This window comes from Sardina pilchardus, chromosome 17 (assembly GCF_963854185.1).
Source record: "Sardina pilchardus chromosome 17, fSarPil1.1, whole genome shotgun sequence".
Lineage (NCBI taxonomy): Eukaryota > Metazoa > Chordata > Actinopteri > Clupeiformes > Clupeidae > Sardina > Sardina pilchardus.
The window spans coordinates 12,777,660-13,019,613 of record NC_085010.1 but is presented as its reverse complement, the minus strand read 5'-3'; the positions used below and the strand labels follow the sequence as shown (position 1 = coordinate 13,019,613).

The following is a 241,954-nucleotide window of genomic DNA, read 5'->3' as shown; positions in this document are numbered from 1 at the left end:
CTTTGCGGTGGCAAAGAGCATGACGTTGCGTGCTGAGACAAGGAAGCTCTCACACGTGGGTGCATACGTAAATTTGCATTCAGTTGATCTGCCACACCTACTCCCGCTATGTAACAGAAATACTCATGATTCCCATCCAAAAAAGTACAACTTTACCTCGTTGTTAGTCTATATCAAAAGCGGTTGTTCACTTTGTGTGCAAGACGCTATTTTTCGCGTCTTTTTTATTCCCACCGTGAGTTATTTGGGGGAGAAACGAGAACGCGCACACATACCGAATAACTTACACCCGTCTTGACCTAGCCGCCTCAACTCATCTGCGCTCAGCATTAGTGAAACGTATTTAGCATGTTTACTTTGACCAGGCTTGGTCAACCGCGTGTGTCGTCACTTATCTTGGATCTACTTACTCTGGTTTTGTGAAATAGGCCCCTGTTCATCCTGGATTGGCGTTAGTGAAACGAGTTTAGCAAGGATGACTAGAGAACGCTATGTCTAAGGCTGGGATTATACTTGCCGTTAGACCAACCGTAAGCGTATGCGTCCGTGTGCGACCTGTGGGGTGTCCTACGAAACTCGATTAGTGGCTTAGCGAGGTATGTTGCGCTCAAAACCAGGGTATGCTGTCATACGAAAGTGGATTTGTTTTAGCGTCGCTGTATCACCATGGTGTCTTATGCTCGCAACCAAACCTGGGGCCTATTTCACAAAACCAGAGTAAGTAGATCCAAGATAAGTGACGACACACGAGGTTGACCAAGCCTGGTCAAAGTAAACATGCTAAATACGTTTCACTAATGCTGAGCGCAGATGAGTTGAGGCGGCTAGGTCAAGCCAGGTGTAAGTTATTCGGTATCTGTGCGCGTTCTCGTTTCTCCCCCAAATAACTCACGGTGGGAATAAAAAAGACGCGAAAAATAGCGTCTTGCACACAAAGTGAACAACCGCTTTTGATATAGACTAACAACGAGGTAAAGTTGTACTTTTTTGGATGGGAATCATGAGTATTTCTGTTACATATCGGGAGTGGGTGTGGCAGACCAAGTGAATGCAAATACGTATGCACCCACGTGTGAGAGCTTCCTTGTCTCGGCACGCAACGTCATTAAGAAAGCACTTCGCCACCGCAAAGATGCACACAGTATGACTATATATATCTTAATTTGTCGAATTAGTTGAAAACACCTTTGAAAAATGTCCCCTCCACTTCCAATAAACTACTAGGCTATTCATCAAACGTCCGTCAAAAAAAAAAAAAATAAGCAAACAACGAGTATGTTATTAATTATAAGGCCACCATAATTTAAATAACATCCATATGGTATTAGGCAGACATTCTGCTGTGTTTTGCGAGTAAATGCAAGTAGCAAATAATATATAAATGGAACACAGCTCTTTGAAAAAATCGCATGGAGGTCTGATTTGAATGACAGCTAGCAGAACCAATCAGATAATGTAATTACCATTAGAATTAACTTAGCTTGGCTGTTAGCCTGGTCGGGAGCAGGCTAGCTTCCAAGTATAAATTCCCATGGTAACTTATATGTGATCTCTTCTGTGAAACCAAGTCAAGGCTATGTTCATCCAGGATAACCCAGTAAGCCTGTCTAAATCCCCTATCTTGGTTTTGTGAAATACCCCCCTGGTCGGGAGCGGGTTATGTGCTTAGTTATAGCTCAAATCGTGAAATATCACCGCCCTCTGACCAATTCTAACCAATCCATTATCTTGAAAAACGAAGTTATCTCACGTGTGCTAATCTGTCATACTTTGAAGAAAGTCCAGTCCCGCCTCTGCAAACATTTATAATCTCGAAGGCGCTTTTAACTACGTTGTGCGTGCAAATATGTCACTACTATGGACATGCATGCCATACAATATCTGATGACCATCGACTTTTTGATGTTATAGGTTAGACACTAAAAAAGACCACCCTAGATTTCGCTACCGCTCATAAATGCGGAAGTAATCGCTTTTAAACCTAGGCTGTCTCGTGCGTCTCCACGTTTCCCGATTGGTCAAAATCACCCCAACCACGAGAACGCGCACAGATCTGAGCTGAAAGCCTAGTTTGACAAATTTATCACATACCTGCTGTCGTAGGATCACTTAACTTAATACCCAAGTTGAGGCTTTGTGCAGCCTCCTGCTGTGTCCTGTGTACAGACTCGCTGCAGCATTACGCACCTTACTGGAGGTCTTCACCAGGGGGAGACTAGTAGCCTAATATCAGATGTGGATGTGGCCATGTGCCATTGTTTACTCTCATGATTGCCCCCAGGGGCCTATTTCACAAAACCAGAGTAAGTAGATCCAAGATAAGTGACGACACACGCGGTTGACCAAGCCTGGTCAAAGTAAACATGCAAAACACGTTTCACTAATGCTGAGCGCAGATGAGTTGAGGCGGCTAGGTCAAGCCAGGTGTAAGTTATTCGGTATGTGTGCGCGTTCTCGTTTCTCCTCCAAATAACTCACGGTTGGAATAAAAAAGACGCGAAAAATAGCGTCTTGCACACAAAGTGAACAACCGCTTTTGATATAGACTAACAACGAGGTAAAGTTGTACTTTTTTGGATGGGAATCATGATTATTTCTGTTACATAGCGGGAGTAGGTGTGGCAGACCAAGTGAATGCAAATGTACGTATGCACCCACGTGTGAGAGCTTCCTTGTCTCGGCACGCAACGTCATTAAGAAAGCGCATTGCCACCGCAAAGATGCACACAGTATGACTATATATATCTTAATTTGTCGAATTAGTTGAAAACACCTTTGAAAAATGTCCCCTCCACTTCCAATAAACTACTAGGCTATTCATCAAACGTCCGTCAAAAAATAAGCAAACAACGAGTATGTTATTAATTATAAGGCCACCATAATTTAAATAACATCCATATGGTATTAGGCAGACATTCTGCTGTGTTTTGCGAGTAAATGCAAGTAGCAAATAATATATAAATGGAATACAGCTCTTTGAAAAAATCGCATGGAGGTCTGATTTGAATGACATCTAGCTGAACCAATCAGATCATGCAATTACCATTAGAATTAACTTAGCTTGGCTGTTAGCCAGTGGGGTATACTACGAATCTCGCTGAACATAACCAGGCTTTCTTAGGATAACCTGGATTGCTAAAAACGAAAGTCGCAATCAGAGTTGAGTGGTATTACGAAACTCACTCACGGATGAATTTATCAAACTAGGCTTTCGGCTCAGATCTGTGCGCGTTCTCGTGGTTGGGGTGACTTTGACCAATCGGGAAACGTGGAGATGCACAAGACCGCCTTGGTTTAAAAACGATTACTTCCGCATTTATGAGCGGCAGAGAAATCTAGGGTGGTCTTTTTTAGTGTCTAACCCATAACTTCAAAAAATCGATGGTCATCAAATATTGCATGGTATGCACGTCCATAGTAGTGACATATTTGCACGCGCAACATAGTTAAAAGCGCCTTCGAGATTCAAAATGTTTGCAAAGGCGGGGCTGAACCTGTTCGAAGTTTGACAGATTAGCACACGTGAGATAACTTCGTTTTTCAAGATAATGGATTGGTTAGAATTGGTCAGAGGGCGGTGACTTTTCACGATTTGAGCTATAACTAAGCACATAACCTGCTCCCGACCAGGTTTGGTTGCGAGCATAAGATACCATGGTGATACAGCGACGCTAAAACAAATCCACTTTCGTATGACAGCATACCCTGGCTTTGAGCGCAACATACCTCGCTAACCGACTAATCGAGATTCGTAGTATACCCCACTGGTCGGGAGCAGGCTAGCTTCCAAGTATAAATTCCCATGGTAACTTATATGTGATCTCTTCTGTGAAACCAAGTCAAGGCTATGTTCATCCAGGATAACCCAGTAAGCCTGTCTAAATCCCCTATCTTGGTTTTGTGAAATACCCCCCAGCTTTGATGTCGATAATGCATCTTGCAGTCACTTTGTTTTGGCAATGATCGCCCCCTACTTTCTTGTCAGTATTGCATCTCGCGGACGCGTCGTGTTCGCTTGCGACGACGTGCACGACCGACGCACCAAACGACCGCAAAATACGCGAGGCAGCCATGATGCGTACACGAACGCGTTGTCTACAGCAAGTCTAAACGTGCCTAAACCTGGGGCCTATTTCACAAAACCAGAGTAAGTAGATCCAAGATAAGTGACGACACACGCGGTTGACCAAGCCTGGTCAAAGTAAACATGCAAAACACGTTTCACTAATGCTGAGCGCAGATGAGTTGAGGCGGCTAGGTCAAGCCAGGTGTAAGTTATTCGGTATGTGTGCGCGTTCTCGTTTCTCCCCCAAATAACTGACGGTTGGAGTAAAAAAGACGCGAAAAATAGCGTCTTGCACACAAAGTGAACAACCGCTTTTGATATAGACTAACAACGAGGTAAAGTTGTACTTTTTTGGATGGGAATCATGATTATTTCTGTTACATAGCGGGAGTAGGTGTGGCAGACCAAGTGAATGCAAATGTACGTATGCACCCACGTGTGACAGCTTCCTTGTCTCGGCACGCAACGTCATTAAGAAAGCGCTTTGCCACCGCAAAGATGCACACAGTATGACTATATATATCTTAATTTGTCGAATTAGTTGAAAACACCTTTGAAAAATGTCCCCTCCACTTCCAATAAACTACTAGGCTATTCATCAAACGTCCGTCAAAAAATAAGCAAACAACGAGTATGTTATTAATTATAAGGCCACCATAATTTAAATAACATCCATATGGTATTAGGCAGACATTCTGCTGTGTTTTGCGAGTAAATGCAAGTAGCAAATAATATATAAATGGAATACAGCTCTTTGAAAAAATCGCATGGAGGTCTGATTTGAATGACAGCTAGCAGAACCAATCAGATAATGTAATTACCATTAGAATTAACTTAGCTTGGCTGTTAGCCTGGTCGGGAGCAGGCTAGCTTCCAAGTATAAATTCCCATGGTAACTTATATGTGATCTCTTCTGTGAAACCAAGTCAAGGCTATGTTCATCCAGGATAACCCAGTAAGCCTGTCTAAATCCCCTATCTTGGTTTTGTGAAATACCCCCCTGGCTTTATCGATTATCTTGGATGTCTTAATTCTGCTTTTGTGAAATACCCCTCTGGTGTGTAAGCACACATGTGCAAAATTGAAAATGCAGCACTCAGGTGTGCTATACAGTCTTGTTGCGTTTGCAGTAGTTGCTCTTCAGAGTCAAAGTGTATGTACTTTATGCAGTAGTTTTTGTTTGTCTACAGATTTTATTTGTTCAATTGATTTCATTGTTGGTTGATTACTGTAACTGATTATGGTTAGAAATACTGTAAGTATTGAAAGAGATACTTGAAATATTCAGTCTACAGCAGTCTTCAGTGTTGTACAGTGCAAGTGCAAGTTTATAGACCTATTTATGTACACTTTCCCTATGTCGAACTAATCATGAAGAATGTTGTGGGTTTGTCACTATTTTTTGGACATCTAAATGATCCCTTACATAACAATGTCTGGGCAAAAATCTAGCACATGCTATTTCCTAATTTTTCTTTTTACAAATGCGTTTTGCATTTATCACTGCAGTGTGAAACTGGCTGCAATAGTGTCTGATCATTGAGGACTGTGTTTGTTAAATGACAACTAATAGCATTTTTACAAATATGTGTATATGTTTTGACTGAAGTGTGTATGTTTTGACTGAAGTGTGTTTGTTTTGACTGAAGTGTTTCATTTTGCAAAGAATCTAGGAATTATGCAAAATGAGTGTGGCGTTTGGATACCTGTGCTTAAATTTTGTTAAAAAGAACTCGGTTTGAAAAATTGTGTGTAAGCAATTGGAAAAAACTGTAAATACGTATTTAATTACTTTAGTGTATTTTGTAATTTGTATTTTGCAGGATTGGAAAAAATCAAATGTACTTTGTAACAAAATACTTTGAGGGGTTGTATTTAGAATATTTAAAATACTTAAATACTTAACAAAAATCTCATCATTTCCCCCCTCAAATTAGCCAAAAATTCATCACACAGTTAAATATAGCCTCTTAGTATAACAATGACAATATGCTATGCTTATCATTGTCTGGGAGCCAAAGGTCAGAATCTTTAGGACATTAACCCCATGACATGAGGATTTATGTAAGGTATCAACCAAGGTGTCCTGATCTGCAGAAATAATGGAGGAGACTGAGGCAAAAACCTCCCCAACGCGAAATAGTCTCGAGTTTTCACCTCCCAGTTAATTAATTCTGTATATTGAGACACCACAGGATGTTACTTTATTTGTCCCCCGTGTTGCCAGTCATGTATGAAGGCAAAAGGCATGCAAGGCCAACCTGTTCAATCTGTTGTACTACTTTCATTGAAAACGGAAAATGATGGTGGGTAGTTTGCTTCGTCAGAGTTGATTCCACTGTTGCAAAGCCTGCTTGTTGTCAGTTCAATCATCGTTTATATTGATAAAGGATGCTGATTAACATTTTTTACTAGATCTACTTCACGGGTAGCCTGGCTCCGCCTTCCTACGTACTTCCGTTCAGTTTTCATTTCACTCCACTACGTAGTCTGGGTCTGTGGTATATTCACAGGTTTTCTCAAGACAAAAATGTGCAGGTCCAATCAGCGAACAGAGGGAGTAGCTGAGAACGATGACGTTGAGGTCGCTAGTTTGAGCATGTCACCTCACGACCAAACGTTTATCGATTGGTTATGGCAGATCTGAGAGGCTCTGGGCAGAGTATCCGCATTCAAGGAAATTCATGCATGGCAATGGAAAGTGTCCAGACTCTCTGTACATTATGAATGTACGAGAGTATGATAGGACCAGGCTACTTCAGCCCAAAGTAAAGAATTTAGGCCTCTGTCCGCCAATAAAAAACTAGTATTTCATTTTAAAAGTTGGTATACCATGATTATTGTGGGGGTATTTTTGTATTTTCTAATTACTAATTACTTGTATTTTAATTAAATACATTTTTCACATCCGTATTTTGTATTTTATTTTGTTACATTTTCTACGCCAGTATTTGTATTTTGTAACAAAATAGTTTTTGATGTATTTGTGCCCACCTCTGCATAGCGGGAATAGGTGTGGCCAGAGAATGTCTAATAAGGGGAGAAGGACCACTAGCGAAATACTTCCGCATGGTACTGCAACTAGAGGGCGATCGCGAGCAAGTGATGAATGAATGGGTAGCAATGGAGCTGAACCCCCCAGTACCACATTTCTCGTTATATATTTTTTTCTCCTAAAATTGCATTAATGCATGCGATGCAGGATAACTTGACTTGACAATCAGCTGACCAATACAATTTTCAATATGTGTTGTTATTCCTAAAAACCCTTTCAAAGTTTTCATGTCACGTGACACAAGCGAACCACTTTACGGCCATAGACCTAAAAGAAGGTTCAGCTTCACGACGGTCGTAATCGGTCGCGATTGTCGCAAGCATCCATGAGCTAAATGCTAGCATGTTACAGGGAAAACGGCCCATCCTATGAAAAGCAGAAAGGACATGAGTGACTTTTTATTTCATTTCCAGTGGAAAACCTATACTCAGGTAGCTACTACGACAATGTACATTAAGAAATGAAGTTGTCAACTGTGAAAAAAACGAGTTCTAGCCGCTTAGCCCCATAGACCGAGATTCATTTATCACTTGCTCGGCAACGCCCCCAGCGGAATTTCAACAGATTGCATGAACAATCCGGTACAATGGAGTTAATAGGAAGTGGACCGGCTCTCCCTAAAGGGGCTCTGGTGTGGCAGACCAACTGAATGCAAATTTACGTATGCACCCACGTGTGAGAGCTTCCTTGTCTCGGCACGCAACGTCATTAAGAAAGCGCTTGCCTCCGCAAAGATGCACAAAGTATGACTATATAATTATATCTTTATTCTGTCTTTGAACCAAATTAGTTGAAAACACCTTCGAAATATGTCCCCTCCACTTCCAATCAACTACTAGGCTATTCATCCAACGTCAGTCAAAAAAAGATGCAAACAACGATTTTGTAATTAATTACTAGGGCACCATAATTTAAATGATATCTAAATGGTATTGGGCAGACATTCTGTTGTGTTTTGCGAGTAAATGCAAGTAGCAAATAGTATATAAATGGAATACAGCTCTTTCAAAAATCGCATGCGGGTCTGATTTGAATGACAGCTAGCTGAACCAATCAGATAATGTAATTACCATTAGAATTAACTTATCTTGGCTGTTAGCCTGGTCGGGAGCAGGCTAGCTTCAGAGAATAAATTCCCATGGCAATTTATGTAGCATCTCTTTTGTGAAACCGAGTCAAGGGTAAGTTCATCCAGGATAACCAAAAAATCCCGGCTTAATCCCTTATCTAGGTTTTGTGAAATACCCCTGGGGGGTATTTCACAAAACCAAGATAGGGGATTTAGACAGGCTTACTGGGTTATCCTGGATGAACATAGCCTTGACTTGGTTTCACAGAAGAGATCACATATAAGTTACCATGGGAATTTATACTTGGAAGCAAGCCTGCTCCCGACCAGGCTAACAGCCAAGCTAAGTTAATTCTAATGGTAATTACATTATCTGATTGGTTCTGCTAGCTGTCATTCAAATCAGACCTCCATGCGATTTTGTCAAAGAGCTGTAGGCTATTCCATTTATATATTATTTGCTACTTGCATTTACTCGCAAAACACAGCAGAATGTCTGCCTAATACCATATGGATGTTATTTAAATTATGGTGGCCTTATAATTAATAACATACTCGTTTGCTTATTTTTTGACGGACGTTTGATGAATAGCCTAGTAGTTTATTGGAAGTGGAGGGGACATTTTTCAAAGGTGTTTTCAACTAATTCGACAAATTAAGATATATATAGTCATACTGTGTGCATCTTTGCGGTGGCAAAGCGCTTTCTTAATGACGTTGCGTGCCGAGACAAGGAAGCTCTCACACGTCGGTGCATACGTACATTTGCATTCACTTGGTCTGCCACACCTACTCCCGCTATGTAACAGAAATAATCATGATTCCCATCCAAAAAAGTACAACTTTACCTCGTTGTTAGTCTATATCAACACTATTTTTCGCGTCTTTTTTATTCCAACCGTGAGTTATTTGGGGGAGAAACGAGAACGCGCACACATACCGAATAACTTACACCTGGCTTGACCTAGCCGCCTCAACTCATCTGCGCTCAGCATTAGTGAAACGTGTTTTGCATGTTTACTTTGACCAGGCTTGGTCAACCGCGTGTGTCGTCACTTATCTTGGATCTACTTACTCTGGTTTTGTGAAATAGGCCCCTGTGGGGTGTCCTACGAAGCAAGTTAGACAAATCTAGGTTATCTAGACATATCGAGGCTGCACAAAGCCTTGACTCGGGTATTAAGTTAAGTGATCCTACGACAGCAGGTATGTGATAAATTTGTCAAACTAGGCTTTCAGCTCAGATCTGTGCGCGTTCTCGTGGTTGGGGTGATTTTGACCAATCGGTAAACGTGGAGACGCACAAGACAGCCTAGATTTAAAAACGATTACTTCCGCATTTATGAGCGGTAGCGAAATCTAGGGTGGTCTTTTTTAGTGTCTAACCTATAACATCAAAAAGTCGATGGACATCAGATATTGTATTCCATGCATGTCCACAGTAGTGACATATTTGCACGCACAACATACTTAAAAGCGCCTTCGAGATTCAAAATGTTTGCAGAGGCGGGGCCGAACCTGTTCAAAGTATGACAGATTAGCACACGTGATATAACTTCGTTGTTCAAGATAATGGATTGGTTAGAATTGGTCAGAGGGCGGTGATATTTCACGATTTGAGCTATAATTAAGCACATAACCCGCTCCCGAGCAGGTTTGGTTGCGAGCATAAGATACCATGGTGATACAGAGACGCTAAAACAAATCCACTTTCGTATGACGGCATACCCTGGTTTTGAGCGCAACATACCTCGCTAAGCCACTAATCGAGCTTCGTAGGACACCCCACTGATGTGGATGTGGCCATGTGCCATTGTTTACTCTCATGATTGCCCCCAGCTTCGATGTCGATAATGCATCTTGCAGTCACCTTTTTTTTGGAGTGATCGCCCCCTAAGGCACGTTTAGACTTGCTGTAGACAACGCATTCGTGTACGCATCATGGCTGCCTCGCGTATTTTGCGGTCGTTTGGTGCGTCGGTTGTGCACGTCGTCGCAAGCGAACACGACGCGTCCGCGAGATGCAATACTGACAAGAAAGTAGGGGGCGATCATTGCCAAACGAAAGTGACTGCAAGATGCATTATCGACATCAAAGCTGGGGGCAATCATGAGAGTAAACAATGGCACATGGCCACATCCACATCTGATATTAGGCTAATAGTCTCCCCCTGGTGAAGACCTCCAGTAAGGTGCGTAATGCTGCAGCGACTCTGTACACAGGACACAGCAGGTCGCACACGGTCGCATACGCTTACGTTTGGTCTAACGGCAAGTATAATCCCAGCCCTACTTTCTCATCAGTATTGCATATCGCGGACGCGTCATGTTCGCTTGCGACGACGTGCACGACCGACGCACCAAACGACCGCAAAATACGCGAGGCAGCCATGATACGAACTCGAACGCGTTGTCTGCAGCAAGTCTAAACCTGCCTTATGACAGGTGTCTCGTTCTGCCTCCTTACAAAAGACTCTAGAGCGGACCAAGATGGATCAGTCCATATTAGGAACAACACCGTAGCCATGCGTCTGGGACGACGCTGGAGCTTATCCCTGTGATCCATATTGCTCTGTTCTTGAATCTTTGCTCCTTACGTTAGAATGTGCTAAAATGAACAGAAATCGAAGGGATACCTTCTTATTTGTGATTTCTGGAACAGCGGTAGGATAGCCTACTGAAAACGTGAGGATATTCTGCTATTTTTATGCTGTTGGTTAAATAGATACACACAGAAAACACTTGATATTTAATTAATGTGCTACAATGCAGGCCTGTTAACTGTATGACAACAGTGGTTTATTTAAACACATTTATTTCGTCAGTCATCATGCTGATTTTAATGAGTAAAAATGAAAGTTATACTATATTTAATACAAAATCCCGCGATATCTCCAGCGAGGTCTCCTGCGAGTGAATTCAGGCACACGGCAGCTCAGCTGGACTGCCCGGGACCAGCTGCATGTGATATTTGCCCCACCCGCTAAGACTCTCAAGCTGTCGTTGACTATGAGGCCAGCCTATGTCAGCCGCAGCTCATCGTGAACGAGCCTATTGATACAGCATAGACCTCTGAAGTTCGCCTACAAAAAGGATCCAAAGCTGCCATCTTTGCCCACATAAGGAGATCCGGGAGTTAATTGAAGCTAACTGCCTATGGCAAGTTGCATGGTAAATTAGCTCTGGGGTAGCAAAGATCAAAGTGTGCCGTCTCCACCTACTGAAGATCACAGTATCCACTAGACGGCAGTGGACAAAACTGTGTAGCGAAAAACGTCTGCATTTCCAATGTCATCATGCCCGCGAGAGTTAAACAGTTGCGATAATTGAAAATCCCCATGTTATTTTCCCATAGAAAAAATCTCAAGATACCGGATCTCCTTATTTGGGCAAAGATGGTGGCTTTTTTGTAGGCGAACTTCAGAGGTCTATTGGCAGCAGCGTACAAGTGGCCTCACTATGTATCCCAGACGCCACCGCAGCACAACCATGAACACGTCCGCCACGTCACATTCCCATTCTCTATTGGGCTCGAGGAGGTGGTGGGGGAAGTGTAGCCTATGCCGTAAAGCAGTCAAATTTTGTAGTTCTTTTTGGGCATGGATGCACACCCGAAATCCAAAGTTCCGTAGTGCCAGTAAAAGCGATACAGACACCGTCAGGCTATGGCAGACGTGTCATTCAACCGATTGTAAATCAATGTACCATCACAAGGGTCTTGGAAATATATTATGAAGGTTAAAAAACTCCATGGTGTTGCTTTAAGCCACACAGTAAACATAAACAAGGATGTACTTAAGATAAACAAGGATGTTCTCAGCACTGAGATAGAAATCTATTCTAAAATCCTGCGCGGCAAGCCCAGACCGCCGAACACCGCTGAACGCCGCTTCTGGTGGGCGCCGGGCTTAAGAAGCCTAGGAAGAACAGTACAGTGTATTTTCATGCACTATAATAACTGAATATTTGTGCCTGAGGTTCTTAATTGAAATACAGCACATAACTGAACAAGGGAATCAGAACTGAGTCACTGAGGGAATATTAAGGTTATGTGTCTTGAAGTTCCAGTATGTGAGAAACTTGATATGCCTAAATACCTTCGCCCTCCCGCATGCAGCTAATAAGGAAATAGAAGGTTGTTATTGTTGTTGCATTGTTATTTAAGGTGAACTCCCCACCGTGGAATGTAGAATGGTAGGATACAAGGATTAGAGATAAAGGTGTAGATCACTAGGTTGCATCATGGTTCAACGAATTTCAAACGGCACCAGTTCAACATTTGTTTAGAGAGATTAGTCATAATTGTTCCAAAACTGCCATAGCCCGAAACTGGCATGGGAAAGAACTGCCATTTTTTCCACAGTCTTTTATGGGGAGTGTCGCCATTCTGTTTGTTTCAGATAGTGATAATGAGCTCTCCGTACTCAGAGGTGTCAAAGTAGAAAGTAGAAACAGTACAGGTGATTTTACTAATGAGCTGATCCAAATGTTGTGCTAAAGCCTACCTTACATTGACAGACTTTGCAAAGATTTGGAAAAGATTTTTGAAAGACTACAGTCTCAGACCCTCTCACATCTAAAGACAATTCATTGAGTTTTTAGTCACAGTCTAGTCACAGGCCAGTCTCAGATTAGGATTTTGCAAAGACTGTGGGTCACTATTTACAAGACTGCTGCTAGATTCCTTCAAATTATTTCCATCGTGCAATAGGCTACACGTCATCATTAACAGGAAATCACATGATAGCCTACTCATATCAAAGTATTTTTTCCGCGTTTCTGCAGCATTGTTTGATGTGTGACATCACTAACAGATATAGAGTTGTTCTGTCTCGTAGAATAACCGACTAATAAATTATAAGAAATGAAATAACAAATAATCATAGGCTACAGCTGTCGCCTATTTTGCCCCTTCCTGTTTTCGTGTTCGCGAGAGGTTACTATTGGTTTTTAATGTTCACGTCACTATTTGCATGAGCCACGACTGAAAAGACTTCCGATAATATCAAACATGTTTGATATTGTCGTAACGGCAAAACTAGAGAAAGACTGTCTCCGACGGACTTAAAACCGCTAAGATTGGCACCTTACACTAAACGATTTAGATGACGGGAGCGCGCTGCGATTCTAGCACAACTCTCAAGATTTTGGAAATTTAGTCGCCGACTGTTAAAACAGGCCAAAATCGTGCAATGTAAGCCAGCCTTAAGTAAGATCAGTTAAGTGAATGGTTGGAACAAAAATGTGAGCGAAACTTTTACACCTAATTCAAATAATCTGAAAGACTTGGTAAATAAGAAACAAATTATCTCAACTTTTTTTGTAATTTCATCTTGTTAGTAAGTAAGTTTGATGAGTTAACACAACGTAAAAAGAAATTGTCTGCTTTTGCTCAAAAAAGAAAAGTCAACCAATTTCACTGGTTTGTTATTCTTTTTGAATGACGAAGAACTCAAATATTCAAGATAAAACATCAAATGCTAACTACCAACTCTTAGAACTAAGTATTGTAATTAAGGAGAATTTAAGTTGGCATAACACTGATAGCCTACTGAAATTTGATCTTTAAATAAAACTATACATTGAGTAAATTGAATTATATGTTTGCAAGATGGAATTACCAAAACAAATTGAGAAAACTGTTTCTCATTTACCATGTCTTCCTGATTATTTGAGTTAGGATACATTTGCTGCGTTTAGGCTACATGAGAGCTTTAATTCCGAATAAAACAAACTTTATTCTGAATAAACCTTAATTCCGCTTTAAGTGAGTGGTTTATTCTGATGTTAAAGCAGAATGAACTAATTCCTTGATCGTGTAAACCTTTATTCCGCTTAAAGTTTATTCCGTTTGTTTGGCGCATGCTCCTATGACGGAGAAAAATAAATGCATGCTCGTTTCATTGCAAATCATGTAAACGTGGTGATTCAGAGATGCAAAAGTCTGCCTCACATTTTTGTTCCAACCATTCACTTAATTAGCTGATTCTAATTAGCACAACATTTAAACCAGGTGATCAGCTCAGTGAAAGCACCTGTAGCCTACTATTTCTACTTTGACACCTCTGACACACACACAGAGACACAAAGTAGACAGGCAGGCAGACACTAGACTGGCACGCCCTCCTAACACCTTCGGCTTTTGCTGTCGCTGGTCTGGAGGCGAACCAGCGCTTGGAGAAACCGTGTTAGCACAGGCTCTTGGTCAGACTAAAGTCTCGCAGAGCCTTTGAAAGTCGATGGTAATCAGGCTAGGCAGACATATCCGCATGCACAAACACACCCAAGCGCATGCACACGCACATCCCATCACCCGCACCATACAGAGAAGCACACATACACGAAAGCAAACGCACACATGCACACAATAATTTACATACACAAAAGTTGTAACAGGGGATGGAGTAGCAGATGGAAACAAATTGACAAACGTATTTTGTTTGATTTTGCGGAGAAGTGCCGGACAGGACGGCGGTTATTTTTGTAGGCCGTGCTTCCTGTCCACAACCTTGGTGTTGGTCTGATTGGTTGAAGGACTATCCCAGCGTAGGCTACGGAGTCATTTGAACGATCATTTGATCACGCCTCTTGTGCAGTAGAAATAAAGTGCAGACTTCCCACAATATTGAGCTTATGGTGATAGCGCGGCTAAGTTTTCACTACAAACGCCACGTCTACTCGGTCATATATTACCGTTACCCACTTTAGGCTAGGTATGGCAGCAGCAAAGAAACAGACTTTTCTTGGAGGTGAAGATATGGATGGCAAAAAAGTGAAAGACGGCAAACCACACATTGCAGCACTAATTCTCGCAAGAGGAGGCAGTAAAGGAATACCCCTGAAAAACATCAAAATGCTCGCCGGTGTCCCACTCCTTGGTTGGGTTCTTCGGGCTGCAGTGGATTCGGAATTGTTTGACAGGTAATAGGCTACAATAAACTCTCTGACATCTCCAGCTGAAGCTTCATTGAGCTAGAGACATTGGGTCGGTTCATTGGATAAACTCACTCACCATTCCCAGGAGGCTTAGTTCCATTCTACGTTAATTGAAGAACAAATAAACATTTCTAAAGTTCTGCAACACACGAATGAAAATAATTAAACCAATATTGACTGCGAGTGGTATAAATGAATGGTCGGACTTCAGAGGTAAATTGAAATTAAAAGTAAATTTTGTGAATTTACTAAGCAGTTTTATTACAGTTTTTCACAATTGCTAGAACACCTTTTTCAGAACTCTTTACCTTTTTCTCAAAACTGAACACAAAACTCATTTCTCAAACTACATTCTCGAAACCCTTCAATCTTGTTGCAAAACTGAACAATCACCTCAAAACACTTTTAACTTTGCTCAAAACTAACTAATGGTCTCAAATCATTGAACACATCAGGCAAAATTGCACTCCTGCAGAGCAGTGATAAGACAATACACCAAACAATGGAAGACACAGTTTTCAGGGCAGGGTTTATGGCTCCTGGAGGAATTGTATTCATTCTAATTTGAAAAATAAAATATCACAATGAAAATAAAGAATAAGGACTTATATCACTCTCTACTCATATCCTCTAGCCTGAAGATATAAATCAATAGTTTTGTAAGTGAACAGAAAGACAGGCCAATACTGTACTGAATATGATTTGTACTGTGATGCCACAGACTCTGATAGTACTGTAAGTATGCAATTACTGTAATATTGTATTGTGCCTAAATGTAGACTTACTTGGACATACTGATAACTCAGCTCTTTCACTCTCTCAGAGTTGAGCTCAAAGTGTAGTAAGTGTGTAACAGTGGATGTTCAGTGATTACTGTACTGTATGATAATGGACATTTACGGTATTTCTCTTCTGTAGTCTGAATCTTTGGATTATTGACGCCACAGAGAAACCACTGATGTTGGGTTGGACCATGAAGTCCTGCTTCTCTCATTGGCATTCCATGAACCAGAACATGGTCAATGATTGTTGCCCAAATATCATCATTTACAGTATTGCAACTCTTGGGACTCTCTGTCTTTCTCTTCATCCTCTTCCTCCTACCTGCACCCTCCTCTTCCTTGTACCCCACTTCTACTGTAACTCACACTTGTTGTCCCCTGCGTCTCTGTCAACTCTGAACTGACTTATATTGGTTGTCACATCATTAGACAGAAGTGTTATCAATTTTGAGTGGTAGTGTTCAAATGGAGACAACTGTGCACTAATTGTGTTCAACTTCTGCATTGTTTGGTTATCAATATAATTAAGAAGTGCATCAGAATGCACAATGTGTTCACAGTTTTGCAAAAAAGGGTTAATGAGTTTGGTAAAATGGGTGAAAGTAGTCTATGGTTTTGCCAAAAAAAGGGAATAATTCAATAAATGTGTTCAGGCATTTGAGAATTTGATTCAGAGAATGGGGTTTAGTGTTTGAGCAACTGTGAAAAACTGTAATAGAATTTAACAGTAGGCCTATACTTTAGCAGATGTCTGTCGATTCTGAAATTTTGAATTTGGAGTTTTCATAAACTGTAAGCCATAATCATCAGAATTAGGCTATAACAAATAAAGCCATCACATGCAAAATATCTCACTTTGCGCGTGATGGCATATCAGTTTCACTTAATGAATTAGGCTAGCCTACTGAAACAAATTAACTTCTGCATGAATTTTTCGAGTTTCACCTGCAATGTCTTAGCCTAATATCATAATGTGGGACATATTTTAATATAGGCCTACCTAGCCATATATTAAATAGTATAACCATATTTGTCCAATATAAAAAACGGCAATAGTATAGCCTATAGTAGCCTATGGTCATGCAGCTGACTAAAGGGTAGCCTATCCCCAATCAGACAGAACATTGCTTTCACGGGTCCTGTGTTCTTAGGAATCGTGATCACTTCTGTGTGACCACTTAGACCTGCATCTGTGTATTCAGGGTAGTGTATGTTTTCTGTCTGCTACAAATCTAGCATTTGGGTTTCCACCGACCATGACGAAATTGAGAAAGTGGCGAAAGTATGGGGAGCCCAGATACATCGCAGGAGCCCTGAGGTGTCCAGAGATTCATCCAGCTCTTTGGAGACCATTCAGGAGTTTGTTCGACTAAACCCAGGTAAGTTTCCCGCCGTCACGTCATCCGGAGAAATATTCTTTGGTCATCGATTTATGGCTCCCATTGACTTCCATTGAACACAAGTATAGGCTAAACAAAACGCCAAATCATATTATGCGCTTAAGCTAACGCCGCTGACGTAGCCTACATTTCACGTTGACAACAAACTACATTTCCGCACAACATACACAGCACAAGTAACAGAATTTGGATCAAACAACATTGAGAAATCTAGGAAAACTACGTGACGCTAGTGTTCATTGCATTCCCAGTGGTGATATAGAAGCCGTTATATCTTCCCTGATTAGGCTAGCCTAGGCCTACATTAAAAAAGGTAGGCCTACCTTAATGATACATCACAATTTATAAAGGAACGAAGTATAAAAAGAAAAGCAGAATTTATCAGATGGATCACCCATAACAATGTAGGCCTAGGCTACAACATTTATTCGAGGGCAGATAATTGTAATAGGTTACTGTAATTGTAACTGGTGTTAAATATTCAATAACCACTAGATGGCAGCATGACACAGCACAAAAAATATGCCTACGTGTCGCTGCGATCTGAAGGATGGCGTGGTTGAATATCCAGACACTTCTCCTGCTCTTCGGGCCTAATAGCGGGTGTATTTTATGACCACTAGATGATGCCATTTCACTGCACCTCGGGCCTAATAGCTTCTGTAACTTCACAGTAAGTAATTAGATGTACCGCGTGGTGGTCACTTTGCTACTATTACAGTTTTTCACAATTGCTAGAACACCTTTTTCAGAACTCTTTACCTTTTTCTCAAAACTGTGAACACAAAACTCATTTCTCAAACTACATTCTCGAAACCCTTCAATCTTGTTGCAAAACTGAACAATCACCTCAAAACACTTTTAACTTTGCTCAAAAGTAACTAATGGTCTCAAATCATTGAACACATCAGGCAAAATTACACTCCTGCAGAGCAGTGATAAGACAATACACCAAACAATGGAAGACACAGTTTTCAGGGCAGGGTTTATGGCTCCTGGAGGAATTGTATTCATTCTAATTTGAAAAATAAAATATCACAATGAAAATAAAGAATACTGTAAGGACTTATATCACTCTCTACTCATATCCTCTAGCCTATATGAAGATATAAATCAATAGTTTTGTAAGTGAACAGAAAGACAGACTGATACTGTACTGAATATGATTTGTACTGTGATGCCACAGACTCTGATAGTACTGTAAGTATGCAATACTGTAATATTGTATTGTGCCTAAATTTAGACTTACTTGGACATCCTGATAACTCAGCTCTTTCACTCTCTCAGAGTTGAGCTCAAAGGGTAGTAAGTGTGTAGCAGTGGATGTTCAGTGATTACTGTACTGTATGATAATGGACATTTACGCTATTTACGCTCTTCTGTAGTCTGAATCTTTGGATTATTGACGCCACAGAGAAACCACTGATGTTGGGTTGGACCATGAAGTCCTGCTTCTCTCATTGGCATTCCATGAACCAGAACATGGTCAATGAATGTTGCCCAAATATCATCATTTACAGTATTGCAACTCTTGGGACTCTGTCTTTCTCTTCATCCTCTTCCTCCTACCTGCACCCTCCTCTTCCTTGTACCCCACTTCTACTGTAACACACACTTGTTGTCCCCTGCGTCTCTGTCAACTCTGAACTGACTTATATTGGTTGTCACATCATTAGACAGAAGTGTTATCAATTTTGAGCGGTAGTGTTCAAATGGAGACAACTGTGCACTAATTGTGTTCAACTTCTGCATTGTTTGGCTATCAATATAATTAAGAAGTGCATTAGAATGCACAATGTGTTCACAGTTTTGCAAAAAGGGTTAATGAGTTTGGTAAAATGGGTGAAATGGGTGAAAGTAGTCTATGGTTTTGCCAAAAAAGGGAGCAATTCAATAAATGTGTTCAGACATTTGAGAATTTGATTCAGAGAATGGGGTTTAGTGTTTGAGCAACTGTGAAAAACTGTATCAGAACCTTGATGTCATTTTTCACAACTCTAGACACAAAACTCACAACCAATGATCAAAATGCACATTTTTCAAAACTAACCCTTTTCTCAATTGCTTGGATACAATACACATAGGCCTACAACTTAGATCATTTGTGCATTCGACAAAAATCACCTGTTCAATATGATACATCTTAACATCAAAGCACTAGCCTACTCTTTCAAAAAGCAATCCACACATTACATATCAAATGAGTGTCTATTCATTTCCTTAAAAAGATCTAACTATAAATTGATACAACTGCTCAAAATGATAAGTAACTGTTGCAATACTCTGAATGCATCTTCCATGTTTACTGCAAATCATGAAAGTTTCAGGATACTGTAGCAAGATTCACTGTCACCAATTAGCGTGGAGCATGAACCAATTAGACCACTACAATGTCTATGGATGTAGCCTAATATTTTACAATGCTTCATCAGGCTGTCTTTTCTTTTCTGTTTCATAGATAATTATTTTTTACTTTAATTCAAATAAACCTATGTTGTGATTGTACTGGGTCCGTGTATGCTTCGTTCATTTGATATTCGATTGAGAATCAAAAATCAAAAAATACAAAAATGACTTGTTATTTCATTATGTGTTTATGAATGTGATACGAAGAAGCAATTAACGGTTTATCAGACTTTCGATTTCGTGGTCAGATCAAAAGTAGAACATTTTAAAAAAATGACTTAGGGACAAAATTGATTTTGATATTTATGTTTTTCCGATTGCTGTGACCCCGGAAATTATTTATTGACTTCCAATTGCCAGCTGCTGCTTCTGTCAGACCAGTCCGAATATAACTTTACCATAGGCTATACACAATTTATCCTAAAGACTATGGTTAGCCAAGGCTATAGGCTATTTAAACGTCCCTTCAGCTGACAATCTAGGTTTTTCTAATATTGTTTGCTCTGCTTGTGAATGAAGTTGTGGTCCACTTTTTGCTAAAATAGCCCATAGCCTATATTTCACATGTCTTTCGTCCGAGTGGTTGTAGTGTAGTGATGGCACAGAAAACTCCTGCAGCTGTTGTGAGCAACGCGAGCATGCGCACAGAAACCAGTAGTTGGGGAAAAGCAGACATACAAACATAACACCGGGGCAATGCTACAGCGGACTTAAACTGCCACCTCGTGGCGATAAGTTGTAATACAATTCAATGTGCGTGAATTAAGTGGCCACTTCAGAACCGCACTCACTCGTTATCTTTTTATTCTTTATTGTAGCACCATGCCTAAAAAAACAAACGCGTTTCGGCGTCAAACCGTCAGTGTGTCAACCCACTGTAGCCTACTTCCATGCAATAACATGGCATGATAGCCTAGGCTACTACAGACTAATCATTAGGCTACTTCTATAATCATGGAGCAACGATTTGGGCGAATGCAATGTTCAAGAAAACAGGCACGAGAAGGGAGATGATTTTCTGACGATTCAACGATGACACTGAGTTGCGCAAAGTCGCGCAGATTCTGGTTTGCCAGACAATATTTTCTGTCGCTAAAATTGCCAAAAGTCGCTAAAGCTAGCAACAAATAAGTCACTAAATTGGCAACACTGAGCACTGAAAGACCAAGGAAGTGACTTTGAATGGACTTCCTGGTCACAGCAATCGGAAAAAAATAAATATCAAAATCAGTGAGCCCTGAGTCCGTTTTTTAAATGTTCTACTTTTGATCTGACCATGAAATCAAAAGTCTGTAAAACAAAGCGTTATTTGCTTCTTCGTATCACATTTATACACAAATAATGAAATAACAAGTGATTTTTTGATTTTTTGATTTTGGATTCTCAATTGAATATCAAATGAACGAAGCATACACGGACCGTACTGTAGTGTTTTGCATCAATATATTACAAACTTTGTTCAATGATTCCACTGTGTCTGTAGTATTCTCTCTACTACTGCAGTACTTTTACAGAGATGTATTTACTGTACTGTACATGTATGTAGTACCATAATGAAACCTGTATCACCTATTTTGTTCTACAATATTTACCTCCGCCAAGGAGGTTATGTTTTCATCGGGGACCGTATGTCTGTCTGTCTGTCTGTTAGCAAGATATTGTAACTCAAAAAGCAATGGATGGATTTCACTGAAATTTTCAGGGAAGGTCAGACATGACCCAAGGAAGAAGCAATCAAATTTTGGGACTGATCTGTAACACCCTCGGGTATAATTTATTTTATAGCCCTCCATGGACAAAACGTGGCATACATCCAGAGGATGTCAGATTCATCACAGACATTACATTTGATGCAGTTCATTACATCTGATCTGACGATAGGGCCGATTAAAGAATGAATTGCAAGAATTAATTACTTGAGAGATCCCTTCCCAATAAGGCTGGGATTATACTTGCCGTTAGACCAAACGTAAGCGTATGCGACCGTGTGCGACCTGCTGTGTCCTGTGTACAGACTCGCTGCAGCATTACGCACCCAACTGGAGGTCTTCACTAGGGGAAGACTATAGTAATTCAGCTGTGGAAGTTGGCCATGTGCCATTGTTTACTCTCAAGATTGCCCCCAGCTTCGATGTCGATAATGCATCTTGCAGTCACCTTTTTTTTGGAGTGATCGCCCCCTACTTTCTTATCAGTATTGCATCTCGCAGGCGCGTCATGTTCGCTTGCGACGACGTGCACGACCGACGCACCAAACGACCGCAAAATACGCGAGGCAACCATGATGCGAACGCGAACGTGTTGTCTGCAGCAAGTCTAAACCTGCCTTAACACTATATATTAGAAACCCTTTCCCAATAGAGAATGGGAACCGACGTCAGCGGCGCAATGCATTCTGGGACGAAAAGGGCATTTTCCTCCATTATGTGAGGCCGCGGCGCAAATTATAAACAACAAATCTATGGTATTTCGAACACGATACAAATCGTATTGTGGGGCCCAGTGGGGTGTCCTACGAAGCAAGTTAGACAAATCTAGGTTATCTAGACATATCGAGGCTGCACAAAGCCTCAACTCGGGTATTAAGTTAAGTGATCCTACGACAGCAGGTATGTGATAAATTTGTCAAACTAGGCTTTCAGCTCAGATCTGTGCGCGTTCTCGTGGTTGGGGTGATTTTGACCAATCGGGAAACGTGGAGACGCACAAGACAGCCTAGGTTTAAAAACGATTACTTCCGCATTTATGAGCGGTAGCGAAATCTAGGGTGGTCTTTTTTAGTGTCTAACCTATAACATCAAAAAGTCGATGGTCATCAGATATTGTATGGCATGCATGTCCACAGTAGTGACATATTTGCACGCACAACATACTTAAAAACGCCTTCGAGATTCAAAATGTTTGCAGAGGCGGGGCCGAACCTGTTCAAAGTATGACAGATTAGCACACGTGAGATAACTTCGTTGTTTAAGATAATGGATTGGTTAGAATTGGTCAGAGGGCGGTGATATTTCACGATTTGAGCTATAACTAAGCACATAACCCGCTCCCGAGCAGGTTTGGTTGCGAGCATAAGATACCATGGTGATACAGCGACGCTAAAACAAATCCACTGTCGTATGACAGCATACCCTGGTTTTGAGCGCAACATACCTCGCTAAGCCACTAATCGAGCTTCGTAGGACACCCCACAGATTCTCCAATAGCGCCACTGCAGACACATAATGCAAGTAAGCATTACAGTTTTTTACGATTGTTTACACACTAAAATTATTTTTTTCACACAATTAGCAAAATTTTACTCCAAGGAGCAAAACACCTCCACAGATTTGCACAACATTACACACAATGTCTGCTTCACCTTTTTTGCAAAACATTACACACAGTGATTTGTAAAACTCTACACAAATTTCCACACCTTAGACACAGATAAGGATTGTGAGGTTACTTCCTTGTCATTACAAAGCCCTGGATTGCCAATGACTACACTAATGAACGAATTGGATAATCACATCCACCAGGTGTGTAAGCACACATGTGCAAAATTGAAAACGCAGCACTCAGGTGTGCTATACAGTCTTGCTGCTTTTGCAGTAGTTGCTCTTCAGAGTCAAAGTGTATGTACTTTATGCAGTAGTTTTTATTTGTCTACAGATTTTATTTGTTCAATTGATTTCATTGTTGGTTGATTACTGTAACTGATTATGGTTAGAAATACTGTAAGTATACTGTAAGTAAGTATGAAAGAAATACTTGACATATTCAGTCTACAGCAGTCTTCAGTGTTGTACAGTACAGGTGCAAGTTTATAGACCTATTTATGTACACTTTCCCCATGTCGAACTAATCATGAGGAATGTTGTGGGTTCGTCACTATTTTTTGGACATCTAAATGATCCCTTACATAACAATGTCTGGGCAAAAATCTAGCACATACTGTATGCTATTTCCTAATTTGTCTTTTTACAAATGTGTTTTGCATTTATCACTGCAGTGTGAAACTGGCTGCAATGGTGTCTGATCATTGAGGACTGTGTTTGTTAAATGACAACTAATAGCATTTTTACAAATATGTGTATATGTTTTGACTGAAGTGTGTATGTTTTGACTGAAGTGTGTATGTTTTGACTGAAGTGTATATGTTTTGACTGAAGTGTTTCATTTTGCAAAGAATCTAGGAATTACGCAAACTGAGTGTGGCGTTTGGATAGCTGTGCTTAAATTTTGTTAAAAAGAACTCGGTTTCAAAAATTGTGTGTAAGCAATTGAAAAAAACTGTAAGTGCCCACTTTGTGACAACGCCAAGGGGGCAGACAAATGCTAATTGAGAAAGGAGTCAATTTCGCATTGCACCCAAGAAGAAATGTATGAACTCTCCTAGTGGTAATCCTTATGTTAGCCCCTGGCTGCTTCGTTCCACCAAGGAATGTCACCTGCGCTAGCACACATGGCAAACCAGACTTTTCATTTGCCACACACTACCAGAGCAAGGGTGTCCCTTTGTATCCTCAAGAAACTCTTAAATACCTCCTCTCCTAACCTTTCTAGCAATCCATGCACTTACCATACACTTCCCTTCTTCCCTCCCTCTCTACCTTCATCTCCTTCTCTCTCCACCCCTATCTTCTTGGACTACTACTACTTTTGCACTCTGCATCCTTTGGTAGTATTTATTGCTGTAGTGTTAATTATTACCTGATGTCTCCTCCGCATAGGAATATTTATTTTGCCAAAGGTCGGTGGCGTGCACACAGGTGTTACAAGGCTGTGTCTGTTTACATGCATCTAGGAGTCGACGTCATCTGCCACATCCAGGCTACATCTCCTTGCCTGCATCCTCATCATCTGAAGCAGGCGCTGGCAAAGATTACAGAGGAGGGATTCGAGTCCGTCTTTTCCGTTGTCCGGCGACATCAGTTTCGCTGGCAAGAGGTCAAAAAAGGAGGTATGTGGCAAATTATATGAAGACATTAAGGAATGCAGGCAACTGATAAATGACTACAAAATAGCCAACCAGAGCATTCTGTGCATAGAATGCATTGCCTTTATTGTCATTGCTTAGTTGTACAGTGCAATTTAATGTGTCTCTCTGAAACAGTGCATATATAGAGAAGACAAATCTAGTAGAATCCTAATCAAGTTTCACCACATACTTTATGCACTGGATATTTAAGCTGTATAATTAAGCTTATAATTGTGCTGTTGTTTTTTAAATTGAGAGTACATGTTATCAAAATACAATTTTCCAATGTTGAATTATAACTCGTTAGCATCCAACATGCACAGGCACCAACATTCCAGATAGCTGTTACCCAAAAGTAAGACTTCTAGAGTCTAGCGCATATAGGTCAGAAGTAAAACTGAAGTCTGGACTGAGTTCAGTTTTATGTATTTTTAACACAACACTGGGAGCCAGCATCCCTTTTGGTACCCCTTAAAAGTTGCCGCTGTCTAACCTTTGACCTTGAACTGTTGGGCAGGGATGGAAATTAGCACCAGCCACCTGTCTAGTATTTCAGACACAAAATAATGACTTCCTATTGAGTGGATGGTGCATTACATTTTGTTAAAAAAAAAAGTTAATTTCCTGTCCTGTCTCTGTGCGTCTTATTTTACAGCAGGTGGTAGCACAGTACCGCTGAACCTGGACCCCAGTAGACGGCCGCGACGGCAAGACTGGGACGGGGAGCTGTGTGAGAATGGATCATTTTACATCAACTCCAGGGACCTAGTCGAGAAAGGCCTCCTACAGGTACAGTCTCTTGACCTGGGGGCAGAGGGCGTTGCTGTGTGAGTCACCAACTATGAGTATCAGAGTATGTTGGAATGAAATCTCAAAAAAGTTTGAGGAGCAGTAACCTGACTTTCGCCAGATCCTGTAGTTCGCTGTCTGCTTCACACAAGGATCTGGGACTTCTCGATAGGAGATGTATTTCTGAAGGCGGGTCCTTGTAAAACATCCTCGCATGTGATTTGATAAACCACTTGCCTGTTATCTTGAATGACGTGCTAGGCTTCTTCAAACTCTTGCCAAACCCGGTCGGAAGAAGAGTAAAAACATCCTTGCCACCAATAAATGTCTTCAAAACTATTCTCTGTTAATCTTTTAAAGAATGAATACTCGATAGATTCGACAAAACGGTTGAAATAGCAGAATCAATGTCAGCACAAGACTCCTCGCTGCGTGCCGCCATTGTTATTTGAATCAAACACTCGCTTCGGCGCTCCTGATTGGTTGCTTATTTTTTGATCACTGGCCCAGGGGTTTGGATTGCCCTCGCGTCCAGACCCTTGTGTGGAGCTCAGCGAAACGCCTCTGGTGGAGCATGGCGGAACTACAAGGGTCTGGCGAGAGTCAGGCTAGAGGAGCAGTGCTTCCTAGACTTAAAGCTGTATGTTTGAGGTGCTCTTTTGGTGGGAAACTGATCATCCAAAAAGAAGTAGTTCCAAGGCACTCCCCAATCAGGCTTGTGTTGGAATATGATGTAAATGAGCATTCTGTAGACACATCTAGGCTATCTAGACATATCAAGGCTAGGGATGTTAACCGGTGACTGTTTGACCGATGGTTGACCGTATCCACGTTAGCCGACCAAAGTTGTCGCTAGTCGGTTAAAAAAAAAAAAAAAAAAAAAAAAAAAGAGGCATCTTTAAATTAGGCTAAAGACAGTGGACTAAACGCTACTACAGCTAGCCATCTCATTCCAAGAAGATATTTTTTGCGTGAAGTTAACAAATTATCCCTCACACTCAATTTTTCATAACGCCTGGCTAGGCTACGTAATAAACCAATAAAAACATTTGGCACGAGGAAGTGCGCTGTTTTATCCATTGGTTTTATCGTGTTGAAGTCTAGGCAACTTTCCGCATAAGATGGGCTTAGATTTGGAAAGACATTACATCTACATTTCAGGAAGGGTCATCAATGGTAACAGATAAGGTAATGATCATCTTTCGTTATTACAGATTTTACAATCACTTTGCTACTATTTTCAGAACCTTGATGTCATTTTTCACAACTCTAGACACAAAACTCACAACCAATGATCAAAATGCACATTTTTCAAAACTCTAAACCTTTTCTCAATTGCTTGGATAAAATACACATACAACTTAGATCATTTGTTCATTCAACAAAACTCACCTGTTCAATATGATACAACTTAACATCAAAGTACTACTATTTCAAAAGGCAATTCATACATTACATTTCAAATGAGCGTCTATTCATTTCCTTACAATGATCTAACTATCAATTGATACAACTGCTCAAAATGATGAGTAACTGTTGCATTACTCTTATGCAGTTGTATGGAAACATGAAACAGACACACAATCTTCCATGTTTACTGCAAATCATGAAAGTTTCAAGATACTGTAACGAGATTCACTGTCATCAATTAGCGTGGAGCATGAACCAATTAGACTACAATATCTATGGATGTAGCCTAATATTTTATATCTTTATATAAAAAAATATATATTTTTTATATTTTATATTTTCATCAGGCTGTCTTTTCTTTTCTATTTCATAGCTAATTATTTTTACTTTAATTCAAATCAACCTATGTTGTGATTGTACTGTAGTGTTTTGCATCAATATATTACAAACTTTGATCAATGATTCCACTGTGTCTGTAGTATTCTCTCTACTACTGCAGTACTTTTACAGAGATGTGTTTACTGTACTGTTCCTGTAGTACCATAATGAAACCTGTATCACCTATTTTGTTCTACAATATCTAATGATTGTACGAACAATGACACAATGAAACTATCGGTTGCTTTTGAACGGGTGATCTACAGTTATGTTTCAGTGGTATTTCACAGTAAATTTGTTTTTTGAACCAATGATTGTGCAATTGCAAGTTTTCTTTGAAGATGTGAATGTACAATCCATTGTTTTGAACATTAGAGGGCCTGTGTTACAAGTGATAACCGTTTTGAGTTTTGTGTCTAGAGTTTTGAAAAATGACATCAAGGTTCTGAAAATAGTAGCGAAGTGATTGTAAAAAACTGTATTGTTAGCACTTCCTCAAACTAAGCTGCGTCTTTTCGGAGCTGTCATTTTCATAAGTGAGCCGCGGCCATTTCAGCTTCAAATGAGCTTCTAACGCTAGACAAACGCCTTTATTTGCAACGCGATCACCTTGTATCCAAACCATTTTCGGAGCAAAGGAACCATTTGTCCTCCACTTACAAGCTCCTTGGTTTTCAGGACTCATGTTTGGCGCTGGATTTTAAAAAGTGACGTGAGTGAAAGGGCGGCGCCGGGGCTGTGTGTATGAGCGTGGGACAGAGAGATGAGAGTTGGGAAACTGCGTGGCTTTTATTTCAAATAGCATAATTTATTTTAAACGAATCGGTTAACCGGTTTCAACCGGCTAATGAGCCTCGGTGGTCGGTCAAGAACATTTTTAGTTTTCGCCATCCCTAATCAAGGCTACACAGAGCCTTAACTCTAAGCCTTAAGTTAAGTGATCCTACGATAACAGTCATATGTTAAATTTGTAAAACTAGGCTTTCAGCTCAGATCTGTGCACGTTTTCGGTGTTGGGATGATGTTGGCCAATCGTGAAGCGTGGAGATGCACAAGACCACCTATATTTAAAAAAAAAAAAGATTACTTCCGCATTTTTGAGTAATAGCGTAATCTAGCGTTGTCTGCAGCAAGTGTAACTCCACTCTAAAGCCAGGTTTAGACTTGCTGCAGACAACGCGTTCGTGTTCGCATCATGGCTGCCTCGCGTATTTTGCGGTCGTTTGGTGCGTCGGTCGTGCACGTCGTCGCAAGCGAACATGACGTGTCCGCGAGATGCAATACTGATAAAAAAAAGTAGGGGACGATCACTCCAAAAAAAGTGACCGCAAGATGCATTATCGACATCGAAGCTGGGGGCAATCGTGAGAGTAAACAATGGCACATGGCCACATCCACATCTGATATTACTATAGTCTCCCCCTAGTGAAGACCTCCAGTTGGGTGCATAATGCTGCAGAGAGTCTGTACACAGGACACAGCAGGTCGCACACGGGCGCATACGCTTATGCTGGGTCTAACAGCGAGTATAATTCCAGCCTAAGACAGAATCTTACACCTGAGATAACTTGGTTTTTCAAAGAAAAATTATTCAGTCAGTAGGATTGCTCAGAGGGTGATAATTTACACGATTTGAGCTATAACTCAAAAATATACTTAACATTTTTTTATGAGTTACTAAGTGATATATTAAATAGCTTCAGTGGGTTTGTCATACATTTGGTCTTTTGCTCTTCTATTTGAATGTTTTTATGTGTCTAATAGCAGTTTGGTTCAACAAGAATATACATTTATTTAGTAAATCCTGTTATATCTTCATTTCACTGTGGCTGTGTCCTTGCAGTGACGTAATGTTGCCTACTTTGAGATGGGCGTAGAATACAGTGTGAATGTTTTCATGTGTCTAATAACAGTTTGGTTCAACAAGAATATAAATTTATCCTGTTATATCTTAATTTCACTGTGGCTGTGTTCTTGCAGGGCCGTAATGTTGCCTACTTTGAGATGGGCGCTGAATACAGTGTGGACATTGATGTTGACATCGACTGGCCTGTGGCCGAGCAGCGAGTCCTCAGGTAAATAGGACAGTATTTCTTCATTTAAGGTGTAGCACAGCCGAAGAGACTTTTGTTTAACACTGGTGGCTAGCATGCATTTTCTGACAATAAATACCAATTTCCTCATTGCTACTAGAGGTCAATTATGCCACAAACTCGCTCTGTTCCACATTGAGCTTGTGTCTGGACAAACTGTGCCCTCACTCATCCATGGCTAAATGATTCCCTCTGATCGCTGCTGACGATGACAGACTCAGATATTGAACTACAATCTTTTTCAGAATTCGCACCTCTCTCCCGAGAGTGAGGTATCTAGACTCCTGACATGTTGCCATCCGACCACATGCTCATTGGACCCTATACCTATGAGTCTGCTTCAGTCCATCAGTCCAACCATCACACCAGCTATCACCCGTGATCAATGCTTCACTAACCTCCATTTCCAATAGCGGGTTAGACCTTTACTTAAAAATGAACTACGCAAGTTTTTTAGCTTAATTTGCCTTAACTGATCAGCTTCAGAGTGGTTATATGACTTACAGGTGACTCAAAAAATTAGAACATTGTACAAAAGTTCATTTATCTCAGTAATTCAACTTAAAAGGTGAAACTAATATATTAGACTCAATACATGCAAAGTGAGATATTTCAAGGCTTTTTAAGTTAAAATTTCAGAAAAATACAATATGAAAAGTTTCAATATTGTGTGTCACGCTCAAATGAGATAATTAATCACAACTGCCTGAAAAGGGTTCCTGAGCCTTTAGATCTGGTTCTGGTTCCAGTCTGGTTCAGTATAGTTCAGATAAATGAACAATATTCTACTTTTTCCAGTTTCACCTGTATTTCTGGTTGAATGATGGCTGTCTGTCTCGCTTCCCGCTAGTGCCCGTGAGCGGGAAAACCATGCTTGCAAGTTTCTGCCACTGGGTCGGTGGCACTGACAAATATAAAATCTCCAGCCTCTCGATCATGCTCATGAAAAGGCAGACTGACCGACTGAGGAGTGTTGTAAAATATACACACTAAAGCTGTAGGGGAAGCCCTGCCAGCGTAAAATGAGAAAACAGCAAAGAAATCTCCAGTTTTGCATAGTTCTTCTTCAAGGAAACTTCACTCAACCCTGCTCAAGTTGAGAACTTATCGTCCTGTCTTGATCCTACCTTTCCTATCCAAAGGTATAGAGGGAGCAGTTTCCAAACAAGTCTCTTAATATTGCTTTCACAGAACAATCTTCTGTATCCAAACCATACTGGGTTCAAAAGTGGCCACTCTACTGAAACAGCTCTGCTGTCTAACAGGAGCCTTAAAGAAAGCCAGGGCGATCTCTCGGTTATCAGTACTTATTCTGCTTGACTTATCGTCTGCCTTTGACACGGTTAATCACCACATCCCTCTCTCTATACTCTCAAACATTGATATCTCAGGCTCTGCTTTCCCCTGGTTTGAGTCCTACCTCACGCTCATTTAATGTGTCATGGCTTGGGCTATACATGGCTGTAGGTGCAGAGAATGAATTTCCATGGCAACTTATGTGCCATCTCTTTTGTCTTGTCTTGGAGACGGACTGTATGTGTGCTGACTGGGTATATATCCGTAGGTATGGATACTTTGGCAAGGACAAGCCTGAGGTGGTCCGGCTGCTGCTGTGTAACTTGTCTGGCTGCCTGACTGATGGCCAGATCTATGTGTCTTCAGAGGGCCTGGAGATGGTGTCTCTCAATACCAGAGACAACATGGGCATTCGCATGCTGCAGAAGGAAGGGGTGGAGGTAAGAGTCTAACTTAGAGTGGATCAGCCTTTACTGTCTCCCTATGGGTGTGCTGTAGCAAGCATTGTGGAGTGGCCCGTCATACTCACTAGGGCTGGGCGATATATATATTGTGTGTGTGTGTGTGTGTGTGTGTGTGTGTGTGTGTGTGTGTGTGTGTGTACACACACATATACATATTGTATATACATTGAAGTGTTACTGTACTGTACATACTGTACTGTATATACATTAAAGTGTAATACCGCAAATCGAGTCACCATCACACTTTGGCATTTAGTGTCCCTATCTCTCTCCACTTAACCTCTCTCCATCCCACTCAGTAACAATTTGAACAATGCTCACCAATCAATCCTGAACAGTCTATTCAGAAGAGGGTGTGATGTCTATGTGTAGAGAAGAAATAAATGACAATTTTACATCAGTGGGGTGTACTACAAATCTCGATTAGTGGGTTAGCGAGGTATGTTGCGCTCAAAGCCAGGGTATACTATGCTGTCATACGAAAGTGGATTTGTTTTAGCGTCGCTGTATCACCATGGTATCTTATGCTCGCAACCAAACCTGGCCGGGAGCAAGTTAAGCCTACCTTACATTGCCAGACTTTGCAAAGATTTGGAAAAGATTTTTGAAAAACTACAGTCTCAGACCCTCTCACATCTAAAGACAATTCATTGAGGTTTTAGTCACAGTCTAGTCACAGGCCAGTCTCAGATTAGGATTTTGCAAAGACTGTGGGTCACTATTTACAAGACTGCTGCTAGATTCCTTCAAATTATTTCCATCGTGCAATAGGCTACACGTCATCATTCACAGGAAATCACATGATAGCCTACTCATATCAAAGTATTTTTTTCGCGTTTCTGCAGCATTGTTTGATGTGTGACATCACTAACAGATATAGAGCTGTTCTGTCACGTAGAACAACCGACTAATAAATTATAAGAAATGAAATAACAAATAATCATAAAGGCTACAGCTGTCGCCTATTTTGCCCCTTCCTGTTTCATGTTCGCGCAAGGTTACTATTGGTTTTTAATGTTCACGTCACTATTTGCATGAGCCACGACTGAAAAGACTTCCGATAATATCAAACATGTTTGATATTGTCGTAACGGCAAAACTAGAAAAAGACTGCCTCCGACGGACTTAAAACCGCTAAGATTGGCACCTTACACTAAACGATTTAGATGACGGGAGCGCGCTGCCGATTTTGGAAATTTAGTCGCCGACTGTTAAAACAGACCAAAATCGTGCAATGTAAGCCAGCCTTTATGTGCTAACTTACAGCTCAAATCGTGAAAAACTACCGCCCTCTGACCAATCCTAACCAATCCATTATCTTGAAAAACGAAGTTATCTCACGTTGGCTAATCTGTCATACTTTGAACAGGTGCAGCTCCGCGTCTGCAAACATTTTGAATCTCGAAGGCGCTTTTAACTATGTTGCGCGTGCAAATATGTCACTACTATGGATGTGCATACCATACAATATCTGATGACCATCGATTTTTTGATGTTATAGGTTAGACACTAAAAAAGACCACCCTAGATCTACAGCTCATAAATGCGGAAGTAATCGTTCTTTAACCTAGGCGGTCTTGTGCATCTCCACGTTTCCCAATTGGTCAAAGTCACCCCAACCACGAGAACGCGCACAGATCTGAGCTGAAAGCCTAGTTTGATAAATTCATCCGTGAGTGAGTTTCGTAATACCACTCAACTCTGATTGCGACTTTCGTATTTATCGATACAGGTTATCCAAAGAAAGCCTGGTTATGTTCAGCGGGATTTGTAGTATATCCCACAGACCCCACAAACAAGAAACAGACAATATGTAACCAATTGACCCAAACAGTGAAATAAATAATTACAACAAATACATGAGTTGAAAGGTAACTGTTTCCCCGTCTCCAACTCTAGGTAATTGTCATCTCCTCCATCGATAACCCAATACCTAAGGTCATGGTGGAGAAGTTGTCCAAACAGATTGGCTGTGAGATCAGGCACAACGTAGAGGACAAGCTGTCGGAGGTGGTCAAACTGAGGAAGGAGCGGGATTTAGTGTGGAAGGAAGTTGCCTATATGGGTACGTTCCAGGGCTAAAAATTTGCATCAGCCACCAGCCAGATGCTGATAAAATATGAAAGTAGCAAAATAGAAGCAAGCAAGTGGTTTGCATTTGTATTGTACTGTTTGGTTTGCAGTTAGTAATGATTTGCTATTGGGTGGCTGATGAATTTTAACAGTTATCTGTTATTTACACTGTTTTTGTCTCCAATCATCCAGAAACAATTCAACACTTAATGGATCAATATTATTGAACGCTTTCATGTCACCAGTCACTGGTTTTGCGGTTTGATATCTGATGTTGTCTTTGTCTTGACGGTCCAGGGAATGATGAGCCTGACGTGCAGTGTCTGAACCTGTCAGGCCTGAGCTCAGTACCACAGGACGCCCCATTGGTGTCACGCAACGCTGCAAAGTACATCTGCCACAATGCAGCCGGACGTGGAGCGTTCCGTGAGTTCGCCGAGCACATCCTCCTGCTCAAGAAGAAGGCGAAGTCTCAGATGGAACAGGACCGTATTCACCGGGACTAGAGAACCATATTCTATAGGTTGACTTTCTTAATTAAGTAAAATTGGACAACTTATTTCTGCGTTGTGTTAACTCATGAAATGTATACAATACTTATTTATATTATAAGTTGAAGTAACTTTTGATTCTTGATGATTCTTCCAGTGAATTTTTGGGATTCTTGCACTGATACAGATAATTAAATATTTATGTTGAGTCAACTGAATTACATGTTTGCAAGATGGAATTAACAAAACAAGTTGAGATAACTGTTTGTTTCTCATCATACCATGTCTTTCTGATTATTTGAGTTATGGCTATATTCAGAGATTCAAAAGTCTGGCTCACATTTTTGTTCCAACCATTCACTTAATTGGCTGATTCTAATTAGCACAATATTTAAGCCAGGTAGATCAGCTCATTAGTGAAATCACCTGTACTGTTTTTACTTTCTACTTTCTACTTTGAGACCTCTAGACGACTTTGAATATGGTGGGCCTCAGCATGATGAAGTATTCATACAATTGATAACATACAATATGAAACCACTGATACTTTGTGCATGCTCAATAATACATAATTCGTGGGAACAAAGCATGGCTTATCCCAAAGCACAACATAAGATACAACTCTGCTTCAAATACTATACTACTATACTACTATACTATACAAATACTATACCTCTTTAAGAAACTCATGTGAAAACTTTTGCCAATGCTGTTAGCTACATGATTATCTCAGTGTTCTTCCAAAGGCTCATGGGAACACAATGAAATGGTGACACTCAGACATCCCATGGGTCTTTTATACATCCTCCCTTCCTTCCTCGGTCCTCGTCCTCACTGATCTAGATAAAGAATGATGGGGCAGCAACAACTATCCAGTGCTAGTTATAGATCAGTGGGAGTATCGAGGAGGGATGTTGAGAGAGGGCCCTAGTATTCCTTTGCCTTACTGGTTCAGTAATTTTCCGGCCTTGTTCTTCCGTTGCTGCAGGTGGCAGTGGTGTTTTATAGAAAATATGAAGTTACGAGAATATTCACACTTTTTACTTATTGATAACTCAGAAGAACAAGGAAAGAAAATTAAAGTGAAGTCATATGGACAATAGCACTGAACGACTTTATAAGGCACGTTTAGACTTGTTGTAGACAACGCGTTCGTGTACGCATCATGGCTGCCTCGCGTATTTTGCGGTCGTTTGGTGCGTCGGTCGTGCACATCGTCGCAAGCGAACACGACGCGTTCGCGAGATGCAATACTGACAAGAAAGTAGGGGGCGATCATTGCCAAAACAAAGTGATTGCAATATGCATTATCGACATCAAAGCTGGGGGCAATCATGAGAGTAAACAATGGCACATGGCCACATCCACATCTGATATTAGGCTACTAGTCTCCCCCTGGTGAAGACCTCCAGTAAGGTGCGTAACGCCCCAGTCACACGCTTGCGTCGGCCAACGTTCGTCCGTTGTTTTCCCATTCACTTTACATTAGGTGCGTTTGACTTCATGTAGCCGTCTTAAGACGACTGCAGACGAGACTATTTCTGACATTCTGATACGTCTTTCAAACCGGAGTTGTACATACGTCATGGTTGAAAAAAATCAGAATGTCAGAAATAGTCCCGTCTGCAGTCGTCTTAAGACGGCTACATGAAGTCAAACGCACCTATTGGCTGGACTTCATTTCATGCCGCACTGAATTGTGGGTCCGATGCGTTGCCTGAGATACGTTGCCTCCGCTAAAAAGTTGAGAAATGTTCAACTTTTGACGGATCGCGCAAGCGCCAGCCAATGAAATTCCGTGTATGCAAATTTTCGAACACTGACAAACCAATCAGTTCGCGTTTATGGAAATGTGACAAAATGAGGCATCCGTTGGCGGACGCAAGCGTCTGACTGCACCGTAATGCTGCAGCGAGTCTGTACACACGACACAGCAGGTCGCACACGGGCGCATACGCTTACGCTTGGTCTAACGGCAAGTATAATCCCAGCCTTACAGTGTATGTGGCCTCAAACACTCACTTACTTAGAACCTGAGATGAATTGTCTGTGAGTAGTCAGTCCTCAGGGCTCACTTTTGGCCTGGGAAATCCAGACCCTGGTAATCTTTCAGATAAGGTTCTGGCCACGAGCAATGTAGGTGACTGCCTCCCCAACTAAAGGACTTCACCGCAATTGGATAACACTATGACCAATGTTCACTGACTTGAATGATGCAGTGTTGTCGTCATCAGTTTAGCTCGCCTTTGGCACACCTATATCAGATACACCGATTTGATTAGTTACCCCAGATGGTTGGGGTAAACGTAACTTCATTGCGAGTATCTTGCAGACACATTTCAAATTGTGCTCTCGCAAGACCTCTGGATTTCCAGGGTAGCTCACTTTTGGATTCAGCCAAAAAACACAAAAAATACTTTACTTGTAATGACTAAGTTAGGTTAATAGGAATTCTCAGTAGTGTAAGTGTAGGCTCAGATAGGTTCAAATGTTTGGGATAGCACTTCACGATATCACATTACCTTGGTGACGGCATTTCAGAAGTTTGCTGAAGTGGCGGAGTAGCCTACACATCTGGAGTAGGCTATGCACAGTCCTCCTTCTGTCAACAACACGAGATTCGCATCGGTCAATAGACTTGTTGAGTCTTACTCAGTGACCTCGAAAAACAGAGATCAATGTGAAAAATCACCTCTCAAACGCACCATGGCAAAACATAACTTTGCTTCTTACAGTTTTTTTCAATTGTTTACACGAAATTTTTCAAAACGCCACACTCAGTTTGCATAATTCCTAGATTTTTTGCAAAATGACAATCTTCAGTCAAAACATACACACTTCAGTCAAAACATACACATATTTGTGAAAATGTTATTAGTTGTCATTTAACAAACACAGTCCTCAATGATCAGACACTATAACAGCCAGTTTCACACTGCTGGGATAAATGGCAAACACATTTGCAATTTTTTTTATATGTATGTATATATATATATAGGAAATAGCATGTGCTAGATGTTTGGCCAGACATTGTTATGTAAGGGATCATTTAGATGTCAAAATATAGTGATAAACCCACAACATTCTTCATGATTAGTTCGACATAGGGAAAATGTACACAAATACTGTAGGTCTACAAGTATAAACTTGCACTGCACAACACTGATGCTGTAGACTGAATATTTCAAGTATTTCTTTCAATACTTACAGTATTTCTTACCATAATCAGTTACAGTAATCAACCAACAATGAAATCAATGAAACAAATAAAATCTGTAGACAAATAAAAACTACTGCATAAAGTACATACACTTCGACTCTGAAGTCAAAGAACTACTGTAAAAGCAACAAGACTGTATGCACACCTGAGTGCTGCGTTTTCAATTTTGCACATGTGTGCTTACACACCTGGTGGATGTGATTATCCAATTCATTCATTAGTGTGGTCATTGGCAATCCGGGGCTTTACAAGGAAGTAACCTCACAATCCTTATCTGTGTCTAAGGTGTGGAAATGTGTGTAGAGTTTTACAAATCACTGTGTGTAATGTTTTGCAAAAAGGATGAAGCAGACATTGAGTGTAATGTTGTGCAAATCTGTGGAGGTGTTTTGCTCCTTGGAGTAAAATTTAGCAAATTTCCATTTTAGTGTGTAAACAATCGAGTAAAATTTAGCAAATTTCCATTTTAGTGTGTAAACAATCGTAAAAAACTGTAAAACGACCAGCCACTTTCGTATTTTGTCAGCATTTGGCTGGTGGCTGATGCTAAAGGCATGCAGATGTAGGCTTACTGAAGGCCAGAGTAGAACATAGCGGGAAGCTGTTTCAAGGCGGGCACTCTGAAATTAGCAAGACCTCTCCGGGTCAAATTGAATAAAGCAATCACGTGCAACCCGTGTTAAATTCCGATCTATCTTTTTATTAATTAACTTCTGTCCGACTGCCCACAGTGTGCATACGCTGTTAGCAAAATATGATATCAAACTGACAGTACTGGCCTGTCTTCTACATTGCCATCTATAACACAGTAGGCCTACTGTTATCTAGTGGTGATCCATCACTATCAAGAAAAGAAATGCCACATATGATCAGCCAGTCAAATTCAAGAAATACATGTTTATTGAGCAAACATTAGGCCTACTATATAGATTGCCCATTGTCCCATATATGTTTATCTTCAACAAACCCCAAAACAAACATGACCAATCATCTTCACAGATGAAGTAGTAAGAAAAAATAATGACTGACATACAGACATTCTTCACATTGATCTATGCATGCATGATTAAAGTGACACACACACACACACAACATACCAATAAAATAAAAATGCAGATAATAAAAGGCAGTTAGAGTTATCAGCCAAGTCTAAAATGTAAGTGATGTAGGCCTATGTCCCTCTGCTATTCGGCTACTGTTGCCTCTTCCCATAGATTGTTGCATTGTCGCGATCATTTTCCTATTGGCTGTCTTATCAAGCCAGACACAGAGAAAGCAAGACAGGCAAGTATGACCCAGTAACTGAGGGCTGCGCTACTCAGCAAGGACACTGTTTTAACCCGGGTATCTTTGGGAGTAACCCTTGATCTGTAAAAGAACACTGCACTAAGCAGCTATTGTTTGTAAAGAAGCATGTTGTTTTGAGATCAGCGGTTTCTCCTGAAGCCTTACTACAAACATTGCTTTGTAATATTCACTATTCACCTCTGGGCATTTGGTGGAAGGCTGAGTAACATTGCACTTACAAACTTTGTGACCTTATTAGGGTCTATCTCGCTGACTCAAATTAGACACAGAAATCATGGCACAAGGTACAAATGAAGTAAAACAAAACATGATTCAAATAAATAAACCAACATTTAAAAAGTTACTTAACCCAACATTCTCTGGTTGTAGTACAGAATGTAGAACAGCAGTGATGCTTATTATTGCACAATTACGTTCTGAATCCCAAAAGAGCTTAGACAAACAAAACAAACAGGGAAAGTACCATAATATCAAACTCTATGACAGACTCTTTCATAGTTCCTAAACATGCTTTTTAAAAATAACAGTGTTCCATCCCCCAAAAAACCTTCATAAAACAAGTTGTTTTATTCTCTATGGATAAAAAAAAAAAAAAAAAATCTCTGGACTTCAAACCAGTGTTTGTGTATGACGTTCTGTAGAACATGGTTCTCTAGTCCCGGTGAATACGGTCCTGTTCCATCTGGGCATTCGCCTTCTTATTGAGCTGGAGGATGTGCTCGGCGAACTCACGGAGCGCTCCACGTCCGGCTGCACTGTGGCAGATGTACTTTGCATCGTTGCGCGACACCAATGGGGCGTCCTGTGGTACTGAGCTCAGGCCTGACTGGTTCAGACACTGCACGTCAGGATCATCATTCCCTGGACCGTCAGGACAAAGACAACATTAGATATCAAACCGCACAACCAATGACTGCTGATGAAAGTATTCAATGATTTTGATCCATTGACATAATTGTTGAACTGGTAATTGAAGACTGGAGACAAAAATAGAGTAAACACCGTCCTGGCTGTAGAACATCTACCAGCCACAGATAGATAACTGTTAAAATTCACCAGCCGCCCAATAGCAACACATTATTTTGCTTCTGAAATCTACCAGCCACTTTCATATTTTATCAGCGTCTGGCTGGTGGCTGATGCTAATTTTCAGCCCTGGAACGTACCCATATAGGCAACTTCCTTCCACTTTAAATTCCGCTCCTTCCTCAGTTTGGCCACCTCCGACAGCTTGTCCTCCACGTTGTGCCTGATCTCACAGCCAATCTGTTTGGACAGCTTCTCCACCATGACCTTAGGTATTGGGTTACCGATGGAGGAGATAACAATTACCTAGTCGGAGGGGGGAGAGAGCAGAGAGGGGCAAACAGTTACAGCTCAACTCATACATAATGTCAATTATTCATTTTACTGTTTGTTTCAATTGGTTACATGTTGTCTGTCTCTTGTTTGTGGGGTCTGCTGATGTGAATTTTTTATTTATTTCTCGTCTACACATAGACATCACGCCCTCTTCTGAAAAGGTTGGTGAGTGTATGATGCGCGTTGTTCAAGTTGTTACTGAGTGGGAGGGAGAGAGGTTAAGTGGATAGGGACATCGGATGTCTTGCATATCCGATCAGAACCTGATCTTTCTGACTGACTGTTCTCATTGCATATTGCAAGTGATCACATCCGATCACATCCAATCTTAGCGTGCAATGCTCAGATCCGATATAAATTACACACACCTGGATTCATTAGGTAGAGTTGTACACAACCAAGTCGTCATGGATGAAAGTGGATTTTTTTTTTTGTTACAGTACAGTACACCCTTTATGTTACAGTTTTCCATGTTTCACCATAAAATGATGACTTGAGTCTGACGTTGGTTTTTGTTTTGCTGGTAGCCCTGGCGCACGCGCTGAATCAATCAATCAATCACTTCCGACACTCAGAATTACGTTGCAATTGTTTGTCGCAATGAAAATGGTGAAAGGGGCACGTTGAAATCCTATTCAAGTGGTTCGACTGTTCAGATTGAGTCATATCCGATAGTAAGTGATATTGAAACCACCTCCGTATGTGGTGCGAATCACCATTGGAAAAATCGCAATTCATGCGGTTTTGTGCCGTTCAGACTACCCAAAATTCAAGCTAGATACAATCCAGATAAGCAAAACATCGGATTTCGACTGCCAGTGTGAACTAAGCCTTAGACTCTTACCTCCACCCCTTCCTTCTGCAGCATGCGAATGCCCATGCTGTCTCTGGTATTGAGAGACACCATTTCCAGGCCATCTGCAGAGACGTAGATCTGACCATCAGTCAGGCAGCCAGACAAGTTACACAGCAGCAGCCGGATCACCTCAGGCTTCTCCTTGCCAAAGTATCCATACCTACGGATACATATGCACAAGAATAAACATACACACACACACATAAACATCCCTGTCAGCACACATACGTCTCCAAGACGTATGAGGATCAAATTCATGACCTTCAGACTATGAGACTGACGTAGTACCTACTGCGCTAACGAGGCTCAGCTGCAGATGTAAGTACGGACAGCTTATGGTTTATTACTATGGTTTTATCATGGTTTCACTGCAGTTAAACCCTAGCAGGTCATTAACCATGGTTTTCCTCAGAAGGTATAAAACACTGTAAAAAAAAAAACAGTTCAACAGATCAACTTTGGCTTTGAAGACAACTCAATAACATTTGGGCTGAGCTTAAAATTGTGAGTTATGATCCTAACTACAGCAGTTTTAAGGGTAAGTGTTACTTTTTTGTTCATAATTGCTTTTTTTTTTTTTTTACTCATTACTTTTTATTGTGGCATTTTGGGATGTGTATCTCATAGAACAGCGGTGGCCAACCCGCGGCTCGCGAGCCACATGCGGCTCGATCCTCTCGTGCGGCTCACGGCTGCTCAACTGATGTTCTCACTTCTCCTCGGACCTAAACGTTTTCCTTTTGAAATAGCCTTTATTTCCGGTAAATAAAAAAATATTTCAGAATTTGATAGTAGCCTATTGCCAAAAGTAATTATTAATAGTTAACAATAATTGTACCGTCATGATATGGATAGGAATTGGCCAAAACGAAGCAGACGTGTTTATTCTTCAGCCAGGTTTAATGCTACTGTTGCAATCAGGAATACCCTGAAGCTAATCGTAAGTAGAAGGAACACGTGCCATTGAAAAGGACCATTTATCGTTTTGTAGCATAACCCCTCTGGTTAATATGTCAAAGTAATCAAAACAAAAGCACTCTGAGATCGCAAAACTCCGCCTCGCGCATCCTGCTTAACATCTCGCGCGTCCGCTTAACATCTTGCTTAACAAACAGACAAACCCCGATGAAAACATAACCTCATTTGCGGAGGTGATATGTTTCTAGCCTACACTTTAGTTTGGTACTTGGTATGCCACGGATTCATAAAGCTTCAAACCTGAACATTTCCTACATACTTTTGCAAGTAGGCTGGTAATGGCTATAGACGTCAGTCACTCGTTTTCTTTTTGTTTATTTTCTTTTTAAAAGTTAACTGAACACTTGACATTGCATTATCATGCCTATAAGTCATTCAGTGAGGGGGGATTTGATGTGTGTCTGATCTTTTTTCATTTTCCAATGATCATTTATCAATGATCATTGAGCATCTGCCAAGTGTCTTACTTTAAATGAAAAACAAAGGAGCTATAACTGTAGGCCTAATGTTGTGCTGTTGTAGTATGGACGCCTTTTTTGTTGTGCGGCTCTTTTGACTTTTGTGGATTTTTTTTTGGCTCTTCATGCTAGACTGGTTGGCCACCCCTGTCATAGAACAACTGATGAACAAAATGACTGTAAGGGATTTTCAGAGTATTGTCATGACTACCACTGAGGAGAAGACCATTATTAAAACATATGGACATTAGAGAATAGAGAGTAGACACATATCCTCTTGGGTGCAATGCAAAATTGACTAGATAGATAGATAGATAGATAGATAGATAGACACTTTATTTATCTATCTATCTATCTATCTAGTCAATTTTGTGTTGCACCCAAGAGGATATGTGTCTACTCTCTATTCTCTAATGTCCATATGTTTTAATAATGGACTACTTTCTCAACCAGAAAAGCACTCAGAGCACAGACCTCCGCCTGTATTGTTCTTCCTTGGTTGTCATACAGTTGAACCTAAACTATTCAGATCACCACCATGTCGCCATACCATGCAATTACACCGCCAAGCGAAAAACATAACCGCCTCCTGAATCCAGACGGTGATACGGATCACTCCCAAAATGTAATCGTCCTTGGTGGAGGTAATTAGGAGGCCTTGTGGGACTGCTTTGAGTCGACAGACTAGACTCTAGAGTGTACTGCATGAATCATATGGTGGTGATATTGAGGGGGGTCAAGCACTGCACCACTGACTACCTGAATTTCTGTATTATATGGACATTGTAGTTGCCACACGAACAGTACACTGCTTTCCAAATAATAAGCCTTGGATCACCAGCAATGTCAAGGACCTCCTCAACAACAAGAAGATTAAAGTATAAGTACTCTTTTGATCCTGTGAGGGAAATTAGGTCTCTGACCACCTGATCACCGCATGCCCCCTCACCCTCACTCTCACCTCCGCAATCAATTGCTCATGTATCCCTCCCCCACAGACAGTGGCTCCATGCACTTCAGGCTTCAGCCACCATTCGTAAATGCACCCTCGCCCCAAAACTCAACAAAGGGACCCCCCCTTCCTCCCCCCATCATAGCGTATCAGGTCAGAGGAGAGCTGAGTAGACACTTAGCCCAAAGGAAACAGCCGGCACAACCGAGTGTGTCCCAGACTGCTCAAAGCCAGTTCTGTGGAATGAATTGAGGGGAACCTCTGAAGCATGTTCAACTTGACTCTCCGATTGGGGAAGACACCAGCACTGTGGAAGACGTCATGTGTCATCCCAGTTGCTAAAAAGCTACATCCCAGTGAGCTACATGACTTTAGCCCCTTTGTTGACTTTAAGGGTTGGGTAGGCATTGCATCACATAGTCAGTCCATACCAGACTTTTGTAATCACTTCACAAATGTTGAACTCTTTACATTTTTACATTTCTTTGAGTGATTGTGACATGTGTGTTTGTTGTGTTATGGTTGCATAAGCTACTGGATGGCTAAACATTTCCAGGGATGAATAAAGTATCTATCTATCTATCTATCTATCTATCTATCTATCTATCTATCTACAATACTCTCTATATTGAAAGAAACTATTTTAGTAAGAAAAAATAGCATCCTGCCTGTCAAGCAATGTGGAAATCTACTGTCAGAGAACATGCATTCTACTGTCAGAGAATGCATGTCAGCCACCAGTGTTAAACAAAAGTCTCCTTGGCAGTGCTACACCTTAAATGAAGACATACTGTCCTACTTACCTGAGGACTCGCTGCTCTGCCACAGGCCAGTCAATGTCAACATCAATGTCCACACTGTATTCTGCGCCCATCTCAAAGTAGGCAACCTTACCACCCTGCAAGAACACAGCCACGGGGAAATATGACAAAGACACATAGGATGTACTGAATATATATTCTTCTTGAACCAAACTGCTATTAGACACATGAAAACAATATAGCATTTAAATAAAATAGCAAAAAAACCTTAAGACCAAATGTATGACAAACCCACTGAAGCTATTTAATATCACAACACTTATTTAGTTACTCATAACATTTTAGTGCACTAATGATCATCCCTTTCTGTGGAGCAAACTTTCCATGCAGTTATGCATTTACTTGCGACTGTCTTTTACTTTATGGCCTGTGCAGATTACATGATTTCAGTTCGATTTTGGCACGATTTTGTCATAGCCGACAAATTTCCAGTGCTGTGCCCGAATATATGGTCGGGAATGACGCCGAAGGAAGAACACGTCTTGTAATTACGTCCTGTAATTGTCAGCGATGATCCGAAAGTCTATCATGTCACACTTTTAGGGGATCTGGGCAAGTGGGAAGATTTTGTTTTAAACCAGGAAATAAATGTTTTCTTTAAACACATTATTTGGTGGGGACGCTATATCAATGATGTGTGTATTTTCTGTTCAGGGTCAGAAAGCATTCCATACCTTTTTTTTATTAGTATTAACCCCAATATCAAACTGTTTTAGAATACAGTAATATAAGGACCTTATAAACTGTTTTGATCTGAGATCTTTTTTTTGCAATCACTTTGTATTGTATTGGTGAGTAACAACATACATGAGGTATTGTAACAATACAGATAGACATAACCATACCCCCCTTTTTAGATCTATAACTTACAAGCAACTAAATATCCAGGCCTAAATGAGGATATTGATTTAAGTGTCATTCTCTGATGTTGATCTGTTGGATTAGATTATTCATTATGCATTAAAGTTTGCTTTGTAATCATTTCTTGTGTGTCCTGTATATGCATGTTTTTCTGGTTTTTCTTGTTCTTCTTGTGTAACTGTACGGGAGGCAAGGATGCCATCCTGGCTATTTTTAGACACATGTAGACGGGTACACACCCACTGAGCAAGCAACGTCTATGGACATCCAAAAAACAGTGGTCTGTCCAGGCTGTGATCTGGACGTCTATTTTACAGTCAAAATGAGTTGATAAATGACACTGGGACAATAGTCCAGCCTGACCCGATTCAGGACATCTGTAGACAACCAACATTAGTTGCAAATAGACGTTCAGCGAAGTCATAATCTGGACGTCTATTTGACAGCCAGAATCACTTAATAAATGACATTAGGACAATAGTCCAGCCTGACCCCATTGGGGACTTCTATAGACAGCCTCAATTAGTTGCAAATAGACTCTGAGGAAGTCTTCTTGATGTTTAATGGTTATTTGACTTATTTCAGGTTGAATGATGGCTGTCTCCCTTCCCCCTAGCACCTGTGAGCGGAAAAAACACGCTAGCAGGTTTGCACAAAGAAAGTTTTGCAGCCGTGTGATCATGCTCATGAAAAGGCAGACTGACCAATTGAGTATTGCTGTAAAATATACACGCTAAAGCTGTAGGGGAAGCTCTGCAGAAAAACCTGCAAGCGTAAAACGAGAAGACAGCGAATAAATCGCCAAACCTGCATAGTTCCTCTTTAACTCTGATGAAAGCTTGATGCTGAAACACGTCGGAGTGTTTTAAAGGTTTAATATGACCAAGCCACAGGAACAGCTTCAGCTTCCCACCAAAAGAGCACCTCAAACATAGAGCTTTAAGTCTGGGAAGCACTCCTCTTCAAACTTTTTTGAGATTTCATTCATACATACACTGACACTCATAGTTGTAGACTCACACAGCAAAGCCCTCTGCCTCCAGGTCAAGAGACTGTACCTGTAGGATGCCTTTCTCAATTAGGTCCCTGGAGGTGACGTAAAATGAGCCATTCTCACACAGCTCCCCGTCCCAGTCTTGCCGTCGCGGCCGTCTACTGGGGTCCAGGTTCAGCGGTACTGTGCTACCACCTGCTGTAAAATAAGACGCACAGAGACAGGATTGGAAATTGACTTATTTGGTAAAATGCACCATCCACTCAACAGGGAATCATTGCAGTATTTTTCTAGTTCAAGGTCAAAGGTTAGAGAGTGGCAACTCTTAAGGGGTACCACAAGGGGTGCTGGCTCCCACTGTTGAATTCCGTATTATTGATTTTTAACACAAGTAAAACTGAAGTCTGGACTATGATATGTGCTAAACTCTAAACCGGTAGAAATCTTACTTTTGGGTAACAGCTATCAGGAATGTTGGTGTCTATGCATGTTGGTATACTTTAAGTAATTTTAATTCAAATTGGCTTCAGACTGACTGTAATTCAACATTGGAAAATTGCATTTTGATAGCATATACTCTCAGTTTAAAAAAACAACAGCAGTCAAAAAAACTGCAACTTCTATTTTATACATATTTTATATGGTGCATGTATTAGATATCCACTGCATAATGTATGTGGTGAAACTTGATTAGGATTCTACTAGATTTATCTTCACTATTTCAGTGTTTCAGAGAGACACATTAAATTGCACTGTACAACTGAGCAATGACAACAAAGGTTGGCTATTTTGCAGTCATTTATCAGTTGCCTGCATTCCTCTATGTCTTCATATATTTTGCCACATACCTCCTTTTTTGACCTCTTGCCAGCGAAAATGATGTCGCCGGACAACAGAAAAGACAGATTCGAATCCCTCCTCTGTAATCTTTGCTAGCGCCTTCTTCAGATGATCAGGATGCAAGCAAGGAGCTGTAGCCTGGATGTTGCAGATTATGTTGACTCCTAGATGTATGCAAACAGACACAGCCTTGTAACACCTGTGTGCACGCCACTGACCTTTGGCAAAATAAATATTCCTATGCGGAGGAGACATCAGGTAATAATTAACACTACAGCAATAAATACAGCTATCAAAGGACGGAGAGCGCAGGTGTATAAGTAGTAGTCCAAGAAGATAGGGGTGGAGGGAAGAAGGGAAGTGTATGGCAAGTGCATGGATTGCTAGAACGGTTAGAAGAGTTTCTTGAAGATACAGAGGGACAATCTTTCTCTGATAGTGTGTGGCAAATGAAAAGTCTGGATTGCCGTGTGTTAGGGTGGCAGGCAATGTTCCTTGGTGGAACGTAGCAACCGGGGGCTAACATAAGCTTTTAAGAGAGCATTCAAGAGAGTGGGAGCAGACTCAGCAATCACTTTGAAAGCAACCATCAGGGACTAGAATTTAATGCGGGTGGTTTAGGGTTTTGTGCACAGTGCACTACCACATTGTGGACCATCTTTAGCAGCTTCTCCACACAAGCCGGAAGGCTCGTGAGGAGGGTGTTGCAGTAATTGAGTGAGAGATATCCACGGTCTGTATCAAGAACTGGGTAGCACGTTGGGTTAGGTATGGTCTGAAAAAAGTTGTTTATTGCGACAAGAATATGCAAGTGAACAAACACAACTTTTCCTGGCAGCAATTTCTTGCAAGACATAGTGCCTTTAAAGTGAAAAGAATACGGGAAATTAACGTACTAAAGAATATCTGGGTTGTTACACAACGACACTATGTGATTATTTGTAAAAAATATATCATACAACATTAACACATCATGATATCAAAGAGTTAAGTAAAAGTTATTGTTTTTGTTTCCTTTGCTTCCAGTACTCAGTGACTCGCTGGATTTCTCCTTTAACTGCCACTTGTGTACGCAAACTTACCGGGGTTTAGTCGAACAAACTCCTGAATGGTCTCCAAAGAGCTGGATGAATCTCTGGACACCTCAGGGCTCCTGCGATGTATCTGGGCTCCCCATGCCTTCGCCACTTTCTCAATTTCGTCATGGTCGGTGGAAACCCAAATGCTAGATTTGTAGCAGGCAGAAACCATACACTTACAGTTTTTTTCTGAATGCTTAAGCGCTAATCGTGATTCTTGTAGCACAATTTCTAAAACTATTAATAGCAAAACCACTCACTGAGTTAGCAAAACTAAAAGCACAAACACTGCTTTGCACTCAGTTTGCAATTTTGTAACACACACTTTGCAAAACTGTAGGCACAATTCACTGCACAGCACTCTTTTTGGGGAACTTTAAACACAAGTCACTGCTTACACTCAATTTCCAAATTTCCAACACACTCCTAGCAAGATTATGCACACATTTATTATTTTTTACACTGTTTTGCCAACTGTATGGCACACGGTCACATCATGAAAACTGCTTTAGATAATGAGTTCACTTTGCAATCAGCCTAAGCAGTGTAAATAAGGCACAGGTAAGATATCCGTGTGGAGTACAATGGAGGGAGTAGGAAGAGTGAGAATTAGAGGAGGCCTAGGAAGAGGAGAGGTGAAGAAGTAGGAGAAAGAGGAGGAGGAGGAAGAGGACAAGGAGTGAAGGAGCGAGAGGGATAGGACGACAAGGACAAGGAGCCCGGTGCCTTTGACAGGAGGACATCGCATGCGATGTAGATGAAATTTTGTGGTCGTATCCAGAGAGATGTCATGATGTAGACATATTTGGGTTTTTTTTTTTGTCTCAGTGAAATTACTAGTTTGTGTTTTGACTTTGTATTTGTTTTGATGAGTGTGAACACCAATACTGGAAGTTTGGATCCCTGTATGTTTATCTCAAACTGACATACTCTACCTTGTGCACAGAGAAAGCAATTAAAAAGCCAGATGTGTCTTGTATTCATACCATCAGTGTGTAGTTGACACATTGTGTTCTTAGTAAATGATGGCTTGAGTTTACGATTTGATACAGAAACACCAGTTTTACGAAGGTGTGGAGAGTTAATCAAGCTGTGTTCGCATTTGCAAGATAACTACAATGTTTTGATAATTTGGTGAAAGGTTTTGTTATTTGAGTTTAGAGTTTTGCAAAAATAGCCAATAGTTACAAAAAAAGTTCTTAACCAATCAGAAAAAAACTGTAAATGCTGAATAAACAAATGTCACACGATTCACCAAAACACGTATGTGATTCACGATTCCTAACACAGGACCCGTGAAAGCAACTTCCTGTCTGATCAGGGAAAGGCTACACCACAGCATTGAAACATCACCGCATTGCCATTTTACGTTTAAAAAAACAACAAACAAACAACAAAATAATTGAGTATGAGCTGATTTTAACATTTAATTGGAAATAGTATTAGGCTACCTGTCAAACAATTCTGAATCCACTGCAGCCCGAAGAACCCAACCAAGGAGTGGGACGCCGGCGAGCATTTTGATGTTTTTCAGGGGTATTCCTTTGCTGCCTCCTCTTGCGAGAATTAGTGCTGCAATGTGTGGTTTACCGTCTTTCACTTTTTTGCCATCCATATCTTCACCTCCAAGAAAAGGCCGTTTCTTTGCTGCTGCCATACCTAGCCTAAAGGAGGTAACGTTAAGGATATGACCGAGTACGTCGCGTTTACAACGGAAACTGCGATCCAGAGAAGACTGCTGTGCACGCTACTGTTTGCGCCACAAAGTCGAATTGAAATGAATTCTTTCCGCTAACTATCACGAGGTTTTGTCGTTTGTTACGGTCATGAACAACACCGATTTAGCGAAGTATATCATATCTGGAGAACGTGTCGTCTCTGTAGCAGCTCTGTAAAAGGGACCAGGAAGTTCATTCAGTGTAAAAGCCAATCAATGCCTGCTTTCATTTACCGTCAATGATGTAATAGGAACGCATGCACAAAACCAGATTATCAAAAGGAACACGTTCTTCGATCATCACAAAAAAACACGAATCCAATTGTCACACCAACATTTCCTATTTTTTATGAACTATATGCCTACTACTAATAAAGGTTTATGTTAAAAAACAGAGTGCCTTAGTTCAGTCTTTTTGCATTGCAGTGTGGCAAAGAAAAATACAACCTTGTGAACAAAACACACTTTATGTTAAAAAAAAACAGAGTGCCTTAGTTCAGTCTTTTTGCATTGTAGTGTGGCAAAGAAAAATAAAACCTTGTAACCAAAACACACGTACTGTCACTTTTAAAGTCGTAGCCTATTGACAAAAATTGCAACAGCAACGTATCGATCAATTACAGTTTAACAAGACCACTTACACACATTAGATTATTTCTTCGGCAATTTATTTTATACAACGTCATCAGTCTCCGTAGAGACCGTCAAAAATTGCCGTCGCCGACTATATTTCAAGTCGTCTAGGCGGGGTATTGGGTAAAGTTTTCAACTAGCAATAATCGCGCCTCGGATAAACCTCATAGGCTACGATACTGCCACTGCGCAAAGCTGACTTCATATAGCTTTCCTTCAGTATATGAACAAAGCGAGTTCCACTCACAATGACGGCTTCACATAACGCCATTGCTAAAATAATTCTATAATTTATACATATATTATCTACAAATATGTCAGCACATACGCATTAAAAAGAAAATCACAGACATAATAAATATATGATTATATTTAGAATGAATGAATGACAATGAAATGCATGATGGGACACAGAGTAACGAAATGCATGATGGGACACAGAGTGATCTGATGTCATAGGGTGCCTCTCATTCGTGTTTTAAATATCCTCCCTCCCTTCCTCGGTACTCGTTCTCGCTGATATAAAGAATGACGGGGCGGCAACAATGGGAAAGTCTATCCCGTGCTAGTTGAAGACCAGAGGGAACGAGTCTGGAGGACCGAGACTCGAGGAGGGATGTGTGGGAGAGGCCCATAAGGCCAATCGCTACTTCCTGAAAAATGATGTGCGTAGAAAATATTAAGATAGCAGTCGGTTAGGCTACACAGAAAAAAGCGCCCGTAACAAAACATTTGTGACCTAACTGTCGGATGACAATAAATTACAAAATGCAAAATTCAGGAAGTCTAGAGGCAACACTGCGTGAAAGGTGTATCATGCACTGAAATATAGCCTGTTTCCTAGGCTAATTTTTACCGTTCGGCTAAAAACACAGAACATTCTGAGGTACAATGGAAAGCGCACAGGTTCTCTGGTCATAACCTAGCTGCTACCCTATGCCACAGTGTGTTTCAATACGTAGATTTAGGTCCTCGCTGTAGACTGCGTTCATGTGAATAGCACGAATTCTGCTTCACTTCAGTGATCGGACGTGCTCAGCGTGGTATAGCCGTAGGCGACAACAGATGGCCAGAGTTGACCTGATACCTCCGGCAACCGGACATATGCTCCTGGTATGATTTCAGACTTGAGCCAGTGACTCACTCTCAACAAAAACGTGCATCACACACGAGGAAGGTGCTATAAGTCGGCACATTAGCAAAGAGAAAGCTCTCTTTTTTACAGATCTGTGTTCATACGAATGAGAAGAACGCAAACGCAATATTGACAGATTCAATTTGTGACTTGTTATGAAGTGAGAGCTCAGGAAATGTTGAAGAGAAAATGGATCAAAGTTTGCGAAAGGTGGCATTAACTACTGCGGCCAGCAGGGGCACTCTATAACAGGCAGAGAGAGAAAAGTTTACAGCACCCGGTAAAACCACAGGCGAACAGCAGACTGTGCGGCATATTTGAGAGTTCCTTCACCGTTCATCGATGACGGCAGGCACACAAGTAAAGAGAAAGCGCTTCTTTACACAGATCAAGGAGCCCCACCTTAGGAAGGGACATCAAAAAATTCTTATCAACTCATATTGGTCCTTCCCACGGAAATCTTTAGTAAAAGGCAAAAGATTTATACGATATGAAGAGAACCATGAGTATTCTACATTTTTTTGGAGCATGACTTCAGGTAGCCACCGCCAGCGACACAGGTCACCATCAGGGTTACAAGTATCCTTAACGCCACACACAGACCTTCAAAGTAGCCTACTGCTTTACCTTTGTGCATAAGGTGAAGTGATCCGCATATGGTCTAGTAATTTTCAAACTTGGCCTAAAAAAAAGTTTAGTTTTTTCCCCTCCTCAAAATCCAGAAAAGCCACAAAGCATGCTGGGAAGCAACCGCACATAGGCTACTAGACAAGAACCTCTCGGGGGTTGCATTCATTATTATGCTGGATTTACAGGGGTTTTTTACGATTGTTTACACACTAAAATGGAAATGTTCACACAATTTGCAAAAAAACACCTCCACAGATTTGCATAACATTACACACAATGTCTGCTTCACCCTTTTTACAAAACATTACACACAGTGATTTGTAAAACTCTACACACGTTTCCACACCTCAAGGCCCGATCACATTACAGGCGGCATGCGCTATGAAACCCATTCATTTCAATGGGTTGAGCGCGCAAAAACGGGTCTGCCGCTGTGCTCAGCAAAGCGCAGTGCCGGCGGCATTTTGCCGCTTTGCCGCTGTTGCGCGTACCGCGGTCAAAGTTGAAATATGTTGAACTTTGACCGCGGCGCGCTGTAAGTGAATGGTCTTTTGCAAGGAGCCCAGCAGTAACCATAGAAATAGGAGCGGTAACAGCAACAAAAATCGTAGAACGTTATCTCAACCAAGAGCAACCTAGCGGTGGGCGCAGCGCATGCCGTCTATAATGTGATCGGGCCTTTAGACACAGATAAGGATTGTGAGGTTACTTCCTTGTCATTACAAAGCCCCGGATTGCCAATGACCACACTAATGAACGAATTGGATAATCACATCTACCAGGTGTGTAAGCACATATGTGCAAAATTGAAAACGCAGCACTCAGGTGTGCTATACAGTCTTGTTGCTTTTACAGTAGTTGTTCTTCAGAGTCGAAGTGTAGGCTACTTTAGATTTTATTTGTCTACAGATTTTATTTGTTTCATTGATTTCATTGTTGGTTGATTACTGTAACTGATTATGGTAAGAAATACTTAAACTGCCTGGAAGCCGGAAGTACGCTGTTTCGAGTTTAACCCCAGCAGATGCAGTCGTAATTCAACAGTCTTACAGTTCTTTTTAACAAAATGTAAGCACAGGTATCCAAACGCCACACTCAGTTTGCATAATTCCTAGATTCTTTGCAAAATGAAACACTTCAGTCAAAACAAACACACTTCAGTCAAAACATATACACATATAAAAATGCTATTAGTTGTCATTTAACAAACACAGTCCTCAATGATCAGACACTATTGCTGCCAGTTTCACACTGCAGTGATAAATGCAAAACGCATTTGTAAAAAGAAAAATTAGGAAATAGCATGTGCTAGATTTTTGCCCAGACATTGTTATGCAAGGGATCATTTAGATGTCCAAAAAATAGTGACAAACCCACAACATTCTTCATGATTAGTTCGACATAGGGAAAGTGTACATAAATAGGTCTATAAACTTGCACTTGCACTGTACAACACTGAAGATTGCTGTAGACTGAATATTTCAAGTATTTCTTTCAATACTTAGGCCTACAGTAGCCTATTTATAACCATAATCAGTAACAGTAATCAACCAACAATGAAATCAATTGAACAAATAAAATCTGTCGACAAACAAAAACTACTGCGTAAAGTACATACACTTTGACTCTGAAGAGCAACTACTGCAAAAGCAACAAGACTGTATAGCACACCTGAGTGCTGCGTTTTCAATTTTGCACATGTGTGCTTACACACCTGTGGGGTATACTACGAATCTCGATTAGTGGGTTAGCGAGGTATGTTGCGCTCAAAGCAAGGGTATGTCATACGAAAGTGGATTAAGGCACGTTTAGACTTGCTGTAGACAACGCGTTCGTGTACGCATCATGGCTGCCTCGCGTATTTTGCGGTCGTTTGGTGCGTCGGTCGTGCACGTCGTCGCAAGCGAGCACGACGCGTCCGCGAGATGCAATACTGACAAGAAAATAGGGGGCGATCATTGGCAAAAGAAAGTGACTGCAAGATGCATTATCGACATCAAAGCTGGGGGCAATCATGAGAGTAAACAATGGCACATGGCCACATCCACATCTGATATTAGGCTACCTGTACTAGTCTCCCCCTGGTGAAGACCTCCAGTAAGGTGCGTAATGCTGCAGCGAGTCTGTACACAGGACACAGCAGGTCGCACACGGGCGGCATACGCTTACGCTTGGTCTAACGGCAAGTATAATCCCAGCCTAAGGTGCTAATGCTGCAGCGAGTCTGTACACAGGACACAGCAGGTCGCACACGGGCGCATACGCTTACGCTTGGTCTAACGGCAAGTATAATCCCAGCCTTATGCTCGCAACCAAACCTGGTCGGGAGCAGGTTATGTGCTAAGTTATAGCTCAAATCGTGAGAAACTACCGCCCTCTGGACAATTCTAACCAATCCATTATCTTGAAAAACGAAGTTATCTCACGTGTGCTAATCTGTCATACTTAAAACAGGTTCAGCCCCGCCTCTGCAAACATTTTGAAACTCGAAGGCGCTTTTAACTATGTTGCGCGTCAAATATGTCACTACTATGGACGTGCATACCATGCAATATTTGATGACCATCGATTTTTTGATGTTATGGGTTAGACACTAAAAAAGACCACCCTATATTTCTCTGCCGCTCATAAATGCTGAAGTAATCGTTGGTTAACCTAGGCTGTCTTGTGCGTCTCCACGTTTCCCGATTGGTCAAAGTCACCCCAACCACGAGAACGCGCACAGATCTGAGCTGAAAGCCTAGTTGGACAAATTCATCCTTGAGTGAGTTTCGTAGTACCACTCAACTCTGATTGCGACTTTCGTTTTTAGCAATCCAGGGGCCTCATTTATAAAACTTTCTTACGCACAGATTTAATCTAAGACCGTGCGTACGCTCAAATCCATGACAACGCTCAGATTTATAAAGACCGTCTTTGACGTGGAAAAGTGCTTATCTCCACGTCAGGGGCCTCATTTATAAAGCTTTCTTACGCACAGATTTGATCTAAGACCGTGCGTACGCTCAAATCCATGCCAACGCTCAGATTTATAAAGACCGTCTTTGACGTGGAAAAGTGCTTATCTCCACGTCAGGTTCCAACCTGACGTACGACCATTTCCTTGTGGTAGTGCCAGGGTACTGCAAGTAATCTGAGGACCAAATGCGATGAATTCTCAAAATTCCAAGAAGACCAACGATCTCATGTAGTTCTCTACCATATGCATGATCAATATCAGCAGAAGTTGTAAGTAGTAAGTATAGAAGTTAAAGTTTTAACTTATTCTTAAAGGTTGGAAAAGGAAAGTGAAAAAATCCTATAATATTGTAGTGGAGGCTAAAAGTGGAGGCTAAAAGTAAGTAAACGCAGTTTATTCACCCCAGGCATTTCAAAAATAGAGTTTATCAACCTCTCCAAAGACGTATTCACCTATTTCAACTTTTAACATTGAAAAAGCACACTGTATTATCTGCATTCACAATATGAACACTCATCAACACGAACCATTTAATCCACCAATCTTGAATTTCCCCTTGGGGATCAATAAAGTATCTATCTATCTATCTATCTATCTATCTATCGATCTATCGATCTATATATCTATCTATCTACCTATCTAGCCTATCTATCTATCTATCTACCTATCTAGCCTATCTATTTATCTATCTATTTTATAAACACTTGATAATATCCTCTACCATAATCAAACATATTCTGAATGCGTTATGAAACGGCGCATTACCGTGATCACAGAATTCATGGGTTACCCACTTCTTATTTTACTACTACACCCGTGCCATGCCTAGGCTATATCTTATCTATTTCATAGCATTCAAAAAAGCAGGCAGGCCATAGAGTCATCTTTATATTTAATGTTCCCATCGATATTGACCATAAAGTGTCCATTTACGCTTGTTTAGAAGAGGGAAATATGACTTGCGTTCATGATACTCCACAACAGAAAGATAATATTATAATGTAGGCTATATATGGACAGGTATTTTTCAGCATCTTTACATCGCAAATAGACATAATCTATAGATAGATAGATAGATAGATAGATATTTTATTGATCCCCAAGGGGAAATTCAAGAATTTGGTGTTAACATTCCATTCTCACGGTAATTGCATTGTTGCCTTTATCAAACGCACGCACAGGCGCATTACCGTGATCACATTATATAAAAATATATAAAGGTAAATAGACATAATCTATCCTCTGAAAAGCAGAGTTTTGCATCTTCATAATTGCGGCCGAGTTGCAATGAGTTATAGCACGCGTCTGATTGCATAGCCTGTGTCTGATGGCAGTGCCCAAGACCAGATGGCAATACGTGGATAATAACAATTAGGATAATGCAGGCTAAAATATAAAATTATATAAAGGTAGGCCTAAAGGTCACTGGACATTCTTGAAAGTAAACAGTCGCTGACATCGATATTGCTTGAATCCCGACGCGCAGAATGAATGAAGAATGACCGGTGAACTACTATTCGCTATACAGTAAAAACATAGCCTATCCATAAACGTTCGGTCTACATGACATACAGTATCTCACTTATAATGTAGTCCGCCGTAGGCTACATGGGCAGTATCTAACCCTGGGTCATATTGGAAACGCCATACTGTACCATAACGTATAGGCCTAAATTAGTATGATGTACTGTAGGTATTTCCGTCATAAGGTAGCCTATGTTCTATTACCAAAGTAAACCTACTACATTTGCCACACATTGCCTACTACATTACTGCAAGCAGAAGGAATAAAAGCAAGCAGAGGACAATGGACATGGATGCATATTTCTTTCCAGAAAGCGCTGCTTGGAAAATTATAATGAATTATTCGAACTAACAGCGCATAAACATAGGTTAACATCAGATGGCATAGGCTAGGCCTTTACAGTTTTCAATATATGTATTTTAGGTACAACTCAGCCATTGATTGCATTAAAGCCTATGCTAATGATATTGATGAGGGGGCGTGTACAAGGCGGAGACCTAAAATCACCCGGCTGCGCACAAATTCAGGTTCATTTGCGATTTATAATGGCCACATCTGCAAGAGTGGCGTACGCACGTTTTTTTGTGCGTACGTTCGTTTCTCTGAATCACACGTACGATCATATCAGAAATGATCTAAGATCAAATGAACGATGGTTTCTACGCGATACTTTTATAAATGAGGTCCCAGGTTCCAACCTGACGTACGACCATTTCCTTGTGGTAGTGCCTGGGTACTGCAAGTAATCTGAGGTCCAAATGCGAATAATTCTCAAAATTCCAAGAAGACCAACGATCTCATGTAGTTCTCTACCATATGCATGATCAATATCAGCAGAAGTTGTAAGTAGTAAGTATAGAAGTTAAAGTTTTAACTAATTCTTAAAGGTTGGAAAAGGAAAGTGAAAAAATCCTATAATATTGTAGTAGTGGAGGCTAAAAGTGGAGGCTAAAAGTAAGTAAACGCAGTTTATTCACCCCAGGCATTTCAGAAATAGAGTTTATCAATCTCCCCAAAGACGTATTCACCTATTTCAACTTTTAACATTGAAAAAGCACACTGTATTATCTGCATTCACAATATGAATACTCATCAGCACATTAAGAACCATTTAACCCACTGGTATTTTATAAACACTTGATAATATCCTCTACCATAATCAAACATGTTCTGAATGCGTTATGAAACGGCGCATTACTGATGATCACACAATTCATGGTTTACCCACTTCTTATTTTACTACTACACCCGTGCCATGCCTAGGCTGTATCTTATCTATTTCATAGCATTTAAAAAAGCAGGCAGGTCATAGAGTCATCTATATATTTAATGTTCCCATCGATATTGACCATTTGTAGCGTTTTTTCACCGAGAACGAACCTGGGGCCTCATTTATAAAACTTTCTTACGCACAGATTTGATCTAAGACCGTGCGTACGCTCAAATCCATGCCAACGCTCAGATTTATAAAGACCGTCTTTGACGTGGAAAAGTGCTTATCTCCACGTCAGGGGCCTCATTTATAAAAGTATCGCGTAGAAACCATCGTTCATTTGATCTTAGACCATTTCTGATATGATCGTACGTGTGATTCAGAGAAACGAACGTACGCACAAAAAAACGTGCGTACGCCACTCTTGCAGATGTGGCCATTATAAATCGCAAATGAACGTGAATTTGTGCGCAGCCGGGTGACTTTAGGTCTCCGCCTTGTACACGCCCCCTCATCAATATCATTAGCATAGGCTTTAATGCAATCAATGGCTGAGTTGTACCTAAAATACATATATTGAAAACTGTAAAGGCCTAGCCTATGCCATCTGATGTTAACCTATGTTTATGCGCTGTTAGTTCGAATAATTAATTATAATTTTCCAAGCAGCGCTTTCTGGAAAGAAATATACACCCATGTCCATTGTCCTCTGCTTGCTTTTATTCCTTCTGCTTGCAGTAATGTAGTAGGCAATGTGTGGCAAATGTAGTAGGTTTACTTTGGTAATAGAACATAGTAGGCTACATTATGACGGAAATACCTACAGTACATCATACTAATTTAGGCCTATACGTTATGGTACAGTATGGCGTTTCCAATATGACCCAGGGTTAGATACTGCCCATGTAGCCTACGGCGGACTACATTATAAGCGAGATACTGTATGTCATGTAGACAGAACGTTTATGGACAGGCTATGTTTTTACTGTATAGCGAATAGTATAAGTAGTTCACCGGTCATTCTTCATTCATTCTGCGCGTCGGGATTCAAGCAATATCGATGTCAGCGACTGTTTACATGTCCAGTGACCTTTAGGCCTACCTTTATATATTTTTATATTTTAGCCTGCTTTATCCTAATTGTTATTATCCACGTATTGCCATCTGGTCTTGGGCACTGCCATCAGACACAGGCTATGCAATCAGACGCGTGCTATAACTCATTGCAACTCGGCCGCAATTATGAAGATGCAAAACTCTGCTTTTCAGAGGATAGATTATGTCTATTTACCTTTATATATTTTTATATAAAGTGGGTAACCCATGAATTCTGTGATCACGGTAATGCGCCTGTGCGTGCGTTTGATAAAGGCAACAATGCATTTACCGTGAGAATGGAAATTCAAATTCTTGAATTTCCCCTTGGGGATCAATAAAATATCTATCTATCTATCTATCTGTCTATCTATCTATAGATTATGTCTATTTGCGATGTAAAGATGCTGAAAAATACCTGTCCATATATAGCATACATTATAATATTATCTTTCTGTTGTGGAGCTTGGAATATCATGAACGCAAGTCATATTTCCCTCTTCTAAACAAGCGTAAATGGACACTTTATGGTCAATATCGATGGGAACATTAAATATAGATGACTCTATGGCCTGCCTGCTTTTTTGAATGCTATGAAATAGCTAAGATATAGCCTAGGCATGGCACGGGTGTAGTAGTAAAATAAGAAGTGGGTAACCCATGAATTCTGTGATCACGGTAATGCGCCGTTTCATAACGCATTCAGAATATGTTTGATTATGGTTGAGGATATTATCAAGAGTTTATAAAATAGATAGATAGATAGATAGATAGATAGATACTTTATTGATCCCCAAGGGGAAATTCAAGATTGGTGGATTAAATGGTTCGTGTTGAGTGTTCATATTGTGAATGCAGATAATACAGTGTGCTTTTTCAATGTTAGAAGTCGAAATAGGTGAATACGTCTTTGGAGAGGTTGATAAACTCTATTTTTGAAATGCCTGGGGTGAATAAACTGCGTTTACTTACTTTTAGCCTCCACTTTTAGCCTCCACTACAATATTATAGGATTTTTTCACTTTCCTTTTCCAACCTTTAAGAATTAGTTAAAACTTTAACTTCTATACGTACTACTTACAACTTCTGCTGATATTGATCATGCATATGGTAGAGAACTACATGAGATCGTTGGTCTTCTTGGAATTTTGAGAATTCCTCGCATTTGGACCTCAGATTACTTGCAGTACCCTGGCACTACCACAAGGAAATGGTCGTACGTCAGGTTGGAACCTGACGTGGAGATAAGCACTTTTCCACGTCAAAGACGGTCTTTATAAATCTGAGCGTTGGCATGGATTTGAGCGTACGCACGGTCTTAGATCAAATCTGTGCGTAAGAAAGTTTTATAAATGAGGCCCCAGGTTCCAACCTGACGTACGACCATTTCCTTGTGGTAGTGCCAGGGTACTGCAAGTAATCTGAGGTCCAAATGCGATGAATTCTCAAAATTCCAAGAAGACCAACGATCTCATGTAGTTCTCTACCATATGCATGATCAATATCAGCAGAAGTTGTAAGTAGTAAGTATAGAAGTTAAAGTTTTAACTAATTCTTAAAGGTTGGAAAAGGAAAGTGAAAAAATCCTATAATATTGTAGTGGAGGCTAAAAGTGGAGGCTAAAAGTAAGTAAACGCAGTTTATTCACCCCAGGCATTTCAAAAATAGAGTTTATCAACCTCTCCAAAGACGTATTCACCTATTTCAACTTTTAACATTGAAAAAGCACACTGTAGCCTATTATCTGCATTCACAATATGAACACTCATCAACACGAACCATTTAATCCACCAATCTTGAATTTCCCCTTGGGGATCAATAAAGTATCTATCTATCTATCTATCTATCTATCTACCTACCTATCTAGCCTATCTATCTATCTATCTATCTATTTTATAAACACTTGATAATATCCTCTACCATAATCAAACATATTCTGAATGCGTTATGAAACGGCGCATTACCGTGATCACAGAATTCATGGGTTACCCACTTCTTATTTTACTACTACACCCGTGCCATGCCTAGGCTATATCTTATCTATTTCATAGCATTCAAAAAAGCAGGCAGGCCATAGAGTCATCTATATATTTAATGTTCCCATCGATATTGACCATAAAGTGTCCATTTACGCTTGTTTAGAAGAGGGAAATATGACTTGCGTTCATGATACTCCACAACAGAAAGATAATATTATAATGTAGGCTATATATGGACAGGTATTTTTCAGCATCTTTACATCGCAAATAGACATAATCTATAGATAGATAGATAGATAGATAGATATTTTATTGATCCCCAAGGGGAAATTCAAGAATTTGGTGTTAACATTCCATTCTCACGGTAATTGCATTGTTGCCTTTATCAAACGCACGCACAGGCGCATTACCGTGATCACAGAATTCATGGGTTACCCACTTTATATGAAAAATATATAAAGGTAAATAGACATAATCTATCCTCTGAAAAGCAGAGTTTTGCATCTTCATAATTGCGGCCGAGTTGCAATGAGTTATAGCACGCGTCTGATTGCATAGCCTGTGTCTGATGGCAGTGCCCAAGACCAGATGGCAATACGTGGATAATAACAATTAGGATAATGCAGGCTAAAATATAAAAATATACAAAGGTAGGCCTAAAGGTCACTGGACATTCTTGAAAGTAAACAGTCGCTGACATCGATATTGCTTGAATCCCGACGCGCAGAATGAATGAAGAATGACCGGTTAACTACTTATACTATTCGCTATACAGTAAAAACAAAGCCTATCCATAAACGTTCGGTCTACATGACATACAGTATCTCGCTTATAATGTAGTCCGCCGTAGGCTACATGGGCAGTATCTAACCCTGGGTCATATTGGAAACGCCATACTGTACCATAACGTATAGGCCTAAATTAGTATGATGTACTATTTCCGTCATAAGGTAGCCTACTATGTTCTATTACCAAAGTAAACCTACTACATTTGCCACACATTGCCTACTACATTACTGCAAGCAGAAGGAATAAAAGCAAGCAGAGGACGATGGACATGGATGCATATTTCTTTCCAGAAAGCGCTGCTTGGAAAATTATAATTAATTATTCGAACTAACAGCGCATAAACATAGGTTAACATCAGATGGCATAGGCTAGGCCTTTACAGTTTTCAATATATGTATTTTAGGTACAACTCAGCCATTGATTGCATTAAAGCCTATGCTAATGATATTGATGAGGGGGCGTGTACAAGGCGGAGACCTAAAATCACCCGGCTGCGCACAAATTCACGTTCATTTGCGATTTATAATGGCCACATCTGCAAGAGTGGCGTACGCACGTTTTTTTGTGCGTACGTTCGTTTCTCTGAATCACACGTACGATCATATCAGAAATGATCTAAGATCAAATGAATGATGGTTTCTACGCAATACTTTTATAAATGAGGCCCCTGGTGTTGAACTGGTGCCGTTCAGAATTCTTTGAACCGTGGTGCTATCTAGTGAACCAGCCCGCATTTACACCAGTTCTGAACAGAACCAAGGATGTGTCATCAACATGGGTGGTGCATGCAAAATCAAAAGTTAATGAGATGCATAAACGGGAGAATGATATGACCAGTTGTCCCATAAAAACGGCAGAAACTAGCTGTTTAAAATGCTAGTCAACGTCTGCAGTGTAATGCTAGTTGAATCGTTTTGTTTACTCATGGCAACAGTTGATAAGGAAGGGAAACTCATGCTTTTAGCCTTCTTCCCTGCTTCTTCCCTCTGAAAGACGCAATGACACGCCCACTCCGGTTCGTAGGAAAAAACAACTATTTTTTGGTTCAACTTCCGAACCAAGGTGCCACGTTCCGAACCGGCTTTTGTTTGGTGAAAACGCGACGAACGGTTCAAATGTTGGTTCGCGAACGGGAACGGAGCCGGTTCTCTGTCGGTGAAAAAAGGCTAAAAGTGTCCATTTAAGCTTGTTTAGAAGAGGGAAATATGACTTGCGTTCATGATATTCCAAGCTCCACAACAGAAAGATAATATTATAATCTAGGCTATACATGGACAGGTATTTTTCATCATCTATACATCGCAAATAGACAATCTATCCTCTGAAAAGCAGAGTTTTGCATCTTCATAATTGCGGCCGAGTTGCAAGGAGTTATAGCACGCGTCTGATTGCATAGCCTGTGTCTGATGGCAGTGCCCAAGACCAGATGGCAATACGTGGATAATAACAATTAGGATAATGCAGGCTAAAATATCAAAATGTATAAAGGTAGGCCTAAAGGTCACTGGACATTCTTGAAAGTAAACAGTCGCTGACATCGATATAGCTTGAATCCCGACGCGCAGAATGAATGAAGAATGACCGGTGAACTACTTACAGTATACTACACTTCGCTATACAGTAAAAATATAGCCGTTCGGTCTACATGACTTACAGTATCTCGCTTATAATGTAGTCCGCCGTAGGCTACATGGGCAGTATCTAACCCTAGGTCATATTGGAAACGCCATACTGTACCATAACGTATAGGCTAGGCCTAAATTAGTATGATGTACTGTAGGTATTTCCTTCATAAGGTAGCCTGTTCTATTACCAAAGTAAACCTACTACATTTGCCACACATTGCCTACTACATTACTGAGAGCAGAAGGAATAAAAGCAAGCAGAGGCCAATGGACATGGATGCATATTTCTTTCCAGAAAGCGCTGCTTGGAAAATTATAATTAGTTATTCGAACTAACAGCGCATAAACATAGGTTAACATCAGATGGCATAGGCTAGGCCTTTACAGTTTTCAATAAATGTATTTTAGGTACAACTCAGCCATTGATTGCATTAAAGCCTATGCTAATGATATTGATGAGGGGGCGTTTACAAGGCGGAGACCTAAAATCACCCGGCTGCGCACAAGTTCACGTTCATTTGCGATTTATAATGGCCACATCTGCAAGAGTGGCGTACGCATGTTTTTTTGTGCGTACGTTCGTTTTTTCTGAATCACACATACGATCATTTCAGAAATGATCTAAGATCAAACGAACGATGGTTTCTACGCAACACTTTTATAAATGAGACCCCTGGTTATCCAAAGAAAACCTGGGGCCTCATTTATAAAAGTGTTGCGTAGAAACCATCGTTCATTTGATCTTAGATCATTTCTGATATGATCGTACGTGTGATTCAGAGAAAACGAACGTACGCACAAAAAACGTGCGTACGCCACTCTTGCAGATGTGGCCATTATAAATCGCAAATGAACGTGAACTTGTGCGCAGCCGGGTGATTTTAGGTCTCCGCCTTGAAAACGCCTTCATGACTTCAGGTAGCCACCGCCAGCGACACGGGTCACCATCAGGGTTACAAGTACCCTTGACGCCACGCACGGACCTTCAAAGTACTGCTTTACCTTTGTGCAAAAGGTGAAGTGATACGCATATGGTCTAGTAATTTTCAAACTGGGCCTAAGAAAAAGTTTAGTTTTTCCCCCTCCTCAAAATCCAGAAAAGCTTACAGCACCAGGTAAAACCACAGGCGAACAGCAGACCGTGCCGCCAACGTGGGAGCTCCTCCCCTTTCGTTCGTCGCTGTCGGCACACAAGCAAAGAGAAAGCGCTTCTTTTTCACAGCTCAAGGAGCCCCACCGTAAGGCGGGGCGTCAAAAAATTCATATCAACTCATAGTGGTCCTTTCCACGGAAATCTTTAGTAAAAGGCGAAAGATTTATACGACATGAAGAGAACCATGAGTGTTCTGCCGGTCTAGAACATGACTTCAGGTAGCCACCGCCAGCGACACGGGTCACCATCAGGGTTACAAGTACCCTTGACGCCACGCACGGACCTTCAAAGTACTGCTTTACATTTGTGCAAAAGGTGAAGTGATACGCATATGGTCTAGTAATTTTCAAACTGGGCCTAAGAAAAAGTTTAGTTTTTCCCCCTCCTCAAAATCCAGAAAAGCTTACAGCACCAGGTAAAACCACAGGCGAACAGCAGACCATGCCGCCAAGGTGGGAGCTCCTCCCCTTTCGTTCGTCGCTGTCGGCACACAAGCAAAGAGAAAGCGCTTCTTTTTCACAGATCAAGGAGCCCCACCGTAAGGCGGGGCGTCAAAAAATTCATATCAACTCATAGTGGTCCTTTCCACGGAAATCTTTAGTAAAAGGCGAAAGATTTATACGACATGAAGAAAACCATGAGTGTTCTGCCGGTCTAGAACATGACTTCAGGTAGCCACCGCCAGCGACACGGGTCACCATCAGGGTTACAAGTACCCTTAACGCCACGCACGGACCTTCAAAGTACTGCTTTACCTTTGTGCAAAAGGTGAAGTGATACGCATATGGTCTAGTCATTTTCAAACTGGGCCTAAGAAAAAGTTTAGTTTTTCCCCCTCCTCAAAATCCAGAAAAGCTTACAGCACCAGGTAAAACCACAGGCGAACAGCAGACCATGCCGCCAAGGTGGGAGCTCCTCCCCTTTCGTTCGCCGCTGTCGGCACACAAGCAAATAGAAAGCGCTTCTTTTTCACAGATCAAGGAGCCCCACCGTAAGGTGGGGCGTCAAAAAATTCATTTCAACTCATAGTGGTCCTTTCCACGGAAATCTTTAGTAAAAGGCGAAAGATTTATACGGTATGAAGAGAACCATGAGTGTTCTGCCGGTCTAGAACATGACTTCAGGTAGCCACCGCCAGCGACACGGGTCACCATCAGGGTTACAAGTACTCTTAACGCCACGCACGGACCTTCTAAGTACTGCTTTACCTTTGTGCAAAAGGTGAAGTGATTCGCATATGGTCTAGTAATTTTCAAACTGGGCCTAAGAAAAAGTTTAGTTTTTCCCCCTCCTCAAAATCCAGAAAAGCTTACAGCACCAGGTAAAACCACAGGCGAACAGCAGACCGTGCCGCCAACGTGGGAGCTCCTCTCCTTTCGTTCGTCGCTGTCGGCACACAAGCAAAGAGAAAGCGCTTCTTTTTCACAGATGAAGGAGCCCCACCGTAAGGCGGGGCGTCAAAAAAGTCATATCACCTCATAGTGGTCCTTTCCACGGAAATCTTTAGTAAAAGGCGAAAGATTTATACGATATGAAGAGAACCATGAGTGTTCTGCCGGTCTAGAACATGACTTCGAGTAGCCACCGCCAGCGACACGGGTCACCATCAGGGTTACAAGTACCCTTAACGCCACGCACGGACCTTCTAAGTACTGCTTTACCTTTGTGCAAAAGGTGAAGTGATTCGCATATGGTCTAGTAATTTTCAAACTGGGCCTAAGAAAAAGTTTAGTTTTTTCCCCCTCCTCAAAATCCAGAAAAGCTTACAGCACCAGGTAAAACCACAGGCGAACAGCAGACCATGCCGCCAAGGTGGGAGCTCCTCCCCTTTCGTTCGTCGCTATCGGCACACAAGCAAAGAGAAAGCACTTCTTTTTCACAAATCAAGGAGCCCCACCGTAAGGCGGGGCGTCAAAAAATTCATATCAACTCATAGTTGTCCTTTCCACGGAAATCTTTAGTAAAAGGCGAAAGATTTATACGATATGAAGAGAACAATGAGTGTTCTGCCGGTCTAGAACATGACTTCAGGTAGCCACCGCCAGCGACACGGGTCACCATCAGGGTTACAAGTACCCTTGACGCCACGCACGGACCTTCTAAGTACTGCTTTACCTTTGTGCAAAAGGTGAAGTGATTCGCATATGGTCTAGTAATTTTCAAACTGGGCCTAAGAAAAAGTTTCGTTTTTCCCCCTCCTCAAAATCCAGAAAAGCTTACAGCACCAGGTAAAACCACAGGCGAACAGCAGACCGTGCCGCCAACGTGGGAGCTCCTCTCCTTTCGTTCGTCGCTGTCGGCACACAAGCAAAGAGAAAGCGCTTCTTTTTCACAGATCAAGGAGCCCCACCGTAAGGCGGGGCGTCAAAAAATTCATATCAACTCATAGTGGTCCTTTCCACGGAAATCTTTAGTAAAAGGCGAAAGATTTATACGATATGAAGAGAACCATGAGTGTTCTGCCGGTCAAGAACATGACTTCAGGTAGCCACCGCCAGCGACACGTGTCACCATCAGGGTTACAAGTACCCTTAACGCCACGCAAAAAAAAAACCTTCAAAGTACTGCTTTACCTTTGTGCAAAAGGTGAAGTGATACGCATATGGTCTAGTCATTTTCAAACTGGGCCTAAGAAAAAGGTTAGTTTTTCCCCCTCCTCAAAATCCAGAAAAGCTTACAGCACCAGGTAAAACCACAGGCGAACCGCAGACCATGCCGCCAAGGTGGGAGCTCCTCCCCTTTCGTTCGTCGCTGTCGGCACACAAGCAAAGAGAAAGCACTTCTTTTTCACAAATCAAGGAGCCCCACCGTAAGGCGGGGCGTCAAAAAATTCATATCAACTCATAGTGGTCCTTTCCACGGAAATCTTTAGTAAAAGGCGAAAGATTTATACGATATGAAGAGAACCATGAGTGTTCTGCCGGTCTAGAACATGACTTCAGGTAGCCACCGCCAGCGACACGGGTCACCATCAGGGTTACAAGTACCCTTGACGCCACGCACGGACCTTCTAAGTACTGCTTTACCTTTGTGCAAAAGGTGAAGTGATTCGCATATGGTCTAGTAATTTTCAAACTGGGCCTAAGAAAAAGTTTCGTTTTTCCCCCTCCTCAAAATCCAGAAAAGCTTACAGCACCAGGTAAAACCACAGGCGAACAGCAGACCGTGCCGCCAACGTGGGAGCTCCTCTCCTTTCGTTCGTCGCTGTCGGCACACAAGCAAAGAGAAAGCGCTTCTTTTTCACAGATCAAGGAGCCCCACCGTAAGGCGGGGCGTCAAAAAATTCATATCAACTCATAGTGGTCCTTTCCACGGAAATCTTTAGTAAAAGGCGAAAGATTTATACGGTATGAAGAGAACCATGAGTGTTCTGCCGGTCTAGAACATGACTTCAGGTAGCCACCGCCAGCGACACGTGTCACCATCAGGGTTACAAGTACCCTTAACGCCACGCACGGACCTTCAAAGTACTGCTTTACCTTTGTGCAAAAGGTGAAGTGATACGCATATGGTCTAGTCATTTTCAAACTGGGCCTAAGAAAAAGTTTAGTTTTTCCCCCTCCTCAAAATCCAGAAAAGCTTACAGCACCAGGTAAAACCACAGGCAAACAGCAGACCATGCCACCAAGGTGGGAGCTCCTCCCCTTTCGTTCGTCGCTGTCGGCACACAAGCAAAGAGAAAGCGCTTCTTTTTCACAGATCAAGGAGCCCCACCGTAAGGCGGGGCGTCAAAAAATTCATATCAACTCATAGTGGTCCTTTCCACGGAAATCTTTAGTAAAAGGCGAAAGATTTATACGATATGAAGAGAACCATGAGTGTTCTGCCGGTCTAGAACATGACTTCAGGCAGCCACCGCCAGCGACACGGGTCACCATCAGGGTTACAAGTACCCTTAACGCCACGCACGGACCTTCAAAGTACTGCTTTACATTTGTGCAAAAGGTGAAGTGATACGCATATGGTCTAGTAATTTTCAAACTGGGCCTAAGAAAAAGTTTAGTTTTTCCCCCTCCTCAAAATCCAGAAAAGCTTACAGCACCAGGTAAAACCACAGGCGAACAGCAGACCATGCCGCCAAGGTGGGAGCTCCTCCCCTTTCGTTCGTCGCTATCGGCACACAAGCAAAGAGAAAGCACTTCTTTTTCACAAATCAAGGAGCCCCACCGTAAGGCGGGGCGTCAAAAAATTCATATCAACTCATAGTGGTCCTTTCCACGGAAATCTTTAGTAAAAGGCGAAAGATTTATAAGATATGAAGAGAACCATGAGTGTTCTGCCGGTCTAGAACATGACTTCAGGTAGCCACCGCCAGCGACACGGGTCACCATCAGGGTTACAAGTACCCTTGACGCCACGCACGGACCTTCTAAGTACTGCTTTACCTTTGTGCAAAAGGTGAAGTGATTCGCATATGGTCTAGTAATTTTCAAACTGGGCCTAAGAAAAAGTTTAGTTTTTCCCCCTCCTCAAAATCCAGAAAAGCTTACAGCACCAGGTAAAACCACAGGCGAACAGCAGACCGTGCCGCCAACGTGGGAGCTCCTCTCCTTTCGTTCGTCGCTGTCGGCACACAAGCAAAGAGAAAGCGCTTCTTATTCACAGATCAAGGAGCCCCACCGTAAGGCGGGGCGTCAAAAAATTCATATCAACTCATAGTGGTCCTTTCCACGGAAATCTTTAGTAAAAGGCGAAAGATTAATACGACATGAAGAGAACCATGAGTGTTCTGCCGGTCTAGAACATGACTTCAGGTAGCCACCGCCAGTGACACGGGTCACCATCAGGGTTACAAGTACCCTTAACGCCACGCACGGACCTTCAAAGTACTGCTTTACATTTGTGCAAAAGGTGAAGTGATACGCATATAGTCTAGTAATTTCCAGATGGGCCTAAGAAAAAGTTTAGTTTTTCCCCCTCCTCAAAATCCAGAAAAGCTTACAGCACCAGGTAAAACCACAGGCGAACAGCAGACCGTGCCGCCAAGGTGGGAGCTCCTCCCCTTTCGTTCGTCGCTGTCGGCACACAAGCAAAGAGAAAGCGCTTCTTTTTCACAAATCAAGGAGCCCCACCGTAGGGCGGGGCGTCAAAAAAATCATATCAACTCATAGTGGTCCTTTCCACGGAAATCTTTAGTAAAAGGCGAAAGATTTATACGATATGAAGAGAACCATGAGTGTTCTGCCGGTCTAGAACATGACTTCAGGTAGCCACCGCCAGCGACACGGGTCACCATCAGGGTTACAAGTACCCTTAATGCCACGCACGGACCTTCAAAGTACTGCTTTACCTTTGTGCAAAAGGTGAAGTGATACGCATATGGTCTAGTCATTTTCAAACTGGGCCTAAGAAAAAGTTTAGTTTTTCCCCCTCCTCAAAATCCAGAAAAGCTTACAGCACCAGGTAAAACCACAGGCGAACAGCAGACCGTGCCGCCAACGTGGGAGCTCCTCTCCTTTCGTTCGTCGCTGTCGGCACACAAGCAAAGAGAAAGCGCTTCTTTTTCACAGATCAAGGAGCCCCACCGTAAGGCGGGGCGTCAAAAAATTCATATCAACTCATAGTGGTCCTTTCCACGGAAATCTTTAGTAAAAGGCGAAAGATTTATACGATATGAAGAGAACCATGAGTGTTCTGCCGGTCTAGAACATGACTTCAGGTAGCCACCGCCAGCGACACGGGTCACCATCAGGGTTACAAGTACCCTTGACGCCACGCACGGACCTTCTAAGTACTGCTTTACCTTTGTGCAAAAGGTGAAGTGATTCGCATATGGTCTAGTAATTTTCAAACTGGGCCTAAGAAAAAGTTTAGTTTTTCCCCCTCCTAAAAATCCAGAAAAGCTTACAGCACCAGGTAAAACCACAGGCGAACAGCAGACCGTGACGCCAAGGTGGGAGCTCCTCCCCTTTCGTTCGTCGCTGTCGGCACACAAGCAAAGAGAAAACGCTTCTTTTTCACAGATCAAGGAGCCCCACCGTAAGGCGGGGCGTCAAAAAATTCATATCAACTCATAGTGGTCCTTTCCACGGAAATCTTTAGTAAAAGGCGAAAGATTTATACGATATGAAGAGAACCATGAGTGTTCTGCCGGTCTAGAACATGACTTCAGGTAGCCACCGCCAGCGACACGGGTCACCATCAGGGTTACAAGTACCCTTAACGCCACGCACGGACCTTCAAAGTACTGCTTTACCTTTGTGCAAAAGGTGAAGTGATACGCATATGGTCTAGTCATTTTCAAACTGGGCCTAAGAAAAAGCTTAGTTTTTCCCCCTCCTCAAAATCCAGAAAAGCTTACAGCACCAGGTAAAACCACAGGCGAACAGCAGACCGTGCCGCCAAGGTGGGAGCTCCTCCCCTTTCGTTCGTCGCTGTCGGCACACAAGCAAAGAGAAAGCGCTTCTTTTTCACAAATCAAGGAGCCCCACCGTAGGGCGGGGCGTCAAAAAATTCATATCAACTCATAGTGGTCCTATCCACGGAAATCTTTAGTAAAAGGCGAAAGATTTATACGATATGAAGAGAACCATGAGTGTTCTGCCGGTCTAGAACATGACTTCAGGTAGCCACCGCCAGCGACACGGGTCACCATCAGGGTTACAAGTACCCTTGACGCCACGCACGGACCTTCTAAGTACTGCTTTACCTTTGTGCAAAAGGTGAAGTGATACGCATATGGTCTAGTAATTTTCAAACTGGGCCTAAGAAAAAGTTTAGTTTTTCCCCCTCCTCAAAATCCAGAAAAGCTTACAGCACCAGGTAAAACCACAGGCGAACAGCAGACCGTGCCGCCAACGTGGGAGCTCCTCTCCTTTCGTTCGTCGCTATCGGCACACAAGCAAAGAGAAAGCGCTTCTTTTTCACAAATCAAGGAGCCCCACCGTAGGGCGGGGCGTCAAAAAATTCATATCAACTCATAGTGGTCCTTTCCACGGAAATCTTTAGTAAAAGGCGAAAGATTTATACGATATGAAGAGAACCATGAGTGTTCTGCCGGTCTAGAACATGACTTCAGGTAGCCACCGCCAGCGACACGGGTCACCATCAGGGTTACAAGTACCCTTGACGCCACGCACGGACCTTCTAAGTACTGCTTTACCTTTGTGCAAAAGGTGAAGTGATTCGCATATGGTCTAGTAATTTTCAAACTGGGCCTAAGAAAAAGTTTAGTTTTTCCCCCTCCTCAAAATCCAGAAAAGCTTACAGCACCAGGTAAAACCACAGGCGAACAGCAGACTGTGCCGCCAAGGTGGGAGCTCCTCTCCTTTCGTTCGTCGCTATCGGCACACAAGCAAAGAGAAAGCGCTTCTTTTTCACAAATCAAGGAGCCCCACCGTAAGGCGGGGCGTCAAAAAATTCATATCAACTCATAGTGGTCCTTTCCACGGAAATCTTTAGTAAAAGGCGAAAGATTTATACGATATGAAGAGAACCATGAGTGTTCTGCCGGTCTAGAACATGACTTCAGGTAGCCACCGCCAGCGACACGGGTCACCATCAGGGTTACAAGTACCCTTGACGCCACACACGGACCTTCTAAGGCTGGGATTATACTTGCCGTTAGACCAAACGTAAGCGTATGCGCCCGTGTGCGACCTGCTGTGTCCTGTGTACAGACTCGCTGCAGCATTACGCACCTTACTGGAGGTCTTCACCAGGGGGAGACTAGTAGCCTAATATCAGATGTGGATGTGGCCATGTGCCATTGTTTACTCTCATGATTGCCCTCAGCTTTGATGTCGATAATGCATCTTGCAGTCACTTTGTTTTGGTGATGATCGCCCCCTACTTTCTTGTCAGTATTGCATCTCGCGGACGCGTCGTGTTCGCTTGCGACGACGTGCACGACCGACGCACCAAATGACCGCAAAATACGCGAGGCAGCCATGATGCGTACACGAACGCGTTGTCTACAGCAAGTCTAAACGTGCCTTAAGTACTTCTTTACCTTTGTGCAAAAGGTGAAGTGATTCGCATATGGTCTAGTAATTTTCAAACTGGGCCTAAGAAAAAGTTTAGTTTTTCCCCCTCCTCAAAATCCAGAAAAGCTTACAGCACCAGGTAAAACCACAGGCGAACAGCAGACCGTGCCGCCAACGTGGGAGCTCCTCTCCTTTCGTTCGTCGCTGTCGGCACACAAGCAAAGAGAAAGCGCTTCTTTTTCACAGATCAAGGAGCCCCACCGTAAGGCGGGGCGTCAAAAAATTCATATCAACTCATAGTGGTCCTTTCCACGGAAATCTTTAGTAAAAGGCGAAAGATTTATACGATATGAAGAGAACCATGAGTGTTCTGCCGGTCTAGAACATGACTTCAGGTAGCCACCGCCAGCGACACGGGTCACCATCCGGGTTACAAGTACCCTTAACGCCACGCACGGACCTTCAAAGTACTGCTTTACCTTTGTGCAAAAGGTGAAGTGATACGCATATGGTCTAGTCATTTTCAAACTGGGCCTAAGAAAAAGTTTAGTTTTTCCCCCTCCTCAAAATCCAGAAAAGCTTACAGCACCAGGTAAAACCACAGGCGAACAGCAGACCGTGCCGCCAAGGTGGGAGCTCCTCCCCTTTCGTTCGTCGCTGTCGGCACACAAGCAAAGAGAAAGCGCTTCTTTTTCACAAATCAAGGAGCCCCACCGTAGGGCGGGGCGTGAAAAAATTCATATCAACTCATAGTGGTCCTTTCCACGGAAATCTTTAGTAAAAGGCGAAAGATTTATACGATATGAAGAGAACCATGAGTGTTCTGCCGGTCTAGAACATGACTTCAGGTAGCCACCGCCAGCGACACGGGTCACCATCAGGGTTACAAGTACTCTTGACGCCACGCACGGACCTTCTAAGTACTGCTTTACCTTTGTGCAAAAGGTGAAGTGATTCGCATATGGTCTAGTAATTTTCAAACTGGGCCTAAGAAAAAGTTTAGTTTTTCCCCCTCCTCAAAATCCAGAAAAGCTTACAGCACCAGGTAAAACCACAGGCGAACAGCAGACCGTGCCGCCAAGGTGGGAGCTCCTCCCCTTTCGTTCGTCGCTATCGGCACACAAGCAAAGAGAAAGCGCTTCTTTTTCACAAATCAAGGAGCCCCACCGTAAGGCGGGGCGTCAAAAAATTCATATCAACTCATAGTGGTCCTTTCCACGGAGATCTTTAGTAAAAGGCGAAAGATTTATACGATATGAAGAGAACCATGAGTGTTCTGCCGGTCTAGAACATGACTTCAGGTAGCCACCGCCAGCGACACGGGTCACCATCAGGGTTACAAGTACCCTTGACGCCACGCACGGACCTTCTAAGTACTGCTTTACCTTTGTGCAAAAGGTGAAGTGATTCGCATATGGTCTAGTAATTTTCAAACTGGGCCTAAGAAAAAGTTTAGTTTTTCCCCCTCCTCAAAATCCAGAAAAGCTTACAGCACCAGGTAAAACCACAGGCGAACAGCAGACCGTGCCGCCAACGTGGGAGCTCCTCTCCTTTCGTTCGTCGCTATCGGCACACAAGCAAAGAGAAAGCGCTTCTTTTTCACAAATCAAGGAGCCCCACCGTAGGGCGGGGCGTCAAAAAATTCATATCAACTCATAGTGGTCCTTTCCACGGAAATCTTTAGTAAAAGGCGAAAGATTTATACGATATGAAGAGAACCATGAGTGTTCTGCCGGTCTAGAACATGACTTCAGGTAGCCACCGCCAGCGACACGGGTCACCATCAGGGTTACAAGTACCCTTGACGCCACGCACGGACCTTCTAAGTACTGCTTTACCTTTGTGCAAAAGGTGAAGTGATTCGCATATGGTCTAGTAATTTTCAAACTGGGCCTAAGAAAAAGTTTAGTTTTTCCCCCTCCTCAAAATCCAGAAAAGCTTACAGCACCAGGTAAAACCACAGGCGAACAGCAGACTGTGCCGCCAAGGTGGGAGCTCCTCTCCTTTCGTTCGTCGCTATCGGCACACAAGCAAAGAGAAAGCGCTTCTTTTTCACAAATCAAGGAGCCCCACCGTAAGGCGGGGCGTCAAAAAATTCATATCAACTCATAGTGGTCCTTTCCACGGAAATCTTTAGTAAAAGGCGAAAGATTTATACGATATGAAGAGAACCATGAGTGTTCTGCCGGTCTAGAACATGACTTCAGGTAGCCACCGCCAGCGACACGGGTCACCATCAGGGTTACAAGTACCCTTGACGCCACACACGGACCTTCTAAGGCTGGGATTATACTTGCCGTTAGACCAAACGTAAGCGTATGCGCCCGTGTGCGACCTGCTGTGTCCTGTGTACAGACTCGCTGCAGCATTACGCACCTTACTGGAGGTCTTCACCAGGGGGAGACTAGTAGCCTAATATCAGATGTGGATGTGGCCATGTGCCATTGTTTACTCTCATGATTGCCCTCAGCTTTGATGTCGATAATGCATCTTGCAGTCACTTTGTTTTGGTGATGATCGCCCCCTACTTTCTTGTCAGTATTGCATCTCGCGGACGCGTCGTGTTCGCTTGCGACGACGTGCACGACCGACGCACCAAATGACCGCAAAATACGCGAGGCAGCCATGATGCGTACACGAACGCGTTGTCTACAGCAAGTCTAAACGTGCCTTAAGTACTTCTTTACCTTTGTGCAAAAGGTGAAGTGATTCGCATATGGTCTAGTAATTTTCAAACTGGGCCTAAGAAAAAGTTTAGTTTTTCCCCCTCCTCAAAATCCAGAAAAGCTTACAGCACCAGGTAAAACCACAGGCGAACAGCAGACCGTGCCGCCAACGTGGGAGCTCCTCTCCTTTCGTTCGTCGCTGTCGGCACACAAGCAAAGAGAAAGCGCTTCTTTTTCACAGATCAAGGAGCCCCACCGTAAGGCGGGGCGTCAAAAAATTCATATCAACTCATAGTGGTCCTTTCCACGGAAATCTTTAGTAAAAGGCGAAAGATTTATACGATATGAAGAGAACCATGAGTGTTCTGCCGGTCTAGAACATGACTTCAGGTAGCCACCGCCAGCGACACGGGTCACCATCCGGGTTACAAGTACCCTTAACGCCACGCACGGACCTTCAAAGTACTGCTTTACCTTTGTGCAAAAGGTGAAGTGATACGCATATGGTCTAGTCATTTTCAAACTGGGCCTAAGAAAAAGTTTAGTTTTTCCCCCTCCTCAAAATCCAGAAAAGCTTACAGCACCAGGTAAAACCACAGGCGAACAGCAGACCGTGCCGCCAAGGTGGGAGCTCCTCCCCTTTCGTTCGTCGCTGTCGGCACACAAGCAAAGAGAAAGCGCTTCTTTTTCACAAATCAAGGAGCCCCACCGTAGGGCGGGGCGTGAAAAAATTCATATCAACTCATAGTGGTCCTTTCCACGGAAATCTTTAGTAAAAGGCGAAAGATTTATACGATATGAAGAGAACCATGAGTGTTCTGCCGGTCTAGAACATGACTTCAGGTAGCCACCGCCAGCGACACGGGTCACCATCAGGGTTACAAGTACTCTTGACGCCACGCACGGACCTTCTAAGTACTGCTTTACCTTTGTGCAAAAGGTGAAGTGATTCGCATATGGTCTAGTAATTTTCAAACTGGGCCTAAGAAAAAGTTTAGTTTTTCCCCCTCCTCAAAATCCAGAAAAGCTTACAGCACCAGGTAAAACCACAGGCGAACAGCAGACCGTGCCGCCAAGGTGGGAGCTCCTCCCCTTTCGTTCGTCGCTATCGGCACACAAGCAAAGAGAAAGCGCTTCTTTTTCACAAATCAAGGAGCCCCACCGTAAGGCGGGGCGTCAAAAAATTCATATCAACTCATAGTGGTCCTTTCCACGGAGATCTTTAGTAAAAGGCGAAAGATTTATACGATATGAAGAGAACCATGAGTGTTCTGCCGGTCTAGAACATGACTTCAGGTAGCCACCGCCAGCGACACGGGTCACCATCAGGGTTACAAGTACCCTTGACGCCACGCACGGACCTTCTAAGTACTGCTTTACCTTTGTGCAAAAGGTGAAGTGATTCGCATATGGTCTAGTAATTTTCAAACTGGGCCTAAGAAAAAGTTTAGTTTTTCCCCCTCCTCAAAATCCAGAAAAGCTTACAGCACCAGGTAAAACCACAGGCGAACAGCAGACCGTGCCGCCAACGTGGGAGCTCCTCTCCTTTCGTTCGTCGCTATCGGCACACAAGCAAAGAGAAAGCGCTTCTTTTTCACAAATCAAGGAGCCCCACCGTAGGGCGGGGCGTCAAAAAATTCATATCAACTCATAGTGGTCCTTTCCACGGAAATCTTTAGTAAAAGGCGAAAGATTTATACGATATGAAGAGAACCATGAGTGTTCTGCCGGTCTAGAACATGACTTCAGGTAGCCACCGCCAGCGACACGGGTCACCATCAGGGTTACAAGTACCCTTGACGCCACGCACGGACCTTCTAAGTACTGCTTTACCTTTGTGCAAAAGGTGAAGTGATTCGCATATGGTCTAGTAATTTTCAAACTGGGCCTAAGAAAAAGTTTAGTTTTTCCCCCTCCTCAAAATCCAGAAAAGCTTACAGCACCAGGTAAAACCACAGGCGAACAGCAGACTGTGCCGCCAAGGTGGGAGCTCCTCTCCTTTCGTTCGTCGCTATCGGCACACAAGCAAAGAGAAAGCGCTTCTTTTTCACAAATCAAGGAGCCCCACCGTAAGGCGGGGCGTCAAAAAATTCATATCAACTCATAGTGGTCCTTTCCACGGAAATCTTTAGTAAAAGGCGAAAGATTTATACGATATGAAGAGAACCATGAGTGTTCTGCCGGTCTAGAACATGACTTCAGGTAGCCACCGCCAGCGACACGGGTCACCATCAGGGTTACAAGTACCCTTGACGCCACACACGGACCTTCTAAGGCTGGGATTATACTTGCCGTTAGACCAAACGTAAGCGTATGCGCCCGTGTGCGACCTGCTGTGTCCTGTGTACAGACTCGCTGCAGCATTACGCACCTTACTGGAGGTCTTCACCAGGGGGAGACTAGTAGCCTAATATCAGATGTGGATGTGGCCATGTGCCATTGTTTACTCTCATGATTGCCCTCAGCTTTGATGTCGATAATGCATCTTGCAGTCACTTTGTTTTGGTGATGATCGCCCCCTACTTTCTTGTCAGTATTGCATCTCGCGGACGCGTCGTGTTCGCTTGCGACGACGTGCACGACCGACGCACCAAATGACCGCAAAATACGCGAGGCAGCCATGATGCGTACACGAACGCGTTGTCTACAGCAAGTCTAAACGTGCCTTAAGTACTTCTTTACCTTTGTGCAAAAGGTGAAGTGATTCGCATATGGTCTAGTAATTTTCAAACTGGGCCTAAGAAAAAGTTTAGTTTTTCCCCCTCCTCAAAATCCAGAAAAGCTTACAGCACCAGGTAAAACCACAGGCGAACAGCAGACCGTGCCGCCAACGTGGGAGCTCCTCTCCTTTCGTTCGTCGCTGTCGGCACACAAGCAAAGAGAAAGCGCTTCTTTTTCACAGATCAAGGAGCCCCACCGTAAGGCGGGGCGTCAAAAAATTCATATCAACTCATAGTGGTCCTTTCCACGGAAATCTTTAGTAAAAGGCGAAAGATTTATACGATATGAAGAGAACCATGAGTGTTCTGCCGGTCTAGAACATGACTTCAGGTAGCCACCGCCAGCGACACGGGTCACCATCCGGGTTACAAGTACCCTTAACGCCACGCACGGACCTTCAAAGTACTGCTTTACCTTTGTGCAAAAGGTGAAGTGATACGCATATGGTCTAGTCATTTTCAAACTGGGCCTAAGAAAAAGTTTAGTTTTTCCCCCTCCTCAAAATCCAGAAAAGCTTACAGCACCAGGTAAAACCACAGGCGAACAGCAGACCGTGCCGCCAACGTGGGAGCTCCTCTCCTTTCGTTCGTCGCTATCGGCACACAAGCAAAGAGAAAGCGCTTCTTTTTCACAAATCAAGGAGCCCCACCGTAGGGCGGGGCGTGAAAAAATTCATATCAACTCATAGTGGTCCTTTCCACGGAAATCTTTAGTAAAAGGCGAAAGATTTATACGATATGAAGAGAACCATGAGTGTTCTGCCGGTCTAGAACATGACTTCAGGTAGCCACCGCCAGCGACACGGGTCACCATCAGGGTTACAAGTACTCTTGACGCCACGCACGGACCTTCTAAGTACTGCTTTACCTTTGTGCAAAAGGTGAAGTGATTCGCATATGGTCTAGTAATTTTCAAACTGGGCCTAAGAAAAAGTTTAGTTTTTCCCCCTCCTCAAAATCCAGAAAAGCTTACAGCACCAGGTAAAACCACAGGCGAACAGCAGACCGTGCCGCCAAGGTGGGAGCTCCTCCCCTTTCGTTCGTCGCTATCGGCACACAAGCAAAGAGAAAGCGCTTCTTTTTCACAAATCAAGGAGCCCCACCGTAAGGCGGGGCGTCAAAAAATTCATATCAACTCATAGTGGTCCTTTCCACGGAGATCTTTAGTAAAAGGCGAAAGATTTATACGATATGAAGAGAACCATGAGTGTTCTGCCGGTCTAGAACATGACTTCAGGTAGCCACCGCCAGCGACACGGGTCACCATCAGGGTTACAAGTACCCTTGACGCCACGCACGGACCTTCTAAGTACTGCTTTACCTTTGTGCAAAAGGTGAAGTGATTCGCATATGGTCTAGTAATTTTCAAACTGGGCCTAAGAAAAAGTTTAGTTTTTCCCCCTCCTCAAAATCCAGAAAAGCTTACAGCACCAGGTAAAACCACAGGCGAACAGCAGACCGTGCCGCCAACGTGGGAGCTCCTCTCCTTTCGTTCGTCGCTGTCGGCACACAAGCAAAGAGAAAGCGCTTCTTTTTCACAGTTCAAGGAGCCCCACCGTAAGGCGGGGCGTCAAAAAATTCATATCAACTCATAGTGGTCCTTTCCACGGAAATCTTTAGTAAAAGGCGAAAGATTTATACGATATGAAGAGAACCATGAGTGTTTTGCCGGTCTAGAACATGACTTCAGGTAGCCACCGCCAGCGACACGGGTCACCATCAGGGTTACAAGTACCCTTGACGCCACGCACGGACCTTCTAAGTACTGCTTTACCTTTGTGCAAAAGGTGAAGTGATTCGCATATGGTCTAGTAATTTTCAAACTGGGCCTAAGAAAAAGTTTAGTTTTTCCCCCTCCTCAAAATCCAGAAAAGCTTACAGCACCAGGTAAAACCACAGGCGAACAGCAGACCGTGCCGCCAAGGTGGGAGCTCCTCCCCTTTCGTTCGTCGCTGTCGGCACACAAGCAAAGAGAAAGCGCTTCTTTTTCACAAATCAAGGAGCCCCACCGTAGGGCGGGGCGTGAAAAAATTCATATCAACTCATAGTGGTCCTTTCCACGGAAATCTTTAGTAAAAGGCGAAAGATTTATACGATATGAAGAGAACCATGAGTGTTTTGCCGGTCTAGAACATGACTTCAGGTAGCCACCGCCAGCGACACGGGTCACCATCAGGGTTACAAGTACCCTTGACGCCACGCACGGACCTTCTAAGTACTGCTTTACCTTTGTGCAAAAGGTGAAGTGATTCGCATATGGTCTAGTAATTTTCAAACTGGGCCTAAGAAAAAGTTTAGTTTTTCCCCCTCCTCAAAATCCAGAAAAGCTTACAGCACCAGGTAAAACCACAGGCTAACAGCAGACCGTGCCGCCAAGGTGGGAGCTCCTCCCCTTTCGTTCGTCGCTGTCGGCACACAAGCAAAGAGAAAGCGCTACTTTTTCACAGTTCAAGGAGCCCCACCGTAATGCGGGGCGTCAAAAAATTCATATCAACTCATAGTGGTCCTTTCCACGGAAATCTTTAGTAAAAGGCGAAAGATTTATACGATATGAAGAGAACCATGAGTGTTTTGCCGGTCTAGAACATGACTTCAGGTAGCCACCGCCAGCGACACGGGTCACCATCAGGGTTACAAGTACCCTTAACGCCACGCACGGACCTTCTAAGTACTGCTTTACCTTTGTGCAAAAGGTGAAGTGATTCGCATATGGTCTAGTAATTTTCAAACTGGGCCTAAGAAAAAGTTTAGTTTTTCCCCCTCCTCAAAATCCAGAAAAGCTTACAGCACCAGGTAAAACCACAGGCGAACAGCAGACCGTGCCGCCAACGTGGGAGCTCCTCTCCTTTCGTTCGTCGCTGTCGGCACACAAGCAAAGAGAAAGCGCTTCTTTTTCACAGTTCAAGGAGCCCCACCGTAAGGCGGGGCGTCAAAAAATTCATATCAACTCATAGTGGTCCTTTCCACGGAAATCTTTAGTAAAAGGCGAAAGATTTATACGATATGAAGAGAACCATGAGTGTTCTGCCGGTCTAGAACATGACTTCAGGTAGCCACCGCCAGCGACACGGGTCACCATCAGGGTTACAAGTACCCTTGACGCCACGCACGGACCTTCTAAGTACTGCTTTACCTTTGTGCAAAAGGTGAAGTGATTCGCATATGGTCTAGTAATTTTCAAACTGGGCCTAAGAAAAAGTTTAGTTTTTCCCCCTCCTCAAAATCCAGAAAAGCTTACAGCACCAGGTAAAACCACAGGCGAACAGCAGACCGTGCCGCCAACGTGGGAGCTCCTCTCCTTTCGTTCGTCGCTGTCGGCACACAAGCAAAGAGAAAGCGCTTCTTTTTCACAGTTCAAGGAGCCCCACCGTAAGACGGGGCGTCAAAAAATTCATATCAACTCATAGTGGTCCTTTCCACGGAAATCTTTAGTAAAAGGCGAAAGATTTATACGATATGAAGAGAACCATGAGTGTTCTGCCGGTCTAGAACATGACTTCAGGTAGCCACCGCCAGCGACACGGGTCACCATCAGGGTTACAAGTACCCTTAACGCCACGCACGGACCTTCAAAGTACTGCTTTACCTTTGTGCAAAAGGTGAAGTGATTCGCATATGGTCTAGTAATTTTCAAACTGGGCCTAAGAAAAAGTTTAGTTTTTCCCCCTCCTCAAAATCCAGAAAAGCTTACAGCACCAGGTAAAACCACAGGCGAACAGCAGACCGTGCCGCCAAGGTGGGAGCTCCTCCCCTTTCGTTCGTCGCTATCGGCACACAAGCAAAGAGAAAGCGCTTCTTTTTCACAAATCAAGGAGCCCCACCGTAAGGCGGGGCGTCAAAAAATTCATATCAACTCATAGTGGTCCTTTCCACGGAAATCTTTAGTAAAAGGCGAAAGATTTATACGATATGAAGAGAACCATGAGTGTTCTGCCGGTCTAGAACATGACTTCAGGTAGCCACCGCCAGCGACACGGGTCACCATCAGGGTTACAAGTACCCTTGACGCCACGCACGGACCTTCTAAGTACTGCTTTACCTTTGTGCAAAAGGTGAAGTGATTCGCATATGGTCTAGTAATTTTCAAACTGGGCCTAAGAAAAAGTTTAGTTTTTCCCCCTCCTCAAAATCCAGAAAAGCTTACAGCACCAGGTAAAACCACAGGCGAACAGCAGACTGTGCCGCCAAGGTGGGAGCTCCTCTCCTTTCGTTCGTCGCTATCGGCACACAAGCAAAGAGAAAGCGCTTCTTTTTCACAAATCAAGGAGCCCCACCGTAAGGCGGGGCGTCAAAAAATTCATATCAACTCATAGTGGTCCTTTCCACGGAAATCTTTAGTAAAAGGCGAAAGATTTATACGATATGAAGAGAACCATGAGTGTTCTGCCGGTCTAGAACATGACTTCAGGTAGCCACCGCCAGCGACACGGGTCACCATCAGGGTTACAAGTACCCTTGACGCCACACACGGACCTTCTAAGGCTGGGATTATACTTGCCGTTAGACCAAACGTAAGCGTATGCGCCCGTGTGCGACCTGCTGTGTCCTGTGTACAGACTCGCTGCAGCATTACGCACCTTATTGGAGGTCTTCACCAGGGGGAGACTAGTAGCCTAATATCAGATGTGGATGTGGCCATGTGCCATTGTTTACTCTCATGATTGCCCTCAGCTTTGATGTCGATAATGCATCTTGCAGTCACTTTGTTTTGGTGATGATCGCCCCCTACTTTCTTGTCAGTATTGCATCTCGCGGACGCGTCGTGTTCGCTTGCGACGACGTGCACGACCGACGCACCAAATGACCGCAAAATACGCGAGGCAGCCATGATGCGTACACGAACGCGTTGTCTACAGCAAGTCTAAACGTGCCTTAAGCACTTCTTTACCTTTGTGCAAAAGGTGAAGTGATTCGCATATGGTCTAGTAATTTTCAAACTGGGCCTAAGAAAAAGTTTAGTTTTTCCCCCTCCTCAAAATCCAGAAAAGCTTACAGCACCAGGTAAAACCACAGGCGAACAGCAGACCGTGCCGCCAACGTGGGAGCTCCTCCCCTTTCGTTCGTCGCTATCGGCACACAAGCAAAGAGAAAGCGCTTCTTTTTCACATATCAAGGAGCCCCACCGTAAGGCGGGGCGTCAAAAAATTCATATCAACTCATAGTGGTCCTTTCCACGGAAATCTTTAGTAAAAGGCGAAAGATTTATACGATATGAAGAGAACCATGAGTGTTCTGCCGGTCTAGAACATGACTTCAGGTAGCCACCGCCAGCGACACGGGTCACCATCAGGGTTACAAGTACCCTTGACGCCACGCACGGACCTTCTAAGTACTGCTTTACCTTTGTGCAAAAGGTGAAGTGATTCGCATATGGTCTAGTAATTTTCAAACTGGGCCTAAGAAAAAGTTTAGTTTTTCCCCCTCCTCAAAATCCAGAAAAGCTTACAGCACCAGGTAAAACCACAGGCGAACAGCAGACCGTGCCGCCAAGGTGGGAGCTCCTCACCTTTCGTTCGTCGCTGTCGGCACACAAGCAAAGAGAAAGCGCTTCTTTTTCACAAATCAAGGAGCCCCACCGTAGGGCGGGGCGTGAAAAAATTCATATCAACTCATAGTGGTCCTTTCCACGGAAATCCTTAGTAAAAGGCGAAAGATTTATACGATATGAAGAGAACCATGAGTGTTCTGCCGGTCTAGAACATGACTTCAGGTAGCCACCGCCAGCGACACGGGTCACCATCAGGGTTACAAGTACTCTTGACGCCACGCACGGACCTTCTTAGTACTGCTTTACCTTTGTGCAAAAGGTGAAGTGATTCGCATATGGTCTAGTAATTTTCAAACTGGGCCTAAGAAAAAGTTTAGTTTTTCCCCCTCCTCAAAATCCAGAAAAGCTTACAGCACCAGGTAAAACCACAGGCGAACAGCAGACCGTGCCGCCAAGGTGGGAGCTCCTCCCCTTTCGTTCGTCGCTATCGGCACACAAGCAAAGAGAAAGCGCTTCTTTTTCACAAATCAAGGAGCCCCACCGTAAGGCGGGGCGTCAAAAAATTCATATCAACTCATAGTGGTCCTTTCCACGGAAATCTTTAGTAAAAGGCGAAAGATTTATACGATATGAAGAGAACCATGAGTGTTCTACCGGTCTAGAACATGACTTCAGGTAGCCACCGCCAGCGACACGGGTCACCATCAGGGTTACAAGTACCCTTGACGCCACGCACGGACCTTCTAAGTACTGCTTTACCTTTGTGCAAAAGGTGAAGTGATTCGCATATGGTCTAGTAATTTTCAAACTGGGCCTAAGAAAAAGTTTAGTTTTTCCCCCTCCTCAAAATCCAGAAAAGCTTACAGCACCAGGTAAAACCACAGGCGAACAGCAGACCGTGCCGCCAACGTAGGAGCTCCTCTCCTTTCGTTCGTCGCTGTCGGCACACAAGCAAAGAGAAAGCGCTTCTTTTTCACAGATCAAGGAACCCCACCGTAAGGCGGGGCGTCAAAAAATTCATATCAACTCATAGTGGTCCTTTCCACGGAAATCTTTAGTAAAAGGCGAAAGATTTATACGATATGAAGAGAACCATGAGTGTTCTGCCGGTCTAGAACATGACTTCAGGTAGCCACCGCCAGCGACACGGGTCACCATCAGGGTTACAAGTACCCTTAACGCCACGCACGGACCTTCAAAGTACTGCTTTACCTTTGTGCAAAAGGTGAAGTGATACGTATATGGTCTAGTAATTTTCAAACTGGGTCTAAGAAAAAGTTTAGTTTTTCCCCCTCCTCAAAATCCAGAAAAGCTTACAGCACCAGGTAAAACCACAGGCGAACAGCAGACCGTGCCGCCAAGGTGGGAGCTCCTCCCCTTTCGTTCGTCGCCATCGGCACACAAGCAAAGAGAAAGCGCTTCTTTTTCACAAATCAAGGAGCCCCACCGTAAGGCGGGGCGTCAAAAAATTCATATCAACTCATAGTGGTCCTTTCCACGGAAATCTTTAGTAAAAGGCGAAAGATTTATACGATATGAAGAGAACCATGAGTGTTCTGCCGGTCTAGAACATGACTTCAGGTAGCCACCGCCAGCGACACGGGTCACCATCAGGGTTACAAGTACCCTTAACGCCACGCACGGACCTTCAAAGTACTGCTTTACCTTTGTGCAAAAGGTGAAGTGATACGCATATGGTCTAGTCATTTTCAAACTGGGCCTAAGAAAAAGTTTAGTTTTTCCCCCTCCTCAAAATCCAGAAAAGCTTACAGCACCAGGTAAAACCACAGGCGAACAGCAGTCCGTGCCGCCAAGGTCGGAGCTCCTCCCCTTTCGTTCGTCGCTGTCGGCACACAAGCAAAGAGAAAGCGCTTCTTTTTCACAGATCAAGGAGCCCCACCGTAAGGCGGGGCGTCAAAAAATTCATATCAACTCATAGTGGTCCTTTCCACGGAAATCTTTAGTAAAAGGCGAAAGATTTATACGATATGAAGAGAACCATGAGTGTTCTGCCGGTCTAGAACATGACTTCAGGTAGCCACCGCCAGCGACACGGGTCACCATCAGGGTTACAAGTACCCTTGACGCCACGCACGGACCTTCAAAGTACTGCTTTACCTTTGTGCAAAAGGTGAAGTGATACGCATATGGTCTAGTCATTTTCAAACTGGGCCTAAGAAAAAGTTTAGTTTTTCCCCCTCCTCAAAATCCAGAAAAGCTTACAGCACCAGGTAAAACCACAGGCGAACAGCAGACCGTGCCGCCAACGTGGGAGCTCCTCCCCTTTCGTTCGTCGCTGTCGGCACACAAGCAAAGAGAAAGCGCTTCTTTTTCACAGATCAAGGAGCCCCACCGTAAGGCGGGGCGTCAAAAAATTCATATCAACTCATAGTGGTCCTTTCCACGGAAATCTTTAGTAAAAGGCGAAAGATTTATACGATATGAAGAGAACCATGAGTGTTCTGCCGGTCTAGAACATGACTTCAGGTAGCCACCGCCAGCGACACGGGTCACCATCAGGGTTACAAGTACCCTTAACGCCACGCACGGACCTTCAAAGTACTGCTTTACCTTTGTGCAAAAGGTGAAGTGATACGCATATGGTCTAGTCATTTTCAAACTGGGCCTAAGAAAAAGTTTAGTTTTTCCCCCTCCTCAAAATCCAGAAAAGCTTACAGCACCAGGTAAAACCACAGGCGAACAGCAGACCGTGCCGCCAACGTGGGAGCTCCTCCCCTTTCGTTCGTCGCTGTCGGCACACAAGCAAAGAGAAAGCGCTTCTTTTTCACAGATCAAGGAGCCCCACCGTAAGGCGGGGCGTCAAAAAATTCATATCAACTCATAGTGGTCCTTTCCACGGAAATCTTTAGTAAAAGGCGAAAGATTTATACGATATGAAGAGAACCATGAGTGTTCTGCCGGTCTAGAACATGACTTCAGGTAGCCACCGCCAGCGACACGGGTCACCATCAGGGTTACAAGTACCCTTAACGCCACGCACGGACCTTCAAAGTACTGCTTTACCTTTGTGCAAAAGGTGAAGTGATACGCATATGGTCTAGTCATTTTCAAACTGGGCCTAAGAAAAAGTTTAGTTTTTCCCCCTCCTCAAAATCCAGAAAAGCTTACAGCACCAGGTAAAACCACAGGCGAACAGCAGACCGTGCCGCCAAGGTGGGAGCTCCTCTCCTTTCGTTCGTCGCTGTCGGCACACAAGCAAAGAGAAAGCGCTTCTTTTTCACAAATCAAGGAGCCCCACCGTAGGGCGGGGCGTGAAAAAATTCATATCAACTCATAGTGGTCCTTTCCACGGAAATCTTTAGTAAAAGGCGAAAGATTTATACGATATGAAGAGAACCATGAGTGTTTTGCCGGTCTAGAACATGACTTCAGGTAGCCACCGCCAGCGACACGGGTCACCATCAGGGTTACAAGTACCCTTGACGCCACGCACGGACCTTCTAAGTACTGCTTTACCTTTGTGCAAAAGGTGAAGTGATTCGCATATGGTCTAGTAATTTTCAAACTGGGCCTAAGAAAAAGTTTAGTTTTTCCCCCTCCTCAAAATCCAGAAAAGCTTACAGCACCAGGTAAAACCACAGGCTAACAGCAGACCGTGCCGCCAAGGTGGGAGCTCCTCCCCTTTCGTTCGTCGCTGTCGGCACACAAGCAAAGAGAAAGCGCTTCTTTTTCACAGTTCAAGGAGCCCCACCGTAATGCGGGGCGTCAAAAAATTCATATCAACTCATAGTGGTCCTTTCCACGGAAATCTTTAGTAAAAGGCGAAAGATTTATACGATATGAAGAGAACCATGAGTGTTCTGCCGGTCTAGAACATGACTTCAGGTAGCCACCGCCAGCGACACGGGTCACCATCAGGGTTACAAGTACCCTTAACGCCACGCACGGACCTTCAAAGTACTGCCTTACCTTTGTGCAAAAGGTGAAGTGATACGTATATGGTCTAGTAATTTTCAAACTGGGTCTAAGAAAAAGTTTAGTTTTTCCCCCTCCTCAAAATCCAGAAAAGCTTACAGCACCAGGTAAAACCACAGGCGAACAGCAGACCGTGCCGCCAAGGTCGGAGCTCCTCCCCTTTCGTTCGTCGCTGTCGGCACACAAGCAAAGAGAAAGCGCTTCTTTTTCACAGATCAAGGAGCCCCACCGTAAGGCGGGGCGTCAAAAAATTCATATCAACTCATAGTGGTCCTTTCCACGGAAATCTTTAGTAAAAGGCGAAAGATTTATACGATATGAAGAGAACCATGAGTGTTCTGCCGGTCTAGAACATGACTTCAGGTAGCCACCGCCAGCGACATGGGTCACCATCAGGGTTACAAGTACCCTTGACGCCACGCACGGACCTTCTAAGTATTGCTTTACCTTTGTGCAAAAGGTGAAGTGATTCGCATATGGTCTAGTAATTTTCAAACTGGGCCTAAGAAAAAGTTTAGTTTTTCCCCCTCCTCAAAATCCAGAAAAGCTTACAGCACCAGGTAAAACCACAGGCGAACAGCAGACCGTGCCGCCAACGTGGGAGCTCCTCTCCTTTCGTTCGTCGCCGTCGGCACACAAGCAAAGAGAAAGCGCTTCTTTTTCACAGTTCAAGGAGCCCCACCGTAAGGCGGGGCGTCAAAAAATTCATATCAACTCATAGTGGTCCTTTCCACGGAAATCTTTAGTAAAAGGCGAAAGATTTATACGATATGAAGAGAACCATGAGTGTTCTGCCGGTCTAGAACATGACTTCAGGTAGCCACCGCCAGCGACACGGGTCACCATCAGGGTTACAAGTACCCTTGACGCCACGCACGGACCTTCTAAGTACTGCTTTACCTTTGTGCAAAAGGTGAAGTGATTCGCATATGGTCTAGTAATTTTCAAACTGGGCCTAAGAAAAAGTTTAGTTTTTCCCCCTCCTCAAAATCCAGAAAAGCTTACAGCACCAGGTAAAACCACAGGCGAACAGCAGACCGTGCCGCCAACGTGGGAGCTCCTCTCCTTTCGTTCGTCGCCGTCGGCACACAAGCAAAGAGAAAGCGCTTCTTTTTCACAGTTCAAGGAGCCCCACCGTAAGGCGGGGCGTCAAAAAATTCATATCAACTCATAGTGGTCCTTTCCACGGAAATCTTTAGTAAAAGGCGAAAGATTTATACGATATGAAGAGAACCATGAGTGTTCTGCCGGTCTAGAACATGACTTCAGGTAGCCACCGCCAGCGACACGGGTCACCATCAGGGTTACAAGTACCCTTGACGCCACGCACGGACCTTCTAAGTACTGCTTTACCTTTGTGCAAAAGGTGAAGTGATTCGCATATGGTCTAGTAATTTTCAAACTGGGCCTAAGAAAAAGTTTAGTTTTTCCCCCTCCTCAAAATCCAGAAAAGCTTACAGCACCAGGTAAAACCACAGGCGAACAGCAGACCGTGCCGCCAACGTGGGAGCTCCTCTCCTTTCGTTCGTCGCCGTCGGCACACAAGCAAAGAGAAAGCGCTTCTTTTTCACAGTTCAAGGAGCCCCACCGTAAGGCGGGGCGTCAAAAAATTCATATCAACTCATAGTGGTCCTTTCCACGGAAATCTTTAGTAAAAGGCGAAAGATTTATACGATATGAAGAGAACCATGAGTGTTCTGCCGGTCTAGAACATGACTTCAGGTAGCCACCGCCAGCGACACGGGTCACCATCAGGGTTACAAGTACCCTTGACGCCACGCACGGACCTTCTAAGTACTGCTTTACCTTTGTGCAAAAGGTGAAGTGATTCGCATATGGTCTAGTAATTTTCAAACTGGGCCTAAGAAAAAGTTTAGTTTTTCCCCCTCCTCAAAATCCAGAAAAGCTTACAGCACCAGGTAAAACCACAGGCGAACAGCAGACCGTGCCGCCAACGTGGGAGCTCCTCTCCTTTCGTTCGTCGCTGTCGGCACACAAGCAAAGAGAAAGCGCTTCTTTTTCACAGTTCAAGGAGCCCCACCGTAAGGCGGGGCGTCAAAAAATTCATATCAACTCATAGTGGTCCTTTCCACGGAAATCTTTAGTAAAAGGCGAAAGATTTATACGACATGAAGAGAACCATGAGTGTTCTGCCGGTCTAGAACATGACTTCAGGTAGCCACCGCCAGCGACACGGGTCACCATCAGGGTTACAAGTACCCTTAACGCCACGCACGGACCTTCAAAGTACTGCTTTACCTTTGTGCAAAAGGTGAAGTGATACGCATATGGTCTAGTCATTTTCAAACTGGGCCTAAGAAAAAGTTTAGTTTTTCCCCCTCCTCAAAATCCAGAAAAGCTTACAGCACCAGGTAAAACCACAGGCGAACAGCAGACCGTGCCGCCAAGGTCGGAGCTCCTCCCCTTTCGTTCGTCGCTGTCGGCACACAAGCAAAGAGAAAGCACTTCTTTTTCACAAATCAAGGAGCCCCACCGTAGGACGGGGCGTCAAAAAATTCATATCAACTCATAGTTGTCCTTTCCACGGAAATCTTTAGTAAAAGGCGAAAGATTTATACGATATGAAGAGAACCATGAGTGTTCTGCCGGTCTAGAACATGACTTCAGGTAGCCACCGCCAACGACACGGGTCACCATCAGGGTTACAAGTACCCTTGACGCCACGCACGGACCTTCTAAGTACTGCTTTACCTTTGTGCAAAAGGTGAAGTGATTCGCATATGGTCTAGTAATTTTCAAACTGGGCCTAAGAAAAAGTTTAGTTTTTCCCCCTCCTCAAAATCCAGAAAAGCTTACAGCACCAGGTAAAACCACAGGCGAACAGCAGACCGTGCCGCCAACGTAGGAGCTCCTCTCCTTTCGTTCGTCGCTGTCGGCACACAAGCAAAGAGAAAGCGCTTCTTTTTCACAGATCAAGGAACCCCACCGTAAGGCGGGGCGTCAAAAAATTCATATCAACTCATAGTGGTCCTTTCCACGGAAATCTTTAGTAAAAGGCGAAAGATTTATACGATATGAAGAGAACCATGAGTGTTCTGCCGGTCTAGAACATGACTTCAGGTAGCCACCGCCAGCGACACGGGTCACCATCAGGGTTACAAGTACCCTTAACGCCACGCACGGACCTTCAAAGTACTGCTTTACCTTTGTGCAAAAGGTGAAGTGATACGTATATGGTCTAGTAATTTTCAAACTGGGTCTAAGAAAAAGTTTAGTTTTTCCCCCTCCTCAAAATCCAGAAAAGCTTACAGCACCAGGTAAAACCACAGGCGAACAGCAGACCGTGCCGCCAAGGTGGGAGCTCCTCCCCTTTCGTTCGTCGCCATCGGCACACAAGCAAAGAGAAAGCGCTTCTTTTTCACAAATCAAGGAGCCCCACCGTAAGGCAGGGCGTCAAAAAATTCATATCAACTCATAGTGGTCCTTTCCACGGAAATCTTTAGTAAAAGGCGAAAGATTTATACGATATGAAGAGAACCATGAGTGTTCTGCCGGTCTAGAACATGACTTCAGGTAGCCACCGCCAGCGACACGGGTCACCATCAGGGTTACAAGTACCCTTAACGCCACGCACGGACCTTCAAAGTACTGCTTTACCTTTGTGCAAAAGGTGAAGTGATACGCATATGGTCTAGTCATTTTCAAACTGGGCCTAAGAAAAAGTTTAGTTTTTCCCCCTCCTCAAAATCCAGAAAAGCTTACAGCACCAGGTAAAACCACAGGCGAACAGCAGACCGTGCCGCCAAGGTCGGAGCTCCTCCCCTTTCGTTCGTCGCTGTCGGCACACAAGCAAAGAGAAAGCACTTCTTTTTCACAAATCAAGGAGCCCCACCGTAGGACGGGGCGTCAAAAAATTCATATCAACTCATAGTTGTCCTTTCCACGGAAATCTTTAGTAAAAGGCGAAAGATTTATACGATATGAAGAGAACCATGAGTGTTCTGCCGGTCTAGAACATGACTTCAGGTAGCCACCGCCAACGACACGGGTCACCATCAGGGTTACAAGTACCCTTGACGCCACGCACGGACCTTCTAAGTACTGCTTTACCTTTGTGCAAAAGGTGAAGTGATTCGCATATGGTCTAGTAATTTTCAAACTGGGCCTAAGAAAAAGTTTAGTTTTTCCCCCTCCTCAAAATCCAGAAAAGCTTACAGCACCAGGTAAAACCACAGGCGAACAGCAGACCGTGCCGCCAACGTAGGAGCTCCTCTCCTTTCGTTCGTCGCTGTCGGCACACAAGCAAAGAGAAAGCGCTTCTTTTTCACAGATCAAGGAACCCCACCGTAAGGCGGGGCGTCAAAAAATTCATATCAACTCATAGTGGTCCTTTCCACGGAAATCTTTAGTAAAAGGCGAAAGATTTATACGATATGAAGAGAACCATGAGTGTTCTGCCGGTCTAGAACATGACTTCAGGTAGCCACCGCCAGCGACACGGGTCACCATCAGGGTTACAAGTACCCTTAACGCCACGCACGGACCTTCAAAGTACTGCTTTACCTTTGTGCAAAAGGTGAAGTGATACGTATATGGTCTAGTAATTTTCAAACTGGGTCTAAGAAAAAGTTTAGTTTTTCCCCCTCCTCAAAATCCAGAAAAGCTTACAGCACCAGGTAAAACCACAGGCGAACAGCAGACCGTGCCGCCAAGGTGGGAGCTCCTCCCCTTTCGTTCGTCGCCATCGGCACACAAGCAAAGAGAAAGCGCTTCTTTTTCACAAATCAAGGAGCCCCACCGTAAGGCAGGGCGTCAAAAAATTCATATCAACTCATAGTGGTCCTTTCCACGGAAATCTTTAGTAAAAGGCGAAAGATTTATACGATATGAAGAGAACCATGAGTGTTCTGCCGGTCTAGAACATGACTTCAGGTAGCCACCGCCAGCGACACGGGTCACCATCAGGGTTACAAGTACCCTTAACGCCACGCACGGACCTTCAAAGTACTGCTTTACCTTTGTGCAAAAGGTGAAGTGATACGCATATGGTCTAGTCATTTTCAAACTGGGCCTAAGAAAAAGTTTAGTTTTTCCCCCTCCTCAAAATCCAGAAAAGCTTACAGCACCAGGTAAAACCACAGGCGAACAGCAGTCCGTGCCACCAAGGTCGGAGCTCCTCCCCTTTCGTTCGTCGCTGTCGGCACACAAGCAAAGAGAAAGCGCTTCTTTTTCACAGATCAAGGAGCCCCACCGTAAGGCGGGGCGTCAAAAAATTCATATCAACTCATAGTGGTCCTTTCCACGGAAATCTTTAGTAAAAGGCGAAAGATTTATACGATATGAAGAGAACCATGAGTGTTCTGCCGGTCTAGAACATGACTTCAGGTAGCCACCGCCAGCGACACGGGTCACCATCAGGGTTACAAGTACCCTTGACGCCACGCACGGACCTTCTAAGTACTGCTTTACCTTTGTGCAAAAGGTGAAGTGATTCGCATATGGTCTAGTAATTTTCAAACTGGGCCTAAGAAAAAGTTTAGTTTTTCCCCCTCCTCAAAATCCAGAAAAGCTTACAGCACCAGGTAAAACCACAGGCGAACAGCAGACCGTGCCGCCAACGTGGGAGCTCCTCTCCTTTCGTTCGTCGCCGTCGGCACACAAGCAAAGAGAAAGCGCTTCTTTTTCACAGTTCAAGGAGCCCCACCGTAAGGCGGGGCGTCAAAAAATTCATATCAACTCATAGTGGTCCTTTCCACGGAAATCTTTAGTAAAAGGCGAAAGATTTATACGATATGAAGAGAACCATGAGTGTTCTGCCGGTCTAGAACATGACTTCAGGTAGCCACCGCCAGCGACACGGGTCACCATCAGGGTTACAAGTACCCTTGACGCCACGCACGGACCTTCTAAGTACTGCTTTACCTTTGTGCAAAAGGTGAAGTGATTCGCATATGGTCTAGTAATTTTCAAACTGGGCCTAAGAAAAAGTTTAGTTTTTCCCCCTCCTCAAAATCCAGAAAAGCTTACAGCACCAGGTAAAACCACAGGCGAACAGCAGACCGTGCCGCCAACGTGGGAGCTCCTCTCCTTTCGTTCGTCGCCGTCGGCACACAAGCAAAGAGAAAGCGCTTCTTTTTCACAGTTCAAGGAGCCCCACCGTAAGGCGGGGCGTCAAAAAATTCATATCAACTCATAGTGGTCCTTTCCACGGAAATCTTTAGTAAAAGGCGAAAGATTTATACGATATGAAGAGAACCATGAGTGTTCTGCCGGTCTAGAACATGACTTCAGGTAGCCACCGCCAGCGACACGGGTCACCATCAGGGTTACAAGTACCCTTGACGCCACGCACGGACCTTCTAAGTACTGCTTTACCTTTGTGCAAAAGGTGAAGTGATTCGCATATGGTCTAGTCATTTTCAAACTGGGCCTAAGAAAAAGTTTAGTTTTTCCCCCTCCTCAAAATCCAGAAAAGCTTACAGCACCAGGTAAAACCACAGGCGAACAGCAGACCGTGCCGCCAACGTGGGAGCTCCTCTCCTTTCGTTCGTCGCTGTCGGCACACAAGCAAAGAGAAAGCGCTTCTTTTTCACAGTTCAAGGAGCCCCACCGTAAGGCGGGGCGTCAAAAAATTCATATCAACTCATAGTGGTCCTTTCCACGGAAATCTTTAGTAAAAGGCGAAAGATTTATACGACATGAAGAGAACCATGAGTGTTCTGCCGGTCTAGAACATGACTTCAGGTAGCCACCGCCAGCGACACGGGTCACCATCAGGGTTACAAGTACCCTTAACGCCACGCACGGACCTTCAAAGTACTGCTTTACCTTTGTGCAAAAGGTGAAGTGATACGCATATGGTCTAGTCATTTTCAAACTGGGCCTAAGAAAAAGTTTAGTTTTTCCCCCTCCTCAAAATCCAGAAAAGCTTACAGCACCAGGTAAAACCACAGGCGAACAGCAGACCGTGCCGCCAAGGTCGGAGCTCCTCCCCTTTCGTTCGTCGCTGTCGGCACACAAGCAAAGAGAAAGCACTTCTTTTTCACAAATCAAGGAGCCCCACCGTAGGACGGGGCGTCAAAAAATTCATATCAACTCATAGTTGTCCTTTCCACGGAAATCTTTAGTAAAAGGCGAAAGATTTATACGATATGAAGAGAACCATGAGTGTTCTGCCGGTCTAGAACATGACTTCAGGTAGCCACCGCCAACGACACGGGTCACCATCAGGGTTACAAGTACCCTTGACGCCACGCACGGACCTTCTAAGTACTGCTTTACCTTTGTGCAAAAGGTGAAGTGATTCGCATATGGTCTAGTAATTTTCAAACTGGGCCTAAGAAAAAGTTTAGTTTTTCCCCCTCCTCAAAATCCAGAAAAGCTTACAGCACCAGGTAAAACCACAGGCGAACAGCAGACCGTGCCGCCAAGGTGGGAGCTTCTCCCCTTTCGTTCGTCGCCATCGGCACACAAGCAAAGAGAAAGCGCTTCTTTTTCACAAATCAAGGAGCCCCACCGTAAGGCAGGGCGTCAAAAAATTCATATCAACTCATAGTGGTCCTTTCCACGGAAATCTTTAGTAAAAGGCGAAAGATTTATACGATATGAAGAGAACCATGAGTGTTCTGCCGGTCTAGAACATGACTTCAGGTAGCCACCGCCAGCGACACGGGTCACCATCAGGGTTACAAGTACCCTTAACGCCACGCACGGACCTTCAAAGTACTGCTTTACCTTTGTGCAAAAGGTGAAGTGATACGCATATGGTCTAGTCATTTTCAAACTGGGCCTAAGAAAAAGTTTAGTTTTTCCCCCTCCTCAAAATCCAGAAAAGCTTACAGCACCAGGTAAAACCACAGGCGAACAGCAGACCGTGCCGCCAAGGTGGGAGCTCCTCCCCTTTCGTTCGTCGCTGTCGGCACACAAGCAAAGAGAAAGCGCTTCTTTTTCACAAATCAAGGAGCCCCACCGTAATGCGGGGCGTTAAAAAATTCATATCAACTCATAGTGGTCCTTTCCACGGAAATCTTTAGTAAAAGGCGAAAGATTTATACGATATGAAGAGAACCATGAGTGTTCTTCCGGTCTAGAACATGACTTCAGGTAGCCACCGCCAGCGACACGGGTCACCATCAGGGTTACAAGTACCCTTGACGCCACGCACGGACCTTCTAAGTACTGCTTTACCTTTGTGCAAAAGGTGAAGTGATTCGCATATGGTCTAGTCATTTTCAAACTGGGCCTAAGAAAAGGTGTAGTTTTTCCCCCTCCTCAAAATCCAGAAAAGCTTACAGCACCAGGTAAAACCACAGGCGAACAGCAGACCGTGCCGCCAACGTGGGAGCTCCTCTCCTTTCGTTCGTCGCCGTCGGCACACAAGCAAAGAGAAAGCGCTTCTTTTTCACAGTTCAAGGAGCCCCACCGTAAGGCGGGGCGTCAAAAAATTCATATCAACTCATAGTGGTCCTTTCCACGGAAATCTTTAGTAAAAGGCGAAAGATTTATACGATATGAAGAGAACCATGAGTGTTCTGCCGGTCTAGAACATGACTTCAGGTAGCCACCGCCAGCGACACGGGTCACCATCAGGGTTACAAGTACCCTTGACGCCACGCACGGACCTTCTAAGTACTGCTTTACCTTTGTGCAAAAGGTGAAGTGATTCGCATATGGTCTAGTAATTTTCAAACTGGGCCTAAGAAAAAGTTTAGTTTTTCCCCCTCCTCAAAATCCAGAAAAGCTTACAGCACCAGGTAAAACCACAGGCGAACAGCAGACCGTGCCGCCAACGTGGGAGCTCCTCTCCTTTCGTTCGTCGCTGTCGGCACACAAGCAAAGAGAAAGCGCTTCTTTTTCACAGTTCAAGGAGCCCCACCGTAAGGCGGGGCGTCAAAAAATTCATATCAACTCATAGTGGTCCTTTCCACGGAAATCTTTAGTAAAAGGCGAAAGATTTATACGATATGAAGAGAACCATGAGTGTTCTGCCGGTCTAGAACATGACTTCAGGTAGCCACCGCCAGCGACACGGGTCAACATCAGGGTTACAAGTACCCTTAACGCCACGCACGGACCTTCAAAGTACTGCTTTACCTTTGTGCAAAAGGTGAAGTGATACGCATATGGTCTAGTCATTTTCAAACTGGGCCTAAGAAAAAGTTTAGTTTTTCCCCCTCCTCAAAATCCAGAAAAGCTTACAGCACCAGGTAAAACCACAGGCGAACAGCAGACCGTGCCGCCAAGGTCGGAGCTCCTCCCCTTTCGTTCGTCGCTGTCGGCACACAAGCAAAGAGAAAGCGCTTCTTTTTCACAAATCAAGGAGCCCCACCGTAGGGCGGGGCGTCAAAAAATTCATATCAACTCATAGTGGTCCTTTCCACGGAAATCTTTAGTAAAAGGCGAAAGATTTTTACGATATGAAGAGAACCATGAGTGTTCTTCCGGTCTAGAACATGACTTCAGGTAGCCACCGCCAGCGACACGGGTCACCATCAGGGTTACAAGTACCCTTGACGCCACGCACGGACCTTCTAAGTACTGCTTTACCTTTGTGCAAAAGGTGAAGTGATTCGCATATGGTCTAGTAATTTTCAAACTGGGCCTAAGAAAAAGTTTAGTTTTTCCCCCTCCTCAAAATCCAAAAAAGCTTACAGCACCAGGTAAAACCACAGGCGAACAGCAGCCCGTGCCGCCAACGTGGGAGCTCCTCTCCTTTCGTTCGTCGCTGTCGGCACACAAGCAAAGAGAAAGCGCTTCTTTTTCACAGTTCAAGGAGCCCCACCGTAAGGCGGGGCGTCAAAAAATTCATATCAACTCATAGTGGTCCTTTCCACGGAAATCTTTAGTAAAAGGCGAAAGATTTATACGATATGAAGAGAACCATGAGTGTTCTGCCGGTCTAGAACATGACTTCAGGTAGCCACCGCCAGCGACACGGGTCACCATCAGGGTTACAAGTACCCTTGACGCCACGCACGGACCTTCTAAGTACTGCTTTACCTTTGTGCAAAAGGTGAAGTGATTCGCATATGGTCTAGTAATTTTCAAACTGGGCCTAAGAAAAAGTTTAGTTTTTCCCCCTCCTCAAAATCCAGAAAAGCTTACAGCACCAGGTAAAACCACAGGCGAACAGCAGACCGTGCCGCCAACGTGGGAGCTCCTCTCCTTTCGTTCGTCGCTGTCGGCACACAAGCAAAGAGAAAGCGCTTCTTTTTCACAGTTCAAGGAGCCCCACCGTAAGGCGGGGCGTCAAAAAATTCATATCAACTCATAGTGGTCCTTTCCACGGAAATCTTTAGTAAAAGGCGAAAGATTTATACGATATGAAGAGAACCATGAGTGTTCTGCCGGTCTAGAACATGACTTCAGGTAGCCACCGCCAGCGACACGGGTCACCATCAGGGTTACAAGTACCCTTAACGCCACGCACGGACCTTCAAAGTACTGCTTTACCTTTGTGCAAAAGGTGAAGTGATACGCATATGGTCTAGTCATTTTCAAACTGGGCCTAAGAAAAAGTTTAGTTTTTCCCCCTCCTCAAAATCCAGAAAAGCTTACAGCACCAGGTAAAACCACAGGCGAACAGCAGACCGTGCCGCCAAGGTCGGAGCTCCTCCCCTTTCGTTCGTCGCTGTCGGCACACAAGCAAAGAGAAAGCGCTTCTTTTTCACAAATCAAGGAGCCCCACCGTAGGGCGGGGCGTCAAAAAATTCATATCAACTCATAGTGGTCCTTTCCACGGAAATCTTTAGTAAAAGGCGAAAGATTTATACGATATGAAGAGAACCATGAGTGTTCTTCCGGTCTAGAACATGACTTCAGGTAGCCACCGCCAGCGACACGGGTCACCATCAGGGTTACAAGTACCCTTGACGCCACGCACGGACCTTCTAAGTACTGCTTTACCTTTGTGCAAAAGGTGAAGTGATTCGCATATGGTCTAGTAATTTTCAAACTGGGCCTAAGAAAAAGTTTAGTTTTTCCCCCTCCTCAAAATCCAGAAAAGCTTACAGCACCAGGTAAAACCACAGGCGAACAGCAGCCCGTGCCGCCAACGTGGGAGCTCCTCTCCTTTCGTTCGTCGCTGTCGGCACACAAGCAAAGAGAAAGCGCTTCTTTTTCACAGTTCAAGGAGCCCCACCGTAAGGCGGGGCGTCAAAAAATTCATATCAACTCATAGTGGTCCTTTCCACGGAAATCTTTAGTAAAAGGCGAAAGATTTATACGATATGAAGAGAACCATGAGTGTTCTGCCGGTCTAGAACATGACTTCAGGTAGCCACCGCCAGCGACACGGGTCACCATCAGGGTTACAAGTACCCTTGACGCCACGCACGGACCTTCTAAGTACTGCTTTACCTTTGTGCAAAAGGTGAAGTGATTCGCATATGGTCTAGTAATTTTCAAACTGGGCCTAAGAAAAAGTTTAGTTTTTCCCCCTCCTCAAAATCCAGAAAAGCTTACAGCACCAGGTAAAACCACAGGCGAACAGCAGACCGTGCCGCCAACGTGGGAGCTCCTCTCCTTTCGTTCGTCGCTGTCGGCACACAAGCAAAGAGAAAGCGCTTCTTTTTCACAGTTCAAGGAGCCCCACCGTAAGGCGGGGCGTCAAAAAATTCATATCAACTCATAGTGGTCCTTTCCACGGAAATCTTTAGTAAAAGGCGAAAGATTTATACGATATGAAGAGAACCATGAGTGTTCTGCCGGTCTAGAACATGACTTCAGGTAGCCACCGCCAGCGACACGGGTCACCATCAGGGTTACAAGTACCCTTAACGCCACGCACGGACCTTCAAAGTACTGCTTTACCTTTGTGCAAAAGGTGAAGTGATACGCATATGGTCTAGTCATTTTCAAACTGGGCCTAAGAAAAAGTTTAGTTTTTCCCCCTCCTCAAAATCCAGAAAAGCTTACAGCACCAGGTAAAACCACAGGCGAACAGCAGACCGTGCCGCCAAGGTCGGAGCTCCTCCCCTTTCGTTCGTCGCTGTCGGCACACAAGCAAAGAGAAAGCACTTCTTTTTCACAAATCAAGGAGCCCCACCGTAGGACGGGGCGTCAAAAAATTCATATCAACTCATAGTGGTCCTTTCCACGGAAATCTTTAGTAAAAGGCGAAAGATTTATACGATATGAAGAGAACCATGAGTGTTCTGCCGGTCTAGAACATGACTTCAGGTAGCCACCGCCAGCGACACGGGTCACCATCAGGGTTACAAGTACCCTTGACGCCACGCACGGACCTTCTAAGTACTGCTTTACCTTTGTGCAAAAGGTGAAGTGATTCGCATATGGTCTAGTAATTTTCAAACTGGGCCTAAGAAAAAGTTTAGTTTTTCCCCCTCCTCAAAATCCAGAAAAGCTTACAGCACCAGGTAAAACCACAGGCGAACAGCAGACCGTGCCGCCAAGGTCGGAGCTCCTCCCCTTTCGTTCGTCGCTGTCGGCACACAAGCAAAGAGAAAGCACTTCTTTTTCACAAATCAAGGAGCCCCACCGTAGGACGGGGCGTCAAAAAATTCATATCAACTCATAGTGGTCCTTTCCACGGAAATCTTTAGTAAAAGGCGAAAGATTTATACGATATGAAGAGAACCATGAGTGTTCTGCCGGTCTAGAACATGACTTCAGGTAGCCACCGCCAACGACACGGGTCACCATCAGGGTTACAAGTACCCTTGACGCCACGCACGGACCTTCTAAGTACTGCTTTACCTTTGTGCAAAAGGTGAAGTGATTCGCATATGGTCTAGTAATTTTCAAACTGGGCCTAAGAAAAAGTTTAGTTTTTCCCCCTCCTCAAAATCCAGAAAAGCTTACAGCACCAGGTAAAACCACAGGCGAACAGCAGACCGTGCCGCCAACGTAGGAGCTCCTCTCCTTTCGTTCGTCGCTGTCGGCACACAAGCAAAGAGAAAGCGCTTCTTTTTCACAGATCAAGGAACCCCACCGTAAGGCGGGGCGTCAAAAAATTCATATCAACTCATAGTGGTCCTTTCCACGGAAATCTTTAGTAAAAGGCGAAAGATTTATACGATATGAAGAGAACCATGAGTGTTCTGCCGGTCTAGAACATGACTTCAGGTAGCCACCGCCAGCGACACGGGTCAACATCAGGGTTACAAGTACCCTTAACGCCACGCACGGACCTTCAAAGTACTGCTTTACCTTTGTGCAAAAGGTGAAGTGATACGCATATGGTCTAGTCATTTTCAAACTGGGCCTAAGAAAAAGTTTAGTTTTTCCCCCTCCTCAAAATCCAGAAAAGCTTACAGCACCAGGTAAAACCACAGGCGAACAGCAGACCGTGCCGCCAAGGTCGGAGCTCCTCCCCTTTCGTTCGTCGCTGTCGGCACACAAGCAAAGAGAAAGCGCTTCTTTTTCACAAATCAAGGAGCCCCACCGTAGGGCGGGGCGTCAAAAAATTCATATCAACTCATAGTGGTCCTTTCCACGGAAATCTTTAGTAAAAGGCGAAAGATTTTTACGATATGAAGAGAACCATGAGTGTTCTTCCGGTCTAGAACATGACTTCAGGTAGCCACCGCCAGCGACACGGGTCACCATCAGGGTTACAAGTACCCTTGACGCCACGCACGGACCTTCTAAGTACTGCTTTACCTTTGTGCAAAAGGTGAAGTGATTCGCATATGGTCTAGTAATTTTCAAACTGGGCCTAAGAAAAAGTTTAGTTTTTCCCCCTCCTCAAAATCCAGAAAAGCTTACAGCACCAGGTAAAACCACAGGCGAACAGCAGCCCGTGCCGCCAACGTGGGAGCTCCTCTCCTTTCGTTCGTCGCTGTCGGCACACAAGCAAAGAGAAAGCGCTTCTTTTTCACAGTTCAAGGAGCCCCACCGTAAGGCGGGGCGTCAAAAAATTCATATCAACTCATAGTGGTCCTTTCCACGGAAATCTTTAGTAAAAGGCGAAAGATTTATACGATATGAAGAGAACCATGAGTGTTCTGCCGGTCTAGAACATGACTTCAGGTAGCCACCGCCAGCGACACGGGTCACCATCAGGGTTACAAGTACCCTTGACGCCACGCACGGACCTTCTAAGTACTGCTTTACCTTTGTGCAAAAGGTGAAGTGATTCGCATATGGTCTAGTAATTTTCAAACTGGGCCTAAGAAAAAGTTTAGTTTTTCCCCCTCCTCAAAATCCAGAAAAGCTTACAGCACCAGGTAAAACCACAGGCGAACAGCAGACCGTGCCGCCAACGTGGGAGCTCCTCTCCTTTCGTTCGTCGCTGTCGGCACACAAGCAAAGAGAAAGCGCTTCTTTTTCACAGTTCAAGGAGCCCCACCGTAAGGCGGGGCGTCAAAAAATTCATATCAACTCATAGTGGTCCTTTCCACGGAAATCTTTAGTAAAAGGCGAAAGATTTATACGATATGAAGAGAACCATGAGTGTTCTGCCGGTCTAGAACATGACTTCAGGTAGCCACCGCCAGCGACACGGGTCACCATCAGGGTTACAAGTACCCTTAACGCCACGCACGGACCTTCAAAGTACTGCTTTACCTTTGTGCAAAAGGTGAAGTGATACGCATATGGTCTAGTCATTTTCAAACTGGGCCTAAGAAAAAGTTTAGTTTTTCCCCCTCCTCAAAATCCAGAAAAGCTTACAGCACCAGGTAAAACCACAGGCGAACAGCAGACCGTGCCGCCAAGGTCGGAGCTCCTCCCCTTTCGTTCGTCGCTGTCGGCACACAAGCAAAGAGAAAGCGCTTCTTTTTCACAAATCAAGGAGCCCCACCGTAGGGCGGGGCGTCAAAAAATTCATATCAACTCATAGTGGTCCTTTCCACGGAAATCTTTAGTAAAAGGCGAAAGATTTATACGATATGAAGAGAACCATGAGTGTTCTTCCGGTCTAGAACATGACTTCAGGTAGCCACCGCCAGCGACACGGGTCACCATCAGGGTTACAAGTACCCTTGACGCCACGCACGGACCTTCTAAGTACTGCTTTACCTTTGTGCAAAAGGTGAAGTGATTCGCATATGGTCTAGTAATTTTCAAACTGGGCCTAAGAAAAAGTTTAGTTTTTCCCCCTCCTCAAAATCCAGAAAAGCTTACAGCAGCAGGTAAAACCACAGGCGAACAGCAGCCCGTGCCGCCAACGTGGGAGCTCCTCTCCTTTCGTTCGTCGCTGTCGGCACACAAGCAAAGAGAAAGCGCTTCTTTTTCACAGTTCAAGGAGCCCCACCGTAAGGCGGGGCATCAAAAAACTCATATCAACTCATAGTGGTCCTTTCCACGGAAATCTTTAGTAAAAGGCGAAAGATTTATACGATATGAAGAGAACCATGAGTGTTCTGCCGGTCTAGAACATGACTTCAGGTAGCCACCGCCAGCGACACGGGTCACCATCAGGGTTACAAGTACCCTTGACGCCACGCACGGACCTTCTAAGTACTGCTTTACCTTTGTGCAAAAGGTGAAGTGATTCGCATATGGTCTAGTAATTTTCAAACTGGGCCTAAGGAAAAGTTTAGTTTTTCCCCCTCCTCAAAATCCAGAAAAGCTTACAGCACCAGGTAAAACCACAGGCGAACAGCAGACCGTGCCGCCAACGTGGGAGCTCCTCTCCTTTCGTTCGTCGCTGTCGGCACACAAGCAAAGAGAAAGCGCTTCTTTTTCACAGTTCAAGGAGCCCCACCGTAAGGCGGGGCGTCAAAAAATTCATATCAACTCATAGTGGTCCTTTCCACGGAAATCTTTAGTAAAAGGCGAAAGATTTATACGATATGAAGAGAACCATGAGTGTTCTGCCGGTCTAGAACATGACTTCAGGTAGCCACCGCCAGCGACACGGGTCACCATCAGGGTTACAAGTACCCTTAACGCCACGCACGGACCTTCAAAGTACTGCTTTACCTTTGTGCAAAAGGTGAAGTGATACGCATATGGTCTAGTCATTTTCAAACTGGGCCTAAGAAAAAGTTTAGTTTTTCCCCCTCCTCAAAATCCAGAAAAGCTTACAGCACCAGGTAAAACCACAGGCGAACAGCAGACCGTGCCGCCAAGGTCGGAGCTCCTCCCCTTTCGTTCGTCGCTGTCGGCACACAAGCAAAGAGAAAGCACTTCTTTTTCACAAATCAAGGAGCCCCACCGTAGGACGGGGCGTCAAAAAATTCATATCAACTCATAGTGGTCCTTTCCACGGAAATCTTTAGTAAAAGGCGAAAGATTTATACGATATGAAGAGAACCATGAGTGTTCTGCCGGTCTAGAACATGACTTCAGGTAGCCACCGCCAGCGACACGGGTCACCATCAGGGTTACAAGTACCCTTGACGCCACGCACGGACCTTCTAAGTACTGCTTTACCTTTGTGCAAAAGGTGAAGTGATTCGCATATGGTCTAGTAATTTTCAAACTGGGCCTAAGAAAAAGTTTAGTTTTTCCCCCTCCTCAAAATCCAGAAAAGCTTACAGCACCAGGTAAAACCACAGGCGAACAGCAGACCGTGCCGCCAAGGTCGGAGCTCCTCCCCTTTCGTTCGTCGCTGTCGGCACACAAGCAAAGAGAAAGCACTTCTTTTTCACAAATCAAGGAGCCCCACCGTAGGACGGGGCGTCAAAAAATTCATATCAACTCATAGTGGTCCTTTCCACGGAAATCTTTAGTAAAAGGCGAAAGATTTATACGATATGAAGAGAACCATGAGTGTTCTGCCGGTCTAGAACATGACTTCAGGTAGCCACCGCCAACGACACGGGTCACCATCAGGGTTACAAGTACCCTTGACGCCACGCACGGACCTTCTAAGTACTGCTTTACCTTTGTGCAAAAGGTGAAGTGATTCGCATATGGTCTAGTAATTTTCAAACTGGGCCTAAGAAAAAGTTTAGTTTTTCCCCCTCCTCAAAATCCAGAAAAGCTTACAGCACCAGGTAAAACCACAGGCGAACAGCAGACCGTGCCGCCAACGTAGGAGCTCCTCTCCTTTCGTTCGTCGCTGTCGGCACACAAGCAAAGAGAAAGCGCTTCTTTTTCACAGATCAAGGAACCCCACCGTAAGGCGGGGCGTCAAAAAATTCATATCAACTCATAGTGGTCCTTTCCACGGAAATCTTTAGTAAAAGGCGAAAGATTTATACGATATGAAGAGAACCATGAGTGTTCTGCCGGTCTAGAACATGACTTCAGGTAGCCACCGCCAGCGACACGGGTCACCATCAGGGTTACAAGTACCCTTAACGCCACGCACGGACCTTCAAAGTACTGCTTTACCTTTGTGCAAAAGGTGAAGTGATACGTATATGGTCTAGTAATTTTCAAACTGGGTCTAAGAAAAAGTTTAGTTTTTCCCCCTCCTCAAAATCCAGAAAAGCTTACAGCACCAGGTAAAACCACAGGCGAACAGCAGACCGTGCCGCCAAGGTGGGAGCTCCTCCCCTTTCGTTCGTCGCCATCGGCACACAAGCAAAGAGAAAGCGCTTCTTTTTCACAAATCAAGGAGCCCCACCGTAAGGCGGGGCGTCAAAAAATTCATATCAACTCATAGTGGTCCTTTCCACGGAAATCTTTAGTAAAAGGCGAAAGATTTATACGATATGAAGAGAACCATGAGTGTTCTGCCGGTCTAGAACATGACTTCAGGTAGCCACCGCCAGCGACACGGGTCACCATCAGGGTTACAAGTACCCTTAACGCCACGCACGGACCTTCAAAGTACTGCTTTACCTTTGTGCAAAAGGTGAAGTGATTCGCATATGGTCTAGTAATTTTCAAACTGGGCCTAAGAAAAAGTTTAGTTTTTCCCCCTCCTCAAAATCCAGAAAAGCTTACAGCACCAGGTAAAACCACAGGCGAACAGCAGACCGTGCCGCCAACGTGGGAGCTCCTCTCCTTTCGTTCGTCGCTGTCGGCACACAAGCAAAGAGAAAGCGCTTCTTTTTCACAGATCAAGGAGCCCCACCGTAAGGCGGGGCGTCAAAAAATTCATATCAACTCATAGTGGTCCTTTCCACGGAAATCTTTAGTAAAAGGCGAAAGATTTATGCGATATGAAGAGAACCATGAGTGTTCTGCCGGTTTAGAACATGACTTCAGGTAGCCACCGCCAGCGACACGGGTCACCATCAGGGTTACAAGTACCCTTAACGCCACGCACGGACCTTCAAAGTACTGCTTTACCTTTGTGCAAAAGGTGAAGTGATACGCATATGGTCTAGTCATTTTCAAACTGGGCCTAAGAAAAAGTTTAGTTTTTCCCCCTCCTCAAAATCCAGAAAAGCTTACAGCACCAGGTAAAACCACAGGCGAACAGCAGACCGTGCCGCCAACGTGGGACCTCCTCTCCTTTCGTTCGTCGCTGTCGGCACACAAGCAAAGAGAAAGCGCTTCTTTTTCACAGATCAAGGAGCCCCACCGTAAGGCGGGGCGTCAAAAAATTCATATCAACTCATAGTGGTCCTTTCCACGGAAATCTTTAGTAAAAGGCGAAAGATTTATACGATATGAAGAGAACCATGAGTGTTCTGCCGGTCTAGAACATGACTTCAGGTAGCCACCGCCAGCGACACGGGTCACCATCAGGGTTACAAGTACCCTTAACGCCACGCACGGACCTTCAAAGTACTGCTTTACCTTTGTGCAAAAGGTGAAGTGATACGCTTATGGTCTAGTCATTTTCAAACTGGGCCTAAGAAAAAGTTTAGTTTTTCCCCCTCCTCAAAATCCAGAAAAGCTTACAGCACCAGGTAAAACCACAGGCAAACAGCAGACCGTGCCGCCAACGTGGGAGCTCCTCTCCTTTCGTTCGTCGCTGTCGGCACACAAGCAAAGAGAAAGCGCTTCTTTTTCACAGATCAAGGAGCCCCACCGTAAGGCGGGGCGTCAAAAAATTCATATCAACTCATAGTGGTCCTTTCCACGGAAATCTTTAGTAAAAGGCGAAAGATTTATACGATATGAAGAGAACCATGAGTGTTCTGCCGGTCTAGAACAAGACTTCAGGTAGCCACCGCCAGCGACACGGGTCACCATCAGGGTTACAAGTACCCTTGACGCCACGCACGGACCTTCTAAGTACTGCTTTACCTTTGTGCAAAAGGTGAAGTGATTCGCATATGGTCTAGTAATTTTCAAACTGGGCCTAAGAAAAAGTTTAGTTTTTCCCCCTCCTCAAAATCCAGAAAAGCTTACAGCACCAGGTAAAACCACAGGCGAACAGCAGACCGTGCCGCCAAGGTCGGAGCTCCTCCCCTTTCGTTCGTCGCTGTCGGCACACAAGCAAAGAGAAAGCACTTCTTTTTCACAAATCAAGGAGCCCCACCGTAGGACGGGGCGTCAAAAAATTCATATCAACTCATAGTGGTCCTTTCCACGGAAATCTTTAGTAAAAGGCGAAAGATTTATACGATATGAAGAGAACCATGAGTGTTCTGCCGGTCTAGAACATGACTTCAGGTAGCCACCGCCAACGACACGGGTCACCATCAGGGTTACAAGTACCCTTGACGCCACGCACGGACCTTCTAAGTACTGCTTTACCTTTGTGCAAAAGGTGAAGTGATTCGCATATGGTCTAGTAATTTTCAAACTGGGCCTAAGAAAAAGTTTAGTTTTTCCCCCTCCTCAAAATCCAGAAAAGCTTACAGCACCAGGTAAAACCACAGGCGAACAGCAGACCGTGCCGCCAACGTAGGAGCTCCTCTCCTTTCGTTCGTCGCTGTCGGCACACAAGCAAAGAGAAAGCGCTTCTTTTTCACAGATCAAGGAACCCCACCGTAAGGCGGGGCGTCAAAAAATTCATATCAACTCATAGTGGTCCTTTCCACGGAAATCTTTAGTAAAAGGCGAAAGATTTATACGATATGAAGAGAACCATGAGTGTTCTGCCGGTCTAGAACATGACTTCAGGTAGCCACCGCCAGCGACACGGGTCACCATCAGGGTTACAAGTACCCTTAACGCCACGCACGGACCTTCAAAGTACTGCTTTACCTTTGTGCAAAAGGTGAAGTGATACGTATATGGTCTAGTAATTTTCAAACTGGGTCTAAGAAAAAGTTTAGTTTTTCCCCCTCCTCAAAATCCAGAAAAGCTTACAGCACCAGGTAAAACCACAGGCGAACAGCAGACCGTGCCGCCAAGGTGGGAGCTCCTCCCCTTTCGTTCGTCGCCATCGGCACACAAGCAAAGAGAAAGCGTTTCTTTTTCACAAATCAAGGAGCCCCACCGTAAGGCGGGGCGTCAAAAAATTCATATCAACTCATAGTGGTCCTTTCCACGGAAATCTTTAGTAAAAGGCGAAAGATTTATACGATATGAAGAGAACCATGAGTGTTCTGCCGGTCTAGAACATGACTTCAGCTAGCCACCGCCAGCGACACGGGTCACCATCAGGGTTACAAGTACCCTTAACGCCAAGCACGGACCTTCAAAGTACTGCTTTACCTTTGTGCAAAAGGTGAAGTGATACGCATATGGTCTAGTCATTTTCAAACTGGGCCTAAGAAAAAGTTTAGTTTTTCCCCCTCCTCAAAATCCAGAAAAGCTTACAGCACCAGGTAAAACCACAGGCGAACAGCAGTCCGTGCCGCCAAGGTCGGAGCTCCTCCTCTTTCGTTCGTCGCTGTCGGCACACAAGCAAAGAGAAAGCGCTTCTTTTTCACAGATCAAGGAGCCCCACCGTAAGGCGGGGCGTCAAAAAATTCATATCAACTCATAGTGGTCCTTTCCACGGAAATCTTTAGTAAAAGGCGAAAGATTTATACGATATGAAGAGAACCATGAGTGTTCTGCCGGTCTAGAACATGACTTCAGGTAGCCACCGCCAGCGACACGGGTCACCATCAGGGTTACAAGTACCCTTGACGCCACGCACGGACCTTCTAAGTATTGCTTTACCTTTGTGCAAAAGGTGAAGTGATTCGCATATGGTCTAGTAATTTTCAAACTGGGCCTAAGAAAAAGTTTAGTTTTTCCCCCTCCTCAAAATCCAGAAAAGCTTACAGCACCAGGTAAAACCACAGGCGAACAGCAGACCGTGCCGCCAACGTGGGAGCTCCTCTCCTTTCGTTCGTCGCTGTCGGCACACAAGCAAAGAGAAAGCGCTTCTTTTTCACAGATCAAGGAGCCCCACCGTAAGGCGGGGCGTCAAAAAATTCATATCAACTCATAGTGGTCCTTTCCACGGAAATCTTTAGTAAAAGGCGAAAGATTTATGCGATATGAAGAGAACCATGAGTGTTCTGCCGGTTTAGAACATGACTTCAGGTAGCCACCGCCAGCGACACGGGTCACCATCAGGGTTACAAGTACCCTTAACGCCACGCACGGACCTTCAAAGTACTGCTTTACCTTTGTGCAAAAGGTGAAGTGATACGCATATGGTCTAGTCATTTTCAAACTGGGCCTAAGAAAAAGTTTAGTTTTTCCCCCTCCTCAAAATCCAGAAAAGCTTACAGCACCAGGTAAAACCACAGGCGAACAGCAGACCGTGCCGCCAACGTGGGAGCTCCTCTCCTTTCGTTCGTCGCTGTCGGCACACAAGCAAAGAGAAAGCGCTTCTTTTTCACAGATCAAGGAGCCCCACCGTAAGGCGGGGCGTCAAAAAATTCATATCAACTCATAGTGGTCCTTTCCACGGAAATCTTTAGTAAAAGGCGAAAGATTTATACGATATGAAGAGAACCATGAGTGTTCTGCCGGTCTAGAACATGACTTCAGGTAGCCACCGCCAGCGACACGGGTCACCATCAGGGTTACAAGTACCCTTAACGCCACGCACGGACCTTCAAAGTACTGCTTTACCTTTGTGCAAAAGGTGAAGTGATACGCATATGGTCTAGTCATTTTCAAACTGGGCCTAAGAAAAAGTTTAGTTTTTCCCCCTCCTCAAAATCCAGAAAAGCTTACAGCACCAGGTAAAACCACAGGCGAACAGCAGACCGTGCCGCCAAGGTGGGAGCTCCTCCCCTTTCGTTCGTCGCTGTCGGCACACAAGCAAAGAGAAAGCGCTTCTTTTTCACAAATCAAGGAGCCCCACCGTAATGCGGGGCGTCAAAAAATTCATATCAACTCATAGTGGTCCTTTCCACGGAAATCTTTAGTAAAAGGCGAAAGATTTATACGATATGAAGAGAACCATGAGTGTTCTTCCGGTCTAGAACATGACTTCAGGTAGCCACCGCCAGCGACACGGGTCACCATCAGGGTTACAAGTACCCTTGACGCCACGCACGGACCTTCTAAGTACTGCTTTACCTTTGTGCAAAAGGTGAAGTGATTCGCATATGGTCTAGTAATTTTCAAACTGGGCCTAAGAAAAAGTTTAGTTTTTCCCCCTCCTCAAAATCCAGAAAAGCTTACAGCACCAGGTAAAACCACAGGCGAACAGCAGACCGTGCCGCCAACGTGGGAGCTCCTCTCCTTTCGTTCGTCGCCGTCGGCACACAAGCAAAGAGAAAGCGCTTCTTTTTCACAGTTCAAGGAGCCCCACCGTAAGGCGGGGCGTAAAAAAATTCATATCAACTCATAGTGGTCCTTTCCACGGAAATCTTTAGTAAAAGGCGAAAGATTTATACGATATGAAGAGAACCATGAGTGTTCTGCCGGTCTAGAACATGACTTCAGGTAGCCACCGCCAGCGACACGGGTCACCATCAGGGTTACAAGTACCCTTGACGCCACGCACGGACCTTCTAAGTACTGCTTTACCTTTGTGCAAAAGGTGAAGTGATTCGCATATGGTCTAGTAATTTTCAAACTGGGCCTAAGAAAAAGTTTAGTTTTTCCCCCTCCTCAAAATCCAGAAAAGCTTACAGCACCAGGTAAAACCACAGGCGAACAGCAGACCGTGCCGCCAACGTGGGAGCTCCTCTCCTTTCGTTCGTCGCTGTCGGCACACAAGCAAAGAGAAAGCGCTTCTTTTTCACAGTTCAAGGAGCCCCACCGTAAGGCGGGGCGTCAAAAAATTCATATCAACTCATAGTGGTCCTTTCCACGGAAATCTTTAGTAAAAGGCGAAAGATTTATACGATATGAAGAGAACCATGAGTGTTCTGCCGGTCTAGAACATGACTTCAGGTAGCCACCGCCAGCGACACGGGTCACCATCAGGGTTACAAGTACCCTTAACGCCACGCACGGACCTTCAAAGTACTGCTTTACCTTTGTGCAAAAGGTGAAGTGATACGCATATGGTCTAGTCATTTTCAAACTGGGCCTAAGAAAAAGTTTAGTTTTTCCCCCTCCTCAAAATCCAGAAAAGCTTACAGCACCAGGTAAAACCACAGGCGAACAGCAGACCGTGCCGCCAAGGTCGGAACTCCTCCCCTTTCGTTCGTCGCTGTCGGCACACAAGCAAAGAGAAAGCGCTTCTTTTTCACAAATCAAGGAGCCCCACCGTAGGGCGGGGCGTCAAAAAATTCATATCAACTCATAGTGGTCCTTTCCACGGAAATCTTTAGTAAAAGGCGAAAGATTTATACGATATGAAGAGAACCATGAGTGTTCTTCCGGTCTAGAACATGACTTCAGGTAGCCACCGCCAGCGACACGGGTCACCATCAGGGTTACAAGTACCCTTGACGCCACGCACGGACCTTCTAAGTACTGCTTTACCTTTGTGCAAAAGGTGAAGTGATTCGCATATGGTCTAGTAATTTTCAAACTGGGCCTAAGAAAAAGTTTAGTTTTTCCCCCTCCTCAAAATCCAGAAAAGCTTACAGCACCAGGTAAAACCACAGGCGAACAGCAGCCCGTGCCGCCAACGTGGGAGCTCCTCTCCTTTCGTTCGTCGCTGTCGGCACACAAGCAAAGAGAAAGCGCTTCTTTTTCACAGTTCAAGGAGCCCCACCGTAAGGCGGGGCGTCAAAAAATTCATATCAACTCATAGTGGTCCTTTCCACGGAAATCTTTAGTAAAAGGCGAAAGATTTATACGATATGAAGAGAACCATGAGTGTTCTGCCGGTCTAGAACATGACTTCAGGTAGCCACCGCCAGCGACACGGGTCACCATCAGGGTTACAAGTACCCTTGACGCCACGCACGGACCTTCTAAGTACTGCTTTACCTTTGTGCAAAAGGTGAAGTGATTCGCATATGGTCTAGTAATTTTCAAACTGGGCCTAAGAAAAAGTTTAGTTTTTCCCCCTCCTCAAAATCCAGAAAAGCTTACAGCACCAGGTAAAACCACAGGCGAACAGCAGACCGTGCCTCCAACGTGGGAGCTCCTCTCCTTTCGTTCGTCGCTGTCGGCACAAAAGCAAAGAGAAAGCGCTTCTTTTTCACAGTTCAAGGAGCCCCACCGTAAGGCGGGGCGTCAAAAAATTCATATCAACTCATAGTGGTCCTTTCCACGGAAATCTTTAGTAAAAGGCGAAAGATTTATACGATATGAAGAGAACCATGAGTGTTCTGCCGGTCTAGAACATGACTTCAGGTAGCCACCGCCAGCGACACGGGTCACCATCAGGGTTACAAGTACCCTTAACGCCACGCACGGACCTTCAAAGTACTGCTTTACCTTTGTGCAAAAGGTGAAGTGATACGCATATGGTCTAGTCATTTTCAAACTGGGCCTAAGAAAAAGTTTAGTTTTTCCCCCTCCTCAAAATCCAGAAAAGCTTACAGCACCAGGTAAAACCACAGGCGAACAGCAGACCGTGCCGCCAAGGTCGGAGCTCCTCCCCTTTCGTTCGTCGCTGTCGGCACACAAGCAAAGAGAAAGCGCTTCTTTTTCACAAATCAAGGAGCCCCACCGTAGGGCGGGGCGTCAAAAAATTCATATCAACTCATAGTGGTCCTTTCCACGGAAATCTTTAGTAAAAGGCGAAAGATTTATACGATATGAAGAGAACCATGAGTGTTCTTCCGGTCTAGAACATGACTTCAGGTAGCCACCGCCAGCGACACGGGTCACCATCAGGGTTACAAGTACCCTTGACGCCACGCACGGACCTTCTAAGTACTGCTTTACCTTTGTGCAAAAGGTGAAGTGATTCGCATATGGTCTAGTAATTTTCAAACTGGGCCTAAGAAAAAGTTTAGTTTTTCCCCCTCCTCAAAATCCAGAAAAGCTTACAGCACCAGGTAAAACCACAGGCGAACAGCAGCCCGTGCCGCCAACGTGGGAGCTCCTCTCCTTTCGTTCGTCGCTGTCGGCACACAAGCAAAGAGAAAGCGCTTCTTTTTCACAGTTCAAGGAGCCCCACCGTAAGGCGGGGCGTCAAAAAATTCATATCAACTCATAGTGGTCCTTTCCACGGAAATCTTTAGTAAAAGGCGAAAGATTTATGCGATATGAAGAGAACCATGAGTGTTCTGCCGGTTTAGAACATGACTTCAGGTAGCCACCGCCAGCGACACGGGTCACCATCAGGGTTACAAGTACCCTTAACGCCACGCACGGACCTTCAAAGTACTGCTTTACCTTTGTGCAAAAGGTGAAGTGATACGCATATGGTCTAGTCATTTTCAAACTGGGCCTAAGAAAAAGTTTAGTTTTTCCCCCTCCTCAAAATCCAGAAAAGCTTACAGCACCAGGTAAAACCACAGGCGAACATCAGACCTTGCCGCCAACGTGGGAGCTCCTCTCCTTTCGTTCGTCGCTGTCGGCACACAAGCAAAGAGAAAGCGCTTCTTTTTCACAGATCAAGGAGCCCCACCGTAAGGCGGGGCGTCAAAAAATTCATATCAACTCATAGTGGTCCTTTCCACGGAAATCTTTAGTAAAAGGCGAAAGATTTATACGATATGAAGAGAACCATGAGTGTTCTGCCGGTCTAGAACAAGACTTCAGGTAGCCACCGCCAGCGACACGGGTCACCATCAGGGTTACAAGTACCCTTGACGCCACGCACGGACCTTCTAAGTACTGCTTTACCTTTGTGCAAAAGGTGAAGTGATTCGCATATGGTCTAGTAATTTTCAAACTGGGCCTAAGAAAAAGTTTAGTTTTTCCCCCTCCTCAAAATCCAGAAAAGCTTACAGCACCAGGTAAAACCACAGGCGAACATCAGACCTTGCCGCCAACGTGGGAGCTCCTCTCCTTTCGTTCGTCGCTGTCGGCACACAAGCAAAGAGAAAGCGCTTCTTTTTCACAGATCAAGGAGCCCCACCGTAAGGCGGGGCGTCAAAAAATTCATATCAACTCATAGTGGTCCTTTCCACGGAAATCTTTAGTAAAAGGCGAAAGATTTATACGATATGAAGAGAACCATGAGTGTTCTGCCGGTCTAGAACAAGACTTCAGGTAGCCACCGCCAGCGACACGGGTCACCATCAGGGTTACAAGTACCCTTGACGCCACGCACGGACCTTCTAAGTACTGCTTTACCTTTGTGCAAAAGGTGAAGTGATTCGCATATGGTCTAGTAATTTTCAAACTGGGCCTAAGAAAAAGTTTAGTTTTTCCCCCTCCTCAAAATCCAGAAAAGCTTACAGCACCAGGTAAAACCACAGGCGAACAGCAGACCGTGCCGCCAAGGTCGGAGCTCCTCCCCTTTCGTTCGTCGCTGTCGGCACACAAGCAAAGAGAAAGCACTTCTTTTTCACAAATCAAGGAGCCCCACCGTAGGACGGGGCGTCAAAAAATTCATATCAACTCATAGTGGTCCTTTCCACGGAAATCTTTAGTAAAAGGCGAAAGATTTATACGATATGAAGAGAACCATGAGTGTTCTGCCGGTCTAGAACATGACTTCAGGTAGCCACCGCCAACGACACGGGTCACCATCAGGGTTACAAGTACCCTTGACGCCACGCACGGACCTTCTAAGTACTGCTTTACCTTTGTGCAAAAGGTGAAGTGATTCGCATATGGTCTAGTAATTTTCAAACTGGGCCTAAGAAAAAGTTTAGTTTTTCCCCCTCCTCAAAATCCAGAAAAGCTTACAGCACCAGGTAAAACCACAGGCGAACAGCAGACCGTGCCGCCAACGTAGGAGCTCCTCTCCTTTCGTTCGTCGCTGTCGGCACACAAGCAAAGAGAAAGCGCTTCTTTTTCACAGATCAAGGAACCCCACCGTAAGGCGGGGCGTCAAAAAATTCATATCAACTCATAGTGGTCCTTTCCACGGAAATCTTTAGTAAAAGGCGAAAGATTTATACGATATGAAGAGAACCATGAGTGTTCTGCCGGTCTAGAACATGACTTCAGGTAGCCACCGCCAGCGACACGGGTCACCATCAGGGTTACAAGTACCCTTAACGCCACGCACGGACCTTCAAAGTACTGCTTTACCTTTGTGCAAAAGGTGAAGTGATACGTATATGGTCTAGTAATTTTCAAACTGGGTCTAAGAAAAAGTTTAGTTTTTCCCCCTCCTCAAAATCCAGAAAAGCTTACAGCACCAGGTAAAACCACAGGCGAACAGCAGACCGTGCCGCCAAGGTGGGAGCTCCTCCCCTTTCGTTCGTCGCCATCGGCACACAAGCAAAGAGAAAGCGTTTCTTTTTCACAAATCAAGGAGCCCCACCGTAAGGCGGGGCGTCAAAAAATTCATATCAACTCATAGTGGTCCTTTCCACGGAAATCTTTAGTAAAAGGCGAAAGATTTATACGATATGAAGAGAACCATGAGTGTTCTGCCGGTCTAGAACATGACTTCAGGTAGCCACCGCCAGCGACACGGGTCACCATCAGGGTTACAAGTACCCTTAACGCCACGCACGGACCTTCAAAGTACTGCTTTACCTTTGTGCAAAAGGTGAAGTGATACGCATATGGTCTAGTCATTTTCAAACTGGGCCTAAGAAAAAGTTTAGTTTTTCCCCCTCCTCAAAATCCAGAAAAGCTTACAGCACCAGGTAAAACCACAGGCGAACAGCAGTCCGTGCCGCCAAGGTCGGAGCTCCTCCCCTTTCGTTCGTCGCTGTCGGCACACAAGCAAAGAGAAAGCGCTTCTTTTTCACAGATCAAGGAGCCCCACCGTAAGGCGGGGCGTCAAAAAATTCATATCAACTCATAGTGGTCCTTTCCACGGAAATCTTTAGTAAAAGGCGAAAGATTTATACGATATGAAGAGAACCATGAGTGTTCTGCCGGTCTAGAACATGACTTCAGGTAGCCACCGCCAGCGACACGGGTCACCATCAGGGTTACAAGTACCCTTGACGCCACGCACGGACCTTCTAAGTATTGCTTTACCTTTGTGCAAAAGGTGAAGTGATTCGCATATGGTCTAGTAATTTTCAAACTGGGCCTAAGAAAAAGTTTAGTTTTTCCCCCTCCTCAAAATCCAGAAAAGCTTACAGCACCAGGTAAAACCACAGGCGAACAGCAGACCGTGCCGCCAACGTGGGAGCTCCTCTCCTTTCGTTCGTCGCTGTCGGCACACAAGCAAAGAGAAAGCGCTTCTTTTTCACAGATCAAGGAGCCCCACCGTAAGGCGGGGCGTCAAAAAATTCATATCAACTCATAGTGGTCCTTTCCACGGAAATCTTTAGTAAAAGGCGAAAGATTTATGCGATATGAAGAGAACCATGAGTGTTCTGCCGGTTTAGAACATGACTTCAGGTAGCCACCGCCAGCGACACGGGTCACCATCAGGGTTACAAGTACCCTTAACGCCACGCACGGACCTTCAAAGTACTGCTTTACCTTTGTGCAAAAGGTGAAGTGATACGCATATGGTCTAGTCATTTTCAAACTGGGCCTAAGAAAAAGTTTAGTTTTTCCCCCTCCTCAAAATCCAGAAAAGCTTACAGCACCAGGTAAAACCACAGGCGAACAGCAGACCGTGCCGCCAACGTGGGAGCTCCTCTCCTTTCGTTCGTCGCTGTCGGCACACAAGCAAAGAGAAAGCGCTTCTTTTTCACAGATCAAGGAGCCCCACCGTAAGGCGGGGCGTCAAAAAATTCATATCAACTCATAGTGGTCCTTTCCACGGAAATCTTTAGTAAAAGGCGAAAGATTTATACGATATGAAGAGAACCATGAGTGTTCTGCCGGTCTACTTCTTCTTCTTCTTCTTCTTCTGTTTAATGGCGGGTCATATTTCCTCAATATATACCGCCACCTACTGGACTACTACACAGGAGTGTGTAAAAGGACGTTTGGCAAGAGATACCTTAAATCATAAAATCATAAAAATAAAAAATAAAACATAACTAAATAAAAAAAAAAAAAAAAAAACCTATATTATTCTAATTAAACCAGTATCTTTAAGATACATAATAAAATATTTAATTCTTTGTCCCTGCATTCCTTGGTCCTGTAATATGTCATGAATGTTATTTCCTATATCCAAGTCTTTCCATATTTTCCTGAACTGTTCATATTTCATACAACTAAACAATACATGATTAACATCCTCCAAAACTTTACATTCAGAACATATACCATTACTTTTATTTATTAAGGATAATGTAGCATTAAGACCTGTGTGGCCCAACCTCAGTCTGGTGAAAACAACTTCTTCATGTCTATTTAGACCCAATGAGGTGATTCTTTTCCCTTCAACACAGTTCTGATTCCCATGGTAATGTCTGGCCTCTCTGACTCCCATTCATCTTGCCATCTCAGCATGATTTCTGTGTTAAGTAAGGCTTTAGCATCTCCTTTACCCAATGGAATATGAATTCCAACCTGTTCTAATTCCAGAGCTTTTTTAGCTAATTTATCTGCAACTTCATTGCCATCAATTCCATAATGTCCTGGAATCCAACAGAATTGAACAGTTAATCCAAGATTAATAATATTTAAAAGAAGATGTTTCACCTCCAATATCAAATCTTCACGAATAGTATGACCTGATATAAAACTTTGTAGAACAGCCATAGAGTCAGAACATATAACTGATCTAAGAGGTTTAACCTCTTCAACCCATCTGAGGGCAGTTATTACTGCAGTCATCTCTATTGAGTAAACTGATAAAAAGTCACTCACTCTATACCCATATTTTTTGTCAAATTCTGGAATATAAATACCAATACCAGATCTTCCTTTAGGATCTTTGGAACCATCTGTATATATTTTCAGGTATCCATAATATGTCCTATTTAAATAGCTTAAGCAGGCTTCAGAATAACTTTGCTTGGTGAGATGCTCACTTTTATCTGCTAATAACTCAATGTTTACCTCAGGAGCAGGGAGTAACCATGGAGGAACACTGCTTAGAGCTAATGCTGGGCCATACTTCAACTCTGTCAAACCATATTGATTTACTAGATTGTCTATATTCCAGCCAAAACCACTGGAGCATTTAGAATACTCCCAACAATCATTAAAAACTGACAGAGCTGGGTTGTTAAAACTTCCTTTTAACCTAACCCAATAAGTTAAGGACAACTTCTCATACCTTAAGCTAATAGGGGGTTCCTTTGATTCCACCAGTAAAGCACTTGTGGGAGTTGTTTTAAAAGCACCCAGAGCAATCCTCAAAGCCTTAAATTGCATACTTTCAATTTTCTTTATTGATGTTTTACATGCTGAACTGTAAATTATGCAACCATAGTCAATATTTGATCGAATCAATGCTTTATATATGTTAATGAGAGATTGCCTGTCTGCTCCCCATTTTTGCCCAGAGACCATTCTCATGAGATTAATGACCTTTTTACACTTAGTTTCTATGTACTGGATGTGATATTTCCATGTTAGTTTGGTATCCAACCATAATCCTAAGTACTTAAATGTTTCATTTCTTTCAAGCTGTTGATTGTACAATGTCATTTTATATGTTTCAGGAACTTTTTTCCTAGTGAAATATACAACCTGTGACTTTGAGACAGAAAATTTGAAACCCCAATCAACTCCCCACTCTTCAAGCAAGTGAATGTCCTTTTGTACTTTCTCATTAACATATGAAATGTTACGCCCTCTTCTCCAAATGACAGCATCATCTGCATATAATAGGCCTTCATAATTCTCTCCCATTTTTTCATATATATCATTAATCATTATGTTGAACAATATAGGGCTGATGACACTTCCCTGAGGAATTCCATTTTCAACAATAAACTCATCAGACACTGCATCACCCACTTTAACTCTGATAGAACGCTGAGATAGAAAGTCAAGTATATAATTATACATTTTTCCATTAATTCTCATTTTTTCTAATTTAATCAGCAGACCTTCTCTCCACATAGTATCATATGCTTTCTCAATATCCAGGAAGACTGTTACCATTACTTCTTTCATAATTAAAGATTTTTCAATTTCATTACTTACTTTAACCAAAGCATCAGTTGTTGATTTGCACCTCCTAAATCCAGTTTGATAGCCTTTAAGTGGATTTATGTATTCAAGGAAATAATTCAAACGCATTACTATAATTTTTTCCAATAATTTCCCAAGGTGTGAAGTGAGTGCAATAGGCCTATAGTTTCCTGGATCACTTGAGTCTTTACCTGGCTTAGAAAAAGGAAGGATTCTTGCCCATTTCCATATGCTTGGTAATTTACCTTCATTCCATACTTTATTAAACAGTATAAGGACTTTAGTTAATATATTATCAGGTAATTTTCTTAACATAGCATAACAGATATTGTCTGTCCCTGGAGCAGAATAAGCAGTATTACTCAATGCCCTCTTAAGTTCTGACATATTAATTTCAGCATCCATAATAGACATATCTGGCTCCTTTGCATTTAAAATATTTTTATTTGTTTCCATTACCTCTTTTTTCCTTCTCTTATATCGCTCCTCCAGATGACTACCCTTGTGTATGTCTGCAAAAGCTCTACCAAGCATATTGGCTTTATCAATATCTGAAATTGCTTGATTCCCATCTTTAATTAAAACAGGAATATGAGGAGGCTTAAATTTGCCTATCATTTTCTTAACCATCATCCATACTTTATTTAGAGTAGTTTCTTTCCCTATTGTTGTACAAAACTGTCTCCATGAATCTCTCTTAGCCTCCTTAATAACTTTCCTGGCTAACGCCTTTTTTCTTTGGTAATTACAAAGATTGTCCATTGTTAGATTTCTACGCAGGATCTTAAAACCTCTATTTCTTTCCTTTATAGCCTCAGAACATTTATCATTCCACCATGGAACATTGATTTGTTTCTTTTGATTCTGACTAATAGGAATGCTTTGGCTGGCTGCAATCAATATAAAAGAACTTACCTTGCTATTCATTTCATCAATTGTCTGATCATCATTTATTGATATATCATCATTCTCACAAATTTCTACAAATTTCTTCCAATCTGCTTTTTTAAAATTCCATCTATGGGGCACATTACTCTGTTCAATCTTGATTTCTATACCCACTTCACATATGATTGGGAAATGATCACTACCCATGCTTGTGCTTTGATCTATTACCCATTCACATCTACTTGCAATTGTTCTATCAACTAGAGTTAAATCTATACAAGAAGTTTCATTTTTATATACATTAATTCTAGTACCACATCCATTATTTAGACACACCAACATTCTATCATTCATCATTTCTTCCACTGCCTCTCCATTCAAATCGGTCAGTTTACTACCCCATAAACTATTGTGCGCATTGAAATCCCCACACCAGATCTCTCTATAGTTTCTTTTAACAACACCCTTCAATAATTCATTAGTTAATGCTTTACATGGATTGTAATAATTAATGATAGTAAAATTACCACTACCTTCATTACATATTTCAGTTACCACACATTCATAATCTTTGGTTTTAATGAATCTATATGGAATTCCCAATTTAATAAATGTCATACATCCTCCACCTCTACCCTTTTCTCTATCATATCTAATACCATTGTACCCTTTTAATATAAAGTCAAGGTGTGGTCTTAACCAGGTTTCTTGAATACATATTACATCAGGTTTTTCTTGCAGTTCATGAATGTATCTTTTAAATTCTTGACCATTTGCAATTAGACTTCTGGCATTCCATTGTAGAATGAGGAATACCATAATGATTTTAATTAGACTTTTGACCATCAGACTTACACTTCAATATCTCTTGAATTTCACTGGCTTGTGAACTAAATCCTAATAAGTCATTTGCAATATCTACAATTGCTTTGATCTTGTCACTTCCCTGAGGAAGTTCAGTTGCTTTAGTAATCACAGCATACATAAAGGCAAGGAAGTCATTTTTCTTAACCAACATTACTTCTTCTGACATTTTGCTTTTAAGATCACAGCATTCTGATGGATGAGAGTCAAGTCTATGTCTACTGATCTGTTGAGTAGGCCTACCCTCTTTAGGATAACTCTTGTAATTAGTTCTACTTATTGGATTGCTAGAAGCTTGTTCTGTCATAGAGGGGGGAACATTAAAGCTAGAACCTTTCTTCTCACATACAACTTTCTTAGCAGCCTCTGCATATGACACTTTCTGAGTAATTTTGACTTTCTGGACTTCTCTTGCCTCCTTGTGTTTCTCACAACCTCCATAAGCAGCACTATGATTACCACCACAATTACAACATTTTATCACAGCATCTTGTTCACAATGACCATACTCGTGTTCTCCTCCACATTTCGCACATCTAAGTTTACCTCTACATTGACTGGCAGCATGGCCAAACCTTTGGCAATGAAAGCATCTTAATGGCGGTGGAATATATTCTCGTACTGAGTAAGACATGTATCCCATTTGAACCCTATTTGGCAGTTCTTTCTTGAAGCTTAACAAAATCGATAAGCTTTCTGTTTTATCTTTACCTTTTGTCAATCGTTTAGCTTCAACCAAATCATATTCCTTTAAACATTCCATGATCTCCTCCATTGAAACTGATGTTGGAATACCTGATATCACTCCTCTTACCTTGGATGCTGCACCTGGAATGTGTGCCGTTACCTTGAGTTTGTTAAGCGTAGTTTTGTTAAGAATGATACTTTGTTGTTCTTTTGAATTGGCAAAGATCAGGATCCTCCCGTTCCCCATAAACCGTGCATGATTTATTTTACCTATTTCCTTTTCTATTGCCTTTGTGATATGTATTGGATGAAGATCTGGTCCTCCCTTTTGATCAAACACCAAAATAACTTTCCACACATCATCCTGATTTCTCAAAACTCGGTTACCGTCAGTTTTACTCTTTTTTGCCAAAACGATTGATTCTATGGAATCCCCTTCACTCTCTGATCTTTGCCTTACATTCTGCCTGTTGCCAGCAACCTCATCCCAAAACATTTTGTCATCAATTATATTATCAAGACTTAGAGCTAAAAAAGTTCCACCAGATTTCTCAGCCATTATCCAATTACATTCACTGCGAGTAATTTATTTACTTAAATCTCCGACGTTCAAACTTTCCGCGTCCCAAACTTTCGCGTCAAAACCTCTGTCCTTCCACTTCCGCCGGATCTCCCACGACGGGCCGGAAATATGTCGGTGTCAAGAAATCAAGATAAAAGTCTACAACCAGCTTCTGCCGGTCTAGAACATGACTTCAGGTAGCCACCGCCAGCGACACGGGTCACCATCAGGGTTACAAGTACCCTTAACGCCACGCACGGACCTTCAAAGTACTGCTTTACCTTTGTGCAAAAGGTGAAGTGATACGCATATGGTCTAGTCATTTTCAAACTGGGCCTAAGAAAAAGTTTAGTTTTTCCCCCTCCTCAAAATCCAGAAAAGCTTACAGCACCAGGTAAAACCACAGGCAAACAGCAGACCGTGCCGCCAACGTGGGAGCTCCTCTCCTTTCGTTCGTCGCTGTCGGCACACAAGCAAAGAGAAAGCGCTTCTTTTTCACAGATCAAGGAGCCCCACCGTAAGGCGGGGCGTCAAAAAATTCATATCAACTCATAGTGGTCCTTTCCACGGAAATCTTTAGTAAAAGGCGAAAGATTTATACGATATGAAGAGAACCATGAGTGTTCTGCCGGTCTAGAACAAGACTTCAGGTAGCCACCGCCAGCGACACGGGTCACCATCAGGGTTACAAGTACCCTTGACGCCACGCACGGACCTTCTAAGTACTGCTTTACCTTTGTGCAAAAGGTGAAGTGATTCGCATATGGTCTAGTAATTTTCAAACTGGGCCTAAGAAAAAGTTTAGTTTTTCCCCCTCCTCAAAATCCAGAAAAGCTTACAGCACCAGGTAAAACCACAGGCGAACATCAGACCTTGCCGCCAACGTGGGAGCTCCTCTCCTTTCGTTCGTCGCTGTCGGCACACAAGCAAAGAGAAAGCGCTTCTTTTTCACAGATCAAGGAACCCCACCGTAAGGCGGGGCGTCAAAAAATTCATATCAACTCATAGTGGTCCTTTCCACGGAAATCTTTAGTAAAAGGCGAAAGATTTATACGATATGAAGAGAACCATGAGTGTTCTGCCGGTCTAGAACATGACTTCAGGTAGCCACCGCCAACGACACGGGTCACCATCAGGGTTACAAGTACCCTTGACGCCACGCACGGACCTTCTAAGTACTGCTTTACCTTTGTGCAAAAGGTGAAGTGATTCGCATATGGTCTAGTAATTTTCAAACTGGGCCTAAGAAAAAGTTTAGTTTTTCCCCCTCCTCAAAATCCAGAAAAGCTTACAGCACCAGGTAAAACCACAGGCGAACAGCAGACCATGCCGCCAACGTAGGAGCTCCTCTCCTTTCGTTCGTCGCTGTCGGCACACAAGCAAAGAGAAAGCGCTTCTTTTTCACAGATCAAAGAACCCCACCGTAAGGCGGGGCGTCAAAAAATTCATATCAACTCATAGTGGTCCTTTCCACGGAAATCTTTAGTAAAAGGCGAAAGATTTATACGATATGAAGAGAACCATGAGTGTTCTGCCGGTCTAGAACATGACTTCAGGTAGCCACCGCCAGCGACACGGGTCACCATCAGGGTTACAAGTACCCTTAACGCCACGCACGGACCTTCAAAGTACTGCTTTACCTTTGTGCAAAAGGTGAAGTGATACGTATATGGTCTAGTAATTTTCAAACTGGGTCTAAGAAAAAGTTTAGTTTTTCCCCCTCCTCAAAATCCAGAAAAGCTTACAGCACCAGGTAAAACCACAGGCGAACAGCAGACCGTGCCGCCAAGGTGGGAGCTCCTCCCCTTTCGTTCGTCGCCATCGGCACACAAGCAAAGAGAAAGCGCTTCTTTTTCACAAATCAAGGAGCCCCACCGTAAGGCGGGGCGTCAAAAAATTCATATCAACTCATAGTGGTCCTTTCCACGGAAATCTTTAGTAAAAGGCGAAAGATTTATACGATATGAAGAGAACCATGAGTGTTCTGCCGGTCCAGAACATGACTTCAGGTAGCCACCGCCAGCGACACGGGTCACCATCAGGGTTACAAGTACCCTTAACGCCACGCACGGACCTTCAAAGTACTGCTTTACCTTTGTGCAAAAGGTGAAGTGATACGCATATGGTCTAGTCATTTTCAAACTGGGCCTAAGAAAAAGTTTAGTTTTTCCCCCTCCTCAAAATCCAGAAAAGCTTACAGCACCAGGTAAAACCACAGGCGAACAGCAGTCCGTGCCGCCAAGGTCGGAGCTCCTCCCCTTTCGTTCGTCGCTGTCGGCACACAAGCAAAGAGAAAGCGCTTCTTTTTCACAGATCAAGGAGCCCCACCGTAAGGCGGGGCATCAAAAAATTCATATCAACTCATAGTGGTCCTTTCCACGGAAATCTTTAGTAAAAGGCGAAAGATTTATACGATATGAAGAGAACCATGAGTGTTCTGCCGGTCTAGAACATGACTTCAGGTAGCCACCGCCAGCGACACGGGTCACCATCAGGGTTACAAGTACCCTTGACGCCACGCACGGACCTTCTAAGTACTGCTTTACCTTTGTGCAAAAGGTGAAGTGATTCGCATATGGTCTAGTAATTTTCAAACTGGGCCTAAGAAAAAGTTTAGTTTTTCCCCCTCCTCAAAATCCAGAAAAGCTTACAGCACCAGGTAAAACCACAGGCGAACAGCAGACCGTGCCGCCAACGTGGGAGCTCCTCTCCTTTCGTTCGTCGCTGTCGGCACACAAGCAAAGAGAAAGCGCTTCTTTTTCACAGATCAAGGAGCCCCACCGTAAGGCGGGGCGTCAAAAAATTCATATCAACTCATAGTGGTCCTTTCCACGGAAATCTTTAGTAAAAGGCGAAAGATTTATACAATATGAAGAGAACCATGAGTGTTCTGCCGGTCTAGAACAAGACTTCAGGTAGCCACCGCCAGCGACACGGGTCACCATCAGGGTTACAAGTACCCTTGACGCCACGCACGGACCTTCTAAGTACTGCTTTACCTTTGTGCAAAAGGTGAAGTGATTCGCATATGGTCTAGTAATTTTCAAACTGGGCCTAAGAAAAAGTTTAGTTTTTCCCCCTCCTCAAAATCCAGAAAAGCTTACAGCACCAGGTAAAACCACAGGCGAACATCAGACCTTGCCGCCAACGTGGGAGCTCCTCTCCTTTCGTTCGTCGCTGTCGGCACACAAGCAAAGAGAAAGCGCTTCTTTTTCACAGATCAAGGAACCCCACCGTAAGGCGGGGCGTCAAAAAATTCATATCAACTCATAGTGGTCCTTTCCACGGAAATCTTTAGTAAAAGGCGAAAGATTTATACGATATGAAGAGAACCATGAGTGTTCTGCCGGTCTAGAACATGACTTCAGGTAGCCACCGCCAACGACACGGGTCACCATCAGGGTTACAAGTACCCTTGACGCCACGCACGGACCTTCTAAGTACTGCTTTACCTTTGTGCAAAAGGTGAAGTGATTCGCATATGGTCTAGTAATTTTCAAACTGGGCCTAAGAAAAAGTTTAGTTTTTCCCCCTCCTCAAAATCCAGAAAAGCTTACAGCACCAGGTAAAACCACAGGCGAACAGCAGACCATGCCGCCAACGTAGGAGCTCCTCTCCTTTCGTTCGTCGCTGTCGGCACACAAGCAAAGAGAAAGCGCTTCTTTTTCACAGATCAAAGAACCCCACCGTAAGGCGGGGCGTCAAAAAATTCATATCAACTCATAGTGGTCCTTTCCACGGAAATCTTTAGTAAAAGGCGAAAGATTTATACGATATGAAGAGAACCATGAGTGTTCTGCCGGTCTAGAACATGACTTCAGGTAGCCACCGCCAGCGACACGGGTCACCATCAGGGTTACAAGTACCCTTAACGCCACGCACGGACCTTCAAAGTACTGCTTTACCTTTGTGCAAAAGGTGAAGTGATACGTATATGGTCTAGTAATTTTCAAACTGGGTCTAAGAAAAAGTTTAGTTTTTCCCCCTCCTCAAAATCCAGAAAAGCTTACAGCACCAGGTAAAACCACAGGCGAACAGCAGACCGTGCCGCCAAGGTGGGAGCTCCTCCCCTTTCGTTCGTCGCCATCGGCACACAAGCAAAGAGAAAGCGCTTCTTTTTCACAAATCAAGGAGCCCCACCGTAAGGCGGGGCGTCAAAAAATTCATATCAACTCATAGTGGTCCTTTCCACGGAAATCTTTAGTAAAAGGCGAAAGATTTATACGATATGAAGAGAACCATGAGTGTTCTGCCGGTCCAGAACATGACTTCAGGTAGCCACCGCCAGCGACACGGGTCACCATCAGGGTTACAAGTACCCTTAACGCCACGCACGGACCTTCAAAGTACTGCTTTACCTTTGTGCAAAAGGTGAAGTGATACGCATATGGTCTAGTCATTTTCAAACTGGGCCTAAGAAAAAGTTTAGTTTTTCCCCCTCCTCAAAATCCAGAAAAGCTTACAGCACCAGGTAAAACCACAGGCGAACAGCAGTCCGTGCCGCCAAGGTCGGAGCTCCTCCCCTTTCGTTCGTCGCTGTCGGCACACAAGCAAAGAGAAAGCGCTTCTTTTTCACAGATCAAGGAGCCCCACCGTAAGGCGGGGCGTCAAAAAATTCATATCAACTCATAGTGGTCCTTTCCACGGAAATCTTTAGTAAAAGGCGAAAGATTTATACGATATGAAGAGAACCATGAGTGTTCTGCCGGTCTAGAACATGACTTCAGGTAGCCACCGCCAGCGACACGGGTCACCATCAGGGTTACAAGTACCCTTGACGCCACACACGGACCTTCTAAGTATTGCTTTACCTTTGTGCAAAAGGTGAAGTGATTCGCATATGGTCTAGTAATTTTCAAACTGGGCCTAAGAAAAAGTTTAGTTTTTCCCCCTCCTCAAAATCCAGAAAAGCTTACAGCACCAGGTAAAACCACAGGCGAACAGCAGACCGTGCCGCCAACGTGGGAGCTCCTCTCCTTTCGTTCGTCGCCGTCGGCACACAAGCAAAGAGAAAGCGCTTCTTTTTCACAGTTCAAGGAGCCCCACCGTAAGGCGGGGCATCAAAAAATTCATATCAACTCATAGTGGTCCTTTCCACGGAAATCTTTAGTAAAAGGCGAAAGATTTATACGATATGAAGAGAACCATGAGTGTTCTGCCGGTCTAGAACATGACTTCAGGTAGCCACCGCCAGCGACACGGGTCACCATCAGGGTTACAAGTACCCTTGACGCCACGCACGGACCTTCTAAGTACTGCTTTACCTTTGTGCAAAAGGTGAAGTGATTCGCATATGGTCTAGTAATTTTCAAACTGGGCCTAAGAAAAAGTTTAGTTTTTCCCCCTCCTCAAAATCCAGAAAAGCTTACAGCACCAGGTAAAACCACAGGCGAACAGCAGACCGTGCCGCCAACGTGGGAGCTCCTCTCCTTTCGTTCGTCGCTGTCGGCACACAAGCAAAGAGAAAGCGCTTCTTTTTCACAGATCAAGGAGCCCCACCGTAAGGCGGGGCGTCAAAAAATTCATATCAACTCATAGTGGTCCTTTCCACGGAAATCTTTAGTAAAAGGCGAAAGATTTATACGATATGAAGAGAACCATGAGTGTTCTGCCGGTTTAGAACATGACTTCAGGTAGCCACCGCCAGCGACACGGGTCACCATCAGGGTTACAAGTACCCTTAACGCCACGCACGGACCTTCAAAGTACTGCTTTACCTTTGTGCAAAAGGTGAAGTGATACGCATATGGTCTAGTCATTTTCAAACTGGGCCTAAGAAAAAGTTTAGTTTTTCCCCCTCCTCAAAATCCAGAAAAGCTTACAGCACCAGGTAAAACCACAGGCGAACAGCAGACCGTGCCGCCAACGTGGGAGCTCCTCTCCTTTCGTTCGTCGCTGTCGGCACACAAGCAAAGAGAAAGCGCTTCTTTTTCACAGATCAATGAGCCCCACCGTAAGGCGGGGCGTCAAAAAATTCATATCAACTCATAGTGGTCCTTTCCACGGAAATCTTTAGTAAAAGGCGAAAGATTTATACGATATGAAGAGAACCATGAGTGTTCTGCCGGTTTAGAACATGACTTCAGGTAGCCACCGCCAGCGACACGGGTCACCATCAGGGTTACAAGTACCCTTAACGCCACGCACGGACCTTCAAAGTACTGCTTTACCTTTGTGCAAAAGGTGAAGTGATACACATATGGTCTAGTCATTTTCAAACTGGGCCTAAGAAAAAGTTTAGTTTTTCCCCCTCCTCAAAATCCAGAAAAGCTTACAGCACCAGGTAAAACCACAGGCGAACAGCAGACCGTGCCGCCAACGTGGGAGCTCCTCTCCTTTCGTTCGTCGCTGTCGGCACACAAGCAAAGAGAAAGCGCTTCTTTTTCACAGATCAAGGAGCCCCACCGTAAGGCGGGGCGTCAAAAAATTCATATCAACTCATAGTGGTCCTTTCCACGGAAATCTTTAGTAAAAGGCGAAAGATTTATACGATATGAAGAGAACCATGAGTGTTCTGCCGGTCTAGAACATGACTTCAGGTAGCCACCGCCAGCGACACGGGTCACCATCAGGGTTACAAGTACCCTTGACGCCACGCACGGACCTTCAAAGTACTGCTTTACCTTTGTGCAAAAGGTGAAGTGATACGCATATGGTCTAGTCATTTTCAAACTGGGCCTAAGAAAAAGTTTAGTTTTTCCCCCTCCTCAAAATCCAGAAAAGCTTACAGCACCAGGTAAAACCACAGGCGAACAGCAGACCGTGCCGCCAACGTGGGAGCTCCTCTCCTTTCGTTCGTCGCTGTCGGCACACAAGCAAAGAGAAAGCGCTTCTTTTTCACAGATCAAGGAGCCCCACCGTAAGGCGGGGCGTCAAAAAATTCATATCAACTCATAGTGGTCCTTTCCACGGAAATCTTTAGTAAAAGGCGAAAGATTTATACGATATGAAGAGAACCATGAGTGTTCTGCCGGTCTAGAACATGACTTCAGGTAGCCACCGCCAGCGACACGGGTCACCATCAGGGTTACAAGTACCCTTGACGCCACGCACGGACCTTCAAAGTACTGCTTTACCTTTGTGCAAAAGGTGAAGTGATACGCATATGGTCTAGTCATTTTCAAACTGGGCCTAAGAAAAAGTTTAGTTTTTCCCCCTCCTCAAAATCCAGAAAAGCTTACAGCACCAGGTAAAACCACAGGCGAACAGCAGACCGTGCCGCCAACGTGGGAGCTCCTCTCCTTTCGTTCGTCGCTGTCGGCACACAAGCAAAGAGAAAGCGCTTCTTTTTCACAGATCAAGGAGCCCCACCGTAAGGCGGGGCGTCAAAAAATTCATATCAACTCATAGTGGTCCTTTCCACGGAAATCTTTAGTAAAAGGCGAAAGATTTATACGATATGAAGAGAACCATGAGTGTTCTGCCGGTCTAGAACATGACTTCAGGTAGCCACCGCCAGCGACACGGGTCACCATCAGGGTTACAAGTACCCTTAACGCCACGCACGGACCTTCAAAGTACTGCTTTACCTTTGTGCAAAAGGTGAAGTGATACGCATATGGTCTAGTCATTTTCAAACTGGGCCTAAGAAAAAGTTTAGTTTTTCCCCCTCCTCAAAATCCAGAAAAGCTTACAGCACCAGGTAAAACCACAGGCGAACAGCAGACCGTGCCGCCAACGTGGGAGCTCCTCTCCTTTCGTTCGTCGCTGTCGGCACACAAGCAAAGAGAAAGCGCTTCTTTTTCACAGATCAAGGAGCCCCACCGTAAGGCGGGGCGTCAAAAAATTCATATCAACTCATAGTGGTCCTTTCCACGGAAATCTTTAGTAAAAGGCGAAAGATTTATACGATATGAAGAGAACCATGAGTGTTCTGCCGGTCTAGAACATGACTTCAGCTAGCCACTGCCAGCGACACGGGTCACCATCAGGGTTACAAGTACCCTTGACGCCACGCACGGACCTTCTAAGTACTGCTTTACCTTTGTGCAAAAGGTGAAGTGATTCGCATATGGTCTAGTAATTTTCAAACTGGGCCTAAGAAAAAGTTTAGTTTTTCCCCCTCCTCAAAATCCAGAAAAGCTTACAGCACCAGGTAAAACCACAGGCGAACAGCAGACCGTGCCGCCAAGGTGGGAGCTCCTCCCCTTTCGTTCGTCGCTGTCGGCACACAAGCAAAGAGAAAGCGCTTCTTTTTCACAAATCAAGGAGCCCCACCGTAATGCGGGGCGTCAAAAAATTCATATCAACTCATAGTGGTCCTTTCCACGGAAATCTTTAGTAAAAGGCGAAAGATTTATACGATATGAAGAGAACCATGAGTGTTCTTCCGGTCTAGAACATGACTTCAGGTAGCCACCGCCAGCGACACGGGTCACCATCAGGGTTACAAGTACCCTTGACGCCACGCACGGACCTTCTAAGTACTGCTTTACCTTTGTGCAAAAGGTGAAGTGATTCGCATATGGTCTAGTAATTTTCAAACTGGGCCTAAGAAAAAGTTTAGTTTTTCCCCCTCCTCAAAATCCAGAAAAGCTTACAGCACCAGGTAAAACCACAGGCGAACAGCAGACCGTGCCGCCAACGTGGAAGCTCCTCTCCTTTCGTTCGTCGCTGTCGGCACACAAGCAAAGAGAAAGCGCTTCTTTTTCACAGTTCAAGGAGCCCCACCGTAAGGCGGGGCGTCAAAAAATTCATATCAACTCATAGTGGTCCTTTCCACGGAAATCTTTAGTAAAAGGCGAAAGATTTATACGATATGAAGAGAACCATGAGTGTTCTGCCGGTCTAGAACATGACTTCAGGTAGCCACCGCCAGCGACACGGGTCACCATCAGGGTTACAAGTACCCTTGACGCCACGCACGGACCTTCTAAGTACTGCTTTACCTTTGTGCAAAAGGTGAAGTGATTCGCATATGGTCTAGTAATTTTCAAACTGGGCCTAAGAAAAAGTTTAGTTTTTCCCCCTCCTCAAAATCCAGAAAAGCTTACAGCACCAGGTAAAACCACAGGCGAACAGCAGACCGTGCCGCCAACGTGGGAGCTCCTCTCCTTTCGTTCGTCGCTGTCGGCACACAAGCAAAGAGAAAGCGCTTCTTTTTCACAGTTCAAGGAGCCCCACCGTAAGGCGGGGCGTCAAAAAATTCATATCAACTCATAGTGGTCCTTTCCACGGAAATCTTTAGTAAAAGGCGAAAGATTTATACGATATGAAGAGAACCATGAGTGTTCTGCCGGTCTAGAACATGACTTCAGGTAGCCACCGCCAGCGACACGGGTCACCATCAGGGTTACAAGTACCCTTAACGCCACGCACGGACCTTCAAAGTACTGCTTTACCTTTGTGCAAAAGGTGAAGTGATAAGCATATGGTCTAGTCATTTTCAAACTGGGCCTAAGAAAAAGTTTAGTTTTTCCCCCTCCTCAAAATCCAGAAAAGCTTACAGCACCAGGTAAAACCACAGGCGAACAGCAGACCGTGCCGCCAAGGTCGGAGCTCCTCCCCTTTCGTTCGTCGCTGTCGGCACACAAGCAAAGAGAAAGCGCTTCTTTTTCACAAATCAAGGAGCCCCACCGTAGGGCGGGGCGTCAAAAAATTCATATCAACTCATAGTGGTCCTTTCCACGGAAATCTTTAGTAAAAGGCGAAAGATTTATACGATATGAAGAGAACCATGAGTGTTCTTCCGGTCTAGAACATGACTTCAGGTAGCCACCGCCAGCGACACGGGTCACCATCAGGGTTACAAGTACCCTTGACGCCACGCACGGACCTTCTAAGTACTGCTTTACCTTTGTGCAAAAGGTGAAGTGATTCGCATATGGTCTAGTAATTTTCAAACTGGGCCTAAGAAAAAGTTTAGTTTTTCCCCCTCCTCAAAATCCAGAAAAGCTTACAGCACCAGGTAAAACCACAGGCGAACAGCAGCCCGTGCCGCCAACGTGGGAGCTCCTCTCCTTTCGTTCGTCGCTGTCGGCACACAAGCAAAGAGAAAGCGCTTCTTTTTCACAGTTCAAGGAGCCCCACCGTAAGGCGGGGCGTCAAAAAATTCATATCAACTCATAGTGGTCCTTTCCACGGAAATCTTTAGTAAAAGGCGAAAGATTTATACGATATGAAGAGAACCATGAGTGTTCTGCCGGTCTAGAACATGACTTCAGGTAGCCACCGCCAGCGACACGGGTCACCATCAGGGTTACAAGTACCCTTAACGCCACGCACGGACCTTCAAAGTACTGCTTTACCTTTGTGCAAAAGGTGAAGTGATACGCATATGGTCTAGTCATTTTCAAACTGGGCCTAAGAAAAAGTTTAGTTTTTCCCCCTCCTCAAAATCCAGAAAAGCTTACAGCACCAGGTAAAACCACAGGCGAACAGCAGACCGTGCCGCCAAGGTCGGAGCTCCTCCCCTTTCGTTCGTCGCTGTCGGCACACAAGCAAAGAGAAAGCACTTCTTTTTCACAAATCAAGGAGCCCCACCGTAGGACGGGGCGTCAAAAAATTCATATCAACTCATAGTGGTCCTTTCCATGGAAATCTTTAGTAAAAGGCGAAAGATTTATACGATATGAAGAGAACCATGAGTGTTCTGCCGGTCTAGAACATGACTTCAGGTAGCCACCGCCAGCGACACGGGTCACCATCAGGGTTACAAGTACCCTTGACGCCACGCACGGACCTTCTAAGTACTGCTTTACCTTTGTGCAAAAGGTGAAGTGATTCGCATATGGTCTAGTAATTTTCAAACTGGGCCTAAGAAAAAGTTTAGTTTTTCCCCCTCCTCAAAATCCAGAAAAGCTTACAGCACCAGGTAAAACCACAGGCGAACAGCAGACCGTGCCGCCAACGTGGGAGCTCCTCTCCTTTCGTTCGTCGCTGTCGGCACACAAGCAAAGAGAAAGCGCTTCTTTTTCACAGATCAAGGAACCCCACCGTAAGGCGGGGCGTCAAAAAATTCATATCAACTCATAGTGGTCCTTTCCACGGAAATCTTTAGTAAAAGGCGAAAGATTTATACGATATGAAGAGAACCATGAGTGTTCTGCCGGTTTAGAACATGACTTCAGGTAGCCACCGCCAGCGACACGGGTCACCATCAGGGTTACAAGTACCCTTAACGCCACGCACGGACCTTCAAAGTACTGCTTTACCTTTGTGCAAAAGGTGAAGTGATACGCATATGGTCTAGTCATTTTCAAACTGGGCCTAAGAAAAAGTTTAGTTTTTCCCCCTCCTCAAAATCCAGAAAAGCTTACAGCACCAGGTAAAACCACAGGCGAACAGCAGACCGTGCCGCCAACGTGGGAGCTCCTCTCCTTTCGTTCGTCGCTGTCGGCACACAAGCAAAGAGAAAGCGCTTCTTTTTCACAGATCAAGGAGCCCCACCGTAAGGCGGGGCGTCAAAAAATTCATATCAACTCATAGTGGTCCTTTCCACGGAAATCTTTAGTAAAAGGCGAAAGATTTATACGATATGAAGAGAACCATGAGTGTTCTGCCGGTCTAGAACATGACTTCAGGTAGCCACCGCCAGCGACACGGGTCACCATCAGGGTTACAAGTACCCTTAACGCCACGCACGGACCTTCAAAGTACTGCTTTACCTTTGTGCAAAAGGTGAAGTGATACGCATATGGTCTAGTCATTTTCAAACTGGGCCTAAGAAAAAGTTTAGTTTTTCCCCCTCCTCAAAATCCAGAAAAGCTTACAGCACCAGGTAAAACCACAGGCAAACAGCAGACCGTGCCGCCAACGTGGGAGCTCCTCTCCTTTCGTTCGTCGCTGTCGGCACACAAGCAAAGAGAAAGCGCTTCTTTTTCACAGATCAAGGAGCCCCACCGTAAGGCGGGGCGTCAAAAAATTCATATCAACTCATAGTGGTCCTTTCCACGGAAATCTTTAGTAAAAGGCGAAAGATTTATACGATATGAACAGAACCATGAGTGTTCTGCCGGTCTAGAACATGACTTCAGGTAGCCACCGCCAGCGACACGGGTCACCATCAGGGTTACAAGTACCCTTGACGCCACGCACGGACCTTCTAAGTACTGCTTTACCTTTGTGCAAAAGGTGAAGTGATTCGCATATGGTCTAGTAATTTTCAAACTGGGCCTAAGAAAAAGTTTAGTTTTTCCCCCTCCTCAAAATCCAGAAAAGCTTACAGCACCAGGTAAAACCACAGGCGAACATCAGACCTTGCCGCCAACGTGGGAGCTCCTCTCCTTTCGTTCGTCGCTGTCGGCACACAAGCAAAGAGAAAGCGCTTCTTTTTCACAGATCAAAGAACCCCACCATAAGGCGGGGCGTCAAAAAATCATATCAACTCATAGTGGTCCTTTCCACGGAAATCTTTAGTAAAAGGCGAAAGATTTATACGATATGAAGAGAACCATGAGTGTTCTGCCGGTCTAGAACATGACTTCAGGTAGCCACCGCCAGCGACACGGGTCACCATCAGGGTTACAAGTACCCTTAACGCCACGCACGGACCTTCAAAGTACTGCTTTACCTTTGTGCAAAAGGTGAAGTGATACGTATATGGTCTAGTAATTTTCAAACTGGGTCTAAGAAAAAGTTTAGTTTTTCCCCCTCCTCAAAATCCAGAAAAGCTTACAGCACCAGGTAAAACCACAGGCGAACAGCAGACCGTGCCGCCAAGGTGGGAGCTCCTCCCCTTTCGTTCGTCGCCGTCGGCACACAAGCAAAGAGAAAGCGCTTCTTTTTCACAGATCAAGGAGCCCCACCGTAAGGCGGGGCGTCAAAAAATTCATATCAACTCATAGTGGTCCTTTCCACGGAAATCTTTAGTAAAAGGCGAAAGATTTATACGATATGAAGAGAACCATGAGTGTTCTGCCGGTCTAGAACATGACTTCAGGTAGCCACCGCCAGCGACACGGGTCACCATCAGGGTTACAAGTACCCTTAACGCCACGCACGGACCTTCAAAGTACTGCTTTACCTTTGTGCAAAAGGTGAAGTGATACGTATATGGTCTAGTAATTTTCAAACTGGGTCTAAGAAAAAGTTTAGTTTTTCCCCCTCCTCAAAATCCAGAAAAGCTTACAGCACCAGGTAAAACCACAGGCGAACAGCAGACCGTGCCGCCAAGGTCGGAGCTCCTCCCCTTTCGTTCGTCGCTGTCGGCACACAAGCAAAGAGAAAGCGCTTCTTTTTCACAGATCAAGGAGCCCCACCGTAAGGCGGGGCGTCAAAAAATTCATATCAACTCATAGTGGTCCTTTCCACGGAAATCTTTAGTAAAAGGCGAAAGATTTATACGATATGAAGAGAACCATGAGTGTTCTGCCGGTCTAGAACATGACTTCAGGTAGCCACCGCCAGCGACATGGGTCACCATCAGGGTTACAAGTACCCTTGACGCCACGCACGGACCTTCTAAGTATTGCTTTACCTTTGTGCAAAAGGTGAAGTGATTCGCATATGGTCTAGTAATTTTCAAACTGGGCCTAAGAAAAAGTTTAGTTTTTCCCCCTCCTCAAAATCCAGAAAAGCTTACAGCACCAGATAAAACCACAGGCGAACAGCAGACCGTGCCGCCAACGTGGGAGCTCCTCTCCTTTCGTTCGTCGCCGTCGGCACACAAGCAAAGAGAAAGCGCTTCTTTTTCACAGTTCAAAGAGCCCCACCGTAAGGCGGGGCGTCAAAAAATTCATATCAACTCATAGTGGTCCTTTCCACGGAAATCTTTAGTAAAAGGCGAAAGATTTATACGATATGAAGAGAACCATGAGTGTTCTGCCGGTCTAGAACATGACTTCAGGTAGCCACCGCCAGCGACACGGGTCACCATCAGGGTTACAAGTACCCTTGACGCCACGCACGGACCTTCTAAGTACTGCTTTACCTTTGTGCAAAAGGTGAAGTGATTCGCATATGGTCTAGTAATTTTCAAACTGGGCCTAAGAAAAAGTTTAGTTTTTCCCCCTCCTCAAAATCCAGAAAAGCTTACAGCACCAGGTAAAACCACAGGCGAACAGCAGACCGTGCCGCCAACGTGGGAGCTCCTCTCCTTTCGTTCGTCGCTGTCGGCACACAAGCAAAGAGAAAGCGCTTCTTTTTCACAGTTCAAGGAGCCCCACCGTAAGGCGGGGCGTCAAAAAATTCATATCAACTCATAGTGGTCCTTTCCACGGAAATCTTTAGTAAAAGGCAAAAGATTTATACGATATGAAGAGAACCATGAGTGTTCTGCCGGTCTAGAACATGACTTCAGGTAGCCACCGCCAGCGACACGGGTCACCATCAGGGTTACAAGTACCCTTAACGCCACGCACGGACCTTCAAAGTACTGCTTTACCTTTGTGCAAAAGGTGAAGTGATACGCATATGGTCTAGTCATTTTCAAACTGGGCCTAAGAAAAAGTTTAGTTTTTCCCCCTCCTCAAAATCCAGAAAAGCTTACAGCACCAGGTAAAACCACAGGCGAACAGCAGACCGTGCCGCCAAGGTCGGAGCTCCTCCCCTTTCGTTCGTCGCTGTCGGCACACAAGCAAAGAGAAAGCACTTCTTTTTCACAAATCAAGGAGCCCCACCGTAGGACGGGGCGTCAAAAAATTCATATCAACTCATAGTGGTCCTTTCCACGGAAATCTTTAGTAAAAGGCGAAAGATTTATACGATATGAAGAGAACCATGAGTGTTCTGCCGGTCTAGAACATGACTTCAGGTAGCCACCGCCAACGACACGGGTCACCATCAGGGTTACAAGTACCCTTGACGCCACGCACGGACCTTCTAAGTACTGCTTTACCTTTGTGCAAAAGGTGAAGTGATTCGCATATGGTCTAGTAATTTTCAAACTGGGCCTAAGAAAAAGTTTCGTTTTTCCCCCTCCTCAAAATCCAGAAAAGCTTACAGCACCAGGTAAAACCACAGGCGAACAGCAGACCGTGCCGCCAACGTAGGAGCTCCTCTCCTTTCGTTCGTCGCTGTCGGCACACAAGCAAAGAGAAAGCGCTTCTTTTTCACAGATCAAGGAACCCCACCGTAAGGCGGGGCGTCAAAAAATTCATATCAACTCATAGTGGTCCTTTCCACGGAAATCTTTAGTAAAAGGCGAAAGATTTATACGATATGAAGAGAACCATGAGTGTTCTGCCGGTCTAGAACATGACTTCAGGTAGCCACCGCCAGCGACACGGGTCACCATCAGGGTTACAAGTACCCTTAACGCCACGCACGGACCTTCAAAGTACTGCTTTACCTTTGTGCAAAAGGTGAAGTGATACGTATATGGTCTAGTAATTTTCAAACTGGGTCTAAGAAAAAGTTTAGTTTTTCCCCCTCCTCAAAATCCAGAAAAGCTTACAGCACCAGGTAAAACCACAGGCGAACAGCAGACCGTGCCGCCAAGGTCGGAGCTCCTCCCCTTTCGTTCGTCGCTGTCGGCACACAAGCAAAGAGAAAGCACTTCTTTTTCACAAATCAAGGAGCCCCACCGTAGGACGGGGCGTCAAAAAATTCATATCAACTCATAGTGGTCCTTTCCACGGAAATCTTTAGTAAAAGGCGAAAGATTTATACGATATGAAGAGAACCATGAGTGTTCTGCCGGTCTAGAACATGACTTCAGGTAGCCACCGCCAACGACACGGGTCACCATCAGGGTTACAAGTACCCTTGACGCCACGCACGGACCTTCTAAGTACTGCTTTACCTTTGTGCAAAAGGTGAAGTGATTCGCATATGGTCTAGTAATTTTCAAACTGGGCCTAAGAAAAAGTTTCGTTTTTCCCCCTCCTCAAAATCCAGAAAAGCTTACAGCACCAGGTAAAACCACAGGCGAACAGCAGACCGTGCCGCCAACGTAGGAGCTCCTCTCCTTTCGTTCGTCGCTGTCGGCACACAAGCAAAGAGAAAGCGCTTCTTTTTCACAGATCAAGGAACCCCACCGTAAGGCGGGGCGTCAAAAAATTCATATCAACTCATAGTGGTCCTTTCCACGGAAATCTTTAGTAAAAGGCGAAAGATTTATACGATATGAAGAGAACCATGAGTGTTCTGCCGGTCTAGAACATGACTTCAGGTAGCCACCGCCAGCGACACGGGTCACCATCAGGGTTACAAGTACCCTTAACGCCACGCACGGACCTTCAAAGTACTGCTTTACCTTTGTGCAAAAGGTGAAGTGATACGTATATGGTCTAGTAATTTTCAAACTGGGTCTAAGAAAAAGTTTAGTTTTTCCCCCTCCTCAAAATCCAGAAAAGCTTACAGCACCAGGTAAAACCACAGGCGAACAGCAGACCGTGCCGCCAAGGTGGGAGCTCCTCCCCTTTCGTTCGTCGCCATCGGCACACAAGCAAAGAGAAAGCGCTTCTTTTTCACAAATCAAGGAGCCCCACCGTAAGGCGGGGCGTCAAAAAATTCATATCAACTCATAGTGGTCCTTTCCACGGAAATCTTTAGTAAAAGGCGAAAGATTTATACGATATGGAGAGAACCATGAGTGTTCTGCCGGTCTAGAACATGACTTCAGGTAGCCACCGCCAGCGACACGGGTCACCATCAGGGTTACAAGTACCCTTAACGCCACGCACGGACCTTCAAAGTACTGCTTTACCTTTGTGCAAAAGGTGAAGTGATACGCATATGGTCTAGTCATTTTCAAACTGGGCCTAAGAAAAAGTTTAGTTTTTCCCCCTCCTCAAAATCCAGAAAAGCTTACAGCACCAGGTAAAACCACAGGCGAACAGCAGTCCGTGCCGCCAAGGTCGGAGCTCCTCCCCTTTCGTTCGTCGCTGTCGGCACACAAGCAAAGAGAAAGCGCTTCTTTTTCACAGATCAAGGAGCCCCACCGTAAGGCGGGGCGTCAAAAAATTCATATCAACTCATAGTGGTCCTTTCCACGGAAATCTTTAGTAAAAGGCGAAAGATTTATACGATATGAAGAGAACCATGAGTGTTCTGCCGGTCTAGAACATGACTTCAGGTAGCCACCGCCAGCGACACGGGTCACCATCAGGGTTACAAGTACCCTTGACGCCACGCACGGACCTTCTAAGTATTGCTTTACCTTTGTGCAAAAGGTGAAGTGATTCGCATATGGTCTAGTAATTTTCAAACTGGGCCTAAGAAAAAGTTTAGTTTTTCCCCCTCCTCAAAATCCAGAAAAGCTTACAGCACCAGGTAAAACCACAGGCGAACAGCAGACCGTGCCGCCAACGTGGGAGCTCCTCTCCTTTCGTTCGTCGCCGTCGGCACACAAGCAAAGAGAAAGCGCTTCTTTTTCACAGTTCAAGGAGCCCCACCGTAAGGCGGGGCGTCAAAAAATTCATATCAACTCATAGTGGTCCTTTCCACGGAAATCTTTAGTAAAAGGCGAAAGATTTATACGATATGAAGAGAACCATGAGTGTTCTGCCGGTCTAGAACATGACTTCAGGTAGCCACCGCCAGCGACACGGGTCACCATCAGGGTTACAAGTACCCTTGACGCCACGCACGGACCTTCTAAGTACTGCTTTACCTTTGTGCAAAAGGTGAAGTGATTCGCATATGGTCTAGTAATTTTCAAACTGGGCCTAAGAAAAAGTTTAGTTTTTCCCCCTCCTCAAAATCCAGAAAAGCTTACAGCACCAGGTAAAACCACAGGCGAACAGCAGACCGTGCCGCCAACGTGGGAGCTCCTCTCCTTTCGTTCGTCGCTGTCGGCACACAAGCAAAGAGAAAGCGCTTCTTTTTCACAGATCAAGGAGCCCCACCGTAAGGCGGGGCGTCAAAAAATTCATATCAACTCATAGTGGTCCTTTCCACGGAAATCTTTAGTAAAAGGCGAAAGATTTATACGATATGAAGAGAACCATGAGTGTTCTGCCGATTTAGAACATGACTTCAGGTAGCCACCGCCAGCGACACGGGTCACCATCAGGGTTACAAGTACCCTTAACGCCACGCACGGACCTTCAAAGTACTGCTTTACCTTTGTGCAAAAGGTGAAGTGATACGCATATGGTCTAGTCATTTTCAAACTGGGCCTAAGAAAAAGTTTAGTTTTTCCCCCTCCTCAAAATCCAGAAAAGCTTACAGCACCAGGTAAAACCACAGGCGAACAGCAGACCGTGCCGCCAACGTGGGAGCTCCTCTCCTTTCGTTCGTCGCTGTCGGCACACAAGCAAAGAGAAAGCGCTTCTTTTTCACAGATCAAGGAGCCCCACCGTAAGGCGGGGCATCAAAAAATTCATATCAACTCATAGTGGTCCTTTCCACGGAAATCTTTAGTAAAAGGCGAAAGATTTATACGATATGAAGAGAACCATGAGTGTTCTGCCGGTCTAGAACATGACTTCAGGTAGCCACCGCCAGCGACACGGGTCACCATCAGGGTTACAAGTACCCTTAACGCCACGCACGGACCTTCAAAGTACTGCTTTACCTTTGTGCAAAAGGTGAAGTGATACGCATATGGTCTAGTCATTTTCAAACTGGGCCTAAGAAAAAGTTTAGTTTTTCCCCCTCCTCAAAATCCAGAAAAGCTTACAGCACCAGGTAAAACCACAGGCGAACAGCAGACCGTGCCGCCAACGTGGGAGCTCCTCTCCTTTCGTTCGTCGCCGTCGGCACACAAGCAAAGAGAAAGCGCTTCTTTTTCACAGTTCAAGGAGCCCCACCGTAAGGCGGGGCATCAAAAAATTCATATCAACTCATAGTGGTCCTTTCCACGGAAATCTTTAGTAAAAGGCGAAAGATTTATACGATATGAAGAGAACCATGAGTGTTCTGCCGGTCTAGAACATGACTTCAGGTAGCCACCGCCAGCGACACGGGTCACCATCAGGGTTACAAGTACCCTTGACGCCACGCACGGACCTTCTAAGTACTGCTTTACCTTTGTGCAAAAGGTGAAGTGATTCGCATATGGTCTAGTAATTTTCAAACTGGGCCTAAGAAAAAGTTTAGTTTTTCCCCCTCCTCAAAATCCAGAAAAGCTTACAGCACCAGGTAAAACCACAGGCGAACAGCAGACCGTGCCGCCAACGTGGGAGCTCCTCTCCTTTCGTTCGTCGCTGTCGGCACACAAGCAAAGAGAAAGCGCTTCTTTTTCACAGATCAAGGAGCCCCACCGTAAGGCGGGGCGTCAAAAAATTCATATCAACTCATAGTGGTCCTTTCCACGGAAATCTTTAGTAAAAGGCGAAAGATTTATACGATATGAAGAGAACTATGAGTGTTCTGCCGGTTTAGAACATGACTTCAGGTAGCCACCGCCAGCGACACGGGTCACCATCAGGGTTACAAGTACCCTTAACGCCACGCACGGACCTTCAAAGTACTGCTTTACCTTTGTGCAAAAGGTGAAGTGATACGCATATGGTCTAGTCATTTTCAAACTGGGCCTAAGAAAAAGTTTAGTTTTTCCCCCTCCTCAAAATCCAGAAAAGCTTACAGCACCAGGTAAAACCACAGGCGAACAGCAGACCGTGCCGCCAACGTGGGAGCTCCTCTCCTTTCGTTCGTCGCTGTCGGCACACAAGCAAAGAGAAAGCGCTTCTTTTTCACAGATCAAGGAGCCCCACCGTAAGGCGGGGCGTCAAAAAATTCATATCAACTCATAGTGGTCCTTTCCACGGAAATCTTTAGTAAAAGGCGAAAGATTTATACGATATGAAGAGAACCATGAGTGTTCTGCCGGTTTAGAACATGACTTCAGGTAGCCACCGCCAGCGACACGGGTCACCATCAGGGTTACAAGTACCCTTAACGCCACGCACGGACCTTCAAAGTACTGCTTTACCTTTGTGCAAAAGGTGAAGTGATACGCATATGGTCTAGTCATTTTCAAACTGGGCCTAAGAAAAAGTTTAGTTTTTCCCCCTCCTCAAAATCCAGAAAAGCTTACAGCACCAGGTAAAACCACAGGCGAACAGCAGACCGTGCCGCCAACGTGGGAGCTCCTCTCCTTTCGTTCGTCGCTGTCGGCACACAAGCAAAGAGAAAGCGCTTCTTTTTCACAGATCAAGGAGCCCCACCGTAAGGCGGGGCGTCAAAAAATTCATATCAACTCATAGTGGTCCTTTCCACGGAAATCTTTAGTAAAAGGCGAAAGATTTATACGATATGAAGAGAACCATGAGTGTTCTGCCGGTCTAGAACATGACTTCAGGTAGCCACCGCCAGCGACACGGGTCACCATCAGGGTTACAAGTACCCTTAACGCCACGCACGGACCTTCAAAGTACTGCTTTACCTTTGTGCAAAAGGTGAAGTGATACGCATATGGTCTAGTCATTTTCAAACTGGGCCTAAGAAAAAGTTTAGTTTTTCCCCCTCCTCAAAATCCAGAAAAGCTTACAGCACCAGGTAAAACCACAGGCGAACAGCAGACCGTGCCGCCAACGTGGGAGCTCCTCTCCTTTCGTTCGTCGCTGTCGGCACACAAGCAAAGAGAAAGCGCTTCTTTTTCACAGATCAAGGAGCCCCACCGTAAGGCGGGGCGTCAAAAAATTCATATCAACTCATAGTGGTCCTTTCCACGGAAATCTTTAGTAAAAGGCGAAAGATTTATACGATATGAAGAGAACCATGAGTGTTCTGCCGGTCTAGAACATGACTTCAGGTAGCCACCGCCAGCGACACGGGTCACCATCAGGGTTACAAGTACCCTTGACGCCACGCACGGACCTTCAAAGTACTGCTTTACCTTTGTGCAAAAGGTGAAGTGATACGCATATGGTCTAGTCATTTTCAAACTGGGCCTAAGAAAAAGTTTAGTTTTTCCCCCTCCTCAAAATCCAGAAAAGCTTACAGCACCAGGTAAAACCACAGGCGAACAGCAGACCGTGCCGCCAACGTGGGAGCTCCTCTCCTTTCGTTCGTCGCTGTCGGCACACAAGCAAAGAGAAAGCGCTTCTTTTTCACAGATCAAGGAGCCCCACCGTAAGGCGGGGCGTCAAAAAATTCATATCAACTCATAGTGGTCCTTTCCACGGAAATCTTTAGTAAAAGGCGAAAGATTTATACGATATGAAGAGAACCATGAGTGTTCTGCCGGTCTAAAACATGACTTCAGGTAGCCACCGCCAGCGACACGGGTCACCATCAGGGTTACAAGTACCCTTAACGCCACGCACGGACCTTCAAAGTACTGCTTTACCTTTGTGCAAAAGGTGAAGTGATACGCATATGGTCTAGTCATTTTCAAACTGGGCCTAAGAAAAAGTTTAGTTTTTCCCCCTCCTCAAAATCCAGAAAAGCTTACAGCACCAGGTAAAACCACAGGCGAACAACAGACCGTGCCGCCAACGTGGGAGCTCCTCTCCTTTCGTTCGTCGCTGTCGGCACACAAGCAAAGAGAAAGCGCTTCTTTTTCACAGATCAAGGAGCCCCACCGTAAGGCGGGGCGTCAAAAAATTCATATCAACTCATAGTGGTCCTTTCCACGGAAATCTTTAGTAAAAGGCGAAAGATTTATACGATATGAAGAGAACCATGAGTGTTCTGCCGGTCTAGAACATGACTTCAGGTAGCCACCGCCAGCGACACGGGTCACCATCAGGGTTACAAGTACCCTTAACGCCACGCACGGACCTTCCAAGTACTGCTTTACCTTTGTGCAAAAGGTGAAGTGATACGCATATGGTCTAGTCATTTTCAAACTGGGCCTAAGAAAAAGTTTAGTTTTTCCCCCTCCTCAAAATCCAGAAAAGCTTACAGCACCAGGTAAAACCACAGGCGAACAGCAGACCGTGCCGCCAAGGTGGGAGCTCCTCCCCTTTCGTTCGTCGCTGTCGGCACACAAGCAAAGAGAAAGCGCTTCTTTTTCACAAATCAAGGAGCCCCACCGTAAGGCGGGGCGTCAAAAAATTCATATCAACTCATAGTGGTCCTTTCCACGGAAATCTTTAGTAAAAGGCGAAAGATTTATACGATATGAAGAGAACCATGAGTGTTCTGCCGGTCTAGAACATGACTTCAGCTAGCCACCGCCAGCGACACGGGTCACCATCAGGGTTACAAGTACCCTTGACGCCACGCACGGACCTTCTAAGTACTGCTTTACCTTTGTGCAAAAGGTGAAGTGATTCGCATATGGTCTAGTAATTTTCAAACTGGGCCTAAGAAAAAGTTTAGTTTTTCCCCCTCCTCAAAATCCAGAAAAGCTTACAGCACCAGGTAAAACCACAGGCGAACAGCAGACCGTGCCGCCAAGGTGGGAGCTCCTCCCCTTTCGTTCGTCGCTGTCGGCACACAAGCAAAGAGAAAGCGCTTCTTTTTCACAAATCAAGGAGCCCCACCGTAATGCGGGGCGTCAAAAAATTCATATCAACTCATAGTGGTCCTTTCCACGGAAATCTTTAGTAAAAGGCGAAAGATTTATACGATATGAAGAGAACCATGAGTGTTCTTCCGGTCTAGAACATGACTTCAGGTAGCCACCGCCAGCGACACGGGTCACCATCAGGGTTACAAGTACCCTTGACGCCACGCACGGACCTTCTAAGTACTGCTTTACCTTTGTGCAAAAGGTGAAGTGATTCGCATATGGTCTAGTAATTTTCAAACTGGGCCTAAGAAAAAGTTTAGTTTTTCCCCCTCCTCAAAATCCAGAAAAGCTTACAGCACCAGGTAAAACCACAGGCGAACAGCAGACCGTGCCGCCAACGTGGGAGCTCCTCTCCTTTCGTTCGTCGCCGTCGGCACACAAGCAAAGAGAAAGCGCTTCTTTTTCACAGTTCAAGGAGCCCCACCGTAAGGCGGGGCATCAAAAAATTCATATCAACTCATAGTGGTCCTTTCCACGGAAATCTTTAGTAAAAGGCGAAAGATTTATACGATATGAAGAGAACCATGAGTGTTCTGCCGGTCTAGAACATGACTTCAGGTAGCCACCGCCAGCGACACGGGTCACCATCAGGGTTACAAGTACCCTTGACGCCACGCACGGACCTTCTAAGTACTGCTTTACCTTTGTGCAAAAGGTGAAGTGATTCGCATATGGTCTAGTAATTTTCAAACTGGGCCTAAGAAAAAGTTTAGTTTTTCCCCCTCCTCAAAATCCAGAAAAGCTTACAGCACCAGGTAAAACCACAGGCGAACAGCAGACCGTGCCGCCAACGTGGGAGCTCCTCTCCTTTCGTTCGTCGCTGTCGGCACACAAGCAAAGAGAAAGCGCTTCTTTTTCACAGATCAAGGAGCCCCACCGTAAGGCGGGGCGTCAAAAAATTCATATCAACTCATAGTGGTCCTTTCCACGGAAATCTTTAGTAAAAGGCGAAAGATTTATACGATATGAAGAGAACCATGAGTGTTCTGCCGGTTTAGAACATGACTTCAGGTAGCCACCGCCAGCGACACGGGTCACCATCAGGGTTACAAGTACCCTTAACGCCACGCACGGACCTTCAAAGTACTGCTTTACCTTTGTGCAAAAGGTGAAGTGATACGCATATGGTCTAGTCATTTTCAAACTGGGCCTAAGAAAAAGTTTAGTTTTTCCCCCTCAAAATCCAGAAAAGCTTACAGCACCAGGTAAAACCACAGGCGAACAGCAGACCGTGCCGCCAACGTGGGAGCTCCTCTCCTTTCGTTCGTCGCTGTCGGCACACAAGCAAAGAGAAAGCGCTTCTTTTTCACAGATCAAGGAGCCCCACCGTAAGGCGGGGCGTCAAAAAATTCATATCAACTCATAGTGGTCCTTTCCACGGAAATCTTTAGTAAAAGGCGAAAGATTTATACGATATGAAGAGAACCATGAGTGTTCTGCCGGTTTAGAACATGACTTCAGGTAGCCACCGCCAGCGACACGGGTCACCATCAGGGTTACAAGTACCCTTAACGCCACGCACGGACCTTCAAAGTACTGCTTTACCTTTGTGCAAAAGGTGAAGTGATACGCATATGGTCTAGTCATTTTCAAACTGGGCCTAAGAAAAAGTTTAGTTTTTCCCCCTCCTCAAAATCCAGAAAAGCTTACAGCACCAGGTAAAACCACAGGCGAACAGCAGACCGTGCCGCCAACGTGGGAGCTCCTCTCCTTTCGTTCGTCGCTGTCGGCACACAAGCAAAGAGAAAGCGCTTCTTTTTCACAGATCAAGGAGCCCCACCGTAAGGCGGGGCGTCAAAAAATTCATATCAACTCATAGTGGTCCTTTCCACGGAAATCTTTAGTAAAAGGCGAAAGATTTATACGATATGAAGAGAACCATGAGTGTTCTGCCGGTCTAGAACATGACTTCAGGTAGCCACCGCCAGCGACACGGGTCACCATCAGGGTTACAAGTACCCTTAACGCCACGCACGGACCTTCAAAGTACTGCTTTACCTTTGTGCAAAAGGTGAAGTGATACGCATATGGTCTAGTCATTTTCAAACTGGGCCTAAGAAAAAGTTTAGTTTTTCCCCCTCCTCAAAATCCAGAAAAGCTTACAGCACCAGGTAAAACCACAGGCGAACAGCAGACCGTGCCGCCAACGTGGGAGCTCCTCTCCTTTCGTTCGTCGCTGTCGGCACACAAGCAAAGAGAAAGCGCTTCTTTTTCACAGATCAAGGAGCCCCACCGTAAGGCGGGGCGTCAAAAAATTCATATCAACTCATAGTGGTCCTTTCCACGGAAATCTTTAGTAAAAGGCGAAAGATTTATACGATATGAAGAGAACCATGAGTGTTCTGCCGGTCTAGAACATGACTTCAGGTAGCCACCGCCAGCGACACGGGTCACCATCAGGGTTACAAGTACCCTTGACGCCACGCACGGACCTTCAAAGTACTGCTTTACCTTTGTGCAAAAGGTGAAGTGATACGCATATGGTCTAGTCATTTTCAAACTGGGCCTAAGAAAAAGTTTAGTTTTTCCCCCTCCTCAAAATCCAGAAAAGCTTACAGCACCAGGTAAAACCACAGGCGAACAGCAGACCGTGCCGCCAACGTGGGAGCTCCTCTCCTTTCGTTCGTCGCTGTCGGCACACAAGCAAAGAGAAAGCGCTTCTTTTTCACAGATCAAGGAGCCCCACCGTAAGGCGGGGCGTCAAAAAATTCATATCAACTCATAGTGGTCCTTTCCACGGAAATCTTTAGTAAAAGGCGAAAGATTTATACGATATGAAGAGAACCATGAGTGTTCTGCCGGTCTAAAACATGACTTCAGGTAGCCACCGCCAGCGACACGGGTCACCATCAGGGTTACAAGTACCCTTAACGCCACGCACGGACCTTCAAAGTACTGCTTTACCTTTGTGCAAAAGGTGAAGTGATACGCATATGGTCTAGTCATTTTCAAACTGGGCCTAAGAAAAAGTTTAGTTTTTCCCCCTCCTCAAAATCCAGAAAAGCTTACAGCACCAGGTAAAACCACAGGCGAACAACAGACCGTGCCGCCAACGTGGGAGCTCCTCTCCTTTCGTTCGTCGCTGTCGGCACACAAGCAAAGAGAAAGCGCTTCTTTTTCACAGATCAAGGAGCCCCACCGTAAGGCGGGGCGTCAAAAAATTCATATCAACTCATAGTGGTCCTTTCCACGGAAATCTTTAGTAAAAGGCGAAAGATTTATACGATATGAAGAGAACCATGAGTGTTCTGCCGGTCTAGAACATGACTTCAGGTAGCCACCGCCAGCGACACGGGTCACCATCAGGGTTACAAGTACCCTTAACGCCACGCACGGACCTTCCAAGTACTGCTTTACCTTTGTGCAAAAGGTGAAGTGATACGCATATGGTCTAGTCATTTTCAAACTGGGCCTAAGAAAAAGTTTAGTTTTTCCCCCTCCTCAAAATCCAGAAAAGCTTACAGCACCAGGTAAAACCACAGGCGAACAGCAGACCGTGCCGCCAAGGTGGGAGCTCCTCCCCTTTCGTTCGTCGCTGTCGGCACACAAGCAAAGAGAAAGCGCTTCTTTTTCACAAATCAAGGAGCCCCACCGTAAGGCGGGGCGTCAAAAAATTCATATCAACTCATAGTGGTCCTTTCCACGGAAATCTTTAGTAAAAGGCGAAAGATTTATACGATATGAAGAGAACCATGAGTGTTCTGCCGGTCTAGAACATGACTTCAGCTAGCCACCGCCAGCGACACGGGTCACCATCAGGGTTACAAGTACCCTTGACGCCACGCACGGACCTTCTAAGTACTGCTTTACCTTTGTGCAAAAGGTGAAGTGATTCGCATATGGTCTAGTAATTTTCAAACTGGGCCTAAGAAAAAGTTTAGTTTTTCCCCCTCCTCAAAATCCAGAAAAGCTTACAGCACCAGGTAAAACCACAGGCGAACAGCAGACCGTGCCGCCAAGGTGGGAGCTCCTCCCCTTTCGTTCGTCGCTGTCGGCACACAAGCAAAGAGAAAGCGCTTCTTTTTCACAAATCAAGGAGCCCCACCGTAATGCGGGGCGTCAAAAAATTCATATCAACTCATAGTGGTCCTTTCCACGGAAATCTTTAGTAAAAGGCGAAAGATTTATACGATATGAAGAGAACCATGAGTGTTCTTCCGGTCTAGAACATGACTTCAGGTAGCCACCGCCAGCGACACGGGTCACCATCAGGGTTACAAGTACCCTTGACGCCACGCACGGACCTTCTAAGTACTGCTTTACCTTTGTGCAAAAGGTGAAGTGATTCGCATATGGTCTAGTAATTTTCAAACTGGGCCTAAGAAAAAGTTTAGTTTTTCCCCCTCCTCAAAATCCAGAAAAGCTTACAGCACCAGGTAAAACCACAGGCGAACAGCAGACCGTGCCGCCAACGTGGGAGCTCCTCTCCTTTCGTTCGTCGCTGTCGGCACACAAGCAAAGAGAAAGCGCTTCTTTTTCACAGTTCAAGGAGCCCCACCGTAAGGCGGGGCGTCAAAAAATTCATATCAACTCATAGTGGTCCTTTCCACGGAAATCTTTAGTAAAAGGCGAAAGATTTATACGATATGAAGAGAACCATGAGTGTTCTGCCGGTCTAGAACATGACTTCAGGTAGCCACCGCCAGCGACACGGGTCACCATCAGGGTTACAAGTACCCTTGACGCCACGCACGGACCTTCTAAGTACTGCTTTACCTTTGTGCAAAAGGTGAAGTGATTCGCATATGGTCTAGTAATTTTCAAACTGGGCCTAAGAAAAAGTTTAGTTTTTCCCCCTCCTCAAAATCCAGAAAAGCTTACAGCACCAGGTAAAACCACAGGCGAACAGCAGACCGTGCCGCCAACGTGGGAGCTCCTCTCCTTTCGTTCGTCGCTGTCGGCACACAAGCAAAGAGAAAGCGCTTCTTTTTCACAGTTCAAGGAGCCCCACCGTAAGGCGGGGCGTCAAAAAATTCATATCAACTCATAGCGGTCCTTTCCACGGAAATCTTTAGTAAAAGGCGAAAGATTTATACGATATGAAGAGAACCATGAGTGTTCTGCCGGTCTAGAACATGACTTCAGGTAGCCACCGCCAGCGACACGGGTCACCATCAGGGTTACAAGTACCCTTAACGCCACGCACGGACCTTCAAAGTACTGCTTTACCTTTGTGCAAAAGGTGAAGTGATACGCATATGGTCTAGTCATTTTCAAACTGGGCCTAAGAAAAAGTTTAGTTTTTCCCCCTCCTCAAAATCCAGAAAAGCTTACAGCACCAGGTAAAACCACAGGCGAACAGCAGACCGTGCCGCCAAGGTCGGAGCTCCTCCCCTTTCGTTCGTCGCTGTCGGCACACAAGCAAAGAGAAAGCGCTTCTTTTTCACAAATCAAGGAGCCCCACCGTAGGGCGGGGCGTCAAAAAATTCATATCAACTCATAGTGGTCCTTTCCACGGAAATCTTTAGTAAAAGGCGAAAGATTTATACGATATGAAGAGAACCATGAGTGTTCTTCCGGTCTAGAACATGACTTCAGGTAGCCACCGCCAGCGACACGGGTCACCATCAGGGTTACAAGTACCCTTGACGCCACGCACGGACCTTCTAAGTACTGCTTTACCTTTGTGCAAAAGGTGAAGTGATTCGCATATGGTCTAGTAATTTTCAAACTGGGCCTAAGAAAAAATTTAGTTTTTCCCCCTCCTCAAAATCCAGAAAAGCTTACAGCACCAGGTAAAACCACAGGCGAACAGCAGCCCGTGCCGCCAACGTGGGAGCTCCTCTCCTTTCGTTCGTCGCTGTCGGCACACAAGCAAAGAGAAAGCGCTTCTTTTTCACAGTTCAAGGAGCCCCACCGTAAGGCGGGGCGTCAAAAAATTCATATCAACTCATAGTGGTCCTTTCCACGGAAATCTTTAGTAAAAGGCGAAAGATTTATACGATATGAAGAGAACCATGAGTGTTCTGCCGGTCTAGAACATGACTTCAGGTAGCCACCGCCAGCGACACGGGTCACCATCAGGGTTACAAGTACCCTTAACGCCACGCACGGACCTTCAAAGTACTGCTTTACCTTTGTGCAAAAGGTGAAGTGATACGCATATGGTCTAGTCATTTTCAAACTGGGCCTAAGAAAAAGTTTAGTTTTTCCCCCTCCTCAAAATCCAGAAAAGCTTACAGCACCAGGTAAAACCACAGGCGAACAGCAGACCGTGCCGCCAAGGTCGGAGCTCCTCCCCTTTCGTTCGTCGCTGTCGGCACACAAGCAAAGAGAAAGCACTTCTTTTTCACAAATCAAGGAGCCCCACCGTAGGACGGGGCGTCAAAAAATTCATATCAACTCATAGTGGTCCTTTCCACGGAAATCTTTAGTAAAAGGCGAAAGATTTATACGATATGAAGAGAACCATGAGTGTTCTGCCGGTCTAGAACATGACTTCAGGTAGCCACCGCCAGCGACACGGGTCACCATCAGGGTTACAAGTACCCTTGACGCCACGCACGGACCTTCTAAGTACTGCTTTACCTTTGTGCAAAAGGTGAAGTGATTCGCATATGGTCTAGTAATTTTCAAACTGGGCCTAAGAAAAAGTTTAGTTTTTCCCCCTCCTCAAAATCCAGAAAAGCTTACAGCACCAGGTAAAACCACAGGCGAACAGCAGACCGTGCCGCCAACGTAGGAGCTCCTCTCCTGTCGTTCGTCGCTGTCGGCACACAAGCAAAGAGAAAGCGCTTCTTTTTCACAGATCAAGGAACCCCACCGTAAGGCGGGGCGTCAAAAAATTCATATCAACTCATAGTGGTCCTTTCCACGGAAATCTTTAGTAAAAGGCGAAAGATTTATACGATATGAAGAGAACCATGAGTGTTCTGCCGGTCTAGAACATGACTTCAGGTAGCCACCGCCAGCGACACGGGTCACCATCAGGGTTACAAGTACCCTTAACGCCACGCACGGACCTTCAAAGTACTGCTTTACCTTTGTGCAAAAGGTGAAGTGATACGTATATGGTCTAGTAATTTTCAAACTGGGTCTAAGAAAAAGTTTAGTTTTTCCCCCTCCTCAAAATCCAGAAAAGCTTACAGCACCAGGTAAAACCACAGGCGAACAGCAGACCGTGCCGCCAAGGTGGGAGCTCCTCCCCTTTCGTTCGTCGCCATCGGCACACAAGCAAAGAGAAAGCGCTTCTTTTTCACAAATCAAGGAGCCCCACCGTAAGGCGGGGCGTCAAAAAATTCATATCAACTCATAGTGGTCCTTTCCACGGAAATCTTTAGTAAAAGGCGAAAGATTTATACGATATGAAGAGAACCATGAGTGTTCTGCCGGTCTAGAACATGACTTCAGCTAGCCACCGCCAGCGACACGGGTCACCATCAGGGTTACAAGTACCCTTGACGCCACGCACGGACCTTCTAAGTACTGCTTTACCTTTGTGCAAAAGGTGAAGTGATTCGCATATGGTCTAGTAATTTTCAAACTGGGCCTAAGAAAAAGTTTAGTTTTTCCCCCTCCTCAAAATCCAGAAAAGCTTACAGCACCAGGTAAAACCACAGGCGAACAGCAGACCGTGCCGCCAAGGTGGGAGCTCCTCCCCTTTCGTTCGTCGCTGTCGGCACACAAGCAAAGAGAAAGCGCTTCTTTTTCACAAATCAAGGAGCCCCACCGTAATGCGGGGCGTCAAAAAATTCATATCAACTCATAGTGGTCCTTTCCACGGAAATCTTTAGTAAAAGGCGAAAGATTTATACGATATGAAGAGAACCATGAGTGTTCTTCCGGTCTAGAACATGACTTCAGGTAGCCACCGCCAGCGACACGGGTCACCATCAGGGTTACAAGTACCCTTGACGCCACGCACGGACCTTCTAAGTACTGCTTTACCTTTGTGCAAAAGGTGAAGTGATTCGCATATGGTCTAGTAATTTTCAAACTGGGCCTAAGAAAAAGTTTAGTTTTTCCCCCTCCTCAAAATCCAGAAAAGCTTACAGCACCAGGTAAAACCACAGGCGAACAGCAGACCGTGCCGCCAACGTGGGAGCTCCTCTCCTTTCGTTCGTCGCTGTCGGCACACAAGCAAAGAGAAAGCGCTTCTTTTTCACAGTTCAAGGAGCCCCACCGTAAGGCGGGGCGTCAAAAAATTCATATCAACTCATAGTGGTCCTTTCCACGGAAATCTTTAGTAAAAGGCGAAAGATTTATACGATATGAAGAGAACCATGAGTGTTCTGCCGGTCTAGAACATGACTTCAGGTAGCCACCGCCAGCGACACGGGTCACCATCAGGGTTACAAGTACCCTTGACGCCACGCACGGACCTTCTAAGTACTGCTTTACCTTTGTGCAAAAGGTGAAGTGATTCGCATATGGTCTAGTAATTTTCAAACTGGGCCTAAGAAAAAGTTTAGTTTTTCCCCCTCCTCAAAATCCAGAAAAGCTTACAGCACCAGGTAAAACCACAGGCGAACAGCAGACCGTGCCGCCAACGTGGGAGCTCCTCTCCTTTCGTTCGTCGCTGTCGGCACACAAGCAAAGAGAAAGCGCTTCTTTTTCACAGTTCAAGGAGCCCCACCGTAAGGCGGGGCGTCAAAAAATTCATATCAACTCATAGCGGTCCTTTCCACGGAAATCTTTAGTAAAAGGCGAAAGATTTATACGATATGAAGAGAACCATGAGTGTTCTGCCGGTCTAGAACATGACTTCAGGTAGCCACCGCCAGCGACACGGGTCACCATCAGGGTTACAAGTACCCTTAACGCCACGCACGGACCTTCAAAGTACTGCTTTACCTTTGTGCAAAAGGTGAAGTGATACGCATATGGTCTAGTCATTTTCAAACTGGGCCTAAGAAAAAGTTTAGTTTTTCCCCCTCCTCAAAATCCAGAAAAGCTTACAGCACCAGGTAAAACCACAGGCGAACAGCAGACCGTGCCGCCAAGGTCGGAGCTCCTCCCCTTTCGTTCGTCGCTGTCGGCACACAAGCAAAGAGAAAGCGCTTCTTTTTCACAAATCAAGGAGCCCCACCGTAGGGCGGGGCGTCAAAAAATTCATATCAACTCATAGTGGTCCTTTCCACGGAAATCTTTAGTAAAAGGCGAAAGATTTATACGATATGAAGAGAACCATGAGTGTTCTTCCGGTCTAGAACATGACTTCAGGTAGCCACCGCCAGCGACACGGGTCACCATCAGGGTTACAAGTACCCTTGACGCCACGCACGGACCTTCTAAGTACTGCTTTACCTTTGTGCAAAAGGTGAAGTGATTCGCATATGGTCTAGTAATTTTCAAACTGGGCCTAAGAAAAAATTTAGTTTTTCCCCCTCCTCAAAATCCAGAAAAGCTTACAGCACCAGGTAAAACCACAGGCGAACAGCAGCCCGTGCCGCCAACGTGGGAGCTCCTCTCCTTTCGTTCGTCGCTGTCGGCACACAAGCAAAGAGAAAGCACTTCTTTTTCACAAATCAAGGAGCCCCACCGTAGGACGGGGCGTCAAAAAATTAATATCAACTCATAGTGGTCCTTTCCACGGAAATCTTTAGTAAAAGGCGAAAGATTTATACGATATGAAGAGAACCATGAGTGTTCTGCCGGTCTAGAACATGACTTCAGGTAGCCACCGCCAGCGACACGGGTCACCATCAGGGTTACAAGTACCCTTGACGCCACGCACGGACCTTCTAAGTACTGCTTTACCTTTGTGCAAAAGGTGAAGTGATTCGCATATGGTCTAGTAATTTTCAAACTGGGCCTAAGAAAAAGTTTAGTTTTTCCCCCTCCTCAAAATCCAGAAAAGCTTACAGCACCAGGTAAAACCACAGGCGAACAGCAGACCGTGCCGCCAACGTAGGAGCTCCTCTCCTTTCGTTCGTCGCTGTCGGCACACAAGCAAAGAGAAAGCGCTTCTTTTTCACAGATCAAGGAACCCCACCGTAAGGCGGGGCGTCAAAAAATTCATATCAACTCATAGTGGTCCTTTCCACGGAAATCTTTAGTAAAAGGCGAAAGATTTATACGATATGAAGAGAACCATGAGTGTTCTGCCGGTCTAGAACATGACTTCAGGTAGCCACCGCCAGCGACACGGGTCACCATCAGGGTTACAAGTACCCTTAACGCCACGCACGGACCTTCAAAGTACTGCTTTACCTTTGTGCAAAAGGTGAAGTGATACGTATATGGTCTAGTAATTTTCAAACTGGGTCTAAGAAAAAGTTTAGTTTTTCCCCCTCCTCAAAATCCAGAAAAGCTTACAGCACCAGGTAAAACCACAGGCGAACAGCAGACCGTGCCGCCAAGGTGGGAGCTCCTCCCCTTTCGTTCGTCGCCATCGGCACACAAGCAAAGAGAAAGCGCTTCTTTTTCACAAATCAAGGAGCCCCACCGTAAGGCGGGGCGTCAAAAAATTCATATCAACTCATAGTGGTCCTTTCCACGGAAATCTTTAGTAAAAGGCGAAAGATTTATACGATATGAAGAGAACCATGAGTGTTCTGCCGGTCTAGAACATGACTTCAGCTAGCCACCGCCAGCGACACGGGTCACCATCAGGGTTACAAGTACCCTTGACGCCACGCACGGACCTTCTAAGTACTGCTTTACCTTTGTGCAAAAGGTGAAGTGATTCGCATATGGTCTAGTAATTTTCAAACTGGGCCTAAGAAAAAGTTTAGTTTTTCCCCCTCCTCAAAATCCAGAAAAGCTTACAGCACCAGGTAAAACCACAGGCGAACAGCAGACCGTGCCGCCAAGGTGGGAGCTCCTCCCCTTTCGTTCGTCGCTGTCGGCACACAAGCAAAGAGAAAGCGCTTCTTTTTCACAAATCAAGGAGCCCCACCGTAATGCGGGGCGTCAAAAAATTCATATCAACTCATAGTGGTCCTTTCCACGGAAATCTTTAGTAAAAGGCGAAAGATTTATACGATATGAAGAGAACCATGAGTGTTCTTCCGGTCTAGAACATGACTTCAGGTAGCCACCGCCAGCGACACGGGTCACCATCAGGGTTACAAGTACCCTTGACGCCACGCACGGACCTTCTAAGTACTGCTTTACCTTTGTGCAAAAGGTGAAGTGATTCGCATATGGTCTAGTAATTTTCAAACTGGGCCTAAGAAAAAGTTTAGTTTTTCCCCCTCCTCAAAATCCAGAAAAGCTTACAGCACCAGGTAAAACCACAGGCGAAAAGCAGACCGTGCCGCCAACGTGGGAGCTCCTCTCCTTTCGTTCGTCGCTGTCGGCACACAAGCAAAGAGAAAGCGCTTCTTTTTCACAGTTCAAGGAGCCCCACCGTAAGGCGGGGCGTCAAAAAATTCATATCAACTCATAGTGGTCCTTTCCACGGAAATCTTTAGTAAAAGGCGAAAGATTTATACGATATGAAGAGAACCATGAGTGTTCTGCCGGTCTAGAACATGACTTCAGATAGCCACCGCCAGCGACACGGGTCACCATCAGGGTTACAAGTACCCTTGACGCCACGCACGGACCTTCTAAGTACTGCTTTACCTTTGTGCAAAAGGTGAAGTGATTCGCATATGGTCTAGTAATTTTCAAACTGGGCCTAAGAAAAAGTTTAGTTTTTCCCCCTCCTCAAAATCCAGAAAAGCTTACAGCACCAGGTAAAACCACAGGCGAACAGCAGACCGTGCCGCCAACGTGGGAGCTCCTCTCCTTTCGTTCGTCGCTGTCGGCACACAAGCAAAGAGAAAGCGCTTCTTTTTCACAGTTCAAGGAGCCCCACCGTAAGGCGGGGCGTCAAAAAATTCATATCAACTCATAGCGGTCCTTTCCACGGAAATCTTTAGTAAAAGGCGAAAGATTTATACGATATGAAGAGAACCATGAGTGTTCTGCCGGTCTAGAACATGACTTCAGGTAGCCACCGCCAGCGACACGGGTCACCATCAGGGTTACAAGTACCCTTAACGCCACGCACGGACCTTCAAAGTACTGCTTTACCTTTGTGCAAAAGGTGAAGTGATACGCATATGGTCTAGTCATTTTCAAACTGGGCCTAAGAAAAAGTTTAGTTTTTCCCCCTCCTCAAAATCCAGAAAAGCTTACAGCACCAGGTAAAACCACAGGCGAACAGCAGACCGTGCCGCCAAGGTCGGAGCTCCTCCCCTTTCGTTCGTCGCTGTCGGCACACAAGCAAAGAGAAAGCGCTTCTTTTTCACAAATCAAGGAGCCCCACCGTAGGGCGGGGCGTCAAAAAATTCATATCAACTCATAGTGGTCCTTTCCACGGAAATCAATAGTAAAAGGCGAAAGATTTATACGATATGAAGAGAACCATGAGTGTTCTTCCGGTCTAGAACATGACTTCAGGTAGCCACCGCCAGCGACACGGGTCACCATCAGGGTTACAAGTACCCTTGACGCCACGCACGGACCTTCTAAGTACTGCTTTACCTTTGTGCAAAAGGTGAAGTGATTCGCATATGGTCTAGTAATTTTCAAACTGGGCCTAAGAAAAAATTTAGTTTTTCCCCCTCCTCAAAATCCAGAAAAGCTTACAGCACCAGGTAAAACCACAGGCGAACAGCAGCCCGTGCCGCCAACGTGGGAGCTCCTCTCCTTTCGTTCGTCGCTGTCGGCACACAAGCAAAGAGAAAGCGCTTCTTTTTCACAGTTCAAGGAGCCCCACCGTAAGGCGGGGCGTCAAAAAATTCATATCAACTCATAGTGGTCCTTTCCACGGAAATCTTTAGTAAAAGGCGAAAGATTTATACGATATGAAGAGAACCATGAGTGTTCTGCCGGTCTAGAACATGACTTCAGGTAGCCACCGCCAGCGACACGGGTCACCATCAGGGTTACAAGTACCCTTAACGCCACGCACGGACCTTCAAAGTACTGCTTTACCTTTGTGCAAAAGGTGAAGTGATACGCATATGGTCTAGTCATTTTCAAACTGGGCCTAAGAAAAAGTTTAGTTTTTCCCCCTCCTCAAAATCCAGAAAAGCTTACAGCACCAGGTAAAACCACAGGCGAACAGCAGACCGTGCCGCCAAGGTCGGAGCTCCTCCCCTTTCGTTCGTCGCTGTCGGCACACAAGCAAAGAGAAAGCACTTCTTTTTCACAAATCAAGGAGCCCCACCGTAGGACGGGGCGTCAAAAAATTCATATCAACTCATAGTGGTCCTTTCCACGGAAATCTTTAGTAAAAGGCGAAAGATTTATACGATATGAAGAGAACCATGAGTGTTCTGCCGGTCTAGAACATGACTTCAGGTAGCCACCGCCAGCGACACGGGTCACCATCAGGGTTACAAGTACCCTTGACGCCACGCACGGACCTTCTAAGTACTGCTTTACCTTTGTGCAAAAGGTGAAGTGATTCGCATATGGTCTAGTAATTTTCAAACTGGGCCTAAGAAAAAGTTTAGTTTTTCCCCCTCCTCAAAATCCAGAAAAGCTTACAGCACCAGGTAAAACCACAGGCGAACAGCAGACCGTGCCGCCAACGTAGGAGCTCCTCTCCTTTCGTTCGTCGCTGTCGGCACACAAGCAAAGAGAAAGCGCTTCTTTTTCACAGATCAAGGAACCCCACCGTAAGGCGGGGCGTCAAAAAATTCATATCAACTCATAGTGGTCCTTTCCACGGAAATCTTTAGTAAAAGGCGAAAGATTTATACGATATGAAGAGAACCATGAGTGTTCTGACGGTCTAGAACATGACTTCAGGTAGCCACCGCCAGCGACACGGGTCACCATCAGGGTTACAAGTACCCTTAACGCCACGCACGGACCTTCAAAGTACTGCTTTACCTTTGTGCAAAAGGTGAAGTGATACGTATATGGTCTAGTAATTTTCAAACTGGGTCTAAGAAAAAGTTTAGTTTTTCCCCCTCCTCAAAATCCAGAAAAGCTTACAGCACCAGGTAAAACCACAGGCGAACAGCAGACCGTGCCGCCAAGGTGGGAGCTCCTCCCCTTTCGTTCGTCGCCATCGGCACACAAGCAAAGAGAAAGCGCTTCTTTTTCACAAATCAAGGAGCCCCACCGTAAGGCGGGGCGTCAAAAAATTCATATCAACTCATAGTGGTCCTTTCCACGGAAATCTTTAGTAAAAGGCGAAAGATTTATACGATATGAAGAGAACCATGAGTGTTCTGCCGGTCTATAACATGACTTCAGGTAGCCACCGCCAGCGACACGGGTCACCATCAGGGTTACAAGTACCCTTGACGCCACGCACGGACCTTCTAAGTATTGCTTTACCTTTGTGCAAAAGGTGAAGTGATTCGCATATGGTCTAGTAATTTTCAAACTGGGCCTAAGAAAAAGTTTAGTTTTTCCCCCTCCTCAAAATCCAGAAAAGCTTACAGCACCAGGTAAAACCACAGGCGAACAGCAGACCGTGCCGCCAACGTGGGAGCTCCTCTCCTTTCGTTCGTCGCCGTCGGCACACAAGCAAAGAGAAAGCGCTTCTTTTTCACAGTTCAAGGAGCCCCACCGTAAGGCGGGGCATCAAAAAATTCATATCAACTCATAGTGGTCCTTTCCACGGAAATCTTTAGTAAAAGGCGAAAGATTTATACGATATGAAGAGAACCATGAGTGTTCTGCCGGTCTAGAACATGACTTCAGGTAGCCACCGCCAGCGACACGGGTCACCATCAGGGTTACAAGTACCCTTAACGCCACGCACGGACCTTCAAAGTACTGCTTTACCTTTGTGCAAAAGGTGAAGTGATACGCATATGGTCTAGTCATTTTCAAACTGGGCCTAAGAAAAAGTTTAGTTTTTCCCCCTCCTCAAAATCCAGAAAAGCTTACAGCACCAGGTAAAACCACAGGCGAACAGCAGACCGTGCCGCCAACGTGGGAGCTCCTCTCCTTTCGTTCGTCGCTGTCGGCACACAAGCAAAGAGAAAGCGCTTCTTTTTCACAGATCAAGGAGCCCCACCGTAAGGCGGGGCGTCAAAAAATTCATATCAACTCATAGTGGTCCTTTCCACGGAAATCTTTAGTAAAAGGCGAAAGATTTATACGATATGAAGAGAACCATGAGTGTTCTGCCGGTCTAGAACATGACTTCAGGTAGCCACCGCCAGCGACACGGGTCACCATCAGGGTTACAAGTACCCTTAACGCCACGCACGGACCTTCAAAGTACTGCTTTACCTTTGTGCAAAAGGTGAAGTGATACGCATATGGTCTAGTCATTTTCAAACTGGGCCTAAGAAAAAGTTTAGTTTTTCCCCCTCCTCAAAATCCAGAAAAGCTTACAGCACCAGGTAAAACCACAGGCAAACAGCAGACCGTGCCGCCAACGTGGGAGCTCCTCTCCTTTCGTTCGTCGCTGTCGGCACACAAGCAAAGAGAAAGCGCTTCTTTTTCACAGATCAAGGAACCCCACCGTAAGGCGGGGCGTCAAAAAATTCATATCAACTCATAGTGGTCCTTTCCACGGAAATCTTTAGTAAAAGGCGAAAGATTTATACGATATGAAGAGAACCATGAGTGTTCTGCCGGTCTAGAACATGACTTCAGGTAGCCACCGCCAGCGACACGGGTCACCATCAGGGTTACAAGTACCCTTAACGCCACGCACGGACCTTCAAAGTACTGCTTTACCTTTGTGCAAAAGGTGAAGTGATACGTATATGGTCTAGTAATTTTCAAACTGGGTCTAAGAAAAAGTTTAGTTTTTCCCCCTCCTCAAAATCCAGAAAAGCTTACAGCACCAGGTAAAACCACAGGCGAACAGCAGACCGTGCCGCCAACGTGGGAGCTCCTCTCCTTTCGTTCGTCGCTGTCGGCACACAAGCAAAGAGAAAGCGCTTCTTTTTCACAGATCAAGGAGCCCCACCGTAAGGCGGGGCGTCAAAAAATTCATATCAACTCATAGTGGTCCTTTCCACGGAAATCTTTAGTAAAAGGCGAAAGATTTATACGATATGAAGAGAACCATGAGTGTTCTGCCGGTCTAGAACATGACTTCAGGTAGCCACCGCCAGCGACACGGGTCACCATCAGGGTTACAAGTACCCTTAACGCCACGCACGGACCTTCAAAGTACTGCTTTACCTTTGTGCAAAAGGTGAAGTGATACGCATATGGTCTAGTCATTTTCAAACTGGGCCTAAGAAAAAGTTTAGTTTTTCCCCCTCCTCAAAATCCAGAAAAGCTTACAGCACCAGGTAAAACCACAGGCAAACAGCAGACCGTGCCGCCAACGTGGGAGCTCCTCTCCTTTCGTTCGTCGCTGTCGGCACACAAGCAAAGAGAAAGCGCTTCTTTTTCACAGATCAAGGAGCCCCACCGTAAGGCGGGGCGTCAAAAAATTCATATCAACTCATAGTGGTCCTTTCCACGGAAATCTTTAGTAAAAGGCGAAAGATTTATACGATATGAAGAGAACCATGAGTGTTCTGCCGGTCTAGAACATGACTTCAGGTAGCCACCGCCAGCGACACGGGTCACCATCAGGGTTACAAGTACCCTTGATGCCACGCACGGACCTTCTAAGTACTGCTTTACCTTTGTGCAAAAGGTGAAGTGATTCGCATATGGTCTAGTAATTTTCAAACTGGGCCTAAGAAAAAGTTTAGTTTTTCCCCCTCCTCAAAATCCAGAAAAGCTTACAGCACCAGGTAAAACCACAGGCGAACATCAGACCTTGCCGCCAACGTGGGAGCTCCTCTCCTTTCGTTCGTCGCTGTCGGCACACAAGCAAAGAGAAAGCGCTTCTTTTTCACAGATCAAGGAACCCCACCGTAAGGCGGGGCGTCAAAAAATTCATATCAACTCATAGTGGTCCTTTCCACGGAAATCTTTAGTAAAAGGCGAAAGATTTATACGATATGAAGAGAACCATGAGTGTTCTGCCGGTCTAGAACATGACTTCAGGTAGCCACCGCCAGCGACACGGGTCACCATCAGGGTTACAAGTACCCTTAACGCCACGCACGGACCTTCAAAGTACTGCTTTACCTTTGTGCAAAAGGTGAAGTGATACGTATATGGTCTAGTAATTTTCAAACTGGGTCTAAGAAAAAGTTTAGTTTTTCCCCCTCCTCAAAATCCAGAAAAGCTTACAGCACCAGGTAAAACCACAGGCGAACAGCAGACCGTGCCGCCAACGTGGGAGCTCCTCTCCTTTCGTTCGTCGCTGTCGGCACACAAGCAAAGAGAAAGCGCTTCTTTTTCACAGATCAAGGAGCCCCACCGTAAGGCGGGGCGTCAAAAAATTCATATCAACTCATAGTGGTCCTTTCCACGGAAATCTTTAGTAAAAGGCGAAAGATTTATACGATATGAAGAGAACCATGAGTGTTCTGCCGGTCTAGAACATGACTTCAGGTAGCCACCGCCAGCGACACGGGTCACCATCAGGGTTACAAGTACCCTTAACGCCACGCACGGACCTTCAAAGTACTGCTTTACCTTTGTGCAAAAGGTGAAGTGATACGCATATGGTCTAGTCATTTTCAAACTGGGCCTAAGAAAAAGTTTAGTTTTTCCCCCTCCTCAAAATCCAGAAAAGCTTACAGCACCAGGTAAAACCACAGGCAAACAGCAGACCGTGCCGCCAACGTGGGAGCTCCTCTCCTTTCGTTCGTCGCTGTCGGCACACAAGCAAAGAGAAAGCGCTTCTTTTTCACAGATCAAGGAGCCCCACCGTAAGGCGGGGCGTCAAAAAATTCATATCAACTCATAGTGGTCCTTTCCACGGAAATCTTTAGTAAAAGGCGAAAGATTTATACGATATGAAGAGAACCATGAGTGTTCTGCCGGTCTAGAACATGACTTCAGGTAGCCACCGCCAGCGACACGGGTCACCATCAGGGTTACAAGTACCCTTGATGCCACGCACGGACCTTCTAAGTACTGCTTTACCTTTGTGCAAAAGGTGAAGTGATTCGCATATGGTCTAGTAATTTTCAAACTGGGCCTAAGAAAAAGTTTAGTTTTTCCCCCTCCTCAAAATCCAGAAAAGCTTACAGCACCAGGTAAAACCACAGGCGAACATCAGACCTTGCCGCCAACGTGGGAGCTCCTCTCCTTTCGTTCGTCGCTGTCGGCACACAAGCAAAGAGAAAGCGCTTCTTTTTCACAGATCAAGGAACCCCACCGTAAGGCGGGGCGTCAAAAAATTCATATCAACTCATAGTGGTCCTTTCCACGGAAATCTTTAGTAAAAGGCGAAAGATTTATACGATATGAAGAGAACCATGAGTGTTCTGCCGGTCTAGAACATGACTTCAGGTAGCCACCGCCAGCGACACGGGTCACCATCAGGGTTACAAGTACCCTTAACGCCACGCACGGACCTTCAAAGTACTGCTTTACCTTTGTGCAAAAGGTGAAGTGATACGTATATGGTCTAGTAATTTTCAAACTGGGTCTAAGAAAAAGTTTAGTTTTTCCCCCTCCTCAAAATCCAGAAAAGCTTACAGCACCAGGTAAAACCACAGGCGAACAGCAGACCGTGCCGCCAAGGTGGGAGCTCCTCCCCTTTCGTTCGTCGCCGTCGGCACACAAGCAAAGAGAAAGCGCTTCTTTTTCACAGATCAAGGAGCCCCACCGTAAGGCGGGGCGTCAAAAAATTCATATCAACTCATAGTGGTCCTTTCCACGGAAATCTTTAGTAAAAGGCGAAAGATTTATACGATATGAAGAGAACCATGAGTGTTCTGCCGGTCTAGAACATGACTTCAGGTAGCCACCGCCAGCGACACGGGTCACCATCAGGGTTACAAGTACCCTTAACGCCACGCACGGACCTTCAAAGTACTGCTTTACCTTTGTGCAAAAGGTGAAGTGATACGTATATGGTCTAGTAATTTTCAAACTGGGTCTAAGAAAAAGTTTAGTTTTTCCCCCTCCTCAAAATCCAGAAAAGCTTACAGCACCAGGTAAAACCACAGGCGAACAGCAGACCGTGCCGCCAAGGTCGGAGCTCCTCCCCTTTCGTTCGTCGCTGTCGGCACACAAGCAAAGAGAAAGCGCTTCTTTTTCACAGATCAAGGAGCCCCACCGTAAGGCGGGGCGTCAAAAAATTCATATCAACTCATAGTGGTCCTTTCCACGGAAATCTTTAGTAAAAGGCGAAAGATTTATACGATATGAAGAGAACCATGAGTGTTCTGCCGGTCTAGAACATGACTTCAGGTAGCCACCGCCAGCGACATGGGTCACCATCAGGGTTACAAGTACCCTTGACGCCACGCACGGACCTTCTAAGTATTGCTTTACCTTTGTGCAAAAGGTGAAGTGATTCGCATATGGTCTAGTAATTTTCAAACTGGGCCTAAGAAAAAGTTTAGTTTTTCCCCCTCCTCAAAATCCAGAAAAGCTTACAGCACCAGGTAAAACCACAGGCGAACAGCAGACCGTGCCGCCAACGTGGGAGCTCCTCTCCTTTCGTTCGTCGCCGTCGGCACACAAGCAAAGAGAAAGCGCTTCTTTTTCACAGTTCAAGGAGCCCCACCGTAAGGCGGGGCGTCAAAAAATTCATATCAACTCATAGTGGTCCTTTCCACGGAAATCTTTAGTAAAAGGCGAAAGATTTATACGATATGAAGAGAACCATGAGTGTTCTGCCTGTCTAGAACATGACTTCAGGTAGCCACCGCCAGCGACACGGGTCACCATCAGGGTTACAAGTACCCTTGACGCCACGCACGGACCTTCTAAGTACTGCTTTACCTTTGTGCAAAAGGTGAAGTGATTCGCATATGGTCTAGTAATTTTCAAACTGGGCCTAAGAAAAAGTTTAGTTTTTCCCCCTCCTCAAAATCCAGAAAAGCTTACAGCACCAGGTAAAACCACAGGCGAACAGCAGACCGTGCCGCCAACGTGGGAGCTCCTCTCCTTTCGTTCGTCGCTGTCGGCACACAAGCAAAGAGAAAGCGCTTCTTTTTCACAGTTCAAGGAGCCCCACCGTAAGGCGGGGCGTCAAAAAATTCATATCAACTCATAGTGGTCCTTTCCACGGAAATCTTTAGTAAAAGGCGAAAGATTTATACGATATGAAGAGAACCATGAGTGTTCTGCCGGTCTAGAACATGACTTCAGGTAGCCACCGCCAGCGACACGGGTCACCATCAGGGTTACAAGTACCCTTAACGCCACGCACGGACCTTCAAAGTACTGCTTTACCTTTGTGCAAAAGGTGAAGTGATACGCATATGGTCTAGTCATTTTCAAACTGGGCCTAAGAAAAAGTTTAGTTTTTCCCCCTCCTCAAAATCCAGAAAAGCTTACAGCACCAGGTAAAACCACAGGCGAACAGCAGACCGTGCCGCCAAGGTCGGAGCTCCTCCCCTTTCGTTCGTCGCTGTCGGCACACAAGCAAAGAGAAAGCACTTCTTTTTCACAAATCAAGGAGCCCCACCATAGGACGGGGCGTCAAAAAATTCATATCAACTCATAGTGGTCCTTTCCACGGAAATCTTTAGTAAAAGGCGAAAGATTTATACGATATGAAGAGAACCATGAGTGTTCTGCCGGTCTAGAACATGACTTCAGGTAGCCACCGCCAACGACACGGGTCACCATCAGGGTTACAAGTACCCTTGACGCCACGCACGGACATTCTAAGTACTGCTTTACCTTTGTGCAAAAGGTGAAGTGATTCGCATATGGTCTAGTAATTTTCAAACTGGGCCTAAGAAAAAGTTTAGTTTTTCCCCCTCCTCAAAATCCAGAAAAGCTTACAGCACCAGGTAAAACCACAGGCGAACAGCAGACCGTGCCGCCAACGTAGGAGCTCCTCTCCTTTCGTTCATCGCTGTCGGCACACAAGCAAAGAGAAAGCGCTTCTTTTTCACAGATCAAGGAACCCCACCGTAAGGCGGGGCGTCAAAAAATTCATATCAACTCATAGTGGTCCTTTCCACGGAAATCTTTAGTAAAAGGCGAAAGATTTATACGATATGAAGAGAACCATGAGTGTTCTGCCGGTCTAGAACATGACTTCAGGTAGCCACCGCCAGCGACACGGGTCACCATCAGGGTTACAAGTACCCTTAACGCCACGCACGGACCTTCAAAGTACTGCTTTACCTTTGTGCAAGAGGTGAAGTGATACGTATATGGTCTAGTAATTTTCAAACTGGGTCTAAGAAAAAGTTTAGTTTTTCCCCCTCCTCAAAATCCAGAAAAGCTTACAGCACCAGGTAAAACCACAGGCGAACAGCAGACCGTGCCGCCAAGGTGGGAGCTCCTCCCCTTTCGTTCGTCGCCATCGGCACACAAGCAAAGAGAAAGCACTTCTTTTTCACAAATCAAGGAGCCCCACCGTAAGGCGGGGCGTCAAAAAATTCATATCAACTCATAGTGGTCCTTTCCACGGAAATCTTTAGTAAAAGGCGAAAGATTTATACGATATGAAGAGAACCATGAGTGTTCTGCCGGTCTAGAACATGACTTCAGGTAGCCACCGCCAGCGACACGGGTCACCATCAGGGTTACAAGTACCCTTAACGCCACGCACGGACCTTCAAAGTACTGCTTTACCTTTGTGCAAAAGGTGAAGTGATACGCATATGGTCTAGTCATTTTCAAACTGGGCCTAAGAAAAAGTTTAGTTTTTCCCCCTCCTCAAAATCCAGAAAAGCTTACAGCACCAGGTAAAACCACAGGCGAACAGCAGTCCGTGCCGCCAAGGTCGGAGCTCCTCCCCTTTCGTTCGTCGCTGTCGGCACACAAGCAAAGAGAAAGCGCTTCTTTTTCACAGATCAAGGAGCCCCACCGTAAGGCGGGGCGTCAAAAAATTAATATCAACTCATAGTGGTCCTTTCCACGGAAATCTTTAGTAAAAGGCGAAAGATTTATACGATATGAAGAGAACCATGAGTGTTCTGCCGGTCTAGAACATGACTTCAGGTAGCCACCGCCAGCGACACGGGTCACCATCAGGGTTACAAGTACCCTTGACGCCACGCACGGACCTTCTAAGTATTGCTTTACCTTTGTGCAAAAGGTGAAGTGATTCGCATATGGTCTAGTAATTTTCAAACTGGGCCTAAGAAAAAGTTTAGTTTTTCCCCCTCCTCAAAATCCAGAAAAGCTTACAGCACCAGGTAAAACCACAGGCGAACAGCAGACCGTGCCGCCAACGTGGGAGCTCCTCTCCTTTCGTTCGTCGCCGTCGGCACACAAGCAAAGAGAAAGCGCTTCTTTTTCACAGTTCAAGGAGCCCCACCGTAAGGCGGGGCATCAAAAAATTCATATCAACTCATAGTGGTCCTTTCCACGGAAATCTTTAGTAAAAGGCGAAAGATTTATACGATATGAAGAGAACCATGAGTGTTCTGCCGGTCTAGAACATGACTTCAGGTAGCCACCGCCAGCGACACGGGTCACCATCAGGGTTACAAGTACCCTTGACGCCACGCACGGACCCTCTAAGTACTGCTTTACCTTTGTGCAAAAGGTGAAGTGATTCGCATATGGTCTAGTAATTTTCAAACTGTGCCTAAGAAAAAGTTTAGTTTTTCCCCCTCCTCAAAATCCAGAAAAGCTTACAGCACCAGGTAAAACCACAGGCGAACAGCAGACCGTGCCGCCAACGTGGGAGCTCCTCTCCTTTCGTTCGTCGCTGTCGGCACACAAGCAAAGAGAAAGGGCTTCTTTTTCACAGATCAAGGAGCCCCACCGTAAGGCGGGGCGTCAAAAAATTCATATCAACTCATAGTGGTCCTTTCCACGGAAATCTTTAGTAAAAGGCGAAAGATTTATACGATATGAAGAGAACCATGAGTGTTCTGCCGGTTTAGAACATGACTTCAGGTAGCCACCGCCAGCGACACGGGTCACCATCAGGGTTACAAGTACCCTTAACGCCACGCACGGACCTTCAAAGTACTGCTTTACCTTTGTGCAAAAGGTGAAGTGATACGCATATGGTCTAGTCATTTTCAAACTGGGCCTAAGAAAAAGTTTAGTTTTTCCCCCTCCTCAAAATCCAGAAAAGCTTACAGCACCAGGTAAAACCACAGGCGAACAGCAGACCGTGCCGCCAACGTGGGAGCTCCTCTCCTTTCGTTCGTCGCTGTCGGCACACAAGCAAAGAGAAAGCGCTTCTTTTTCACAGATCAAGGAGCCCCACCGTAAGGCGGGGCGTCAAAAAATTCATATCAACTCATAGTGGTCCTTTCCACGGAAATCTTTAGTAAAAGGCGAAAGATTTATACGATATGAAGAGAACCATGAGTGTTCTGCCGGTCTAGAACATGACTTCAGGTAGCCACCGCCAGCGACACGGGTCACCATCAGGGTTACAAGTACCCTTGACGCCACGCACGGACCTTCAAAGTACTGCTTTACCTTTGTGCAAAAGGTGAAGTGATACGCATATGGTCTAGTCATTTTCAAACTGGGCCTAAGAAAAAGTTTAGTTTTTCCCCCTCCTCAAAATCCAGAAAAGCTTACAGCACCAGGTAAAACCACAGGCGAACAGCAGACCGTGCCGCCAACGTGGGAGCTCCTCTCCTTTCGTTCGTCGCTGTCGGCACACAAGCAAAGAGAAAGCGCTTCTTTTTCACAGATCAAGGAGCCCCACCGTAAGGCGGGGCGTCAAAAACTTCATATCAACTCATAGTGGTCCTTTCCACGGAAATCTTTAGTAAAAGGCGAAAGATTTATACGATATGAAGAGAACCATGAGTGTTCTGCCGGTCTAGAACATGACTTCAGGTAGCCACCGCCAGCGACACGGGTCACCATCAGGGTTACAAGTACCCTTAACGCCACGCACGGACCTTCAAAGTACTGCTTTACCTTTGTGCAAAAGGTGAAGTGATACGCATATGGTCTAGTCATTTTCAAACAGGGCCTAAGAAAAAGTTTAGTTTTTCCCCCTCCTCAAAATCCAGAAAAGCTTACAGCACCAGGTAAAACCACAGGCGAACAGCAGACCGTGCCGCCAACGTGGGAGCTCCTCTCCTTTCGTTCGTCGCTGTCGGCACACAAGCAAAGAGAAAGCGCTTCTTTTTCACAGATCAAGGAGCCCCACCGTAAGGCGGGGCATCAAAAAATTCATATCAACTCATAGTGGTCCTTTCCACGGAAATCTTTAGTAAAAGGCGAAAGATTTATACGATATGAAGAGAACCATGAGTGTTCTGCCGGTCTAGAACATGACTTCAGGTAGCCACCGCCAGCGACACGGGTCACCATCAGGGTTACAAGTACCCTTAACGCCACGCACGGACCTTCAAAGTACTGCTTTACCTTTGTGCAAAAGGTGAAGTGATACGCATATGGTCTAGTCATTTTCAAACTGGGCCTAAGAAAAAGTTTAGTTTTTCCCCCTCCTCAAAATCCAGAAAAGCTTACAGCACCAGGTAAAACCACAGGCGAACAGCAGACCGTGCCGCCAAGGTGGGAGCTCCTCCCCTTTCGTTCGTCGCTGTCGGCACACAAGCAAAGAGAAAGCGCTTCTTTTTCACAAATCAAGGAGCCCCACCGTAAGGCGGGGCGTCAAAAACTTCATATCAACTCATAGTGGTCCTTTCCACGGAAATCTTTAGTAAAAGGCGAAAGATTTATACGATATGAAGAGAACCATGAGTGTTCTGCCGGTCTAGAACATGACTTCAGGTAGCCACCGCCAGCGACACGGGTCACCATCAGGGTTACAAGTACCCTTGACGCCACGCACGGACCTTCTAAGTACTGCTTTACCTTTGTGCAAAAGGTGAAGTGATTCGCATATGGTCTAGTAATTTTCAAACTGGGCCTAAGAAAAAGTTTAGTTTTTCCCCCTCCTCAAAATCCAGAAAAGCTTACAGCACCAGGTAAAACCACAGGCGAACAGCAGACCGTGCCGCCAAGGTGGGAGCTCCTCCCCTTTCGTTCGTCGCTGTCGGCACACAAGCAAAGAGAAAGCGCTTCTTTTTCACAAATCAAGGAGCCCCACCGTAATACGGGGCGTCAAAAAATTCATATCAACTCATAGTGGTCCTTTCCACGGAAATCTTTAGTAAAAGGCGAAAGATTTATACGATATGAAGAGAACCATGAGTGTTCTTCCGGTCTAGAACATGACTTCAGGTAGCCACCGCCAGCGACACGGGTCACCATCAGGGTTACAAGTACCCTTGACGCCACGCACGGACCTTCTAAGTACTGCTTTACCTTTGTGCAAAAGGTGAAGTGATTCGCATATGGTCTAGTAATTTTCAAACTGGGCCTAAGAAAAAGTTTAGTTTTTCCCCCTCCTCAAAATCCAGAAAAGCTTACAGCACCAGGTAAAACCACAGGCGAACAGCAGACCGTGCCGCCAACGTGGGAGCTCCTCTCCTTTCGTTCGTCGCTGTCGGCACACAAGCAAAGAGAAACCGCTTCTTTTTCACAGTTCAAGGAGCCCCACCGTAAGGCGGGGCGTCAAAAAATTCATATCAACTCATAGTGGTCCTTTCCACGGAAATCTTTAGTAAAAGGCGAAAGATTTATACGATATGAAGAGAACCATGAGTGTTCTGCTGGTCTAGAACATGACTTCAGGTAGCCACCGCCAGCGACACGGGTCACCATCAGGGTTACAAGTACCCTTGACGCCACGCACGGACCTTCTAAGTACTGCTTTACCTTTGTGCAAAAGGTGAAGTGATTCGCATATGGTCTAGTAATTTTCAAACTGGGCCTAAGAAAAAGTTTAGTTTTTCCCCCTCCTCAAAATCCAGAAAAGCTTACAGCACCAGGTAAAACCACAGGCGAACAGCAGACCGTGCCGCCAACGTGGGAGCTCCTCTCCTTTCGTTCGTCGCTGTCGGCACACAAGCAAAGAGAAAGCGCTTCTTTTTCACAGTTCAAGGAGCCCCACCGTAAGGCGGGGCGTCAAAAAATTCATATCAACTCATAGTGGTCCTTTCCACGGAAATCTTTAGTAAAAGGCGAAAGATTTATACGATATGAAGAGAACCATGAGTGTTCTGCCGGTCTAGAACATGACTTCAGGTAGCCACCGCCAGCGACACGGGTCACCATCAGGGTTACAAGTACCCTTAACGCCACGCACGGACCTTCAAAGTACTGCTTTACCTTTGTGCAAAAGGTGAAGTGATACGCATATGGTCTAGTCATTTTCAAACTGGGCCTAAGAAAAAGTTTAGTTTTTCCCCCTCCTCAAAATCCAGAAAAGCTTACAGCACCAGGTAAAACCACAGGCGAACAGCAGCCCGTGCCGCCAACGTGGGAGCTCCTCTCCTTTCGTTCGTCGCTGTCGGCACACAAGCAAAGAGAAAGCGCTTCTTTTTCACAGTTCAAGGAGCCCCACCGTAAGGCGGGGCGTCAAAAAATTCATATCAACTCATAGTGGTCCTTTCCACGGAAATCTTTAGTAAAAGGCGAAAGATTTATACGATATGAAGAGAACCATGAGTGTTCTGCCGGTCTAGAACATGACTTCAGGTAGCCACCGCCAGCGACACGGGTCACCATCAGGGTTACAAGTACCCTTGACGCCACGCACGGACCTTCAAAGTACTGCTTTACCTTTGTGCAAAAGGTGAAGTGATACGCATATGGTCTAGTCATTTTCAAACTGGGCCTAAGAAAAAGTTTAGTTTTTCCCCCTCCTCAAAATCCAGAAAAGCTTACAGCACCAGGTAAAACCACAGGCGAACAGCAGACCGTGCCGCCAACGTAGGAGCTCCTCCCCCTTCGTTCGTCGCTGTCGGCACACAAGCAAAGAGAAAGCGCTTCTTTTTCACAAATCAAGGAGCCCCACCGTAGGACGGGGCGTCAAAAAATTCATATCAACTCATAGTGGTCCTTTCCACGGAAATCTTTAGTAAAAGGCGAAAGATTTATACGATATGAAGAGAACCATGAGTGTTCTGCCGGTCTAGAACATGACTTCAGGTAGCCACCGCCAGCGACACGGGTCACCATCAGGGTTACAAGTACCCTTAACGCCACGCACGGACCTTCAAAGTACTGCTTTACCTTTGTGCAAAAGGTGAAGTGATACGTATATGGTCTAGTAATTTTCAAACTGGGTCTAAGAAAAAGTTTAGTTTTTCCCCCTCCTCAAAATCCAGAAAAGCTTACAGCACCAGGTAAAACCACAGGCGAACAGCAGACCGTGCCGCCAAGGTGGGAGCTCCTCCCCTTTCGTTCGTCGCCATCGGCACACAAGCAAAGAGAAAGCGCTTCTTTTTCACAAATCAAGGAGCCCCACCGTAAGGCGGGGCGTCAAAAAATTCATATCAACTCATAGTGGTCCTTTCCACGGAAATCTTTAGTAAAAGGCGAAAGATTTATACGATATGAAGAGAACCATGAGTGTTCTGCCGGTCTAGAACATGACTTCAGGTAGCCACCGCCAGCGACACGGGTCACCATCAGGGTTACAAGTACCCTTAACGCCACGCACGGACCTTCAAAGTACTGCTTTACCTTTGTGCAAAAGGTGAAGTGATACGCATATGGTCTAGTCATTTTCAAACTGGGCCTAAGAAAAAGTTTAGTTTTTCCCCCTCCTCAAAATCCAGAAAAGCTTACAGCACCAGGTAAAACCACAGGCGAACAGCAGACCGTGCCGCCAACGTGGGAGCTCCTCTCCTTTCGTTCGTCGCTGTCGGCACACAAGCAAAGAGAAAGCGCTTCTTTTTCACAGATCAAGGAGCCCCACCGTAAGGCAGGGCGTCAAAAACTTCATATCAACTCATAGTGGTCCTTTCCACGGAAATCTTTAGTAAAAGGCGAAAGATTTATACGATATGAAGAGAACCATGAGTGTTCTGCCGGTCTAGAACATGACTTCAGGTAGCCACCGCCAGCGACACGGGTCACCATCAGGGTTACAAGTACCCTTAACGCCACGCACGGACCTTCAAAGTACTGCTTTACCTTTGTGCAAAAGGTGAAGTGATACGCATATGGTCTAGTCATTTTCAAACAGGGCCTAAGAAAAAGTTTAGTTTTTCCCCCTCCTCAAAATCCAGAAAAGCTTACAGCACCAGGTAAAACCACAGGCGAACAGCAGACCGTGCCGCCAACGTGGGAGCTCCTCTCCTTTCGTTCGTCGCCGTCGGCACACAAGCAAAGAGAAAGCGCTTCTTTTTCACAGATCAAGGAGCCCCACCGTAAGGCGGGGCATCAAAAAATTCATATCAACTCATAGTGGTCCTTTCCACGGAAATCTTTAGTAAAAGGCGAAAGATTTATACGATATGAAGAGAACCATGAGTGTTCTGCCGGTCTAGAACATGACTTCAGGTAGCCACCGCCAGCGACACGGGTCACCATCAGGGTTACAAGTATCCTTAACGCCACGCACGGACCTTCAAAGTACTGCTTTACCTTTGTGCAAAAGGTGAAGTGATACGCATATGGTCTAGTCATTTTCAAACTGGGCCTAAGAAAAAGTTTAGTTTTTCCCCCTCCTCAAAATCCAGAAAAGCTTACAGCACCAGGTAAAACCACAGGCGAACAGCAGACCGTGCCGCCAAGGTGGGAGCTCCTCCCCTTTCGTTCGTCGCTGTCGGCACACAAGCAAAGAGAAAGCGCTTCTTTTTCACAAATCAAGGAGCCCCACCGTAAGGCGGGGCGTCAAAAACTTCATATCAACTCATAGTGGTCCTTTCCACGGAAATCTTTAGTAAAAGGCGAAAGATTTATACGATATGAAGAGAACCATGAGTGTTCTGCCGGTCTAGAACATGACTTCAGGTAGCCACCGCCAGCGACACGGGTCACCATCAGGGTTACAAGTACCCTTGACGCCACGCACGGACCTTCTAAGTACTGCTTTACCTTTGTGCAAAAGGTGAAGTGATTCGCATATGGTCTAGTAATTTTCAAACTGGGCCTAAGAAAAAGTTTAGTTTTTCCCCCTCCTCAAAATCCAGAAAAGCTTACAGCACCAGGTAAAACCACAGGCGAACAGCAGACCGTGCCGCCAAGGTGGGAGCTCCTCCCCTTTCGTTCGTCGCTGTCGGCACACAAGCAAAGAGAAAGCGCTTCTTTTTCACAAATCAAGGAGCCCCACCGTAATACGGGGCGTCAAAAAATTCATATCAACTCATAGTGGTCCTTTCCACGGAAATCTTTAGTAAAAGGCGAAAGATTTATACGATATGAAGAGAACCATGAGTGTTCTTCCGGTCTAGAACATGACTTCAGGTAGCCACCGCCAGCGACACGGGTCACCATCAGGGTTACAAGTACCCTTGACGCCACGCACGGACCTTCTAAGTACTGCTTTACCTTTGTGCAAAAGGTGAAGTGATTCGCATATGGTCTAGTAATTTTCAAACTGGGCCTAAGAAAAAGTTTAGTTTTTCCCCCTCCTCAAAATCCAGAAAAGCTTACAGCACCAGGTAAAACCACAGGCGAACAGCAGACCGTGCCGCCAACGTGGGAGCTCCTCTCCTTTCGTTCGTCGCTGTCGGCACACAAGCAAAGAGAAAGCGCTTCTTTTTCACAGTTCAAGGAGCCCCACCGTAAGGCGGGGCGTCAAAAAATTCATATCAACTCATAGTGGTCCTTTCCACGGAAATCTTTAGTAAAAGGCGAAAGATTTATACGATATGAAGAGAACCATGAGTGTTCTGCCGGTCTAGAACATGACTTCAGGTAGCCACCGCCAGCGACACGGGTCACCATCAGGGTTACAAGTACCCTTGACGCCACGCACGGACCTTCTAAGTACTGCTTTACCTTTGTGCAAAAGGTGAAGTGATTCGCATATGGTCTAGTAATTTTCAAACTGGGCCTAAGAAAAAGTTTAGTTTTTCCCCCTCCTCAAAATCCAGAAAAGCTTACAGCACCAGGTAAAACCACAGGCGAACAGCAGACCGTGCCGCCAACGTGGGAGCTCCTCTCCTTTCGTTCGTCGCTGTCGGCACACAAGCAAAGAGAAAGCGCTTCTTTTTCACAGTTCAAGGAGCCCCACCGTAAGGCGGGGCGTCAAAAAATTCATATCAACTCATAGTGGTCCTTTCCACGGAAATCTTTAGTAAAAGGCGAAAGATTTATACGATATGAAGAGAACCATGAGTGTTCTGCCGGTCTAGAACATGACTTCAGGTAGCCACCGCCAGCGACACGGGTCACCATCAGGGTTACAAGTACCCTTAACGCCACGCACAGACCTTCAAAGTACTGCTTTACCTTTGTGCAAAAGGTGAAGTGATACGCATATGGTCTAGTCATTTTCAAACTGGGCCTAAGAAAAAGTTTAGTTTTTCCCCCTCCTCAAAATCCAGAAAAGCTTACAGCACCAGGTAAAACCACAGGCGAACAGCAGCCCGTGCAGCCAACGTGGGAGCTCCTCTCCTTTCGTTCGTCGCTGTCGGCACACAAGCAAAGAGAAAGCGCTTCTTTTTCACAGTTCAAGGAGCCCCACCGTAAGGCGGGGCGTCAAAAAATTCATATCAACTCATAGTGGTCCTTTCCACGGAAATCTTTAGTAAAAGGCGAAAGATTTATACGATATGAAGAGAACCATGAGTGTTCTGCCGGTCTAGAACATGACTTCAGGTAGCCACCGCCAGCGACACGGGTCACCATCAGGGTTACAAGTACCCTTGACGCCACGCACGGACCTTCAAAGTACTGCTTTACCTTTGTGCAAAAGGTGAAGTGATACGCATATGGTCTAGTCATTTTCAAACTGGGCCTAAGAAAAAGTTTCGTTTTTCCCCCTCCTCAAAATCCAGAAAAGCTTACAGCACCAGGTAAAACCACAGGCGAACAGCAGACCGTGCCGCCAACGTAGGAGCTCCTCCCCCTTCGTTCGTCGCTGTCGGCACACAAGCAAAGAGAAAGCGCTTCTTTTTCACAAATCAAGGAGCCCCACCGTAGGACGGGGCGTCAAAAAATTCATATCAACTCATAGTGGTCCTTTCCACGGAAATCTTTAGTAAAAGGCGAAAGATTTATACGATATGAAGAGAACCATGAGTGTTCTGCCGGTCTAGAACATGACTTCAGGTAGCCACCGCCAGCGACACGGGTCACCATCAGGGTTACAAGTACCCTTAACGCCACGCACGGACCTTCAAAGTACTGCTTTACCTTTGTGCAAAAGGTGAAGTGATACGCATATGGTCTAGTCATTTTCAAACTGGGCCTAAGAAAAAGTTTAGTTTTTCCCCCTCCTCAAAATCCAGAAAAGCTTACAGCACCAGGTAAAACCACAGGCGAACAGCAGTCCGTGCCGCCAAGGTCGGAGCTCCTCCCCTTTCGTTCGTCGCCGTCGGCACACAAGCAAAGAGAAAGCGCTTCTTTTTCACAGATCAAGGAGCCCCACCGTAAGGCGGGGCGTCAAAAAATTCATATCAACTCATAGTGGTCCTTTCCACGGAAATCTTTAGTAAAAGGCGAAAGATTTATACGATATGAAGAGAACCATGAGTGTTCTGCCGGTCTAGAACATGACTTCAGGTAGCCACCGCCAGCGACACGGGTCACCATCAGGGTTACAAGTACCCTTAACGCCACGCACGGACCTTCAAAGTACTGCTTTACCTTTGTGCAAAAGGTGAAGTGATACGTATATGGTCTAGTAATTTTCAAACTGGGTCTAAGAAAAAGTTTAGTTTTTCCCCCTCCTCAAAATCCAGAAAAGCTTACAGCACCAGGTAAAACCACAGGCGAACAGCAGACCGTGCCGCCAAGGTGGGAGCTCCTCCCCTTTCGTTCGTCGCCATCGGCACACAAGCAAAGAGAAAGCGCTTCTTTTTCACAAATCAAGGAGCCCCACCGTAAGGCGGGGCGTCAAAAAATTCATATCAACTCATAGTGGTCCTTTCCACGGAAATCTTTAGTAAAAGGCGAAAGATTTATATGATATGAAGAGAACCATGAGTGTTCTGCCGGTCTAGAACATGACTTCAGGTAGCCACCGCCAGCGACACGGGTCACCATCAGGGTTACAAGTACCCTTAACGCCACGCACGGACCTTCAAAGTACTGCTTTACCTTTGTGCAAAAGGTGAAGTGATACGCATATGGTCTAGTCATTTTCAAACTGGGCCTAAGAAAAAGTTTAGTTTTTCCCCCTCCTCAAAATCCAGAAAAGCTTACAGCACCAGGTAAAACCACAGGCGAACAGCAGTCCGTGCCGCCAAGGTCGGAGCTCCTCCCCTTTCGTTCGTCGCCGTCGGCACACAAGCAAAGAGAAAGCGCTTCTTTTTCACAGATCAAGGAGCCCCACCGTAAGGCGGGGCGTCAAAAAATTCATATCAACTCATAGTGGTCCTTTCCACGGAAATCTTTAGTAAAAGGCGAAAGATTTATACGATATGAAGAGAACCATGAGTGTTCTGCCGGTCTAGAACATGACTTCAGGTAGCCACCGCCAGCGACACGGGTCACCATCAGGGTTACAAGTACCCTTGACGCCACGCACGGACCTTCTAAGTACTGCTTTACCTTTGTGCAAAAGGTGAAGTGATTCGCATATGGTCTAGTAATTTTCAAACTGGGCCTAAGAAAAAGTTTAGTTTTTCCCCCTCCTCAAAATCCAGAAAAGCTTACAGCACCAGGTAAAACCACAGGCGAACAGCAGACCGTGCCGCCAACGTGGGAGCTCCTCTCCTTTCGTTCGTCGCCGTCGGCACACAAGCAAAGAGAAAGCGCTTCTTTTTCACAGATCAAGGAGCCCCACCGTAAGGCGGGGCGTCAAAAAATTCATATCAACTCATAGTGGTCCTTTCCACGGAAATCTTTAGTAAAAGGCGAAAGATTTATACGATATGAAGAGAACCATGAGTGTTCTGCCGGTTTAGAACATGACTTCAGGTAGCCACCGCCAGCGACACGGGTCACCATCAGGGTTACAAGTACCCTTAACGCCACGCACGGACCTTCAAAGTACTGCTTTACCTTTGTGCAAAAGGTGAAGTGATACGCATATGGTCTAGTCATTTTCAAACTGGGCCTAAGAAAAAGTTTAGTTTTTCCCCCTCCTCAAAATCCAGAAAAGCTTACAGCACCAGGTAAAACCACAGGCGAACAGCAGACCGTGCCGCCAACGTGGGAGCTCCTCTCCTTTCGTTCGTCGCTGTCGGCACACAAGCAAAGAGAAAGCGCTTCTTTTTCACAGATCAAGGAGCCCCACCGTAAGGCGGGGCGTCAAAAAATACATATCAACTCATAGTGGTCCTTTCCACGGAAATCTTTAGTAAAAGGCGAAAGATTTATACGATATGAAGAGAACCATGAGTGTTCTGCCGGTCTAGAACATGACTTCAGGTAGCCACCGCCAGCGACACGGGTCACCATCAGGGTTACAAGTACCCTTAACGCCACGCACGGACCTTCAAAGTACTGCTTTACCTTTGTGCAAAAGGTGAAGTGATACGCATATGGTCTAGTCATTTTCAAACTGGGCCTAAGAAAAAGTTTAGTTTTTCCCCCTCCTCAAAATCCAGAAAAGCTTACAGCACCAGGTAAAACCACAGGCGAACAGCAGACCGTGCCGCCAACGTGGGAGCTCCTCTCCTTTCGTTCGTCGCTGCCGGCACACAAGCAAAGAGAAAGCGCTTCTTTTTCACAGATCAAGGAGCCCCACCGTAAGGCGGGGCGTCAAAAAATACATATCAACTCATAGTGGTCCTTTCCACGGAAATCTTTAGTAAAAGGCGAAAGATTTATACGATATGAAGAGAACCATGAGTGTTCTGCCGGTCTAGAACATGACTTCAGGTAGCCACCGCCAGCGACACGGGTCACCATCAGGGTTACAAGTACCCTTAACGCCACGCACGGACCTTCAAAGTACTGCTTTACCTTTGTGCAAAAGGTGAAGTGATACGCATATGGTCTAGTCATTTTCAAACTGGGCCTAAGAAAAAGTTTAGTTTTTCCCCCTCCTCAAAATCCAGAAAAGCTTACAGCACCAGGTAAAACCACAGGCAAACAGCAGACCGTGCCGCCAACGTGGGAGCTCCTCTCCTTTCGTTCGTCGCTGTCGGCACACAAGCAAAGAGAAAGCGCTTCTTTTTCACAGATCAAGGAGCCCCACCGTAAGGCGGGGCGTCAAAAAATTCATATCAACTCATAGTGGTCCTTTCCACGGAAATCTTTAGTAAAAGGCGAAAGATTTATACGATATGAAGAGAACCATGAGTGTTCTGCCGGTCTAGAACATGACTTCAGGTAGCCACCGCCAGCGACACGGGTCACCATCAGGGTTACAAGTACCCTTAACGCCACGCACGGACCTTCAAAGTACTGCTTTACCTTTGTGCAAAAGGTGAAGTGATACGCATATGGTCTAGTCATTTTCAAACTGGGCCTAAGAAAAAGTTTAGTTTTTCCCCCTCCTCAAAATCCAGAAAAGCTTACAGCACCAGGTAAAACCACAGGCGAACAGCAAACCGTGCCGCCAACGTGGGAGCTCCTCTCCTTTCGTTCGTCGCTGTCGGCACACAAGCAAAGAGAAAGCGCTTCTTTTTCACAGATCAAGGAGCCCCACCGTAAGGCGGGGCGTCAAAAAATTCATATCAACTCATAGTGGTCCTTTCCACGGAAATCTTTAGTAAAAGGCGAAAGATTTATACGATATGAAGAGAACCATGAGTGTTCTGCCGGTCTAGAACATGACTTCAGGTAGCCACCGCCAGCGACACGGGTCACCATCAGGGTTACAAGTACCCTTAACGCCACGCACGGACCTTCAAAGTACTGCTTTACCTTTGTGCAAAAGGTGAAGTGATACGCATATGGTCTAGTCATTTTCAAACTGGGCCTAAGAAAAAGTTTAGTTTTTCCCCCTCCTCAAAATCCAGAAAAGCTTACAGCACCAGGTAAAACCACAGGCGAACAGCAGACCGTGCCGCCAAGGTGGGAGCTCCTCCCCTTTCGTTCGTCGCTATCGGCACACAAGCAAAGAGAAAGCGCTTCTTTTTCACAAATCAAGGAGCCCCACCGTAAGGCGGGGCGTCAAAAAATTCATATCAACTCATATTGGTCCTTTCCACGGAAATCTTTACTAAAAGGCGAAAGATTTATACGATATGAAGAGAACCATGAGTGTTCTGCCGGTCTAGAACATGACTTCAGGTAGCCACCGCCAGCGACACGGGTCACCATCAGGGTTACAAGTACCCTTGACGCCACGCACGGACCTTCTAAGTACTGCTTTACCTTTGTGCAAAAGGTGAAGTGATTCGCATATGGTCTAGTAATTTTCAAACTGGGCCTAAGAAAAAGTTTAGTTTTTCCCCCTCCTCAAAATCCAGAAAAGCTTACAGCACCAGGTAAAACCACAGGCGAACAGCAGACCGTGCCGCCAAGGTGGGAGCTCCTCCCCTTTCGTTCGTCGCTGTCGGCACACAAGCAAAGAGAAAGCGCTTCTTTTTCACAAATCAAGGAGCCCCACCGTAATGCGGGGCGTCAAAAAATTCATATCAACTCATAGTGGTCCTTTCCACGGAAATCTTTAGTAAAAGGCGAAAGATTTATACGATATGAAGAGAACCATGAGTGTTCTTCCGGTCTAGAACATGACTTCAGGTAGCCACCGCCAGCGACACGGGTCACCATCAGGGTTACAAGTACCCTTGACGCCACGCACGGACCTTCTAAGTACTGCTTTACCTTTGTGCAAAAGGTGAAGTGATTCGCATATGGTCTAGTAATTTTCAAACTGGGCCTAAGAAAAAGTTTAGTTTTTCCCCCTCCTCAAAATCCAGAAAAGCTTACAGCACCAGGTAAAACCACAGGCGAACAGCAGACCGTGCCGCCAACGTGGGAGCTCCTCTCCTTTCGTTCGTCGCTGTCGGCACACAAGCAAAGAGAAAGCGCTTCTTTTTCACAGTTCAAGGAGCCCCACCGTAAGGCGGGGCGTCAAAAAATTCATATCAACTCATAGTGGTCCTTTCCACGGAAATCTTTAGTAAAAGGCGAAAGATTTATACGATATGAAGAGAACCATGAGTGTTCTGCCGGTCTAGAACATGACTTCAGGTAGCCACCGCCAGCGACACGGGTCACCATCAGGGTTACAAGTACCCTTGACGCCACGCACGGACCTTCTAAGTACTGCTTTACCTTTGTGCAAAAGGTGAAGTGATACGCATATGGTCTAGTCATTTTCAAACTGGGCCTAAGAAAAAGTTTAGTTTTTCCCCCTCCTCAAAATCCAGAAAAGCTTACAGCACCAGGTAAAACCACAGGCGAACAGCAGACCGTGCCGCCAACGTGGGAGCTCCTCTCCTTTCGTTCGTCGCTGTCGGCACACAAGCAAAGAGAAAGCGCTTCTTTTTCACAGATCAAGGAGCCCCACCGTAAGGCGGGGCGTCAAAAAATTCATATCAACTCATAGTGGTCCTTTCCACGGAAATCTTTAGTAAAAGGCGAAAGATTTATACGATATGAAGAGAACCATGAGTGTTCTGCCGGTCTAGAACATGACTTCAGGTAGCCACCGCCAGCGACACGGGTCACCATCAGGGTTACAAGTACCCTTAAGGCCACGCACGGACCTTCAAAGTACTGCTTTACCTTTGTGCAAAAGGTGAAGTGATACGCATATGGTCTAGTCATTTTCAAACTGGGCCTAAGAAAAAGTTTAGTTTTTCCCCCTCCTCAAAATCCAGAAAAGCTTACAGCACCAGGTAAAACCACAGGCGAACAGCAGACCGTGCCGCCAACGTGGGAGCTCCTCTCCTTTCGTTCGTCGCTGTCGGCACACAAACAAAGAGAAAGCGCTTCTTTTTCACAGATCAAGGAGCCCCACCGTAAGGCGGGGCGTCAAAAAATTCATATCAACTCATAGCGGTCCTTTCCACGGAAATCTTTAGTAAAAGGCGAAAGATTTATACGACATGAAGAGAACCATGAATGTTCTGCCGGTCTAGAACATGACTTCAGGTAGCCACCGCCAGCGACACGGGTCACCATCAGGGTTACAAGTACCCTTAACGCCACGCACGGACCTTCAAAGTACTGCTTTACCTTTGTGCAAAAGGTGAAGTGATACGCATATCTTTAGTCATTTTCAAACTGGGCCTAAGAAAAAGTTTAGTTTTTCCCCCTCCTCAAAATCCAGAAAAGCTTACAGCACCAGGTAAAACCACAGGCGAACAGCAGACCGTGCCGCCAACGTGGGAGCTCCTCTCCTTTCGTTCGTCGCCGTCGGCACACAAGCAAAGAGAAAGCGCTTCTTTTTCACAGATCAAGGAGCCCCACAGTAAGGCGGGGCGTCAAAAAATTCATATCAACTCATAGTGGTCCTTTCCACGGAAATCTTTAGTAAAAGGCGAAAGATTTATACGATATGAAGAGAACCATGAGTGTTCTGCCGGTCTAGAACATGACTTCAGGTAGCCACCGCCAGCGACACGGGTCACCATCAGGGTTACAAGTACCCTTAACGCCACGCACGGACCTTCAAAGTACTGCTTTACCTTTGTGCAAAAGGTGAAGTGATACGCATATGGTCTAGTCATTTTCAAACTGGGCCTAAGAAAAAGTTTAGTTTTTCCCCCTCCTCAAAATCCAGAAAAGCTTACAGCACCAGGTAAAACCACAGGCGAACAGCAGACCGTGCCGCCAACGTGGGAGCTCCTCCCCTTTCGTTCGTCGCTATCGGCACACAAGCAAAGAGAAAGCGCTTCTTTTTCACAAATCAAGGAGCCCCACCGTAATGCGGGGCGTCAAAAAATTCATATCAACTCATAGTGGTCCTTTCCACGGAAATCTTTAGTAAAAGGCGAAAGATTTATACGATATGAAGAGAACCATGAGTGTTCTGCCGGTCTAGAACATGACTTCAGGTAGCCACCGCCAGCGACACGGGTCACCATCAGGGTTACAAGTACCCTTAACGCCACGCACGGACCTTCAAAGTACTGCTTTACCTTTGTGCAAAAGGTGAAGTGATACGCATATGGTCTAGTCATTTTCAAACTGGGCCTAAGAAAAAGTTTAGTTTTTCCCCCTCCTCAAAATCCAGAAAAGCTTACAGCACCAGGTAAAACCACAGGCGAACAGCAGACCGTGCCGCCAAGGTCGGAGCTCCTCCCGTTTCGTTCGTCGCTGTCGGCACACAAGCAAAGAGAAAGCGCTTCTTTTTCACAGATCAAGGAGCCCCACCGTAAGGCGGGGCGTCAAAAAATTCATATCAACTCATAGTGGTCCTTTCCACGGAAATCTTTAGTAAAAGGCGAAAGATTTATACGATATGAAGAGAACCATGAGTGTTCTGCCGGTCTAGAACATGACTTCAGGTAGCCACCGCCAGCGACACGGGTCACCATCAGGGTTACAAGTACCCTTGACGCCACGCACGGACCTTCTAAGTACTGCTTTACCTTTGTGCAAAAGGTGAAGTGATTCGCATATGGTCTAGTAATTTTCAAACTGGGCCTAAGAAAAAGTTTAGTTTTTCCCCCTCCTCAAAATCCAGAAAAGCTTACAGCACCTGGTAAAACCACAGGCGAACAGCAGACCGTGCCGCCAACGTGGGAGCTCCTCTCCTTTCGTTCGTCGCCGTCGGCACACAAGCAAAGAGAAAGCGCTTCTTTTTCACAGTTCAAGGAGCCCCACCGTAAGGCGGGGCGTCAAAATATTCATATCAACTCATAGTGGTCCTTTCCACGGAAATCTTTAGTAAAAGGCGAAAGATTTATACGATATGAAGAGAACCATGAGTGTTCTGCCGGTCTAGAACATGACTTCAGGTAGCCACCGCCAGCGACACGGGTCACCATCAGGGTTACAAGTACCCTTAACGCCACGCACGGACCTTCAAAGTACTGCTTTACCTTTGTGCAAAAGGTGAAGTGATACGCATATGGTCTAGTCATTTTCAAACTGGGCCTAAGAAAAAGTTTAGTTTTTCCCCCTCCTCAAAATCCAGAAAAGCTTACAGCACCAGGTAAAACCACAGGCGAACAGCAGACCGTGCCGCCAACGTGGGAGCTCCTCTCCTTTCGTTCGTCGCCGTCGGCACACAAGCAAAGAGAAAGCGCTTCTTTTTCACAGATCAAGGAGCCCCACAGTAAGGCGGGGCGTCAAAAAATTCATATCAACTCATAGTGGTCCTTTCCACAGAAATCTTTAGTAAAAGGCGAAAGATTTATACGATATGAAGAGAACCATGAGTGTTCTGCCGGTCTAGAACATGACTTCAGGTAGCCACCGCCAGCGACACGGGTCACCATCAGGGTTACAAGTACCCTTAACGCCACGCACGGACCTTCAAAGTACTGCTTTACCTTTGTGCAAAAGGTGAAGTGATACGCATATGGTCTAGTCATTTTCAAACTGGGCCTAAGAAAAAGTTTAGTTTTTCCCCCTCCTCAAAATCCAGAAAAGCTTACAGCACCAGGTAAAACCACAGGCGAACAGCAGACCGTGCCGCCAACGTGGGAGCTCCTCCCCTTTTGTTCGTCGCTATCGGCACACAAGCAAAGAGAAAGCGCTTCTTTTTCACAAATCAAGGAGCCCCACCGTAATGCGGGGCGTCAAAAAATTCATATCAACTCATAGTGGTCCTTTCCACGGAAATCTTTAGTAAAAGGCGAAAGATTTATACGATATGAAGAGAACCATGAGTGTTCTTCCGGTCTAGAACATGACTTCAGGTAGCCACCGCCAGCGACACGGGTCACCATCAGGGTTACAAGTACCCTTGACGCCACGCACGGACCTTCTAAGTACTGCTTTACCTTTGTGCAAAAGGTGAAGTGATACGTATATGGTCTAGTAATTTTCAAACTGGGTCTAAGAAAAAGTTTAGTTTTTCCCCCTCCTCAAAATCTAGAAAAGCTTACAGCACCAGGTAAAACCACAGGCGAACAGCAGACCGTGCCGCCAAGGTGGGAGCTCCTCCCCTTTCGTTCGTCGCCATCGGCACACAAGCAAAGAGAAAGCGCTTCTTTTTCACAAATCAAGGAGCCCCACCGTAAGGCGGGGCGTCAAAAAATTCATATCAACTCATAGTGGTCCTTTCCATGGAAATCTTTAGTAAAAGGCGAAAGATTTATGCGATATGAAGAAACCATGAGTGTTCTGCCGGTCTAGAACATGACTTCAGGTAGCCACCGCCAGCGACACGGGTCACCATCAGGGTTACAAGTACCCTTAACGCCACGCACGGACCTTCAAAGTACTGCTTTACCTTTGTGCAAAAGGTGAAGTGATACGCATATGGTCTAGTCATTTTCAAACTGGGCCTAAGAAAAAGTTTAGTTTTTCCCCCTCCTCAAAATCCAGAAAAGCTTACAGCACCAGGTAAAACCACAGGCGAACAGCAGACCGTGCCGCCAAGGTCGGAGCTCCTCCCCTTTCGTTCGTCGCTGTCGGCACACAAGCAAAGAGAAAGCGCTTCTTTTTCACAGATCAAGGAGCCCCACCGTAAGGCGGGGCGTCAAAAAATTCATATCAACTCATAGTGGTCCTTTCCACGGAAATCTTTAGTAAAAGACGAAAGATTTATACGATATGAAGAGAACCATGAGTGTTCTGCCGGTCTAGAACATGACTTCAGGTAGCCACCGCCAGCGACATGGGTCACCATCAGGGTTACAAGTACCCTTGACGCCACGCACGGACCTTCTAAGTACTGCTTTACCTTTGTGCAAAAGGTGAAGTGATTCGCATATGGTCTAGTAATTTTCAAACTGGGCCTAAGAAAAAGTTTAGTTTTTCCCCCTCCTCAAAATCCAGAAAAGCTTACAGCACCAGGTAAAACCACAGGCGAACAGCAGACCGTGCCGCCAAGGTGGGAGCTCCTCTCCTTTCGTTCGTCGCCGTCGGCACACAAGCAAAGAGAAAGCGCTTCTTTTTCACAGTTCAAGGAGCCCCACCGTAAGGCGGGGCATCAAAAAATTCATATCAACTCATAGTGGTCCTTTCCACGGAAATCTTTAGTAAAAGGCGAAAGATTTATACGATATGAAGAGAACCATGAGTGTTCTGCCGGTCTAGAACAAGACTTCAGGTAGCCACCGCCAGCGACACGGGTCACCATCAGGGTTACAAGTACCCTTGACGCCACGCACGGACCTTCTAAGTACTGCTTTACCTTTGTGCAAAAGGTGAAGTGATTCGCATATGGTCTAGTAATTTTCAAACTGGGCCTAAGAAAAAGTTTAGTTTTTCCCCCTCCTCAAAATCCAGAAAAGCTTACAGCACCAGGTAAAACCACAGGCGAACAGCAGACTGTGCCGCCAAGGTGGGAGCTCCTCCCCTTTCGTTCGTCGCTGTCGGCACACAAGCAAAGAGAAAGCGCTTCTTTTTCACAAATCAAGGAGCCCCACCGTAATGCGGGGCGTCAAAAAATTCATATCAACTCATAGTTGTCCTTTCCACGGAAATCTTTAGTAAAAGGCGAAAGATTTATACGATATGAAGAGAACCATGAGTGTTCTGCCGGTCTAGAACAAGACTTCAGGTAGCCACCGCCAGCGACACGGGTCACCATCAGGGTTACAAGTACCCTTAACGCCACGCACGGACCTTGAAAGTACTGCTTTACCTTTGTGCAAAAGGTGAAGTGATACGTATATGGTCTAGTAATTTTCAAACTGGGTCTAAGAAAAAGTTTAGTTTTTCCCCCTCCTCAAAATCTAGAAAAGCTTACAGCACCAGGTAAAACCACAGGCGAACAGCAGACCGTGCCGCCAAGGTGGGAGCTCCTCCCCTTTCGTTCGTCGCCATCGGCACACAAGCAAAGAGAAAGCGCTTCTTTTTCACAAATCAAGGAGCCCCACCGTAAGGCGGGGCGTCAAAAAATTCATATCAACTCATAGTGGTCCTTTCCACGGAAATCTTTAGTAAAAGGCGAAAGATTTATACGATATGAAGAAACCATGAGTGTTCTGCCGGTCTAGAACATGACTTCAGGTAGCCACCGCCAGCGACACGGGTCACCATCAGGGTTACAAGTACCCTTGACGCCACGCACGGACCTTCTAAGTACTGCTTTACCTTTGTGCAAAAGGTGAAGTGATTCGCATATGGTCTAGTAATTTTCAAACTGGGCCTAAGAAAAAGTTTAGTTTTTCCCCCTCCTCAAAATCCAGAAAAGCTTACAGCACCAGGTAAAACCACAGGCGAACAGCAGACCGTGCCGCCAACGTGGGAGCTCCTCTCCTTTCGTTCGTCGCCGTCGGCACACAAGCAAAGAGAAAGCGCTTCTTTTTCACAGTTCAAGGAGCCCCACCGTAAGGCGGGGCGTCAAAAAATTCATATCAACTCATAGTGGTCCTTTCCACGGAAATCTTTAGTAAAAGGCGAAAGATTTACACGATATGAAGAGAACCATGAGTGTTCTGCCGGTCTAGAACATGACTTCAGGTAGCCACCGCCAGCGACACGGGTCACCATCAGGGTTACAAGTACCCTTGACGCCACGCACGGACCTTCTAAGTACTGCTTTACCTTTGTGCAAAAGGTGAAGTGATTCGCATATGGTCTAGTAATTTTCAAACTGGGCCTAAGAAAAAGTTTAGTTTTTCCCCCTCCTCAAAATCCAGAAAAGCTTACAGCACCAGGTAAAACCACAGGCGAACAGCAGACCGTGCCGCCAACGTGGGAGCTCCTCTCCTTTCGTTCGTCGCCGTCGGCACACAAGCAAAGAGAAAGCGCTTCTTTTTCACAGATCAAGGAGCCCCACCGTAAGGCGGGGCGTCAAAAAATTCATATCAACTCATAGTGGTCCTTTCCACGGAAATCTTTAGTAAAAGGCGAAAGATTTACACGATATGAAGAGAACCATGAGTGTTCTGCCGGTCTATAACATGACTTCAGGTAGCCACCGCCAGCGACGGGGGTCACCATCAGGGTTACAAGTACCCTTGACGCCACGCACGGACCTTCAAAGTACTGCTTTACCTTTGTGCAAAAGGTGAAGTGATACGCATATGGTCTAGTCATTTTCAAACTGGGCCTAAGAAAAAGTTTAGTTTTTCCCCCTCCTCAAAATCCAGAAAAGCTTACAGCACCAGGTAAAACCACAGGCGAACAGCAGACCGTGCCGCCAACGTGGGAGCTCCTCTCCTTTCGTTCGTCGCTGTCGGCACACAAGCAAAGAGAAAGCGCTTCTTTTTCACAGATCAAGGAGCCCCACCGTAAGGCGGGGCATCAAAAAATTCATATCAACTCATAGTGGTCCTTTCCACGGAAATCTTTAGTAAAAGGCGAAAGATTTACACGATATGAAGAGAACCATGAGTGTTCTGCCGGTCTAGAACATGACTTCAGGTAGCCACCGCCAGCGACACGGGTCACCATCAGGGTTACAAGTACCCTTAACGCCACGCACGGACCTTCAAAGTACTGCTTTACCTTTGTGCAAAAGGTGAAGTGATACGCATATGGTCTAGTCATTTTCAAACTGGGCCTAAGAAAAAGTTTAGTTTTTCCCCCTCCTCAAAATCCAGAAAAGCTTACAGCACCAGGTAAAACCACAGGCGAACAGCAGACCGTGCCGCCAACGTGGGAGCTCCTCTCCTTTCGTTCGTCGCTGTCGGCACACAAGCAAAGAGAAAGCGCTTCTTTTTCACAGATCAAGGAGCCCCACCGTAAGGCGGGGCGTCAAAAAATTCATATCAACTCATAGTGGTCCTTTCCACGGAAATCTTTAGTAAAAGGCGAAAGATTTACACGATATGAAGAGAACCATGAGTGTTCTGCCGGTCTAGAACATGACTTCAGGTAGCCACCGCCAGCGACACGGGTCACCATCAGGGTTACAAGTACCCTTAACGCCACGCACGGACCTTCAAAGTACTGCTTTACCTTTGTGCAAAAGGTGAAGTGATACGCATATGGTCTAGTCATTTTCAAACTGGGCCTAAGAAAAAGTTTAGTTTTTCCCCCTCCTCAAAATCCAGAAAAGCTTACAGCACCAGGTAAAACCACAGGCGAACAGCAGACCGTGCCGCCAACGTGGGAGCTCCTCTCCTTTCGTTCGTCGCTGTCGGCACACAAGCAAAGAGAAAGCGCTTCTTTTTCACAGATCAAGGAGCCCCACCGTAAGGCGGGGCGTCAAAAAATTCATATCAACTCATAGTGGTCCTTTCCACGGAAATCTTTAGTAAAAGGCGAAAGATTTACACGATATGAAGAGAACCATGAGTGTTCTGCCGGTCTAGAACATGACTTCAGGTAGCCACCGCCAGCGACACGGGTCACCATCAGGGTTACAAGTACCCTTAACGCCACGCACGGACCTTCAAAGTACTGCTTTACCTTTGTGCAAAAGGTGAAGTGATACGCATATGGTCTAGTCATTTTCAAACTGGGCCTAAGAAAAAGTTTAGTTTTTCCCCCTCCTCAAAATCCAGAAAAGCTTACAGCACCAGGTAAAACCACAGGCGAACAGCAGACCGTGCCGCCAACGTGGGAGCTCCTCCCCTTTCGTTCGTCGCTATCGGCACACAAGCAAAGAGAAAGCGCTTCTTTTTCACAAATCAAGGAGCCCCACCGTAATGCGGGGCGTCAAAAAATTCATATCAACTCATAGTGGTCCTTTCCACGGAAATCTTTAGTAAAAGGCGAAAGATTTATACGATATGAAGAGAACCATGAATGTTCTTCCGGTCTAGAACATGACTTCAGGTAGCCACCGCCAGCGACACGGGTCACCATCAGGGTTACAAGTACCCTTGACGCCACGCACAGACCTTCTAAGTACTGCTTTACCTTTGTGCAAAAGGTGAAGTGATTCGCATATGGTCTAGTAATTTTCAAACTGGGCCTAAGAAAAAGTTTAGTTTTTCCCCCTCCTCAAAATCCAGAAAAGCTTACAGCACCAGGTAAAACCACAGGCGAACAGCAGACCGTGCCGCCAACGTGGGAGCTCCTCTCCTTTCGTTCGTCGCCGTCGGCACACAAGCAAAGAGAAAGCGCTTCTTTTTCACAGATCAAGGAGCCCCACCGTAAGGCGGGGCGTCAAAAAATTCATATCAACTCATAGTGGTCCTTTCCACGGAAATCTTTAGTAAAAGGCGAAAGATTTACACGATATGAAGAGAACCATGAGTGTTCTGCCGGTCTAGAACATGACTTCAGGTAGCCACCGCCAGCGACACGGGTCACCATCAGGGTTACAAGTACCCTTAACGCCACGCACGGACCTTCAAAGTACTGCTTTACCTTTGTGCAAAAGGTGAAGTGATACGCATATGGTCTAGTCATTTTCAAACTGGGCCTAAGAAAAAGTTTAGTTTTTCCCCCTCCTCAAAATCCAGAAAAGCTTACAGCACCAGGTAAAACCTCAGGCGAACAGCAGACCGTGCCGCCAACGTGGGAGCTCCTCTCCTTTCGTTCGTCGCTGTCGGCACACAAGCAAAGAGAAAGCGCTTCTTTTTCACAGATCAAGGAGCCCCACCGTAAGGCGGGGCGTCAAAAAATTCATATCAACTCATAGTGGTCCTTTCCACGAATCTTTAGTAAAAGGCGAAAGATTTACACGATATGAAGAGAACCATGAGTGTTCTGCCGGTCTAGAACATGACTTCAGGTAGCCACCGCCAGCGACACGGGTCACCATCAGGGTTACAAGTACCCTTAACGCCACGCACGGACCTTCAAAGTACTGCTTTACCTTTGTGCAAAAGGTGAAGTGATACGCATATGGTCTAGTCATTTTCAAACTGGGCCTAAGAAAAAGTTTAGTTTTTCCCCCTCCTCAAAATCCAGAAAAGCTTACAGCACCAGGTAAAACCTCAGGCGAACAGCAGACCGTGCCGCCAACGTGGGAGCTCCTCTCCTTTCGTTCGTCGCTGTCGGCACACAAGCAAAGAGAAAGCGCTTCTTTTTCACAGATCAAGGAGCCCCACCGTAAGGCGGGGCGTCAAAAAATTCATATCAACTCATAGTGGTCCTTTCCACGAATCTTTAGTAAAAGGCGAAAGATTTACACGATATGAAGAGAACCATGAGTGTTCTGCCGGTCTAGAACATGACTTCAGGTAGCCACCGCCAGCGACACGGGTCACCATCAGGGTTACAAGTACCCTTAACGCCACGCACGGACCTTCAAAGTACTGCTTTACCTTTGTGCAAAAGGTGAAGTGATACGCATATGGTCTAGTCATTTTCAAACTGGGCCTAAGAAAAAGTTTAGTTTTTCCCCCTCCTCAAAATCCAGAAAAGCTTACAGCACCAGGTAAAACCACAGGCGAACAGCAGACCGTGCCGCCAACGTGGGAGCTCCTCTCCTTTCGTTCGTCGCTGTCGGCACACAAGCAAAGAGAAAGCGCTTCTTTTTCACAGATCAAGGAGCCCCACCGTAAGGCGGGGCGTCAAAAAATTCATATGAACTCATAGTGGTCCTTTCCACGGAAATCTTTAGTAAAAGGCGAAAGATTTACACGATATGAAGAGAACCATGAGTGTTCTGCCGGTCTAGAACATGACTTCAGGTAGCCACCGCCAGCGACACGGGTCACCATCAGGGTTACAAGTACCCTTAACGCCACGCACGGACCTTCAAAGTACTGCTTTACCTTTGTGCAAAAGGTGAAGTGATACGCATATGGTCTAGTCATTTTCAAACTGGGCCTAAGAAAAAGTTTAGTTTTTTCCCCCTCCTCAAAATCCAGAAAAGCTTACAGCACCAGGTAAAACCACAGGCGAACAGCAGACCGTGCCGCCAACGTGGGAGCTCCTCTCCTTTCGTTCGTCGCTGTCGGCACACAAGCAAAGAGAAAGCGCTTCTTTTTCACAGATCAAGGAGCCCCACCGTAAGGCGGGGCGTCAAAAAATTCATATCAACTCATAGTGGTCCTTTCCACGGAAATCTTTAGTAAAAGGCGAAAGATTTACACGATATGAAGAGAACCATGAGTGTTCTGCCGGTCTAGAACATGACTTCAGGTAGTCACCGCCAGCGACACGGGTCACCATCAGGGTTACAAGTACCCTTAACGCCACGCACGGACCTTCAAAGTACTGCTTTACCTTTGTGCAAAAGGTGAAGTGATACGCATATGGTCTAGTCATTTTCAAACTGGGCCTAAGAAAAAGTTTCGTTTTTCCCCCTCCTCAAAATCCAGAAAAGCTTACAGCACCAGGTAAAACCACAGGCGAACAGCAGACCGTGCCGCCAACGTGGGAGCTCCTCCCCTTTCGTTCGTCGCTATCGGCACACAAGCAAAGAGAAAGCGCTTCTTTTTCACAAATCAAGGAGCCCCACCGTAATGCGGGGCGTCAAAAAATTCATATCAACTCATAGTGGTCCTTTCCACGGAAATCTTTAGTAAAAGGCGAAAGATTTATACGATATGAAGAGAACCATGAATGTTCTTCCGGTCTAGAACATGACTTCAGGTAGCCACCGCCAGCGACACGGGTCACCATCAGGGTTACAAGTACCCTTGACGCCACGCACAGACCTTCTAAGTACTGCTTTACCTTTGTGCAAAAGGTGAAGTGATTCGCATATGGTCTAGTAATTTTCAAACTGGGCCTAAGAAAAAGTTTAGTTTTTCCCCCTCCTCAAAATCCAGAAAAGCTTACAGCACCAGGTAAAACCACAGGCGAACAGCAGACCGTGCCGCCAACGTGGGAGCTCCTCCCCTTTCGTTCGTCGCTGTCGGCACACAAGCAAAGAGAAAGCGCTTCTTTTTCACAAATCAAGGAGCCCCACCGTAGGGCGGGGCGTCAAAAAATTCATATCAACTCATAGTGGTCCTTTCCACGGAAATCTTTAGTAAAAGGCGAAAGATTTATACGATATGAAGAGAACCATGAGTGTTCTGCCGGTCTAGAACAAGACTTCAGGTAGCCACCGCCAGCGACACGGGTCACCATCAGGGTTACAAGTACCCTTGACGCCACGCACGGACCTTCTAAGTACTGCTTTACCTTTGTGCAAAAGGTGAAGTGATTCGCATATGGTCTAGTAATTTTCAAACTGGGCCTAAGAAAAAGTTTAGTTTTTCCCCCTCCTCAAAATCCAGAAAAGCTTACAGCACCAGGTAAAACCACAGGCGAACAGCAGACTGTGCCGCCAAGGTGGGAGCTCCTCCCCTTTCGTTCGTCGCTGTCGGCACACAAGCAAAGAGAAAGCGCTTCTTTTTCACAAATCAAGGAGCCCCACCGTAATGCGGGGCGTCAAAAAATTCATATCAACTCATAGTTGTCCTTTCCACGGAAATCTTTAGTAAAAGGCGAAAGATTTATACGATATGAAGAGAACCATGAGTGTTCTGCCGGTCTAGAACAAGACTTCAGGTAGCCACCGCCAGCGACACGGGTCACCATCAGGGTTACAAGTACCCTTAACGCCACGCACGGACCTTGAAAGTACTGCTTTACCTTTGTGCAAAAGGTGAAGTGATACGTATATGGTCTAGTAATTTTCAAACTGGGTCTAAGAAAAAGTTTAGTTTTTCCCCCTCCTCAAAATCTAGAAAAGCTTACAGCACCAGGTAAAACCACAGGCGAACAGCAGACCGTGCCGCCAAGGTGGGAGCTCCTCCCCTTTCGTTCGTCGCCATCGGCACACAAGCAAAGAGAAAGCGCTTCTTTTTCACAAATCAAGGAGCCCCACCGTAAGGCGGGGCGTCAAAAAATTCATATCAACTCATAGTGGTCCTTTCCACGGAAATCTTTAGTAAAAGGCGAAAGATTTATACGATATGAAGAAACCATGAGTGTTCTGCCGGTCTAGAACATGACTTCAGGTAGCCACCGCCAGCGACACGGGTCACCATCAGGGTTACAAGTACCCTTGACGCCACGCACGGACCTTCTAAGTACTGCTTTACCTTTGTGCAAAAGGTGAAGTGATTCGCATATGGTCTAGTAATTTTCAAACTGGGCCTAAGAAAAAGTTTAGTTTTTCCCCCTCCTCAAAATCCAGAAAAGCTTACAGCACCAGGTAAAACCACAGGCGAACAGCAGACCGTGCCGCCAACGTGGGAGCTCCTCTCCTTTCGTTCGTCGCCGTCGGCACACAAGCAAAGAGAAAGCGCTTCTTTTTCACAGTTCAAGGAGCCCCACCGTAAGGCGGGGCGTCAAAAAATTCATATCAACTCATAGTGGTCCTTTCCACGGAAATCTTTAGTAAAAGGCGAAAGATTTACACGATATGAAGAGAACCATGAGTGTTCTGCCGGTCTAGAACATGACTTCAGGTAGCCACCGCCAGCGACACGGGTCACCATCAGGGTTACAAGTACCCTTGACGCCACGCACGGACCTTCTAAGTACTGCTTTACCTTTGTGCAAAAGGTGAAGTGATTCGCATATGGTCTAGTAATTTTCAAACTGGGCCTAAGAAAAAGTTTAGTTTTTCCCCCTCCTCAAAATCCAGAAAAGCTTACAGCACCAGGTAAAACCACAGGCGAACAGCAGACCGTGCCGCCAACGTGGGAGCTCCTCTCCTTTCGTTCGTCGCCGTCGGCACACAAGCAAAGAGAAAGCGCTTCTTTTTCACAGATCAAGGAGCCCCACCGTAAGGCGGGGCGTCAAAAAATTCATATCAACTCATAGTGGTCCTTTCCACGGAAATCTTTAGTAAAAGGCGAAAGATTTACACGATATGAAGAGAACCATGAGTGTTCTGCCGGTCTATAACATGACTTCAGGTAGCCACCGCCAGCGACGGGGGTCACCATCAGGGTTACAAGTACCCTTGACGCCACGCACGGACCTTCAAAGTACTGCTTTACCTTTGTGCAAAAGGTGAAGTGATACGCATATGGTCTAGTCATTTTCAAACTGGGCCTAAGAAAAAGTTTAGTTTTTCCCCCTCCTCAAAATCCAGAAAAGCTTACAGCACCAGGTAAAACCACAGGCGAACAGCAGACCGTGCCGCCAACGTGGGAGCTCCTCTCCTTTCGTTCGTCGCTGTCGGCACACAAGCAAAGAGAAAGCGCTTCTTTTTCACAGATCAAGGAGCCCCACCGTAAGGCGGGGCGTCAAAAAATTCATATCAACTCATAGTGGTCCTTTCCACGGAAATCTTTAGTAAAAGGCGAAAGATTTACACGATATGAAGAGAACCATGAGTGTTCTGCCGGTCTAGAACATGACTTCAGGTAGCCACCGCCAGCGACACGGGTCACCATCAGGGTTACAAGTACCCTTAACGCCACGCACGGACCTTCAAAGTACTGCTTTACCTTTGTGCAAAAGGTGAAGTGATACGCATATGGTCTAGTCATTTTCAAACTGGGCCTAAGAAAAAGTTTAGTTTTTCCCCCTCCTCAAAATCCAGAAAAGCTTACAGCACCAGGTAAAACCACAGGCGAACAGCAGACCGTGCCGCCAACGTGGGAGCTCCTCTCCTTTCGTTCGTCGCTGTCGGCACACAAGCAAAGAGAAAGCGCTTCTTTTTCACAGATCAAGGAGCCCCACCGTAAGGCGGGGCGTCAAAAAATTCATATCAACTCATAGTGGTCCTTTCCACGGAAATCTTTAGTAAAAGGCGAAAGATTTACACGATATGAAGAGAACCATGAGTGTTCTGCCGGTCTAGAACATGACTTCAGGTAGCCACCGCCAGCGACACGGGTCACCATCAGGGTTACAAGTACCCTTAATGCCACGCACGGACCTTCAAAGTACTGCTTTACCTTTGTGCAAAAGGTGAAGTGATACGCATATGGTCTAGTCATTTTCAAACTGGGCCTAAGAAAAAGTTTAGTTTTTCCCCCTCCTCAAAATCCAGAAAAGCTTACAGCACCAGGTAAAACCACAGGCGAACAGCAGACCGTGCCGCCAACGTGGGAGCTCCTCTCCTTTCGTTCGTCGCTGTCGGCACACAAGCAAAGAGAAAGCGCTTCTTTTTCACAGATCAAGGAGCCCCACCGTAAGGCGGGGCGTCAAAAAATTCATATCAACTCATAGTGGTCCTTTCCACGGAAATCTTTAGTAAAAGGCGAAAGATTTACACGATATGAAGAGAACCATGAGTGTTCTGCCGGTCTAGAACATGACTTCAGGTAGCCACCGCCAGCGACACGGGTCACCATCAGGGTTACAAGTACCCTTAACGCCACGCACGGACCTTCAAAGTACTGCTTTACCTTTGTGCAAAAGGTGAAGTGATACGCATATGGTCTAGTCATTTTCAAACTGGGCCTAAGAAAAAGTTTAGTTTTTCCCCCTCCTCAAAATCCAGAAAAGCTTACAGCACCAGGTAAAACCACAGGCGAACAGCAGACCGTGCCGCCAACGTGGGAGCTCCTCCCCTTTCGTTCGTCGCTATCGGCACACAAGCAAAGAGAAAGCGCTTCTTTTTCACAAATCAAGGAGCCCCACCGTAATGCGGGGCGTCAAAAAATTCATATCAACTCATAGTGGTCCTTTCCACGGAAATCTTTAGTAAAAGGCGAAAGATTTATACGATATGAAGAGAACCATGAATGTTCTTCCGGTCTAGAACATGACTTCAGGTAGCCACCGCCAGCGACACGGGTCACCATCAGGGTTACAAGTACCCTTGACGCCACGCACAGACCTTCTAAGTACTGCTTTACCTTTGTGCAAAAGGTGAAGTGATTCGCATATGGTCTAGTAATTTTCAAACTGGGCCTAAGAAAAAGTTTAGTTTTTCCCCCTCCTCAAAATCCAGAAAAGCTTACAGCACCAGGTAAAACCACAGGCGAACAGCAGACCGTGCCGCCAACGTGGGAGCTCCTCTCCTTTCGTTCGTCGCCGTCGGCACACAAGCAAAGAGAAAGCGCTTCTTTTTCACAGATCAAGGAGCCCCACCGTAAGGCGGGGCGTCAAAAAATTCATATCAACTCATAGTGGTCCTTTCCACGGAAATCTTTAGTAAAAGGCGAAAGATTTACACGATATGAAGAGAACCATGAGTGTTCTGCCGGTCTAGAACATGACTTCAGGTAGCCACCGCCAGCGACACGGGTCACCATCAGGGTTACAAGTACCCTTAACGCCACGCACGGACCTTCAAAGTACTGCTTTACCTTTGTGCAAAAGGTGAAGTGATACGCATATGGTCTAGTCATTTTCAAACTGGGCCTAAGAAAAAGTTTAGTTTTTCCCCCTCCTCAAAATCCAGAAAAGCTTACAGCACCAGGTAAAACCTCAGGCGAACAGCAGACCGTGCCGCCAACGTGGGAGCTCCTCTCCTTTCGTTCGTCGCTGTCGGCACACAAGCAAAGAGAAAGCGCTTCTTTTTCACAGATCAAGGAGCCCCACCGTAAGGCGGGGCGTCAAAAAATTCATATCAACTCATAGTGGTCCTTTCCACGAATCTTTAGTAAAAGGCGAAAGATTTACACGATATGAAGAGAACCATGAGTGTTCTGCCGGTCTAGAACATGACTTCAGGTAGCCACCGCCAGCGACACGGGTCACCATCAGGGTTACAAGTACCCTTAACGCCACGCACGGACCTTCAAAGTACTGCTTTACCTTTGTGCAAAAGGTGAAGTGATACGCATATGGTCTAGTCATTTTCAAACTGGGCCTAAGAAAAAGTTTAGTTTTTCCCCCTCCTCAAAATCCAGAAAAGCTTACAGCACCAGGTAAAACCACAGGCGAACAGCAGACCGTGCCGCCAACGTGGGAGCTCCTCTCCTTTCGTTCGTCGCTGTCGGCACACAAGCAAAGAGAAAGCGCTTCTTTTTCACAGATCAAGGAGCCCCACCGTAAGGCGGGGCGTCAAAAAATTCATATGAACTCATAGTGGTCCTTTCCACGGAAATCTTTAGTAAAAGGCGAAAGATTTACACGATATGAAGAGAACCATGAGTGTTCTGCCGGTCTAGAACATGACTTCAGGTAGCCACCGCCAGCGACACGGGTCACCATCAGGGTTACAAGTACCCTTAACGCCACGCACGGACCTTCAAAGTACTGCTTTACCTTTGTGCAAAAGGTGAAGTGATACGCATATGGTCTAGTCATTTTCAAACTGGGCCTAAGAAAAAGTTTAGTTTTTCCCCCTCCTCAAAATCCAGAAAAGCTTACAGCACCAGGTAAAACCACAGGCGAACAGCAGACCGTGCCGCCAACGTGGGAGCTCCTCTCCTTTCGTTCGTCGCTGTCGGCACACAAGCAAAGAGAAAGCGCTTCTTTTTCACAGATCAAGGAGCCCCACCGTAAGGCGGGGCGTCAAAAAATTCATATCAACTCATAGTGGTCCTTTCCACGGAAATCTTTAGTAAAAGGCGAAAGATTTACACGATATGAAGAGAACCATGAGTGTTCTGCCGGTCTAGAACATGACTTCAGGTAGTCACCGCCAGCGACACGGGTCACCATCAGGGTTACAAGTACCCTTAACGCCACGCACGGACCTTCAAAGTACTGCTTTACCTTTGTGCAAAAGGTGAAGTGATACGCATATGGTCTAGTCATTTTCAAACTGGGCCTAAGAAAAAGTTTCGTTTTTCCCCCTCCTCAAAATCCAGAAAAGCTTACAGCACCAGGTAAAACCACAGGCGAACAGCAGACCGTGCCGCCAACGTGGGAGCTCCTCCCCTTTCGTTCGTCGCTATCGGCACACAAGCAAAGAGAAAGCGCTTCTTTTTCACAAATCAAGGAGCCCCACCGTAATGCGGGGCGTCAAAAAATTCATATCAACTCATAGTGGTCCTTTCCACGGAAATCTTTAGTAAAAGGCGAAAGATTTATACGATATGAAGAGAACCATGAATGTTCTTCCGGTCTAGAACATGACTTCAGGTAGCCACCGCCAGCGACACGGGTCACCATCAGGGTTACAAGTACCCTTGACGCCACGCACAGACCTTCTAAGTACTGCTTTACCTTTGTGCAAAAGGTGAAGTGATTCGCATATGGTCTAGTAATTTTCAAACTGGGCCTAAGAAAAAGTTTAGTTTTTCCCCCTCCTCAAAATCCAGAAAAGCTTACAGCACCAGGTAAAACCACAGGCGAACAGCAGACCGTGCCGCCAACGTGGGAGCTCCTCCCCTTTCGTTCGTCGCTGTCGGCACACAAGCAAAGAGAAAGCGCTTCTTTTTCACAAATCAAGGAGCCCCACCGTAGGGCGGGGCGTCAAAAAATTCATATCAACTCATAGTGGTCCTTTCCACGGAAATCTTTAGTAAAAGGCGAAAGATTTATACGATATGAAGAGAACCATGAGTGTTCTGCCGGTCTAGAACATGACTTCAGGTAGCCACCGCCAGCGACACGGGTCACCATCAGGGTTACAAGTACCCTTGACGCCACGCACGGACCTTCTAAGTACTGCTTTACCTTTGTGCAAAAGGTGAAGTGATTCGCATATGGTCTAGTAATTTTCAAACTGGGCCTAAGAAAAAGTTTAGTTTTTCCCCCTCCTCAAAATCCAGAAAAGCTTACAGCACCAGGTAAAACCACAGGCGAACAGCAGACCGTGCCGCCAACGTAGGAGCTCCTCTCCTTTCGTTCGTCGCTATCGGCACACAAGCAAAGAGAAAGCGCTTCTTTTTCACAAATCAAGGAGCCCCACCGTAAGGCGGGGCGTCAAAAAATTCATATCAACTCATAGTGGTCCTTTCCACGGAAATCTTTAGTAAAAGGCGAAAGATTTATACGATATGAAGAGAACCATGAATGTTCTTCCGGTCTAGAACATGACTTCAGGTAGCCACCGCCAGCGACACGGGTCACCATCAGGGTTACAAGTACCCTTGACGCCACGCACAGACCTTCTAAGTACTGCTTTACCTTTGTGCAAAAGGTGAAGTGATTCGCATATGGTCTAGTAATTTTCAAACTGGGCCTAAGAAAAAGTTTAGTTTTTCCCCCTCCTCAAAATCCAGAAAAGCTTACAGCACCAGGTAAAACCACAGGCGAACAGCAGACCGTGCCGCCAACGTGGGAGCTCCTCCCCTTTCGTTCGTCGCTGTCGGCACACAAGCAAAGAGAAAGCGCTTCTTTTTCACAAATCAAGGAGCCCCACCGTAGGGCGGGGCGTCAAAAAATTCATATCAACTCATAGTGGTCCTTTCCACGGAAATCTTTAGTAAAAGGCGAAAGATTTATACGATATGAAGAGAACCATGAGTGTTCTGCCGGTCTAGAACATGACTTCAGGTAGCCACCGCCAGCGACACGGGTCACCATCAGGGTTACAAGTACCCTTGACGCCACGCACGGACCTTCTAAGTACTGCTTTACCTTTGTGCAAAAGGTGAAGTGATTCGCATATGGTCTAGTAATTTTCAAACTGGGCCTAAGAAAAAGTTTAGTTTTTCCCCCTCCTCAAAATCCAGAAAAGCTTACAGCACCAGGTAAAACCACAGGCGAACAGCAGACCGTGCCGCCAACGTAGGAGCTCCTCTCCTTTCGTTCGTCGCCGTCGGCACACAAGCAAAGAGAAAGCGCTTCTTTTTCACAAATCAAGGAGCCCCACCGTAAGGCGGGGCGTCAAAAAATTCATATCAACTCATAGTGGTCCTTTCCACGGAAATCTTTAGTAAAAGGCGAAAGATTTATACGATATGAAGAAACCGTGAGTATTCTGCCGGTCTAGAACATGACTTCAGGTAGCCACCGCCAGCGACACGGGTCACCATCAGGGTTACAAGTACCCTTAACGCCACGCACGGACCTTCAAAGTACTGCTTTACCTTTGTGCAAAAGGTGAAGTGATACGCATATGGTCTAGTCATTTTCAAACTGGGCCTAAGAAAAAGTTTAGTTTTTCCCCCTCCTCAAAATCCAGAAAAGCTTACAGCACCAGGTAAAACCACAGGCGAACAGCAGACCGTGCCGCCAAGGTCGGAGCTCCTCCCCTTTCGTTCGTCGCCGTCGGCACACAAGCAAAGAGAAAGCGCTTCTTTTTCACAGATCAAGGAGCCCCACCGTAAGGCGGGGCGTCAAAAAATTCATATCAACTCATAGTGGTCCTTTCCACGGAAATTTTTAGTAAAAGGCGAAAGATTTATACGATATGAAGAGAACCATGAGTGTTCTGCCGGTCTAGAACATGACTTCAGGTAGCCACCGCCAGCGACACGGGTCACCATCAGGGTTACAAGTACCCTTAACGCCACGCACGGACCTTCAAAGTACTGCTTTACCTTTGTGCAAAAGGTGAAGCGATACGCATATGGTCTAGTCATTTTCAAACTGGGCCTAAGAAAAAGTTTAGCTTTTCCCCCTCCTCAAAATCCAGAAAAGCTTACAGCACCAGGTAAAACCACAGGCGAACAGCAGACCGTGCCGGCAAGGTGGGAGCTCCTCCCCTTTCGTTCGTCGCTATCAGCACACAAGCAAAGAGAAAGCGCTTCTTTTTCACAAATCAAGGAGCCCCACCGTAAGGCGGGGCGTCAAAAAATTCATATCAACTCATAGTGGTCCTTTCCACGGAAATCTTTAGTAAAAGGCGAAAGATTTATACGATATGAAGAGAACCATGAGTGTTCTGCCGGTCTAGAACATGACTTCAGGTAGCCACCGCCAGCGACACGGGTCACCATCAGGGTTACAAGTACCCTTGACGCCACGCACGGACCTTCTAAGTACTGCTTTACCTTTGTGCAAAAGGTGAAGTGATTCGCATATGGTCTAGTAATTTTCAAACTGGGCCTAAGAAAAAGTTTAGTTTTTCCCCCTCCTCAAAATCCAGAAAAGCTTACAGCACCAGGTAAAACCACAGGCGAACAGCAGACCGTGCCGCCAACGTAGGAGCTCCTCTCCTTTCGTTCGTCGCTGTCGGCACACAAGCAAAGAGAAAGCGCTTCTTTTTCACAGATCAAGGAACCCCACCGTAAGGCGGGGCGTCAAAAAATTCATATCAACTCATAGTTGTCCTTTCCACGGAAATCTTTAGTAAAAGGCGAAAGATTTATACGATATGAAGAGAACCATGAGTGTTCTGCCGGTCTAGAACATGACTTCAGGTAGCCACCGCCAGCGACACGGGTCACCATCAGGGTTACAAGTACCCTTAACGCCACGCACGGACCTTCAAAGTACTGCTTTACCTTTGTGCACAAGGTGAAGTGATACGTATATGGTCTAGTAATTTTCAAACTGGGTCTAAGAAAAAGTTTAGTTTTTCCCCCTCCTCAAAATCCAGAAAAGCTTACAGCACCAGGTAAAACCACAGGCGAACAGCAGACCGTGCCGCCAAGGTGGGAGCTCCTCCCCTTTCGTTCGTCGCCATCGGCACACAAGCAAAGAGAAAGCGCTTCTTTTTCACAAATCAAGGAGCCCCACCGTAAGGCGGGGCGTCAAAAAATTCATATCAACTCATAGTGGTCCTTTCCACGGAAATCTTTAGTAAAAGGCGAAAGATTTATACGATATGAAGAAACCGTGAGTGTTCTGCCGGTCTAGAACATGACTTCAGGTAGCCACCGCCAGCGACACGGGTCACCATCAGGGTTACAAGTACCCTTAACGCCACGCACGGACCTTCAAAGTACTGCTTTACCTTTGTGCAAAAGGTGAAGTGATACGCATATGGTCTAGTCATTTTCAAACTGGGCCTAAGAAAAAGTTTAGTTTTTCCCCCTCCTCAAAATCCAGAAAAGCTTACAGCACCAGGTAAAACCACAGGCGAACAGCAGACCGTGCCGCCAAGGTCGGAGCTCCTCCCCTTTCGTTCGTCGCCGTCGGCACACAAGCAAAGAGAAAGCGCTTCTTTTTCACAGATCAAGGAGCCCCACCGTAAGGCGGGGCGTCAAAAAATTCATATCAACTCATAGTGGTCCTTTCCACGGAAATCTTTAGTAAAAGGCGAAAGATTTATACGATATGAAGAGAACCATGAGTGTTCTGCCGGTCTAGAACATGACTTCAGGTAGCCACCGCCAGCGACACGGGTCACCATCAGGGTTACAAGTACCCTTAACGCCACGCACGGACCTTCAAAGTACTGCTTTACCTTTGTGCAAAAGGTGAAGCGATACGCATATGGTCTAGTCATTTTCAAACTGGGCCTAAGAAAAAGTTTAGCTTTTCCCCCTCCTCAAAATCCAGAAAAGCTTACAGCACCAGGTAAAACCACAGGCGAACAGCAGACCGTGCCGCCAAGGTGGGAGCTCCTCCCCTTTCGTTCGTCGCTATCGGCACACAAGCAAAGAGAAAGCGCTTCTTTTTCACAAATCAAGGAGCCCCACCGTAAGGCGGGGCGTCAAAAAATTCATATCAACTCATAGTGGTCCTTTCCACGGTAATCTTTAATAAAAGGCGAAAGATTTATACGATATGAAGAGAACCATGAGTGTTCTGCCGGTCTAGAACATGACTTCAGGTAGCCACCGCCAGCGACACGGGTCACCATCAGGGTTACAAGTACCCTTGACGCCACGCACGGACCTTCTAAGTACTGCTTTACCTTTGTGCAAAAGGTGAAGTGATTCGCATATGGTCTAGTAATTTTCAAACTGGGCCTAAGAAAAAGTTTAGTTTTTCCCCCTCCTCAAAATCCAGAAAAGCTTACAGCACCAGGTAAAACCACAGGCGAACAGCAGACCGTGCCGCCAAGGTGGGAGCTCCTCCCCTTTCGTTCGTCGCTGTCGGCACACAAGCAAAGAGAAAGCGCTTCTTTTTCACAAATCAAGGAGCCCCACCGTAGGGCGGGGCGTCAAAAAATTCATATCAACTCATAGTGGTCCTTTCCACGGAAATCTTTAGTAAAAGGCGAAAGATTTATACGATATGAAGAGAACCATGAGTGTTCTGCCGGTCTAGAACATGACTTCAGGTAGCCACCGCCAGCGACACGGGTCACCATCAGGGTTACAAGTACCCTTGACGCCACGCACGGACCTTCTAAGTACTGCTTTACCTTTGTGCAAAAGGTGAAGTGATTCGCATATGGTCTAGTAATTTTCAAACTGGGCCTAAGAAAAAGTTTAGTTTTTCCCCCTCCTCAAAATCCAGAAAAGCTTACAGCACCAGGTAAAACCACAGGCGAACAGCAGACCGTGCCGCCAACGTGGGAGCTCCTCTCCTTTCGTTCGTCGCTGTCGGCACACAAGCAAAGAGAAAGCGCTTCTTTTTCACAGATCAAGGAGCCCCACCGTAAGGCGGGGCGTCAAAAAATTCATATCAACTCATAGTGGTCCTTTCCACGGAAATCTTTAGTAAAAGGCGAAAGATTTATACGATATGAAGAGAACCATGAGTGTTCTGCCGGTCTAGAACATGACTTCAGGTAGCCACCGCCAGCGACACGGGTCACCATCAGGGTTACAAGTACCCTTGACGCCACGCACGGACCTTCTAAGTACTTTTTTACCTTTGTGCAAAAGGTGAAGTGATTCGCATATGGTCTAGTAATTTTCAAACTGGGCCTAAGAAAAAGTTTAGTTTTTCCCCCTCCCTCAAAATCCAGAAAAGCTTACAGCACCAGGTAAAACCACAGGCGAACAGCAGACCGTGCCGCCAACGTGGGAGCTCCTCTCCTTTCGTTCGTCGCTGTCGGCACACAAGCAAAGAGAAAACGCTTCTTTTTCACAGATCAAGGAGCCCCACCGTAAGGCGGGGTGTCAAAAAATTCATATCAACTCATAGTGGTCCTTTCCACGGAAATCTTTAGTAAAAGGCATTCCATGAACCAGAACACGGTCAATGATTGTTGCCCAAATATCATAATTTACAGTATTGCAACTCTTGCGACTCTGTCTTTCTCTTCATCCTCTTCCTCCAACCTGCACCCTCCTCTTCCTTGTACCCCACTTCTACTGTAACACACACTTGTTGTCCCCTGCGTCTCTGTCAACTCTGAACTGACTTATATTGGTTGTCACATCATTAGACAGAAGTGTTTTTGAGTGGTAGTGTTCAAATGGAGACAACTGTGCACTAATTGTGTTCAACTTCTGCGTTGTTTGGTTATCAATATAATTAAGAAGTGCATCAGAATGCACAATGTGTTCACAGTTTTGCAAAAAGGGTTAATGAGTTTGGTAAAATGGGTGAAAGTGGGTGAAAGTAGTCTATGGTTTTGCCAAAAAAGGGAATAATTCAATAAATGTGTTCAGGCATTTGAGAATTTGATTCAGAGAATGGGGTTTAGTGTTTGAGCAACTGTGAAAAAATGTAATGGTGCTTTCTGCCCCTTGTGTGTGTGCTTATGTGTTCAAGCAAGCCGGTCAGCTATTGTTGGTAAAATGCTTCCTCCTACTGGTCAGAATTGGAATTGCAGAGGCCTTCGGTATGCTTTGCGCCAAAGCACGTTCATTTATAGGCAGCTCCGATGGCCCACTGTACAGGCAGTACACTCTGGGTTCTCTTCAGATGGTATAAATCTTTCACCTTTTACTAAAGATTTCCGTGGAGTAATTCCAGAGCTCTGTTCTAGAATCTTTGCTTTGCATAAATGTGTCTGGGGTGAAATAGAAAAAATCGAACACCAAAATCCTCCTCTGAAACACTGTTTTGTCTCGTGAATATTATTTTTATATTCACATAATGCATTATGGCGTGGAGATAGTAGGAATATTTACAAAACGAGAAATATTTAGCAGACATGACAATATTAATGGGCTGCATTAAGGGATAACCTTTTTCGTAATGTATAATACTCAACAAAAGAAAGTGCAATGTGTTGTGTCACAGTTGCGTTCTAACTGATGGTGCAAATTGGTGGTGCAACATTTAAGTAGGGGGAGATAATGGCAAAACAGGTGACTGCCCCCAGCTTTGATGTCAATAATGCATCTTGCAATCATGAGAGTAAACAATGGCACATGGCCACATCCACTTCTGATATAACCCCGCTTACACACTGTCTCCGTCTGTCAACGGATCACGGAGGTTGGATCTGCCGTATGTGTATTTGCATACACGTGATCTGATTGGCTGACGGATCCGTCGCTGCCTGAAAAGTTGAACATTTCTCAACTTTCTTGACGGAGGCAACGGAGCTGAAGCGACGGACGGACCCACAATGCATTTCAAGTCCGCCCCATGCAAAGTGAATGTGATCCGTTGACGGACGGAGACAGTGTGAATGCGGGGTTAGGCTACTATAGTCTCCCCCTAGTAAAGACCTCCAGTAGGGTGCGTAATGCTGCAGGGAATCTGTACACAGGACACAGCAGGTCGCACACGGGCGTATATGCTTATGCTTGGTCTAACAGCAAGCAAGTATAACTTCAGCCTAAAATGTAATGGAATCAAAACTCATGGAACAAGCTGCCTAACAGTGTGTTCAAAGCGTCAAAGTCGCTGGTGAAGCTCATAGCTCGACGCTCAACCCAGTTCGGCGCCGAAAGCGTCAAAGCCATGACGTAAAACATTCGGAGAAACCACAAGCAGCAATCCTGCGAGTTTGACATTCTGATTAGTTGGACATTTTGCCCACTAGCTTTTTCAAATCAGTCCTTCACCTCATAGCACCTGATGTGCTTCAGATTGTAAATACATCACTACAAACTGGCACATTTCCTAGATCCCTGAAAACAGCAGTTGTAAAGCCCCTGCTCAAAAAGAAAAACCTGGATCCATCAGCACTGAGCAACTACAGGCCAATATCAAATCTACCTTTTATTGGGAAGATCATTGAAAAAATTGTTTTTAACCAACTAACTGCTTTTTTATCATCAAATAAGTCGTTTGATGCCTATCAATCTGGTTTTCGTGCTAATCACAGCACCGAAACAGCCCTGGTTAAAGTGTTGGATGACATCCGTCTAAGCACTGATACTGGCAAGGCATCTGTCCTGGTATTACTGGACCTCAGTGCAGCATTTGATACAGTAGACCACTGTATACTACTGCATCGACTAGAACAATGGGTTGGTCTTTCAGGTGTTGTCTTGAACTGGCTAAAATCCTACCTACAAGACAGGAGTTACTTTGTGGCTATAGGAAACTGCTCCTCAGCACCAGCATCCTTGACTTGTGGTGTCCCTCAGGGATCCATCCTAGGCCCATTATTGTTCAATCTCTACATGCTCCCACTCGGCCAGATTGTCAGGAACAACTCAATGTGTTATCATAGCTATGCAGATGACACTCAAATCTACCTTTCTCTGTCCCCCAATGATCTTGCGCCCCTGGACTCTCTCTATCAGTGTATCGGCCAGGTGAACAACTGGATGTCACAAAACTTTCTCCAACTGAACACCGATAAAACAGAAGTCATTATATTTGGGAGTGAGGATCAAAGATCTAAGATTACCAACATACTGGAGCAAAAAGGACTGAAGGCGAAGGATGCAGTGAGAAACCTTGGCATCATCATTGATAATAATTTGAATTTTAACAGTCATGTGAAATCAGTCACCAAATCAGCTTTTTACCATTTGAAGAACATTGCAAAATTAAGGAACCTGATGTCAAACAGTGATCTAGAAAAACTTATCCATGCTTTTATCTCAAGTAGGATAGATTATTGCAATGCTCTTTTAACTGGTCTCCCTAAGAAGACTATAAAGCAGCTGCAAACCATACAAAATGCAGCTGCCAGGGTGTTGACCAAAACAAAAAGAAATGAGCATATTACCCCTATCCTTAGGTCACTACATTGGCTTCCTGTTAGTTATAGAATTGATTTTAAGGCCCTACTTATTGTTTTTAAAGCACTAAATGGCATTGGACCAACCTATATATCTGACCTGTTCAAACAATATGCCCCAACCAGATCACTGAGGTCCCAAAATAAAAATCTTCTGGTTCAACCTGTTGTTAGGACAAAGTATGGTGAGTCAGCCTTTAGTGTTTACACTGCTAGACTTTGGAATCAGCTACCAGAAGAGATCAAAAAAGCACCCTCAATCTTGATTTTTAAGTCCAAACTCAAGACTAAGCTCTTCTGTGAAGCATTCTGTTAAATTCTTATTTATTTTATTCATTTATCTTATTTTAATTTTTAATCTTTTACTTTTTAACCACATTTTTATGTGTGATTTTTATGGTACATCTGTAACTTTATTTATCTTTTTTATTGTTTTATTTTTCTTACTTACTTATTTTCCTCTCAGTATATGATTGTATTGAAGCACTTTTAATTGGTGACATGCACTTTTTTATGCTTTTATTGAATGTTTCTTATTATTTGCTGGTAAGCATTTATGCCTCCTCATTATTTGTGCTGTTGTACTGTTTTTTCAATTTTCTGTAAAGCACATTGAACTGCCTGGTGTAAGAAATGCGCTATACAAATAAAACTGCCTTGCCTTGCCTTGCCTTGCCTAGTTGACACCAAACCGTGTCATAGCTCATTACCATAAAGTTAACTGAGGCTCAACTTTTTTTTGATGCCCGTGAAGCTCATGAAGCCACGCTCACGCCCAGAACGCTTTTGACGCCGGTAAAGGCAGGTTTAGACTTGCCACAGACAACGCGTTCGTGTTCGCATCATGGCTGCCTCGCGTATTTTGCGGTCGTTTGGTGCGTCGGTCGTGCACGTCGTCGCAAGCGAACACGACGCGTCCGCGAGATGCAATATTGACAAGAAAGTAGGGGGCGATCATTGCCAAAAGAAAGTGACTGCAAGATGCATTATCGACATCAAAGCTGGGGGCAATCATGAGAGTAAACAATGGCACATGGCCACATCCACATTTGATATTAGGCTACTAGTCTCCCCCTGGTGAAGACCTCCAGTAGGGTGCATAATGCTGCAGCGAGTCTGTACACAGGACACAGCAGGTCGCACACGGGCGCATACGCTTACGCTTGGTCTAACGGCAAGTATAATCCCAGCCTAACGCCGACTCTCCATAGAAAATGAATGATTTCCGGCACTCTGACGCTTTTGACGGTCTTGGTCTGAACGCACAGTAATCACTGATCAGAACACAAAACAAAGATTTTCTAAAATGCATATCAGCATACCTTTGAAAACTAAATTTTTCCTCCGCAGCGCTTCCATCAATGGGGCGCATTTGTAGGTTTTTAAAACTCTTTGAAACCTACCAGCCACTGAAAAATGAATGGTAAAACGCAGCAGAAGGGCTGAACGATATATTGCATTTGCGATAATATCGCGATATGATGAAGTGCAATTTTCTAACCGCAAAGGCTGCGATTACCCTCTGTTCACGTGACATGAGAGCGTAAAGTAGCAAATATTTGAAACAGTCTATCAGAGAGTGAACTCGGCAAGCTGCTCGAAAGAACCATTGAACCAACATTTTTAAGAGTGCGACTGAAACAAATTCTAGGTTGCACTGGTGCACCTGCGCTGCTCGGGTGAAAGCATGAATGTCTTTCGCAAGTTTTCATTGTAGCCTAGACTATGCGTGCAAATTCACCAAACGGTATAGATTCAAACCCCTCTCCTTGGCCCGCTTTCTCCCCCTCTCTCCCTCTCTCTCTCTCTCTGTCGTGCGCGCTCAATGGACACCCGCCCCTCGACATGCACATTCAATCCAAATAAAACATTCACAATCGTGAAAGCAATGACGCATAGAAGACGATTAGCTAAATTATATATGAAATCCGGTTAGCATCATTATTAGCATGCTGCAGACATCTAAAACTCTTGCGTTAAAATTGACTGATCATCTCAATACAGATGTTTTCCAACTTCAAGACTCAAAAGGGCTTATCCCAAGGAGAAAAAAGTATTTATCTACCTTGAAACAGACGTGGGGAAACTGACCCGTCCAACCAGTAGACTATGATAAGATAGCCAACTTTGCTACTTTGTTTACAATATTTTGAGGCTTCAACCCGACAGCTGAACTAAAGAGACGGAGTTGGAATAGTCAGTGCAGTGAACTGTGCAGCCATGAATATCAGGAATTTCTGTATGCAGAACATATCACGTTCATTAAAGTGAATTATCTGAAAAACTGCGTAATAAGATTTAGGCTATTAATATTTACATATTTTTACACCAGGCTTACTAGTACTTTATGTTCTGATATGTAGGCCTACAAGGTTGAAAGTTCAAAATATAGGCCTACTATTGTGATTGAAGTAGCTAAAAAAAAATGTCATCCATCAATTCATGCATCACCTGTCATCATAACAGAGGTATGACTTCCAGGGAATAAGAGTTTATTTTTAATCTAATATATAGCCTATTGCCCATACTATATGATTTACTGCTTGTTTTTGTTGGAAAATTAGCAAGACAAACACCTTAAAAAAATATAGCTGCAAGCAGCAATGTGGGGGCCAAGCAGGCAGGTCAAAAGGCCAGAGTTGCCACTGTAACTCGATGCTGTTACATCAGGTATGTAAAGGCCTGAAGGCCAAAAGGCATGTTTCTGAATTACAGCGCCCCCTAGAGGTCAAACGTCACCCAATTTCTTGAGTGTCCTTCTGATGGAGTCACAAGTCCACGTACCAAGTTTGGTGTTGATGCGAGAAAGTTTTGCTAATTATAGCGCCCCTAGTGGTCAAACGTCACCAAATTTAGTGCAGGTCCTCAGGATGTGCTCACAAGTCCACATACCAAGTTTGGTGTTGATGCGAGAAAGTTTTGCTAATTATAGCGCCCCTAGTGGTCAGAGTACACCAAATGTATTGTGCGTCCTCAGGGTGGGGTCCCAAGTCCATATACCAAGTTTGGTTTCGATACGTGAAAGCATTGCTGAGATATGAGCCTACTTCCTGTTACTATAGCGCCCCCACAGTGGTCAAAGGGCACCAAAGTTGTTGAGGCTTCTCTTAATTGGGTTCTGAGCCCATGTTCTAAGTTTGGTCTTGATATGTGAAAGCCTTGCAGAGATATAGGTTCACTTCCTGTGTGGCGGCTTCGTCGCCAATTTGGATTGGCTGTTACAGGCGAGCACTTCCCGTCAATTGTTCCATAAAGCAAGGCAATAATAAATCATGGTCTAAAGATGGTGTGTGCAAATTTTGGTGAGAATCGGATGAAATTTGTGACCTGTGAAACTTTTTAACCGTTTTTGACCTTGTCCTGCTGGTGGCGCTACAGCGTTTGTGAAAAAGTCTTGTTAATTGGTGGGTGGGGCTATACCTTTTGCGTTAATACACTGAGCAAGTTTCAGCTTGATAGGTCTAAGCATTTTAGAGTTATTTGCATTAATGTTGTTGAGAAATTGATGAATTTTGACCTGTTGGTGGCGCTAGAGGTTTAAGGTTAAGAGTCTGTAAATTGGGGAAAGTGGTCATTGGCCATAGAGAAATATGTGTATTAAATTTCAGAAGTTTTTACTGTATGGTTCTAAGGCTTCCATAGAGATATGGGTTTAATGTCTGTGAGGCGGCTTCGCCGCCAATTTTGATTGGCTGTTACGCGCAAATTGTTTTGTCAATTCTTCCAAAAAGCAATTCAGGAAGAAGGCATGGTCTGAAGATGGGGTGTACAAATTTTGGTGAGGATCGGATGAAATTTGTGACCTGTGAAACTTTTTGAAAGTTCTGATCTTGGTCTGTTGGTGGCGCTACAGCGTTAATGGAAAAGTCTTGTTAATTGGTGGGTGGGGCCATACCTTTTGCCTTAATACACTGAGCAAGTTTCAGCTTGATAGGTCAAAACATTTCAGAGATATTTGCATTAATGTTGTTGACAAATTGATGCATTTTGACCTGTTGGTGGCGCTAGAGGTTTGAGGTCTGGAGTCTGTAAATTGGTGAAAGTGCTTAGAGTTGTGACCCGAATAGGTGTGCCAAATTTCACAACTTTTCACCAGTCGGCTCTATGGGCTGCCATTGACTTCAATGGCAGAAGAATTATAGTCTATAAATATAGCTGCAAGCAGCAATGTGGGGGCCAAGCAGGCAGGACAAAAAGGCCAGAGTTGCCACGGTAACTCGATGCTGTTACGTCAGGCATGTAGTTTTAAGCAGTCACAAGAATTTTGATGTCAAACAACCCAAGATTGGCTGAGATGCGAGCTCACTTCCTGTTCGGCGGCTTCACTGCCCATTTCAATTGGCTGTTGCGGGCGAACGGTTTAAGACATCGTTTCGAAAATCAAGGCCTATATTAGACTCGGGCTGAAGATCATCTGTGTGAAGTTTCGTGCAGATCAGATACATTTTGTGACCTCTGGAAATGTTTAAGGGGTTTTGATTAAATCCAATATGGCGGCCGAACCAAATATGATGATGTCACAAATTGAGCTGGGTCAGCCTAAGGACCTCCAACAGTATAACCAGGCACCAGTAGCAAGTTTTAATTCCAAACACATCAACAGCTACAGGCCAAAATGTCTTTTTGCTAATTGCAGCGCCCCCTAGAGGTCAAAGGTCACCAAATTTCTTGAGCCTTCTCCTGATGGGGTCTTGAGTCCATGTACCAAGTTTGGTTTTGATGCGTACAAGGGTTGCTGAAATATGAGCCCACTTCCTCTTTGGCGGCTTCGCCGTGAATTTCGATTGGCTGTTACGGGCCAACGTTTGAAGTTCCGAAGAAACAAAGCACGAGCTGAATAGGGCATGCTCTGAGGATACTCTGTGTCAAGTTTGGTGTCGATCGGACAAAAGTTGTGACCGATATTATCTTTTAAGTGTTTTTGATGAAATCCAAAATGGCGGGAAATCCATCATGGCGGAAAATGACGTCACATGGTGCGTTTAACTCGGCATGGTCCAAGGATTCCAAAGATACCTGGTTTTTGAAAATTGGCCCAAGGGTTCAAAAGTTACGTGCGTGAACGCATATCCAACTTTGACCTGTTGGTGGCGCTAGAGCATATGAGGTGCCGACATGAAACTTGGTGAAATTAATTATTGGACTATCCCCAATCAGTGTGCCAAATTTCACAACTTTTCACCAGTCGGTTCTATGGGCTGCCATTGACTCCAATGGCAGAGGTATAATAGTTTATAATTAAAGCTGCGAGCAGCAATGTGGGGGCCAAGCTTTGGAAATATGGAAAGGCAACCCCCCCTCCGCCCCTCCCCCTGTGACCACCATAGAGGAGTATTTGCTTGCTTTTGTCTGGGCTTGAGAGAGAGAGAGAGAGAGATGAAAGCATTACTGAAAAATGAGCTGACTTCCTGTGATTATAGTGCCCCCTTAGTGGTCAAAAGACATGACATGGGAGAGCGGGCGTGTGCAAATGGAACACCCCCCCCCCCACGACCACCATAGAGGAGGGTGTGTGTGCTTGTGTCTGGGTAAGAGAGCGAGAGAGATGAAAGCATTAATGAAAAATGAGCTGACTTCCTGTGATTCTAGCGCCCCCCTAGTGGTCCAAAGACATGACATGGGAGAGTGGGCGTGTGCAAATGGACCCCCCCCCCCCACGACCACCATAGAGGAGGGTGTGTGTGCTTGTGTCTGGGTTTGAGAGAGCGAGAGATGAAAGCATTACTGAAAAATGAGCTGACTTCCTGTGATTATAGCGCCCCCCTAGTGGTCAAAAGACATGACATGGGAGAGTGAGAGTGTGCAAATGGAACCCCCCCCCCCCCATGACCACCATAGAGGAGTTTGGGAACGAGAGAGAGTGGATGTGAAGAAAATAGCCAAAATTATTTTCTAATTTTTTTTTGGTGTGTGTGTGTCCTTAGGATGTGTTCCTAAGTCCACTTACCAAGTTTGGTTTTGATAGGTGAAAGTGTTGTTTATTATAGCGCCCCTAGTGGTCAAACGTCACCAAATTTAGTGTAGGTCCTCAGGATGTATTCACAAGTCCATGTACCAAGTTTGGTGTTGATACGAGAAAGTTTTGCTAATTATAGCGCCCCTAGTGGTCAGAGTACACCAAATGTATTGTGCGTCCTCAGGGTGGGGTCCCAAGTCCATATACCAAGTTTGGTTTGGATACGTGAAAGCATTGCGGAGATATGAGCCTACTTCCTGTTACTATAGCGCCCCCACAGTTGTCAAAGGGCACCAAAGTTGTTGAGGCTTCTCTTAATTGGGTTCTGAGCCCATGTTCTAAGTTTGGTCTTGATGTGTGAAAGCCTTGCAGAGATATAGGTTCACTTCCTGTGTGGCGGCTTCGCCGCCAATTTGGATTGGCTGTTACTGGCGAGAACTTCCGTCAATTGTTCCATAAAGCTATACAATTATAAGTCATGGTCTGAAGATGGTGTGTGCAAATTTTGGTGAGAATCGGATGAAATGTGTGACCTGTGAAACTTTTTGAAAGTTTTGACCTTGGTCTATTGGTGGCGCTACAGCGTTTGTTGAAAAGTCTTGTTAATTGGTGGGTGGGGCTATAACTTTTGCGTTAATACACTGAGCAAGTTTCAGCTTGATAGGTCTAAGCATTTTAGAGTTATATGCATTAATGTTGTTGAGAAGTTGATGAATTTTGACCTGTTGGTGGCGCTAGAGGTTTGAGGTTAAGAGTCTGTAAATTGGGGAAAGTGGCCATTGGCCATAGAGGAATACGTGTGTTGAATTTCAAAACGTTAAACTGTATGGTTCTATGGCTTCCATAGAGATTTAAGTTTAATGTCTGTGTGGCGGCTTCGCCGCCGATTTTGATTAGCTGTTAAGGGCTAATAATTTTGTCAATTCTTCCAAAAAGCAATTCAATAAGGAGGCATGGTCTGAAGATAGTGTGTGCAAATTTTGGTGAGAATCGGATGAAATTTGTGACCTGTGAAACTTTTTGAAAGTTCTGATCTTGGTCTGTTGGTGGCGCTACAGCGTTAATGGAAAAGTCTTGTTAATTGGTGGGTGGGGCCATACCTTTTGCCTTAATACACTGAGCAAGTTTCAGCTTGATAGGTCTAAGCATTTTAGAGTTATTTGCATTAATGTTGTTGAAAAATTGATGAATTTTGACCTGTTGGTGGCGCTGGAGTTTTGGGCTCTGGGGTCTGAAAATTGGGGTAAGTGGTCATTGGCTAAGGGAGAATACGTGTACCAAATTTCCCAACTTTTTACTGTATGGTTCTTTGGTTACATAGAGATATAGGTTCACATGCTGTTTTTTGCTGCGTTTTAAACTTCGATTGGCTGTGACAGGCAAACGCTTTTGAATATTTATTAACAAAGTGATAAGTCTTGAGTGGCCTTGTCTGAAGGTCATGTGTGACAAGTTTGGTAAGAAATGGACAAAATATGAGACCTGGGTAACTTTTAGAAAAATTCAGCCTGACCTGTTGGTGGCGCTGGAGTTTTGGGGTTTGTTGTCTGTAAATTTGATAGATTCGGGCAAATTTGAAGTTGAATGAGTGTGCCAAATTTCAGAACTCTGGAGTGTATGGTTGGCTGGGAAATGGGCAATGTGTAATAATAATAATAATAATAATAATAATAAGAATACGTACAATCACTATGGGTTGCCTCGCAGCTTCGCTGCTTGGCCCCCAATAATAATAATAAGAAAACATAGAAACACAATGGGTGCCTTCGCAGCTTCGCTGCTTGGCCCCCAATAATAATAAGAAAACAGAGCAACACTATGGGTTGCCTCGCAGCTTCGCTGCTTGGCCCCCAATAATGCCATATCGCATCGCAATCGCAATATTGGCAAAAAAAATCGCAATTAGATTATTTTCCATAATCGTTCAGCCCTACGCAGCAGCCATTTACTGTAATTGCAATTGCAAATCATTAGGCCTACTTTGTATCTGAAATCTACAGATAATTTCCGCTAATTTCCGACCCTGTTCCAATCCTATGAAACAAAATGTCCCTGGATTTGTATTGTTTTACATCAAACATTGTTCCACAAAATGCATGCTAAAACAGTCAACAAAGCCATAACAAAATGATATCCATATATGTGACGTTCCACGGCAAAACCAGTCGCTTGTCGCAACAGGCGTTTCTGAGAAAAATGGCCATTTATGTCACTTGTGCTAAAATCGTGGATTTTTTTTTGTAAGTGTTTTGAAACAGTGGGAGGTCTACACTGTACGGCCGTGAATACATTTCGCCGAAAAACTGACCTTTTGAAGTCTAAAAACGTGAGTTTGTTGAGGTGAGAAAGTTAGAGGAAGCAGGAAGTTAGAGGCGTCTCGTTTTTTTGCCCCTCTATTCCAATATTTACGGTAAACGCACTCATTGACAACCACCAAGCCATCCGCGTGCTATGTCGTTGATACAAGTACCGTAAAACGTGTAATAGCGGCGACCTTACAAAGCGTTCGTGAGTGTTCAGCCGACGGTTAACTTCAGAGGCAGATTTCTCCGTTTTTCTATTGGCATGACAGGATGAACTCAACTCCTTTGAATGTTTATATTTCAGTAATATGACGTTCAATTCATTAGATATAGGTATCATTTTGAAGGTTGATTATGCCCCTTCCTGAAAACGTAATAACTTTGATTTTGAAAATGTGGACATTGTGACTGATTTCGCCGTGGAAGGTCACATATAATCAAGAGGTGAAGCTTATACAGGCAAAAAAAAAAAAAAACCCAACAATGAGGTACTTAGAATATAGTGTTACAGATAGTGTTATCCTGCAAAGCGGAACCTGTTTTTCTCAAATTGATTTTGGATATTGTTTTTGAACTGAACATACTGTATGTTATAGCCCACATGTGTACACCGAGGTAATGGCGAGGTCAGGTAATGGCTAGGTCACGAAGGTCATGAAGGTCACTATATTGATGTATGTTCATTAATTGTTTTGTAAATTACACAGTAGCTAGCTTCTGATGTAGCAAGCTACTTGTGTGAAAGGTATGTGACTTAGCTTGCTACATATTGTCTTAGGTAGTTTTTATGTAGTTAAGCTTCATTTAATATAGAGTAGCTGGTAGTTTAGCATGCAAAAGATAGGCTACCGCATTGGTAGTTTAGCTCAATGTTCTAAATAGCTTGATGGTCTCATTGATGCTCTCGTCCACTACCTGCAATCAGAGACACTTATAATTATGCCTTAAAAGGACTTTGCTGCTATGACCAACGCTACTAGAAAGAACATGCAACATTGCAAAGCCTGACACACAGCTAAAAATGTTACTAACTGAGCACCATGAATTCTGAGGAGATGTTTTCATTATCCCAGTTGACATACTTCGAGAAACTTACCATAGTTATTATATCACATAAATAGGAAGCCCTGCACGAAGATACCTTAATTTTTTTTTTTTTTTTTACATGAAGAGGAAGCCCCGCACGGTGGCAGGGCATCAAAAAATTAGTTAAAACTCATAATGGTCCTCTCCACGGAAATCTTTAGTAAAAGGCGAAAGATTTATACGATCTGAAGAGAACCCAGAGTGTACTGCCTAACTACCGAGTCATCTGAGGTACCAGTGAATGAACGTGCGTTTCACAATGACGGCTACTATACCTAATGCAGGCTTCACATCGATCCCTATCCTAACGACTAATAAGTTAAACGCTCCATGTGCATATGTATTTCATACGAAATATCACGCCAGATTGATCAGATAAAGTTTTTTTTAACAATCGTTTGTACTCAATGGAAATGCTATTTTTTACAATTCCACAGCTTTCTACTTTCTGCATGAGAATATCCTAATGCAGTCAATGCAAATAATACAACTATCACCACTGCTATTGCTATAATCACTCGGCCTTTGTTTTAACATGGAATACTTAATAGATCTACATTGTGATCTGAGCCATTCTGTTCTGTGCTGTCTTGTCAAGGCTTCTTTAACTACGCGAAGCGTGCTGGGTAATGTTGCTGTTTTCGCAACTTCCGTGTTGCGCGTGTAGACAGACAGTAGTTTCAAAAAATAGACTCTATGCAGTTTTACGATGTACTCAAGAGGAACATTAGACCCGACAATCAATCAATTTATTAATTAGACTAGTAGGCCTATATTACGAAATTGCCATGTTGCAAAGTAGGCCTAAGCTAGGACTTGATCATGAACCATCTATCTACATGGGTGTCGTGAAACGTGTAGCCTACACACACGACACGAATGACATGTCGTGTCCCGATCAGAGGGATACGCTTTGCCTACAACCACTGACGCTGCGAGAAGCTATGCAACCTGACAAAGCCCGACGCAATCAGAGAAAAGTGTTAAATCAGCACAACTACTTCTTTGATAATCAATTACAATCAATACTGCTGCCAATGTTATGAAATTCACGCTCAACAGTTTGCAACAGGCTATTCTTCTTTTTAATAAGGATAGGAAGCCCCACTCGAAGGCAGGGCATCAAAAAATTAGTTTAAACTCATAATGGTCCTCTCCACGGAAATCTTTAGTAAAAGGCGAAAGATTTATACGATCTGAAGAGAACCCAGAGTGTACTGCCAGATCAATGGGCCATCGGAGCTTCCTATGAATGAACGTGCATTTCACGATGACGACTAGGCCTACCTAATATCAGGTTTCGCATCAATTACTAGTAACTATTGAGTTAAAGCTCCATGTGCATATGTGTTTCATAAGAAATATCACGACAGATTGATCAGATTACATTGTTTAGCAATCGTTTGTATTTACACAATAAACAATATGTGTTACAATTTCACAGCTTTTTACTTTCTGCATGAGAGTAATTTCTGAAAATCACCTACACATCCTAGCGTAGGCAATGGAAATAATGCAACTACTACCACTGCTATGATAAGCGAAGGAAACATACATAATACATTTGTTTTAATATGCGATACTTGACACATTGTGGCCGGACACTATTCTGCCTCGTGAACTGTCATGTTATGGCTTCTTTAACTACGCGAAGCATGCTGGGTACATGATGTTACTGCTTTTCCAACTTCCGTGTTGAATGCTCACCGCTTTTAAAATATCTATCTATTAACTGTTGCTTTAAATGTCACCATCACTTCATTTCGAATTTTTTATTTTTTACATGAAGAGGAAGCCCCGCACGGTGGCAGGGCATCAAAAAATTAGTTAAAACTCATAATGGTCCTCTCCACGGAAATCTTTAGTAAAAGGCGAAAGATTTATACGATCTGAAGAGAACCCAGAGTGTACTGTTATATCAATGGGCTATCGAAGCTGCCTATGAATGAACGTGCATTTCACGATGACGACTACCTAATATCAGGTTTCGCATCAATTACTAGTAACTATTGAGTTAAAGCTCCATGTGCATATGTGTTTCATAAGAAATATCACGACAGATTGATCAGATTACATTGTTTAGCAATCGTTTGTATTTACACAATAAACAATATGTGTTACAATTTCACAGCTTTTTACTTTCTGCATGAGAGTATTTTCTGAAAATCACCTACACATCCTAGCGTAGGCAATGGAAATAATGCAACTACTACCACTGCTATGATAAGCGAAGGAAACATACATAATACATTTGTTTTAATATGCGATACTTGACACATTGTGGCCGGACACTATTCTGCCTCGTGAACTGTCATGTTATGGCTTCTTTAACTACGCGAAGCATGCTGGGTACATGATGTTACTGCTTTTCCAACTTCCGTGTTGAATGCTCACCGCTTTTAAAATATCTATCTATTAACTGTTGCTTTAAATGTCACCATCACTTCATTTCGAATTTTTTATTTTTTACATGAAGAGGAAGCCCCGCACGGTGGCAGGGCATCAAAAAATTAGTTAAAACTCATAATGGTCCTCTCCACGGAAATCTTTAGTAAAAGGCGAAAGATTTATACGATCTGAAGAGAACCCAGAGTGTACTGTTATATCAATGGGCTATCGAAGCTGCCTATGAATGAACGTGCATTTCACGATGACGACTACCTAATATCAGGTTTCGCATCAATTACTAGTAACTATTGAGTTAAAGCTCCATGTGCATATGTGTTTCATAAGAAATATCACGACAGATTGATCAGATTACATTGTTTAGCAATCGTTTGTATTTACACAATAAACAATATGTGTTACAATTTCACAGCTTTTTACTTTCTGCATGAGAGTAATTTCTGAAAATCACCTACACATCCTAGCGTAGGCAATGGAAATAATGCAACTACTACCACTGCTATGATAAGCGAAGGAAACATACATAATACATTTGTTTTAATATGCGATACTTGACACATTGTGGCCGGACACTATTCTGCCTCGTGAACTGTCATGTTATGGCTTCTTTAACTACGCGAAGCATGCTGGGTACATGATGTTACTGCTTTTCCAACTTCCGTGTTGAATGCTCACCGCTTTTAAAATATCTATCTATTAACTGTTGCTTAAAATGTCACCATCACTTCATTTCGAATTTTTTATTTTTTACATGAAGAGGAAGCCCCGCACGGTGGCAGGGCATCAAAAAATTAGTTAAAACTCATAATGGTCCTCTCCACGGAAATCTTTAGTAAAAGGCGAAAGATTTATACGATCTGAAGAGAACCCAGAGTGTACTATCGTTTCAATGGGCCATCGGAGCTCCCTATGAATGAACGTGCATTTCACGATGACGACTACCTTAAATGAGGCTCCAAATCGATTACTATTACTTATAATCACACGAAAAGCTCAATATATATATATGCATTTCATACGAGATATCACGGCAAATTGATCACATAACAAGGTTTTTAACACACAATTGTATACATTTCTGCAATGCATTCTGGGAACTCACCCCACTTCCTCTAGCTCTCAATGGCCCACTCATGTTACAAAAAAGTCATAAAAATCAAACTGTATGGCTTACTGGCATAAATAACAATAACTTAATTTATCAGAAGGTCCCACGTCTATGTGTCACTTATAACTCAGTTAAACATAACGTAAAACGAAAAATGCACATTGTGCAAACAAATTTGTGCATGTTACACAGCTTGTATAGCAATCCAATCATTACAGACAGAGGGCCTACCAAATGCTTGCAAGACTCAACTCAAGTTTCTTTCAACCAACAAATAGCCTACTCAAGTTAGTAAATAAGCACACAATGAAGGCAAAACGAAATTAGGATAAAACGTCTTCTCAGTTGCAGACAAAGAAGAGTGCTAACTACTACTACTGCCAACAGGGGAGGCAGAGAGAGAAACTAGCCCAACACCGCTCTGAGCTGGGGCGAGTCTTCAGTTTTCTAGTGTGAGCAGTCGAACGTGTTGGCCTACACCTGACCCCGCTGGCACCCGGTAGGATTGACTCTTGAACTGTTATCTGATTGAAACGTGCGAGTTACCATAACGTGATATGTGACAGAAATGCTCTAGAATTGTCTGGCTGGTGGGACTTGGTGTCTAGATTAGATTAGATTAGATCCTTTTATTAATCCTTTAACAGGAAATTACAGTGTCACAGCAGCTTCAAGACAGATGTAACACCACACGTTGACTCCCATATATCCAGACTAAAAAAACATATAAACAAACAGACAAACTGCACGCAGCTGCACACGACAGCCTGCCGGCTCACCAACGGCATGGCCCTACATCTACTTCAAAGAGCAATTTACAGTAGGAAGCAAAGCATTTTTGGAGCAGTATCCCCTTTTCAACACTGTAGGCCATCAAGCACATTGTGAGATTCAACACAATCATCCCATTCTCTGCTCCAGTAGAGCATATAGTTTAGGCTGGACTGATCTCTACTGGTTTCCAGACTCACTGTTTCACTTCGTGAACAGAGTATGGCCTCTTACAATTGAGTAACGGTTCCAACTCTAGCATCGCAATGGACAAACACTTTGATTAATGTGATTGGGTAGGCTAGGCTAATGATTACAAAGATAAAGCAGAGATTCCTGACATTACTTACTACTTTGCCTAACCTTTACAAACTGATAAGGTGTCTGCTACATAACAATAACCATAACCAATAGCCACAACTATAAACAAGAATCCACATTGGCAGTCAGGAAACAATGCATTTAGGCCCACCTTGGTTGTACACACATACTTTCAACTGTTTTTTTTTTATGTTTGCAGGTGTTGCTTCTATCATTTGCCACAAAACTGTAAAGCAACTAAGTAGAAATGGGCCAGTGTGACACTGACAGAATTTGACAAGATTTGGGAAAGATTCTTGAAAGATTGTCTTTTAACTGCCCCTCATTCAAGCTTTACTCAAAAGACTGCAATCTTTCAAGAATCTTTCCCAAATCTTGTCAAAGTCTGTCAGTGTAAGTTAGGCTTAAGATGTAGCATGGAATGAGCTGAATTAAATGAAAATTTGAACATTAATAGCACTTTTGTTAAACTTTAAGGTTTCAGAGTGTGTTGATGGAGTGTGGTGTAGCTGCTATCATGTTGCAGCTCTTCATTCTGAGCCAATAAACTGAACCAGCAGTGAAAAATTAAAGGCAGCCATGTTCAGGCTTCGAAAGCATGGGCCTCAGTTCATTTATGAGACATGCTGCATACGACATAAAGCAGGCGTATGACAGGCGTAGGCTCTTTTCCAGCATGGTTTAACAATTTGAATGTGAGCAGTGGCTACCTTAGAATCCCACGTCAAGTCTCAACTCATATACAGAAGTCTTTCAGGCGGCATAGCACCATGCAGCAGTGAATCTTAAGGCGGCTTTACACTTGCTGCAGACAACGCGTTCGTGTTCGCATCATGGCTGCCTCGCGTATTTTGCGGGACTCGTTTGGTGCGTCGGTCGTGCACGTCATGCAATACTGACAAGAAAGTAGGGGGCGATCAAGCGATCATGGCAAAAAAAGTGACTGCAAGATGTATTATGGACATCAAAGCTGGGGGGCAATCATAAGAGTAAACAGTGGCACATGGCCACATCCACATCTGATATTAGGCTACTATAGTCTCCCCCAAGTGAAGACCTCCAGTAGGGTGCGTAATGCTGCAGCGAGTCTGTACAAAGGACACAACAGGTCGCACGCGGGCGCATACGCTTACGCTTGGTCTAACAAGTATAACTCCACACTTAAGACACAGGCAAGCCTTCAAGGAAAAAAGGTTGGGAAACACTGCCCTAGATAACAAAGCAGTTTGTTTAAATGCTGAGCCTCCGGCCTCCTCATAACATCATATAACTACAGACTCATGGATCAACTATGGATCATATGGACTAAAGAGTGAATAAGTGGCTCTTTGTTTGAAGTCAATTTTTTCTTTACCTGTTATCTGTCCTGTCTAGAACTATGACTGTGTCATGGGGCCTCACTGTGGGGTTTGGAAGAATTTGACAATTGACAATGATGGCTGGGGTCAATGCATGCTAATCCATAAATGCAAGTGTATTTATACCATGCTATTGTGGATGACTCACTGTTTTTTTTTAATTGTATTTGATTTGATTTGATTTGATTTGATTTGATTTGATTTGATTTTATTTTATTTGTATTATTATTATTATTATTATTATTATTATTATTTCTACAGCAAAAAGAGGCGGCGCCATAGAGCTTAAACTGCATCATATTTGGTGTACAATCTGGAGAGCAGTTCTACCGCCTCATCCTCTCCACAGGCACAGAATTGTGGCACCGGGGATGATTTCCTTGGCCGTTTACTTAAGTGATACGCTTATGGGTTACTTTTACTTTTACTCAAAATATTGGGGTCACTTAAAATGTCCATTCCACTCAATTATAGACAGAATACCAGTTCAGCTCAGTTGCATTGTTTTTTTTTGTTGTTGTTTGTTTGTTTGTTTGTTTGGTTTTAAATCAGGGCAGCAGTTTCCAGATGACCTTATTGTGTTTTCAGATGAGATCAAACAGAATGTGCCTTTGAAACATTGGATGAATGGTTGCTTATAATGGACAATGTAGATATTGCATTAAAGATCAGTCATTTCTTTCTACAACAGCCATTTACAACATTAATGATGAAACAAGGACCTTTAAGGCCGAGGGAAACATTAGCGTATTGTCAGATGCCAGACTAGTATCTCATCGAAACGAAAATGAACAGAGATATTAGGCCCATAAGGCCAGGCTAGGATTGATCAACATGCTTCGTTGTCAATGTCTAAATGGCAACTTTTGAAATGGTTTAAATTGCTGATATGAGGCATTATTACAGAAACATACAGTATTAATTCATTTTAATATAAGGCATGGACACTTTAATTAGCAGTTTTGGTAGCCTACATTAAAGTATTTGATTATTTATGCATTTTAGTAGGCATGGCCAATCTGGCTAATTAATTCACATTATTTTAAAATAAGCTCAAATAAATGTAACTGAAATGCAAATAAGGAAGTACGCATGTCCGAGGAGAGTGATTTTACCCTCAACCATAGCCCGTTTTAAAACTTCTCTGGCCCTAAGCAGGCAGGGTAAAAAAGAGTTATAAATGGTGATGACTGCTGTCGTACGACCGACAGGTGGCACTGTTCACTAGGGGACGAAAAACTTAGAGTCCAGACGGACTGTCTTCCACCACTCACCCAGTAGCCTAGTTTACAGAACAATTCATGTTCATGACTCCCTGACCTGACCAGATCTGACCAGTCTCTGTCCTACCAAAGTCGGACAGTTTCCAGAATAGAGTGTGCTAATCCATGTGGCATGGTCGTTTACTTAAGATGTCAATGTCAAGACCATTTTCACCCGATGAAAGTCCCGCAACCCAAGAGTGAGCCACATGCTGAGCTACAGCTTGGAAAGTGTAGCCTATTCCTCGTTTTAGTACTTTGCTTTGGAAAAAAAAACGGTCTGTTAATTGAATAACGCCAATAAACATGTAAATTAATGCTTGTTTCCAGCCTTTAGTCTGGCTGGCAAATAGGCTACTTTTTCAGAGATGCTAACAGAACGCTTAAGCAAGTGCTAACGGAAAAGGCAGACCTTAGCTAAGCTAACATATGGAGTAAAATGAGTTGTAAAAGCGGACATTGCTTATTTGTATATGGCAAGCGATTAATTGTCAATTAATTGTTATATGCTTACATAGCTTACACACCATCCGTGTCCAAAGACTTTCACGTTTATTGAGAGCTGACTGAGCTAAGTTAGCCATAGCATCTCTGCTGACCTGTTAATGGCAGATTTGCACATATTGAAAGTAGCTACTTGGTCCATGCAGTTTCACCAAAACTCAACGCAAACGGCGACTACATCGCAGAATAGTTGTTATGGCCAAATCTCATTTGATAAGATAACAACTTACAAACTCAGTTTGTACTAGGCTACATATAACAGCTACCGAGCATCTGGAGATTGAGGGCAAACCCTATGTTACAAGCTAACTCTTTAAACCAGCAATGTTACATTGTAACACAGTGATTGAAATAAAATGAATGGTGGTCTTACCTTGGTTATAGCGTTGGTTATCCTGTCCTTTTCTGGAACTGTAATCCTTTACTGATAGATAGTCCCCTAGGTAGCCCGACTTCAACAGGTAACCCAAACGGTGGGCTGAATTAAATAGCCACGTGCCTGACTGGTTATGCAACGACGCAAAAAAAAAAAAAAAAAAAGCGCAATTGCATTACGTGACCTCTAACAGCAGCATCCTGTTAACAGACTTCAATTCATAGTGGTTCCAAGGATAGGCACTTTGCAAGGTCTGGACGACAGGATAAAACGAATATATTAATTTTACACTAATACAATATCCTTAAAAGACTTGTCTTAGGCCTATGGTTAAAACTAGGCCTAGGCTATATTAAATATGATCATGACCAGAGGTGGAAAAGTCCAGCTTCAGAGAGTAAAAGTCCAAGCATGTAGGCTATTGGTTCTACCTGTTAAGTTATCACAGGTGATCTCACCAATTAGCTGCTCTACCTGGCTTAAGAGTTGTGATAGTCAGAACTGGTTTAAGTAAATGGCTGATATGTAGGACTTTTTCTTTCTGAAGCTTGACCTTTCCACCTCACCTGATCACAACTCATAAAAAAGGCAGAGACTATTTGCACCCGGGTGTAAATAATGAACATTACTATTTACACCCGGGTGCAAATAATCAACATTACTATTTACACCCGGGTGTAAATAGTGTAATAATCAACATTACTATTTACACCCGGGTACGTGTAAATAGTGTAATAATCAACATTACTATTTACACCCGGGTGTAAATAGTGTAATAATCAACAATACTATTTACACCCAATGTCTAACATCCATGTTCTCTATAGGCCTGTGTATTTACCAGCTCTACAGTAGGCTAGGCCTAATTTAGTTTTGAACAGTTTTTAGCTGTTTTGCCATGTCTGGGTTATACTTGGAAGTGATTATACAAATATGAGTGGTCATGTGGTAGCTTCATCAAAGACAAGCTACTTTAAAGAGTTGTTTTCTGAGTTGTCTTCCAGGCAGCGCTGCCACTTTTGACTTAAAAGCACTTAATCCTACTCCTAACCTTAACCCTAACCTTAACCTAACCTTAACCTAACCTTAACCCTAACCTTAACCTAACCTTAACCTAACCTTAACCCTAACCTTAACCCATGCCTAAGCGCCTTCCAGGCAGCGTTGGGGGCTCAAAGTCAAAACACAACCTGTGTGTGTGTGTGTGTGTGTGTGTGAGAGTGAGTGGGGGAGTGAGTGAGTGAGTGTCTTTGTGTGTTTTGCTCATCAGTGACACGGATAGTTAGATATTAAATATGTGAGTTCAGTTCGTATGGACCTGTAGCGCCTTCCGGGAGAAGCTGGGGAAAAAGTTGGATAAAGCCCAATTCACACCAAATATTCCCGACGCGACGAGACCGAGTTGCAGCTGTTTGATTTAGAAGTTGCACGTAGTTGCAAGCTTTCAACATGTTTTGTCACAGTTGCAAGGTTTTGAACGTCGCGGCTCGTCTCATTTCGTCGGGAATCTATGGTCTGAACCCTACTTAAGAGGTCTTTGATTATTTTGGTTGTCACAGGTCTAAAGGTACAGTCAGCAATTGTGGAAGAGGGTGCGTGTGTTTGCATTATTTTATATTTGAATTTATTAGCAGATGATATTGTCCCAAAACAACTTATATTTTAACCAAGGACTAAATAAAACATGGCAGAGATAGGTCACCTCTCCTTTCCAGAGAAATTCCACGCAATTCATTTTTATTTTGGGGGACAGCCTGCCCCCACTTTGTTTGTTTCCCGTTTTTGGAGCCTGGGCTGCCTATACGTTTTTTACAGTCTCTACTCACGGAATGGGCAGCTGCTGAAAACAACACATACTGTATCTGTGTCCAGATAGGGACAACACAGTTTGTGTTGTTTCCAACACAGTTTGTGTTGTTTCCAACACATTGTTTTTGTTATTTGTTACACAATGTGTGTTGAAAATAGCACAACTTGTGTTGTTTTTAACACATATCTGTGTCCAGATAGGGACAACACAGTTTGCATTGCTTCCAATGCATTCTTTTTGTTATTTGTTACACAATATGTGTTGAATACAATGTTGTGTTTCAACACAACAGCTATGACGGCTTTATAGAAATGCCCCAAGTTCAAAAGGTTTCAACACAACATTGTAGCGCAGTTTCAAACTGGATGACTATTAATGTGTATAAATTCACACTTTAATTTGTCTCTAACAATAAACAAATAGATGTATTTTAGTGCTTTTATCCTTTATTTGACAGCGAGGAGATCACAGGAACTGAGTGAGGGAGAGAGATGGGGAGTGGGTTCAGGAGATAACCTCAGGCCAGAGGTGAACCTGGGACACTGAGCGCAGAACCTGCTTGTGGTAAGGGATGTCAGGATAATATACAGTATCTGCACATGTAAGCCTTGAAGTTACAGATATCAACAACAACACATTGCATTCATAAAGTGCTTTACATTTACATTTATTTATAGATGTTTTTATCCAAAGCAACTCACTAACATGAGAAATTACTTTCAAGCTACAACTCAGAGGATACCGTAGGTAGGAATTACATTTATGTATCCATAACAGATGCTGTTATCAAAACCGACAAACAAAATAGCATTCAAGCTACAATGCAGAGCCAAAATATACTATTACTAGAGGATGAGAGTGTAGAAGTTAAGTACTAGTGAATGTGTAGTGGAAAGAACAAAGTGGCAGAAGAAGGAGGTAGAGGAAGGAAGCGCATGGTAAGTGCATTAAGTTATAAGTTATGTATTTATTTATTTGTAACCTTTCTTGCCATTTTACCTTGGTCCCTGCCCCATGTCTTTACCTCATTATTCTTAATGGCACTCATGAACTTTGTGGATTCCCATTTCAAAGGAAGATAATCTAATCAGAAAACAATTATGCATGGCATGCTTATCACTATTTGAAACTTCAAAGTGGTGAAAACCGACTATATTTCACGTAGCTGCTAGGAAATGACAGAACTGCTTGGCTGGACTTGTCAGCTGGTCTCCCTCCTCCTTCGACATAGTCCAAAGCACAAGCAAAATATTCCTACTTATGTTCTGAGATCTCACACTGACTTCAATCAATGTGGCATAACCATGCTCATGAGGGCTGCGTCTGTTTTTTTGTTTTGTTTTGTTTTGTTTTTGCTTTTTATTGGTGCTTTGGTTCTTTGGCAGGGTATTCTGGCTTCTTGCTGCATATTGTATCATGAAGGAGGGTCTTTCTTTATGGACCCGTGGTACAACATGACGTGACACATTTGCCAATGCTGCCAGCCAACTGGGAATTGCTGTTGTACCCTGTGTCATGTTGTGCAATGTTAAATAGGCTTGGGTATGGATCGCCCACTGTGAAATCCCCTACATATACCACAAGGGATTTAACACTTTCCCTGTGTATCTGGAGAAGACAAAACAAAAATGATTGGTTGATAGTGACAGGGATATGCAGATTTAAGGCATGATTGCAGGGTTTATAAATGCCTACAAAGTCTGCACTTGAAACTTTACTCAACACAAAAACGCAAAACAGGAACGGTTGTACTGTGTGAACTTCTAAAGTATTTTTTTGGCCTGCATCTGGGATGTGCACAATTACCTCCTTCAACTGATTATTGCAGGGTTTGGCAAAGGTAAGAGTTTGGTAAGGTATAGTAACCTCAGTTTTTATCTTATTCTCAGTTTTTCAATAGTATATTGTTGTGTGGAAGAAAGAAACACACCTATCATTCCCACCAGATACCCAGGCTGTTTGCTGGACACTTCAGTACTCTGGGGTCAGATAATGTGAGCAATGTTAGATTTTACGACATGACCTCAGCAAACATATCGTTGAAGTGCATCAGTTCACTGGCTAGCTGGTTTATGTAAGTGTCAACTGTGCGCTTACTGATGTTTGTACAGCTGTTATTTGGTTTGCTACATATTGACATAACGTTGTGCCTTTATAACATTGATTTCCACCAGAAACGATACCATATCATTATTACAATGCATTCAGAAAAGACATAAACCTTTCATGGTGATTTATTAAGCCATCATTGAAATATGAAACAATCTTCACCTCTCTGCCTGTATGATGGGCCTGCCTAACAATGAAAGATTGCACTGCTTTTAAACCAGAAAGAGAAACAAATAATGCATACGTGCTGTGTTTTCTCTTTTAGTGTCATTTTAATGGCAAAACAAGATTCATTTTTACAGCAGTGAAAGAACATGGTGAGATGTATGGGCTTATGAGTATGAATGAACAATGTGTTGTTTGTATTAGTAAAGAAACTCAGGCAGGTGATTGTGTGCTATGAATTTCCTTTGATATAAGAGGAAATTATGAGTATACGTGTAAAGAGTGGGTGCAGTGATGACGAGAGTCGTTTGTGGGTGGGGGGTACCCCAAATGTGTGTGGGTAGAGGGAAGCTCTGCTGAGCCAAAGCGGTAGCGGCGGCATTGGGGAGGCCTCATGTCATGTGACGGCCACATTCTGGTTCCCCTCGGGCGTGAAAAACTGCACCTTAGGCACAGCTAGCGAGGAGTTGTTCCGGCGCATTCCGGCGGTGGCGTTGACCTTCCGCATGGAGTTGTTGCGCCGCATGGAGTTGCGCTTGCGTAGTGAGTTCTGGTGCGACAGCTCGCTCTTCTGCAGCGTCTGGATGAGGATGGACGGCTTTTCGTCCAGCTCTCGCGCGCTGCACGGTGGCGTCGCCACCTTCACGGTGTTCCCGAACTTGGAGTAGTCCACCGAGTACACGCCCTCCTCCTCCGTCACGATGGGCACGAAGCGGTGGCCCCACTGGATCTCCTCTGTCACATAAGATGTCCTCGCCTGCGTTGTGATGCCTGTGGTCTCCACCACGCCCTCCAGGATCACGATCACTTCCAGGTCGCTGCACTGCAACTCCATAGCCGAGAGGTCGTACAGTGGGCTGTTCTTGTCGATCACGTGGCAGATGACCAGTGGCGAGAGGAGGAAGATGTTGTTCCCAGCCACCGCACTCTCAGTCGGCACCTCAATCTGGTGGATGGGGATGACCTCCCCTTCGGGCGTAGTGGTCTTGCGCACCACCTGTGGTAGTGCAGATGTAAGAAAATATATGTCTTTATATGTGACCAACTCAAGTAACCACCTGCAATACCTGTAGGTGTAAGAAAATATCAATAGCCTACACTTGAATGGTATTGTGGCATTTCATTTAGCAATACTGTGTATTTTACAAAAACACTGCTTTATGAACTTAATTTGTTTGTATTTTAAATTATCGCCGTTTTTGTGAAATTTGATACTGTATCGCAATATATCACAATATATTGAATTGTAATCTCAGTATCGTGACACATATCGTATCATCATACCTGAAGCCTTACTGAGGCGCCAATTATCATGCTTTTGCGCAGGTCCCCTACACGAATCATGAAGCAGAGGCGGTTGTTGCGCACGGCGATGACGGCATGGCGACTGAAGATGAGCGTCTCTGCGCGGCGGTGTGACTGTGCCGTCTTCATGAAGATGCAGCCGAGCATCACGGCGTTGATGATCAGACCCGCGATGTTCTGCAGTATCAAGACCGTGATCGCCACTGGGCACTGCTCCGTGATCATGCGTCCGCCGAAGCCGATGGTGACTTGGACCTCAATGGAGAAGAGGAAGGCGGATGTGAAAGATCTGGACAGCGGAAGAGGATGGAGTAAAACTCAAGTTCAAGTTCAATAATTTATTGCCATTCCAACAGAGTTGATTGAAATTTGTCTTAGTGCCATTCCAGTTAAAAAGGCAGTACATACATACACAGAACATACAGTTCAAGAAAAGCACTTACATAGACAATCATTCAAACCAATAAAAAACCTGTATAGTTAAGCTTACGCTATTACAACTTCCCATAAAGTGTCTTGTGCAGCTCATTAAAGTGCATTTATTTTGAAAGAGGTCATTTGGGAAGCACCTATTAGACCTCTGAAGTTCGCCAACAAAAAGGACCCAAGGCTGCCATCTTTGCTAAGGTGTTAGCTGAGGATATCTACCTTGAAAGTTGCACTGCAAGTTTACGGTGCGGGGTAGCAAAAGTCATTGGGAAGATTTCAATAGTCACTAAAATACAGAGGACAAAAGAGTGTAGGGCAAAACGTCTGCATATCAGACTTCTTTTGGTCTCCGCAACAGGTGTGATAATTTCAAATCCCCATGTTATATTCCCATAGGAAAAATGGCAAGATCCCGGATCTCCTTGTATGGGCAAAGATGGCAGCTGTTTTGTAGAAACTATAGGTGGTTTATGTCCACACAGACTTTAGTTTTAAGGTAATCCCCCCACCAAGTCTTTGAATATGATACATTTCAGATAATTGTGTTAATTGCACGCACACACACACACACACACACACACACACACACACACACACACACACACACACACACACACACACACACACACACACACAGAGAGAGAGAGAGATTTTAGCTTTCAAAATGCCTGATGACATGTGCATGACAATCATTCAGAATATTTGATGACACTCCATCCCCAACAAGAAAAATGAATTTTAGCACCAAATTGCCTACTTAAGTTCCCAGCTTTACGTGTGTGGAGTCAAACTATTTTAACCCAGGACAGTATATTTAATGCAATATTAAGCTTTATAAGCGTTATATCACACACGCACACACACACACACACACACACACACACACACACACACACACACACAAAATTCTATTTCCTAGGCTATATATTTTTCCTTTTCTCTTTTTTTCCAAGATGCACTTACTTACCTAACTTGAGCGACACATTTATCGATGCCGGAGCCGCGGTGAGGGTCCAAGTCTCCATGGGCAAAAGCAACAAGCCACCAACCCATGCCAAAAAGTAACCAACTACAAAGAAACGTCATCGTGAAAATGACCAGTGTGAAGCGCCATTTAAGGTCTACCAAAGTTGTGAAAACATCTTGAAGAAATCGACCCTGCTCACGGATATTCTTGTGCGCCAGGTTGCAAGAGCCATTTTTTGCGATGAAACGCGCTTTATTAACTCGGTCTCTGAAGACAGGTTTTCGGGGCATACGCGACGCAAGTGCCGGTAGTGCAAATTCCTCGGGTATTATGCTTTTTCGTGCCAACATCCTTGCCAAAAGTTACTTAACAAACGTCAAGCAAAAATACCAATGAACTATAATCAAAACAATACAAAATAAGTTGGAAAATCGTATCCGTCACCCGCAAATAGGAGGAAGCCCTCACTTGATGTCAATCCGCATTCTACACGTATTCAACTTTTCAGCGCATCTTTCCACACCAAAAAACAAAAAAAGTTACCTGAGCAGTAACACTAACCACACGCTTCGATCATTTTCACCTGAATTTCGCCATAAATTGTTGACGTGTAATCTATAAATTTCGCTGACTTGCGCCTTCAAGAAACTTTCTCTGCTTTGGAGTTTCCACTTATCCCGACGCATCCTCAGTCCAATTGACGTAGGCTACTGCAAATGGGCGGTAACACCGAATTAATGGCTCGAATTTGGACCAAAGATCAAGATGTTGAGATAAAAGTGTTGTTACTTATTTACGTGCATATTCGTGACTTAATTTGTTTCATTAATAGGTTGAATTGTGTAAGGCGCGTCAAAAACACCTCAAAATCATACAGCTGGATTTTATTCTGACAACTAGTCATAGCCTAGTTGAGTATTTCTTTGAAATAGCCTACATGTATATAAATACAACGCTATTAAATTAATAGACCTACATTCCCGAGCTCAAATCAAATAGGCTAATCAAAATTGGTGCATTGGATAATTATCTTCTGCAACGCCTAAACTGAACGCCAGGAGGCGCCATGTAGTCATTGATGATCGCAATAAGCACAGTAAGTAAAACGCTGTCGCAATTGGTTGTGAACTCTTATCTGTATTTCTTATCTTGTAACCAGGATCCGTCTCTGTAAAATTATTGGCTATAAACACAAAATTGATGAGTGGAGCTGGGTGTAAACTCTACCAAAGTTGGTGAAATTATTATTGTAACTCGTATGGACATAAAAGTGAATGGCAACAACACTATGACACATAAATAAATATGCAAGATCAGTGGTAAGACATTAATGAATGATAAAGACACAGAGTAAAACAGATTTGTTAAATGTTTAATCAGTCATGACAAAAATAATTACATATGTACATTTAAGACAGTGCCCACAAATAATAATAAAAAAAAGACTATAAGAGTCCTACTAAAACAGACACTTGACTGCAAAGAGCTTTGGAGCAAGCTGTTCACAGGAAAAATCTTTATGCTATGACAAGTGTGATTTGTGTACAAGGTGGCCTGGCATTCCACGGCCTGTGTCAGCTGACCTTGTGAAACTGTGCAGACCCCCCCCCCCCCCAGACTACCAGAGGAAGACCGCCTTTCAAGAGTCATAATACCCCTGAGGTTATCCCAACATACACACTTCTCCAGATCTCGTAGATCGCCAAACGCTGACGGTGATGCTGTTCACTTACTTAGAATAAGCAAGCAATCAGTCACAAAAAATAGTACAAGCAACCCTGAAGATGGCAGCCTAAAATGGAAGTTAAAATTACCCTCAACATTCGAAAACATACGCACATATATGAACAACATATATACACAAACATTATCAGTCTGAACACAGTGCACAAGAACATACTTTGCAATAATGACTTGCATTACACACGAGCAATTGCACGCGAGAGGATATTAAAGGGTTAATCCACACTGCCTCATCCAAGGACATGCAGCCAGGGGCCTGAGAGAGAGAGAGAGAGAGAGAGAGAGAGAGAGAGAGAGAGAGAGAGATAGAGAGAGACACAGAGAGAGACAGAGAGAGAGACAAAGAGAGAAAGGGAGAGGGGGAGACGGGGAAGACTCACAGAGGCGTTAAATAAACCACCTGAACGAGACGAACAGCGAGTGCAAATGAGATTTTGCATCACTGTGCCAAAACAGCCCCTCTCTTGTGCTGTTCAGACCATGGAAGGGTGATTACGAGGCGTCAGAGTGTGAAAACCAAAGGCAACATAGTTATAAACAAGGTACCATGTAATAAAATATAGTACACACAAAAAAAATGAAAATAAAATAAGTAAAATATGATAAAAGTTTATGTGACAAGTACTGGTGCGTGTGTGTCACCATGGCAGATCAAGTGAAATGAGGCCAAGTAATATGGCCTATATACTCAAAGCCATCACACATTTTGGCACTCAGGCTAAAAAATACAAATTTATCAATAACATTATGATATAAAATCTTCATTGATCATGTGAATTGAAATATCTATGGGTGCAGAATGAACAGATACTCCACTCTCCCGAAAGCAAGTGCTCTAAATACTTTATTTACTGCTAAGAATAATACTGTTTCTAATCTCTCAAACACCGACTATACAGAGCCAATAGCCAGTGGATTAGAGCGACGTAAACTACAGTATGTGCCTGTGGTGTGTTTTTGTTGTTGTTTTGTTTTTACACAAAAATCACAAATCACCCATTGGGTGAAGTCAGTGCTTTAGGAGAGCGAGCTCTTTGGAGTGTCCATCTTACCCAGGACTAACATAAAAAAAAAAAAAAAATCAGCATTGCACATTACAGACAGACAGACAGTTTGCCAGTCAACGATTGGACCGACAATCCTGTACAGTGTTTGTACCAGTCAATTCCTAAAACATCTTCTTGGATAAGAGTACGAAAAATAACATATAATGCATATACACCAATACACCAATATATTTCATTAGACAATGATAATACGGATAACATAGTTAACATGTTAAGGACTACGAGTGTTTATATAAAAAAGGCTATAATCCTTTAAAGCAGCCATTTGACGAGTCACAAATTAACCTGAGCCTTGCATGGCTCTTGTTCAGCTCAAAATAAATAGCATTTAGTGCTAGTAGGCTAACTGTCTTGATAAGGCAAACAGTGGTGTCCGTGTGTGACGTTTTTTTTTTTTTTTTTTTTACAAAGTTAACGAATACGGCAGTACCATGCATAGAAAAACAAGCGTCAAAAAATACAGTACATTTTGGATATCCTGTGATTTTGATACAATGTAAAATGTTTGTAATAAAAGTCCCCAATTGTTTTTGCACCATGTCCTTAGTAACGTTGAAGTTCAGGAAAGGGGCGAGACAGACTATGATTTGGACGAATCAGAAGAGTCTACATGTCCGCTTTGACAAAGGAAGCGAAGAGGCCGCCTTCCTGTTCGAGTAATGTCTCTGGTTTGTCGTACTCCAAGATGTTCCCACGTTTCATTACAATCACCAGATCAGCTGTCAGGATGGTGTGGACACGATGCTGGAAGACACACAAACACACACACATTAATCAGCTAGTAGTGACAGGCCATGGTTTGACTCTTGTAACAACAGTAATGCCACTTAAAGTAATTAGACAATTCCACTGCCTCAAAAAGAAAAATAATCTTAGCACTATGGCAAGTGGATTTAATAGCCTGATGATCTAATGAAATAAGTTCACATCTCCAAATTTCAAACCATGGCACCTGCAAATACTTCAGTTTATCAAGTCTGTGGAGTCAAATGTTTATTCTGTACAGTGATTTCTTAATGAACTATTAGATATTGCCAGATACTCACTACACCAACACACTAGCTGTTACAGAGAAAATGAACGGGAATGTGTATACAGTATGGTAACCCAGTTAAAAGTTTAACTCGTTTAGCAGGTGCAGCAGCTGGCTCAAAGACGCCAGTTGCAGTCAGTGGTCACTGCCAGCGCAGGAACTCGCAGTGCAACTGCGTCCATCAACACTGAGATGGAACACAAATGGGGGATGTTGTGACTGTGTGCCACTGCTGCACCCAGACCCAAGATGGCAGCAGCATCGCGGCGGTGGGGGTGGTGGTGGTTGTGGAGGTGGAGGTGATAGTGGTGTTGGTGGTACCAACCAGGGTGTCCAGCGCAGTGTGGCGGTGGCTGAATGGCAGGAAGGTATGTGACGTTGGCAGACGCAGGGGGAAAGGGCGAGGGGGGTTACTTGTGAGTCCTCACAAGCTCACTGAAGATGCTGTCCTGCTTGGCCAGCAGGTTGGCCGCACTGTCACACTCCACCAAATTCCCCGAGGTGAACACCAGCACCTGCTCCGCTTCCAGAATGGAAGCAACCAGGTGCTGTGCAGGAGAGACACGACGACACGACGACAGATAGACAGACAGGCAGAGATAGAGACAGACAGACAGACATGGGAAACAGACAGATGAAGAAGACAGTGAGGCAGGGGGGAAAAGGAGGAGGAAAAAGAAGAGGAAGGGAATGATAAGCAAGACAGAAAGCAAGCGAGCAAAGACAAAGCTTTCTAACTGCTGCTAGTGCTTTCATCTGAATAAACCATCAGAGAGACAGGCAGGCAGGCAGGCAGGCTGACTGAGTGGTTGTTTCTGTAAATGCCATTTTTCTTTCCGCTAGTTTTTTTTTTTTTTTTTTAAAAAGCCAAAGAGTGATATGGCAAACTGAAATAGGAAAGGAAACATATATGGAAAAGAGGAAAAATCTGAAAACTTAAAAGTGCTACAAGCTTCAGATTGAGTTAGTTTTACGGATATAGGGCTTTCGGATAGCCTGTGTTTGGGAGGAGAGGAAATACTTCGCCAGTCTTCTTTGGGGAGAGAATTAGCAAAAGCATCAACTTACTGCAATGGTGACCACAGTCCTGTCAGCAAATGCCGTCATAACCACCTTCTGAAGAATGTTTTCCTGTTAAATGAGAATAAACACATGTATTTATTGTTTTGACCTTATGCTTATGGATCAACAAAAACAACAGAATAATAAATAAATACACAAACAAACAAATTAAACAAACAGATGTTATTCTGTGCTAGGGTTTATACTGTATGTATATGAATACTGTATGTATATGTACTGTATATGTATATGTACTGTATATAGAAATTGTATATCTGAGGTGCTCGTAAAACATTGAATATCCCAATCTGTTAAAAAATACTTTATTTTCATGACTTTCAACCTTTAAAAACGGGTTTCGGCGTCAAGCCTTCATTTGGAACTCCTTGGACACTGGAGTGCTGATTTGTTTGGTCTGAGCTGATGACCACAGACTGTCTCATGAGGCCCCGGTAGGGAACAGTTGGTACAACATGTTGGCGCTGCCCATGCCATCCCTACCCGCTGAAATCTGATCGAGTCAGAGTGCCATCTGCTCTGGTAAAATAATCAGAGCCACTTGGCACTTTCCTTGTGCCCAGACAAAAACATGGCCAAGACTTTCTACATCAGGAGTGCCCGATTTAGGGCCCCAGGGCCACATAAGACCCGTTTTGTATTCTTATTTGGCCCACGTCGTTGGTTCTAAACGTATGTCAACCGCTGGGAATTTCTGTCCCAACTGTTTTTTTAAGGGTTAGCTGCTTGGAGAGCTCGTGTCAGCAGAGATCAACAGGCCCGTGACACGAGTGTGAGTAGCTGGGGACACACCAGAGCGCTGTCTGAGGCAGTGGCATACTGACAATAATATGACACAATTTAATGTAAACGCTTATTTTTGGCCCCTGGCCCTCCATCCAGATTTAACGTTGGCCCTTAATTGGGAAGATGAATAACTGTATAAGGACAGCAAGGGTAGATTGCTTTGTTTGTTTGTTTGTTTGTTTGTTGAAGACCCAACTCAAGACCCAAAAGCACCTCCTCTCGTAACACTTCTGACAACTCAACACTGTTAACACGTACTTACCATGCACTTATCATGTACTCATCATGCACTTACCATCCCTCTTCTACTCCATCTACCAGTTTTTCCTCCAGCTACACTTTGACTAGTTGTTGAAACTTCTGCAGTTTCATTCTCTGATAATGGTATTTATTTATGTGGTAGTAATTGTTACCTAAGGTCTCCTCTGAATTGCAGCTTGAATGTTATTCCTCATTTTTGTAAGTCACTTTGGATAAAAGCGTAATGAATAATAAATGTTTGACGAGTACAGATTGTATACATTACACCAGCTATTAGATCCACAGGTGCTTGCTATGTCACAGATGTTACCCTGGAGATCATAGCCTACCGTTGCCATGTCAATGGAGGCGGTTGCCTCGTCCATGATGAGGATGCTGCTCTTGCGGACGAAGGCTCTGGCCAGGCAGAAGAGTTGCCGTTGGCCGACGCTAAAGTTCTCCCCTCCCTCGGTCACGACGCCATCTACAGACAACATACACATCCAAGTGAGGTTAACATAATTATTAATTATTAATTATTAATAACATACTTACTATTTTTCTAAAATGTGCTTGTTTTATCTTAATTCACTGTATTCATCTCAGCATTATTGAAAATAAGAGCTATACTTGTTCACACTCCGATGAATTTATGAGGCACATTTAGCACTTATGCTAAGGCTTATGCTAAGCTACTACTCAATGCATCCACATCAACATGTTTCAGCATCCTAGACAAATTAGCAAACTGAATATACCAAATATATTATAATGTTTTGTGCACATACAGCATTTGCATCTGTAAAAAGTACATACAACATATTCACTATGGTTCTAAGACAAAAATGCTTTCAACTGTTGATGTTGATGAGTGCATGCAGGTAGTGCATTGATCCTGTTCACAGATGAATAATAATGAGTTAGTGAATGTGTACCTAGTCCTCCCGGCAGTGCTTTGACCATGTTCTTCAGCTGGGCGATCTCCAGTGCCTCCCATAGTCTGTCATCAGTGCAGGTGCGCTCTGGATCCAGGTTAAACCTGTTCAACAAGGTTCACATCATGTGTTCAGAAACAATATACCAACAATGCCAAAGGCACCAGTGCACCCTATTATATCATAGAGGGAGCTACCACCATAAATAACACTTGAACAACAGCAACAATAACAACAACAGTAATCCACTGTGTGATATCAATCAGCTGATTTACTCTAAGGCTACATGCACTAATGTGGGTTGATGTGAAATGGCATTCACGTGATTTCAATTCAAGATGCCCTACAAGTACAATGGCTCATACAAAAACAATACATACCAATTGCTGACATGAAATGCATAAGAAAAAAAAATCTGCCAGATACATTTTACAAAGCGAGGTGTATGCTTAGATCTTCGATTGTGTTGCATGTTTCTTCTTCGGTGTTTCCTTAAGGCCTTGCAGATAAACACAGGAGGATGACCATAACAGGAGAAGCCAGGAGGCCTGGACTAAGGCCATCCTCCTTCAGATCCTCCAAATCACGAATGAGGATGCTTCCTAGTATACTCACTCATTAGGTAAATGTTTTTCAGCACCCATAATTTTTGTTTTAATCACCCCATGAGACACTGTAATTTATCGTGCAAACTAATGAAAGATCTGAAGCAATAAATAAGGCCAAAGATTACCCAAGATAAGCAATGACATGATGTTGGCCAGTAAAAGCTGGGACACTGACCCAATGATTTAGCTCTGAGACTCTCCCTGTGTTCAGGGTATGCACTCATTCGCAACATCATGCACGACACAGTGACTCACCAAGATATAGTTATACACCACACAGTGCTGCATTATATAGTGAATAACCACCACAACCATTCACATTTACATTTTACATTTACATACGGTTAATTCCTATGGCACACACTATATAGTGAACGAGGGGATGTCTTGGACAACAATAAGGGAAAACAAACGAGAGGAGCCCCAGTCTCAGTGAGCTGGACGCCACTTGTAAGAAAATTTGATTTCCGCTATATACCTATGGCACCACTGCTAACTGCCATATTAGCAGATCCACCACAAGGAGGAGGGGGAGGAGGAGAAGACACAGGCCTGCCTTCGTTACGCTTCCCTCGTTCACGTAAACATCACCACGGCAACAGGCCTGTCTCTTCCACAACGCCCCTGAGGCCTGCTCTCCTTCTTTTTTTCCCATTTTGTTCCTTCTCTCTCTCCTCACTCGTTAGAGCCTGAGAACATCTTTCTAAACAAACAGCACATGCTCCTTGTCTTTTTTATAACAAACACTCCACTTACGGATCTATAAATTACCCTGAAAACGTTCAAGCTGTGGGACCAGACCGACTGCATGTCAGCACAGGACGGTGGCAAAGTCCACAAACACGCTGTACACACACACAGTACATCATCGTCTCATTGTATATAGAGGCCTCTGGTTATATCCGCCTGAAGTCACATTATCTAGGCAGCAAATGTGTGGGGTGGACAGGCACAGTAACAGCTGATACGAGTCCTGATCTGGCCTGAAGCTGGCTCTGATCCGAGACGATTGTGGTGCAGATCGGGGTCACATTTGTCCCGGTCAGCTGCCATTTTGGGGGTACTTTTTATTTATGTGTCTTGTTTATTTAGATAGCAGTTAAGCTCACTGGAAAGAGAGAGAGAGAGAGAGAGAGAGAGAGAGAGAGAGAGAGAGAGAGAGAGAGAGAGAGAGAGAGAGAGAGAGAAAGAAAGGAGTAGGAGAGGAGGACAGCACAGATAAAGTGGACCAGGGAGGAATATCTCTGATCAGGCATAAATCCAAGACAGCTATCCATTTTTCCACTGCGTGATGAGGAAGTGAGTGTTTATTTAAACTTGGCCCAGCTTGCTTGTGCTAACATGAATCCTCAGCTGCTTTGGTCACTGTTTATGTGGGCTTTATGCTTGTGTGCATCTATCCATGCATTGTACACAAGTACTCGTGTGTGTGTGTGTGTGTGTGTGTGTGTGTGTGTGTGTGTGTGTGTGTGTATGTGCGAGCACATGCGTACCGGATGGAGCCGCTGAAGAGTACCGGGTCTTGGAGGATGATGGAGAGTCTGGACCTCAGCGTCTGCAGGGGCAGCTTGCAGATGTCAATGCCGTCGATGACAATCTTCCCTGTGGGACACGAACACACGAACACACACACACACACACACACACAAGCACTGTGAGTCTTAACATCTAAACAAGTGAACACAACTTAATCAGCTTTCAGATGTCATCGATGACAATCTTCCCTGCAAGACACACAAGCCACAGTATAGCACACAGACACAGACACACACAGACACACACACACACACACACACACACACACACACACACACTTTAAGCCTTAACGACCAATCTTAACTGAAGAAGTAATTCTATCCTCAATAGAATTGGTCGCCCATTCCAACTAATTTCATCACTGAATAAACGAATGGCTGAAAAATAAAGTTGAAATGAAAAAAATTGTAACTTGGGAAAAAAACTTGGGTGTCCTGACTGTTTCAGACATTCAAGTATTTGTTTCCAGTCTCTTGAGCACGCTCATTTTCCATCTGTAATGCTACAAGCACGGTGCCGCTCTAAACTGTTGTTCCATAAAGTTTAACAATCATTTGTGGGCTTGGTGTTTATGTCACCTTGGAGAGCTCATTTACAGAAACGTTAATGAAAAATGCCGCTTGATACCACTGTCTGTGAGCGAGACCCACTCCTGGAGTGCATATTTCAAACATCACCGCACCAAGGTTTTTAGGCTATGGCTTTATAAGGAGATGGCCTGTCTTGAGTTTATCTCATTTGAGTCAGGATAGGCCACGGTGGAAAGCTATGCTGTATATTGTTTGATTTGGCTTTGTTTCGTTTTTGGTCTTAAGCTGCTGGAGCGTGCCATAAATAAGGGCCTTGGTGTGGAAAAAAACATTCATAACAATTAGTGAATTTATAACACCGTTAGCTTTAACGCTCTCAAATGCAAAAATGATGTCAAGTGACTTCTGTTCTGTCCTTGGAACGCGAACCACAAACAGATGACCCGTTTTGGATTCCTATTTACTATTTCCCATTTCCCAGTTCCCAGTTCCCAGCCTGCCTGGTTGTGCTATGGGCTGGCTGTATTGCATCATCAAAGCCTGTCAAGGCTGACAGTGACCATACACAGCACACCATAAACAGAGGAAGCTGGAATTGGACTGGAGGAGTCTCTGGCGTGGATAGTTTTACTGTATCAGATGGGAATGGGGATCAGGAGAAAGCACACCAGGGCCAAATGGCATAGAGTACCCCTCCTCTCCCCTCTTTGTACTGTATTTCTTCTTTATGGCGCAGAGGAGAGTGTGTGTGTGTGTGTGGGTGGGGGTGTGTGTGTGTGTGACTGTGAGTGAGTGAATGTGTATGCCATTTCCTCTTAATGCCTTATAATGGATGTCTCAGTGAGTGAGTTTATGATTGTGTGTGTGTGTGTGTGTGTGTGTGTGTACTGTGTGCAGTGATATCACTGTATTATAACTAACTAATGGATCTTGAGGAGATATACACTGATGTAAAGCTTGCCAATGAGACTTAGAGGTCTGTGAGCAGTTTTGTCTTCGCCTGGCAGTAAACCAGACCCTGGAATCTTTGCAGATTAAGGGTCTGGCCACGAATAATGAAAATGGCCCAAGCATGCGTTTGAAAATCTCACTGCACACAAATGGATAACACTACAACCAATGTTTTTACTCTGACTGATTCTGGACTTCGACGCAATTGAATAACTACGAACAAAACCAAAAGTTGTAGCACTGTCATCATCAGTTCAGCCTCGCTGATTTGATTGGTTAGCTCCGATATTGGTGCAAAATGTAATGTGTATCATTGCTTGTGGCCAGAGTATCTTGCAGACACAATTCAAATTGTGTTCTCGCGAGAACTCTGGATTTCCAGGGTAGCTTTGTAGCTTTGGGAGTGAAACTCAATCCCTGGGGACCCCTATCTCCCTGGTAGATAAGAGGATCTGTACCTTGGTAGCTGTTAGCTATTAGCTGTTTTGCAGATGCTTATTGCTTAATGATAATGCTCTTATTCTTCTCATTACACTCTATTTCTACTCATAACACTTAATTTTACTGCCAGACACTAGACACCAATCTACACTGGCATTGCAGACTCTGATCAGCTTCTCTGATCACTGCTGGATAATCTTGTTATGCAATTCAAGTTTCGCTGAGGTATCATGTGCTCATGTCTGGTCCTGTTCTTTGACCACTGTAAGTTCATCAGATTATGAATTTTTGCCTTGTCCTCATTCAACTCCTGTCTGGATGTGCCTGCATACATACTTGCTTCTTATCTGACTGAAGCATAGTGTAGCCTACGTGAGTCCGTGCTTTAAGAACCAACTGTACTGTTGCCATGCCAACTGGTCTTCCTGTGTGCCCAAGTGCATCAAAACACACACACATGCACAGACATACACACACACACACACACACACACACACACACACACACACACACACACACAGACACAGACACAGACACAGACACAGACACAGACACACACACACACACAAACACACACCTACCGTGGAAAACATCCACCAGGTTGAAGAAAGCCAGCGAGAGGGAGGACTTCCCACTGCCCGTGCGCCCACAGATGCCCACCTACAGAGTTCAAAGGTCAAAGGTCACCACACATGAGCACTGGGGCACTGCCAGCTTCAGACAGCAGCCCAAGCATGTGACCCACTTTTCAACCAACTGTGACACTGACATGAAAAATTAAACACTAGGCAGACAAGGGCAGCAGGGTATAGCAGGCCTCAACTGACGTGCGTTCAAACAGTTAACACATCCTCACGATCAGGTGTCATTTCTGTCCATTTTACAATAGCGAAAACTCAGACTACTAGTGCTACCCATGTTCAAGTGTAAGTAAAAATCATTATGTGCATATTGTAAATACATAATATAAGAAGAATAATAATAACACAAATACATACTGCATATAAAAAGAAATAAATTAGTTACTGATATTTTAGGTCAATTAAACAACCTGAAGACAGTGGGTCTATTGTGGGAAGTCACTGGTATATCTGTATATGTCTGTCTTTTTGTACTCTTTATGTGTGTGTGTGTGTGTGTGTGTGTGTGTGTGTGTGTGTGTGTGTGTGTGTGTGTGATTTTTTTATCTGGACTTTGTAAACGAATAATAATAATAGTATATACACACACACACACACACACATACATACTGTACATACATACTGTATAATAATCATAGGTGTATAGTATGTACCTTCTGTCCAGGGTTGATGTAGGCACTGACGTGCTTGAGGACGGGTTTGAGCGAGGAGTCGTAGCGCACACACAGGTCCTGGATCTTAATCTCCCCCTGCTGGGGCCAGTCATCCGGCACCTGAGAATTATCTGGAACATTTTGCAAAGAGCTCAAAGTCAACGAGTGCGTCAAACAATGTGAGCAAGCCACCCAATTACGTAGGTTAAACT

At 44.6% G+C, this 241,954-nt stretch overlaps 4 protein-coding genes and 298 non-coding genes across 302 annotated transcripts in view; 2 read left to right on the top strand and 300 right to left on the bottom strand.

Annotated features, from left to right (window-relative positions):
* Positions 1-14,769: 14,769 nt before the first annotated feature.
* Positions 14,770-34,279, top strand: cmasa (cytidine monophosphate N-acetylneuraminic acid synthetase a). The gene is made up of 8 exons (XM_062518688.1): positions 14,770-15,111; positions 17,145-17,287; positions 24,504-24,659; positions 25,333-25,466; positions 29,235-29,329; positions 30,912-31,083; positions 33,007-33,172; positions 33,478-34,279. Exons 1-8 carry the CDS (start codon positions 14,906-14,908, stop codon positions 33,684-33,686), a joined length of 1,281 nt encoding a protein of 426 aa, XP_062374672.1. The 5' UTR covers positions 14,770-14,905; the 3' UTR covers positions 33,687-34,279.
* Positions 34,280-37,768: 3,489 nt separating this feature from the next.
* Positions 37,769-49,309, bottom strand: LOC134062239 (N-acylneuraminate cytidylyltransferase-like). The gene is made up of 8 exons (XM_062518191.1): positions 48,852-49,309; positions 47,404-47,546; positions 46,330-46,485; positions 45,546-45,679; positions 43,609-43,703; positions 40,406-40,577; positions 39,366-39,531; positions 37,769-39,060 (listed from the first exon to the last, which is right to left on the bottom strand). Exons 1-8 carry the CDS (start codon positions 49,055-49,057, stop codon positions 38,852-38,854), a joined length of 1,281 nt encoding a protein of 426 aa, XP_062374175.1. The 5' UTR covers positions 49,058-49,309; the 3' UTR covers positions 37,769-38,851.
* A 497-nt stretch (positions 49,310-49,806) lies between these two features.
* LOC134063287 (U4 spliceosomal RNA) lies at positions 49,807-49,947 on the bottom strand. The gene has a single exon (XR_009936050.1). It is a non-coding gene; the product is annotated as a U4 spliceosomal RNA (small nuclear RNA).
* Positions 49,948-51,279: 1,332 nt separating this feature from the next.
* LOC134062845 (U5 spliceosomal RNA) lies at positions 51,280-51,395 on the bottom strand. Its single transcript, XR_009935628.1, has one exon. It is a non-coding gene; the product is annotated as a U5 spliceosomal RNA (small nuclear RNA).
* A 12,534-nt stretch (positions 51,396-63,929) lies between these two features.
* LOC134062837 (U5 spliceosomal RNA) lies at positions 63,930-64,045 on the bottom strand. The gene has a single exon (XR_009935621.1). It is a non-coding gene; the product is annotated as a U5 spliceosomal RNA (small nuclear RNA).
* Positions 64,046-64,382: 337 nt separating this feature from the next.
* Positions 64,383-64,498, bottom strand: LOC134062898 (U5 spliceosomal RNA). Its single transcript, XR_009935678.1, has one exon. It is a non-coding gene; the product is annotated as a U5 spliceosomal RNA (small nuclear RNA).
* A 337-nt stretch (positions 64,499-64,835) lies between these two features.
* Positions 64,836-64,951, bottom strand: LOC134063307 (U5 spliceosomal RNA). The gene has a single exon (XR_009936069.1). It is a non-coding gene; the product is annotated as a U5 spliceosomal RNA (small nuclear RNA).
* Positions 64,952-65,288: 337 nt separating this feature from the next.
* Positions 65,289-65,403, bottom strand: LOC134062906 (U5 spliceosomal RNA). Its single transcript, XR_009935686.1, has one exon. It is a non-coding gene; the product is annotated as a U5 spliceosomal RNA (small nuclear RNA).
* A 339-nt stretch (positions 65,404-65,742) lies between these two features.
* LOC134062779 (U5 spliceosomal RNA) lies at positions 65,743-65,858 on the bottom strand. Its single transcript, XR_009935564.1, has one exon. It is a non-coding gene; the product is annotated as a U5 spliceosomal RNA (small nuclear RNA).
* A 337-nt stretch (positions 65,859-66,195) lies between these two features.
* On the bottom strand, positions 66,196-66,311 carry LOC134062748 (U5 spliceosomal RNA). The gene has a single exon (XR_009935533.1). It is a non-coding gene; the product is annotated as a U5 spliceosomal RNA (small nuclear RNA).
* A 342-nt stretch (positions 66,312-66,653) lies between these two features.
* On the bottom strand, positions 66,654-66,769 carry LOC134062747 (U5 spliceosomal RNA). The gene has a single exon (XR_009935532.1). It is a non-coding gene; the product is annotated as a U5 spliceosomal RNA (small nuclear RNA).
* A 337-nt stretch (positions 66,770-67,106) lies between these two features.
* On the bottom strand, positions 67,107-67,222 carry LOC134062823 (U5 spliceosomal RNA). Its single transcript, XR_009935608.1, has one exon. It is a non-coding gene; the product is annotated as a U5 spliceosomal RNA (small nuclear RNA).
* A 337-nt stretch (positions 67,223-67,559) lies between these two features.
* LOC134062746 (U5 spliceosomal RNA) lies at positions 67,560-67,675 on the bottom strand. Its single transcript, XR_009935531.1, has one exon. It is a non-coding gene; the product is annotated as a U5 spliceosomal RNA (small nuclear RNA).
* A 337-nt stretch (positions 67,676-68,012) lies between these two features.
* Positions 68,013-68,128, bottom strand: LOC134062895 (U5 spliceosomal RNA). The gene has a single exon (XR_009935675.1). It is a non-coding gene; the product is annotated as a U5 spliceosomal RNA (small nuclear RNA).
* A 337-nt stretch (positions 68,129-68,465) lies between these two features.
* LOC134062910 (U5 spliceosomal RNA) lies at positions 68,466-68,581 on the bottom strand. Its single transcript, XR_009935689.1, has one exon. It is a non-coding gene; the product is annotated as a U5 spliceosomal RNA (small nuclear RNA).
* Positions 68,582-68,917: 336 nt separating this feature from the next.
* Positions 68,918-69,033, bottom strand: LOC134062868 (U5 spliceosomal RNA). The gene has a single exon (XR_009935650.1). It is a non-coding gene; the product is annotated as a U5 spliceosomal RNA (small nuclear RNA).
* A 337-nt stretch (positions 69,034-69,370) lies between these two features.
* LOC134062745 (U5 spliceosomal RNA) lies at positions 69,371-69,486 on the bottom strand. The gene has a single exon (XR_009935530.1). It is a non-coding gene; the product is annotated as a U5 spliceosomal RNA (small nuclear RNA).
* A 337-nt stretch (positions 69,487-69,823) lies between these two features.
* Positions 69,824-69,939, bottom strand: LOC134062744 (U5 spliceosomal RNA). The gene has a single exon (XR_009935529.1). It is a non-coding gene; the product is annotated as a U5 spliceosomal RNA (small nuclear RNA).
* A 337-nt stretch (positions 69,940-70,276) lies between these two features.
* On the bottom strand, positions 70,277-70,392 carry LOC134062833 (U5 spliceosomal RNA). Its single transcript, XR_009935617.1, has one exon. It is a non-coding gene; the product is annotated as a U5 spliceosomal RNA (small nuclear RNA).
* Positions 70,393-70,729: 337 nt separating this feature from the next.
* Positions 70,730-70,845, bottom strand: LOC134062799 (U5 spliceosomal RNA). Its single transcript, XR_009935584.1, has one exon. It is a non-coding gene; the product is annotated as a U5 spliceosomal RNA (small nuclear RNA).
* Positions 70,846-71,182: 337 nt separating this feature from the next.
* LOC134062743 (U5 spliceosomal RNA) lies at positions 71,183-71,298 on the bottom strand. The gene has a single exon (XR_009935528.1). It is a non-coding gene; the product is annotated as a U5 spliceosomal RNA (small nuclear RNA).
* Positions 71,299-72,031: 733 nt separating this feature from the next.
* LOC134062741 (U5 spliceosomal RNA) lies at positions 72,032-72,147 on the bottom strand. The gene has a single exon (XR_009935526.1). It is a non-coding gene; the product is annotated as a U5 spliceosomal RNA (small nuclear RNA).
* A 337-nt stretch (positions 72,148-72,484) lies between these two features.
* Positions 72,485-72,600, bottom strand: LOC134062853 (U5 spliceosomal RNA). Its single transcript, XR_009935636.1, has one exon. It is a non-coding gene; the product is annotated as a U5 spliceosomal RNA (small nuclear RNA).
* Positions 72,601-72,937: 337 nt separating this feature from the next.
* Positions 72,938-73,053, bottom strand: LOC134062904 (U5 spliceosomal RNA). The gene has a single exon (XR_009935684.1). It is a non-coding gene; the product is annotated as a U5 spliceosomal RNA (small nuclear RNA).
* Positions 73,054-73,390: 337 nt separating this feature from the next.
* Positions 73,391-73,506, bottom strand: LOC134062797 (U5 spliceosomal RNA). The gene has a single exon (XR_009935582.1). It is a non-coding gene; the product is annotated as a U5 spliceosomal RNA (small nuclear RNA).
* A 337-nt stretch (positions 73,507-73,843) lies between these two features.
* LOC134062740 (U5 spliceosomal RNA) lies at positions 73,844-73,959 on the bottom strand. The gene has a single exon (XR_009935525.1). It is a non-coding gene; the product is annotated as a U5 spliceosomal RNA (small nuclear RNA).
* Positions 73,960-74,692: 733 nt separating this feature from the next.
* On the bottom strand, positions 74,693-74,808 carry LOC134062739 (U5 spliceosomal RNA). Its single transcript, XR_009935524.1, has one exon. It is a non-coding gene; the product is annotated as a U5 spliceosomal RNA (small nuclear RNA).
* A 337-nt stretch (positions 74,809-75,145) lies between these two features.
* LOC134062852 (U5 spliceosomal RNA) lies at positions 75,146-75,261 on the bottom strand. Its single transcript, XR_009935635.1, has one exon. It is a non-coding gene; the product is annotated as a U5 spliceosomal RNA (small nuclear RNA).
* A 337-nt stretch (positions 75,262-75,598) lies between these two features.
* Positions 75,599-75,714, bottom strand: LOC134062902 (U5 spliceosomal RNA). Its single transcript, XR_009935682.1, has one exon. It is a non-coding gene; the product is annotated as a U5 spliceosomal RNA (small nuclear RNA).
* A 337-nt stretch (positions 75,715-76,051) lies between these two features.
* LOC134062796 (U5 spliceosomal RNA) lies at positions 76,052-76,167 on the bottom strand. Its single transcript, XR_009935581.1, has one exon. It is a non-coding gene; the product is annotated as a U5 spliceosomal RNA (small nuclear RNA).
* Positions 76,168-76,504: 337 nt separating this feature from the next.
* LOC134062738 (U5 spliceosomal RNA) lies at positions 76,505-76,620 on the bottom strand. The gene has a single exon (XR_009935523.1). It is a non-coding gene; the product is annotated as a U5 spliceosomal RNA (small nuclear RNA).
* A 733-nt stretch (positions 76,621-77,353) lies between these two features.
* Positions 77,354-77,469, bottom strand: LOC134062737 (U5 spliceosomal RNA). Its single transcript, XR_009935522.1, has one exon. It is a non-coding gene; the product is annotated as a U5 spliceosomal RNA (small nuclear RNA).
* A 337-nt stretch (positions 77,470-77,806) lies between these two features.
* On the bottom strand, positions 77,807-77,922 carry LOC134062851 (U5 spliceosomal RNA). The gene has a single exon (XR_009935634.1). It is a non-coding gene; the product is annotated as a U5 spliceosomal RNA (small nuclear RNA).
* Positions 77,923-78,259: 337 nt separating this feature from the next.
* Positions 78,260-78,375, bottom strand: LOC134062901 (U5 spliceosomal RNA). The gene has a single exon (XR_009935681.1). It is a non-coding gene; the product is annotated as a U5 spliceosomal RNA (small nuclear RNA).
* Positions 78,376-78,712: 337 nt separating this feature from the next.
* Positions 78,713-78,828, bottom strand: LOC134062736 (U5 spliceosomal RNA). The gene has a single exon (XR_009935521.1). It is a non-coding gene; the product is annotated as a U5 spliceosomal RNA (small nuclear RNA).
* A 337-nt stretch (positions 78,829-79,165) lies between these two features.
* On the bottom strand, positions 79,166-79,281 carry LOC134062850 (U5 spliceosomal RNA). The gene has a single exon (XR_009935633.1). It is a non-coding gene; the product is annotated as a U5 spliceosomal RNA (small nuclear RNA).
* A 337-nt stretch (positions 79,282-79,618) lies between these two features.
* LOC134062762 (U5 spliceosomal RNA) lies at positions 79,619-79,734 on the bottom strand. The gene has a single exon (XR_009935547.1). It is a non-coding gene; the product is annotated as a U5 spliceosomal RNA (small nuclear RNA).
* Positions 79,735-80,071: 337 nt separating this feature from the next.
* Positions 80,072-80,187, bottom strand: LOC134062735 (U5 spliceosomal RNA). The gene has a single exon (XR_009935520.1). It is a non-coding gene; the product is annotated as a U5 spliceosomal RNA (small nuclear RNA).
* A 337-nt stretch (positions 80,188-80,524) lies between these two features.
* LOC134063311 (U5 spliceosomal RNA) lies at positions 80,525-80,640 on the bottom strand. The gene has a single exon (XR_009936073.1). It is a non-coding gene; the product is annotated as a U5 spliceosomal RNA (small nuclear RNA).
* A 337-nt stretch (positions 80,641-80,977) lies between these two features.
* Positions 80,978-81,093, bottom strand: LOC134062734 (U5 spliceosomal RNA). The gene has a single exon (XR_009935519.1). It is a non-coding gene; the product is annotated as a U5 spliceosomal RNA (small nuclear RNA).
* A 337-nt stretch (positions 81,094-81,430) lies between these two features.
* LOC134062733 (U5 spliceosomal RNA) lies at positions 81,431-81,546 on the bottom strand. The gene has a single exon (XR_009935518.1). It is a non-coding gene; the product is annotated as a U5 spliceosomal RNA (small nuclear RNA).
* Positions 81,547-82,279: 733 nt separating this feature from the next.
* LOC134062732 (U5 spliceosomal RNA) lies at positions 82,280-82,395 on the bottom strand. Its single transcript, XR_009935517.1, has one exon. It is a non-coding gene; the product is annotated as a U5 spliceosomal RNA (small nuclear RNA).
* Positions 82,396-82,732: 337 nt separating this feature from the next.
* LOC134062916 (U5 spliceosomal RNA) lies at positions 82,733-82,848 on the bottom strand. Its single transcript, XR_009935695.1, has one exon. It is a non-coding gene; the product is annotated as a U5 spliceosomal RNA (small nuclear RNA).
* A 337-nt stretch (positions 82,849-83,185) lies between these two features.
* LOC134062730 (U5 spliceosomal RNA) lies at positions 83,186-83,301 on the bottom strand. Its single transcript, XR_009935515.1, has one exon. It is a non-coding gene; the product is annotated as a U5 spliceosomal RNA (small nuclear RNA).
* A 338-nt stretch (positions 83,302-83,639) lies between these two features.
* LOC134062822 (U5 spliceosomal RNA) lies at positions 83,640-83,754 on the bottom strand. The gene has a single exon (XR_009935607.1). It is a non-coding gene; the product is annotated as a U5 spliceosomal RNA (small nuclear RNA).
* A 337-nt stretch (positions 83,755-84,091) lies between these two features.
* Positions 84,092-84,207, bottom strand: LOC134062729 (U5 spliceosomal RNA). The gene has a single exon (XR_009935514.1). It is a non-coding gene; the product is annotated as a U5 spliceosomal RNA (small nuclear RNA).
* Positions 84,208-84,544: 337 nt separating this feature from the next.
* On the bottom strand, positions 84,545-84,660 carry LOC134062728 (U5 spliceosomal RNA). Its single transcript, XR_009935513.1, has one exon. It is a non-coding gene; the product is annotated as a U5 spliceosomal RNA (small nuclear RNA).
* Positions 84,661-84,997: 337 nt separating this feature from the next.
* LOC134062727 (U5 spliceosomal RNA) lies at positions 84,998-85,113 on the bottom strand. Its single transcript, XR_009935512.1, has one exon. It is a non-coding gene; the product is annotated as a U5 spliceosomal RNA (small nuclear RNA).
* Positions 85,114-85,450: 337 nt separating this feature from the next.
* On the bottom strand, positions 85,451-85,566 carry LOC134062726 (U5 spliceosomal RNA). The gene has a single exon (XR_009935511.1). It is a non-coding gene; the product is annotated as a U5 spliceosomal RNA (small nuclear RNA).
* Positions 85,567-85,903: 337 nt separating this feature from the next.
* Positions 85,904-86,019, bottom strand: LOC134062849 (U5 spliceosomal RNA). Its single transcript, XR_009935632.1, has one exon. It is a non-coding gene; the product is annotated as a U5 spliceosomal RNA (small nuclear RNA).
* Positions 86,020-86,356: 337 nt separating this feature from the next.
* Positions 86,357-86,472, bottom strand: LOC134062761 (U5 spliceosomal RNA). The gene has a single exon (XR_009935546.1). It is a non-coding gene; the product is annotated as a U5 spliceosomal RNA (small nuclear RNA).
* A 337-nt stretch (positions 86,473-86,809) lies between these two features.
* Positions 86,810-86,925, bottom strand: LOC134062725 (U5 spliceosomal RNA). The gene has a single exon (XR_009935510.1). It is a non-coding gene; the product is annotated as a U5 spliceosomal RNA (small nuclear RNA).
* A 337-nt stretch (positions 86,926-87,262) lies between these two features.
* Positions 87,263-87,378, bottom strand: LOC134062724 (U5 spliceosomal RNA). Its single transcript, XR_009935509.1, has one exon. It is a non-coding gene; the product is annotated as a U5 spliceosomal RNA (small nuclear RNA).
* A 337-nt stretch (positions 87,379-87,715) lies between these two features.
* On the bottom strand, positions 87,716-87,831 carry LOC134062723 (U5 spliceosomal RNA). The gene has a single exon (XR_009935508.1). It is a non-coding gene; the product is annotated as a U5 spliceosomal RNA (small nuclear RNA).
* Positions 87,832-88,168: 337 nt separating this feature from the next.
* LOC134062722 (U5 spliceosomal RNA) lies at positions 88,169-88,284 on the bottom strand. The gene has a single exon (XR_009935507.1). It is a non-coding gene; the product is annotated as a U5 spliceosomal RNA (small nuclear RNA).
* Positions 88,285-88,621: 337 nt separating this feature from the next.
* Positions 88,622-88,737, bottom strand: LOC134062836 (U5 spliceosomal RNA). The gene has a single exon (XR_009935620.1). It is a non-coding gene; the product is annotated as a U5 spliceosomal RNA (small nuclear RNA).
* A 337-nt stretch (positions 88,738-89,074) lies between these two features.
* LOC134062866 (U5 spliceosomal RNA) lies at positions 89,075-89,190 on the bottom strand. Its single transcript, XR_009935648.1, has one exon. It is a non-coding gene; the product is annotated as a U5 spliceosomal RNA (small nuclear RNA).
* A 338-nt stretch (positions 89,191-89,528) lies between these two features.
* On the bottom strand, positions 89,529-89,643 carry LOC134062821 (U5 spliceosomal RNA). Its single transcript, XR_009935606.1, has one exon. It is a non-coding gene; the product is annotated as a U5 spliceosomal RNA (small nuclear RNA).
* A 337-nt stretch (positions 89,644-89,980) lies between these two features.
* LOC134062827 (U5 spliceosomal RNA) lies at positions 89,981-90,096 on the bottom strand. Its single transcript, XR_009935612.1, has one exon. It is a non-coding gene; the product is annotated as a U5 spliceosomal RNA (small nuclear RNA).
* Positions 90,097-90,433: 337 nt separating this feature from the next.
* Positions 90,434-90,549, bottom strand: LOC134062865 (U5 spliceosomal RNA). Its single transcript, XR_009935647.1, has one exon. It is a non-coding gene; the product is annotated as a U5 spliceosomal RNA (small nuclear RNA).
* A 338-nt stretch (positions 90,550-90,887) lies between these two features.
* Positions 90,888-91,002, bottom strand: LOC134062819 (U5 spliceosomal RNA). Its single transcript, XR_009935604.1, has one exon. It is a non-coding gene; the product is annotated as a U5 spliceosomal RNA (small nuclear RNA).
* A 337-nt stretch (positions 91,003-91,339) lies between these two features.
* LOC134062826 (U5 spliceosomal RNA) lies at positions 91,340-91,455 on the bottom strand. The gene has a single exon (XR_009935611.1). It is a non-coding gene; the product is annotated as a U5 spliceosomal RNA (small nuclear RNA).
* Positions 91,456-91,792: 337 nt separating this feature from the next.
* Positions 91,793-91,908, bottom strand: LOC134062721 (U5 spliceosomal RNA). Its single transcript, XR_009935506.1, has one exon. It is a non-coding gene; the product is annotated as a U5 spliceosomal RNA (small nuclear RNA).
* A 337-nt stretch (positions 91,909-92,245) lies between these two features.
* Positions 92,246-92,361, bottom strand: LOC134062719 (U5 spliceosomal RNA). The gene has a single exon (XR_009935504.1). It is a non-coding gene; the product is annotated as a U5 spliceosomal RNA (small nuclear RNA).
* A 337-nt stretch (positions 92,362-92,698) lies between these two features.
* LOC134062718 (U5 spliceosomal RNA) lies at positions 92,699-92,814 on the bottom strand. The gene has a single exon (XR_009935503.1). It is a non-coding gene; the product is annotated as a U5 spliceosomal RNA (small nuclear RNA).
* Positions 92,815-93,151: 337 nt separating this feature from the next.
* On the bottom strand, positions 93,152-93,267 carry LOC134062835 (U5 spliceosomal RNA). Its single transcript, XR_009935619.1, has one exon. It is a non-coding gene; the product is annotated as a U5 spliceosomal RNA (small nuclear RNA).
* A 337-nt stretch (positions 93,268-93,604) lies between these two features.
* On the bottom strand, positions 93,605-93,720 carry LOC134062864 (U5 spliceosomal RNA). Its single transcript, XR_009935646.1, has one exon. It is a non-coding gene; the product is annotated as a U5 spliceosomal RNA (small nuclear RNA).
* A 337-nt stretch (positions 93,721-94,057) lies between these two features.
* Positions 94,058-94,173, bottom strand: LOC134062825 (U5 spliceosomal RNA). The gene has a single exon (XR_009935610.1). It is a non-coding gene; the product is annotated as a U5 spliceosomal RNA (small nuclear RNA).
* A 337-nt stretch (positions 94,174-94,510) lies between these two features.
* Positions 94,511-94,626, bottom strand: LOC134062834 (U5 spliceosomal RNA). Its single transcript, XR_009935618.1, has one exon. It is a non-coding gene; the product is annotated as a U5 spliceosomal RNA (small nuclear RNA).
* Positions 94,627-94,963: 337 nt separating this feature from the next.
* LOC134062717 (U5 spliceosomal RNA) lies at positions 94,964-95,079 on the bottom strand. The gene has a single exon (XR_009935502.1). It is a non-coding gene; the product is annotated as a U5 spliceosomal RNA (small nuclear RNA).
* A 337-nt stretch (positions 95,080-95,416) lies between these two features.
* On the bottom strand, positions 95,417-95,532 carry LOC134062716 (U5 spliceosomal RNA). The gene has a single exon (XR_009935501.1). It is a non-coding gene; the product is annotated as a U5 spliceosomal RNA (small nuclear RNA).
* Positions 95,533-95,869: 337 nt separating this feature from the next.
* On the bottom strand, positions 95,870-95,985 carry LOC134062847 (U5 spliceosomal RNA). Its single transcript, XR_009935630.1, has one exon. It is a non-coding gene; the product is annotated as a U5 spliceosomal RNA (small nuclear RNA).
* Positions 95,986-96,322: 337 nt separating this feature from the next.
* On the bottom strand, positions 96,323-96,438 carry LOC134062715 (U5 spliceosomal RNA). Its single transcript, XR_009935500.1, has one exon. It is a non-coding gene; the product is annotated as a U5 spliceosomal RNA (small nuclear RNA).
* A 337-nt stretch (positions 96,439-96,775) lies between these two features.
* LOC134062714 (U5 spliceosomal RNA) lies at positions 96,776-96,891 on the bottom strand. The gene has a single exon (XR_009935499.1). It is a non-coding gene; the product is annotated as a U5 spliceosomal RNA (small nuclear RNA).
* A 337-nt stretch (positions 96,892-97,228) lies between these two features.
* LOC134062795 (U5 spliceosomal RNA) lies at positions 97,229-97,344 on the bottom strand. Its single transcript, XR_009935580.1, has one exon. It is a non-coding gene; the product is annotated as a U5 spliceosomal RNA (small nuclear RNA).
* Positions 97,345-97,681: 337 nt separating this feature from the next.
* On the bottom strand, positions 97,682-97,797 carry LOC134062713 (U5 spliceosomal RNA). The gene has a single exon (XR_009935498.1). It is a non-coding gene; the product is annotated as a U5 spliceosomal RNA (small nuclear RNA).
* Positions 97,798-98,134: 337 nt separating this feature from the next.
* On the bottom strand, positions 98,135-98,250 carry LOC134062712 (U5 spliceosomal RNA). The gene has a single exon (XR_009935497.1). It is a non-coding gene; the product is annotated as a U5 spliceosomal RNA (small nuclear RNA).
* A 337-nt stretch (positions 98,251-98,587) lies between these two features.
* LOC134062778 (U5 spliceosomal RNA) lies at positions 98,588-98,703 on the bottom strand. The gene has a single exon (XR_009935563.1). It is a non-coding gene; the product is annotated as a U5 spliceosomal RNA (small nuclear RNA).
* Positions 98,704-99,040: 337 nt separating this feature from the next.
* LOC134062777 (U5 spliceosomal RNA) lies at positions 99,041-99,156 on the bottom strand. The gene has a single exon (XR_009935562.1). It is a non-coding gene; the product is annotated as a U5 spliceosomal RNA (small nuclear RNA).
* Positions 99,157-99,494: 338 nt separating this feature from the next.
* On the bottom strand, positions 99,495-99,609 carry LOC134062818 (U5 spliceosomal RNA). Its single transcript, XR_009935603.1, has one exon. It is a non-coding gene; the product is annotated as a U5 spliceosomal RNA (small nuclear RNA).
* Positions 99,610-99,946: 337 nt separating this feature from the next.
* On the bottom strand, positions 99,947-100,062 carry LOC134062846 (U5 spliceosomal RNA). Its single transcript, XR_009935629.1, has one exon. It is a non-coding gene; the product is annotated as a U5 spliceosomal RNA (small nuclear RNA).
* Positions 100,063-100,399: 337 nt separating this feature from the next.
* On the bottom strand, positions 100,400-100,515 carry LOC134062711 (U5 spliceosomal RNA). The gene has a single exon (XR_009935496.1). It is a non-coding gene; the product is annotated as a U5 spliceosomal RNA (small nuclear RNA).
* Positions 100,516-100,852: 337 nt separating this feature from the next.
* LOC134062710 (U5 spliceosomal RNA) lies at positions 100,853-100,968 on the bottom strand. Its single transcript, XR_009935495.1, has one exon. It is a non-coding gene; the product is annotated as a U5 spliceosomal RNA (small nuclear RNA).
* Positions 100,969-101,305: 337 nt separating this feature from the next.
* LOC134062794 (U5 spliceosomal RNA) lies at positions 101,306-101,421 on the bottom strand. Its single transcript, XR_009935579.1, has one exon. It is a non-coding gene; the product is annotated as a U5 spliceosomal RNA (small nuclear RNA).
* A 337-nt stretch (positions 101,422-101,758) lies between these two features.
* Positions 101,759-101,874, bottom strand: LOC134062838 (U5 spliceosomal RNA). Its single transcript, XR_009935622.1, has one exon. It is a non-coding gene; the product is annotated as a U5 spliceosomal RNA (small nuclear RNA).
* Positions 101,875-102,211: 337 nt separating this feature from the next.
* LOC134062708 (U5 spliceosomal RNA) lies at positions 102,212-102,327 on the bottom strand. Its single transcript, XR_009935493.1, has one exon. It is a non-coding gene; the product is annotated as a U5 spliceosomal RNA (small nuclear RNA).
* Positions 102,328-102,664: 337 nt separating this feature from the next.
* On the bottom strand, positions 102,665-102,780 carry LOC134062775 (U5 spliceosomal RNA). Its single transcript, XR_009935560.1, has one exon. It is a non-coding gene; the product is annotated as a U5 spliceosomal RNA (small nuclear RNA).
* A 337-nt stretch (positions 102,781-103,117) lies between these two features.
* Positions 103,118-103,233, bottom strand: LOC134062774 (U5 spliceosomal RNA). Its single transcript, XR_009935559.1, has one exon. It is a non-coding gene; the product is annotated as a U5 spliceosomal RNA (small nuclear RNA).
* Positions 103,234-103,571: 338 nt separating this feature from the next.
* On the bottom strand, positions 103,572-103,686 carry LOC134062817 (U5 spliceosomal RNA). The gene has a single exon (XR_009935602.1). It is a non-coding gene; the product is annotated as a U5 spliceosomal RNA (small nuclear RNA).
* A 337-nt stretch (positions 103,687-104,023) lies between these two features.
* Positions 104,024-104,139, bottom strand: LOC134062707 (U5 spliceosomal RNA). The gene has a single exon (XR_009935492.1). It is a non-coding gene; the product is annotated as a U5 spliceosomal RNA (small nuclear RNA).
* Positions 104,140-104,476: 337 nt separating this feature from the next.
* LOC134062783 (U5 spliceosomal RNA) lies at positions 104,477-104,592 on the bottom strand. The gene has a single exon (XR_009935568.1). It is a non-coding gene; the product is annotated as a U5 spliceosomal RNA (small nuclear RNA).
* Positions 104,593-104,929: 337 nt separating this feature from the next.
* On the bottom strand, positions 104,930-105,045 carry LOC134062706 (U5 spliceosomal RNA). The gene has a single exon (XR_009935491.1). It is a non-coding gene; the product is annotated as a U5 spliceosomal RNA (small nuclear RNA).
* A 337-nt stretch (positions 105,046-105,382) lies between these two features.
* Positions 105,383-105,498, bottom strand: LOC134062705 (U5 spliceosomal RNA). The gene has a single exon (XR_009935490.1). It is a non-coding gene; the product is annotated as a U5 spliceosomal RNA (small nuclear RNA).
* Positions 105,499-105,835: 337 nt separating this feature from the next.
* Positions 105,836-105,951, bottom strand: LOC134062773 (U5 spliceosomal RNA). Its single transcript, XR_009935558.1, has one exon. It is a non-coding gene; the product is annotated as a U5 spliceosomal RNA (small nuclear RNA).
* A 338-nt stretch (positions 105,952-106,289) lies between these two features.
* Positions 106,290-106,404, bottom strand: LOC134062816 (U5 spliceosomal RNA). Its single transcript, XR_009935601.1, has one exon. It is a non-coding gene; the product is annotated as a U5 spliceosomal RNA (small nuclear RNA).
* A 337-nt stretch (positions 106,405-106,741) lies between these two features.
* LOC134062704 (U5 spliceosomal RNA) lies at positions 106,742-106,857 on the bottom strand. The gene has a single exon (XR_009935489.1). It is a non-coding gene; the product is annotated as a U5 spliceosomal RNA (small nuclear RNA).
* Positions 106,858-107,194: 337 nt separating this feature from the next.
* LOC134063420 (U5 spliceosomal RNA) lies at positions 107,195-107,310 on the bottom strand. Its single transcript, XR_009936177.1, has one exon. It is a non-coding gene; the product is annotated as a U5 spliceosomal RNA (small nuclear RNA).
* Positions 107,311-107,647: 337 nt separating this feature from the next.
* On the bottom strand, positions 107,648-107,763 carry LOC134062782 (U5 spliceosomal RNA). The gene has a single exon (XR_009935567.1). It is a non-coding gene; the product is annotated as a U5 spliceosomal RNA (small nuclear RNA).
* A 337-nt stretch (positions 107,764-108,100) lies between these two features.
* On the bottom strand, positions 108,101-108,216 carry LOC134063419 (U5 spliceosomal RNA). Its single transcript, XR_009936176.1, has one exon. It is a non-coding gene; the product is annotated as a U5 spliceosomal RNA (small nuclear RNA).
* Positions 108,217-108,553: 337 nt separating this feature from the next.
* Positions 108,554-108,669, bottom strand: LOC134062760 (U5 spliceosomal RNA). The gene has a single exon (XR_009935545.1). It is a non-coding gene; the product is annotated as a U5 spliceosomal RNA (small nuclear RNA).
* A 337-nt stretch (positions 108,670-109,006) lies between these two features.
* On the bottom strand, positions 109,007-109,122 carry LOC134062824 (U5 spliceosomal RNA). Its single transcript, XR_009935609.1, has one exon. It is a non-coding gene; the product is annotated as a U5 spliceosomal RNA (small nuclear RNA).
* A 337-nt stretch (positions 109,123-109,459) lies between these two features.
* LOC134063418 (U5 spliceosomal RNA) lies at positions 109,460-109,575 on the bottom strand. Its single transcript, XR_009936175.1, has one exon. It is a non-coding gene; the product is annotated as a U5 spliceosomal RNA (small nuclear RNA).
* Positions 109,576-109,912: 337 nt separating this feature from the next.
* On the bottom strand, positions 109,913-110,028 carry LOC134062793 (U5 spliceosomal RNA). Its single transcript, XR_009935578.1, has one exon. It is a non-coding gene; the product is annotated as a U5 spliceosomal RNA (small nuclear RNA).
* A 337-nt stretch (positions 110,029-110,365) lies between these two features.
* On the bottom strand, positions 110,366-110,481 carry LOC134063417 (U5 spliceosomal RNA). The gene has a single exon (XR_009936174.1). It is a non-coding gene; the product is annotated as a U5 spliceosomal RNA (small nuclear RNA).
* A 337-nt stretch (positions 110,482-110,818) lies between these two features.
* On the bottom strand, positions 110,819-110,934 carry LOC134063416 (U5 spliceosomal RNA). Its single transcript, XR_009936173.1, has one exon. It is a non-coding gene; the product is annotated as a U5 spliceosomal RNA (small nuclear RNA).
* Positions 110,935-111,271: 337 nt separating this feature from the next.
* On the bottom strand, positions 111,272-111,387 carry LOC134062792 (U5 spliceosomal RNA). Its single transcript, XR_009935577.1, has one exon. It is a non-coding gene; the product is annotated as a U5 spliceosomal RNA (small nuclear RNA).
* Positions 111,388-111,724: 337 nt separating this feature from the next.
* On the bottom strand, positions 111,725-111,840 carry LOC134062781 (U5 spliceosomal RNA). The gene has a single exon (XR_009935566.1). It is a non-coding gene; the product is annotated as a U5 spliceosomal RNA (small nuclear RNA).
* A 337-nt stretch (positions 111,841-112,177) lies between these two features.
* Positions 112,178-112,293, bottom strand: LOC134063414 (U5 spliceosomal RNA). The gene has a single exon (XR_009936171.1). It is a non-coding gene; the product is annotated as a U5 spliceosomal RNA (small nuclear RNA).
* Positions 112,294-112,630: 337 nt separating this feature from the next.
* Positions 112,631-112,746, bottom strand: LOC134063413 (U5 spliceosomal RNA). The gene has a single exon (XR_009936170.1). It is a non-coding gene; the product is annotated as a U5 spliceosomal RNA (small nuclear RNA).
* Positions 112,747-113,083: 337 nt separating this feature from the next.
* LOC134062772 (U5 spliceosomal RNA) lies at positions 113,084-113,199 on the bottom strand. The gene has a single exon (XR_009935557.1). It is a non-coding gene; the product is annotated as a U5 spliceosomal RNA (small nuclear RNA).
* Positions 113,200-113,537: 338 nt separating this feature from the next.
* Positions 113,538-113,652, bottom strand: LOC134062815 (U5 spliceosomal RNA). The gene has a single exon (XR_009935600.1). It is a non-coding gene; the product is annotated as a U5 spliceosomal RNA (small nuclear RNA).
* Positions 113,653-113,989: 337 nt separating this feature from the next.
* LOC134063412 (U5 spliceosomal RNA) lies at positions 113,990-114,105 on the bottom strand. The gene has a single exon (XR_009936169.1). It is a non-coding gene; the product is annotated as a U5 spliceosomal RNA (small nuclear RNA).
* Positions 114,106-114,442: 337 nt separating this feature from the next.
* LOC134063410 (U5 spliceosomal RNA) lies at positions 114,443-114,558 on the bottom strand. The gene has a single exon (XR_009936168.1). It is a non-coding gene; the product is annotated as a U5 spliceosomal RNA (small nuclear RNA).
* A 337-nt stretch (positions 114,559-114,895) lies between these two features.
* On the bottom strand, positions 114,896-115,011 carry LOC134062780 (U5 spliceosomal RNA). Its single transcript, XR_009935565.1, has one exon. It is a non-coding gene; the product is annotated as a U5 spliceosomal RNA (small nuclear RNA).
* Positions 115,012-115,348: 337 nt separating this feature from the next.
* LOC134063409 (U5 spliceosomal RNA) lies at positions 115,349-115,464 on the bottom strand. Its single transcript, XR_009936167.1, has one exon. It is a non-coding gene; the product is annotated as a U5 spliceosomal RNA (small nuclear RNA).
* Positions 115,465-121,192: 5,728 nt separating this feature from the next.
* Positions 121,193-121,308, bottom strand: LOC134063408 (U5 spliceosomal RNA). Its single transcript, XR_009936166.1, has one exon. It is a non-coding gene; the product is annotated as a U5 spliceosomal RNA (small nuclear RNA).
* A 338-nt stretch (positions 121,309-121,646) lies between these two features.
* On the bottom strand, positions 121,647-121,761 carry LOC134062814 (U5 spliceosomal RNA). Its single transcript, XR_009935599.1, has one exon. It is a non-coding gene; the product is annotated as a U5 spliceosomal RNA (small nuclear RNA).
* A 338-nt stretch (positions 121,762-122,099) lies between these two features.
* On the bottom strand, positions 122,100-122,214 carry LOC134062813 (U5 spliceosomal RNA). The gene has a single exon (XR_009935598.1). It is a non-coding gene; the product is annotated as a U5 spliceosomal RNA (small nuclear RNA).
* A 337-nt stretch (positions 122,215-122,551) lies between these two features.
* On the bottom strand, positions 122,552-122,667 carry LOC134063407 (U5 spliceosomal RNA). Its single transcript, XR_009936165.1, has one exon. It is a non-coding gene; the product is annotated as a U5 spliceosomal RNA (small nuclear RNA).
* A 337-nt stretch (positions 122,668-123,004) lies between these two features.
* On the bottom strand, positions 123,005-123,120 carry LOC134063325 (U5 spliceosomal RNA). The gene has a single exon (XR_009936087.1). It is a non-coding gene; the product is annotated as a U5 spliceosomal RNA (small nuclear RNA).
* Positions 123,121-123,457: 337 nt separating this feature from the next.
* On the bottom strand, positions 123,458-123,573 carry LOC134062842 (U5 spliceosomal RNA). Its single transcript, XR_009935626.1, has one exon. It is a non-coding gene; the product is annotated as a U5 spliceosomal RNA (small nuclear RNA).
* A 338-nt stretch (positions 123,574-123,911) lies between these two features.
* Positions 123,912-124,026, bottom strand: LOC134062812 (U5 spliceosomal RNA). Its single transcript, XR_009935597.1, has one exon. It is a non-coding gene; the product is annotated as a U5 spliceosomal RNA (small nuclear RNA).
* A 338-nt stretch (positions 124,027-124,364) lies between these two features.
* Positions 124,365-124,479, bottom strand: LOC134062811 (U5 spliceosomal RNA). The gene has a single exon (XR_009935596.1). It is a non-coding gene; the product is annotated as a U5 spliceosomal RNA (small nuclear RNA).
* A 337-nt stretch (positions 124,480-124,816) lies between these two features.
* On the bottom strand, positions 124,817-124,932 carry LOC134063406 (U5 spliceosomal RNA). Its single transcript, XR_009936164.1, has one exon. It is a non-coding gene; the product is annotated as a U5 spliceosomal RNA (small nuclear RNA).
* A 337-nt stretch (positions 124,933-125,269) lies between these two features.
* Positions 125,270-125,385, bottom strand: LOC134063405 (U5 spliceosomal RNA). The gene has a single exon (XR_009936163.1). It is a non-coding gene; the product is annotated as a U5 spliceosomal RNA (small nuclear RNA).
* A 337-nt stretch (positions 125,386-125,722) lies between these two features.
* Positions 125,723-125,838, bottom strand: LOC134063324 (U5 spliceosomal RNA). The gene has a single exon (XR_009936086.1). It is a non-coding gene; the product is annotated as a U5 spliceosomal RNA (small nuclear RNA).
* Positions 125,839-126,175: 337 nt separating this feature from the next.
* LOC134063404 (U5 spliceosomal RNA) lies at positions 126,176-126,291 on the bottom strand. Its single transcript, XR_009936162.1, has one exon. It is a non-coding gene; the product is annotated as a U5 spliceosomal RNA (small nuclear RNA).
* A 337-nt stretch (positions 126,292-126,628) lies between these two features.
* LOC134063402 (U5 spliceosomal RNA) lies at positions 126,629-126,744 on the bottom strand. Its single transcript, XR_009936160.1, has one exon. It is a non-coding gene; the product is annotated as a U5 spliceosomal RNA (small nuclear RNA).
* Positions 126,745-127,081: 337 nt separating this feature from the next.
* LOC134063401 (U5 spliceosomal RNA) lies at positions 127,082-127,197 on the bottom strand. The gene has a single exon (XR_009936159.1). It is a non-coding gene; the product is annotated as a U5 spliceosomal RNA (small nuclear RNA).
* Positions 127,198-127,534: 337 nt separating this feature from the next.
* Positions 127,535-127,650, bottom strand: LOC134063400 (U5 spliceosomal RNA). Its single transcript, XR_009936158.1, has one exon. It is a non-coding gene; the product is annotated as a U5 spliceosomal RNA (small nuclear RNA).
* Positions 127,651-127,987: 337 nt separating this feature from the next.
* On the bottom strand, positions 127,988-128,103 carry LOC134063399 (U5 spliceosomal RNA). Its single transcript, XR_009936157.1, has one exon. It is a non-coding gene; the product is annotated as a U5 spliceosomal RNA (small nuclear RNA).
* A 337-nt stretch (positions 128,104-128,440) lies between these two features.
* Positions 128,441-128,556, bottom strand: LOC134063398 (U5 spliceosomal RNA). The gene has a single exon (XR_009936156.1). It is a non-coding gene; the product is annotated as a U5 spliceosomal RNA (small nuclear RNA).
* Positions 128,557-128,893: 337 nt separating this feature from the next.
* LOC134062758 (U5 spliceosomal RNA) lies at positions 128,894-129,009 on the bottom strand. The gene has a single exon (XR_009935543.1). It is a non-coding gene; the product is annotated as a U5 spliceosomal RNA (small nuclear RNA).
* Positions 129,010-129,346: 337 nt separating this feature from the next.
* LOC134063397 (U5 spliceosomal RNA) lies at positions 129,347-129,462 on the bottom strand. Its single transcript, XR_009936155.1, has one exon. It is a non-coding gene; the product is annotated as a U5 spliceosomal RNA (small nuclear RNA).
* Positions 129,463-129,799: 337 nt separating this feature from the next.
* Positions 129,800-129,915, bottom strand: LOC134063396 (U5 spliceosomal RNA). Its single transcript, XR_009936154.1, has one exon. It is a non-coding gene; the product is annotated as a U5 spliceosomal RNA (small nuclear RNA).
* Positions 129,916-130,252: 337 nt separating this feature from the next.
* LOC134062791 (U5 spliceosomal RNA) lies at positions 130,253-130,368 on the bottom strand. Its single transcript, XR_009935576.1, has one exon. It is a non-coding gene; the product is annotated as a U5 spliceosomal RNA (small nuclear RNA).
* Positions 130,369-130,705: 337 nt separating this feature from the next.
* On the bottom strand, positions 130,706-130,821 carry LOC134063395 (U5 spliceosomal RNA). The gene has a single exon (XR_009936153.1). It is a non-coding gene; the product is annotated as a U5 spliceosomal RNA (small nuclear RNA).
* A 337-nt stretch (positions 130,822-131,158) lies between these two features.
* Positions 131,159-131,274, bottom strand: LOC134062900 (U5 spliceosomal RNA). The gene has a single exon (XR_009935680.1). It is a non-coding gene; the product is annotated as a U5 spliceosomal RNA (small nuclear RNA).
* A 338-nt stretch (positions 131,275-131,612) lies between these two features.
* LOC134062810 (U5 spliceosomal RNA) lies at positions 131,613-131,727 on the bottom strand. The gene has a single exon (XR_009935595.1). It is a non-coding gene; the product is annotated as a U5 spliceosomal RNA (small nuclear RNA).
* A 337-nt stretch (positions 131,728-132,064) lies between these two features.
* On the bottom strand, positions 132,065-132,180 carry LOC134063394 (U5 spliceosomal RNA). Its single transcript, XR_009936152.1, has one exon. It is a non-coding gene; the product is annotated as a U5 spliceosomal RNA (small nuclear RNA).
* Positions 132,181-132,517: 337 nt separating this feature from the next.
* On the bottom strand, positions 132,518-132,633 carry LOC134062763 (U5 spliceosomal RNA). The gene has a single exon (XR_009935548.1). It is a non-coding gene; the product is annotated as a U5 spliceosomal RNA (small nuclear RNA).
* Positions 132,634-132,971: 338 nt separating this feature from the next.
* Positions 132,972-133,085, bottom strand: LOC134062841 (U5 spliceosomal RNA). The gene has a single exon (XR_009935625.1). It is a non-coding gene; the product is annotated as a U5 spliceosomal RNA (small nuclear RNA).
* A 337-nt stretch (positions 133,086-133,422) lies between these two features.
* On the bottom strand, positions 133,423-133,538 carry LOC134063393 (U5 spliceosomal RNA). Its single transcript, XR_009936151.1, has one exon. It is a non-coding gene; the product is annotated as a U5 spliceosomal RNA (small nuclear RNA).
* Positions 133,539-133,875: 337 nt separating this feature from the next.
* On the bottom strand, positions 133,876-133,991 carry LOC134063391 (U5 spliceosomal RNA). Its single transcript, XR_009936149.1, has one exon. It is a non-coding gene; the product is annotated as a U5 spliceosomal RNA (small nuclear RNA).
* Positions 133,992-134,328: 337 nt separating this feature from the next.
* On the bottom strand, positions 134,329-134,444 carry LOC134063326 (U5 spliceosomal RNA). The gene has a single exon (XR_009936088.1). It is a non-coding gene; the product is annotated as a U5 spliceosomal RNA (small nuclear RNA).
* Positions 134,445-134,781: 337 nt separating this feature from the next.
* On the bottom strand, positions 134,782-134,897 carry LOC134062749 (U5 spliceosomal RNA). The gene has a single exon (XR_009935534.1). It is a non-coding gene; the product is annotated as a U5 spliceosomal RNA (small nuclear RNA).
* A 337-nt stretch (positions 134,898-135,234) lies between these two features.
* On the bottom strand, positions 135,235-135,350 carry LOC134062771 (U5 spliceosomal RNA). Its single transcript, XR_009935556.1, has one exon. It is a non-coding gene; the product is annotated as a U5 spliceosomal RNA (small nuclear RNA).
* Positions 135,351-135,688: 338 nt separating this feature from the next.
* LOC134062808 (U5 spliceosomal RNA) lies at positions 135,689-135,803 on the bottom strand. The gene has a single exon (XR_009935593.1). It is a non-coding gene; the product is annotated as a U5 spliceosomal RNA (small nuclear RNA).
* Positions 135,804-136,140: 337 nt separating this feature from the next.
* Positions 136,141-136,256, bottom strand: LOC134062770 (U5 spliceosomal RNA). The gene has a single exon (XR_009935555.1). It is a non-coding gene; the product is annotated as a U5 spliceosomal RNA (small nuclear RNA).
* A 338-nt stretch (positions 136,257-136,594) lies between these two features.
* On the bottom strand, positions 136,595-136,709 carry LOC134062807 (U5 spliceosomal RNA). Its single transcript, XR_009935592.1, has one exon. It is a non-coding gene; the product is annotated as a U5 spliceosomal RNA (small nuclear RNA).
* A 337-nt stretch (positions 136,710-137,046) lies between these two features.
* LOC134063314 (U5 spliceosomal RNA) lies at positions 137,047-137,162 on the bottom strand. The gene has a single exon (XR_009936076.1). It is a non-coding gene; the product is annotated as a U5 spliceosomal RNA (small nuclear RNA).
* A 337-nt stretch (positions 137,163-137,499) lies between these two features.
* On the bottom strand, positions 137,500-137,615 carry LOC134063390 (U5 spliceosomal RNA). The gene has a single exon (XR_009936148.1). It is a non-coding gene; the product is annotated as a U5 spliceosomal RNA (small nuclear RNA).
* A 337-nt stretch (positions 137,616-137,952) lies between these two features.
* Positions 137,953-138,068, bottom strand: LOC134063389 (U5 spliceosomal RNA). The gene has a single exon (XR_009936147.1). It is a non-coding gene; the product is annotated as a U5 spliceosomal RNA (small nuclear RNA).
* Positions 138,069-138,405: 337 nt separating this feature from the next.
* LOC134063388 (U5 spliceosomal RNA) lies at positions 138,406-138,521 on the bottom strand. Its single transcript, XR_009936146.1, has one exon. It is a non-coding gene; the product is annotated as a U5 spliceosomal RNA (small nuclear RNA).
* A 337-nt stretch (positions 138,522-138,858) lies between these two features.
* LOC134063323 (U5 spliceosomal RNA) lies at positions 138,859-138,974 on the bottom strand. The gene has a single exon (XR_009936085.1). It is a non-coding gene; the product is annotated as a U5 spliceosomal RNA (small nuclear RNA).
* Positions 138,975-139,311: 337 nt separating this feature from the next.
* LOC134063322 (U5 spliceosomal RNA) lies at positions 139,312-139,427 on the bottom strand. The gene has a single exon (XR_009936084.1). It is a non-coding gene; the product is annotated as a U5 spliceosomal RNA (small nuclear RNA).
* A 337-nt stretch (positions 139,428-139,764) lies between these two features.
* Positions 139,765-139,880, bottom strand: LOC134062858 (U5 spliceosomal RNA). The gene has a single exon (XR_009935641.1). It is a non-coding gene; the product is annotated as a U5 spliceosomal RNA (small nuclear RNA).
* Positions 139,881-140,217: 337 nt separating this feature from the next.
* LOC134063387 (U5 spliceosomal RNA) lies at positions 140,218-140,333 on the bottom strand. Its single transcript, XR_009936145.1, has one exon. It is a non-coding gene; the product is annotated as a U5 spliceosomal RNA (small nuclear RNA).
* A 337-nt stretch (positions 140,334-140,670) lies between these two features.
* On the bottom strand, positions 140,671-140,786 carry LOC134063386 (U5 spliceosomal RNA). Its single transcript, XR_009936144.1, has one exon. It is a non-coding gene; the product is annotated as a U5 spliceosomal RNA (small nuclear RNA).
* Positions 140,787-141,123: 337 nt separating this feature from the next.
* On the bottom strand, positions 141,124-141,239 carry LOC134063384 (U5 spliceosomal RNA). Its single transcript, XR_009936143.1, has one exon. It is a non-coding gene; the product is annotated as a U5 spliceosomal RNA (small nuclear RNA).
* Positions 141,240-141,576: 337 nt separating this feature from the next.
* LOC134063383 (U5 spliceosomal RNA) lies at positions 141,577-141,692 on the bottom strand. Its single transcript, XR_009936142.1, has one exon. It is a non-coding gene; the product is annotated as a U5 spliceosomal RNA (small nuclear RNA).
* A 337-nt stretch (positions 141,693-142,029) lies between these two features.
* Positions 142,030-142,145, bottom strand: LOC134063382 (U5 spliceosomal RNA). Its single transcript, XR_009936141.1, has one exon. It is a non-coding gene; the product is annotated as a U5 spliceosomal RNA (small nuclear RNA).
* Positions 142,146-142,482: 337 nt separating this feature from the next.
* Positions 142,483-142,598, bottom strand: LOC134063381 (U5 spliceosomal RNA). Its single transcript, XR_009936140.1, has one exon. It is a non-coding gene; the product is annotated as a U5 spliceosomal RNA (small nuclear RNA).
* A 337-nt stretch (positions 142,599-142,935) lies between these two features.
* LOC134062757 (U5 spliceosomal RNA) lies at positions 142,936-143,051 on the bottom strand. The gene has a single exon (XR_009935542.1). It is a non-coding gene; the product is annotated as a U5 spliceosomal RNA (small nuclear RNA).
* Positions 143,052-143,388: 337 nt separating this feature from the next.
* On the bottom strand, positions 143,389-143,504 carry LOC134063320 (U5 spliceosomal RNA). The gene has a single exon (XR_009936082.1). It is a non-coding gene; the product is annotated as a U5 spliceosomal RNA (small nuclear RNA).
* Positions 143,505-143,841: 337 nt separating this feature from the next.
* LOC134063379 (U5 spliceosomal RNA) lies at positions 143,842-143,957 on the bottom strand. The gene has a single exon (XR_009936138.1). It is a non-coding gene; the product is annotated as a U5 spliceosomal RNA (small nuclear RNA).
* A 334-nt stretch (positions 143,958-144,291) lies between these two features.
* Positions 144,292-144,407, bottom strand: LOC134063378 (U5 spliceosomal RNA). Its single transcript, XR_009936137.1, has one exon. It is a non-coding gene; the product is annotated as a U5 spliceosomal RNA (small nuclear RNA).
* A 337-nt stretch (positions 144,408-144,744) lies between these two features.
* Positions 144,745-144,860, bottom strand: LOC134063377 (U5 spliceosomal RNA). The gene has a single exon (XR_009936136.1). It is a non-coding gene; the product is annotated as a U5 spliceosomal RNA (small nuclear RNA).
* Positions 144,861-145,197: 337 nt separating this feature from the next.
* On the bottom strand, positions 145,198-145,313 carry LOC134063376 (U5 spliceosomal RNA). Its single transcript, XR_009936135.1, has one exon. It is a non-coding gene; the product is annotated as a U5 spliceosomal RNA (small nuclear RNA).
* Positions 145,314-145,650: 337 nt separating this feature from the next.
* On the bottom strand, positions 145,651-145,766 carry LOC134063375 (U5 spliceosomal RNA). Its single transcript, XR_009936134.1, has one exon. It is a non-coding gene; the product is annotated as a U5 spliceosomal RNA (small nuclear RNA).
* A 337-nt stretch (positions 145,767-146,103) lies between these two features.
* LOC134063374 (U5 spliceosomal RNA) lies at positions 146,104-146,219 on the bottom strand. Its single transcript, XR_009936133.1, has one exon. It is a non-coding gene; the product is annotated as a U5 spliceosomal RNA (small nuclear RNA).
* Positions 146,220-146,556: 337 nt separating this feature from the next.
* Positions 146,557-146,672, bottom strand: LOC134063373 (U5 spliceosomal RNA). The gene has a single exon (XR_009936132.1). It is a non-coding gene; the product is annotated as a U5 spliceosomal RNA (small nuclear RNA).
* A 337-nt stretch (positions 146,673-147,009) lies between these two features.
* LOC134062756 (U5 spliceosomal RNA) lies at positions 147,010-147,125 on the bottom strand. Its single transcript, XR_009935541.1, has one exon. It is a non-coding gene; the product is annotated as a U5 spliceosomal RNA (small nuclear RNA).
* Positions 147,126-147,462: 337 nt separating this feature from the next.
* Positions 147,463-147,578, bottom strand: LOC134063372 (U5 spliceosomal RNA). Its single transcript, XR_009936131.1, has one exon. It is a non-coding gene; the product is annotated as a U5 spliceosomal RNA (small nuclear RNA).
* A 337-nt stretch (positions 147,579-147,915) lies between these two features.
* LOC134062831 (U5 spliceosomal RNA) lies at positions 147,916-148,031 on the bottom strand. The gene has a single exon (XR_009935615.1). It is a non-coding gene; the product is annotated as a U5 spliceosomal RNA (small nuclear RNA).
* A 337-nt stretch (positions 148,032-148,368) lies between these two features.
* On the bottom strand, positions 148,369-148,484 carry LOC134062790 (U5 spliceosomal RNA). The gene has a single exon (XR_009935575.1). It is a non-coding gene; the product is annotated as a U5 spliceosomal RNA (small nuclear RNA).
* Positions 148,485-148,821: 337 nt separating this feature from the next.
* LOC134063371 (U5 spliceosomal RNA) lies at positions 148,822-148,937 on the bottom strand. Its single transcript, XR_009936130.1, has one exon. It is a non-coding gene; the product is annotated as a U5 spliceosomal RNA (small nuclear RNA).
* Positions 148,938-149,274: 337 nt separating this feature from the next.
* LOC134062769 (U5 spliceosomal RNA) lies at positions 149,275-149,390 on the bottom strand. Its single transcript, XR_009935554.1, has one exon. It is a non-coding gene; the product is annotated as a U5 spliceosomal RNA (small nuclear RNA).
* A 338-nt stretch (positions 149,391-149,728) lies between these two features.
* On the bottom strand, positions 149,729-149,843 carry LOC134062806 (U5 spliceosomal RNA). Its single transcript, XR_009935591.1, has one exon. It is a non-coding gene; the product is annotated as a U5 spliceosomal RNA (small nuclear RNA).
* A 337-nt stretch (positions 149,844-150,180) lies between these two features.
* On the bottom strand, positions 150,181-150,296 carry LOC134063370 (U5 spliceosomal RNA). The gene has a single exon (XR_009936129.1). It is a non-coding gene; the product is annotated as a U5 spliceosomal RNA (small nuclear RNA).
* A 337-nt stretch (positions 150,297-150,633) lies between these two features.
* Positions 150,634-150,749, bottom strand: LOC134062755 (U5 spliceosomal RNA). Its single transcript, XR_009935540.1, has one exon. It is a non-coding gene; the product is annotated as a U5 spliceosomal RNA (small nuclear RNA).
* A 337-nt stretch (positions 150,750-151,086) lies between these two features.
* LOC134063368 (U5 spliceosomal RNA) lies at positions 151,087-151,202 on the bottom strand. Its single transcript, XR_009936127.1, has one exon. It is a non-coding gene; the product is annotated as a U5 spliceosomal RNA (small nuclear RNA).
* A 337-nt stretch (positions 151,203-151,539) lies between these two features.
* LOC134062830 (U5 spliceosomal RNA) lies at positions 151,540-151,655 on the bottom strand. The gene has a single exon (XR_009935614.1). It is a non-coding gene; the product is annotated as a U5 spliceosomal RNA (small nuclear RNA).
* Positions 151,656-151,992: 337 nt separating this feature from the next.
* LOC134062789 (U5 spliceosomal RNA) lies at positions 151,993-152,108 on the bottom strand. The gene has a single exon (XR_009935574.1). It is a non-coding gene; the product is annotated as a U5 spliceosomal RNA (small nuclear RNA).
* Positions 152,109-152,445: 337 nt separating this feature from the next.
* LOC134063308 (U5 spliceosomal RNA) lies at positions 152,446-152,561 on the bottom strand. The gene has a single exon (XR_009936070.1). It is a non-coding gene; the product is annotated as a U5 spliceosomal RNA (small nuclear RNA).
* A 338-nt stretch (positions 152,562-152,899) lies between these two features.
* LOC134062805 (U5 spliceosomal RNA) lies at positions 152,900-153,014 on the bottom strand. The gene has a single exon (XR_009935590.1). It is a non-coding gene; the product is annotated as a U5 spliceosomal RNA (small nuclear RNA).
* Positions 153,015-153,351: 337 nt separating this feature from the next.
* LOC134063367 (U5 spliceosomal RNA) lies at positions 153,352-153,467 on the bottom strand. The gene has a single exon (XR_009936126.1). It is a non-coding gene; the product is annotated as a U5 spliceosomal RNA (small nuclear RNA).
* A 337-nt stretch (positions 153,468-153,804) lies between these two features.
* On the bottom strand, positions 153,805-153,920 carry LOC134062754 (U5 spliceosomal RNA). The gene has a single exon (XR_009935539.1). It is a non-coding gene; the product is annotated as a U5 spliceosomal RNA (small nuclear RNA).
* A 337-nt stretch (positions 153,921-154,257) lies between these two features.
* Positions 154,258-154,373, bottom strand: LOC134063366 (U5 spliceosomal RNA). The gene has a single exon (XR_009936125.1). It is a non-coding gene; the product is annotated as a U5 spliceosomal RNA (small nuclear RNA).
* A 337-nt stretch (positions 154,374-154,710) lies between these two features.
* On the bottom strand, positions 154,711-154,826 carry LOC134062829 (U5 spliceosomal RNA). The gene has a single exon (XR_009935613.1). It is a non-coding gene; the product is annotated as a U5 spliceosomal RNA (small nuclear RNA).
* A 337-nt stretch (positions 154,827-155,163) lies between these two features.
* LOC134062919 (U5 spliceosomal RNA) lies at positions 155,164-155,279 on the bottom strand. Its single transcript, XR_009935698.1, has one exon. It is a non-coding gene; the product is annotated as a U5 spliceosomal RNA (small nuclear RNA).
* A 337-nt stretch (positions 155,280-155,616) lies between these two features.
* Positions 155,617-155,732, bottom strand: LOC134063365 (U5 spliceosomal RNA). Its single transcript, XR_009936124.1, has one exon. It is a non-coding gene; the product is annotated as a U5 spliceosomal RNA (small nuclear RNA).
* A 337-nt stretch (positions 155,733-156,069) lies between these two features.
* LOC134062768 (U5 spliceosomal RNA) lies at positions 156,070-156,185 on the bottom strand. Its single transcript, XR_009935553.1, has one exon. It is a non-coding gene; the product is annotated as a U5 spliceosomal RNA (small nuclear RNA).
* Positions 156,186-156,523: 338 nt separating this feature from the next.
* LOC134062804 (U5 spliceosomal RNA) lies at positions 156,524-156,638 on the bottom strand. The gene has a single exon (XR_009935589.1). It is a non-coding gene; the product is annotated as a U5 spliceosomal RNA (small nuclear RNA).
* A 337-nt stretch (positions 156,639-156,975) lies between these two features.
* Positions 156,976-157,091, bottom strand: LOC134063364 (U5 spliceosomal RNA). The gene has a single exon (XR_009936123.1). It is a non-coding gene; the product is annotated as a U5 spliceosomal RNA (small nuclear RNA).
* Positions 157,092-157,428: 337 nt separating this feature from the next.
* Positions 157,429-157,544, bottom strand: LOC134063319 (U5 spliceosomal RNA). The gene has a single exon (XR_009936081.1). It is a non-coding gene; the product is annotated as a U5 spliceosomal RNA (small nuclear RNA).
* Positions 157,545-157,881: 337 nt separating this feature from the next.
* LOC134063362 (U5 spliceosomal RNA) lies at positions 157,882-157,997 on the bottom strand. Its single transcript, XR_009936121.1, has one exon. It is a non-coding gene; the product is annotated as a U5 spliceosomal RNA (small nuclear RNA).
* Positions 157,998-158,335: 338 nt separating this feature from the next.
* On the bottom strand, positions 158,336-158,450 carry LOC134062803 (U5 spliceosomal RNA). Its single transcript, XR_009935588.1, has one exon. It is a non-coding gene; the product is annotated as a U5 spliceosomal RNA (small nuclear RNA).
* A 337-nt stretch (positions 158,451-158,787) lies between these two features.
* On the bottom strand, positions 158,788-158,903 carry LOC134063361 (U5 spliceosomal RNA). The gene has a single exon (XR_009936120.1). It is a non-coding gene; the product is annotated as a U5 spliceosomal RNA (small nuclear RNA).
* Positions 158,904-159,240: 337 nt separating this feature from the next.
* LOC134063360 (U5 spliceosomal RNA) lies at positions 159,241-159,356 on the bottom strand. The gene has a single exon (XR_009936119.1). It is a non-coding gene; the product is annotated as a U5 spliceosomal RNA (small nuclear RNA).
* A 338-nt stretch (positions 159,357-159,694) lies between these two features.
* LOC134062802 (U5 spliceosomal RNA) lies at positions 159,695-159,809 on the bottom strand. Its single transcript, XR_009935587.1, has one exon. It is a non-coding gene; the product is annotated as a U5 spliceosomal RNA (small nuclear RNA).
* A 337-nt stretch (positions 159,810-160,146) lies between these two features.
* LOC134063358 (U5 spliceosomal RNA) lies at positions 160,147-160,262 on the bottom strand. Its single transcript, XR_009936118.1, has one exon. It is a non-coding gene; the product is annotated as a U5 spliceosomal RNA (small nuclear RNA).
* Positions 160,263-160,599: 337 nt separating this feature from the next.
* LOC134063357 (U5 spliceosomal RNA) lies at positions 160,600-160,715 on the bottom strand. The gene has a single exon (XR_009936117.1). It is a non-coding gene; the product is annotated as a U5 spliceosomal RNA (small nuclear RNA).
* Positions 160,716-161,053: 338 nt separating this feature from the next.
* LOC134062801 (U5 spliceosomal RNA) lies at positions 161,054-161,168 on the bottom strand. The gene has a single exon (XR_009935586.1). It is a non-coding gene; the product is annotated as a U5 spliceosomal RNA (small nuclear RNA).
* Positions 161,169-161,505: 337 nt separating this feature from the next.
* Positions 161,506-161,621, bottom strand: LOC134063355 (U5 spliceosomal RNA). Its single transcript, XR_009936115.1, has one exon. It is a non-coding gene; the product is annotated as a U5 spliceosomal RNA (small nuclear RNA).
* A 337-nt stretch (positions 161,622-161,958) lies between these two features.
* Positions 161,959-162,074, bottom strand: LOC134063354 (U5 spliceosomal RNA). The gene has a single exon (XR_009936114.1). It is a non-coding gene; the product is annotated as a U5 spliceosomal RNA (small nuclear RNA).
* Positions 162,075-162,411: 337 nt separating this feature from the next.
* On the bottom strand, positions 162,412-162,527 carry LOC134063353 (U5 spliceosomal RNA). The gene has a single exon (XR_009936113.1). It is a non-coding gene; the product is annotated as a U5 spliceosomal RNA (small nuclear RNA).
* A 337-nt stretch (positions 162,528-162,864) lies between these two features.
* Positions 162,865-162,980, bottom strand: LOC134063352 (U5 spliceosomal RNA). The gene has a single exon (XR_009936112.1). It is a non-coding gene; the product is annotated as a U5 spliceosomal RNA (small nuclear RNA).
* Positions 162,981-163,317: 337 nt separating this feature from the next.
* On the bottom strand, positions 163,318-163,433 carry LOC134062764 (U5 spliceosomal RNA). The gene has a single exon (XR_009935549.1). It is a non-coding gene; the product is annotated as a U5 spliceosomal RNA (small nuclear RNA).
* A 338-nt stretch (positions 163,434-163,771) lies between these two features.
* On the bottom strand, positions 163,772-163,886 carry LOC134062800 (U5 spliceosomal RNA). The gene has a single exon (XR_009935585.1). It is a non-coding gene; the product is annotated as a U5 spliceosomal RNA (small nuclear RNA).
* Positions 163,887-164,223: 337 nt separating this feature from the next.
* LOC134063351 (U5 spliceosomal RNA) lies at positions 164,224-164,339 on the bottom strand. Its single transcript, XR_009936111.1, has one exon. It is a non-coding gene; the product is annotated as a U5 spliceosomal RNA (small nuclear RNA).
* Positions 164,340-164,676: 337 nt separating this feature from the next.
* On the bottom strand, positions 164,677-164,792 carry LOC134063305 (U5 spliceosomal RNA). The gene has a single exon (XR_009936068.1). It is a non-coding gene; the product is annotated as a U5 spliceosomal RNA (small nuclear RNA).
* Positions 164,793-165,129: 337 nt separating this feature from the next.
* LOC134063318 (U5 spliceosomal RNA) lies at positions 165,130-165,245 on the bottom strand. The gene has a single exon (XR_009936080.1). It is a non-coding gene; the product is annotated as a U5 spliceosomal RNA (small nuclear RNA).
* Positions 165,246-165,582: 337 nt separating this feature from the next.
* Positions 165,583-165,698, bottom strand: LOC134063350 (U5 spliceosomal RNA). The gene has a single exon (XR_009936110.1). It is a non-coding gene; the product is annotated as a U5 spliceosomal RNA (small nuclear RNA).
* Positions 165,699-166,035: 337 nt separating this feature from the next.
* On the bottom strand, positions 166,036-166,151 carry LOC134063349 (U5 spliceosomal RNA). The gene has a single exon (XR_009936109.1). It is a non-coding gene; the product is annotated as a U5 spliceosomal RNA (small nuclear RNA).
* A 338-nt stretch (positions 166,152-166,489) lies between these two features.
* Positions 166,490-166,604, bottom strand: LOC134062875 (U5 spliceosomal RNA). The gene has a single exon (XR_009935657.1). It is a non-coding gene; the product is annotated as a U5 spliceosomal RNA (small nuclear RNA).
* A 337-nt stretch (positions 166,605-166,941) lies between these two features.
* Positions 166,942-167,057, bottom strand: LOC134063317 (U5 spliceosomal RNA). Its single transcript, XR_009936079.1, has one exon. It is a non-coding gene; the product is annotated as a U5 spliceosomal RNA (small nuclear RNA).
* A 338-nt stretch (positions 167,058-167,395) lies between these two features.
* LOC134062874 (U5 spliceosomal RNA) lies at positions 167,396-167,510 on the bottom strand. The gene has a single exon (XR_009935656.1). It is a non-coding gene; the product is annotated as a U5 spliceosomal RNA (small nuclear RNA).
* A 337-nt stretch (positions 167,511-167,847) lies between these two features.
* Positions 167,848-167,963, bottom strand: LOC134063313 (U5 spliceosomal RNA). The gene has a single exon (XR_009936075.1). It is a non-coding gene; the product is annotated as a U5 spliceosomal RNA (small nuclear RNA).
* Positions 167,964-168,300: 337 nt separating this feature from the next.
* On the bottom strand, positions 168,301-168,416 carry LOC134063347 (U5 spliceosomal RNA). The gene has a single exon (XR_009936108.1). It is a non-coding gene; the product is annotated as a U5 spliceosomal RNA (small nuclear RNA).
* A 337-nt stretch (positions 168,417-168,753) lies between these two features.
* Positions 168,754-168,869, bottom strand: LOC134063346 (U5 spliceosomal RNA). The gene has a single exon (XR_009936107.1). It is a non-coding gene; the product is annotated as a U5 spliceosomal RNA (small nuclear RNA).
* Positions 168,870-169,206: 337 nt separating this feature from the next.
* On the bottom strand, positions 169,207-169,322 carry LOC134063345 (U5 spliceosomal RNA). The gene has a single exon (XR_009936106.1). It is a non-coding gene; the product is annotated as a U5 spliceosomal RNA (small nuclear RNA).
* A 337-nt stretch (positions 169,323-169,659) lies between these two features.
* On the bottom strand, positions 169,660-169,775 carry LOC134062767 (U5 spliceosomal RNA). The gene has a single exon (XR_009935552.1). It is a non-coding gene; the product is annotated as a U5 spliceosomal RNA (small nuclear RNA).
* Positions 169,776-170,112: 337 nt separating this feature from the next.
* Positions 170,113-170,228, bottom strand: LOC134063343 (U5 spliceosomal RNA). Its single transcript, XR_009936104.1, has one exon. It is a non-coding gene; the product is annotated as a U5 spliceosomal RNA (small nuclear RNA).
* Positions 170,229-170,566: 338 nt separating this feature from the next.
* LOC134062905 (U5 spliceosomal RNA) lies at positions 170,567-170,681 on the bottom strand. Its single transcript, XR_009935685.1, has one exon. It is a non-coding gene; the product is annotated as a U5 spliceosomal RNA (small nuclear RNA).
* A 337-nt stretch (positions 170,682-171,018) lies between these two features.
* LOC134063316 (U5 spliceosomal RNA) lies at positions 171,019-171,134 on the bottom strand. Its single transcript, XR_009936078.1, has one exon. It is a non-coding gene; the product is annotated as a U5 spliceosomal RNA (small nuclear RNA).
* A 338-nt stretch (positions 171,135-171,472) lies between these two features.
* On the bottom strand, positions 171,473-171,587 carry LOC134062872 (U5 spliceosomal RNA). Its single transcript, XR_009935654.1, has one exon. It is a non-coding gene; the product is annotated as a U5 spliceosomal RNA (small nuclear RNA).
* Positions 171,588-171,924: 337 nt separating this feature from the next.
* Positions 171,925-172,040, bottom strand: LOC134063312 (U5 spliceosomal RNA). The gene has a single exon (XR_009936074.1). It is a non-coding gene; the product is annotated as a U5 spliceosomal RNA (small nuclear RNA).
* Positions 172,041-172,377: 337 nt separating this feature from the next.
* Positions 172,378-172,493, bottom strand: LOC134063342 (U5 spliceosomal RNA). The gene has a single exon (XR_009936103.1). It is a non-coding gene; the product is annotated as a U5 spliceosomal RNA (small nuclear RNA).
* Positions 172,494-172,830: 337 nt separating this feature from the next.
* On the bottom strand, positions 172,831-172,946 carry LOC134063341 (U5 spliceosomal RNA). The gene has a single exon (XR_009936102.1). It is a non-coding gene; the product is annotated as a U5 spliceosomal RNA (small nuclear RNA).
* Positions 172,947-173,283: 337 nt separating this feature from the next.
* On the bottom strand, positions 173,284-173,399 carry LOC134063340 (U5 spliceosomal RNA). The gene has a single exon (XR_009936101.1). It is a non-coding gene; the product is annotated as a U5 spliceosomal RNA (small nuclear RNA).
* Positions 173,400-173,736: 337 nt separating this feature from the next.
* On the bottom strand, positions 173,737-173,852 carry LOC134062766 (U5 spliceosomal RNA). The gene has a single exon (XR_009935551.1). It is a non-coding gene; the product is annotated as a U5 spliceosomal RNA (small nuclear RNA).
* A 337-nt stretch (positions 173,853-174,189) lies between these two features.
* LOC134063339 (U5 spliceosomal RNA) lies at positions 174,190-174,305 on the bottom strand. The gene has a single exon (XR_009936100.1). It is a non-coding gene; the product is annotated as a U5 spliceosomal RNA (small nuclear RNA).
* Positions 174,306-174,642: 337 nt separating this feature from the next.
* LOC134062877 (U5 spliceosomal RNA) lies at positions 174,643-174,758 on the bottom strand. The gene has a single exon (XR_009935658.1). It is a non-coding gene; the product is annotated as a U5 spliceosomal RNA (small nuclear RNA).
* A 337-nt stretch (positions 174,759-175,095) lies between these two features.
* On the bottom strand, positions 175,096-175,211 carry LOC134063338 (U5 spliceosomal RNA). The gene has a single exon (XR_009936099.1). It is a non-coding gene; the product is annotated as a U5 spliceosomal RNA (small nuclear RNA).
* Positions 175,212-175,548: 337 nt separating this feature from the next.
* On the bottom strand, positions 175,549-175,664 carry LOC134063337 (U5 spliceosomal RNA). Its single transcript, XR_009936098.1, has one exon. It is a non-coding gene; the product is annotated as a U5 spliceosomal RNA (small nuclear RNA).
* Positions 175,665-176,002: 338 nt separating this feature from the next.
* Positions 176,003-176,117, bottom strand: LOC134062840 (U5 spliceosomal RNA). The gene has a single exon (XR_009935624.1). It is a non-coding gene; the product is annotated as a U5 spliceosomal RNA (small nuclear RNA).
* A 338-nt stretch (positions 176,118-176,455) lies between these two features.
* Positions 176,456-176,570, bottom strand: LOC134062839 (U5 spliceosomal RNA). Its single transcript, XR_009935623.1, has one exon. It is a non-coding gene; the product is annotated as a U5 spliceosomal RNA (small nuclear RNA).
* Positions 176,571-176,907: 337 nt separating this feature from the next.
* On the bottom strand, positions 176,908-177,023 carry LOC134063336 (U5 spliceosomal RNA). The gene has a single exon (XR_009936097.1). It is a non-coding gene; the product is annotated as a U5 spliceosomal RNA (small nuclear RNA).
* Positions 177,024-177,360: 337 nt separating this feature from the next.
* LOC134063335 (U5 spliceosomal RNA) lies at positions 177,361-177,476 on the bottom strand. Its single transcript, XR_009936096.1, has one exon. It is a non-coding gene; the product is annotated as a U5 spliceosomal RNA (small nuclear RNA).
* A 337-nt stretch (positions 177,477-177,813) lies between these two features.
* LOC134062907 (U5 spliceosomal RNA) lies at positions 177,814-177,929 on the bottom strand. The gene has a single exon (XR_009935687.1). It is a non-coding gene; the product is annotated as a U5 spliceosomal RNA (small nuclear RNA).
* A 337-nt stretch (positions 177,930-178,266) lies between these two features.
* Positions 178,267-178,382, bottom strand: LOC134062752 (U5 spliceosomal RNA). The gene has a single exon (XR_009935537.1). It is a non-coding gene; the product is annotated as a U5 spliceosomal RNA (small nuclear RNA).
* A 337-nt stretch (positions 178,383-178,719) lies between these two features.
* LOC134063334 (U5 spliceosomal RNA) lies at positions 178,720-178,835 on the bottom strand. Its single transcript, XR_009936095.1, has one exon. It is a non-coding gene; the product is annotated as a U5 spliceosomal RNA (small nuclear RNA).
* Positions 178,836-179,172: 337 nt separating this feature from the next.
* LOC134063331 (U5 spliceosomal RNA) lies at positions 179,173-179,288 on the bottom strand. The gene has a single exon (XR_009936093.1). It is a non-coding gene; the product is annotated as a U5 spliceosomal RNA (small nuclear RNA).
* A 337-nt stretch (positions 179,289-179,625) lies between these two features.
* Positions 179,626-179,741, bottom strand: LOC134062909 (U5 spliceosomal RNA). Its single transcript, XR_009935688.1, has one exon. It is a non-coding gene; the product is annotated as a U5 spliceosomal RNA (small nuclear RNA).
* Positions 179,742-180,077: 336 nt separating this feature from the next.
* LOC134063309 (U5 spliceosomal RNA) lies at positions 180,078-180,193 on the bottom strand. Its single transcript, XR_009936071.1, has one exon. It is a non-coding gene; the product is annotated as a U5 spliceosomal RNA (small nuclear RNA).
* A 337-nt stretch (positions 180,194-180,530) lies between these two features.
* On the bottom strand, positions 180,531-180,646 carry LOC134062751 (U5 spliceosomal RNA). The gene has a single exon (XR_009935536.1). It is a non-coding gene; the product is annotated as a U5 spliceosomal RNA (small nuclear RNA).
* A 337-nt stretch (positions 180,647-180,983) lies between these two features.
* LOC134063330 (U5 spliceosomal RNA) lies at positions 180,984-181,099 on the bottom strand. Its single transcript, XR_009936092.1, has one exon. It is a non-coding gene; the product is annotated as a U5 spliceosomal RNA (small nuclear RNA).
* Positions 181,100-181,436: 337 nt separating this feature from the next.
* Positions 181,437-181,552, bottom strand: LOC134062854 (U5 spliceosomal RNA). Its single transcript, XR_009935637.1, has one exon. It is a non-coding gene; the product is annotated as a U5 spliceosomal RNA (small nuclear RNA).
* Positions 181,553-181,889: 337 nt separating this feature from the next.
* LOC134062878 (U5 spliceosomal RNA) lies at positions 181,890-182,005 on the bottom strand. The gene has a single exon (XR_009935659.1). It is a non-coding gene; the product is annotated as a U5 spliceosomal RNA (small nuclear RNA).
* Positions 182,006-182,342: 337 nt separating this feature from the next.
* On the bottom strand, positions 182,343-182,458 carry LOC134062750 (U5 spliceosomal RNA). The gene has a single exon (XR_009935535.1). It is a non-coding gene; the product is annotated as a U5 spliceosomal RNA (small nuclear RNA).
* A 337-nt stretch (positions 182,459-182,795) lies between these two features.
* LOC134062918 (U5 spliceosomal RNA) lies at positions 182,796-182,909 on the bottom strand. Its single transcript, XR_009935697.1, has one exon. It is a non-coding gene; the product is annotated as a U5 spliceosomal RNA (small nuclear RNA).
* A 338-nt stretch (positions 182,910-183,247) lies between these two features.
* On the bottom strand, positions 183,248-183,363 carry LOC134062897 (U5 spliceosomal RNA). Its single transcript, XR_009935677.1, has one exon. It is a non-coding gene; the product is annotated as a U5 spliceosomal RNA (small nuclear RNA).
* Positions 183,364-183,700: 337 nt separating this feature from the next.
* On the bottom strand, positions 183,701-183,816 carry LOC134063315 (U5 spliceosomal RNA). The gene has a single exon (XR_009936077.1). It is a non-coding gene; the product is annotated as a U5 spliceosomal RNA (small nuclear RNA).
* Positions 183,817-184,153: 337 nt separating this feature from the next.
* On the bottom strand, positions 184,154-184,269 carry LOC134062857 (U5 spliceosomal RNA). Its single transcript, XR_009935640.1, has one exon. It is a non-coding gene; the product is annotated as a U5 spliceosomal RNA (small nuclear RNA).
* A 337-nt stretch (positions 184,270-184,606) lies between these two features.
* On the bottom strand, positions 184,607-184,720 carry LOC134062913 (U5 spliceosomal RNA). Its single transcript, XR_009935692.1, has one exon. It is a non-coding gene; the product is annotated as a U5 spliceosomal RNA (small nuclear RNA).
* A 338-nt stretch (positions 184,721-185,058) lies between these two features.
* LOC134062894 (U5 spliceosomal RNA) lies at positions 185,059-185,174 on the bottom strand. The gene has a single exon (XR_009935674.1). It is a non-coding gene; the product is annotated as a U5 spliceosomal RNA (small nuclear RNA).
* Positions 185,175-185,511: 337 nt separating this feature from the next.
* On the bottom strand, positions 185,512-185,627 carry LOC134062893 (U5 spliceosomal RNA). Its single transcript, XR_009935673.1, has one exon. It is a non-coding gene; the product is annotated as a U5 spliceosomal RNA (small nuclear RNA).
* Positions 185,628-185,964: 337 nt separating this feature from the next.
* On the bottom strand, positions 185,965-186,080 carry LOC134062871 (U5 spliceosomal RNA). Its single transcript, XR_009935653.1, has one exon. It is a non-coding gene; the product is annotated as a U5 spliceosomal RNA (small nuclear RNA).
* Positions 186,081-186,417: 337 nt separating this feature from the next.
* LOC134062890 (U5 spliceosomal RNA) lies at positions 186,418-186,533 on the bottom strand. Its single transcript, XR_009935671.1, has one exon. It is a non-coding gene; the product is annotated as a U5 spliceosomal RNA (small nuclear RNA).
* A 337-nt stretch (positions 186,534-186,870) lies between these two features.
* On the bottom strand, positions 186,871-186,986 carry LOC134062889 (U5 spliceosomal RNA). Its single transcript, XR_009935670.1, has one exon. It is a non-coding gene; the product is annotated as a U5 spliceosomal RNA (small nuclear RNA).
* Positions 186,987-187,323: 337 nt separating this feature from the next.
* Positions 187,324-187,439, bottom strand: LOC134062863 (U5 spliceosomal RNA). Its single transcript, XR_009935645.1, has one exon. It is a non-coding gene; the product is annotated as a U5 spliceosomal RNA (small nuclear RNA).
* A 337-nt stretch (positions 187,440-187,776) lies between these two features.
* On the bottom strand, positions 187,777-187,892 carry LOC134062888 (U5 spliceosomal RNA). The gene has a single exon (XR_009935669.1). It is a non-coding gene; the product is annotated as a U5 spliceosomal RNA (small nuclear RNA).
* A 337-nt stretch (positions 187,893-188,229) lies between these two features.
* LOC134062922 (U5 spliceosomal RNA) lies at positions 188,230-188,343 on the bottom strand. Its single transcript, XR_009935701.1, has one exon. It is a non-coding gene; the product is annotated as a U5 spliceosomal RNA (small nuclear RNA).
* Positions 188,344-188,680: 337 nt separating this feature from the next.
* Positions 188,681-188,794, bottom strand: LOC134062921 (U5 spliceosomal RNA). The gene has a single exon (XR_009935700.1). It is a non-coding gene; the product is annotated as a U5 spliceosomal RNA (small nuclear RNA).
* A 337-nt stretch (positions 188,795-189,131) lies between these two features.
* On the bottom strand, positions 189,132-189,247 carry LOC134062870 (U5 spliceosomal RNA). Its single transcript, XR_009935652.1, has one exon. It is a non-coding gene; the product is annotated as a U5 spliceosomal RNA (small nuclear RNA).
* A 338-nt stretch (positions 189,248-189,585) lies between these two features.
* Positions 189,586-189,701, bottom strand: LOC134062887 (U5 spliceosomal RNA). The gene has a single exon (XR_009935668.1). It is a non-coding gene; the product is annotated as a U5 spliceosomal RNA (small nuclear RNA).
* A 337-nt stretch (positions 189,702-190,038) lies between these two features.
* Positions 190,039-190,154, bottom strand: LOC134062862 (U5 spliceosomal RNA). The gene has a single exon (XR_009935644.1). It is a non-coding gene; the product is annotated as a U5 spliceosomal RNA (small nuclear RNA).
* A 337-nt stretch (positions 190,155-190,491) lies between these two features.
* On the bottom strand, positions 190,492-190,607 carry LOC134062788 (U5 spliceosomal RNA). Its single transcript, XR_009935573.1, has one exon. It is a non-coding gene; the product is annotated as a U5 spliceosomal RNA (small nuclear RNA).
* Positions 190,608-190,944: 337 nt separating this feature from the next.
* On the bottom strand, positions 190,945-191,060 carry LOC134062856 (U5 spliceosomal RNA). The gene has a single exon (XR_009935639.1). It is a non-coding gene; the product is annotated as a U5 spliceosomal RNA (small nuclear RNA).
* A 337-nt stretch (positions 191,061-191,397) lies between these two features.
* LOC134062912 (U5 spliceosomal RNA) lies at positions 191,398-191,511 on the bottom strand. Its single transcript, XR_009935691.1, has one exon. It is a non-coding gene; the product is annotated as a U5 spliceosomal RNA (small nuclear RNA).
* A 338-nt stretch (positions 191,512-191,849) lies between these two features.
* On the bottom strand, positions 191,850-191,965 carry LOC134062886 (U5 spliceosomal RNA). The gene has a single exon (XR_009935667.1). It is a non-coding gene; the product is annotated as a U5 spliceosomal RNA (small nuclear RNA).
* A 337-nt stretch (positions 191,966-192,302) lies between these two features.
* Positions 192,303-192,418, bottom strand: LOC134062885 (U5 spliceosomal RNA). Its single transcript, XR_009935666.1, has one exon. It is a non-coding gene; the product is annotated as a U5 spliceosomal RNA (small nuclear RNA).
* A 337-nt stretch (positions 192,419-192,755) lies between these two features.
* On the bottom strand, positions 192,756-192,871 carry LOC134062884 (U5 spliceosomal RNA). The gene has a single exon (XR_009935665.1). It is a non-coding gene; the product is annotated as a U5 spliceosomal RNA (small nuclear RNA).
* A 337-nt stretch (positions 192,872-193,208) lies between these two features.
* LOC134062883 (U5 spliceosomal RNA) lies at positions 193,209-193,324 on the bottom strand. The gene has a single exon (XR_009935664.1). It is a non-coding gene; the product is annotated as a U5 spliceosomal RNA (small nuclear RNA).
* A 337-nt stretch (positions 193,325-193,661) lies between these two features.
* Positions 193,662-193,777, bottom strand: LOC134062882 (U5 spliceosomal RNA). The gene has a single exon (XR_009935663.1). It is a non-coding gene; the product is annotated as a U5 spliceosomal RNA (small nuclear RNA).
* A 337-nt stretch (positions 193,778-194,114) lies between these two features.
* LOC134062861 (U5 spliceosomal RNA) lies at positions 194,115-194,230 on the bottom strand. The gene has a single exon (XR_009935643.1). It is a non-coding gene; the product is annotated as a U5 spliceosomal RNA (small nuclear RNA).
* Positions 194,231-194,567: 337 nt separating this feature from the next.
* Positions 194,568-194,683, bottom strand: LOC134062881 (U5 spliceosomal RNA). Its single transcript, XR_009935662.1, has one exon. It is a non-coding gene; the product is annotated as a U5 spliceosomal RNA (small nuclear RNA).
* Positions 194,684-195,020: 337 nt separating this feature from the next.
* LOC134062920 (U5 spliceosomal RNA) lies at positions 195,021-195,134 on the bottom strand. The gene has a single exon (XR_009935699.1). It is a non-coding gene; the product is annotated as a U5 spliceosomal RNA (small nuclear RNA).
* A 337-nt stretch (positions 195,135-195,471) lies between these two features.
* Positions 195,472-195,587, bottom strand: LOC134062869 (U5 spliceosomal RNA). The gene has a single exon (XR_009935651.1). It is a non-coding gene; the product is annotated as a U5 spliceosomal RNA (small nuclear RNA).
* A 337-nt stretch (positions 195,588-195,924) lies between these two features.
* LOC134062879 (U5 spliceosomal RNA) lies at positions 195,925-196,040 on the bottom strand. The gene has a single exon (XR_009935660.1). It is a non-coding gene; the product is annotated as a U5 spliceosomal RNA (small nuclear RNA).
* A 337-nt stretch (positions 196,041-196,377) lies between these two features.
* Positions 196,378-196,493, bottom strand: LOC134062859 (U5 spliceosomal RNA). The gene has a single exon (XR_009935642.1). It is a non-coding gene; the product is annotated as a U5 spliceosomal RNA (small nuclear RNA).
* A 337-nt stretch (positions 196,494-196,830) lies between these two features.
* On the bottom strand, positions 196,831-196,946 carry LOC134062786 (U5 spliceosomal RNA). The gene has a single exon (XR_009935571.1). It is a non-coding gene; the product is annotated as a U5 spliceosomal RNA (small nuclear RNA).
* Positions 196,947-197,283: 337 nt separating this feature from the next.
* LOC134062848 (U5 spliceosomal RNA) lies at positions 197,284-197,399 on the bottom strand. Its single transcript, XR_009935631.1, has one exon. It is a non-coding gene; the product is annotated as a U5 spliceosomal RNA (small nuclear RNA).
* A 337-nt stretch (positions 197,400-197,736) lies between these two features.
* LOC134062785 (U5 spliceosomal RNA) lies at positions 197,737-197,852 on the bottom strand. Its single transcript, XR_009935570.1, has one exon. It is a non-coding gene; the product is annotated as a U5 spliceosomal RNA (small nuclear RNA).
* A 337-nt stretch (positions 197,853-198,189) lies between these two features.
* Positions 198,190-198,303, bottom strand: LOC134062911 (U5 spliceosomal RNA). The gene has a single exon (XR_009935690.1). It is a non-coding gene; the product is annotated as a U5 spliceosomal RNA (small nuclear RNA).
* Positions 198,304-198,641: 338 nt separating this feature from the next.
* On the bottom strand, positions 198,642-198,757 carry LOC134062899 (U5 spliceosomal RNA). Its single transcript, XR_009935679.1, has one exon. It is a non-coding gene; the product is annotated as a U5 spliceosomal RNA (small nuclear RNA).
* Positions 198,758-199,094: 337 nt separating this feature from the next.
* Positions 199,095-199,210, bottom strand: LOC134063329 (U5 spliceosomal RNA). Its single transcript, XR_009936091.1, has one exon. It is a non-coding gene; the product is annotated as a U5 spliceosomal RNA (small nuclear RNA).
* Positions 199,211-199,548: 338 nt separating this feature from the next.
* LOC134062896 (U5 spliceosomal RNA) lies at positions 199,549-199,663 on the bottom strand. The gene has a single exon (XR_009935676.1). It is a non-coding gene; the product is annotated as a U5 spliceosomal RNA (small nuclear RNA).
* Positions 199,664-200,000: 337 nt separating this feature from the next.
* LOC134062914 (U5 spliceosomal RNA) lies at positions 200,001-200,115 on the bottom strand. Its single transcript, XR_009935693.1, has one exon. It is a non-coding gene; the product is annotated as a U5 spliceosomal RNA (small nuclear RNA).
* Positions 200,116-200,452: 337 nt separating this feature from the next.
* On the bottom strand, positions 200,453-200,568 carry LOC134063328 (U5 spliceosomal RNA). The gene has a single exon (XR_009936090.1). It is a non-coding gene; the product is annotated as a U5 spliceosomal RNA (small nuclear RNA).
* Positions 200,569-200,905: 337 nt separating this feature from the next.
* LOC134062917 (U5 spliceosomal RNA) lies at positions 200,906-201,021 on the bottom strand. The gene has a single exon (XR_009935696.1). It is a non-coding gene; the product is annotated as a U5 spliceosomal RNA (small nuclear RNA).
* Positions 201,022-201,358: 337 nt separating this feature from the next.
* LOC134062784 (U5 spliceosomal RNA) lies at positions 201,359-201,474 on the bottom strand. Its single transcript, XR_009935569.1, has one exon. It is a non-coding gene; the product is annotated as a U5 spliceosomal RNA (small nuclear RNA).
* A 337-nt stretch (positions 201,475-201,811) lies between these two features.
* LOC134063327 (U5 spliceosomal RNA) lies at positions 201,812-201,927 on the bottom strand. The gene has a single exon (XR_009936089.1). It is a non-coding gene; the product is annotated as a U5 spliceosomal RNA (small nuclear RNA).
* Positions 201,928-203,018: 1,091 nt separating this feature from the next.
* Positions 203,019-203,132, top strand: LOC134062923 (U5 spliceosomal RNA). Its single transcript, XR_009935702.1, has one exon. It is a non-coding gene; the product is annotated as a U5 spliceosomal RNA (small nuclear RNA).
* An 11,564-nt stretch (positions 203,133-214,696) lies between these two features.
* LOC134063303 (U5 spliceosomal RNA) lies at positions 214,697-214,812 on the bottom strand. Its single transcript, XR_009936066.1, has one exon. It is a non-coding gene; the product is annotated as a U5 spliceosomal RNA (small nuclear RNA).
* An 895-nt stretch (positions 214,813-215,707) lies between these two features.
* LOC134063304 (U5 spliceosomal RNA) lies at positions 215,708-215,823 on the bottom strand. Its single transcript, XR_009936067.1, has one exon. It is a non-coding gene; the product is annotated as a U5 spliceosomal RNA (small nuclear RNA).
* A 577-nt stretch (positions 215,824-216,400) lies between these two features.
* LOC134063302 (U5 spliceosomal RNA) lies at positions 216,401-216,516 on the bottom strand. The gene has a single exon (XR_009936065.1). It is a non-coding gene; the product is annotated as a U5 spliceosomal RNA (small nuclear RNA).
* A 571-nt stretch (positions 216,517-217,087) lies between these two features.
* LOC134063301 (U5 spliceosomal RNA) lies at positions 217,088-217,203 on the bottom strand. Its single transcript, XR_009936064.1, has one exon. It is a non-coding gene; the product is annotated as a U5 spliceosomal RNA (small nuclear RNA).
* A 571-nt stretch (positions 217,204-217,774) lies between these two features.
* On the bottom strand, positions 217,775-217,890 carry LOC134063300 (U5 spliceosomal RNA). The gene has a single exon (XR_009936062.1). It is a non-coding gene; the product is annotated as a U5 spliceosomal RNA (small nuclear RNA).
* Positions 217,891-226,771: 8,881 nt separating this feature from the next.
* kcnj8 (potassium inwardly rectifying channel subfamily J member 8) lies at positions 226,772-230,156 on the bottom strand. The gene is made up of 3 exons (XM_062517946.1): positions 229,499-230,156; positions 228,082-228,391; positions 226,772-227,794 (listed from the first exon to the last, which is right to left on the bottom strand). The coding sequence occupies exons 1-3, from the start codon at positions 229,846-229,848 to the stop codon at positions 227,195-227,197; spliced, it is 1,260 nt and encodes a 419-aa protein (XP_062373930.1). The 5' UTR covers positions 229,849-230,156; the 3' UTR covers positions 226,772-227,194.
* A 2,791-nt stretch (positions 230,157-232,947) lies between these two features.
* The window catches only part of abcc9 (ATP-binding cassette, sub-family C (CFTR/MRP), member 9), a 59,572-nt gene continuing 50,565 nt past the window's right edge, over positions 232,948-241,954 (bottom strand). The window contains exons 32-39 of the mRNA XM_062518223.1: positions 241,743-241,873; positions 241,030-241,108; positions 238,484-238,592; positions 236,383-236,486; positions 235,798-235,931; positions 234,410-234,472; positions 233,667-233,889; positions 232,948-233,052 (exon numbers count right to left, since the gene is read on the bottom strand). Coding sequence (XP_062374207.1) covers positions 233,752-233,889; positions 234,410-234,472; positions 235,798-235,931; positions 236,383-236,486; positions 238,484-238,592; positions 241,030-241,108; positions 241,743-241,873 — 758 coding nt within the window. The 3' untranslated portion in view covers positions 232,948-233,052; positions 233,667-233,751. The remainder of the gene's footprint in view (positions 233,053-233,666; positions 233,890-234,409; positions 234,473-235,797; positions 235,932-236,382; positions 236,487-238,483; positions 238,593-241,029; positions 241,109-241,742; positions 241,874-241,954) is intronic.

What these genes read in the sequence shown, in the direction of transcription:
- cmasa (XM_062518688.1), top strand. Translation starts at nt 14,906, where the DNA reads ATGGCAGCAGCAAAGAAACAGACTTTTCTTGGAGGTGAAGATATGGAT. An exon ending in GCAAGAGGTCAAAAAAGGAG is followed by an intron (nt 24,660 to 25,332) that starts GTATGTGGCAAA and finishes CTTATTTTACAG; the next exon opens with CAGGTGGTAGCACAGTACCG. An exon ending in TGCAGAAGGAAGGGGTGGAG is followed by an intron (nt 31,084 to 33,006) that starts GTAAGAGTCTAA and finishes CTCCAACTCTAG; the next exon opens with GTAATTGTCATCTCCTCCAT.
- LOC134062239 (XM_062518191.1), bottom strand. Translation starts at nt 49,057, where the DNA reads ATGGCAGCAGCAAAGAAACGGCCTTTTCTTGGAGGTGAAGATATGGAT. An exon ending in GATTCAGAATTGTTTGACAG is followed by an intron (nt 47,547 to 48,851) that starts GTAGCCTAATAC and finishes CTACAAATCTAG; the next exon opens with CATTTGGGTTTCCACCGACC. An exon ending in GCAAGAGGTCAAAAAAGGAG is followed by an intron (nt 45,680 to 46,329) that starts GTATGTGGCAAA and finishes CTTATTTTACAG; the next exon opens with CAGGTGGTAGCACAGTACCG.
- kcnj8 (XM_062517946.1), bottom strand. Translation starts at nt 229,848, where the DNA reads ATGTTGGCACGAAAAAGCATAATACCCGAGGAATTTGCACTACCGGCA. An exon ending in AAATGTGTCGCTCAAGTTAG is followed by an intron (nt 228,392 to 229,498) that starts GTAAGTAAGTGC and finishes TCCGCTGTCCAG; the next exon opens with ATCTTTCACATCCGCCTTCC. An exon ending in GCGCCTCAGTAAGGCTTCAG is followed by an intron (nt 227,795 to 228,081) that starts GTATGATGATAC and finishes GCACTACCACAG; the next exon opens with GTGGTGCGCAAGACCACTAC.